A 283,070-nucleotide genomic window follows, 5' to 3' on the forward strand; every position below is an offset into this window, starting at 1 on the left:
TCCCTGCTCAAGCAGGGTACCCAATACTACTTTACTCAGAATGGTGTCCAGAAGGCTTTTGAGTATCTCCAAGAAAGGAAACTCCATGACCTCTCTGGGCAACCTGTTACAATGCTTGGTCACCCACATGGTTTCTCATGTTCATGGAACTTCTGTTTCAGTCTCTGCCCATTGCCTCTTGTTCTATTGCTCAGCAACACTGAGCAGAGCCTGGCTCCATCCTCTGACACCCTCCCTTCAGATACTGACAGGCATTGATGAGGTCCATCTCTCAGTTGTCTCTTCTTGAAGCTGAACAGGCCCAACTCTCTCAGTCTTTCCTCAAGAGAGACGCTCCTGTCCCTTAATCATCTTTGTTGCCCTCCGCTGGACCCGCTCTAGGAGTTCCATGCTTCACGTGTGCTGAGGAGCCCAGAACTGGACCCAGTGCTCCAGGTGAAGCCTTATCAGGGCTGGGTAGAGTAGGATCACCTCTTAACCTGCTGGCAGTGCTCTTCCTGATGCGCCCCCAGATACCATTGGCCTTCTTGGTCACAAAGGCACTACTGGCTCATGGACAGATTGTTGTTCACCGGGACCCCCAGTTCCTTCTCCATAGAGCAGTGTTCCTGCAGGTCAGACCATGTCATCTTTCCAGTCATCTTCATGTGTTTCAGGCTTGGTGGGAAAAAAATCTTGGAAAACCTCAACCAGTTATTATCCCCCAGCCTGATACTCCTTACATCTTTGCAGGTATGCTGTACCCTTCTTCTTTTTGACTTTGCCTTACAGCAGAAGTGCTGCTGGGTGTTGCAAGGTCTCTTGTGTGCAAATAAACCTTCTGTGCTGTGTGATTGGCATCCTTTGGGCACCACTGCAATAAAGATGAAGGAGTATTTGTTTACATTTGAGTAGGAGATCAGAAACTCGCTGATTCTGACTTATTGCCACAGTGCTAGATAACTAGGAACAGCCTTATCTTTTCTGCTGTGTTTTCCAGCTGTTTTATTTTGTTTTTTCTCTCCCTCTACCATGTCTGGGAGATTTGTGACTCTTAGTTCTTCTTTCTGGTTTTGCCTCCCTGGTCTCACTTCCTTTCTTTTACTCTCTTCCTATACACTTCACTTCTTCAGCTTTCCCTGTGGCTCGTTCTTCTTGATTTCTCATTTTAAGTCCTTCTTTTCAGACTTGTCACCCTCACAGGCTATCTCAAGCCAGTCTTCCCAGAAATAGAATGAGTAGGAGACTTTTGGGCTGGAGAGGGGCAATAGCAGGAAGAGAAGTCTGGGAGCTAGGGAAGTTGCAAGAGAGCAAGGAAGAGGATGGAGGAAAAGGAAGACAGAAAGGGACACTCACTGGGATACAGGCAGCAAAAAGGAGGGGAAAGAAAAATATCAAGAAAGGAGGGAGAGAAAGAGATTGGAAGCTAGGTAAGCATGTACACAAGAGCAAGGGGAAACAGAAGGCTGTGAGAGAGGATATGCATTAGGAGACAGGAGAGAAGGGAGATTTCATGGAAGAGAATAATTAAAGGTAGAAGTATTCTTGCACTTAGGTCTGAAGGGAAAGAGAGGGAGAAAAAAGGAATTAAAGACCTTTAATATTATGAAATCCAACCATCAATGTAGAAGTACAACCATGTTCTCCATTAAACCATGTTCTCAAGTGTTAGATGTTTTTAGAACACTTCCAGAGATGGTGACTTCACCACTTTCCTGGGCAGTCTGTTCCAATGCTTTACAACTCTTTCTGTGAAAATTTTTTGTCTCGTATCCAACCTAAACCTTCCTGGTGCAATTTGAGGCTGTTTTCTCTTGTCCTATCACTTGTTACCTGGGAGAAAAGGCTGACCCCCACCTCACTATAATCTCCTTTTGGGTAGTTGTAGAGAGTGATAAAGCTACTCCTGAGCTTTCTTTTCTCCAGGCTAAAAACCCCCATCTCCCTCAGCTGTTCCTCATCAACTTGTGCTCCAGACCCTTCACCAGCTCTGTTGCCCTTCTCTGGACTTGCTCCAGTGCCACAAGGTCTTTCTTTTAGTGAGGGCCCAGAACTGAACACAGTATCAGACCTCTAAAGGAAGAAGCCTGTCAGGAATGACAGTGCCTCACCATGACATCTTCTGAGCCTCACTGTAGCTTGCAAGCCCTCACCTTGCTCTCCAGCACAGGAACTGATGCAACACCAACCACTCTCTAGGCTTTGACCACTAGCTTGCCATACCCAAGAATGCTGCTCAGGCCTGTTTACCACCCTTGGCCAAGCCCCACGAAGCCTGGGTGTAGACAGAGAAAGCCCATACAAATTTGGACTTCAATGTTTTCCTATACTCCTCCCACCAACTGCATAGAGGTTGCCAGAAGTACTGTTTGGACCAGGGGTTTCACAGGGGATGAAGGCATAATGTATCTTCCCAAATTAAGAAGCCAGAGACACAGGGGAGAAGGTGCTCAGCACCATATGTGTCTTGCATCTAAGTTGCAAGGTACCCTCCCAGATCCAGATACCCAGAGACCTCCAAGCTCTGCCCTTCTGATACTCACCATACCCAAGTATCCTGGCAGCACCATGGAGGTGCCCTTGGGCAACTTCCCCTCCACAAAGCGAAGTTCTCTGGTCCCTTCTGTATCATACAGTCGTGCATTCCAAAAACTGATGTTCCTTAAGCTAACTCCCCATCCAAATGGTTGGATCCTTAATATCAGTACTGGCATATTGAGGCCAATGGACTCAGATCTGAAGGTCCCTGAATGTTGAGTGCCCTCTATGTGCCTCTCACAGAATAAATGCTCTGCAGTGAATCTGAGGCATCCTCTCAATGCCAAACTGAGATGTCTCACATCATCTCAAATGGAGGCTTAAGGGATGCTTCTGAATTGTGGCAGCCTGAGATGTTTTTCTTGAAGTATCATCCATCTCCCTGGGACTGAGTAGCCTCAGTTGGTCTCAAAAGAAGCATCTCAGTCCCCTTTTAATTGAGATTACCTGTCCCTACCTTAACATGCAAAAGAAACTCAGCCTTCAAATTACTGTGGAGCACTCCAAAAGCAGGCCTGCCACCCAGGCATCACCCTGCTCCAGCCCACACACTGCTGAGTTATCCTAGATCCTCATAGATTAAAGTACCACAGGACCTTTCTCACCCCACACCACTTGGGGTCTCCCTCAAAGTGATCTGACTGCATGCATTAAACTGTGGCAATGCAGAAAGAAGCTTTGGCAATGTGGAAAGTTGGCATTGTGGAGGACTCCTTATTACTGTTCAGTTTCCTCTCCCAGATGAAGATAAGGCCCATATCTGAATGATCCTAATGCTGCACACTCTGTGCTGAGCACAGGCCTATCCCCGCTGCAGATGTTAATCCCAGGTTTGAGGGTGGCAGTAGCATAAAGACAGGTGCATGTTTTCTTTCTGCACACAGATTCAGACTGAGCTAAGGGCGGGAGTTTGTTAATGCTGAAGCTGAATATTAAGTTTCTAGGGTGGAAATAGTCTTTTACAACTGTGCCAAAAAATGTGTACAGTGCCAAATCATTCTCATCTGAATCAGGTGTCGATGCTGCTGTACTGTGGTCAACATTGTACATCTGGGACAATCCTACCTTGCAGTGGAAAATCCCCCCACTTCCCAGCATGAGGTGCCATGCCTGTATCATTTCAAAGCACTTCTATGGGGCAGCTGTATCTTGAGCCAGAGGGTGCAAAATGATGTTGTTGTTTATGTGATTATGCCATTTTAGTCTCACCATTAAAGCAAAGAAGAAGCCTCTAAATTTTTCAGTTGCATAGCAGAGAAGCAAGATAGACTGGCCTCAGGGGCAGATTCCCCACCAAGCAGTTCGCTCCCTCAACCAAAAGTGAGAGACACAATTAACTAACAAGCCAAAAATCAGGGGGAAAAAAAAATCTCTGCTGCTCCTGCAGCTGCCTGATGGTGAAAGGAAGCCATATCGATGACAGAAGGAGATAATCCACTGACAGCTGGTTATGCTAGTAAAGATAAATAAACACAAGCTATTTGATCCCCTCTAAGGACTCCATGGTAGAAGGGGACTAAGTTCCTATCTCTTGGCATTTTACAAGTAGCAGGAAAACATTTTTTTCTGGGGAATAATTAATTTCTTTCAGTTCTAGGTGAAAGTAGAATTGCTGAGGGGTGTGGTGGTTGGGAAATGGTTTTATGTATCTTAACATTTTCCTTGAATATTTCTCTAAATCTGTATTGGAGGCATTTCTTCTCCATGAGAGCATGTAGAGTTTGAGGTCTCTCATTTTATCCATCAAGGTTAATATCCAGTCTTCTCATCTTTGCCAGAAGGCATTCCTGAAAGGATTTTAAACTTTTGAGCGAATTCCCCAGAAGTACCCATTGACATAATTACTCTCTGGCCCTCTAAGTTCAGTATTACTCGTACTGAAGCTCTAGAAAGCTGCAAGTATCCCATGCAAGCAAGGGAAGACATGGTTCATGTGAAACTAGGGAGTTAAAAATATATTTTGCCAAGTCTCAATATTATATTTAGTAGTGCTGTCGTTGCCATGGTCTAAGGATAAAGAAGGGCAAGTTGTGAAGGTAATATATATATTATGAAATCAACCAGTATTGCTGAAAAAACACCAACAAGCTTCTACGTACACAAGCCTTTCCTTAGGTCCAAACTGGAAACTTCAAATTTCAGACAGATACTTGTAAATAGAGCTTCATTGTTGTGTAACATGCATTGCTCTGTCTCTGAAGTGCTGTGCATAGGACATTTCACCTTCAGATGTTCCCTCAGGAATGAGGGATCTGCTGCTCTTCTAAGTTTATGTGGCCCAGGGAGAAGGGTTTGGAAAGAGTGGTGACTTTTCAGCAAACCAGCCCCTGCAGCTCCCCGTGGCCATCCTTTTTCTCTTGTGCACCTCAGCAGAACCAGCGGTGCTTCATACACATTCACCAAGCTGTTTACAGACAGATGTGCTCATGCCTGGAAATAAACCGTCAAGAATCTGATGCTTTCTGAATTCTTCCCTCTTCTTTATCTTCCTCTTTCTCCTCTTCCTCCTCTACGTAGCAGTGGCCCCTAAGCAGAAGCTGCTATGTGGGCTGGCCCTGATCTCCACCTCTCCAGGGAAAGGCTACCTGGGATGGAAGTGTGCTGGTGGATGGCTACAGACCCACCACAGAGGCCCAGCAGAGCCACACCAGGCACCAGAACCACTAGGCAGTCCCCAGGCTGGCTCCTGCCTAGTGCTGGCTGCCTGGGAACAGTGGTGGAGATGAAGGATCAAACTGTTTTGGTTTAGTAGGGGCATGCAGTCCATTTCCTCCACAGCTTTCAAACAGCCCCCTTATGTGATTCCTCTCAGAACAGTGTTTTTATTGAAAGATCAATTGTGTCTCATTCAAAAAATGTGATATGAATGACAATGTAAGGCCTGTTTTCATTCTCAGAAGAAGAAAACCCGACCCACAGTACAAGTAGTTTCACTTTATTCAAGAGCAAAGCCTGTATACCATTGTCACTCATGAATACAGAAGCCTCTTGCACAGATTTTTTTCTCCTTTACTGAAGTATTACTGCTCCCTTTATTCCTGAACTCATAAAAGTCTACTGGAGGAGACCAAAGGTGGGGCATCTAGAGCAGGCTTTCTCTGAAAATGTCCCAACTAAGATGTTTAAGGGGGGTTGTAAGAAATGGGATGTATCTAAAAGGATCTTCCCCCATGAGCCTCTGACAATCATTGGTAAAACTGCTTGCTGAGTCAGATGTTGTATCCTTCGGTAGATTTGTTTCATGCCTTTCTGAACACATTTATACTATCAGGATCCATGAAATCTTGCACCAATGAGTTCTAAATGTGATTATGCATTGAGCACAAAAGTATTGCTTTTTGTTTGTTTCAAACATTGTCTAATCATTTCACTCAGTAGCACTTACTCTTGCAACTTGATGGTGAACAATCCTGATTTTCCTTCTCCATGCTGTTCTCCCTTTAGCAGGCCTCTTATGTCCCTTCTTCAGTTTCTGTTATTTCATCTGGAACGCCCTAGACCCCAGGTTAGCTTTTTTCCTCAAGGTGAAAGTTATTCCTTATCCCTTCTGTTGCCTTTCTAATTCTAGTGTACCTTTTTTGAAAAAATATCCTTCAGCTTGCTCTGAGGGGGTGGGTGCATAATGGCTTCATAAATAGAGAAAATACAAACTCCTATTGAAATTCACACACTTCAGATAACTTTCAACTTCTTGTTTAACTACCTAACTGAGGGCAAGCACTGAGTGAATGTTTTCAGGAGCCCCACTGATATTACCACTGACACTAAGGTGACCTGGAACTTTGCAATATTTTCAAACTATCATAGGCTTTTATTCAAATTCCATATGGTGTTTCCAAGACCATTGCAAGACAAACTAATTAAATTATGTCCTGTCATGATTGTCATGACCTGAAAGTGGCATAATCATATGAACAAGATTATTCTGAGACTTACTGAAAAACATCTGAGGGGGAACATGATTATCAGCCACAGCCAGCATAGGTTCATAGGGTGAAAGTTCTGCTTGTCAAACTTATCTTCCTTTTATAACAAGGAAACCCACCTGGTTGATCAAGGGAAGCCAGTTCAAGTAATCTTTTTGGATTTCAGTAAAGTTTTTGATACTGTATTTCACAGCATCCTTCAAGTGTCCAGCCCACAGCTGGATAAACACATAATGTGATGGATTAGCAACTGGCTTGCAGGTTGGGCACGAAGGGTTATAGTGAAAGGGGTGACATCAGACTGGCAGCTGGTCACTAGTGGAGTTCTGCAGGGCTCCATCTTGGGGCCAGTGCTCATCAACATCTTCATTAAAGAACTGGATGCAGGACTCAAAGGAATACTAAGTAAGTTTTCCAGTGATACTTAAAATTGGGAGGAGCTGCTGACTCCCTGAAAGGCAGGGAGGCCCTGCAGAGAGACCTTGACAAATCAGAGGGCTGGGCATTCATCAACCATCTGAAATTTAACATGGGCAGGTGCCTGATTCTGCACCTGGGATGGGGCAACCCTGGACATGTGGACAGACTGGGGAACAAGAGGCTGGAGGGCAGCGCCACAGGAAAGGGACATAGGGGTCCTGGTTGACAGAGAGTGGATTATGAGTCAGCAGTGCCCTGGCAGACAGGAACGCCAACCCTGTCCAGGGGAGCATCAGGCCCAGCAGCACCAGCGGGCAAGGGAAGGCATTGTCCCACTTTGCTCTGCACTGAGGCAGCCTCAGCTCGAGTGCTGGGGGCAGTTTTGGGTGCCACGATATAAGAAAGGCATTAAACTACTATAGATTGTCAAAGAGGGCTACAGACGATGGTGAAGGGCTTGGAGGGGAAGCTGCATGAGGAGCAGCTTAGGTCAATTGGTCTGTTCAGACTGGAGAAGAGAAACTGAGGGGAGACCTTGTTGCAGTCTACAAATTCATCATGAGGGGAAGAGGAGGGGCAGGCACTGATCTCTTCACTCTGGTGACCATTGACAGGACCCAAGGGAATGGCCTGAAGCTGTGTCAGGGTGTCAGGGAAGGTTTAGGTTCCAGTGGGTGGTTCCCCTCCCAGAGGGTGGCTGGGCACTGGAACAGGCTCCCCAGGGAAAAGGTCCCAGCACCAAGCCTGACAGCGCTCAAGGAGTGTTTGGACAATGTCCTCAGGCACATGGTGTGATTACAGGGGCTCTTCTGTGTAGGGCAGGAATTGGACTCATTGATCTTTGTGGGCCCCTTCTAACCCAGGATAGTCTGTGATTCTATGATTTCTGCTTGATAGCCTAAAAGAGTTTTGAAATAAACAGACTTTTCATTCTGTTCCTCCAAGTGAGAAAAAAATACATTTATGCTTATGTGTGCTCTTCAAATACAGAACCAATGCCAATGAGATTTGTGAATTTATTGACATTATCTAACTGTTTTTTAGCTGAAAAGCACAATGTTGGTGTATCTTACCGTTATTAATCAATTTTGAACACAAAGAACACACAAACATGTTTAATTGTCCAATTCCCTAAGTCTTGAGTGATATATTTTGCAACTTGCCTATCACTCAAACAACAGAAGACTTGAGTGGAAGATATTAAAATCAATTATAAATAAAATATCTGTGAGGACCTCTTTCTACAAACATGTGTTTCTGAATTTATGATGTGGTAGCTGTATTGTAAGACATGACTAAATAAAAAGGGCATTGTCTCACTATGCAGATGCCTCCCCTGTCCATCAGTTTTATTGACTTTTTTTGATCTTTACTTTGCCCCTTCTCACTGAGTTCAGAACCCAGCCACATTCAACTCTGGATTATCCCAGAAAGCAGCAAGACAAGATAACACAGTCAAAGCAGAAGCCCAGAAATAGCCAAGGAAGTTTGGAGAAGGAGGTGTCATGCCATTGGAAAGGACTGGTGACTCCAGAGGCTGTGGTGACAGGGGAGCCACAGCTCCTCAGAAGATGCAATGCTGTGTGGCACGGTGCTGTGTGAGCAAGACCATGCTAATTCAGCATCAGTCATCTCAGGGGTATCTTTATCCATGATACACTTAATCCCAGATAATCTAGGGGTGACTAACACTATTTATTGTTAGGCCATGAAAACTCACTCTGAATACCTGTACTAGCACTGACCTTTCTGTCCACTGAGTCACTGTTAACTCTTATTCTCGCATGGAAAGCCAGGCACAGCTCTACCCCTAGATCTCCCTTCCCCATCCCTTCATAACACTTGTTTCACAACTCATCTTGCCTCCCTTGTCCCTGTGCCTATGCTGGGCAATTTCCAGCAGGGTAAAGTCAAGGCAACCTTGTAATAAATACACAAGATTCCAGTAGTTTAATACTTCTCAAAGCTTACTACTTTTTTGTTGCTTTCAAACACTGATGCTCTTGCCACATTACACAATAGGACAAGATGCTGCTCAGCTTGTAGTCCCAACCTGGTGGCTCAAATATAGGTTTAATTAAATACTTAAGATAACTGAATTGCTTTTCAGATGTTCCATCCACTCAAACTCCAGGCTGTTTATGTATCTAGTGATATTGAAGGGTTTAGGGGACAAATTTACAGAAGTATTTTTGAAAACCACAATCAGTATTTATACTTTAAGTACTTAACATCCTAGAATTATCATCATCTAGTAGGTTTCCTTAGGTCCTCTGATTCCCTGTCTTTCCTCTTAGTGACCTTTTACATTATATGTTCCTTGGACTTTGGAGCAGATTTTGCTTTATGATGTCTCTCCTCAAGGTGCCAAAATGACCATTGACTCCTAAAAGGACTAAAAAGACATTATGTCCCATCTGCTGGTGTTTTATTGTTCACAGAAATTGACTTCTACATTTTTTTTTGTTGCTGTTTGTAACAATATCTGATTTCTGTGCATGTGGGAGGCTGTTGAGATGTCTATATGCCTGCAATACATCCTGGTAGCTGCTGTCTTGGTCTGTGGCTCATGCCCTTGGTTTACCACTCTGCATTTCTATTTGCTTATCAGGTTAGTGACACACTGAAAGGCTTCATTACAAAAGTTGTCATTTCCTTTCAGCAGTCCTTGAAAACATACTCAGTTGTTTCATTTCCATCCACAGTTTTCTAATTCTACATTTTTCCCAAGTTCCTCAAAAACAGAAGTGGAAGAATTCTTGTGAAAGCATCTGGAAAAGAGCATTTTGATGGAGACTAGATATCTCTAATCACTAATGGTCCAACAATCGCCAGCTGAAAAATTAAGTAGGGTGACCAACATTGCAACTAATCAGCTTGAATTAGGGGGCATTATATTGTTTAACAAAAAGGACAATGAGTCAAAACCAGTTTCTTGTATCTGATAATGGAACTGCAATTGCTACTAGGATACTTCATACTGCTGCCTTAAAAATGAGGATCCTTTCCCTGGACCATTTGCATCTTGGCACACAATCTCTAGCTCATTGTGATTCTAAACAGTGTACAGGATCCGAAACCATGCTTAGTCAGCCTGGCCAGCCACCTGAGAGCCATGAGCAATGTCCCCTTTATGACTGCTTACTTCTACTTAAGGAGAAAGGAGAAAAAAAAAAAAAAGACAAGGAAACCCATTCCTCTTGACTCCCAGAGAAAGTATCGCTCCTCATATCTTCCTTCAGTATGGAAGCAGCAACATCACCAGTCTCTCTGAGAGCAGATGCACATGCAGAAGTAAGCAAGCATGGCTTGTGAAAGGTAAAATGCTCTCTGTTCTCCCCTAATTGCAGATCTGATACAGAAGTACTGTTTGAAATAGTGTTTAGCTGGAGCTCAGATTACATAAGGTGCTGACAACCTTCCTGACTTTACATATCAAAACCTTAACAAGACTGAAAGCCTAGAGGGAAGCCAAGGAAGAAGAGCTGTGGGAGCTGCAGGCAGGTAAGAGTGGTGAGTCCTCACAGGTCCCCCATGCTCTCTGGTGCAACAGGCCAGGCTACCCCCTCTGAGCTATGGTCCTCTACCTTCTGTATGAAATAACCAATGCCTCTGGTAAGCAAAGCAGTAAGTGATCAGGGGAAGAGACAGCAGGACACAGTCTCCTTTCAAGGCTACTCTCAGAAGAGCTTGCATCTCCAGTGAAATCCCACTGCAGACACAATGCTGTGCTGTGCTGACAGGCCTTCCTTGGCTCAGCTGCTGAGGGCAGCCCGGAGAACATGAATTTTACAAAAGCAACAGGGCAGCCTGAATGTTGAATTACTTTTACCTGAATATAGATCCTAGACAATGCACTCCTATGACTGTTTTTAGCTCACCCTAGCTGCCTCCCAGGCACAGCATTCAGGAGAGTGAGATTTGCAGCTGCACCACTCCTGGCTGGACTAACTGACAGCTGACAAGTCAGAAAGTCACTTTGGGATGAGACAGAGTAAGCAGGGGTCTGCTCCACTGGCTGCTGTAAGCAGTAACTCCTGTGTAAGGCAATAATCCACAGTCAAAGTCAGAGGCAGTTGTGTTGAGCAATGCAGTCTCCACTTAGGCTGATGTCCTTAATGGTGAGTGCCTCATGCCCATCATGTTTTCAGGCTCTGGTCCCAACTGGTGGTCTAAACAGTCTGGTTAATTTTCCTTATTGTCTGGAAGTGAGCAGTGCCCTATCCTTCCCTGACCTGGGAAGGGGAAGATATTTGCTTGTAGAAGGCACTCTTTGCCTGGATCCTGCTGGTGAGATAACCTGTGCTCAAACTCTGATGAGAAAGACAGATTCCCAACTGTCTTCCTAGGCTGGGCTATGTCTTGCCTGAAATGCTCTTATAGCTTTCATTTTTAAGCTGCACAGGCTATCTTCCCTCTTAGTTGCAGCCATCTAGCATTTCTGCCAAAAGCACAGTGAAAAACAGCAATAGGCAAGTAACTAACTCTTGGTTTAGTATTTAAGGTAGTTTTGTTGCTGAAAACCAGGAAGTGCTATGTGACTGCTCCTCTGTCAATCTAATCTGTGACCTGTCAGTGCACTTGCTGCTAATTCTTTTTAACACAAGTTGCTAGAAGACTGTTTATGCATGTTAACTAATATCTTCTCAGATTCTGTTCTAAGTATTCTCAACAAAAAGCACTGCAAGATGGGCTGGCTATAGCAAAGCTAGCATGTTATGATGTAACTTTTTATTTTGAACACTTGGTACAATAACTGTTAGCAATGACTATTATTCCTGAGATGCCCCTGCATTAATACTTTACATGGACTGTGCTTCTTTCTCTGAAATCCTCCCAAACTGGTGAAACAAAATTCAATGAGAAATAAAATCTAGCAGCTGCTTACAAGGTCTCATCAAATCTTGAGTTTTGTGACTTTTCCACTAACTTTGATAAGGCTTTGTATTTGGCTTGTACTTTTAAGTGCTCTTAGGATAAAAACTAGGTAAAGGGGACCGGACGAGCATCCAGGGTGATGTGATCAAGCAGAAAGTAGAAAACCCAGACAAACTGAACTATGACTTTTGATAAACAGCACAAACATCACATTCAGAGGCAGAGGCGTGCGGGTCAACTTTGTGCACAAAGACTCAACAAGCAAATGAGAATTTTTTTCCCTAAGCTTCTAGCAAGATTTCCTTTCACTGAAAGGAAATCATGGTAGATATCTCTGTATAGACCCAACATACAAAACCAGTCTGTTTATTCAAACATTTAGCTGTGCAGCTGATGATACCATTGCTTTCCATTTCGTACATGAAACTACTTCTCATGCTACTAGAAGGTGAATTCTTCATATACACAAATGGGGGCCCTTTTTGCTGACGTGGAAGTGAAGCTAAGTAGCACAGAGGCAGGAACCACTTCTCTTCAGCATTGCAAGTCTGAACAAAGTGTACATGCACAGTTTTTAAATAAAGACTTTTGGCACGTCTGTGATAATCAAGGTCTGTGGCTTAAACTGCTGAGTTTAGATTGGTTGTTGGGACCAACAGGACCCAGCGATGTGTGCTCACAGCCCAGAAAGCCAACAGCATCCTGGGCTGCACCGAAAGCAGCGTGGCAGCAAGGTGAGGGAGGGGATTCAGCTCCTCTGCTCTCATGGCACCCTATGAGAAACTGGAATGATTTGTCCAGCTCTGTGGTCCCCAGCATAAGAGTGATGTGGATCTGTTGGAGAGAGACTGGAGGAGCGCAATGAAGATGACCAGAAGGCAAGAGCATTTCTCACGTGAAGACAGGCTGAAAGGGTGGGGCTGTTCAGCCTGAAGGACACCTTAAAGCCGCCCTCCAATACCTAAAGGAAGTGTACAAGAAAGCTGGAGAAGCACTTCTGACGAGGACATGTAGTCATAGAACAAGGGCTAATGGATTTATTCTGAAAGATGGTAGATTTTGATTAGATGTTAGAAAGAGATTCTTCACTGTGAGGATGGTGAGGCACTGAAACAAGTTGCTCAGAGAGGCTTGTTGCCCAGAGAGGTGGATGTCCCATGCCTGGAAGTGTTCAAGGCCAGGCTGGAAGGGGCCCTGAGCAATCTGCTCTAGTGGAGGTGTCCCTTCCATGGCAGGCAGGGTGGAACTAGACAAGCTTTAAGATCCCTTTCAACCTGAATGATTCTATGATTCTATGGAAATGGTCTGAGCCACCTTGCCATGACCCAGAGATCACTGTGAGCAGTGTGTGAGGTACTCATCATGGTCTGAGCTCTAAGACAAACCACAAAAAATTTCTGCATGCATCTACAGTAACAGCTGATGATTATTTTTCCCTTTGAACTCTGTCCAAAGTTCATCTTTAAAAAACAAACTTTGGGCTGCGTGTATTGACTCCTCAGCAAAATAAACATGCCGAATCTCTAATAACACTTAAATCACTCATTCTAGATTCTTTCAACTTGCTTGTTAACCAGAAAGATAAAAAACACTAAAACAAACAGGCTTTACTTAGTTATTTATTTTTCGGGTGCCTCTATCAAAAAAATCTGAAGGACAAAAGCAGCTTTGGTCTGATTGTTTTCAGAGTAAGCTGACTCCTTGCTTCAAACTAACTGAAGGTAAACTCAAAATCCAGGCTGTCTTGGCTTTAACACTTGGCCTCTACAGCTTAAAGTGCTGGTAGTAAAAGTTTACATGGAGGAGGGAAAATCTGAGTATTGGAGCTGAGATTTTCAGCAGGGTTTAAAAATTGGTTATGGATTTGAGATTGGAGGGCTAAGGAGGGAGGGCTGGGCGGTGCCCCAGCCACAGGAGAAATCACAGCAAACTACAAGCTAATCTGACAGTAATAGAGCTTAGCCCAAGCTCACTTGATCTATTCAAAGGCTGTAGAAATAAAGTAGAAAGAAGTATAAAAAGCAAACATAAACTTATTAGAAATAGTGTAATATCTAATATCTCAGTTATGCTAACCATAACACTTCTTGTTACAGTTTGACATGTTGAAAGTTCTACTGTGAAGGCTGCTAGATTTTTGGCGGTGTTGTGCATGTGACCTTACCTGATATCCCATGAACTATGCACCTATTAGTAACTATTTGATGAGCACCCAGATATAATTTTTGTGTTTTCCTTTTCTTAGTATTTTGTCAACCCTACTGTTTAGTATCATACCTGGCTTGCAAAAAAGAAAAAAAAAAAAGAAAAAAAGAAAAAGGGTAGGAGAGATCGCCTCAAAAAGAAAAACCCAAACAATATGACATTAAAAAAATAAAGGCAGTTTTAGATTACTCTATTTGCTTCATATCTTTTCCTTTGTGTGCATTTAAGGTTTGCGTCTTTAAGGTCACATCCACAAACCCACAGGCTAGAAAATTCATTAAAAAAAATAAGCCTGAGTTTCTTGCATAATTGTATGAGTCCAGGAGCTACAGCTTTAAGAAGGGCACTAAATGTTGTAAAGTTCACAAATCACACAGAACTTGGCAACCAATTGATGGAAAAGAAGTGGAAAATTAACAGTAATTAAATAAACAATGGCTTATAGATCTCTTTTTTACAGTTGTGAGGAAACCTCGCTGTAAGTTCTCACTCACGCTGAGCCCTCTAGAATCCTCCAGATGATAAAACTGTGCGTTTCTGCCCAATTACGACTCGTCCTCGAGTTACTCATCATGACTGCTTTATGGATTTAGTTTCACAATATAATAAAGAGTTCATCGTGGCTTCCTGAAGCAGTTGCAGAGATAACGCAAACACTTATTTTTCTTCACAACTTGTGAGGATTTCAAAGGAATAGAGCGATATAAGAGGCTATTAAAAAAAAAAAAATCAGTTTTGCATTGCATCAAATCCCGGCTTTCCGTGAGAGCTCATGCAAATCCCGCGGCGTCCAGAACACGTCCCACTGCTTTTAGCAATGGTAGCTCCGACAAGAATGCGAGGCTTTAAGTATTTCTGAGACTCTGGAGACTTTGGGAAGCCGGAGACGCACAGGGGCATGCCTGTGACTTAAGCTAGTGTACTGCAGATAAGGACTGACCCTGCCTGGAGTGGCCTGCTGGCGTTCGGCAGCCCCCAGCAGCTCATTGTGCGGTGGCAGGGGACCGGGGGGACCGTGGTCCCCTAGCCGCGGGCACAAGCGGGCCCAGAAGGGCCCAGGGCACGAGGGAGGGACCGAGGAGCCCCCGAAGCCCAAGTCACGTATATTTGATTTCCACGCCAGAGAGTGCCGCAGAAACGTCCTAATCCATGGCGTGTTAACTTCCCTGCTTTGAACCTGCCCATGAAAGTTTCTCATTCGCCACGGTTGGTTTTTGTTGGTTTCTCCTTCCTTTTTTAAAAAATGTTTATATTTTTATTTTCTTTCCCCCTTTCTGGAGGGGAATTGGAAGAGGAATGGGGAGGGGAAAAAAAAAAAAAAAGCAGAGAAGGCAGATGCGCCGCCGCTCGCACGAAAGCAAATGGCAGCATCGCCCGGCACTGGAGTAGTAAGTTAATAAATAAATAAGCCAAGCCCGCTGCGTGAACGGCGAGGTGGAGGAGGGAACACCCTCCCTTCCTACCCGGCCGCGCGGAGAGCGTGTGCGCTATTCCTTCGAATAACATGGCAGGGCCGGCGATGCGGGGAGGGAGGGAGCGAGAGAGGGCGGCCCTTGGCCCGGGCGAACGGGCCGTGGCGCATCCGCGCCTCATCCACGGGGCTGAGGCCGCCGCGCTCCCGCGCTCCCTCCCGCCGCCGCCGCCGCTTCCTGCGCGCGCCCCCCGCCCCCCTCCCGCGGCCCTGTTGCATCAACTTCCTGTGCGGAGCCCCTCGCGGCAGGGCCCCGCGCGCCGGCTCCTCCCGCCCGCGCGCGCCCCCCGCCCCCCCCCCCCGCTCTCCGCTTCCTGCGCGCGGCCCTGCGCGCGCCCCCGTCGAGCTCCGCGCAGCCGGGCCGGCCGGGCGGGCGCGGGGAGGGAGGGGTGTGTGTGTGTGTGTGTGTGTGAGTGAGTGTGTATGTGGGGGGGCGGGGGGGGGGGTCTCGGCTGGCGCGCGGCCACCCCCGCACTGCTCTCCCTGGCCCCCGCGCCCTCACGGCCGCCCGGTACCGGCGGTACGGGGTGGTGCGGCCGCCCAGTGCCCCCCGCGGCCGCGGCCGGCGGCGCCGCTGCTCCGGCAGAGTTTGGTGCCCTACTTCACTCTACTTTAGTTTCACTCACTTTACATCCGGGCTTTTTCCCTAGGCAATGGGGGCCGCAGCACAGCCCGTTCCTTAGGCAAAGGGAAATAAATTCGCCGCACCGACACGTCAAGTAGTCCCCCCTTAGGAGAAGCCACCGAGCCCGCCCTCCTGGCTGCCCCCCTTGCCCTGGCCCAGGCCCGGTCGGCGGCGTCCCGCCGTTGCAACGGGGAGGGGGGAGCGTGGCCGTGGGCCCGCCGGTCCCCGCTTCCCCGGCGGATCTCCAGCGGCGGGCCGGGCCGGGCCGGGGCGGACGGGGGCGCGCGCGGCGGCGTGTCGGGAGCGCGCCGCAGGCAGGCAGGCAGGGAGGCCGGCGGCGGAGGGATCCCGGCGAGCGGTGTGCTGCGGCCGGGCCGGGTGAATGGGATTGAAGAAGAGTTCAGCTTCTCGGCTTGTTTTTGTGTTACAGTTTCTCTCCTCCTGCGCCTCTTCGGCTTCGTGCCGCCCTCCCCGCCCGCTCCCTCCTCCCCGCCGCAGGAGGAGCCCCCCCCGGAGAGGGGGAAGGAAAAGGACCCCACAGAGGCGAGAGCGAGCGAAGAGGAGGAGGAGAAGGGAGCAACCTACCATCTTCCACTCCCCGCTTAGCTTAAAGAAAGTGAGAGGAGAGAGAGAGAGGCGCCCAGAAGAGGGGGACAGGGAGGCCCAGAGGAGCGGCGGCGCCGGCACCCTCCCCCTATGAAGAAGAGTCCTCCCCCTCACAGAGAGGTCCTGCCAGGGGGACCCCGGCCGGCCCGCAGCAGCACCGCCGCCGCCAGCAGGGTGTAGTATCCCACCTTTCGGATTCGCCTCCTCCTCCTCTTCCTCCCTGCCCCCCCCCGCTCCCCGGGCGCCGTCCCCCCCTCTCCCCCCCGCGCCCCCCGGGATGGCGCCGGCGCGCCCCGCACTCTCCGGCCAACTTGGCGATGAGGAGCAGCAACTTCGCCGCGGCCCCCGGCCCCTCCCTCGGGGGGGTGGCGGGGAATAGCGGAGCGTCCCGGGGCGGCCCCCCGGCCTCCCCGGCAGAAGTTTGCGAGCGGGAGCGGGAGAGGTGGAGGAGGGTGACACTTGGGGTAAAAGGAGGAGGTGACACATTGGGGTTGGGGGGAGGAGCAGGGGAAGGAGATGACACATTGCACTGGGGATGGGGTGGGGGAGGGAGGCTTATCCCCTCCCCTCCGGTTTCCTTCAGGATGATTATTTCCAGGCCCTTTTCTCTCGGTCGGGTCCTTCGCCGCGATGCTGTCGGGGAAGTTTTATTATTATCTGGGAAATGATGCCGCTCTCGGTGATGGATAATTCGTAGTAAATCCGCTGCTGCGGTTTTTTCTTTTTTTTTTTTTTTTTTTTTTTTTTTTTTTTTTTTTTTTTTCGCTTCCCTCCTTCCTTTCATTCGTCTTTGTGGCCCGAGCAGCGCCGGGAAAATTCCGTTTCTTCAGCAACTTGTTATTCCGGAGCCGGGCCTGCTCCCCCCGCCCTGGGGCTGTCCTTCCCGCACAGGTACGGGGCCGGGGGTGCCCACGCCTGCCCCAGCACTGGGCACGGACACTTCTTTATTTTGGTTTGTTTCCCTCCCTCCTGCGCCCGTGTAGGTGGAGTGGGGCTCTATGTGGGACTCTGCCATTTGGTGTAGTCCTCTTTTGCATGTTCCTTTCCTTTCTTCACTTGCCTTCCTGCAGGATTTTTTCTTTTTTTTTCTTTTTCTGCCTTTGTTTTTTTCTTTTTGTGGTGATGTGTGTTTTGTTTTTTCCTGTTCTTTATTATTCCGTGCTTCACTGTCGGTAGAGCTTTCTTCTCAACCACCTCTGCAGTTTGGTGGGTGCTGATGGTTTAGTATGCTGAGGTTTTTAGGGTAAATTCGTATTTTATTAATGCATGGAGCTCTTCATTCAACTTCTTCTCAAGTGTCAAAAAATAAGGCTATGAACAGATGTGTTTCGATATGGAGAAATTTCTAAGTTCCTAATTCTTGGGGGTGGAGGAAAGAGTGCCATTGGAGAGTGGCTTTTGTTTTCGATTGGTGAACAAATGTCATCACATTTCAGTCACGTGCTGTAATATTCTTTGTTCAGCTATCAAACTATGATATCTGCTACACCTGTTCCCACTTTTTAATTGTAAGTAACTGTGATTGCCTGCAAATCTTATAATTGCAGATAGGAGCACTTTCTCCCTTTCTCTCCCTCTTCTATCCTCTTGGATATTTGTTTGGGCCCAAGCACTGAGCTTGACAATGAACTTTTGTTCACTGTGGAGCCTGCGTGTAAAAAGGTCCCACTGGGGGTAATAACTGCGTGTCACGAGAAAGTTGTGTCCTGTGATGTACGGTGGGTCTGAGCATGGAAAAATCAGGTGGGGGGATGTGTGCTCTGTAATGGCAGGGCTTGAGGAGAAGGCAGGCTTCTTTGGGCCAGGCAAATTTTCTTGTGCTGTTGCTTTTATCAGGCTAAAGGACAGAATACTCCTATATACCCATATGTGTAGATAGAGGCATCTTTTTTTGATTAGCTGTAGGTTTTCAGATATCAGAAATAAAATGGATTTTGGCTGTCTGTTTACTCTTTTTTTTTTTCTCTTCCTCCCTCCACACACCCCCCCCCCCCCCCACCCGCCCCTTTTTCTCATTGTGCTCACTTCTAACAATGAAGACACCTGCTTGGTTTCAGTTTTGTAACTTGGCTTCCTCTGGCTTTCCTGTGATTTCCCAGAGTTAGGTGGTGAGACTAGACTTGCTACATTAGCAGGAGAATTTCTAACTTTGATGAAGGGAGGCTTATTTTGAGGCTTCATTGCTGAAAAAAATTACATGTGTTTCAATGCCTTGTTTAAAAAAAGCACTTAAAATTCTAAAATTCATTACTTCTACCAGGTTAACATTAACTACAGAACTTTAATATTAAACTTGTTAGTGATTGTGTATAATACAACTTTATAGTTTTTATTTAATAGTAACATTAAATTACTACTGAGAACAGGATCTTTAATAAAAAAATAGCATAACTACCCATATTAGTTCAAGAAGTTAATTATCATATCTTAGGAGAAGGAGGACAGTCTTTGGAAATTTTGTTTATATCTGTGCATGCTTCATGATAGCTATATGAAACTTTCTTTGGGAGCATTTTTAAATGTTGATTATTAGAAAGAAATTCTGTAGCTCAGTAAATGAAACTTTAAAACTGTATTAAAAAAATAGATGATGAGGTTCTCAAATGTTTTTAAAACTTTCAACTTCACTATGGTAGAGAGATTATTTTATGATATATCAGATAGGGGTTTGAGCTGATACAGAGGGACTATGGAGCAGCCTCTCTATCCATTCATTTCATGTTGTATAGTAGTGTGCATAGAGTATCTCTTCAAGGTCTTGAGACCCATTGTCCAGCAGAAGGTAGGTGCTTGCTCACTGGGAGTACTTGCCACCAGATGGATGTCAGCTATGTCATATCCCAACATTTCAGCCTTAGTGACCTGAGCAACAAGAAATTTGGAGTGGATCCCATTATGGGTTTTGGTGATTTTTCATTTAACTAGCAAAGCTAACTAGCTGTGTTGTGTGATTCAAAATGTTATGTGGAGGAGTCTTTGTTATTAATTTTTTTGCCATTAGTGTTTTTAAGACTTTTACCTGAAAGTTTTTAATCTTTGCTCTCCTCTGTGTACGTCCTGAACTAGTTTTGTTGATGGAATCAGGCATTTGAAAGGGATTTTCTTCCTTTAGGAAAAATTAAAAAAACTTTCCTTCAAAGAACTTTAAAAAAAATCAAAAGTAGGAAATTAAAACTTAAGCTGCTTAGAAAAAAAGTGCTGTTGTGTTTCCCAGGTTCAATAGTGACATCTCAGCTTTAAGTTTAGGTTTTGTAAAGCTATCTCCTCAGTGTAGGCTATTCAGCTTCAGTTGTGTTTCAAATATTGCTCCTAACTGTTTCTTATTCCAACTTTACTTTTTTTTTTAGAGATGAGGTTTTGTGTGTGCCTGTTAAACTTCACTGTAGAAATGATGATTTAAAAAAAATTAAAAATATCTTGGTGTGGATCCTTGCAAAGGACACAATTTTCATGGACTTTTGGTTTGGTTTTTTTTTTTTTTTTAGAAAATGTGTTTTATTGACTCCTTAAAAAGTTGTATAATTCTGTATGCAGTTGGAAAGCTTTGATAGTGAGCTTGGCTATCACTTGTGTTGTTTGTGCAGTTTGTTTGTAATGAACGCATTGTAGCTGTTCAGTTCCTTTATCCTTTTTCTCAGAATCATGAAGAATTTTATTTTGTCAAATGAATTGATACTACTGGAAATTGTTTGCAATGGAGATTTCTCTTTTATTTTAGTCTAGTTTGAAGGAACCTGGATGGACTATCTTATTTCATGTGTTACTGGCATTTTGCATGGGTACCAGAAACTCAAGGTGAATGTCATGTGAGAAACGTGTTGGTGACCCTAACCTTTTTGCTGTTGTTTCAGGTTTGATGGTTTTGCTTGTTTCAAATATTAAATATAAGAAAGAACTTCATAGGGTGATAGAGCTTTGCTTTTTGGAGGGCCATCTTCACGGGGATGTGAGCTGTAAAGTATCTCCTTCAGGAGAGGTTTCTTGTGTAGAAGGGGCAGTGCTAAAAACCTATTATTAAGCTTCTAATAATATTTCTTCACTGTCCCCTTCACCCTTTATGCTCACAACTGTGCAGTCACGTGTGTAGCTGTATACTAGAAGTGTAAGACTCTACAAAAGGCCTGGCTCCTGTACGTTCGTGAATTGCCCTTGTTCAATTACTCTGTGCCAGAAAGCAGCTCACATCCTGTTTCTGATGTATTTTAACAGAACAAAGGTTTTTTAGGAACAAACCATATAGTGGAAAGGTGGGGCAGAGCACAGAAGGGTTTTGAGGTGTCTGCTGAATGCAAAGGGCTGGTACTTACTTCTGTACCCTGTAATTAGAGGGTATAGAAGGATAGTTTTTATAGGTATTTTACAGTAATAGTTCCTGTTCAGTATAGCACAAAGCCAGTGTCTGGCTTGTGCTGGTGGTGGAGATATGCATATTATGCAGGCAAAAAATAATTTTATTTACATTTGGTGTGGGGGGAGGGCAGCTTTGTATTTTCTCATTTTCTTTTCATTTTTTTCCTTATGGCACATAGAGTCTCATTTAAAAAAAAAATTAAATGCAACAACTTTGTTTCTTTCATAAGTTTTTATTTATGACTCCTGCACTTTACAAAGTCCTCTCTGGACTGAAATTGTTAAAGCATGATTTAAAGTTTGATTCTGCTTTTGTTATGTAAAAACTTCACAAAAGTGAAGCATAGATCATAGAAAGGCTGTAAAATGTACAGAAATCTAAAGAGTTTTTAAAAAGTACTTATTGCCGAGGAAAGATGCATTTGCATCGTAATCACCCATCCCTAAAATAATTTTTTTAGTGTAGAAAGTTCTAACAGGTCTCTTCCTTTGGTCTTCCCTGCCTACTGTCCTAACAAACCCCCAACTTTGCCACAGAATCTTTTGTTTTAATACCTTGATCATTCCAGGTTTTTGAGGAAAAAATGTGCTGCATGATACAGGCTTATCTGCAGCATTATTTTCTGGTATACTGTTGACACCAGCTTAATATCTCTGGTGGAATAAGTTCCCCATGCCTTAAAAGCTCTTTGCCTAGATGGTTTGACCTATTATTTGTTCCCTCTTGCCCGAGATTTCTTGTTTGCTGTCATTACAAATGCTCACTCTTTTGATTAGAGACTGTATGCTCAAAGCATGCTTTGAAAAACCGCGCACCACAAAACAAACACGCTGCCTCCACCCCCCAGACCCCAGCCCAAGCCTAATGTTTGTTGTTACTGGTGGGAATGCATCTGTAAGTGGTACAGGAGCTCTGTTCTAGGCCACATTCATACAGCTTCTGTGCATTTTTAATGTCCGATTTCTTAAAATGTGAGTTTTCTGATTCCGCCCTTCTACCTGACAAGTAGGACAAGAGAGAAAGTTCACTAGGTACAGAAGTTGTGTCACCTGCCTCTGAAGTGAGAGACTCTACCTTTGCACGTGTAATTAAAAGTACACTTTGAAAATGTAGCCGGTGTGTTTCTTGAATTGCAGTATGGATGTGTGTGTAGTTAAACCAAATGAGGGCAGATTTGAGCCTGTGAGTCTAAGATGGCCTGTGAGAGAACTCTAGCAGAGCAGCCAGGCTTAGGGGTGGTTCAGCTTCCTTGTTTCTGCGTATGAAATACAAGCTGTCAGTATGAAAGGGAGAAGGAACATTGATTGCTTCCCCTCTTCCACTTCAACCCTGCAGATCCAAGTTAACTGTATGGATCCCAAAGGCAGCATAGTTGCAAACAGTTAATTGAAGAGATCAAGTGGTATCCTATTGAAGCTTTAAATTGTTTTAACAAAACTTCTGAGTAATCACAATAATTATTTTCTGATAAGCTGGCTGATAGTAACTATGGCAACAGCTGTCTGGCCTACGGACAGCATTGCTGTATTGACAAAACCTTTAGATGCTCCTGAGGCCTCTTGCCTCCATAGGGAAGTGCATCAGGATGACTTTCAGGTGACTGAAGCATCACCATTTCTTTCTCTTGTAGTGGGATGCTGTCTTTCTCTTGGCCCAGCCTTTTCCTTTTGCATGGTCCTTTTCCTTTTGCATGTTTCTGCAGGTGCTGCCTGCTAGCCTGGAAATGCTGCAAAGACTGTCTTGTACTACAAGCACTAGGGAAGCATATAAGTTCTTAGTGGAATTTTATATATGTATTATTGTTTTTTAATTGTTTTAATAATAATAATCCAGAATTCAGGAAAGTGGGAGGGGGAAAAAAGGAGGACTTTTTCATTTTGTTCCCTGGTTGTTTCCTTCCTCGATTAAAACCTTCTTAGAACAGACTGGTAGGGGGAGCTGCCATTCCCTTTACTGAAGTACAGCGTATTCCTCTCTGAGGCCTACGCTGAGACACAGTTATTTAATTTTCAGCTAAGAGCCACTTCTTTTCAGAAAAGAGATGCAAGCCCCTGCTTCAGCACATTGTAGAAATTGAGGAGGAGAGCAATTTGTTTCCAGATAACTGAATTCTGGACTGGGAGAATATGCCCCTCACCAAACATACTTTTCCTATTGCTATTCAAAAGAATACTCTTTAATGTTATTAAATTTAGCAATCTTGGGAGGAAAGCCCCATAAATTCTTGTTGCACTTCAGTAAAAGATGCTAAAAAGCTACAGAAAACTGTGCATGTTTAAAAGTAGCCAAACTGCTATTCTGTGAGCACTCTTGGTTAGCTGATGTTTATTTCTGCAGAGATCTTTGGCCTCTTAACTTCAGCACATGAGAACTGGCTATTGATCCCGCTTACCTGACGTTTACCAGCAGTGGTCTCCCCGTTTGGGGTGTGTGTGTTGTTTGCAGGCCTGTGGAAGTGTGCAATATGGCCTACATCTGGTCTCATCTTGAGTAAGAATGTGGTTGTGGAAACTACAGGCCCCAGTCTGCAGTGCTCTGTTTTTATTGCAATGGCCTGCCAGGATTGTGCTATCCTAAGGCATCCTGGGACCTGTAGTTTTCTTGAGCAGAAGGTGGGGATTTGGAGTGAAGCGTATAAGATGCTATCATATTCTAGAAACGCAGTTCTCAATACCTTACCCAGTTCTTGTTGGTCAGATTAAGCCTGTGCAGCAGTCAGGTATTTTTGTTTACAAGTCAAAAATGCTTTATAGTTGCATAATATGTTTAGAGAAAAGCAGTCTGTGAAGGAAGTCTTCCAACTGCTTATGTGTTTTTGTACAAAGAATACATTAATTGTACTAACACCTTGTTTCATCTGTTATTGCAAGTATCTTATTTGATATTCTGGGGATTTTTAATCTTTCAAAGCAATGTTATGGATGGAAACGTTTGGCAGAAGGGGATTTCTGTTACTGGCAGTATGGCAGTCATGTTGTCCTTTCCATTTGCTGGGAGGACAGTGGGTCACAGTGGACTTCTTTACACACAGTGAAAGAGAGTTTTAACAGCATTTTTAACTGATGAGAACTCACTTCTCTGCTGTGTTTCTTGAGAGTGAGTGATGACATAGGTGTCTTATGCATCAGAGCAGGGGATCCAATTTATGTTCATGCTGTGGGGGCTGGTGACTCCATTGCTGGTTCCCAAGGGGACACAGAGTCACAAACACAGGTACTAGCAGGTGCCACCAGAAGCAGAACACATCTGGCAGTTTTTGTCCGGTGTGTTTAGTCCTGACTGCTGCGCTTGAACTCACGTCAGACTCGCATCAAAGAATGTGAGGTATTTCTGAAGTAGGTGTAGAGGAATAGTAACTTGTCAGAATACTTCATTTATATCTGTAGAAATTGTGTATTTTCACACAACACTCAGTCATATTTGCCAAAGTTCAAATGGACATTAAGTTGATTTTGGTTGTTCATCCAGCAACAAGTTTAGTATTTGCTGTAATCTCGTGTGCCATGATTTGGATAATGCAGTTCATTTTCAAGTGAGCAAACACTTGACTTTAACTGATCCCTGTAAATTTCTTTGTTCTTCGGTTTGTATGAGATATTAATATAAAAAGGCTTGTATTTAAGTGTCAGACAATATGAAATACACTTTGTTTTTATGTTTTTGGAGAAATTAATTAGAGTTCCAGTCTTGCAAGAAGTCATGTTATTTAACCCTATGTCCTGCAGAAATTAGAGAGAATAGCTGAATGCCTGAAATCAGAATCTATATAAGTAACAACAGGATTAAGACCTCCAGGCTTCTAATGTTGTAAAGTAGCTTCTTTGTAATCACCATAATTAGCTAATATCTAGGTCTGTGTGACAAAATTATTTTTCTTTTAGTAAGTGTCCAGAAATACTGCTCATTATAAATTCAGAACTCACATGTGCTTTATAGGTTGTGCAAAAAAACACCCAAAGCCTAAAAAAAGTTCGCATTCCTTCACCTGTACAGATTATGTGTATGACAGATATTTAGGTGGTAATGGCTTCCTTGAGTCAGGACTGTATTTTGTCAGTACTGATACATTGTACACACTATATGTTGCTGACACTGTTTAGAACTGATACAAAAAGGTGAAGAGATTAGTCAAAAACCTTACAGATGCTGTAATTGTAAGGACTTGCTAAACAGTAATATAGCTTTCTTTAAGTGTTCCCAGCCCCTTGACAGCCCATGTGGAGCAAATTTCTGACAGGACACGCACTTAGCTGAAATAGTTACTATTAGTATCTTGACATGATTAGAAGGCTGACATTGTTGCTATGCGAGGGTGAAATTCCCGTTCATTGGCTGCTTGGGCCTATACAACAGGCAAGAGAGGAAACCAAGATAAATCTATATGTAGTAGAAAGATGATGTATCTTGTCCTTCAGGGACATTTTACCTTCTGTAGAGAGCCTGCAACAGTGCCCTTTGTAACGCTGCTGTATCAGGGTATCCTAGATAAGGAAAGTGAGAAGTAGGGATGTACAAAAGGGTTTGATGCACAGTTGTAAAGAAGAACTTCTGTAAGTACTTCTTATCTCATAAGAGCAAATCTGTCCTCATCTGTGAAGAAATTGTGGCCTTGCTCAAGCCAATGGGAAACTTCACAGTTGAATTGAGAGTACCAGGATTTTTTCCCCCCAAAATAGAGTTTTAGGTTTAGGATTTTGCAGGCCTGAAGCTCTGGACAAAATTTGAAGAATCTGGCATCTGTTTAAGAGGCTGCTGGTGATCCCTGGGGGTACTTTGGCAGCAGAGGCTGCTGGTGATCCTTCTGGGTACTTTGTCTCCTAGTGTCTTTGCTATGCCTTTAAAAGGGGTTAATATTGAGCTCTTGTAATGCTTTGTAAGAACTTGGAATCTATTTATTCAGGGCTTTTGCTTAATTTGTTAGCGCGACAAAATTTTGCATGAAAGCCAGAAATTAGTCCTTGATGTGTCCAAGGAATACTTACTGTCTCTATCCCTCTTGCTAGTGTGACATTGAGATATTTGGTCTGAAATTTGAATAACCTGATTTGTGATGGACTTTAAAAAAATAAGCCCAAACAATTAAAAGCACAATAAAAATCCAACCCCCCAACCTCACTAACAAGCCTTTTTCATAACTCTATAAAAGGGCTACAGTGACCTATATTACTAATAATGAAGTTTTTTGGTAATTTGCATCTAGCTGGAGCTCCGGATACCATTTCACTGCTGCTTAGCTTGCAGTAATTGTCTCTGATAAGCATCTTCATCATGTAAATCTATTGTGTGTAGCATGAATTTGCTGTATTAAGGACGCTTGTATCAGTGACCCCCAAAAGGAAAGGATGTGGCTACCTGAGCTTCCCTTTTTTACCCTTTCAGAGAATACATTCTGGTGAGAAATAAATTGGGAAGCACTAGCCAGGTTTGTGCTTTTTCTGAATGTCAGGTACCTGCCCTTGAGTCTACTGCAGTTCTCCCAAAGAGGAAACCCACCACACCATACTTTGTATTTTGTGGTCTTAGAGAATTGTGCTGAAGTCAATGGATTTGTCACTATGAAATTTGTTTCAGAATCAGCCTTAGTTTCCATTTTCTACCTGCAATTTGATTTATTTCACCTACTCTACTTTCTTTTGAATGTCAGCCTCTAAAATAAACACAGAAATACCCTCCCTTCCCACAATTCTCATCCATGTGTAGCAGTTTCTTCTTGCTACAAGACTTACAATGTCTTTCTTCTTCCACCTTACTTCTTGCAAGAATTACATTTGGATGCCTCTCTGTTGAGGAAGAACTTGTGTAGTGTTTCGTGTAATGAAATTTTTTTTTCTGTGGTGATGAGCTGCTTTCTTTGCAGTCAGTCAAAACCTGGTGGTGTTGGCCTGGGAGATGCAGGTGCAGGGTTAGTACCCTACTGTGGTAACAGTATCTTCCTCACCATTTGGGACCTTCTTTCTGGCTTCCTTTTGCTAACTTAATCTACACTTCTGTGCTCGTGGTTGTTTTTGTTTAAAAATGCTATTTTTTCCTTATATTTAATTAATTTTTAATATATTAGGTGATTTCATCATCATGTATATAGATCATCTCACTCTAAGTCACTTGAAAGCTTAAACTAAGGAAGGGCAGAAGTATCTGTTAAATCTCTGTTTGTGTGTAGAAAGTACTATACATTAGACATGCCAGTACTTTTCTCTCAGGTAAGCCAGAAGCTCCTGTCATTTTTTCAGAAACTCTTGCATAAATTGGGAAATGGAGTTAAATACTATCTGCATATTTTTAAACATAGCTTTTCGATATTCCCACATATGCAGGATGCATTTTAACCCTTTACCTATGACACCTCTTTGGTATTCCAATTGGCAGTAAGGCTTATATGGGTTTCTTGGGGATCAGAAATTACATTAGAAGGGGACTACAGTAAATGTTCTTGTACATTTCTAGTCCTCATGGATTCCACCACCACCCCCTTCTCCCCCCCACAGGGTAATAACCAGAGTTTAAATTGATAGGAACTGTGATTTTTCTCAAAGACATTATAAAAAGAAAAAAAAAAACGAAAAACCCACAACAACCCTATTCTTGAAATGGTAAGGAGAGGAATATGTAAGGACAAAGTAATGAGAGGAGTGCATGAGAATTTGTGTGCATGTGCCTATGTGTAGAGAGATGTGTTTAAACATCTTTTGTAGTACAACAATGGGATCATTAAAAATCTGGTCATTTTTAAACACAACTATTTGTTTAAAGAGTGATTTTGCAAATCAGTCTCCATAATGATGGGCACTACACTGATATCACAGCAGTGTGAATGTTGCTCTTGGTACAACTGCCTATTGGCACATACAAATGCGTACTGGTGTACGCAGCACTAGTTTAGTGCTCCTCACTGTTTTGTCTTGTCTTACTCTCTGCTGTTGTGGTAAATCTTCCTGCCACAGGGTGGTTTGCTCCGTCTTCTAGGACAATGTTGATGTAGGGCTGTTGTATACATGCAATCAGTGGATCCCAGGAGAGCAGGAGAAGATTGTGATGGTGTTGGTGTGAGGGGATGTGAAGGAGTGGCCCTCAGCAGCATGTTGCTGCCTTCTCCTCTGGGTGAAGCACCCTGGCCCCTTGGGAATAAAAATAATTGGCTGCCACAACAGCCTTCTTAAAACTGCCCTTTGTTCAGAAAGTGCAATCATACCATGTTCTGTGATACCTTTCACTCTGTCAGCATTGTGAAGGTTGAAAATGATATGCCTTTCAATTTTTTATAATAGCCACTAAAATTAGGTACGCCTACAATTTAATCTTCCAACTTTAAGTAAACAATCAGTTAAAAATCTGTGGCAATCAGTGTGAGTAAAACTGTTTTGGTCACTTAGTTTTCTTGTAGCTGAAGTCTACTTCCATTGTACAGCAGTCTTGCACTTTTCTGCCATTAAATGCTAATTGTATGCTTATGTGATTCCATGTTAAATTGGCCCAGTGATTCAGGGTTATGTTTGTAACCTAGTGTGTAAATCCTTTACTTGTGTTGAGTAATCATGGTTTTATGAAGAAAGCAACTATAAAGTGTACAGTTACTTGAATTCTTCCTTTCAGATTTGTGACTACCATCAGTACTCCCACATTGAGTGTGACTACCCCGGCTACAAATACCTTTCTCCAGATGCTACAGTTCCCATTTGTGTATGTTTTGAGGAGGATAAAGAAGGAAAAAAAGTCTTTTAGGGGGTGAGGAGGGAGAATATAATAAAAGGGGAAGGAAAGACAGTATTTGAGATTGATACCTGTGTACTGGGAGCACTGAGAATGCAAGCTGACTGGTATGTAGGGGAAGGAAGACAGAGCACATCAGTGTAATAATTTTGGAGTGCTTCCTGTTGACTTGTTAATGCAACATGGAATTTGGCCCAGGCAATCTGCTGATGTGAATCAGCATAGTTTATTCATTGGAGTATAGGTGTGCTTGTTATTATTCAAGAATCTGCTCTACTTAAAAGATAACAGGTCAGTCTGGTAAGTAGTATCATTCCCATGTTTGGACTAGAAACTGTGGTAGAGAGAGAAATTGATTTATTCTGCATTACAGTAATTTTATTGAAGACCTTAAACTAGGAAGGGAGGCCTTCCCTTGTGTGTTTAATCCAGAAAACTGTCTGCTTCATTCATATCCTTAATGTTGCTATATTGTAAACCAAAGTGAGCCTAGAACTGATACACTGATTAAGTATGGGTGGTGTACAAATAGGTAGTGTTGTCCCAATGGAAGTGAGATTCTTGTATAACTGGTTGTACAAAATAAATTTAGTACTTTTTTATTTTTTGAAATATTTGATATATTTTTGTAGGTTATCTTGGGTTGAAGGAAAAGTAAAGGCTTGAATTGGGAATGGGAGACCTTCCGATATGTGGGGAGATAATGATAAATGTGAATTTGAAATCCAGTAAAATCTGAGTTGCATGGGTAAGCACTGATGCAAAGAAACAGTCCTAAGTTCTGCAGAACATGAAAAAAGAGAAGAAAGGTGATGGTGGTTGTTACTGTTGATTTTTTTTTTCTGCCTTTCTAGCTCTGTTGCAGCGTATGAATACAAGAAATTGCATGTTATCACATAGGTATGATTGTTTCTAAAGCATCTCCTGAATGTACTTTGTCTATGTCCTGCATATGAATAAGTACCAGTAGCTTTACTGCATAGCATCGCTGTTTCTGTGCCATACTTTAAGTCTGGTACAAAGGATTTTACAGGTCTGGTTGGGTGGAATGGGTCAGTGCACAGCAAAAGTAACACTGAGTAATGAGTGTCGGCAGTGCTGAAGTCTTAACTGCTTGTTAAAACTATTCTGTGTACAGCTTATGTGTGCAGAATTCTTCAATCCTCCCAAGTGAGTACTGTTCAGGGACAGATATCTTGTTCTGTTAATTTCTAAAAATGCCTTTTCCAAGTGAAAAATCAGCAGAGTTGGCAATACTCAAGTTTCTGCATCTGTCACAGCTGGCTGGGTCCAGTGTTGCTTCCACTATCTCTTAGTGCTCCATAATAAGGGACCTATGTTCCAATGCAAACATAAAAAGTACAGTTCCTTTTTTGTTATACACCTCACTGTTTACTGTAAACGACTCACTTAAAACTGTGAGTCTCATGCTTAGAACCCCATGTCTGTGACTACCCATGCTGTTAAGCTCTTGGGCTCTGGTGGGATGTTGAATCATGATCTTTTAAATGCATCTCTCTTGTTCTGGAGTATCTACAGCCATAGCCCTTAGTGTCACTGCTGGTGGTCTCTGCTGGTGTCTTAGGGTATTTGTGGAACACAGAAACTTTGGCATATGCCCCTCTCATGTTTCATTAGGAGTTGTTCATGTTTTGAGACTGCTTCTGCATAAGCCTGGAGCTGTCTTTCATCAGTAAGCTGGGTTAGTACCGTGTCTTTACGGTACTATTTGTGTGTTGTGACATCTCTACTCTGTAACTGTGGAGACAGATTCAAGGCCAAATACAAGGCAGCTTAGGTAACCACTATGTCTCATACTCTGCAGCGTGATTTCTGTGAATTCTTGTTTTGGTCATGTCTTGATTTATAGACAGGTTTAATGAAATTTCGGAGAGTATCTTGTGTTAACAATTCAGTGATTGGCGTGCTTCTGTTCATGTGCAATTAGTCCAGCATACATCACCACTGCTTAATGAAATGTTTGTAAAATAAATCTCAGGGCAGTGTATATTGCCTTGGCATTAAAGAAACTGAGATCCAAAGAGACATTGTTCGCTGGCACTGCATTCCTCTGAGAGAAGACTTTCAATTCTTGTTCTTTGTGTTGCAAAAGAAAGCAGTTTTGCTTTGTGTGGAAGTGTCATGGAAATGTGAAGTATGCAACTTCATGAGAACTGTATTGCACTGGGAAGATCAGCCTTCATCATCGCTAGGACCAATGGCTTGGAATTGCAGGCAAGTATGCATAAATTACAACAAAAACAAAAGGAACATATCGGTACAGTTTTCCAGTTGTTCCTCCATCTCTGTGCATCCTAGTGTGTGAGAAGGGAGGAAGAGGAATCAAAATGCCTATATTTTGGAATATATGGGAATCAACAGAGTTTTCCTGTGTAGTAGTTGAAGAAGTATCAGTAGATATGAGGGAAGAGCAGAAACTGACCTAGAACTTGAGAGGAGAGCAAGAGGATAAGCATTTGTTTTTTATTGGGAGCAAAAAATGTGAATAAGATTTGAGAAGAACTGTTGGGAGTACACTAGAAGTTACTCTTAATGAAACATGGAGCACTTGAGAAAACTTTCCAAGTTATGTATCAGGAAGACAAATTATGCATGTCTGGTAGATTTGCTGGTGGAATGGAGAAGAGAGAAACACTGCCCCGTGGATGATTAACAGAAGTACTGAAGCATGAATAAACTCAGTACACACACACGATTATATCTTCCTGTGTTTCTCTCAGAGATACCAACAAATTCAACCTGAAACATTGAGCCTACGTCAGCATGGAGTGAGAAAACATATAGTAAATCCAAAGTTCCCAACTACAAACAAAAGTGCCAATTTCTCTGAATTGTTAGTTTGTAGTGCTATTTGTTGCTGGTGTAGTTTTGCACAAACTTCTCTAGGATAAGGGCACTGTGTTGCTGTTTTCTTTCAGCAAGACCAATTCCAATGCTATTACTGGTCTAGATGATACCTCCCCCTGCAAAACAAAATGAAAGAACCCTAAACCAATCTGTATGACTCTGTAAGGAGAGGGTTATTTAAATAACAAAGTTATAATAGCTCCTATGTGAAATGAAGGGAAAAAATAGCATTGCCTGAAATTCTTATTTTCTTGTCCTTTTATGTGACTTAAGGGATTTCTCATGTAAACTGGATCTTTCTCATATAAACTCGATTGTGGTCAGCTTTCTCAACAGTGTAGATGAGCAATAATCTCACTGAGGCAATATCTGTGAGTTCATGAAACTGCTCATAAAGCTGTTTCTGGTTTTTTGCATGTTTTTATCCTTGATAGTTGCTTATTCTTGGTAAAGATGATAAGCTTGTTGGGTATGTTCATCTTCATCTTACTGCCTACAGCAATACTGGAAGGTTTTATATACTGGACACTTGCGTTGTTTTCCAGACCTGTTGTAATTTTGGGCTTTAGAAAATGAAACTTCTCTGTTTCTCACAGATTGAGACCTGCTTGTTTATCCTGCATGGCTTTCAGTTTGGCTATCTTCAAAAGCTCATCTGTCAGAAGAGAAGGAAGCTGACAGTGATGAGAAAGCAGACAATCACCAAATTGTTTAGGCACTGCTTTCTAGCAGGATTAGCAATACTTGTAGCAGAATTCTGTTCAGTGTTTGTCCTGGGCCTCAGCTTGAGCTTATGCATTTTCTGTGACAGGAGTACTTTTTCACCTAGACTTCCTTATTAAAGCAGAGAGCATCCTGCACTCTTCCAGGGTTATGCAGGACCTGAAACAAGTTCAGTTTTCTTGGAGAGAAGTCAGACAGTCATCGTGTTCCTTTTGAATCCATTGGTTCAGGAGATCTTCTCTCTGGTCAGCTGGGATGATGCCATATCATTGCCAGTCTTAAATGGGTCTTGGCAGTTTTTGCAGCAAACATCCATGGCTTATGTTTAGTGCTGCTTTCCAACTTTGAGTCTTTGTCAGTTAGGAGAGACTGCCTGAGTCTCCTTCCATAGACACCCTGATTGGTGAGGGGCTTGGAGGAGAATTTTTCAGCAGTCTGGTGGGTTATATAAAAACAAAAAAGCTCTATAGCCTTCAGTACTTGCTTATGGCTTTATTTCAGTGTTGCATTATATGATACGAAGCAGTTTGATGTCCGCTTCAGAAGTTGTGATTTCTGCTTTTAATGTTATGTGCTTGAATTATAGCCTGGTTTATTTACTAGAAAACCAATCTCCAAAACAAACCAAGGCATATACCAGCATGGCTGCTCAATGTGATTAAACATAGGAACTAACATACTCTGCTGGACCAAATGTCCATCTAATCCAGCATCTTGCCTTTATCACTGCCTAGCAGCAGCAGCTGACTGAACAGTGTAGGAAATGGGTGCATTCTGTCAGCCGCTGAAATATTAACAGTAGGTTTCTGACAGTTGTTTAGCTGCTGTCTGAGATGGAAGCTACATTTGGGCTATTGCACTGTGAATAGCAACATGAAACTATTTATAGGTGAATTTGCTGCCTTTTTGAACTAATTTATAAATATCTGTGGCTTACATAGTGTTTCACAGCACTGAGTTCTGTGCAGTTTACCTGCATTTTCTGTGTATGAGATAGATTGGTCCAAGAAAAGAAATTGTTTCATTTGTTTTAAACATACTGTCTTGTTGTCATTCCTCTCAGTACCATTTCTATTTCTTCCTTTTTTGAGGTGGAGCAGCCAGAATTATGTGCAGTGTGCATCACAGCAGAATGTTCCCTGTTTTTGCTCTGTTTTGTTTCTAATACCTTCTGAGACTTTTCTTGGACTTCTTGCTGCTGAGAGTTGAACTGTTTGCTTGCAGCAATCTTGAAATCTTTTTTGTAAGTAGTCATGCCTAGTTTCACTTCATCGTTGTGTATTTATAGCTAGATTATTTTTTCCTCTGAGTATATTATTTTGCACTTCTCGACCTGGGACAACAAAATGATAAATGAAAACCAGTCATTTGGTATTATCAGATCCCCTGTAACTCTCTGAAGTTTATTTTAATTACAACTATCTGAAATGATGGAAAGCATCACAGTGTGTGCAACCTTCCTATTTGCCAGATAAGTTAAAAGTATGTTCACAGACTTAACCCTGATCATTGTTGTGGTAACTTCCCTGCTCTTTGACTGTTCAGTGTTTTCTTTATTACTTTTGTGGAGGTCTTCTCATGACTTTTACTGTGTAAGGTGGTGTGAGATAAACAAATGGCTTTGCTTCCTTTTGTTTTTGTTGCAATATGGTGTATGAACATTTTGGCATTTGAGATGTAGGTCTTCCAGCATCTCTTTTCATTTGCTTTGAAGTTGGATGTCCAAAAGCTTCATTTCATTAAGATTGCAATCTTTTATATGAATACTTGGCAGAGAGTGTTCTTTAGAACTGTGGGTTTTGTTGTTGGGTTTTTTTCCTTTGTGTGTGTGTGGTTTTGTTTTCTGTGTTTTGGGTTTTTGTTTAAATGGCCAGTGCTTTGTAATCTCAGTATCATGAATTATGTCACCTTCAAAGGGTGATATAATTCATTCCTGCCTCTATAATTTGTTCCTACATCCTGCCTCATTCCAGCCTTGTTTCTTCAGTTCTTTTCTCTTCCAGTTTGTGGAAGTCCTTGTCTTGCCTTTTTAACCAAGTCTGTGATGTTTTTACTATGACCAGCTTATTTTTTAATAGATACCAAGAATCCCCTGCTTATCTCATTTTGTTATTGTGGTAGAATTTAATATTTTTTTTTAATTTGATACTCTGGTTTGAAACTTGAAACTTCTCACTCACCTAGCATTGATATCAATGAGTTTTAAGGCAGTTTGACTGCCAGGCAAATGGCAGGTGTTAATTTTCATAGGTTTACTCCTTGTCTAGCTAGAATATCTTAATTTGATTATGGGGGAAGTTTGTATTAACTAGTTGAACTGTTAGGACAGTTCAAGTATCTGTTAGAAACTAGAATTCTTTTCAGAGAATAAGTACTGCTTGAAAAGAATATTTCTTTTTTATATTATGCTTCTATATATATGAATTTACCTGTCTTTTGCTGCTCTAAATATTGATGTGGTGTTAAATAATTAAGCTCACACAGTAGTGAGTGTTCATTCCTATATCTGGGGGGTAGAAAGAAGGCCTACGACAGACACTTCTGTCCATAAGACTCCTGGCCTAGAGGACAAGGAGACTAATAGGTGTCATGTAGGAGCATGCAGATGTGACGCCCAGACTGTAACTTGACAGAGGATATTCAAATGAACTAGTTCAGAACTTGGCAATACATGGTAGTGCTGATTTACCTGCTGTAGGAATTGCATCCTTTACTTCAGTTTTGCTCAGTATGCATAGATTATACAAATTTTCAGATATCTAGGTGGTTTAGGTTATTGTTGGGGGAATCAATCCTCCTTCAACTTCTTGCTATTTGTAATTTCCTTTAGTAATTTGAATTACAATTTTACATCATTGTATTCAGAAGCTCACAGCACTTTGTACTCTTGTGTGGGTGCATGCTTGTGATGCTTTGCAAGTTGTGGAAAAAATATTTTTTTAGTAGGTTAGTATTAAGCTGTTGTAGAATTTGAACAGTCTCTAGTGTACTGTGTTACTGCAGCAGAAACTTAATAACCACAAAAAGCTTAATTCATAAAAATTGCTGTTACCTTGAATGCTTGAGTAAGAACTTTGAAGATTTTTGAAAAGTAAGACTGACAGTTTTTGATGTTCATGAATGAGAAGACTGAATATTGTGTTTTGGTTTTGTAGCTCATGAAGTTAAGCAGCTGAAGCTTGCTTTAGTGTCAGTCTCTAATTGGACAAAGCATGGTTTTGTGTGTTAGTGAATAGACACTTCTAAAAACATACAAAGCCAAGAAATAAATACTTGCATTGTTATAAATCAGGTATTGTTATTTTGTATTTGGAAGATTACTTGACAGAGGCAAATCACCTGATCTTCAGAAATTGGCAACACATGTTACTGCTGATCCCAGGGTCCTTTGGTCTGCTCAGTAAACAGCCATTCCTGACCTCTTCAGAAAAAATGTATTTCTTGCCTTTCTGCCCTCTTCCAGACTGGGGCCTGTAGAGTATATGAAGGGATGATGTACAAGCCTCTTCCCCCACAGAACTTGTGCCAGATGTTATGTGCTTGGTAATGCAACTTGAGAAAATAGGAAGGGCGGAAATAATTGAAATTCTTACTGTTTCTCCAATAGATGATTTGAAAATATGCCATTTAGCACAGGTTAAAATGACAAGAGGGACTATTACTCACTGGGAGTGACTTCTGAGACATTAAATACCTCTGAGTTGAGAATTCCTTAAAATGCTCATGTTTGGCTGTGGGAACCTAAATACCTTCTGTCTGGAACAAGCATGTATGTTTTTTTAAGCAGAGGGGACTGAAAAGAGTGTGGAGAATGGTACCATCCTTCTTTTCCTTCCTTCTAGGGCAGGTGTTTTTTGAACGACAAGTGATCGAAACAAAAGTTGTGATTTAGTTGAGGTTTATTGTGCAGAATAGAGAGAAGGAAACAGCTGCTAAGATCAGAAAACAAATCTGTAATGGAGGATAGAAAACAGGTATTTCCAAGGTGTGTATATAAACTTGTTCTCACTTGTCCATCTTTTTTTGTGTCTAATAGTTCATTGGGACTCTGTCATAAATGTTTTCTGAAGTGTTGTCAGGGTTTCCATTGCAATGAGCTAATTAAATCACTGTTTAAATAATTTTTTTTTTTTGAAGTTGCATATACTCTGGAAACTCTACTTTTGCCGAGACAAATCTTTGAATTGAGGTTGAATTGATTCTTTCCCTGGAAGAAACAAACTGGTGGCATTTTAGGTTTCCTGTTGATATTTTTTTGAGTGTAGAATTAAATTTTTTAAAGAAAAAATTGAGTCAATTTTTGCCTCCAGTGTTCAGGTAAAGTTTGCATCTCTATACTTACCTTTAAGTGTTAGTGATTTTTAAAGGGTTTTTTTGTGTGTATTTATTTATTTAATGCAGTATTCTGATACATGTTTGACCTCCAGAAGGTTACTCCATTTTGCTTGGCTTGGTGAAGATGAATTTTGGGAGTTCATCTATACTTTAGTTGATACCACTGTGTTTCTCCAGTAGTTTCGTGTCAGTCCCATGAAGCTGTGTTGCATTGAGTAGTTCACCTGAGTGTCATCCAGGGTAAAGCTATGAGAAAATAGTGGATTTATCCCACCATTATTCCATCTTGCCTGAATGAGAAAGTTCATGGCTTATAGAAACAAAATTCTTTGTCCTGAACATGAGTGTTGCAGAGCTATGGAGTAGACTAAAAATCCTAAGAGCAGGAAAATGCTGCATTAAGTAAAGTAAATGGCTCGGTGTAATTGTCAGAATGGGACTACCTTGGCAGAAGAATGAAGTTCTCTATAAAAACTTCTGAGGTACTTGGGCCACAGCTTAGTTAGACCTTCATTTAATAATTTTTTATGAAAATAAACAGGGAAAGAAGGAATTGGTGTTGAAAGAGAGGAATGTGTGAATATTCAACAGTGTTGGACTTGTGTATCTGTTGGGAGAAAGGAAAAATCCAAATATTCACAGTGCTCAGCAGGAAGCAGGGAAGAGGAGATTTTCTTCCTCTTAGAGGTGTGCTGTGAAAACAGTGATGCAGCCTGGCAGGCCAAGTCCTGTTGCATTCAAGGAACAAAAAACAACAACTGACAATGCCTCAGAAGCTGCAGGGGAGGGAGCTGGTCTAGTAAAGAAGGAAATAATTAGGGCCGAATCTTTCACAGTAAATTGTGATGCTGTCGTCTTTTTAAATACAGTCATTACAGCTGAAGGAAGCAGAGAGAAAAAGCTGATGCTGGAACAATCTGGTAGTTCAATCTAAGGGAAATGGGGAGAAGGGGTGGACTCCTGCTCATCTGCAGCAGCCCTGCACACAGAGCTACCTGATTTAGGCCTAGCCGACAGCGCGTTGGAGGCCCTGGGAAGGCAGATCGCTCCGGCAGTGTGTTTTGTCAGCGTGACGTACTTGGGAGTGTGCACAGCCTGCGTGCTGAGCGCCAGTGCTGCCTCCGACTTTGCTTCTCACTGTTCTAAGAATGTAATGAAATCCCTTCTCACTCATGCTTTTATTTTGGGATGGAGGGGGAGAGAGAGGAGCTTTCGATATTCTGGTGTATTCAGAGTTGGAAACAAGCATGTTTTACCTAATTCTGTTTACTGTCTTTTTATTTAGGCTATGTGTGAAACACATTGATACCTTTACATACTCTATCATAATTTATTAGTACACAAAACTAGAAACTCATAGAAACCTTATTGATCCTTAGCTAATTAATCTCTACACAGGGAATACAGTACTTATTGTTGGAGTGTCTCAAGCTGGTTTTTTTTCTTTTTTTTTTTTTTCTTTCTTTGCTGGTCTCTGTGCTCAGGAGATCAGGAATGCCAAAATGAAAACATGGTTTAAAGAAATAATAGCTGGTGAAATTGAAATAAGTTTGGCTAAAAAGCAAATCAAATGCAAATATAAAATGAGAGTGGTTTTTACTAAATGCAATCAGGCTGTACTTAGATGTTGTAGTCAAAAGGAGAGGAAAATGTGATACCTGTCTGATAGCAGCAGAGGGTCCCAGCCACCTTTTCAGAGTCCGGAGCACTCGTCAGAATCAACAGAAGTCTGAGACTGTTTTACATAGAACTTTGTCAAATTGAATTGCCAGTATTCATTCTAGAAAAAAAACCCCAATTTTAGCAGGTGAGTATTACCTTTTTCGTCTTGTTTGTAAAATCTGAAGACCGATTAAAAAACAAATTATTGTTCTTTTGATACTTTTTTCATGTGAACATCTGTTCACCAACAAATCATTTTCGTATTGTCTTTTGGCAATAATTTAGAAGCCTAGCATATTAGAGCAAGTGATCTGTAGTGTTGTAAAGGCAAGAATTTATGTGAAGTTTCTCATTTTGAGCTATGTCACTTCCTGTTAGAATGGAAGATCCACATCACATGAAATGAACTCCCATATTCTTACAAATATTCTTTCAAGTATTTTTCAGTATTATAAAGTACAGAATACAAGAATGTGTATTATCAGCTAATTTTCAAGTTTATCTACTGTACCTTATATACATTAAATGGTTTCTTTTTAATGCATATGATGAAATAATTAAATTGAGGAGTCCAGTTTATTATAAGAACTTCGACAGACTAAATGGGACCAGTACCTGTTGCAGTATACTGACATGAAAGTTGACGATAGCAAAGTCAGCAGAGGTTGGCTTAGTCTTAGTATTTAAAGAATGCCTATGCCATAATGAGGTTACACAGAAAATAATAGTGATTTCTATTCTGCCTGAGTAACAAGCAGAACAGAAAGAATTCAGGACTGCCAAACTCAGATTCATCTTTACCCCTAGTTATTCTGTAGGTCTTCCAGTTTCAAAATGAAAAGGATGTTCAAATGTGACTCTGTCACTGAAAATGTAGCTCACAAGCCAAATTTCTGACCATGTGGGGAAGGTGAAAAGTCACTTCTTGATGATCGTTTTATTTAAAAAGAATTAGCAAAGTGCACAGTCCTGTACCCAGTATAGCACAATGGAACTTGATAACTGCTGAAAAAAGGAAGAAAGTCTCCCTCGTGCTGCCAGCACAGTGCTTCTACTGCTGAAGCTTGTGCATGATATTCCCCACACCAAACTGTGAATCGCTTCAACTTTTTGTGGAGTGTGACACCCCCTCGCCCACCAGTCCCCCCAGAAAGTCAGGACTGCTGGAGGTAGGACCTCTCAGCTGGAAGAGGACATGAAGGAGGGTGCCTTGGCCAGCTAGATTAGCTGACTCTGGGAGTGTTATGTAGCCTGCACGCTAAATAATAAGAAAGAAACTGAAGGTAGAACTATAAACTTTGAGCAGAACTAGGCTTCACTTAGGTCTCTTGATATACTAGTAATCTAAACTTTCCTTGTGCATGCTTGGCAAACTGCATTTAGCTTTCATGGACACATTGAGACAAGGGTTTTACTGAAAATACAGCATCTGATTTTGAAAGAACTTTATAAATACAGAACTATAAAAGATTACCTGTTGTTTTAAGGTACCCTGCCATGCAATCACTAATCACAATACACCTGCATTTTTAAATGTTTGCATGTTATTACATGTGTACTTGCTTCTGTCTGATATTTGTGGAACAGTAACATCAGTAGAAGCTTGTGTAGCTAATCTCTCTAAATCTGTCACTGAAAATCTCACTGCTGCTCCTTGTGATTCTCAGCCAGTGATATTTTAAACAGAAAGCCCTTGTGATTGCAGGGTATGTCTTTTTTTCTTCATTGCAAATGCCCGTTAAATGTCTTTGTTCAGCAAATTATCGCATTTTGCTTTTTATTTCTTAATTTTAAAATACATTGTGGAATTGTGTCTGTTGCCTGTATCTTACATGCAAGTTGCCCTTTATAAAAGTGCATTTAACACAGATTTATTCACTTAACCAACACTCCCTTTGAGTAGTTCACACTATACTTTGTAAGCATGGAAATGCTGCATAGGTAATATTTATAAGGTAGAAGGAAATTCAGGGTCTCTAATTGGAGCCCTGCTGTTCTGAAATTTCTTTGGGAAAAAAAAATCCAGACTCTTGGGATTCTGTATAAATGTAATATGAAGTCTTCTGTAATGCAGAATGATCTTCTAGGATATGTGTGCTCACTTTAAATAAATTAGTTTATGCATTCATGTTGAATAACCCTTTAAAAATATATAATCTTTCAGCTTAGTCCTCTCACTTGTTTAGTCACAATATTTTGCTTTTCATCAAAACGCTAGATGTAAGAAGACTTGAATTGATTGGCAGTCACTCTGTGCTAACACGAAACTGAAAGCTTGCCTTTACTTGCTTGTGTTTCGGACTTGCACTTTCACTGTTTCCTCTCTAAATTCTGGAAGAATGCTTCGAAGAATGCTTCACTTATCCTGCTTTCCTTCTCCGAGAACAGAATCTCTTCCTTCCATCTCACCTGGGGAGATGTGTGTGGTTTGCCGAATTTTATTCCTCATGTTTAGTGTTTTCTCTTAAAACTTTTTTTTTTCCTTCACTTATTTGGCGTTTCCCCCTGCTGGCCGACTGCGCTAACAGCACCTCTTTCCCCGTGGAAATGGAGGGCCAAGGCTGTCCTTGAGTGTCACGGCTGTGTCGTTGAGGCATTGGGCTGCTCTTCTGACATTTTTTTGGCGTCCTCTGAATGTCTCTGGCAGACATATAAAATTCAAAGAATAGTCTGTACAAGCAGGACGTGCACATACCTGAGGTTCTCTCCATCACAAGTGCAGTTGCACTTCCAATGATAGTCCGAGGTACCTCTAGTTTTGCATTTCATACAACACTATCCAGATCATCTCCTTTTGTACCCTGGACCTCATCCCAAAACTCTTAAGGCACTTCTCCCTCACTAATGTATCATTCCCATGGGCCAGTTCTTTCCAAGATAAAGTGGGTTGCTAGGACGGGGAAAAAGGGTTTGGCACTCAATAAGAAATTTCTCCTTATGTTTAAAAGGTTAAAACTAGAAATCAGAGGTCCCTCCCTTCTTAATGAAATTTCAGACGGAAAAATAGTTTAATAGGTACTGAGGTAGAGTTTTCTTAATTTTTTCTAATTCCTTGCATCTGTGGTTGTTAAATCTATTATTAGGATTTGTCGTGTAAGTTCTTTCTAGAAAGAGTCTTCTCCTCTCAACTGCCTCTCCTCCCCTTTTTCCCAAGTAGTCCTCTGTCTCTGAAGTATGAAAGGAGGGCAGGAACTTCTCAGGGACTGGAATAAGAAAATTGCAACACAGGTTAAGAACAATATAGGTTAATAAACTGATTTTGCTAGACATACTATTAAGACACAAAACAGAACTGTAAAGCACAGACATTCAAATAACTTCCCTTTGCATTTCTTATAAATTTTGAGACCCAATCATTGGACTATTACGGCTAGGAGGGAATAGCTCCTTCCATTTTCTGTTAACCTTCCATCTTATTTTCCTTCCCAGTGGTATATATACTTTGTAAATACTTGAAAATAATTAAAAAAGAAAAATTACAGGTTTAAGACTTTACAGATTAACTGACATCTTTTTGAAGTTAAATTGTTAAACAATGTTTAAAAAAAATCCCAAATGATCCATGTTTCCAGCAACTTTATGGAATATCAAATAATGCAGCAAAGTGTTTTTAGAAACAAATGCCAAACTCTGCCTTCTGCTAATTTATACCTTCACATCATGTAAATATTTTAATTTTGCAGAAGATTCCTCAGCTCCCCACTTCAAATATGAAACTTTGCTGTTGCAGTGCTAGTAAAAGATAAACTTACAGACCTTATTAGTACTCTTGGTGTGTGCTTAGCTAACAGTCCTTCTAAAAAGTAATTCACTGAAATAAAAATCCAGGTCATACAACTTTTTTTTTTACGTGAGCAAGAATTTAGCCACACTGCATATAGGATTATTTTGTGTGTACCTAGAACCTAGTGAAAAGTAACTCACTGAGCAAAGTGAGGCTTAGTGGTTCTGCAATACAAGAACTTCTGAATGCCTAAAACGTCCCTGTACGCTGGCGTCTGGGTACAAAAAAAGAGAATTTTACTGATGGTAATTTTATGTATGTTAGGTTAAATGGGGAGTCCTTGATACCAAGTCAGAAAGAACATCTGCCAGGCTCACTGATGGTCATAGGTTAGAGAGGCTTCTCTGATTCAAGAGATAGGCTCAGACTGTGCAAAGATGAGGGGATTATGCACAGGTAAGAAGTGTAGAGCAATATATCTTGAATCTGCTCAAGTGACAGAGATGATTCTGAGATTTTAAAACATGTTTGTGCTAATTTTCTACTAGGCCAAATGTAGTTTATAATTTTGCCAGAGAGTGATTTCATACTCCATCCCACCCCCAAGATGCCAGGAAAGTCTGTGTTCAGAAGAATTACTAATGCCCAGTGGAGCTGTAGTCACAGGACCAGAGCTAAGAGGGTAATTGTCAACTGTTTACATGTGTTTGGTGCCACAGCAAGTTTTGGTGAATATTTTAAGAATCAGCTTGTGAGGTGGTTTTATCTTTACACTAGAGATGGCCTTTTAAACTGTATTGAGTCTTCTAGCTAATTTTCTATGTGGTAAATATAGTACTGCTTCTGCAAAGACAAATGATGGTGTCGCACACTTCTATTTAAACTTAGCTTGAATGTTTTATAAAGTGTTTCAGGGACGGTGAAGCAATCTATCCTCAAGTGAAGTCAGCTTCAGGTGTCTTAAACTCCAAACTGCATTTGCTTCATGGCAAATCATAGCAGCAGAAGAACTTTTAGGTAGAACTGAAGTTTGTAGTTTGAATCCTTTAAGTTGTCTACATGCATAAGCAGAAAATCCGGGCTCCTTGACCAGTTTAGCTGGAGTTAATCTATCAGTATTGTGGGGGATAAGGAGGGAGGAGGAGAGAGCAGTTGTACAGATGGACAAACTGGAAGGCATGACTTGTACACTTCAGTGCAGTCTCAGTTATCTTGAGCAATCCTATTGGTCCCTTTACACCTGCCTGGCATGTGCTACTGGGGCTGACTGGGAATTCTTCCAGCTGCAGCACAACAGGAAGATCACATTCTGTGCACTGGCACAAAGGAGGCTTCTTTTTGTCATGGAAGCAGCAGCTCCAGCACTGCTAATGATCGTCATTGAAACATAAGCCTTATAATAATGTAATATGAAATTGATTATATACCCTGTCTGGCCTGGGTTTGGTCTTCTTAAGACTGCAGAAATCCTGCCCTGTGAAGGAATATGAGTTGCCGACTTGAAAATCACAGTAAAGTATCTGCCATGACTTGTTTTCTTAGAAGATAGTGATAGAGTGCTCTCTAGATACAGGCTGTCTTTCAAATATGGGAGGGAGAGCTGATGCTTTGAGGAGTTCACATCTAAAAACAAAAGTCCAGAGAAAAAACTCTGAATCCCTCCTGTGTGGTGTGTGTTTCATGCACACGCACACGAAATTAATAATGCCTTACCCTCATATTGTTGAGCAGTTCTCTGAAATGTGAAAAAATATCAGCTTCACAATTGCCTGTGCACAGCATTTAGTCCTTTTTTTTTTCTGTGTACTGAACAAGACCAAGATCCTTTTGGCAAAAAGATACATAATTAAATATTGTAACATGATATGAATGGATAGAGTTCCATGGTTCCATGGACAGTAAACATTTGCTAGTTTCTAGAGTTAGAAAAAATGTAAAGAAGAAATTGCTGAACATGACGTTTAATTTTTTCCAGTTTTTCCAAGTGAGTCTCTGGTTACAGTAGTATAAACTTGATTGTATAACTTGAAGGTAGTAATAAGTATATAATTGTTATAATCGGACATCTTAATATACAGGTAATTAGCATTTAAACAGTCTTAAGCCTTCAGGTGCAGTATGCTTAAATGTTTTCACCACCATTTGTTTTTCTGATGTCCTCAGGTGCTACCAAGCCTTAAACATAGGAGTTTTGAGATCTTCGTTTTCATAACGGTCCCATTAAATGAGTAACTTTTTAAATCATAGATCATAGTTATATTTTGGGAAGAAGGTAGTGCTCTTAATTTGACTCCCAGACCTGGGGTTTAAAAACCCCCAAAATATTACAGAATATACTGTAACAATTTGAGAGTTAACCTTGCAGGCTCCTACCTTGGACAATTTACAGCATGTTTCTAGAGCCTTCAAAAGGCTACCTCAGTAAATTAGGTTGCTGAGATTTTGTGATAAGTTTCTGCTGAAGTTTTTGTTACAAATCCCTGTATAATGCTAAACTCTTCAGACTTCTCTATTGATATGAATGATTGTGAGCTGTCTAATCTTAACTTTCTAATGTGTTTTGTAGTGAGCATGAGAGAGGCAGTGTAAGTTTCTAGATGTACTTTTGCTATGAAGAAGAAATAATCTCATTTCATTTATAGAGCAGACTTTATCCCTTTTTCATTAATACTGTTCTGTGTTGGTTCCCAGTATTCATAAGTACAGGGAGTTGTCAAGAACCAAATTTACAGATATTGTTGGTCGTATGCTGTTCTCTACTATAAAAATGCTAAGAACAGTTAAAAACTTATATCTGTTTAAGATGCTTGGGATTACCAATCTTGGGTATTTGTTCTTAATTTCTCTTTCTCAATTCTCTATTTAAGAAAACTTGCCTGTATCAGGCACAAATTTTTCTGTGGCTCTCATTAGTGCGCTGCTTATGAAGAAACCAATTTTTTATTTGTCTTAGGGCTTAGATGTTGAGTTTAAAAAGCCACGCAAATCAAAAGTTCAGAATTACAAGAAATTCAATTGATACTTCATTCTTTGTGCTTGTCCTCTCTACTACATGAGGCAGGGATGTTAGTAAAAATAGTATACCTGCATGAGGGCAGAATTTTGTGTTGCCAGAGGTTTGACATTCAAAGGTTAACCTGTTCTAAACACTAAAGAAAAAGCCTGCAGTAAATTATCTACAGAAGAGGATGCAAATGTATTTCCATTCCCTATATGGGTCCTCTCTAAGTGACTTCTCCAAGGCAACACAGTGGTTCACTTGGATAGTCACGATTAAATTCCTTGTGTTCTAAACTTTGTCCTTGGGAGCTCCTGGCTTCTGAGTCTGGGGTTGTAGCAAGATTAAATGCAATCTGAAGGTTTGTAACTGTGCAGTTTTTTTCTGCACAGTTCCATCTTGATGGAGCTAGGGTCCTGCTATGGAGGCGAGTCTCTACGTAGGGGGAAAATAGGAAGGAAGGAACAGTTGCTGTTATTTTTAAGTGACAGGTTTCTTGTCAGGTTGTGTGTACTTGTGTTACAAGTAAATTGATGTTTTTCTTTTTTAAAGTAAAAATCATGCTTATTTTTTCTAAGACTGTGTTTGCAGATGTGTAATACTGACTGTTTTGTTTAGGTTTCCAAAAGCAGTAATCTACAGCAGTGAGATGTTTTTTAATTATTGTTTTTTATTAATAAGCATGGACAGATAGTTGTAGTTGCTTGTTGAAGAGGGCACTTAGTACTTGCATGATGAAAGGGCTTCCTCTGTAGGTCTCTGGACCAATTAAGTGACTGATTGATAGTGGGAGGTGGAGGTGGCAAGTAGGATTTTAATACCAAAAAGAAACTACAGTTTGAGAATAATACCTGTCTCTTCAGCACCCTCAAAAATGACAGTGTTTAAAACTCTGTAACATCCAGAGCCAATTTACTTACTTTGAATACAACCTCAAAACAGTCCATACTTCCCAGCTCATAACCTGTCAGGGTAGCAGCCGGATGTTATGGAAACTTACCTGAAATTGCTCTAAAATTAAACATCACCTGTAATATTCTGTTGTTCAAAATGCACGATGAAATTTGAGACTAGGAGACTGACAATACTGCCAGCAGGCTTTCTGTTTTCTGTTCTCAGTGGTCATCAGCACCCAGTTCTGCTGGATAGTAAATGGAAACCCTCCACTTGTGCTGGTCTTCAATGAGAGAGAGATGATCATGACTTTCTCCTACTGTATCTGTTTATAAGGCTGGGGCTTAAACTTCAGCTCTGTGATGACTTATGTGTGGATAGAAACATCTGCAAAGATCTTGTTAGCTGTGAAGTTAAAGCTTCAAATACGCTAATATTATAGTATTTTACTAGAAAATTGGGAGTATTTTGGAGCCTTTTTTTAGCATCAGGCAAGGTAATTGAGCAAATGAGTTATCATTTATATTCTAACTATCTTTGTAGAACTTTGACTCATGAGTTTTTTATGATTCATGTGGTGATTTCAGAGGTATTACCTTGCTGTGCTACAGAATGTTCTACCCATGACCCAGGCAGCGTAACAGGCAGTGCCTCTTTTTGGCCTCCACCTTTTGTGTCCCACCATATTGGCTTACTCTGCTGTTTGTTTCAGTCCCTAGCAGTACTCTGGGATTTGAGCTCTGGTGGCTGAGCTGACCTACCACCTGCTCTACCATCTTTGGGGGGTGGTGTTACCTCTAGCAGAGATGATGGGCAAATGTCATGGGTGGGTAACCTCGTTGTATTTAGCTGTGGCAACTGAGAAGGTTTATGATATAGATCTTAATAGATGTAATGGAGAGCAGGTCTCTCCACCATGGGAGGGGGACAGTGACCTTGCACAGAACTAGAAAGACTTGTACCTCTAGTTGCTTCTCCCCCTAGTGACAGCAATAGTTTGTATTTTAATCCAGATTGAATTTGTAGGTCTCCTTAGTTTTCCCTGCCACTTCGAACAGATTTTCTTTCAAAGTGGTGTTTTATAGTTAGCTTCAGCATTTAAAAAAAAATTACAACTCCCCTGAAGAAAAAACAACCAAAAACCCTTTTCTAAAGTCCCAACCCTTCCCTTTCCAACTTTTCAAATATTTGATTTTTTTTTTTTTGTTTCAAACTCTAGTTAAAAATATTTGTAATTATCTTTTTTGTGTTGTTGTTGTTTTTCTTTTGTAGGAGGGGGTAGAGAGCTGAAAGGGATAACTTACTCAAAACTGGTAAGTACTTCTTCCCAAGGCTAAAATGGCTTACCTTAGAATAGATGATATGAAGAGCTGGCATCCATTCCTGGAAACGTTTGATGGTTACTGAAACTGAAATTCTATCTATTCTTATATTCAGGAATTAAGTCTTAGAAAGTAAATGTTGCTGATGGAAGCCCCAGTCTTATAAATAAAATCTCTGTAAGGCTGAGATTTGGGCCTAAGGGTCTGTAAGTATAATGGACATTTAAATTCATCTACTCAAAAATAATATTTTTTTTTCTGTGTAATGTGAAAGCCAAATTTATTTGAAGGGATTTTTAGCCCAGAAAGACTTCTCTCTAAAATTCTGAGTTATTCAGAGTCCTTCCATACACACAGAAGGCATTCATGGCTTTGTGTGTGTCCTACCTTTGTTTATAAAAATATATATGCCTTGTCAGTTGTGTGTCTAGTGTAGCTTCCAAAATAGTCATGGTTGAAATAGTATTGTGATATTTTAAAGGTTCCCATGTAGATTGTATTTTATTGAGATAACAGAACTGTGAATCACTTATGTGATTATTGTAGAGTTTAAGGTTTCATTCAGTCTTTGAATATTTAAATAGTCTATATGCAGTGCATTGGGGCACTTACCTCAGTATGAAATTTTAAGTCTTGAAGCAACCACTTAAGAAATAAGCGATTATTGGTAATAAATGAATGCAAGCAAGAAATTGAATGGAGGATTTCTGCATCCAATAGTTGAAATCCATCCAAAAATGCCTCATTTACCTCTTGCTCAGTGTTCTTCCTGGTTGAGACCTGGAAAAAGTATGTCTGGATATACAGGAGATGCATGTACTCCTGAATCCTGTGCCTTCCTTTTGGAAATCACCAGTACTGTTATTGAGCAAGGCATTTGCTTGTTTTCCTTTAAAAATAATGAGATTAATAATTTTTTCAGGCCAAGACATTAATGCAATTTCAGTCATCTACAAGCTTTTTATTTGAAATAATTCCACTACCATAAGAGTAAATTGGAAAATGCATCATATTCTATGATTAATTCAGAGATGGTTTTACACCTCTTTGAATGTGGTATTATAGATAGTTTATAATGCTACTGAACTTAAATTTTTCAATCTTCCCTTTAAGTTCAGTCTAAAAGAAGAAAAGTTCAAAAATACTGAAAGTTTTTGCACTACAGAATGTATAGCCACTTATGTAGTTTTTTACCTCCTCTCAAAGGAAGTATGAGCAATATTTAACCAGATGCCCTGATAGATATTTATAGACATTATTCTGTGTAAATCGGAAAAACGCAGTTTAGGTTTTGTTGGATGTAAGTAATGTTTGGGGGTTTTTTTGGTTTTTATTTTTCGTTCTTTTTTGTTTTTTTAACTGTATTGGTTGTGTAAAAGGTACTTTGGGGGAATTCTAGACAGAGATAACAGAATACTTATTCCTGCTTGGGAAGGGAAGCTACAAGTGTGTGTTCTAGAAAGGAACAATTGTATATATTTCATATTCAGAATTTGGCAACTTGACCAAACTTTTAAATGAAATATATTTTTTCATGTTTATACCCCTGTAAACATAGTTAGGCTGAGCAACTACTTTTTTTTTTCTGCAAGGCAGTGTCACTTTTTCCTTGAACCTCTTAAAAATTAATTTTGAAAAATCTTGCTAGCTGTTCAAGGCATAGATGCAATTAGCTTGGATTAGTTTTTATGAACCATCAATACTGCAATTTCTATCTGTCAAATTAAGTTGAGCATTAATAGAAGTTGCTCAATCTTTATATGTTCTTTTACAGAAATACCATGTCATATTTGCCGTGAACATATTTTGGACCTTACAGTTACATATATTTAAGTGATGGATATTTTTTACATTCTTTTGGATCTCTTTTACATTCAGTTGAGATAACTGTTTTGCTGTTCTGCACTCAAGTTTGAAGTTAGCATGTAGCTACAGAGCAATGCAAACTATTCATCATGTGTGCCTTCTGATTTTTTGAAGACACACTGAGAAAGAAACTGGCCATATCTGCCTGTCTTTACCCTGAAACTGAATTTCCAAGGGTCAAAAAGACTTTTACCCTCTGCAGTGGGTTCCAGTTTTCATTAACCAGTCTCCCATGTGGTATTCTGAAGCATGGATCCTTTTGAAACTGCAGTGGTGGGGACCCAAAGCATGCTATAATTGTTCTTGTCAGTGAGTGGAAGTAATAATCCTTGATTCTGTTTTCTCATTACTGTTTGTGGTAATAGGACAGGGAACTATATGTAATTTCCATGTATCCCTTGATAGAGATTACAATTTTATAGAGACTAGTGCTGCAAAGGCAGCTGTTTTCACTCATCTGTGTCATATGTGGGAGAGGCCCTTGCAGAAGGTCATTTCATGTGTTGGCTAGAAAGTTTGCTCAGGCTTTTGTTATTTAAATAAGTAACTTTAGGCTAACAGCAGACAACTCTGACAAAGAGTTTAAATGTAATGCTTTTTAACTCCTCTTTATAGTCTACTCTTTTTGTAACATATTTTTGTTTGAAAAGATAAATGATAAATAAACAAAACAAAACACTCACCTTCAACCTTTCTTTTTTTTCCAGGAGTTCACAAATTTGTCCACTACTTCAGTTTACTGTAGTGAGACAGCATTAAAATAAAATTCTTTAACTTAGGGAATTGCTCTCTTTTTACAGCCTGCATGTCTAATCAAAGCTGTCAGGATCCTTTTGAAAACATTGTAGTCTCATTAGGAAGGCCTCTGAATTGGCAACAACACCTGTGCAATGAATGTGAGCAATTTTCAAATAATAAAAAAATAGGAACTATTTTAACACTGCAGCAATTCCTTAATTGTGGTGTCTGGATGGAAAAGTCACTGGTAAAATTGCTATATAATATTTTCCAGTGACTTGCATGTGTTTGCATTTATAGATGTTTTTATACAGGTTCCACTATGATTTGAGCATATGGGAATCTTAATCCTGTTTCAGAAGCTGATACTTTTAACATATTTCTGAAAAAGGAGTTCTCTTGTCAAGCATTCAGGGCTTTTCGAAGTATGTTTGATAATGCTTTTCTGTATCAGAGATTGGGGGGATTAATTTGTAGTACAAGTGAAGATGCTAAACTTTATACTTATGATCTACAAGTAGATTTCCAAGATTAAAAAGATTATAAAATTAATCTTTTTGAAATGTCTTGTGCTGCTTAATATCACTCTTCTGTTGCTTCAGAACAGATTCCAACTGAAATTACTAACTTGGCACAAACTTTAGGCAGTGAGTTATTAATATATTAATGTTGTTCTGTTAACATGTGCACTGTCCCATCTAAGAACAGCTCTATAGTATCACAAAAGTGTGTTCATGCAGTACATTAATGTTTAACTATTTATTGTTGTTGTAGAATTCTATTCTCCAGAATAAGTTTTCATCTACATAGATTTTTAATACATTCTCAGTAGTTAAATTTACTAATTTAATATGCCACTGCAATAGGATATTGGTAGGAAATAGCTGCCTGCAAACTAAGATAAGGGATAAGTATGTCAACTTCGGGATATGTGGGAAGTAACAAAATTGGCTAAATGACTCCAAGGCAGGCATTTTGTAGAGCCTGCAGATTTCTTGTGTTCAAAATACTGACTGTATTTAGGCTAGAAAGCTGCATTTGAATATAGTTCTCTATTGAATTCCTGTTGTGTTATAATCTTCTTTTTCAAATGGACTCTTCTCCTTCACTAACGAAAACAAAACCTTTATTTTTCTATAGGACTGGTGTTAAAGAGGAAACCAGAAACTAAAGGCACTGGAATCAGCAAAGACACTTCTAGAGAAAGTGGAGAAGGTAGAGAATGGAGCTGCAGACTCTACAGGAGGCTCTGAAAGTGGAAATTCAGGTTCACCAGGTAGTTTATGTACTTTCTTGCTTTAAAGCAATAGCAGCATTAGTACTTCTGACCGTATTACTACTAATGGGAGCATTAAGCAATAGCACTACAACTATAGTAATAATTGTTTTAAAAGCTTGAAACTACTTCAGAATTTTATACTCTGCAATTTGACCTGACCACCTGTTGTTTTTTAGCACATGTGAAAAATCTACATATCAAACTGTGGGTGGTGATTTTTTTTTTTTTAGTATTTTGTAAGAGTAATAGAAACATTCTGAAAACAGTGTTCAGCTGCCTCTATCTGGAAGGTTTTTCTGATGTTCTGAAGCCAGCTTCAGTATTCAGTTGGCAATGGAGGAATATGGTGGAGGAACTTGGAAGTGAAAGGTATATAGTGCTGCATAGTTTGATCTGGTGCTTCTCTTACGGAATGTCTTCTACTTCAGTATCTTCTAAACTATATTTTTGATAACCAAAATGTTGTAGTGCTTGGGCTTTGTAAATTTTTACATGTTGGGTCTTCTTACTTTAATGTGTTCAATACTATATGGCAGTAGGATTGCAGTTTGCCATTGTTTTACAATGCCAATGAGGAATTACTACAAGTAATGATATTAAAACCTAATGTAGTAAATATAGGAGGACATATGCATATTAATTCTTGGAAGAAAATTGTTACAGCCATAGACACAGACTAGCTGCAAACTTGAAATGTTAAATTTAACAATGAGACCTTTTCTAAACATAGTTCTCCAAGTATATCTGATGCTCTTCAGATATCTGAAACTCACAACTGTTACACAGTGGATAAAAGAAGTGTATGATAAGTAACATTGATCAGTATAGTCCATCATATGAAATTTGGAAAATGTTTCAAAATTGCTTGGTGACTTGTCTAAAATGTGATCTGGATGTCTTGTCCAGTACTTGCAGCAATGCTGCACATATTGCAAGGACTTGAATGGGTGAAATGGTAAAATCAAGCTATGTCTGCTTTAACAAAATACAACTTACAGTCAGGGAGCAAAACCTGAGAAAGCTAAGGGTGGATTTCCAGAACTATGGATGAGTATTTTGCTCTCCTCAGTAACTCCAAGGCCTTTGTAGTTGAAACTTCAATGACATTTTGTTGTGGAGGTAAGGAAGTTCAAAAATTACCCATGACATTTTGCTGCAGACATAGGAATGTTTAAGGCCAGTAAGTAATTTTTTCAAGTATTAACTACTGTAAAGCAATCAAAATGTTAATAATTATGCTTGTGTTTGTATGATACTACTCCTTGTGTGCATCTTCATTCCCCTTTATGCCCAAGTGAACCAAAAATTTTAAGACTGTGAATTTTGAATAACCTTTAGTATCTGTTAATAATGATACTGCTGAACAGAGATGAAGACTGAGAAATGTCCAAAGAGACCTTTAATAAGCAGCTTAAAGTTGGTGGGGTTTTTGACTTTCTTTGCTTTAACTTTTCCCAATTGCCATTAAAAGTGAGCTTTGCACAAAAATCAGCTTTAATTAGATTTGGTTTCAGTTTGTGAAACTAGAAAAGCCATGATATCAGAAGGTTGTCTTTTTTAATTCAAGATGCTGTATATTTCTATAATTAAGGCTAAGAAAAAGTCTATATGTTTACAGTGGAAAATAACGCAACAAAATGTTGGGTGCTACAGTAAAGGTTTTGTGAACTATGCTTGCATGGTTATTGCTTGTCAGCATGCACACTGATAAACATTAAACTGGTTTTGTCACTAAAAAAATATCTTCAAGCAAAATGCTTGAACTTTCTCATATAGCTCTGAATTTTGTAACCTAAAGAGATATAATATGCTCCTACTTTTCACTCAGGATTTATGAAGAATTGTCTCTTGTCATCTTTTACTTCTCTAGTATTTCTTTTTCTGAGGACTTTATAACAAAGCTTGCCAACACTCACACAGTCATGGTTTGCTGTCCTGTCGGAAGTGGTGGACAGGTGTCTGTGATGAGCGTAAGGAATTCAGCTCAGCTCTGTAGCCAAACTCTTCTAACTTCCTGATGCAGCATGTTGCCTGTGACTGCTCACATGGCTGTACAAGTGATGCTCAGTAGGATGTGGTTTTGTTTGTAGAATAGCTCCTTGGGTTTTGCCTCTTTTGTTTCACTTGCAGAACTCTATGTGAAGCTTTCATAATGCTACTTTGGCAAAGTATATCTAAAACTACCAGTAAGAACCCCAAAAAGGTGTTTAATTGTTCGGAAAAAGCTACTTTTTTGTCTGCTTTCTATGATCAGAGAATCCACCATGAATGACACCTGACCAGATCATATCTATATTAGTGTACATATATTAGTTGAATATTCTAATGTCTTCCATGTCAAAGCTATATTGCTTGTCCTGAGAAGAGGTGCATCTAAGTCTAAGTAATTCATTCTGCTGCTGTGTTGACTTAATTAAGATAAATTTGAAGCAGTCTACTCTTCCTAGTTTTGATCACAAGAGGTGTTAAAGGACTTATATTTAGGTATTCTTACAGAAAGGTTGAGTTTCATGATGATTCCTCAAGCTGATGTGTAGAAGGAACCATAAGCATCCTTGCCCTTTTCTTATTTCATGGCAGAAAGATTAGTGGCTTTTAAAATAGCTTAAATTTAGCTTATGTTTAAGAGGAATATTTTTTTTCCTTAGGATTGCCTGACGTAGTACTGTGTGATCCAAAAATTTAGCAATATTTTATGAAGAGTTTACAGTACTGACTATATTGTCTTATGACTGCATCTGCAGGAGCATTTTATATAAAAACTAACAGATTTGTTGCTTGTCAAGCTCCAATGTTGCAGGAAGCACCAAGGAAAAATAAGCTAAGTCTGTTCCTGTGATGCTGATGGCAGTATGACGAAACAATAGTATTCAGTGCAGATAAATGCCAAGTGATGCACTTTGGAAAAACAGGCCCAGTTTTACATCTGCAATAGCAGGCTGTGAACTGGCTGTTGGCACCATGGAAGGAGTTTTTGCAGTGCGGAGTACCTGAGTGTTGCACGTAGTTTTAAACTTTGTCTCCAGATGATAGAGACAAACTAGAGAATTATGGAAGAGTGCCAAGAGTGAACAAAGCAATGGAATGATTTGTGCATGAGGAGTTCTTCAATTTGAAGAGGTGAAGACTGGTGGGGGAATATGTGGTGTGGAAAAAATATAAGAAGGAGCTCCATAGAGAAGCAGCTATAGAATCATACAGTGTCTTAAGTTGGAAGGAATCTGTAAGGATCATCAAGTCCAGGTTCCAACTCCTCTTGCCTCAAGTCAGCTCTGGTTTTCTGTAATCGTATAAGTCCTTCATGCTTGCATTGTAAGGAAATAGATTCAAAAGAAAAAGGAGGTCATGCTTTTACATAAGAATCCTGTAATTTAATTTATGGTCACAGAATCTAGAATGGTTTCCTGGTTCAAAAAGTAATTAAAGCAGAACAGTGAAAGAAATGTGTGTTAGTAGGTACTAAACCTAAGACATAATCTTTGAAAACATTAGAGAAATAAATGTCTACAAATTTACCTAAAAATATATTAGGAGTTTTTGGTTTACATTGTGTCTTCATTCTGGGCTCTGGCTTTCATTGGTAACTTTTTCCCTGCTTAGCAATAGGCAGCATTCTCCTGCAGCTGCCTGAAGGAAGAGAGAGAGGAAGAATAGTGAATGGTAACAATCTGTCTGTTTTCCTTTGGATGTGGAGGGCATCTCTTCTACAATGATCTCAATCTCCTCTGAGGGAGAAAAGTGGCAAAGATGCTTCTGAACATGGGTCTTCCATCTGGTACCAGCCAAGTTAACACACAGGAAGAGCTTTAGTACTTGAAATATTCTGCCCTTGAATATACAAACAGCTTTTGTGCCTGCAGCAGTTATCTGTGGTTTGTGTTTCTTGTGACTGCAAGCAAAGAAGCCAGCAGTTCTAGAGGAGACACAGCTATTAGATTATCTTACCCAGCTGGCTTAAATTGTCTTTAAAAAGCATCACTTGTTTAAGAGCTGTTTAGGAGGAGCAAAAGTGATGGCTTAATACAGTACTTTTACTGTATTAATAAGAATGGATTTGGAAATGTTATAATACTGGACTCTAGGCTTTGCTATTGAAACTCTGTAAACAAAATATTTTGCTTTTACAAAGGTTCTTAAAAAATACTGAATTTTAAATTGTTCAAAATATTTGTAAGGAAAATCTTCATTGTATTGTTGCATTTTTTTTCTTTCTAGAAATTGGTTGCCCAAATGAAGCAAGATCCACAGGTAACTACTTATTTTTATATTGGATCATTTCCATTAAAATTCAGGAAATAACAGTGCATGAAACTTGATGATTTTAGATATTTCTAGATTACCTTCTTCCTTGCTAGCACAGTGTTTAGAAGAAAATTTATTTTTACAGTTTTTGAACAATGGCTGTTGGATTGTTTAAAACAAAACCAAAATTCTTGCTATTATGGAGCTTTTTACCTTATACACATTCTTAATAGTTTAAATCAAGTGACTTTTCTGGGCTATGGTGCAGTTCAGATGAGCAGTAAGTTTCTGATTCTATTGGAAGCTGCTCTCTATAAAAGCTGCCATTATTTGTAATAACTTTTTTCATTTTTGGAGTATCAGAAGGTACACAGTACAAGAAGAGAGAGGATATTCTGTCCGAGAAATTTTGTCCAAACAATATAGCTTAAGGTTGTGTTCAGATTGCCTGTCTTGGGTGTCTTACCAGCCCTGTAGTGTCCATAGAACAGACACTTGGTCTTGGGAAATTTCAGAGCTTCTGAAGTTGGATAACTGGACTCCCTGCATAGACAGCAGAAGTCATCCCTTTCTCAAAGACTGCGTAAGGTCCCTGGGTTTTCTTGTACAGCAGTTAAACACTCCTGGATGCTGGATGGGGAGTGCTCTGGAGCTCTCAAACCAGTCTGAAATGTTGAGTAGAGGGATAAAGGCCGCTCACTTGAGGCTTGCAGTTAAGACCTCCCATCCCCATACAATAGTAAATGTCCTGTAATTTTCTGAATGTACATTTTTTTCCAAGCTCAGTGAAGTGAGAAGACAGCTTTTAATAGCACTCAGGTAGTTAAACCTCTGACAGGGAGGGTTAAGCAGAGTGTATTGGAAAATCTGGTTTTTTGAATGTTGTTATTCTGATGGGATTTGTGTAAGATCTGCTCAAATTCACTGGTCCGGTCTGCTAACAATTAGTCTGCAGAGCAGTTTGCTTTCAGTTCATACTTGCTGAAAGTGAAGTCATGCTACAAGAAGCCATGCAGAGTTCCTAGGGTCAGGAAAAGTAAATGTGGTCCCTGTTTACAATGTTCTTAATGCATTTTTTATCCCAGATTATTAAGTAGAATCTAGAACTAGGGAGGATGACTGGTCAATATCTGGTTTTGCTGGAATCAGAGACTATCTGTGAGCTAAGATCAAAATACGTTTCAAAATTGGAGGAATATAAAAATAGGGGATATGCATGAGGTTCCTGTGATGATGTTAGTCTTGTGTTTTAATGTTTCTGCCTAGCAGACTAAACCTGCATAATCTAGTATGAAAACTATACAACATAATTGAGAACAAAAAAAGTGAGAATGTACAAAAATTAAGGAAAACCTGATTGCCTGTCACATTTCTGCAGAGCTTCACAGGTTTTCAACTAAGGACAGACGTTTCTTTAATTTTTTATTTCAGTAGAAAAGAAAAAGTCCTGGTAAAAATTGTTTTCTGTCTGCATCTTTCTAGTGTTGCTTATGGCTTTAAAATCTGAAACTTTGAAAAGTGCTAGTGTAAGCAAAATGCTAATATGAATGATGTGTCCAGACAAATGTAATTCTCTTTAGCACAGTCTAAGGCATAAGCATACATGGAAATAAGGACTTAAGTATGTTTGCCTTCAATTGATATGTGTCAATTCAGATTTAGTACATGTGTTTGTATTCTACATAGTTAAGTGTAAATGTCTTTGCATAAGTAGCATAGGTGAGAATGTTTTAGATAACATATCATAGCGTACTGTTGTATACAGTATGATACTGTTGTATTACATATTAACAAACATTTATTGTTTAATTTGTAAACTTGATGAAATGTATAAATGTGCTTTATAATGTGATAAGCACTAATGGATGTTTTAATGAAATCTTCTCTCCAAACTGGGCTATCTCTCTGAGTGCTAGAAAGGTCCTCTGATTATTGTTGCACTCAGCGATTTAAATAAGGCTTTGTTGAGCCATTTGGATTTTATTGGCTGTACATCCAGAGGTGCTGTATTTGTAGTACACTATGCAAGAAGAAAACAAACAAACAAAAAAACCCACCTTCCTACTACTACTCTTTGTTAACAAATGGAATATCTTTCTCACAGATATTTTTTCTTTCTAATCAGAACGCTGATTTGAAGAAACAACTTCATGAACTTCAAGCCAAAATCACAGCTCTGAGTGAGAAACAGGTAGGGAAACAGAGATGTATTTTTAACACTGTGTTCTAGAGATGTCTCTTTTCCCAGCTTCCAAGAGAGCTGCTAAATCTTAAAGTGCAAAAATAAGCGTGGGCAACCAGACATTTTTGATTTTTATTTGATTTCTCAACAAAGGATAGAATGAGTTATTGTGAGTCTGTCAAACAAGAAACTAGTTTAATCAGTGGAAGTTATAGCAATTTTTCTTATGTTGAAACTAACATTTTATATTAAGGGAGATGGAAAAATGGATTAATTTTGTCATTTTCTTTATTATTATTATCTTGAAACTTCTAAACTCGACCATTCTGGTTTAGGCAAATCTTTAGATTTTGACTTAGTAAGTCCACACTGTGTATATGGGTGAGTATGCTGGAATTTTTCTTAATGTCAAGACCAGCTAAATGTATGTCAGTTATGGGTACTTAATAGACAATTTGAAAATTAATTGGATGCTTTTACCATGATAAATTACACCACAATTGTCTTATGCTTGCCATTTGGTAGAATTCTGTTTGACAGCTCTAAAGTATGAGTAATAATTACAACTGAATGCTTAACAGAACGATTGTTGAACTTGAACATGGGCCTTGTGAATAACAAGAAGAAAAAGACGTAATATTGAGATATCTACAGAATTTGTTCTCGCTTTTTTTTTAAAACATGAAAGAGCAACACATGCACAAAGCCCTTATACATCACATCATCCCATTCCAAGTAAACTGACTTAAGGAGTCCCTTAATTATGTTGCTTAATATGTCAATAATGGAACCAAATTAGATCAATAGATTAGACCTTTGAAGAGAGAAAAATGTTAGAGCATTGGTAAAATGCATGAGTGTCACAACTAGATACCTCCACTTGTCTGCTACTAGCTGCATGTGTTCTGTTTTGAGTATTACTATCCCTACAAAAATAGCCAGACAGTGATTTACATTTATCTAGAAATTTTGTTTACTGAAAAAAATATAGTATGTTTTAATAGAAGAACAGTGAATCTAGGACGAAACATGTAAGGATAATAAGGAAAATTATTTTTTAATGAGAATAGTAGTTCAACAAAAACTGAAGTTTTGCTGATGTGATAGCATGTCTCTCTTGAAGATGATTTATTCTCTAAAACCAGCATGAGCCTCTGCATGTGGCTATGTCTCACAGCAAGCTGTTTCAGGATTCTCTGGTAAGCTCTGGATGCCTGTGGTAGTTTCAAAATGAGCTTGTCTTGATGCCATGAAGCAAGCTGTATTGACTACCAGTTCACGTAATGAGCACGGACAGGCAGTGAGACACTGAGTGGAATGTGAGAAAGCATCCTACCATAACTTTTAAACTTATATTTATAACTCTGTCAAGTTAAGCTGCAGAATGGTCTATACTAACATGTGTTTTAAATTACCCATCACTAGAAATGGAGCTATATTTTTTCTATTTAACTCAAAGTGCTAAAGTACACTTGTTCATGGGGTTACCATGGGTTAAGTTTCCAAAAGACGTTGAAAAATAAGTTTGAGTTTTCTTCTACCACACAGTGAATACAGTCTGTATGAAGTCACAGTAGTTTCCTTCTTTGTATTTTTGTGGGTTTGATTATCAGAACAACAGTGAACTTCTCCATGATTGTTGAAATTTATATATTTTGTTATTTCTACTACTGGACTGCAGAGCTGCCAGTGTTCTAGATGATAATGTTGTTAAAGTAGTATGCCTGCTTAAATGCAATGGTCATGGTAAATATAAATTCTGGGAAAAGAATCAGAACTTCCTTGTGCAGAGAAGTGCTCACTCCCTCTTTATTTGCAGGAATCTGTTTTATAGAAATCTGTGGCTTAGCAATGCAGCACCTTAGGGACTGCAACAAAGCCATTCTTCTGTTTTCACTTTCACTTCTTTTCAGGAAAAATCATTATTATCAATTGCTTTATGGGTAGAATATTAATCAGCAATTTAATTTTCACACAGCATGGAGAAATATGCAGTTTTGCACAGTAAATATAATCGTTTACATTGTGCAGTGCTTGTGTTAAGAAGGAGTGCAACATGTGTAATCTGTACTCTTGTTTAGAGCCAAGTAGTCAATGAGTAAACTCTGAGGGCCCAACTCCACTGTGGACAGTTATAGGATGCATAATGGTCACTGTTCAATAAGCTTTTAATGAAGTTTGAGAAACTAAAGTTCCAGCCTGTGTGGTGTCCCTACCTGGACACATGGAGCTGCGATGCTGGTGTTAGAGAGGCAGAATAATGAAATATTTTTGACTTGTGGAATGTTATGTCACCCTAATGCACACTTTTTCTTTGCTCTCTTATTTAATGAAGTTGGATGAAGACTTGTGCAAGAATCAAGTCAGTGGTAGGTTTAGCTAAAAGCTTTTAGTTGCTTTAGGACTTTCCTCTGTTTGTGAAGCATTGTGGGAATAGTGCCGACACTTGCTGCCAGTCACCGCAGTGATTCACAGTGGCTTAGGTGTCTTGCTGAGAATTAATAACGACAGTTCTGTTCAGAAGTTTGTGAAATTGAGGAGATCCGGCAAATTACAAAAAGAAAGCAAGTAGGCTGTGCAGTGTGTAGGCTTAAAGCTGAAAAAAATTCCAAGCTGATGCAGGGTTGAACTGTTACAGCATAAGGTATGTCATATATTCATATGTTTTTTGAAAATGTCAGAGGTGAAAATAGCGGCTTTGCTTTGTTATACCTGAGAGACAGTGGAGCAATGTATGCTGAGTGTGTTAACACCTGAAAGGAAAACTGCAAAAAGAGAAAAATCTTACTTGAAGATAGCTTGCATTTAAAGGGCTGTGAGCTTCAATCCTTCAGACTAGTAGATTTCCCTCTGCTAGTCTCTTTGTATTATTTTCACGGAGTTGTAAACTATGCTTACTTTTCTAATCTGTGGGCAATAAGTGAAATTCAGTTTAATAGTCTTGCTCCTCAGCTATAAACGGGAGAGCTGCAGTCTGGAAACTCTGAATGCATTGGTTTTGTAAATGGTTTCCTCTTTCTTTCTCTGACCCCCCTCTTCAGTAAACAGAAGTCAAGAGTAAGTTTTTTCAGAGCAGTTGTAATTGCCAAATCTAAGGTTGGGTTGTAAATGTGAATTAATTCTGTTGTTTTGGAGCACCATTTTTTTCTATGTTTTCACATCTTTGGAAGAAATTCATGATCAAAGTCAACCATTTTCCTTTACTCTTTATTCTACAATAGTATCTTCTCTTGGCATTCTGATTTGTAGAATTTTACTCACAATTACTTCACACTACTCAGCTTTTGTCTGGGTGAAATACACTTTTTGCAATATAAAAACTTAAAGAATGTATTTTTAAAAATTTTCTATGAGGAAGTTTTTAGTGTATACTTCTTTTTTGTTTGTTTTGGGGAGATGGGGTGGAAATTGTTACCAGTGACACTGTTGAAAGGCTGAGGTAGAGCAGAGCTAGCATAAAGGAGGAAGGGATGTAATCTTGAAGTAGTACCTTTTCTTTGGTCTCATTTCCTCCACATTCTAAAAATAAAGAATATGCACTTACAGATATATCATGACTGAGTATATATCATAATTGTACTTAATTTTGAAGACAAGGAAGAGGTCATGTGGGCAGTAAAAAGATGTAGGCTTTTTTAGCAATATTGTGTCAGATATAGAGGAATTTCTAAATGTGTCCTTATCATAATCTCTGGAAAAGTTAGAACAATATTCTGTCTTAAATGTGAAAGAAAGCTTACAAAAAGGGTCTTTTGACTCTGTGATGAAAGGGTGATGGTGGTAAGCACGTACAAAAGAAATCACATGTCTCTTTCGCTTATATTTGAGAATAAAATGCAAATGTCTCTTCCTGTAGTTGCAGTGAAATTCATTGACTCTCTAAGCAAAGTGTTGTGGAAACTAGACTTGTATTCCAATGTATTTCCTCTTGACGTTGAAATAATAAAGTGAATCCCTTTGTTATTTTGATTTCTGTATATATGCAAGAAAAAGTAATCAAAAATAGTTATCAGCATATATATGGAGATACTTGTGGTTTTATTTTTTCACAGGGGAAAAACTTTAACATACTTTATTGTGAAGAGCAGTTGAAACTGTGGAATATAATTAAAAAAAAATGCATACCATAAAAGCAAGTTTAATATTATGAATAGGCAAATCTAGGGAATTTTCCCTGTATTTAAAGCTTACAGCAAATTGAGATGGATGAGTTTATTTTAAGTCCTGTATGTTCAGGGTAAGACTCCTTTTAACCTCGCCACAAAATAGCAAGTAATGAGAAAGGGTATTTGGGATAGATATAAAAAATGACAGAGTAATTTAACCATGGTTTTGTATAGTTGAATAAATGTAAACATGTGGTTTAGATTGACAAAGGAAGCTTGTTATTTAACTTTCCAAAAACTGTCAGGAATAGCTTTTAAGCATTACTGTTGCTATATTTATTACAGGTACCATAACTTAGTAATGAAAAGATTGGTAGTGTGCATAAATTCATCCTATGAGACTGTTCTTCTTGAACAGGTGTCAATCATAGTAAAGGAGAATTTTTATGGAGGCTTTTTGAGCACATTATCAGAAAATTATTCCCGAAACATGTTCCATCATGTTCTGTAAAGAGAAGCAGCAGTGTTTGGTGAGAGGAATGTAAGCTCAAGAAAGCTAGAGAGCAGGAGGGAAACTGGGTACAGTTAACAGGTAGGAAAGAGCACTTCATGCTTGTGCATAAGAAGGTAGGCAAGGTATGCCTGTGTGTTGTGGATATACCAGATGACCACCATCACAACTTAGGACTAAAAACCTCGAAATTAATTTAAAAAGTCACTACTTCTGCCAGTTTTTCTGGAGTTTCTGATACTTCCTTTTTCCACAATTGAGCGAGGGCATATTTAAATGGCAGTTATTCTGTCAGTAATGGATCAAGTCTGCAAATATGCCATATGAGCATTTAATTACTAATAGCTTGAGGCAGGTGATGCCTAATTTCAGTTCCAGTTGTTTATCTGGAACTGTACATATAACTGTACTAAACACTGATCTTTTTTAAGTAAATGGCATGAATGATAAAGATATACTAATTTGCATGTAACTACAAGAATGCATTTATGCCAACTGTTTATAAAGCAGTTGTAAAATACATGAAAAAAACCTGTTTGTATAATCCTTCTTAGACTGTTTGAAGTAGTCAGTCATTTTTTCCTATCAGAAAAATACTGGTCTATCTGGACATAAGGAGAAGTAAGTTAACTGCCTCAGTGAATTGTCAGATCCTTTTGAACTCACTGATAGGTGTGAACAGCACCTGTTTAGAAGTGAATATTCAAAAAATCTGCATAAGCTTACTATTTTAATCTTTGGTATTTATTTAATTTGCATCCAAATATTGTGTGAAAATGCGAATATAATGACTTCTCATTAAGTTATCATCTTCCATATTCTCAAGATATACTGGCTGAAGCAAATTTTGGGCGTTGCACAGATGATTGTAGATAGGCAGAGTGGATGCATCTCTCCCTGCTGCCTCTTTTGCCCCAAATTCTCTTGCAAAACTGATGTTATAATCGTTTGTATATGACTGAAATATTGCTAAGCTGTCTCAGACCTTTTATAAAGCTTAAATGATGATTAAACCCATACTGGCATGTAAACTTTGATTTCCCATTCTTCTCTTAATGCAACTCCACCTAGACTTCTCACCCTTGGTTTGTGAACTTAATGTTTGCATATCTAATATACAAGTAACACTGGAATAACTCCATTTAGGAAATGTAAGTGACCATTTCCTGATGTCATTTAAAAAAAGAAAAACTCTCCACACATCCCCCCTGCTACTCTTCCCTCAGCACTGACTTTCTGGCTCAACTTTTAATTTTTGAGTTCATGCTGTATTTAAGCCAGATTTGGAGGCAGCTGGAGAACTTTTTTAATTGAACCTAGTTGGATATATCTTTCATCTTCATATAAGCCAGGGCATAACTCCAAAATAGCCTGCTCTGCTTGAAAATCAACATTGTAGATAGAAAATGGGCAATTAAACTACAGTATTTCCTTGAAAATCCCCTACTGATGGAGAGAGTTGGTTATTAGATGCTCCTGCATGTTTTGACTTGCCGGATAACCTCACACATCAGTAGTTATTTCAAGGCCTACTATTCCCTTTTCCCTTTTATACTTGAAGGGAAGACAAGCGAAGCATTAGATGATGATGACTGGGATTTAGGCTGTTTTGTATAGCACCCTTAAATGCCTCCTAGTTGGATGCTGGGAAAAGGGATTAAATCTACTAATGAATTTTTATAAGTTAAAACAGATTAAAGTAGTTCATTCTGCTTTGTTCTGCATGCCTTGGTGGAACAACCTCACAGCCACAGAAACAGTATTTTGATTTATTGCAAGTTATTGCAAGTTAGAAAATTATTTATTGCAAGTTAGAAAAGGAATCAAATCCAGAGATATGCTTTTCAGAGCCTTATGTATGGATCTTTAGTTGCTATTGGAATTGTTTGGTCCCCAGCTTTTCTGATGTGTGTTGAATTATGGAAGGGAGAAGAGAGAAAGACAGTGTGTCCTATGTTTAGAATACAGGCAGAAGCTTGTCTCTGCTGTTTGTTCTCTTCTGCCTGTACTGATTTGAAAAGAAGCTTCCTGAAATGTGGGGTTTTTTGTGCTATGAGTTACTGACTGTAGTATAGCCATGGCTAAAATACTTTTATTACCAAATATGATCTTATTGGTTGGTGCTACACCAAGAACCAGACTGACTCAGGTAAACAGTGTTAGGTGGTGTTTTCCCTCATATGGGTCATGTGTTACACCCTCATAAGGTATTGAGGAACCATTCAGTTCAACTCCTGCTGTGTAGCTTCAAAAAGGACTGAAATGGATGTGATAATATTGCATTGCTTCTATAATGCTAGTTTGGAATTATTTTCTGTTAATTGTACTGGCATTTACAGGTGGACTAAGGATCCTTTGTAGTGGACAAATAAAGAGGAAATGCACCTTTCTGGAAGTGATTTAGAGAGATGACATATTAGAGAAGTGTGAATGGGCCAAATGAATGTACCCTTTATAAAAAGATTTTTTTTGGATTTTAGTTTTCTATCTAAATGTTGACTGTCTTTATTACTCTCACTATGGATTTTTTTCCTCATTTTGAGACTGTGATAGTCTTGAAGGGCTTAAAGGGTGAACATCCCTAAAGAATTAAAAGGTAAGAATTCTCTTCACAGAGTTTCATGAAGTCTCTGTGCTTTCTTTTCTATATTGACACTGTTGGAGGCAGAGAATGCAGTCTTCATCCTTAGAAAATCTTGATGTTCACTGAAGTGATAATCTGGTTCAGATTACATTTTCTGTTTGTGGAATTAAGAGTGTTTTATTTTCTTCAAATATGGGCCAAGTCAATGTGAATTCACCTATTTCTAGTCATTATATAGAGTAACTTTCTTTCAGTATTCTATTCACTTCTAAGTTAACTTTTCAAATACCTGTTCTGACCTTCAGAAAGTGTATCATTTCTTTGGAGCAACTTTTCCCCTGCTGTTAGATTGCAAGTTAGCAGAGACATCTGACATAGTGTCAGGGAAGATAAGTGGTGGCCAGATGAAATGGAAGTTTTCTTGGTGTGGTTTTGTTTTTGTTTTAATTAGGTCCATTATTCTTTGAGTTTCTTTTTATCTCCTTCTTTGTCCTAAGTTTGTCAAAACTGATAGTGAAGTGCAAGGAGTCTTCTTCAGCTTTTCTCACTAATAGTAATGTAACAGGTTAATTAGGCTATGGTGACTGCAGATGGAAATTTTGCAGAAATGAAGTCCAAGTGTGGGGATCACTAGAGTGGTGGAGACACCACCAGGAGGCAAATCAGACAAGGGAACTTAATTTTTACTGTTCTGTGTTGGCTTTGTGAAGGCAACTCTCACTCTACTGACTATAAAAAACTACTAGGAAGATTAGGTTTCAGTTCATTACTTTTTTTCCCTACAGAGTTTATCTGATGTGTTCTATGAAAAAGAATTCTTGTTCTATTCTGTGTCTTTTTAATTTAAGTGACTTTTTACAGTAGACTTTTAAAAACTAGCAGGGAGAAAGCCCTCAAGTTCCAATGAGCATATCTTCTTTGTCCTGTGAACTTACTCCAAAGTTAGGTGAGGAAAGTTAGAAACAGTTAAGAAGTTATAATTACTTTTTTTCCCCCCTGCCTTTTCTTTCTCAAGGTTTCCTCAGTAAAATGTTGGCAATGTGTCAATAGTAAATGGCCATTAGTGTGTTAAAGAGTTGAACCCAGACTGCCCTGTGTAGCAAGGAGAAATGAGCTGGTTTATTCCTTACTCAATGAGAAAAACCTCAGTAACTGTTTGTACTGTTTGTAGAAGGCAGAACTTGTTTATCTTATTTTTCCTTTGAAAACAAAAAAAATTACTTTGGAACTATAATACGTGATGTGAATTTTTGAGATATATGCTTTAGAGCTGCCTGATGTTCTGCAGAACAGCGAGTGGCTACCCTTTTATTTTAGACTTCTGAAAATTTGAATACTTGGCAGTATTTAAGCCTGTGGAGTCTTGCTCCATATCCATTCACTCTCTTTATAAATTGCTTCATTTTCAGTCTAGTATGGCAGTTTTTCAGAGCAGCAGTTGGTTCTTTAGAGTTGTGGCCAGCCCAGAGTGCTGTGGAAGTGCGCGATTGTCAGCAGCTTTCTAGCATCAAAAGCTCCACACACACCTTTGGGCTACTAATAAATGCTTCAGCAATCAACTTGGGCAAAATTAGGTTCTTGGGTTCTCCAACTCATTCTAAATTTTGTCATGTATCTCAAGAAACAGACGTATCCCATTCTCCAAGTAAATAATTTGGGGAAAGCAGTTTACAGCTTCCCAGTACATTAAGCTCTTAACATTTGTCTGCTGGGCAATTTAAATTATGTGGCCTAAAGGTACTGTTCTCTGCTTGAAACTTAGTTTATTAATAACTTTGTATATTAATGTCCTTTAAATATTCACTTAGACATGACTATCACAAAATAGATTTGGACTTAGAACTGACAAGAGACTCAGTAATTTCTCTCAAATTACTTTTAAATGCATTCAAGTAGTTGCATAGCTTTGTTTCTAACAATTTCAAGAATCAAAAATGAAATTTCTGCAAAGGTCTTAATTTTTGAGCAAAATGCAATTTAGTTAAACAAGAAATGCAGATACTACAAATTCAGTTTTGATCTGTTAATGAAAAGATCTTTGGCAGAGGGCTTTTAGTTATGAAATCTGGGAGTTATGGATTAGCAGATCAATTTACATTCTTGAATATTTTCTACAGTATTTATTTAGAGCTATGTGCATCTCCTGCTAACAGAAGCATTGGGTCAGGCCCTCAGTGAGTGTCAATTCAGACTTTAAAATCTAATGAATCCTATGGCTAGAGTTCAGTAAGCACTGATGTAATGCCATTCTTAATCTTCAGCTTTTCGTCTCTTCTTCTTCCTTAGACTAGCTATCTGAAGGTCTGAAGGCCTTTAAATCCCACTTACATGGAGAGCTATAGAGAGAAAACTTCAAGAACTGACACTTAAAATGCAAATGTCTGTGGGTGCTGCAAGAAGTCAAGCAGTCTCACCAATAGCAGACAAACAAAATGGTCTGTTGGGCAAACAAGCCAGCAGGATGGATCTGCAAACACGATTTTTTTGGTGGTCCCCAAAGTAGCTAGGAGTATTATTAGTCATAAAACCAGAGTACTCAGAAGAGAGGAAATAAATAGCCAAATATTTTTGGAAACAGCTCTACTACCTGGGTGTACCTTATTGATGCTCTACAATATGTTTTCCTGGATAAACCAGGTAAAAACACAGCTGATGGTTTTGTTGTGTCTTTGTAGTAAATCCCAAATGCATTGCATTTATCATTTGCTGTAGGAAGATGCATTATGGTAGTATAAAAATGTGTCAGGTTCTGTATCCCTAAGCCTTCCTTTTTCTTTTAAGATTGCAGGCAATAATCAAAGTATTATGTAGGATGACCCTGCAGCAGTGGTATGGCACTATATGGGACATTAATATAGTGTACCTGTTTAAAGGTAAAATCATCTTGGACTGCATTGTGGCAGTGGTAAATTTAAGTCCATTTATGATATGCTGGGGTTAATATTTGAATAGCAAGAGTTAGTTCTGGTCCTCATGCTCAAGAACAAAGTTTCTAATTTGAAATTCTGTGTTTCTTTTGTTCTGCTTTTTAGTTTTGAATGAAAATGCCACTTTTAAACTAAATTCCTTTAGAACAAGAGTTATTATTTAATAAGCTTGCATATCCCCTACAATAGTCAGGTGTGCTTTCAAAGCACTGACACTACTGCACAGTACATATGAAGTAATCTAGGTAGGACTTTTTAGAAAGTAAACGGTAAATAAACAGGTTTTGCCCTTTCCTCTTTCTTTATCCTGCTTATCTCCTTTTATTGTATTAAGTGATTACTGTATTAAGTGATGTAAACACTTTATTCCATCATTGCATAATGGATTTACATCATTTGGTTTTAGTTATGTGGAACTAAACTTGATGTACTTCTGAGAATAATCTTTGTGGGTTCCAAGTTATTCAGAAGTTGGTTGAATGAAAATTGCTGATCATTTGAAGCTTTGCAGTGATAGAATCTCTGTCATCTTCATACTTCACTCAATTATCTTCAATGCCTGTTTTGCTAGCTTTTAAATTTCTCTATTCAGAAAAGTGTGTTTTAAACACCATGTGTATTATTGCATTTAGCAGATAGTTAGCTTCCCTGACCCACTTAACTTACACACATACAGTCATTTTGAGCCTTAGCTTTCAAAAATATTTTAGTGGGTCAGATGTCTCCAAAATTTCATTACATCCTTTATTTGCCTTTAAAATATTAATGATCAGCTCTTGCAAAATGCTGATTAGGACTAGAAAATGCTGAGACAAAAAGTTCATCTTGGTGCTTATGGTCCTAGAGGTTTTTCTGTGTTTAGTTACATGTATGAACCCATATTAAATAGTCTTAAGATCTTTTTAGTTTAAGTCCCTTCCTTAAAAAGGCAAGGTTTGACTTATTGGTTACACAATGTCTCATACACTTCTGTATGAGAGGAGAAATTGGTTGTTGATTAAAAATCTACCCCACTTTGAGGCATGTGGCAGTAGTATTTTCTTGTTTGTTTGGGTATTTTCATTACAATTATACCCACAACTCATGGGATAGAGTCTTAGTGCTCTCTTGAACAGATTGAGATAGCCAGTAAATATCAGAAAACAGATTCCTTGCCCCCTCCCTCCCCACCTAATATTTTGAAAATTAATTGTATAAATTTCTATGAAGTTACATTTTCTGCTAAGTGTCTAATACATTAGCCTCACATTCTAAGGCCATGCAGAAATGCTGGGTGCTGCAATAATCCTGGGCTCACTTGGTAAACTCTACACTAAGACTTGGTAGCATTACTGCTATGTCAGGCTGAAAGATGAACCAATTACCTTGGACCAGAACAGGGGCAGGAGTGTCTGAACTGAAAGTGAGGAAGGCAGGACTGCAGAGGCCCTGTTAGCAGTCAGATCTGAGGACAAAGTTTGCACTAAGCTTGGTGTCGCCACTGGGTCTTTTTTCTTATCAATGGGTTTGGGTATTGGGGTATGTAGGAAGGTTTTGTAGGAGATTGGCCTATTCTCCTCCTCTTTGACTGCCTTACCGGTGTTTGGTGGGCAACGTTTGTGTCTCTGGCTGTAGCTTCCTCTCCATTATTGAAGAAGTCATGACGTAAGGTGCTGATTGATGCCAAAAGAGGAAGTTTTGCCTCTGGTGCTTGGGTTGGGATTGTAAGAGCAGTTACACCCAAATGCACTCTCAGCTCTTCAGAACAGTTGCCATTCTGTCTGCCTGTCTAGTTTCTGTTTGCTCCGTGTTTCCCAGTGTCCATTTCAGTTTTCATACCTGCTTTTAAGGGAAGCTGCCCAATGGAGCCATGTGTTTACCTCATTCTACTTGGACTATTCCTGTTCACTGGAGATGTAGCCCTTTTTGCAGTCCACTTGCTATTTCTGGGAGTCAGCAAAGAGAAGAGACTTCAGAGAGAGGGAGGGATGCCTCACCTGAAAGGATGATGCAGCTTGTGCGTATCCAGTTTGCACCATGTATGTGGTGGTTTTACAACTGGAAGAGGATCCCAAAGGCCTCTGCTTTCAGTGTGCTGGGAAAGATGTGAAGATGATGGGTAGCAAAGGTAGTATCATAAGAAATAAAAATCACTTACTATAAGGCTTCAGTAATTTAATGTTTGTATTTAAACTGCTTTGGTAAAAAGTCTCATTAAGTTCTATAGAAAACAATGTAATAAGAAAGTATCCCTAAATGTATCTTTTTTCCCACAGTGCGTTCTTTTACCTTGCCTGCCCTAAAAATGCTGACTGTTTTGAAATGTTCTTTTTTTTGTAGGGCTGAGTGCATTTCATAAATCATTTAATTGATATATGGCATATAAGGTATAGAAAGAGTTATTCTCTGTCTGTTACCATTATGGAACATAAATGTTTCTTTACTAAGCTTTTACACTTTTTATTTTTGTAACAGGCCTGGGTAACTCAGACTAGAGAAGTACCTGCTTTTTTAAATAAATACTTGACATACACAGAAAATACCCCCCAAGCCTCCTTTTTAAAAATTGCTATTTCTTGTCTTTGTTTTGCTAATGGCTCTTGAAAGGCTGTAAGCCGGTTGCTGAGAAATATCTATTGAAGAACATCCTGTGGTTGGGCTGATGATAACACTTTGTCATTGTGTGGAATTACTGAAGCACTGTGCAGAAATTAGGAAAGTCAGATTGCACTTCTTTTTGTTGTCTTCCTCTGGAACCAGTGGTTCCTGTGCTGTGCTTCCAAGGCATCAAATTCACTGTATTTCAGAGACAAAACTGGGTTAGTATCCCATACCTTATAATTTTGTAGGTTGTGATTATATGGCCACTTTGATTATGTTTCAAATTGGACAGCTCCATGAAAGCTGTGACCTGTCCTCCGGCCTGGTCTAGCTGCTGATTTCTGCCCCTCTCTTGTGCAGGAACTAGTGCTCATGCTGCTGTGCAGTGACCGAGTCAAAAAGCTGTCTGGCTGAAGATGATCTCTGAGATGTGCCATTTTTTGAGCACGATCCATTTTGCTCACTTGGCTTGTGTGCAGCTGAATGAACACAGCTTTTGGCATAAGGGAAGTGGCAGAAAGGAAGGACTGAAACAAAGGGTGAAACAGTTTTCATTTGACACCTGTATTTATCTTGGACCAAACAGCTGTGTAACCACAGCTTTGAACCCAGTCTGTAGCTTGGTAGTCTTCCTTTTCCAGGGATGCAGATCCAGTAAATGTACTTGCAGCTCCTAAATGGCAGAAAGGAAGGTAAGCTGTGTCTCTCTTGCTTCTCCCACTGGTATAGCTGGTCCACATAGTAGCCCTATGCATAAAGCAGGCACAACAATGGCAGTGCACTTAAATGACTGGAATTGAAGTATAGGGGATAGAGGTTGTTAGAGATGCACATGGAAAATTTCTGTTGAAGCTTTGCATTTTGTTTGTCACAATTGATACTATTTTCAGTATTACCTAACACTATAAGTATGAAGATGAAGCACAAAAAGAAATCTAAAGTAGTTCTTGAGTGTTCTTTGAAGAACTGAATTCCTTGAGTTGAATATATGAAGAGGAGCTGAAGACTTTTTGGAAGCTGACAGCAGAGAGCAACCTGATTTCTTACAGCATTATGATTTTTGTTAAGCAAATTTCAAACTGAATTATTTGGAGAAAGAACTTTTAAATTCTGCTTGAGAGCTTATGTTGCAAATCCTGAGGGTTTATATAGATCATGTGTAGTAGGTCCAAGCAAGAAGTAATGAGGTATCTGAAACTTAATGCAGTCAAAGTCCTTGTTTATTGCTTAATCTCTGGCTTTGAATAAAACAATTTATGGGCAACAGGAAATCAGACCTAAATGGTGGTCCACTGTGGCTATCCTCACTCCTGCTGCCTAGTTATAAAAAAGGAGTAAGCTGGTAAATTCTGCCTAGAAGGATGTGAGCTTTCTTATTAGTTCTTTTGTTTTCAGTGGTCTTACACAGCCATAGCTATACTGAGAATTTGTCCTGTACTTGGAGCTTGGTTAAAAATTGTTGGGTTGTTTTTTGTGTGTGAATTGGAATAGAAACAAGGGTGGTTTTTTCCTTCTAAGTTCTTCAGCATTGATTCAGCTTAAATAACAGTAAAGCTATTTGTTTGGGACATCTGGGTTGTATTGGTTTTGCATGGCAAGGTTTTGGTAGCAGGGAAGGTACAGGGGTGGTTTCTCTGAGCATCTGCTGGAAGCTTCCCCTACGTCCAATGAAAGTATTCCAACCAGCTCCAAGATGAACCTGCCACTGGCTGAGGCTGAATCCATCAGTGATGACAGTAGTGCTTCTGGGTTAGCACATTTAAGAAGGAAAAAAGTCATTGTGCAGAAGAGGATTGCAGTCAGAGCAAGGAGGAGTGAGAATGTGTGAGAGAAATAAGCTGGGCAGACACCAAAGTCAGTATGAAGGAGGAGCAGAAGATGCCCCAGGTGCAGGAGCAAGCATTCCCTTGAAGTACTTGGTGCAGAGCATGGTGAGTCAGGCTGTGCCTCTGCAGCCCATGGAAGTGTCCAGTGGAGCCGAGATCCGCCTGTGGAGAAGCCCACATCAGAGCAAGTGGAGGCCTGAAAGAAGGCTGTGACCTTGTGAGAAGCCCTTGCTGGAGCCTAGAGAAGCCCTGAACACAGGCAGGACCTATGTACCTGAGGAGAAGGGATGCCATGCTGGAGTGGATTTGCTGTCAGGACTTGTAACCCCACAGGGAAGCTATGCTGGAGCAGTGCAGTCCTGAAGGATTGCACCCATGAAAGGGTCCTACTCTGAGCAGTTTGTGATGCACTGTAGCCCATGGGAAGGAGAAGTTTGTGAAACTGTCTCCTATGGAAGGGACCCCACACTGGAGCAAGGGAAGCAGTCTTCCTCCTGAGGAGGAAACAGCAGCAAAGACTACATGTGATAGACTGACCATAACCCCCCATTCCCATCTCCCTGCTCCTCAAGGCAGAAGGAGGTAGAGAATAAGGAATAAAATTAAGTCCAGAGGGGGTGGGGGGGAGGAGACAGTGTTTTTAAGTTTTGATTTTGCTTTTAATTATCTTTCTCTGATTTCATTGGTAGTAAATCAAATTTAATTTCTTTGAGTCAATTTTACCCGTGACACTAACTGGTGAGTGATCTCTCCCTGTTCTTTTCTTGACCCATGACACTTTCTTTATATTTTCTCTCTCCCCTGTCCAGTTGACAAGGGGGTTGACAGAGCAGCTTTGTTGGGCACCTGGTGTCCTGCCAAGGTCAAACCACCACAGGGGAGATGGCTTTGGTGTTTTTTTTAGACTTTAAATTTAAGTAGTGATCAAGCTACTGAAGAAGACAGCTTTTTTGCACTTATGTTTCAAAGTACACCTGAGTCTGAGAGAAAGCTAGAATTATGACTTACCAAAATCACATTCAGAATCAGGAATTCTAGATGGTAACTTCAGTCCAATGTTGTAGATCATCATTTTAAGTTAATATGTTGCAGTTATTCTTAGGACATTTATCCCTTGATCATAAAAAAAGTGCTCAAGAAACTAAAAGAATCCTAAAGCATGAGAATATGGGCATTTTAATTTAATTAAAATTTACCTTTTGGGGCAGGCACTTAGAAAAGGTCTTCTGCTTTTTCCAAGCAGGACAGCTTCTGAGTTTTCTGCTCCTCTGCACCCTGCAAATTCCACATCATAATTTCTTTAAATGGTAGTAGGATATGGGGTAAAAAGGAAAGACATCTGTGAAACTTCTAACATGCTGTGTGCTGATGCAGTCAGGATGTTCCTGGACAAGCCAGCAGCCGGGTCCACAAGGAAAAAATTGTAAATGACAAAGACTAACATAATGGTGATTAAAACCAGTCCAAAAACTCCTTCCTACCCTACCGAGCTACCACAACCACTACAATGAAAAAAGAAACTTGAAGAAAATTATCTTTCCATTGTCAAAAAGTCTAGGTATCACAGATCATCTCAGAGATGCTCACTATGTGGGGGTAGGCTTTGTTACATCCTTTGACTGGGGCTTATCTTTGTTCTATTTCACCCTCCTCAAAGTGCACTGTTAATAGAGCACATAGCTTGACTCTGGAGACACAAGCTCCTGTAGGATGCTTCTTGGAAGTGAGTTATGCCTCAGTGGTAAGAAATAAGATTATTATGAGACAGGAAAGTGAAAGAGATGGAGAAGTTCAGGCTTGGAGTATACTCAAGAGCATATAATGTAAGTTTTATTTTTCTAATGTTCATTCTGGGCTGATACTAAAATTGGTGTTTTGATGGGGTAAGTTGAAATGTGTAGATACAAAGGGAGCTACAGAGGTCATCTAGTACAACCTCCTGCTCAGAGCACATACGTACTTCATGAATACAGAGTGATGCCACTCTCCCAAAAGGATTGATTGGCTGGGCTTGCATTATTTGAATAGAAGTGTAAGTTGTTTTCCCATTTGTATTACTTAGTATCCCTGTCTGATCTCAGTGCATGTGCCATCGGTCTTAATATATTCACTTGTATATTTGACAATTTATTTTCCTGGGATGGAAAGCCCCCTCCATTGAAGTGTTTTAGGAAGATGTTTTGAAAACGCTCATGTTTTTTTTTCTAAAACTTTTCCAGGGCATTAATGTTGCTGCAGCTGTGCTGGCACTAATACCAAAAGGAGGGGTGCTGTATGCAAATGTTTTTTGTTACTGTATTGTCTGCTAACTTAATGTGAAAGTAATCAACCAATGCTTCTCTCCTGTGCATCCAACCTTTATTAAATGCAGTAGATCTGAACAGACACTATGACAAGGAGATAAATGTTTTCATTTGTCCATCTGCAAGGTCTTATTCCAGCCTGAAAAGAGTCTCAAACTGAGTGTTCCTTTGTCAGTGTTTCAGATGGGATCTTTCTTACTCAAGTATAATCTAGAGCTGCTGCTAAACTTGTATTCATTTTTTAAAATTAGTGTCGTTTTATGAGAATGTGAGGAGTGCAAAGCTTACTGCATTTCACCCTGAGTGTCAGCTCAGTTTATTCTCTCTATACATGTAAAAGATAACTCTAGAGGCAGCTCTGTCCCTTACACAGTTAATTAACCCCCCTGCTGTGGGCCTAGATATGTGCTCTTGCTGTTCAGTGAGGTGTGTGAATTGACTGCAGAACACAAAATCTTGTGCAGGCTATACAGAGGGAGAGAGCCTCCAAGAAACACAGTGAAAGATGATGGGGTAGCATGTGGCTTCATAATCTGTCGTGCTGAATGCTAGTAAAGCTTGCAGAAATTGGGGATTTCTGGTAAGATAGGTAACTATAGAAAGGCACAGCTTACCATTGTATGTAATAACTAGTCAGTTTTTAAGCTGTTACTTTAGGAACAAACAATAATAGGTGAAAACTTCAATAACCTAGAAATGTTCTTCAGTATTTCAAGCATTTGAAAACTCTCTAGTAACTAATAATCTTATACAAGTAACTGTTAAAAGACTGACTTGTGCTCTTAAAATACAGGTGTATGCTATACTAGAAGAAGACAAGGTGCAAACTCTGGGAAATCAGTAAAAATGGTAGCAAATGCTGCTTGTGTTTAATGAAATTGAATGAAAGAAATAAAATCATTCTTTTGGTGTGTACTTTTATTGCAGAGTTAACCCAGTTCTCAGAAGTTTTCACAGTCCTATTTCTATACAAACTCCTATAAAAATGCACACACCACACTTTCACTGAATTTGTCATGCTTTGAAACGCTCCTTAGCTGCTGCAGCAGATTCTCCATTAAATATTGGACAGTATTTTTTTTGACTCATCTTTTTAATCGACCACTTTTGAATAACATTGTCATTGTATTGTGATACATTTTAATGGCTTTTTGTAATTTCTTTCCATTGTGTATCTGGAAGGATAGGCAAGTTATAAACCTGGGAAGGACATACCACTTACTGTATAAAACACAAAAGCAAGCTGTGCTAGGGCCTGAAACCCGATTAGCAAATAGTAAGTACTTTGTTACCTGAAGAAGACAGTAACTGGGATATAGCAAGAGTATCCTGCTCACACCAGCTTGAATCTGCATGCCAGTCATACTAGCAAACTGCAGCATTGATATGCAAAGTGCTTAGCTCACCTTCAGGGATGTGGTGATGTGGAAATTAAAGCCCTTCTTCTGCCCCGCTCGAAGGGTGAGTTTTAGCCTTGTTTTAGATTTCCACCAAACCTTTCCTTTTGGTCTCTGCTGTGTTGATAGTGGCACTACCTGCACATTCATGCAGGGCCAGCTGTGGCTGCTGGTTGTTTGGTTCCTGTGTGTGACATTGGCTATGGGGACTGTCTTGCTCTAACAGGGTTGGCCTTTGCATGTAAACATTTATTCTGAGTCCTATTACTTTCTATACATATACATGTTATGTGACATAATTTAATTCTTGACTAGGTTGCTCACTGGAAATGTGGATTCAAATGTGAGTTTTGCTTTACTGTGAGCTGGCAGATGTCAGTCTGTATTTAAGGATGCACAATAAATAACATAAGATCTGCAGTGTTTTCCTGTAACTTACATGCGTCTTCATCCCATCTGCGAATGCTTCCACATTTTGCACAGTTGACTGAGAAGGAGTCAAAAGAGTTTTACTAAAAAGAGGCAGGAGGTGCCTCCTCATACTGTGAAAAAGGGCACGTTGGCACACTCTGGCTGTGCAGAAAGGCACATGGATGCTCTGTAATCTGGAAATCCTTCAGAGCAGGGATAATCAGATTTGAAAGTTTGATTTCTAGTTCTGTTGAAGTGATAAAAATACAAAGGGCTTTCTGTTTAACTAGTGCTCCCTAAAAGGCTGGTTTAAAATTTAATTACACTTATGATATGCTGATCTGTGTTGTTCACCCTAAAGCATCCCAGCTGCTCAGAGGATGATTTTCAGTTGCTTGGAAGGAGGAAGGAACTGAGAGGGTACTCATGAAAGGAAAGGGGGAATACAGTTTTGGTCATTCGTATTATGAAGTTTAAAACAAAAAAAGAGGAGGAGAAAAAGCTGTCTACCATCTGTATTTTCCCCTTACTATTTCACCATATTCTCTCTTCGCAGAACACATTTGCAGCACGTTCTGTTCAGTGAGTAGGTAAAAAAAATCATAGTCTGGAAGTTAGAAACTGCTCTGAATTCTAATTCCTACTTTCCTGTCTTTCACTGGATGTACTTACAAAAGCCTTTTGCTTCTCTGTGCCAGATTCATGATCAATTAAACATGGCTCAGAGTATTTCATCAAATGACTAAGTAGCTGAAGATACATTAATTTCTGTTTACAAACTACCTAGTGTATGCAAAGAGGTACATTACTATTGAATATAAGTGATCTGATGCTACACACATGGGCATGGACATGGAAGCACATTGCTGTTGATATAGCTACACATATAGCTATGTATGAATTCTGTGTCTTCTAATTTCTAAAATCATATCTTTTTAAAGATTGTATTTTTTAAAAATCCTTTATATGTGGAAAATCATATGTGCAAAAACTTTCAGATGTATTCTGGTCTTTCAAGGGAAAATGGAAGGTGATAAGAGCTATTTCACTAGACAGTAATGTTTGTGCAAGTGCATTACTTAAATAGTGAATTTAAGGAAGGGAAGAAAGAGAGAGCTTCTGCAGGACCCCTGCTCCTCTCCCAACAAAAGCAGTTAAAAACCATTCTAGGCTAATTGTAAATTTAAACATTATAAGATACAACATTTTAACAGCTCATACTTTGCAAACAAATGTGCATTAGTATTAAACTGGGGGAACTGCAACTTCGTTAAAGCTTCTTGCAACAGGGTGATAGTTCAAAGAAGGCTGATCAAAAACTAGGAAACTAGTTTTACTTTCTGCTGAATTTAAATAAGGCGTAATCTAGATAGAAAAAATGTCTTGATGTAACTTTTTTTTTGGTGGAGGTTTGGGTAGGATGTAATGTTTCTCAGCTTCTTGTCTTCAAGTATAATGCATTAAAAGTTGTCAGAATCAATCTATCCTTGAGCAGTTGATCTCTGGTTTGAAATGGGTTTCAGTCAGTGCCATAGTAGTAAGTTTATGCTGGCCTGAACCTCAGTGCCCAGAGAGAAAGGTTTGTTAATGTATGGCAAAGATGGAAACATGTTTGAAGCCTTTAGCAACAAATCCAAACTTGCCCAGTTCCCTTGATTTACTGCAAATTCAATTATTAAATGGCCTGATATAAATCATTAAATGCACATTTTATGGTTCTAAGAGAGATTAATTTTTCATTGTTTTCCTCACATGTAGCCACCTAATCTGCAATTTATAGTTCTGAGGGCTAGGAAAATTATTAGAGGAATGTCCTTCAGGATGCTGAAGTGAAATGCTCACATCAGTAATGCTGTTTGGAATGCTTGCTTCTGGCATCATTGCTTTTAGATATAAATATTCATATTCGACCTGGAACAAAAAACTGCTGATTTTTGAAAGTGGGTAGTTTTCTTTTGAAACTAATCTTTTGGCACTTTTTATTGTGTGTATTTAATACTGTATCAAACCTGGGGAATTATGTGGCAGTGTTTGTAGATGTATTCTCCTGAAACTTAGATGCCTTGACAGATCCACACATGTAGAGGAGAGAGCTCATTCACAGCCACATGAAGAAGGCTGCAAATGGGGAAAAGCAATATATTGTGGTATAGGCTTAGTTTGTCTCGTTCTGCTGTTTTTCTTACTCACTTTAACTAATTCATTTAGAAGTAATTATGCTGGAAGTCACATCAAATGAAGATTTTATTTTCTAGTGCATGAAATGAAAGCGCAAAAATTGTTCCACTTGTAGAGCTGTAGAATGTAAAATTTCTACTTTGTAGAATTTACTTCTGTAGACTAACTTAACAAAGACTTTCTAGATCAATTTGTTAATGTTTGTGTGGTCCTTTGAAGTATTAAATTGTCTCATATGCAATAGGGACAAAATACTATTATAAGCTACTTTGGTTGCTCATACACAAGGAAGGGCAAATACTGTTACAATCTTATTGGTTTGGTATAATGCCATAATGTCTGGACACCGTATAGATGTGTGTAGGTGGAGAACCATCTGTGTAGACGAGCCTACAAATATAAACACCTATTTAGGACAAGGTCTTAATGTTCAGTAGTTTCACATGTGAATCTGGAACATACTTTCATGCTTCATTTTGCTATAAAATGAACTGTGGAAGGGAAGAAAATATAGTCCGATCTACTGCTGGTGATCTTCACTCTGACATATTTACTTAATCTTACTTAGAAAGTTTTGAGCTTCTTCAGGAAGAAAATTGAAATTTTCATGTCCTCCACTGGTTCTTTGTTTTTGCTTTGTCTATTTCTCTTTAATGATGGCTTTCCTTTGCTCTGGGAGAAGCTCTTAGAAGGCAATGGATTTTAGTTATTTGCTTTGTGTTGGAAGGACACAAAAAGAATGAGAGGGTGGCAGCTCTGGCAGGTAGGGCTCTGCCTTGAAGTAGCCAAGGTATTTCTGTTGCTGGTTGCTGCCCCGTCAGTGGAGGGAAGGAACAGGTTGAATGTTGAGTGCCAGTTCAGTCCTGTCTCATATCTCAAAATCAATGTAGTAAGTTGGTGTTTACAATGACATCAGATTGTGAACAGGTGTGGTTCTGGAACAGAATTATCCTCTGTTCTACTGACTGATTTTTTTTTTTTTTTTTTTTTGGGAACTAATTTAGAAAAGTAGTAGGTTAATAGGTGCAGTGCTTGGAATGGCTAACTTGCACATCAGTTTACACCACTTGTTCAGGACATGTCTGTGTACTTGAGATCACTCATGAACATCAGAATAAAAATGGCACAAAAAATTGATATTAAATTTTTTTTTAATTGAAAGCCTGACCTGTTTACCTGTTCATGGAGTGCTAAGTACACTATACGTGTGTCACAATATTCACAGGGGTGTTAGATGCCATAAGCACTGTTGTTTTATGCTCACTCTCTTGCCCTCATGTCATTGGTTACTATTGAATATTCACTTCTGATCAATTCTAAGGATACCTTTCTATACTACTTAGGTAATTTTACAGAAGGAGGGGCTATTTTGTTGCTTAAAATGGCAGTCCTAATTTCAATTTATGAGGAGAAGTTCTAGATCAAAAAATGGTCTCAACAAATATTTTCCTGCTTTTTAAAGCAGGTTGAGTAAAGTAATAAGATTAAAACCATAGATCAAAGTTACCGAACAGTAACTTTAAAAGTTTGTTTGAATTTGTCTTGAAATAAAGCAGAAAATAACAAATTTTATTGGATAAATTCTGTGTGGATCGATTCAGCAGTATTTAACAATAAAAGTTTGCAAAATTTTTATTTAACTTTCATAACTTACAAAAAGTCTGACCTGCCAAATGGACCAGCATATTTACATTATACAATTAATGTATCAAAGACTTTATCTTTGTGTATTGCTAATTATTTAGTACAATGTGTAGCATGTTCCAGCACCTCCCCAGATTTTATTCTCATCAGTAAATACATTTTCTGTTCACTTGAATTGGTACAGAATCAAGAATCCCAAGGAAAACTTGTATTTTCTGAATATCACTAAGAAATAAAATAATTCAACTCTAAGCTGCCTTTCATCTTTTAAATAAAAAATTTACCCCTGTTGTCAGAGAAGATGAAACTATAGATCTTGAAATGGATGCAGTCCAGAGGACAACCCAGAAACATGCTACAACCATGGACAAGCTGATCAAAGCAGCCTTTGGGGCAGAATTCCCTGCAGTCATTCTGAACAGTATTGATAGTTAACTCTTAAAGATGTCAAATAGAATAAAGGTGACAGTGTTCATAATGCTTTTAATCCCTACACCAATGACAGAACTTTGAGTATTTAAAAATTATTATTGTTAATGATCATGTAAGGCACAAATTGTCTTTCTTTAATGTCAAAATGCAGGTCTGTAGTGGAAGTGGTTGTGTTCTTAAGCATTTTTACTGGTCCTGTTGTCAATTTTCCCCTATCCAGAAATGTGACTCAGACACTTTTGGAAAGGTGATAGCTAGAAAATAGGGCCAGTTCTTGAAGTTCTCTTTGGGGTGAATACTCACTGAATTGGTGAAAAATTGCCTTAGAATACTGGGAATGAAAAGCAAGTGTGTAGCTTACGTATTTAGTCCATATGTAAAAGTGAAAGTAAAAGCAAAATCCTGGAAACACAACATTAGCAACATCTCTAAGAGTATTTAAACCAGGCAATTAATGTAATAACATTATTTGCTAAGTTTTTTGCCAACTTTTCTGTTGCATCCTATTGTGTAAAAAAAATTAGTTTCTAATCAGCTTTATTGATTCTGATATGTGTGTTGCGAACACAAGAGCTGCTATCTAAACAAAACTGCTTTTAATACTGTTTTGGGGTTGTTTTAAATTGTGGAATAAATTGATAATCTTGCTTTTTGTGGGGCTTAGTTCTTTCTCAAATATACTTTATTTGCAGACAGCCTGGCTTTGTCCATTTCATATTTAAGAGGCATAATGGAATAAATCTCCAAAGTTAGGACTTGCTTACCTCCATGAAGGTGCAGACTTTCAAGTATCTACTCAGCTTGTGCAAATGAAAAATAGACTTTGTAGTCATTTCGACCATTGTGGAAAATTTGTCCTTATTTAACTTTGAAATTATTTTCTAAAGATTTCAGCAAGTGTAAAGGAGTATAAAACTATAGCCAGGCTCTACATTTCTTTGGAAAAGAATGTGGAGCAAACATTTTGCAAAATTTCTCAGTGTTCAGTCTTTTATTGCAGTGGTATGAATACAGGTCTGTTTGTTTTGAAACATTGGTAAAATGAATTAATTAAACTGAGTAGTCCTTTTTAAAATTAGAATGTAAATAGTGAAAAATATCTGAGGTTTGATATTGAGATGATACAAGGGAAAAAAAAAACTAGCTCCTTTTATAATCTCTTGACTCTCAGTTATTTAATGAGATCTTACTCATATAAATGTGTTAAGAAACTGTATTTTATTCTGCTTCTCCATATCTCCAGGTCCATTTTCCAGTATTAGGCAGTTATTCACAAAGTGTTTGTCAGATACCATGTCATCAGCTGAAAAATGGCCAGAATTATCTCATTTTTTTAAATCCAGATAGCAGTGAAGCTGATGTACATTTTCATATTTATTTCAGTGAGGCCAAAGTTTCATCTCTTGTCCTCTTTCTGTCTCTAATTCTTAGTTTTCATTTTCTGCCACAGACAATACAGTCTTCAGTTTCTATGTTATTCAGGTGTGCAATTTTTAGACTTTTTTTTTTTTTTAGCATGTTCATTCCGTTGGTTGTAGTCATCTAGGTCAGGTATAAATCTGGTGCTTGCTTTCTTAGCATCTTAAGACATGTTTTGTTTTTTTTTTAATCCCTATGAGCAAGCCTTATTTCATGCCTTGTCTTAACCAGTGCACTATCTTCAGCTCTGTTCTAGACATGTCTATTATGACAGAAGGAATAGAGACTTTTTTCACTTCCTAACATGTAGCTGTTAAAATAATGCTTCCTGCTTGCTGATTTAATTGTCACTCTTATTTTTGCATTCCCCCTACTGTTCACCACCCATACTTGCATCAGATTTGAGCTCTTTTCAGTACTTTCAAAGTTCTATATAATTCTGCCCTTCCTTACTTATGTTCCTCGATGAGTTTCCTGTCTCTCCCCCACTCGCTCCACTTCTTTAATGTTCCCACACATCCATCTGTCACTGCTTAGGCAGTTACTTCCATGTCATCTTCCATGTTACCATCTATACATCCTGTGACCTCCCAGGACTCACCTGCACAAGCGCTTAGATTGGCCACCTTCAAGTCCCTTTTAACTGCACACTCCTTAGCTGCTTTTATGGAGCTGAGCTGGGTTTTATTTAAAAAAAAAATCTTTCCTGTTTATTATTCCTCCTTCTGTAACTTCTGTTTCTGTATCTATAAACTGTATGCTGCTCATATTACCAGCTCCCTTTAAGTGCCTAGACAGATACTCTTCTGCAAAAATGTCTAGAATCATTTGAGGCATTACCAGCAGCAGTTACATCTTGCAGCATCTCAGCTAATCAAGTACTTCAAATGTCTTAGAAACTGATAGTGACAAAACGTGGGACTAAGTGGCCTCAAGTTTTCTTTTCTAATCTGCAGAAGATTAGAACGTAGAGGTAGGAATGAGGATTATGAGATGGTTTCTGCTGGAGCTCAAGCTGAAAGTAACCAACCAGTATGGCATTTGTGTTCCAGTGCTATACAGTGGGTTTAGGCAGGTGTAACTACAGAATTTGTATTATGCTTGCAAAGATTAGTAATGAGTTTCTGTGTAGTATCAGTAAGAACCTGAGCAGGAATAGGAATCTATACTTTTTAATACTGACAAAACTCGAAGAACAAGTGAAAAGTTCTGCTCATTATTTCTTTACTTGTCTGTGTCACCTATATTGGTACTGCAGTCATGGTAAAATTTTGGCAGCTACTGAAAATTTGAGTTCAGCATGATCTTCTCAAGATTGATGTAAGAGTGCAGGTACCTGGGTCTTGGGGTTTTTTGTTTGTTTTTTTAGTGATACAACACTGTTTTGTCTCTAGTTGTAGGATCCTGCCTACAAAAGTCTGAAGCAAACAACTCTGTCCTGTGTTGCTCTAAGAGAAGGAAAATATAAGATTAACCCTGATCAGTGTCTTTGTTCTGATGTCTTTTGCTGAGATCATCTGCTTCCAGCTTTCTTGAACTTTAAACACCAGAAGTTGTATTGTACATGTTTATTTCAGTATTTTAGAGGAAATGTGCAGTAGGAAATACAGTCTTTAAATTGATCACACTGAACTTTCTGAACTAAAGACTGTTGAATAACACATGTGTGTATTGAAATGAAATAACGTGCCTTTACTGAAATAGCCACTAAACCAACTGGACTTTGAACTTTTTGACCAAGGAATGTGTAGAATTGTGACTGCATCCCTTATTACTTGGAGCATTATAATCATTAACAGCCCTTCAAGAAAGTTTTCACTTGTGTACTTTGTCTTAAAAATACAACTTATAAGAACATAGTCTCATATAGTGCTATCTGAACATACAGTTTTGTCAACTGGATGAGATAAAAGTAATACTTGTCTGACAAAGTAATTTTTCTATAGTCAAGAGAAAGTACTTCTAAGGACAGAAAGTAAGTGTTCAAGTGGAAACAGTGTAAAGACCTCATGCAAGAAAATACAAAACCAGAGATCATGTCTTATATTTTTTGTATTAAGAACTGTTCTCTGAGAGCCACCCCTTATATAATCACTCCAGAATGGTAATTATTATAAAGTATTTTAATGGTATTTCTGTGCATAGCAGAGAAATAAGTTGGTTTAGATTATAACTTTGGTTTTAGTTTAATATGTAGTTTAAAAATGAGCTGGCAGACTTCCAAGTATGCTTTTTAGTATGCTGGTATTTGAAGAAGTACCTCACCGAGTTGCATAGTTTGTGTTGCTTGCATGATATAGATACAGACTGGACCATCTTGTGATTGTTGCTGCAGGCTTCAGTGTTCAGGCATGTGTATGTTATTTACCTGTGTCTTGTAGCACAGTCAATTCAGTTGTTCCTCTAAAGACAGCTGAATTATAGCACTAAACATTTAATTTATAGCAAACAATGCAAATGTGCAGGCCCAGTTAGTGTGTACACATACACAAATCGGGTAAACAGTAACAGGTTAGCAGAGAATTGTGTTCATTGTGAATAATCTTAAAAGCAAATGTACTTGTGCTTGTCATACCTATTGCAAAATGTGGAGGAAATATGCAGAAATCACTACATTGTGTTAGAAATCTAATAGAAATGGAGGGAGAAAGCAGAATGATGAGAGACAGCTGCTGCTGCTGCTGCTGCTGCCCGGATTGGCAGCCTATTTATAATCGGGCAGGCTGAGAGCTGGAGTGCTCTGCTGGGCTCTTACACATCACACACCAGTGGGGATTGGTTGTATATACATGTTCAGCAATTTGTTTTTAAAGCAATGCATATTCTTCACATTCTAAAGAAATTAAATAAATGGACCAAACTAAATTTTCAGTGTTTTAAATAATTTTGGATGTAGTAGTACTTTCATATAAAGAAGCTCTCTTTAGCAGTTTGTTATTAAATTTTTGTATGAATCAAACCTGTTGGAGTAATAGGGCTTGTTTACATGTCCTGAATGCCATCTGAAATGACAACGTTAGGTAACATTGAATATCACACAAATCTTGGCTGCATATGAAAATGGGTCTGTAACAGTTTCCATCCTGTTTCATGTTTTCCTTTTTTCCTTCTTTTTAATTGACATTTTAAACACATGCTATGGTAATGCCTTAAAAGTACCTTTTTAAGCACTAGGGCAATTCCATTTATAAGTCACATGGGGGAACTATAATGGCAGGCATTCATTCCACTTGGAGGTGATTTCTGCATAGGTGTCTGCATAACACACAAAGGCACAGAGCCCAAGTGACTTGTTTCACCACTCATATGCAGAAGTTTCACCAACTGATTTGATTTCACTTAAAGGTGAAATCTCTCCAGCCTCCCACCTAGCCAGTAGGCCCAGCTCCTTTACTCTGAAACTCTGGCAAGCTTCAGAAATCTTTTAAAAACTCAGTTTTTTTACATTTGGGATTGTTTCACAATAAGATTAGTCTAACCAGGCTGATATACAGCTAAGCAGTTTGCAATGTTGCATTTCATCTTGACCTGGTCTGCTCTTTGGAGTACTCCTGACAAGGAGACAGGTAAAATATTTTTATATGTTGAAATAATGTAATTAGCGTTCCTGCTTTCAAAATATGCTATGAAATCACAATTGATTTGGTAGCTTAACCCTTGAGTAAAATTAGACTTTCTGTCTTTTGGGGACAAATGGGAAATAAAAGGGTAGAAAGAGTCTTTTCTTTACATAACGGTGCCCATACATAAACAAATGAATGCAAGATCTTCACTACACTACCTTGTGCTATGAGTTCTAAAAGTTATTAAACAAAATTAGTTTATTTCCTATTTTCCTAAGCATTAGTTACATAAATTTTTTTCAATGTTGGTTTGCTGTTCAGATTTTAAAAGGGCTAAGAGGACTTAGTTTTTTCTGTAGCATTTATTCACTCAATTTTATCTGAATCAATTATGTAAGTCTAATTCATACAAAAATCTTTCTAAATCTTATCTATTTGTGTTGTCTGTTACTGAATTAATTACACTTTGGTTGTTTCTGAGATCAGAATCAAGAGAATACATACTCTGGGTCCTTGGCCTACTGCTAATTCATATAGTGCCGTATCATTTCTGTATTATATCTTTGCTTTTTTATAAAATAATTTTTCACATTGTGCAAAAACTGGGATTCCCAAAGAAACGTTCCAGTTTTTCAATATCAGATATATTTGTTGATGGATTTTGCTATGTCATTGCTGACTGGCTTGTCTGAGCTAAGCAAAATGACTTACACTGAAGAAAAGATGGTTAAACTGTAATTTCTAGGATTTCTTTTTGCATCTGTTAGTATAGTTATAGCATTGATGTTTTAGTCTGGTAGTGTATATCAAATGCCTGTTTCTGTCACTTTCTCAAGTCTTTCATATTAAATTCCTTCATACTTTCATGGTATTTTATATATATGTTCATTGCCTATTTCTCCTGTAATTTTATCATCTTGATTCCAACATCATCTCTTTGGCACCTCCAGGCATATATTAAGCCTCTGTGAAGAAGACCTGTCACAAAGCCATAGTTTTGATTTCTCTGCAAATTTTTGACCTTAGCCATCCATTGATTCCTCAGCAGCCCATCAGGTTGGTGGCTTCCTGCTTTGATGTGTTTTGGGAATGCCTTGGTATGGCTGGTGTAGCTCTGCTCTTTTCGGTTCACATTTCCTCTTGTGTCTCCTTATTTCCATCTTTCATTTCATCTGTCATAAATGATGCTTCCTCCTACAGTTTCTGAGGGGTGAATTTTCCCTTTCAAGGTTACATGTTTGCCTCTAGTAACCGCTTCAATCACACCAGAAGTGAAATGGGTTATTTTTTACATTTTTCCTTCCTATTCTGTATGGGTTTTTTGCTTATTTTTTGGTTTCTATAAACTTTTTTGGTAAAAGGCTTTCTGGTAGATCTTGGTATTTCAGTTTCCCCACTTTTATTTTAATGCATTTCCACCCACATAATTTTTCTGATGTTTTAAGCTGGCAGTTAGTGTTTGGAATTCCAGGTGTCCAACACATGCCCTTTTCCAAAGGCATACTCTCTGGGGAGTATTCACACACGTTTGTGTGTATGTGTCTGCTTAGTTAGCTTGTGTGCTTGTAGGAGTTTCCAGGCACAACCAGAGAAAACTAGTGGAGCTTGTGAACTGAGCCAGGGGGTAGTTCTGGATTTTTTCCTCCCTTTTGAAATCTAAAGTAACACAATGCAGGCAGCTGTGCTGATGCTTTTAAGTTTTTGGCTTAGGTTCAAAGGAAGTGCTTTCCATTAGAGCATCCCCTGCCCGATAGACAGATATCACGGTTGGAGCCAACATCTCCATTTTATGGCATTCCCCAGCCAGGATTTCTGCTTCCTTTCCTCTCCTTCGTGCTTCAGTGATCACCACCTTGTGTCATCTTTCTGCTACTGCACCGTCTTTCCTCGTTAGATTTTAATGTCCCTGGCAGGAATCTGTTCCAGCCCAGAAACAAAGACCAGACCAGCCTGGGCAAGTAAATGTATTTTTCATTTCCGTGTGCTCACATAAGTCAGCTGCGTGTTGGAATATATTTCCTTTCACTGCTCCTCCCTCAGCACACACAAAGAAGTGCTCCTTCTGTAATTATTTTAACAAACTTTTTGTTTGTGGGGGATGGAATAAACCCAAGTCGCAGTGAAAGTGCTGAGCCAAAGCAAGGTCAGGTTTTGTTCCAAAAATCAAAACAAATCTGTAAGATTGCAGCTGAGAAAAACTTTTTCACTGGTTATTAGAAAAAAATGCTATGCCCTAAAGGGAAATGAAGACAAATTAAGAGCACAATGTCCTGCTAGGAAGTTATTTACCTTGAGCTAATATGGCATAACATATAGCATTTTCCTGTGGTGAATAATCAGGATAGCCAAAGGAGGCAATGGTAGTCTTTCTACTTCTGTACCATAGAAATCCACGCAGGAAGATGTCCTCCTTGGCTAAGTCTGGAGCCAGCTTTGTCCTGCTTCATGTTAAAAGCAAAGCAAAAATGGTCCCATGCTGGTGCTTTGGTTGCTGTAATTCTGACAAAGGTGGCATTGACACACTGTACAATTCTATAGTCTACATAGTATTAAATAAAGGCCTCTCTGTATTTCTATATCAGAAGAAATGACATGCATTCCTAGTTGTAATTAATTATTAGAAAAATGTAGGTAAGATAACAGCCTTGACACTGTAACAAGACCTGGCCAACCATGCTACAGAACTGGACACCCATTTCATTAATTACAGAAAAGAATGTAATAAAATTCAAAAATATAATAGTAATAATAATACAAGATTATAACGTAATAAAAATGTTAGCCCACAGTGCCGAATGTCTAAAGTCATACTCCTGGAGAAAACTTGTTTTCACTGGCTCAGAGCCCCATCTGCTTTTATTGATTTTAGCGCCTTTAAAATTAGTCTTTTTTTGTTTAGGCCTTGACACTGCATTTGGGGGACCTATACTTGATTTTTGTTTCTAAATTAATCTCTGTGTCTCAGTTTTCCCATATGTGAAGTTAAAGAATAATGAATACTTTACTCCCTACCAACATTACAAGGTTATTGTGAAGATTAACTATGCTTGTAAACATTATATAAAGGCCTGAATATTGCCAGCAGTATTACTGTGCTTTATTAGGTATTTCTCTGGTTCATCCTATAAATAAATGTGTACTGTTCGATGATAAGTAGTTAGCAGTTGATAATTAAAAAAAAAAAAGCCAAGAAAAAAAGATTGTTCATTTAAATATCTCCTTTTATTTTAAAATGTACCTACTTAAAATTATTGCAAATCAATGTCATGCCCTGCTTCAATTTGAATAAATCTAATTTTAATAAAGATAATATTAAACACTACAAGGTTGTTTCTGACATCCTAAAGAACTCAAATGAACTGCCTCATGAAAATGTGTTGAATTATGACAGTAGTAGTCCCTTCTGCAGGTAAAGAGCATATTTCCTCATTTATGTGTATTCAGTTGATTTTGGTTTATAGTTGCTTCATAAAGAGCTGAAAAACAATAATGCCTAAAATGTTTTCTATCTTAATCTATAAGTAAAAAGCAACTGAAGAAAATCTTGAAGGACATGTTTACTAAAAACAGTTCAGTTTTGTCTTATCAGATGGTCCTTCCCTGTTTAATACATCTGTTTTAAATGCAAATCAATCCTTGATAAACTTCCATTCCCCTCAAATACACAACACATTCAGTATATTTGTACTGATCTTCTTTAAATGTGCACTGTTCTGGTACAATATTAATATTCTCCTTGCCATAAAATATAGTCAGAGATTAAAACAATAGTGTCTAGTAACATGAAATAATAATTTTTGAACATAGTAGTCTATATGTGCATGATTTGAATAAATGTATGTTTAGTTTTGTTTTTGCTTTAAAATGATATTGATCTGAGTTGGAAAAAAAATAGGTAAACATTTTAGGGACTGTTGCATTGTCTTATAGATTCGAGGGCAGTGCAAACCAGCTTTTTTTCTACAAAGTTAAAAAGAAATACAAACTCAGAAAAGATTAAAACTCAGCTGTTTAAATGAAGAATTTTAAGTTCAAAGGAAAAAATGAAAATCAAATTTCACAAACTTTCCTGTGCACCTTAAAGAATAAAATGTACCCTTAGATTTTAATTTAATTCATCTGGCAGTGTATACCACATACAGATCTTTGTGGCTCAGAGTCACAGAGGGCAACAGCATTGCCCAGGTCTCTCTTTTTCCACATGATCTGTTTTGTTCATAATGTCACTACTTTATCCATCCAGTGTCACTGGATGTTCACTTCTTTATCTGCATACCTGGAGAGAGAGGTGTGTTAAAAGCGAAGGTCAACAGTGTTGTGCTTTTTCTGCAACATTGTATGTTGCTGTAACTTGTTACTATTCTGTTGGTTGGTAGATCACCTCCTTGCCTTCCCTGTGTCATGTGTGTCTTTTATTCCAGCCACAGCAGAAACAGCAGAGATGAAGAAATGAGTAGCAACTAGGCTGAACTTTTCAGTGATGTAGCGGTGGATAATAGCAGCATGTAACCACAACCTTGCCATCAGTGCCCAGAAGTGAATGTAATTCTCCAGTAATTCTCCATACTGGACTTATGCTGACCTCATAGTTTACATTTTGCTGTTTGATTTTTCAAGAGGATGATTCTACAAGGCATGACTTTTTTACTGAAAACTTCTGTCATTTCAATATGTTCAATAGGCTCTTCTGGTTTTTTATTGGATAGACTTAAATGGATAATCTTTGGGGGAGCTGATATGAATTAGAATTTCACATTTTAGTTGCAGCATGGTTTTGTCACACCTGTTTGTTCATCTACCCTGATTAATATTCAGCTGATGTCATTCTGATGTAACTTGATTTGAAGCCGAAGTCCTGAGCTCATCAGAAAGAGCTTCTAGTGGCAAATGAGAATGCTGACACTCCAGAAATGCTTTAGAAGGCTTTAAAAAACATGTGAAGCGGCTTTTCTCTGTATATTCAAGAAGTTAAAGCAAAAGCCAAGTATTTAAAATGAAAAATTGCTAGCCCCCAGACAATACAATGTGTCTGTCGTAATGTGCTCACAAAGAAACCATATTAATTTTTAATCATCAAGGACATAGCTGGTTCCATGTGGAGAACTTCAAAACCAGGCATTTAAAAAATAATATTTGGTTGATGTATCAACAACAATACTTCAAACTTCAGAAAATGTTGATATTCGCTGATAGGCCTAAGCTTTCAATACACTATTCCCTCTAGGAGCTGACTTTCAAATAGGTAATACTGGCCTCTGTATATTTCTGGAAGTTTAATTTTGAATAATTGCTTACTCTCCCTCTTCTTTTGTAGCTCTAACTTGGAACCTGTCACAATGGAGATGTGCTTTTGATACAGATACGTTATTCTGATAACTCTTGTAACTTTTGCCAGTGCCTTGCACTGAGCTATATTATTGTAATTTGTCATCTCCATGAGAAGTAAACTGGACACCTGCAGGTTATTAGAGATGAAGAAAAGAAAGGTGTCCTGCTGTCATGCATTCAGTTGGTGTTCCTACTGCCTTCCCATTGTCTACCTGGAATTACATAGAGCATCTGCATAAATACACACAAACATTCGTTATCCTTGTTTGGGGAACTGCAGTCATTTCTGCTGCAACTGTGTCTTAGTGCAGTGTGTTTCAGAATCCAAAGCATACAATAAATGTACTATAAATTATCAAAAGGCAACATTTGGATTTTTCCTAGTCCACATATGAGTTTGAGAATTCTGTAGCTAATTTAAGTGGATTCTGTTTATACTGTATGGAGTTCACTTCAATGTGAAAAAGAACTTGAAAAGGTACTTTTAGAAAAGGTTAAAAAATATTAATGGCTATGATAGACATTTCAGAAGAAGTTTAGTGCAGATTGAGAAGGGACAGCAGCTGCTGCTCCTCAGCTTGAGTGGCAGAGAGAATTCTCATGCCCTACTACTGGTCAGCCACTCTGTACAGACAGGCCTCATAGTTCTCTAGTAACTTAAAGCTACTGCTTCTGCTTTGGCTTTCTGCTTTGGAAAGAAGGTTTTTGGAGGGGGGAAACAGCAGTTAGTGGTGCGTGTTACCTGAGAGTTCTCAGAAACTCTGTTACAGGCAAAATACAAATAAGAAAACCCATTGGACTCATCTGACAGTGCTTATTTGCTGGAAGCTGTCATCTTTTGTAGCATTTTTTCCTCTCTGTAAGAAACAAGGAAAAATATTTGTAGTCTTAAGGTGTAGTTATCCACAAATAACAAACTAATTTTAATTTTTTTTTTCCTGAGGCAACTGAGGGTAGAAAATGTTTTTAAAGAAAAAGGCTCTGAGACTTATTTGAACAGCTTTAAACAATCAATTTAATGCTTTGCATGTTGCAACACAGTTGTTCTATGCTTATAGCTGGTAGAGTTTTGCAGACCAGAATTTGAGTTGTGATCTTAGAGAATTTCTAAGAGTTCTCTTCAGTACATTCTGTATCCAGTTTTTCATTGCTTTGTATACAGTGTTTCAAGAAGAATGTAAAATAAAAATGCTAGAATATTTGATACAAAAGTTAATAAATTATTCCAAAGAAGACTGAGGAATAATATTGACTTAATTGATTCATCAAGTGAAGCAGATGAAACCTGTAGGTAACACATAGCTTTTTCAGGTAGAGCTTTAAGACAATCCTCCCACTAAACTGAAACCTGACAGAAGCCCTTGTGTGTGATTCTTGGTGGAGTCTGGGTAGGAATATGCCTCCAGGATGTCTTGCAGAGCTTTGTTCACTCCAAGGGAGGAGATGTGGCAGTGACTGAATGAATGTAGAAGATGGATTTTTATAGTTCATGTGCAGTGGAGTAGAGGGTGAGGGGGGAGTCCCAATAAGCCAGACTATATGGGAATACTTCATATGTGTGGTATCTGATGACATTAAACACAAAATTGAAGCAAACAGATGCTAGTGCTTGTGCAGCATTCTCTCTCAGGAGAAATCCCTCTGCTTTATACTTCCTCTTCCCTTCTCATTCTATCCCTGTAAATTTTGTGTTCTTTTTCTACATTGAGGCAGAGAAGGGAAGATAAGAAGTGTCCTTGGCTTAGAAAGCTCTTGGGGAAAAGAGATGTATTTTTGTATTATCTTAAGCTGAAAGGGGAAATGAATGTCATCTGTCACTTTTTGGGCAAGTTCTCCAACCACAAGGACATGTGCAGCCAAGCATTGCCCGAGTAACGTGGGTAGATGCCTAAGTGTGCAGAATACAGAAGATGTGATTTTAGGCATTCTTTCTCTTCAAGACTTCCTTCAGGCAGGTTTGGACTGATGGGACTCCAGGTGTTGTAAATACTTCCTTTGTGTTAGCTCCCCCTAAGTGTAGTGTTCGGAGGTTGCCCCAGCATGGTCACTGAGTCTGTGTGTATTAGCCAGGGTGAAGCATTTGGTTCCACAGTGTGGAGCTCTCCTGCACTAGGCCATAGGAAAAAAAGTTTAGAAAAGTAAGAATGGAGTAGCTCCAGAAGCTAGACTGACTTCTCTTGTACAATGCCTTTGGATTCAGTTCACTAATGGTTGTTCCTCACATTTCACGTGCAAGTGGTGACAAATGACTTTACTATCCTTTTAGTTTTGAGGCTTATATACAGTGGTTTGAACTGCAGTTTATGCATTCTTAATCTCTATATTAGTCTAGAGGAAGCAAAAGTAGGGAAGGAGATTGGATTGGTAAATTGCTGTTGCTTTTCCATTTCTCTTAGGTGTAAAAAATGAAGGCTAAAAACATCTTTTGTACAGCTTTATTGCTGTATAGCTGAGGATGAATTGTGGAAAGTGAATTTACAGGAAGTAGATTATTTCTCAAATTAAATGTATTATTTTATTTAACTGTTGTGGTTAGTGTATTTTTACTGGTTCATTTTCCTTAAAAGTATTAGGTTCCAGGAAGACTTTAGACAAAGTTAATATTAATGAGTAATTTTAAAAGAAAAGTTTAATTATTAATAACACCTCAGAAAGTCTGTAATGTACTGGAACAAAACTGGTAGCTTCCTGAAACAAGATTGTTGGAGAAAGGCTCTTCAATCAGTGATTTCCAACAGTATCCCGGAAAACAATTTAGTAGAGTGCTGTGTTCAACATCTGGCTCTCTCATTTTTAAAACCTCTGTTCTTTCTGTTTCCACACTTTTTTTAAAAAGTGCTTCTGTTTTGAGTAGAGAAACGTTCTTGTCGAGATGAAACAGAAAAAATAGTTGCATTTGTTTGATTCTATGTGTTCTGATAAGTTTTCTTAATTACTACATTGTTATTTTTAGCTAAGTTCATCCTTGCACTTTCCTTATTTAAACTTCCTTTTCAGGATTCTAATTTTACCTTGAATTTTTTTGTAGCATATTCCTCCTTACATGTTCAAACCTAAGTTGAAGGATAAAAAGGTTGATGTTTTCAATCTTTTTTGCATTCACCAATATCAGTTTAACTCAGCTCTTCCAACTTTTAAAGGCTTATTTTTCCTTAATAATGTAAACAGAAGACCTAGTCAGGATTAAAGTCTCTAGTATATGAAACAATTGTACTGACAGTTGTGGTTTTTTCCCCTGCAAATAGTGCAAAAACATCAGGACAGAGGAAAGGAGAAGTTTTTCCTAAGTGCCTGGATACATTTAACTGTTTTATTTATAACGTTTGGGAGCAGCAGATTAATCTCAGAACTGTGGAGTTAAGAAAATTCAATTCTTGTTCTTTGCAATGCTGGAGTTTCTGCTGACCCGTCAGCCCCTTGGGCTCCTGCTCCCACAGAGCGGCTGGGACAGAGGAGGGCGGTGCCTCAGCCTCCGCGCACAGCGACATATGGTGTGTGGGACATCATCAAAATACATGAGAAGCAAGTGAAATTTCCAGCACCTGTCTTCTGTTGTGTGTCCGTGTAATTTCAGTTATGGTATTTTTGTCAATGGTGATTTTTTTTTTTTAAATATTCATGCGTATTTAATCTGACAGTTATTTATGAAAGAAAACTAAGAAAAAACCCACCAACCAACCAACAACAGATTTTGCTACTGGCTATCATAATAAATATGATACTTTTCATCCTTGTGCAAGTGGATTACAGGAAGGTTTGAAACAAGGGCCTTTCATTAGCTCTCAGCACGGCTTTGTCTTGATGGAGTTAATGGAATAGTGGGAGAAGTAACAAAAGCAATTTGTTGGTGTGTTTGCCAAAAGTACAGCTATTTTTAAAGTAATGTTTGAATGTGCATTGGATTTCCTAGAACCTCCTCCTATTTTGAGTAGAAGTACCAGATTAGAGCTGTGGTTTTATGCAGGACAGTCAAATATATGGATTTGACCTGCCAACTTAAATGCTGACTGAGTGAGTCTTATTTCTTTTGCATTGGGGTTGTGTTTCATGTCTGATATTGAAGAAATACCCTTGTGCAATCTATGCTAATTCATTTATAAGGCAAAAAAACCAAAAGATTGTCACTCTGACAGATTGAATGGTTTGTGTCCATGTTCAATAGTAAAATGTTAGAACTGAACAGAAACACAAATAGCAGTGAGTGAGCATTCCTTGCCTTAGAGTTCACCACATGTTCCCTAAGGCCATGTATTTTGTAGAACAACCTTTTTCTCAACTGCAGCTTTGCATATTGAAGGGACTTACTAACTCAAGATCTGAAACATTAAAATGTGTCATGCTGGAGAGGCCTGGAGTACCTGTTGGACAACTGGCACTGGCACACATCTCTGAGTGGTGCTTGTTAGAGTCCTGGCTGGCAGGCCAGCAGTAGAGGTGTCTGCTGCTTTTAGGTGTGAAACCTTTTGTGTGCATGGATGTAGCCGGGCAGATTGCTGTTAAGAGCGTGGGGAAATTAGTATTTGTTTTCAAGCATCTTGGCATATCAGGCATCTCTCCTCATATGTCATGCACGTTAGAGCAGGGTGCCAATAAAGGGGGGTTGCAGGGCTGATCCCTGTACAGGCCCTTCATTTAAGAGTTGGACTCAATGATCCCTTCCAACTCAGAATATCTAGTGATTTTGTAAATCATACTTTGGTATAACTCAGAGAAATGCAGAGCCAGATTTCTTGTAATATTAATTTATTCACATTTCTTATATATACGTGTGTGTTTGTTTTGGTTATGTTCTTCTCGTTTGAAGGCATATGAAACTGGACCAGCCTTTGCTCTAAGTTGGAGGAGCCTGAAAGCTGAACACCTGCTTGGCTGTACCTCCATTGGCCACGAGGGTGGATAAGTCTGAGTGGATGTAAAGTTCAGCTTTGGTTGTGCCTGGCAGTGAGCAGTACCCAAGCTCATGTGCCAGCTGTGCCACATCTAGGAGAAGGGGCCCCTGTCTTGGTGGGTTGCCTGGGCTGCTCCTCCCACTGGCTTTTTCCGGCTGCCATGAGCCACCGGAGCAGTGTGCAGCAGCTGGAATGGGATTGGCAATGGAAGCCTCAAAAGTCTTGTTTGCTCTTCTGTTAGAGCCTATGCAAACGCCATAATGTGCGTTAAGAGTAAATAATGTCACACAAGAGATGTTTAGAGCTGACTGTGGAGTTAAATCCAGAACAGTTTTGTTAGGAGATGAGCGTGAATGAAAACTTTACAATGTAACGGAGGTACTTCACTTTCACTGCAGACAGCTTTAGGTGTGGTTTGAGATCGGAAAAAAACTCCTGAAAATTTAAGTTCAACAGTGGCGGTGTGCCTTTTACATTGCTACAAATTTTCATCTTCGCTGGTGCCTGTTGAGTAGCCGAGGGAGGGAGGGAGCGAAGGCGGAGCGGCCGCCGTCCCCGCTAGATGGCGGCCGTGCCCTCCCGGCTCCGGCGGCCGCGGAGCCCCCGCCTGGGCCGGACGGAGCTTCTGCGTCCCCGGCGCTCGGGGACACCCGGACGGCTGCGTGTGAGCGCCTGCAGCCTGCGCCTGTTTCATGACGTGTGCCGCTGGCTGTAAGCTTCTGGTTTCTCTGCTTTGTTAGCATTTTAGAAAGTGAAGGTCGAAACTCCGTTGCAACTGGAATTTTCTCAGTATCTTCCAAGAAGAAGAAAGTTTTATAAAACAGAATTAGCAACTAGATGATTTATTAGCCAATGTGGTCGTTTGGCCACGAGAAAAAGTGCAGTAGAAGAGATGCCTCTTGTTTATTTTTGGGTTGCTTTAGTATGGTTTGGTTTTTTGCAGTATGCATTATTTTAAATTCTCTCTAAGGTAAATTTGTGAGGTTTATGTGGTTTTTGTTCTGTAGCAGTTTCAGCTAATTTTTTTAAAAAATTCTAAAGTTAGTACTTTGTTGGTTTTGGGTTGGTTTGTTTTTTTTTTTTTTTTTGAGGGAAGATTGGGGTTAATGTGAAGGACCTACTTGTGCATTAAATAGGTCATTTCTTTGAAGACCAGGTCTTGAGGATGTCAGAATTTCTCTACTAACTTCCATGTTCTGTTAAAGTAAATTTTTAGTCTTATAGTGCAAACATCCTGGAGTACAAATTCTTCGAGATGCATGGAGCAGCCACTAGTTTGAACAGCATGAGTTCATTTTCAGTGCTTGTTTTTTACTGACAGAATTTCACTATTCAGATTTCTTACTCTGAATATCATTCTGACCCTATTTAATTAGAAATTAATACAGAAAAATTTGTAGAGGAAAGTTTTGGAGAACACATTTATTTTAGTGTGCACATACGTTGTAAAATTGAGTAGATGTGGGAAAAAAGTATAAAAGCAGAAAACAATAGGAAGAAGTGTTTAGTACTCTAATTGATTTTTGAAGAAAATGCAGCAGCAAAAGTATTTAGGTATGTAAAGTAGTCTAAACTGTCTGGAATTTGTAAAGACAGGGCACATGCTGAGCATTAGTTACTCAGTATGTTTGTGTTGTTGATTGTACAAGAAATTATTTTTTAATTACAGTATTAGAAGAGTTGATACCAGCCTAGGTACAAATTCCTTATAGGGATTATTAACCAGTTATGTTGTTGTGCTTGGCTGAAATTTATAGTTGAACAACCCAGTGCAATAGCAGATGCTGTGCAATTTGCAAACACAACTTTAATCTGTGCAGTATCTCTGCAGAGTAGAATGTCATGCTTTGAAATGTGTGCAGTATGTGATTGGCAGTAGACTTTGTGAGAGGAACCTACTTGCCTGGTTATTTGTCCCAGTCTGTTGATACTTACACTAAATTGTGATTAAAGTAACTTCAACTGTATGACATCAAGCAGTTTCTTCATTGCAACACTACCATCCCTTACAACTTAAAGGTTGTAAGCTCCTTCCTACTTACTTCCAGTCCATTTTGCTCTTCCTGTTAAACTGTTAAAATTTTAGTAAGCATTAGCACTTACAAATTCTCTTTTTCATTATGCTGTTTCTTGTCTTTCACTTTCTATGTGAAACACAGGTAGCAGTTATATATGATGTGGGAGCACAGCGCCAGCTGTGTATCTGAAGTTTAGGCAGCGTAGTCTGAGTTTAAGGCTAACCAAGCCTCTCCATGTCCTTAGTCACATTTCTGCATCCTAATATGTAATTTGCAGCTAATTCCTGCTATCTGTGCAGAGTTGTCAGGTATTTTAATTTTTATAATAGATGTGTCATTTCAGCCCTCAGCTCTTCAGCCTGTAGTACTGAGGCACTCTGGTCATTCTGCAGGAGCTCCTTGCAAATGCCTGAATCACTCTTTCCTGAGATGCTGCTGGCATCACCGCGGTGTGTCTCCCTGGCTCCGCGTGCCATTGCACGAGTCAGGGAACAGCAGAGCAGGCAGCTTTTCTTCAGCCTCATCCTGCCGTGCCACGTGCCAGCCTGTCAGCAGCAGGGAGAGAGAGCCCCTGGAGCCTCAGGCTGTGGTGCTTTCGGGGGACACGGCTTTGAACAGGAAGGGTTGGGGTGGAAGAGGATTGCTGAGGAGCAGGTGATGGGCAGGTGCTAACCTGGGTGTCTCAGAGCCCACCTTGGGCACGCTCTCTGGCTCCCTTAACCCAGGGTCCCAGCTCCTCCCGGGGGTTGAACAGGAGGTGAGGCTCAGGTAGCAGCAGGTGGCTCCAAGCCCTGTGAGGAGTGGTTGTTCTCAGCTGGCAGTGCCAGGCGCTCCTGAGTGATGAGGTGGCACTTGCAAGCCAGACTGGAGTCCTTCTGTAAATAGTACTGGGTAGCAGTGCTGCAGAGGGGAACGATTTATCAAGAGAGTGTCTGCAGTTTTAAATAAAGTGTTACAACAGCTGCACAGACCCAGATTTTAAGGTTCTGTGTTCCAGTTTTAAATGTTACAGTCCCTCTAATTTTGGATTATTTTGACTAGGCACAGCTGTTAAGCCTTTCTCTCTTGCCTCTCCTCTCCCTGAAGAACATAAGCCTCTAAAAGTCTATGGTTATCTGTTGTAATATGAGCCTTGCTGGCTATCACATATTGAATAAATGTTATTAACTACCTGGTGATTAATTTGGAAGAGAGAATGGAGAGTAACTTGGAATAGGACAGTGACTGAATAGAAAAACAGTACTTTGACTTGTAGCAGAAGATTTTTCAAAATAATGTGCCTAAAAATACACATTTATTAAGAAATTCTTTAACTTGGTTTGTTTTGGGAATCATATCTATATATGTCAAATCTTAAAATCGTATAAAAAGCTTTCACAGGTGTTTCTTCAGAAGGCACTTTACTCTTCTTGCCTAAACTGGCTGGCCTATTATAGTTGCCTTCCCAGGATGTTGAGTGAATCAATGCCTTTGAGAAGTAAGATCACCTCACCTGTGTAACAACAGGCTAGTTAAATTACTAAGAGCACATACTAAGTGTTTTTGTAATTTTGTTAATGTTAAATAATTCACTGTTACTAATTTAATTTCCTGAAGTAAAATATGGGGTATTTTTACATCTGAATGTCTTTTGCAAAATGTCACAAAAAACCATATCAGGTTAAACAACAAGAACTTGAACCATATCACAAAATGCAAGTTGTGGCATTAAACAAACCCTACAGAACACGGATTACAAATTTGCCAGTTCATAATGAATTAAGTAAATTGATAAAATCATGTTTTGGAGTCTGTTTTTTGCTTTTAATGTCTGATGGTGATTTTCCAGCAGTCTAGTTTTAATGAAAACATTTACTCATGTAAATGAGGGTTTCAATTTGCTTGTGTTGACAATATTATTTATTTTCAAAGGGAAAAATCCTTCCTTTCTTTACCACCTACTTTCAGAAATCTTTTGGAGTGTACCAAGGAAATGTCATCCTTCCTTTGACATTCGTGTTTTGTTTGGGTTTTTTCTTTTATTTTAGTTTCTATGAAGTAATGTAAACTCTAGCTTAATTTGATCTGGCATCCCTGCAGTCGAACATTTGTAAGTATCTTGTATTGTGGCCCATCTGGGTTGTCATAGAAACCGGACACCTCCATCCTCCTCATTGTTGTTGAAAATGGAATACAAACAGGGCATCAAAGTGCCATTCTTTGTAGTACAAGTGAGAGCCCTGTGAAGATCCAAACAGAAAGGGTTCTTACTGGACCTGTGCTCCTGTGGCCTGTTGTAGCAGTTGTTACAGTACACCCTGTTTTCTCTTGAATATCTAGTAGCTGGGCAATAGAAAAAAATGTGAGGATCGTAAAAAAGCCAAGCTTGTGTGGTTAATCTTGTCCACAGCTTTTTCCTCTCTATCTGTTCTTGATGTATTTGTCTTGGACTGGACTGTTAACTAGTGAGGAGATCAGAGCATGTTACTGCAAATCATTTGCGCTGCAAGGGGCTGAAAGAACCAATTATGTAGCATGTCCATGTGGTTTAATGTTTTTCTGCACTGATCTTCTATCCTCTTACAAGAAAAAACAGCCAAATACTTCTGGCAAACGTGTTGAAAGTTTGCACTTGCAAAATAGTAGAAATGCCAAGTGATCATTCTTCAAATCTGTGTGCATTTAACAGATATAATTGCAGAATCACACACGGCTTCCCTTCCCCCACGTACGCTCCAGCTGTGTACTCAGCAGTTCTGCCGGCTTGCTGCTGAATGGTCCTGTCTCCTCCCCAGGACAAAGAACCTTTGAAATCGCTGCTGAATACTCACCAGTGCTGCCAATGGTACATGATTGTGGATTTCCAAAATAGGTTGAGAAATAATTTTCTAAATAGTGACTTGCTCATCAACTGAGAGACAGGCTCCGTCAGCACAAAGGGGGCACAGGAACAGTTTGGTTTTGTGTGTGGGAGAAAAATCTTAGTACAGTCTGTTCATGCTGAGCATGCTGTTGCTGGCCTGAAAGCAGCTGCCTCTATAGCCTCTGCTGCTGGTGCAGTTTCTCGAGCAATGTGGGTCACTGGACAGGCTTCTGATCTTCTCTAAATTGATTAAGGAAATGAGATTCTGCCCCTGTGCAAAAGATGAATCCTCTAGTTCAGAGAGCTACTCAGTATGAGAATCTGTGCTGCAAAGAGTTAAAGGCTTGGAGCAAAACCCCTGTTTCGTCATTGCTCTGGTAAATTGGAAGAGGAAGATGAGAAATGCGGAGGCAGAGTGCTCCAATCCTGCATTATTTGTCTAGCTCATAATAAATACATTTGGAATGCCGAAAAGAGTAGGAAAAGGCCTCTGAATTATTATTACTGTTTACATAGTGCTAGTATATGTTAAATATTTCAAAAGATCTTTGCAGACTTGGTTTTCGGCCTACAGAGCATTGTGTGCTAATCATACAACCTAACAGCAAGGAAGGAAAAACCATTAAGAATGTGGGTCTGTGGGGTCAAGCATGGTTTACTGCTCAGTTCTTGCTTATGTGTATATGAAATATACATGAAATATGGACTTTTTTCTTCAATGAAAATACACTGAAAAAATCTCAAAGTATTCCCTGCACTACTACTTGTGTCACCTCAGACTTCCCTCTGGGCATAGGCCTGACATATCAGTGAAAAGGGATTTTAAAAGGGATTAGTATGACTGAAGTGTGCCCTTTTTTTCAAGTCATTCTGATAAAATGTAATGCTTTCTTCTATAAGCCCTCCGTGGCAGTGAGAAAGGACTAATTTTTGCTTGTCTGACTTCACTACTTTTCAATTCAGCTTTACATTGTCTGTGAATGCTCTTTGCTTGTGTGAACCTGTTTTTTCTTTTCTGTGTTTCCTGATTTTGTTTTTTGATATTGCTCTTTGTTGTCTTCTGAGCTTCCTCACAATCAGTGACAGCTTGACTGTCTTCCTGTGCAAACTGACAGACGTGTTTTGGATTTTACTGTGATTTTGATGTAGTCACAGAATAGCCTGAGTTGGAAGGGACCCAGAATGATCATCGAGTCCAGCTCCTAAGTGAATGGTCCATACAGAGATTGTACCTATGACCTTGGCATTATTAGCATCATGCTCTAACCAACTCAGCCCAAACATGTTTATATGATCCTCCACACAATTGCCATGAAAGTCCTACTGGGCTCATAATTATTACTGGCTGTACAGTGCACAGTCAAGTATTTCTGTTTGCATGTTAATGGGTTGGGTTTTTTTGTTTGGTTGGTTTTTGTTGTTTTGATTTCTACAACACCTATTACACATTCTTGTTATAATTGGTTGATATTTTCTCTTTTTGTCATGGTCGTTTTTTTTTTTCAAAGTAAAGCTAGGTCACTATTTACTTACATGCACTTGTATGTATTTAGTGATATAAAAGTTTGCATGTGTAGGATAGATCTTTTAAAAGCCTCTTTCCTCTGCTTACGTCCTGTCTCAACTCCAGATGAATTACAATAGAGGATAGTTTTACCAAAACAAACGAATAATTATGCTCTATTTTCTTAAATATGTGCCCTGTTGTATTTGTTAAAAAACAAACCCTGAAGTTTTTTTCCCTAAAACAGCCCTGCATTTCAGCATCAACTTGGTTTGTTCAGAGGTAGTGTGAGGGAAAATGTTTTCTCAGTTGTTTCTTTCATCTAATAGCCCCTCAACCTCAGATTCCACAGAACCTGCTCCCTAATATTGAAGCTCCTTTCATCTTCTCACTTTTTGGAGGTTATCTGAGAAAGAGAATTACGTGGGGACTTATTTTTATGAACAGGAGTTTAAAAGGGTAAACATTACATGTATAAAACTTTAATTAAACTCTTGTTGTGAAGACAATGCAGCTTTAAGGTGATTTTCTGAGTTAATAATAAGAGGTTGAGATCCCAGTAGGGGTAAAGCTACCAGACCTGAGGACACAAAGCAAGATGGCTTGATGTAACAACCTGTGCTTCAGTTGCTAGGTTTCTGTAATCTTTCAGTCCTTCTTAAAAGTGCAACATGTGATTCCTTTAAAAAAAAAATCCATCTGTGTGAAACCATGTGGAGGCAAACTTACTACTGTTCTGTGATTTACAGCTGTTAGAGACAGATGTGATAGGTGTTTTTAGAGAAACATCAGAGAGACCTAATGATGCAGTTTCTTGGAGGTCCGTGGGTTTTGAGCTAATGCTTCCACATTCGCAGCTGAATTGTCTTACAAGAAATGCTGAGTGAATGTCAATGAAATAATACTTCTGAGTTTCATTAAGACTGTCTGATACCTCCTAGTGCAGGTTTAGCTTGTCAGACCAGTTTGTAGAATGAAATGTGTTTATCCAGTTATACATTGCATGTTCTCTGCAGTAAGTAGCAAGTCAAACATATGGTGTGAAAAAGATCTTGCACTTCATTATGCGATGAAAATATGTTTAATGTTTTTGTTTAATCTTAAAAAAAAAAAAACCAAACTAATTTGCCTTTTAAATCTAATATGGGCCTGAAGTGGCACAGAAGAAATCTTGGACTTCCCTAAAACCACATATAACATATTGTTGAGAATTGCATAAAGAGGAATTACAGGAGAGCTTACTTTCTCTTTCTTACCTCTTTGTGCTGGGTTAAAAGATTATTCACCCACCTCATGGGCCCCCCAAATGCTCAGGAAATCTTCTCCACTGACATAATACAAAAGAAAGGTACTTGGATTATTTTTGAGAGGTCTTCTGTACACAGAGAATAATAAGACAGTGTAGAGCCAAAATAGTTCCTTTTGAAATATTTTCCAAGAGGTGTTGGGAAAATAACAAACATTACCAAAAAGTTCAAAGGAGGTACATTTCTCAGGTGGTTAGTTAAAAATTCTTCATCAGCTGAAATTTTGCATTTTTCAGAGGTGAGCATAGCCCACTTGTCCGAAAACAGTATTCCAGATGGGGTTAGCAGTGATGGCTGACTGCTCCAGGAAGTGGAAGCACTTCTGCAATACTAGTTCTGAAAGCAGTTTCAACACTAGTTGCTTACAGCCAGGAATTTTGGAGCTTTAAGTCATGATTCTAGCACATACTTCAAAAAATATGAGAGCACAAGTTACAGAGGTACTGGGTACAATTCATGTGTAAAAATCTTTTTTACAGAAGTAAGAGCTACATGTGGCGCAGAAATGTTGTTCTGCTTTCCTTCAGTGCTATCCTAGTCTAAATTTTAATCCTAGCTCAAACAAGATTTCATTGCATTACAGCATTGAAGCCCTGTGGATAGATTTTCACAGAACAGCAGACAGTGATGGTGTAGTTAAATTTCTTCAATGTCCTAATTGTGTTTGTTTCAAATTTATTAGGTTTAAGAGTGATATTTAGTAGAGAAATTATATCCAAGAGAATTAATCTTGCACTTTGTTGATATCAAATGTATCTCAACAAGATCATTCCTTATTCTTCCAAAAAATTGTTGTTAAAAAGATACTTGTGTTCATACTTTGATCAAGTGTGTCTTAGAGGTAAGAACTGCCCTCTGTCTATTCAGCTTTCCTGAAGCAAACTCAGTAGCCTGACAGTTTTAGATTCACTGTGGTTGATCACATCCACAAATTCTGAATTCCTGTCATATATTACAGGCTTAGATGGCACAAGTTAAATTGCACTAAAGACTGAATTGGCATCTTTAGAGTAAATTTAAGAAAATTGGAGAAAGGAGGTCCAAAATCTATTGTAGATGTAGAAGGTGAGTCTAATGGCCTTTAATGATCACCCTTGTAAACCAAGTGTCTTCAGGTTATTTTTAGGTGGGTTCAGTAGCAGTATTTACCTTCCTGTTATAAGAGAAGAGCCGCCTCTGTTCTCTTTGTACTGGAGAGGATCTTTGACAACGGGCACCAGAGCTCTGAAGTAAAATTCCTGAACCATTCTGAACAAGGACTGGAAGAGGCTGTATTCATTGCTTGGCTTTTAGCACAAACAGATTTTGTTTCAGACTCTTCAAACTTACCAAGTCTTAGAAAACAGCAGTCATTTCAAAATATTAGCTGAAGGTTGGGCAACCTACAGTAGAAGTAAGTTATATTTATTTATGGAGATACATGCATATGCAAGTATCAAAATATGTTAAAAACAGGAGAGGCATGGGAAAGGATAATAGAGCTAATAGCAAAAGCAGTGTTGCCATCCCTCATTTATATAGACCAGTTCCATATACCACTTTATGTTGTGAAGTCATTTAAAACAGTTAAAAAATTCAAGGGGTTGTGTAAAATGTCATTCAGAAGTGCAGATTTTGTAATGTTTCATTTATTTTTAAAATAATTTGGGTTCTGTTTCAGATTGTTTACAATCCTTCCTTCCAAATTTGTTTCCCTTTTATCTGCGTAAGCATGTGCTGACACTGTTACTCAGTATACACAAATGCTAATCTACCTTCATGCACATGGAAAATAGCTTTCCTGGCACTGAGTTTAAAACTTTCATAGAATACATTATTAATTGAAGACTCTGTCTTTTTAGAAAAGCTTCATTTATGTGGTCACTGTTGAGAAAGGTTATAGAGAAATATAATGCTGTTTGTAAGCAGTGTGGTCTTCAGAACATACAACAAACAACCTCGCATACTGAAAGTGCATTTAAAAAATATTTACATTTCAAAAGTAATTTTCCTTCTCTGTACTCTGGTTGCATACACTAATGTGATCTAATTATAATGTAACAACTTCTTTTCTATTGCCCTGCATGCCTTAGTGCTCTAAATACATTTCTCTTGGCAGGTCTTTGCAGTGAGGGGAAAGTGTGGTAACTGTTGGGTTCCCCATTGTGAATAATTCCCTACCTAGTTCTGCATCTGGCTTTCTAATAGATCATGTATCTCTGAAGTTCAAGGGGTAGAGTTGTGAGGGAAGTGGGTAAGGTGAGGCTGGTGTCCATGTGTGTGTAATTCAGCTGAATCTGACTGCAGCTCAGTGACAGAGCGCCAGTGCAGCTCCTGCGAGCGCTGCTGAGCTGAGCTGTTCCTTCCGTGCCACGTGCTGGTCTTGCAAATGCTGCCGAGCCTTATCAAACACAGCCAGTTGGTGCTGCTGGTATGAAAGCACAGGGGAGCTCTCATGTGGAAGGTTAATGGAGTGTAATTAGAAAGAAGAATGAACTGCTCAACCACTCTATCTCACTCTACCTGCACTGAGAGTGACAAGTGCTCTGATCTTTTATAAACCCTAGAGCAGAGGTTTAACAGTCTAAAATTATGACAGTATAACTGTTGAACAAGCAGTTACACTGTGGAGAAGTAGTATGAACTTATGGATAGGAATGTTTATATTCCCTTATGTGGACTCTATTAGTACTTTTTTCATGCAGGATATTGTCCATAGTTATATAGCAGGTCTCAAATCCATTCTCCTGTGGAGTATCCATGGATGTCGGAAACATCTTTGTGTGCCATGTGTGCCTTCTTCGTGTCTGCATATCATGTAGCCATTACCTTGTAGGATGAAGTGATGACACCATCCTAGGGCTCTGATACCAAGGCATTAAGCTTTCATAGAGAAAGCTATGGTGGAAGCAAGAACACCTAATTTTTGATTCAGAGAGAATTGAGCAGTTTGGTTTGTATCAAGTGTATTAAATTTTTGTCCTCCACATCTTTGTTTTTCAGACAAAAGGTGCTGGATTATTCTGCCAGATATTCTGAAGGCCCTTGCAATATCAGCAGGTTGATAAGGGGAAATTTGCCCAGCTAGTCCTAACAGGCAATCCACATTCTGCATTGCTGAAGGGAAGGGAAAAAAAATCTCAGCAAATCTATCTGACCCAGAGAATTTTTTTTCCCATTCCATGTCTAAAAACAATAAAGACCTAAGTATGTAAGGAAGGCATACAATAAAAGGCAATCAAAGGAAGAAGAAAACCTTGCTTTGCTTAGCCTCTTTTTCTCTACCTATGGCCAGTATCTTCTGTTTCAGAAGAAGGTGAAAAAAGAACCTTGAGTATATCTGGTTGCTTGTGCCTCTGGACATGTCCATGTTCTAAACAGTAAGGCTGTCTTTATGTGGAGTTTCAGTGCTGGAGAAGCATGCTGGGAAAAGTGATGGCACTTGCACTGTCCCTCGTAAGAGAGGAGAATGAGCAGAGGCTTCCCTCCCCAGATCCAAGTCCCAGATCCCTCTCCCCTCAAATCTACTCTACAGTCTGCTCCAAAACTCAGATTAATCATTTCCTGTGGAAAGTTGTATACCCTTTTTCTAGAGACTTTAAACCATGGTATGCCATTACCCCTCATATTGGGCTGGTCCAGCATTTAACCATATCTGCATCTTATTTCCTGGTTGAATTTGTCTACCTTCAACTTGCAGATACAGAATCATCACTTAACATTTCTCAGAGAAAGTAAAAATTCTCCTGCCACTGGATTTCTTTTCTGTGTATAAATATCTGTACTCAGTGAGTAGTTGCCTCTCAATAAACTGGATATGCAGAGCCTCTGTAAGCTTCACATTACACAGCGTTGTTTGTTGGATCCTTGATTATGGTTGTGGTCTTCTTTGAACTGTCTCCAGTACCTCTGCATCCCTCAAGAAAAGGGGAGCTTTCTGTTCTCTTGGGAAAATGCCTGTTCTTGGGTGTTTTAATTTAAGATGGTGGTAGTTCAGTAAATCTTCAGTTATTGAGTAGTTTTAGCCATACTTACTGATGATAAACACAGTTGCTCTCCCCATACCATGTAAATTGGGAAGGCAAGGAAGAACCATGACTTTGTTTTTCAGAGAGTTTGCTTCAGAGAGTCCACAAACCTTGATGCAATTGAAGGTCAGCAGTTTGGAACTTCTGCAGTGATTTAATTTGATGTCTTCTCTGTGAAGCAGGCATTTTTCTTTGTTTTGATTGTCCTTGGTTAACCAAAGAGAGTAGGACAAGCAGGTATGTTTAGCTGAACAGAACTCCTGTATTTGATATACTGTTCAAATTACTGGGAAGAAGAGAAAAATCTTTCATTTGAGTGAGGTGAAACTGTGACTTTTTGCTCTAATGACTCATTCCGCTTATGAAGTAGAGATCACCAGTGAACTGTGATGTGATGTTATTAGTGATACATTTTAATTGAATTGGCACTAAACAGTATTTAATTGACAACAGAGAAAATGCTGGTGTTAGTTTGTGACATTTGTAAAGCAACTGTGGAAAGGAAATATTAGATGCTGTTACCAAAATCAGAGTTATCAATAGGGGGTTTTATGATAAAGTTTGAGCATCCAGATCTTTCTATTCACAAAAGAATGCATTTTTATTCTGTGGTTTAGTAAAACTAGTCATCTTGCTTGATATTTCTGATCATGCATGAGGCACATGAGCATGAACTGTGTGTGTTTCCTTTCGTGAAGAAGAGAGGAGGTGTGATTCAGTCATGAGAATAGCTGTAGGATGCACAAGAACCCTACTGAAGCTGACTAAATTTTAGTCAAGGACTGTGATACTGTGCACATTAAAATGTCAGTAGTATGTTGTAAAATTACTTTATGACTGTCCTTTCCCTTTGAGTTATTCAAAATATGAGGAGTTACCAGATTAAAAAGTATACTTCTCTTTAGGTTGTTTGTTTCTAAAACATGAAGTAAGTTTACTTATTTTAAGTGCCCTACTTTACTTGCTTAATGCAGACAAATTCAGTTTAAAGGATGTCATGTTATGAGGTAAATCACAGGTAGGAGAAGAGAAATAGTGGGACTGGCCTGTCAGAGGTGTTTGGCTTTAGTAAACAGCTACTGTGTTTAGATGCAAATGGCTTTCCCATGGGGGTAGCTATTCCTGTGTATTCTCCTGCATAAGAATAAAAATCCACAGTATTTTTTGTTCTGAGATTTTATATTGGAGGTGTCAGTCTATGACAGATTTTACAAGACCACATTACATGCTTCTAGTAAACTAGGTTCAGTTGGAGATCATACAGACTTTTTTTTACATTGAAGTACAAGACTCTTGTTTCATTTCTGAAACTGTCTAGATGACTTTTTTATTTTTTCCCTTAAGAATGATTTTTTTTAACCTTGAAACAGACAAATGGGGGTAGAACAAGAAGATGGACAAAAGTAGTATGAGCACCTTTTCCAGTGTAGTCAGCAGTTTAATTCTTTAATTTCTTCAGTGTTTTCATGTTGAGCTTGTCCCCATATCCTTTTACCAGTTTGTATTTTTACTAGGAAGTATTTCTGTAAAGGAGAAAAACCTAAACCAAGACAAACTTTGTCAAACCTAGTAAAATTAAAAAAAAAAGAAATAATTCCTTTAATTTCATTATTCTTTAATTACATTCAAAATACTGCACTTTATTCTTTTTCCTGTTCTGTTTTGCCTGTTGTCACACAATTAATTCCCCATTCATTAATTCTTTCATTGTTTAATTATTGTTGCTGTTCTTGCAAATTTCTTTCTGTTAACATATGTGCTGGGGTAAGAAGCTAGATATTACACTTAATATGTAAGCTGCAGGAAAACATTGTATGTATGCTGTCTCTACTGGTTCATTCTCTGTGCTCTGCTTTGTGCAAGAGTAAATATTCTAAAACAAAAAGACAGTGATGCATAAGGTGTTTCATGGTACAGCATTCCCTTCTAGAAATTAATTGGTCTTGTGGTGCTGCAAATGGTAAAAGACACGGTACTGAAAATAAAGCAATCAAGAAGTCACATAAAGCAGGATAGCACAACAGCTATTTTTTTTTACAATTTTAATTTATAATTCTAGCTATGTTTTTAAATTAAAAAATATTAAACATTCTCCCCTGTTAAGAATTAAGGAATGAACATTATTTTCAGAACTGTCATAATCCACTTCTGAATGATTTCTAGCAGCTTTAAGTGGTGTTTCTCTATCGTAAAGGAAATATTCAGTATGTCTTTCAAAATATTTGTGTTCATGTCTGAACTGTGTGTTTGTTTCAGAATTACACCTATAGGAATTAATTTAAAATATAATTGTGATAAGTCTACCAGCATTTTTTAATGATAAAAATACTTTTCACATCATGCCAATGCTATCTAATAATATTTATCTGACATAACATTAAAGTCGATTTTTATGGAATTAAGTTTTATGTAAATTCCATTTTACACAAGGTACAAGATGCCATAGTCAGAAATTGTATTAAAGATGTTAAGACTGCAAAGCAAACTCATTAATTTGAGGGGTTCCAAAACTAAGTGGTTCATCTCTAGTGCCCATCTGTATTCTAAGTGTAAGTTCATCCCACAGGACCATCATGGCAGAGGCTGGAGAAGCATTCAGTTGCCCTCACATGCTCTGCAACCTCTTTTAGATGTGCAGAAGTCCTCGTGTCTTTGTGCTGCTTTTAGCTGTGTTTTCTGTGAGCTGAATGCAGCACATGCTCTTTGGGACACTTACTGGAGTGTTGGCAATGCAGCCATTGACTTGGTGAGGTTAGATACCCATGTATTTTAACTAAGGCTTAAAAAAAATACAGGTTTTTCAGCTATAAAAAGAAATAGGGTGCATTTCAGTAATGATGCCCAGTAAGGCACTCGAGTATAAGATATAAGTGGCCTCCCAGTCCAACTGCTACATTTCTGTTCAGCATTCAAGCACCTCTGCCTCAGGGGGAGCCTTTTCTGACTGAAAGATATAGGGGCCATTTTGATCACCTTTAAGAAAAAGGAAATTATATCGCTCTTTTTTCTGGAAATAAAATTCTTTCTAATTTAGTTGGTTTAGATGTAGTTGATAAAAAGATCTGGCTATAAGTGAAGCACAGCCACAAGTGCAGAATTCCATAAAAATGGAGTATAACCACAGAAATAGCTGTAAATATTTCTATAGTCCTTAGATCATTCTTTCAGTGGAATTTAATTCAAGCTGGTTTGTACAAAAGGGTTTTTTTCATTACTGGTGTAGATTCTGCGTCATCAATTTCTATAATTGGATTTCACTATTTTAAATTTTAGATACCATCTTAAAGCAGTAAATGAGTGTACAATTACTCTCCTTGCTTGTAATCTTTCCATTCTCAAATTCCATTCCCAGAATACACCCTCTTTGCAGGATAAAGACTAATTGTACCACATCTCTAAAACCTTGTAGCTTCTTTCTGCCATGGAAATTCTGGTATCTTTCTCTTTGGGTAGTGACTGGGAATAGGACTGATAAAGAGAGAGAAGGGAGGCTGGAAAGGAAGATTGTGGAGTAGTGAAATTCCCTCTATCTTCCCCACTTCCAAGTTGGAGCATACTTGAAATTAGTACTTCCTCTTAACCATTTCACTCACAGCAGTAGGCAGCTTTTATATCCCAGATATCTCCAATATCTTGCTCATTGGAGGGCACTGGTAACTGAGGATCCATAATAGCTGACTTCCTGAGATTGGGAGAGCAGGAAAACATGTCACTGGCAGGCAGCTGAGCAGCTCAAACCACATCAGCTTTGGTTTTGTGAGATGAAATGTATGCATTGCAAGGTTATTTAGTATGCTAGTTTACTGTCTCATTTTAAAAATATCTTTATATTTTAATTTTTATTGATTTTTGAAGTTTAAAAGCAGACCTTTCTTTAGATATGGATGTTTTTCTGAACATGTTTCCTGAAAGAAGAGGAAAATGTGTCACAAAATACAATCAGGGATCTAGTATTTAAAAGCAAGATGTACTCAGAGAACTATTTTTTGCTTGATTGACCAATTAAAATGGAAATAATGCTTAGCTAATAAGGATAAAAACCTTAAACTGTATTTAAAGTTTGCTCCAAGTACTTTGCTTCTCCTTTAACAACATATTCATGGTACTTTTTATTTGAGTACTGAGATGTCTTTTGGCACAGATCCGTGATCAAGATGATCTATTTTCCGCTTAATCAAACCAAAATAATCTTCCAATGCTGTGTTAGGATCTGGCCTGTGGCATGAATGAGAAAGTGGTATAGCAAAATGTCACAATATTGATTGCAATTATTAACTTTAAGGAAGGGTCATATAAGATGTCTCAAGCTCTGAACTCAGCGCTGTGAACGGTTCCTGATGAGATTCGCGATAAAGATGTCAAGGCAGCAAGAGCTTGAGATGATGTAGTGTGCTTACAGGGCACTGTTCAACAAGTGGGTTTGGAAGTGGTCTGACAGTAACCATTGCATAGGGCTGGCAGTTCCTTTTTGGGAAGAATGCAGTTCAGAAGAATGGATGAGATTAATCAATTCTTTCACATCGTGGAGGTAAAGAGAGGATTGGCATTCAGTTTTGAGGAAGGTTCCATAAACTTGAAAGACAAATGCTTTTCATACACTTCATACTATGGCAGGAAAAGAAACTATTCTAGGAATATGAGGAGAACTAGAGCTTTAAGACCTGCAGAAAACTCATGTTGTGTGCATGATGATGTGTTTGTGATTGAGTAAATCTCAATTTAAAATGTTGAAGTAGTAAGAATTAAATTAAATATTCTTAAATATGAATGGTAAGGAAAAATGGCAATTATTACATTTAAAGAATTAGGAATATTTCTTAAGAATCCTGTGGTACTTTTAGAACACCTGAATTAACTGGTGTGAAAGTCTCTAAGACATGCAGCTAGGACTTGGTATCAGCCTTGGCAAATCTCAGTCAAACAGACTGTACTTTCTTTAGCACAAACTGTCTTTAAAATTGATTAAGAACAGTCAAATAACTGAGGAACAATTTAAAAACACAGTGTTTCTGAAGTTTGACAGTAAACAAGAGTTTCTTTCATGGCACCGTCCCGTTTAATTCCGTACGGAAGGAGGCTCTGCTCAGGCCGCTGCCGACAGACACGTGCTGGGCGCTGGTGCGCTGCAGAGCGGCGCTTCCAGCCGGATGGCGCTGCGGGCCGAGTCCGGCAGCGTGGGCTGAGCCGTGAGAGGGGGCGCGGAGAGTGGCGCTGAAAACGGGAGAGATCTGCTCGGAGTTCCGGTGTAGGTGCAACCCTGAGAAACTCGTCTGGTTTTGCTAATTCAGCTATGGACTTCGAAATATGTTGTTCAGAGCGTCTCTCTTGATAATTTCGAACAAACAGATAATCCCAACAATGTTGCAGAGAGTAAAATGATTTCAGCAGTTTCAATGTGATATTTTTACTGACAGTTGGTAGAAGCAGCTTATTAAACTGCGTAAGCAATTGGCATGCAGTGCAAACTTCAGTTTTACTCTCTGAATCTTAAAAGCATTAGATGTTTCTTCCAATTTAATATCTGCATAATGGATATGGATGGCAGGATATGCTGCTGCCAGGCAGCTCTCAGCAGCCTCCAACAGGATAGCGTAGACTTCCAGAGCAACGGCGTTTTTCCACTCACGTTATCCATCTTGTGCCAAATATGCTGAGCGTCAGTTTTTGCACAAGGCACTAATACAAACTGTGCTTCGGTCCTGTTTTACCCATCTCTGCAGGCCGTGGATCAGGCCTGGGGGTGGAACAGGCAGTGTGTGAATGCCACGTGACTCACCTCGCTCCTGCTCCCCTGCTCTCCGTGCTGGCTCTTGTCCTGCTGTAGCAGTATGGCAGAGGAGTCCTCAGCCTGCCTCCCCCTCTCTCTAATACTTATTTTTTTTTATCTTTTCACTAATGTTCCTCCCATTGTAAAGAACAAGATGGAAATTCGTTCTTGAGCCATTGCTGCTGATTTCCTCCAGTCAGGGAATCAGTAGAAGAGCATCATTATCCCTGAAATTTGTACATGCAGCTGTGGAAGACAAAAACTCCCATCCTGTGCATGCTGGGTATGGTAATTCTTCAGCCTCCTGTGCAGGAGGAGTGTATGTTCAGTCCATTTTTTGGCAGATATGCTCTAAGTATGTTGCATTATTTCCTCTGCTACTTTGCTGCCTTCTCCTCTCCTCCCCCTTGGCTGTGTTTTCAGCTCTTGTATCTGCTTGCTGATGCTGCACTTTGATTTGCATGTTAACATGGTTGATCTTTGCAGAAAGCAGTTTTAAATGATTGTTCGGTTATTATGTGTATGAGCAAGCTGATGGACACAGGACATTTAAAACTATGTGAAATATCTGAATTAGGGAAATGCCTTCTACACTTCTATTATTTTATCCTTGTTTCAGAAGGGAGCAAACAGTTTACAGCTTTTAGGCTTTGACAGGTTTTAGCACTTCACTGGTTGCAGGGTAAAATAGTTCCATCAGACTGCTGTCCTTTACTAACTCCCTGAATTTTCAGCAAGGTTGGGCCTGTGTTTCTCTTGTCAGAGCTGAGCAGGCATCCTCAGCCAGGGCTGTGGGTTTTGTAGAAGTCAGGCACTCCTTCTGTACCTTCAAGTTGCTGAATTCAGTCTTGCTAAAAGGTCAATCATGTGAGCTCACACATTTCGACATTATGAAACAGGGATGTGGGGTTTGTTGCTTGTGAATTTTATTTGGCTTTTTAAAGTTCCAGTTTTCTGTCAATTTGGGAACTTGCCCTTTTTGTTATCTTCTTCTGGGCTAGAGGTACACACTCACTGCGTGAGGCATTGTATTAGTATTAGCTGTATTAGCTCATCATAAGCAAAACACTTAAAATCATAAGTATACTGTATATCCACAAAATGAAGAAAACAGATATTTTGTTAGCTCAGAATTTCATAACCATGTGTGAATGAAATTTGAGGAAAAATATTCTTCCAGTTGTAGTAAATAGCTGGATTTTTTGGTTTGGTGGTTTTTTTCATCTCTATGTTTAGTACTGTGTCTGAGTACTAGTGCTTCAAAACAAAACAAAACAAAAATTCAAAGCAGTTGGTATTGTCAAAATGGTTGTGTTATTTTTAACTTTATTTCTCATGTAAGTGCAACTTCTTGGGGCAACCCACTGTCAGCACCTGGCTCTGGTAGAGGTTTCCTGACCATTCCTGTTTCCACAGAGCTTTCATGGTTCAGCCTGTCCCATGCCAGTTGACTTCATTGTCCTCTTCCAAAGAGTGCCTTGTTGGGTAATTTCTTGGAAGTGTGCATATGCTCTTGATCAAGGGGGCTTAGGTACACAGCTAAAGCTTTTTAAAGCTGTCCAAATTTGGGGGTGGTTAGAGTATAGGTAAAAATGTCCATTTCTGGTCATGCCTGCAGAAGGTAAAAAGAAGTGTCACAGTGTTTTCATTGTTGTCTACACTAAAGTATAATATGAACATAAATTGTGAATACAATTATTATCCATGCAGATAACATGTATCTTATGCTGCAAGTCACCTGATTTACTCTTAAATCCTCTTACTGTCTAAAGGTGCTCAATGGCTCCCGGGAGAAGAAACCTCTTGCAAAATAATTTCAAACTTTAATGGAAGCTAAAATGGAAGTCCCTAAGCCGGAAGAAATAGATCTGTGGCATTTTCTTCCCCTGTAGGGAGTGCTTTCTGATTCTTTTTCAGGTGACAATAATATTGAACAGAAGGACCATGCATCCATGCCCTTCCTGATCCCCACTTTGCACTGACTGTCTCTCACTCAGTTTCAATTCCTGGTACAAAATGACATGCCTATTGCCTTGAAGTCAGCCGGGAAGCTTCAACCCAAAGTTCTTTTTTGTCACTCTTTAGGAGTGTGTGTGTTTGAAGGTGTCAAAGCATGTGGAATCATATAAATACAGGTTTCTGAGATCTTGCAGTTGTTTGTGAATAGGCTGAATTTTGGTCAGTGGGTTTCTACAAAAACAGTGAAGTCACCTTGCTGGGCTGTAATACTCCTCTGTGGCCAATTTTAGACTGTGCCTGTTAGATAACACCAATACTTAAAATTCCAAAAAAAGAAGTCCCATTAAGCTTCTGAGCAGTTCCTTATTTACACTAAATAAATGTATCTTTAGGGATTATTATTTTCTCTGGTACGTGCAGCTAAACAACTGTCATCATTTCTGTTTATGATTTTGTTTATCTGGTAGAAAAGAGTGGTGGAGCAGCTTCGGAAGAATTTGATAGTGAAGCAGGAACAGCCAGACAGTAAATTTCAAATACAGCCATTGGCACAGTCAGAAAACAAACTACAGACACCACAGCCACAACCACTACAACAGCTACAGCAACATCACCATCAACAGCAGCAACAGTCCACGGCACCCTCTCCAAACGTGATAGGATCACAGGTAAAAAGCTACAATTCTTTTTCTTACTAAAGGTGAAGCTCACTGAAAATTAAAAAAACGAAAAAGTGCAGAGAGAAAACTGCAAACTTTCACTTATGCCTGCTAGTGTGCCAAATGAATTTCTTCTTCTATGAATATGCAGATATGTGTCTTCGTTTTTTTGGCAAAAATCTAATCTGAGTTTAAAAAACAATTACTGTTTCAAAGTTGAATCATAACCCCCCAGAAAACAAGGGTGGCAGTGTATGACCTTTCTTAAAAATAAGTGAAAGTTAAGCAAATGAGCCTGTCTTTTCCCTAGCTGCATGAATGAGTCTGACCATACCTAGTAGGTCTCCAGAAACAGTAAATACTAAACACACTCTGTATGAGGTATATGATTAAAACCCTTTATTTTTAAATGACTAACAAAATGCCCTCTACAAATGCGAACAAAATGCAAGAAAACAGTTCCTTCTTCTTTTTGCTTGGTTCTTTTTAAACAGATGTAGGTCATACCAAATAATACTTAACTGAATTTTCAAAGATTTGTCTAAAAGTATACAGTGTTAATTGTAGAGTTCAAGTTTTAGAAAATAGGGTCTTTATTGGGAAGATGAACTGAATTTTAGTACAGTATAGGATAGAGACATAATCCCAGAACTCAACAGAGAAAGTGGTTTGCTTAAGAGGGGAATTTCAAGTTTCTCCTGTTCAGATATTTGAATTCACAAAAGTGTGCTAATAAAACACCTAGAAAATGCAGGGAGGTGTTCTGTAAGAAGAAGTGTACATGAAGTCTTTTCTTCCTGTTGATGCAATCTTAGGAGCTCATGTTTACCTGGATAGGCAGATGACAGAATTCACCTATGAAGTTTGCTTTATGCACATTGCAGTGAATCACACCCACAGCTTTGACCAGTTGTGATTCTCATCTTCCCTTTTTCTGAAAGCAGAGGCGAGAGAAATGGTTGGGCTGTTAGTTCTCTTGTTAACTCAGCAAGTTGGTTTGGATGCACTCTAAAATGCATTTGTGAAGCTTAGCTAATTGTAGTTTTGAGAAAAGTACATTGAAGAAATGAAGCAAACCTAACTAAGGAAAATACATTTTGAGCAGCAACATCAATATCAAAGCTGAAATGGAATAAAGAAGCAAATATTACTATGTCCTAAAGTATTTATAGGTAAACAATGGATCACTGTTGTATCAGTGATCTCTGTTTCTCAGACAGGAAACATGAGAGCAGCAAGCACAGTTTCATGTGTTTCTCAGTATCTCTCACTTTGAATTCACTCATTAACTTCCAGGTCATCTCCTGGGTTGTAAAAACTGATGTTTTGTTCAAAGTTAAAGAGCCCTCTAGCGAAACAGTCAAAAAACTGCTACACTCTTCTGGTTTTGTACTGTATTACGTGGTACAGTGGTACTTGGAAAGTAGTTACAAATTGGAAGGCAGTTTGTCCTGTCTCTTGGATAAATAAGCCAGTTTTTATCTGTAACACTTTTCTGGTTTTATTTATATTGTTAAAATAGTGAAGCATCCTCACTTGTTTCTGCATCTAAGGTTTTGCCTCTGCCTTACTGTCTCTCAATCTCTTTCAGCAAAGAAAGGTCAAATACTTTGTCTCTCTATGAACAGTTTGTTCATGCCTGCTTTTGTAAATAACACCTTTTTCTAGGCTGTGTCACTACAGAGAATGTTTTCAGAGATTGTTTTCAGAGCAATCAAATTTAGGAATCCAGGTATATATGCCATAATTAACAGTGACATTTTAATATACATGTGTCCAGTGAGAAGGTCTTTTAAAATTTTCATAAGCAAGAAGCCTGCTGAAAGGTCATATTATTGCAATATTATGTGCAATAATGCAGACTCACTATGAATGAGTTTTATTGAATATTAAGTTGAATATTAATTCAACTTCAGTATGAATTAATGCATTGACTACTTTTTAGAATAAGCAATCTAATTAATACTCAGCAAAGCAACAGGGATATTCAAGCTCTATGATCTTCTCACTGAAGCTGTACTCTGAGTACTTGTGGAGTTAGTAGAACCCCTTGGAAAAGTCACAGTCTTGCATTACATGATTGATTACACCTTTCTTTAAAACATTTATGGTCGAATGTAATGCTTGTGAAAATGATACCACGTTACATCTCATTGGGAAAGCTTGACTAATGTTACTGCATTATGGGAATGGAGCCTCTTGCTTTGGAGAAGGTGCAGCAGAGGTTGATAAGTTTGTTAGATCTCAGCTAAAAAGTTAAGAAAATTGTGTTTCAACAAGGACAATTTAATTATGTCTGGATTTTTCATAAATGTATAAAACTGAAGCATAAATTATCCTTTGATTTGGCATTATACAGTGAATTTTTTTCACACTTGTGCATAATTAACAGTTAGTGGACATAGTTTATTATGAAATTAGAAGTGTGAAAGTAAACTCTGTTTTTGTTTAAGGGAACAGTATTGGTGAAAATGCTGAAGCAGTCAACTGGAAATATATTATTTTATTAAAAAAAAGATAAAGGTCTTGTATGATTAAAGTCAAGTAGTCTAAATCAGGCATGTTCAGAACACAAAGACTGCCTGATCCCTGGTTTTCCATTTTTTCCTCTGTAGAACACAGAGCTGACATCAGGAGGGAATGGTGGCTATTTAGTACTAAGAGCATTTCATCATGTCACTAAAGCTTTGAAGATGCAGTGCTGTTGGTGCAATGGATTTTTTACACCAAAGTGAAAAGAAATAAGATCATTTGCCATTCTGTCAAATGTCATCTGTCATGAGTTTTCTGTTTGCATTGTGTTCTGGTTTTATATGGAGACTCTCACCTTGTTGCTTTTTGAATGAGATTTGTAAAGTCCATTTGCCTCAGCATCTTGGAAGACTATGAAAAGTATATTTAAAACTGTGAAATGATAGTTGCTTCAACTTAGGAATTTTGGGCATGATGTACTGAGGCATTTCAGATAAATGCTGGTGTTACATGATTCAAAACCACTCTTTTTAAAACAGCCCAAGAGTAATCATGGTGTCAAACACATATTCCAAAACTAGCCCATTCCACAGAAGTTAAACTTAATTGCCTGCAGCTGGGCAGACTAACAGCCAGCTCTTACAACTTCAGGACAATCCTACTGATGCTCTTAGGAAAGAAAGTTAAATACAAGGTAACTGTGTGTATCACTAAAGCTGAGACTGGGATGCCCAAAATAAAAATTATATTTTTGTTTTTAAAAAAGCCAACTTATGAATGTTTCCCCCTCTCTTCCTCTGATTGTGAGGATCACTGTAACTACAGTTTCCATTTGAAAATAGGAGTTTAACTCAGTGAGAAGCTAGTTTGTTGCAATGTTTCATAAACCTCCACCTTACATGTTTGATATTGACAGTGCATGTTTGGAAGTAATATGAAACTAAAAGATCCAAAATACATATGCCAGTGCTAACACTTAATTGTAATTTTCTCAGGAATTTGTTTTGATTCAGTCTGTAATGCTGCAGGTGATTAAAACAGACCAAACAGGTGCCTCAGATGAGAATGCTTCTAGCTATCCAGTTTTCAGAGGCATAAGATAATGTGCTTGTCTGAACAGCAGGTAGATAGGCTCAGAGCTGCCTTTTCTTTCTCATGCTGTCTATTGTTTCTGACTAACCAACCCACGTCCTGTCTGATACAGAGTGTCTCTGTCTCTTACAGTGTATTTTCTGTTTCCCTTAGAAAACTGTAACTACAGCTTCTATGATCACCACTAAGACACTACCTCTCGTCTTGAAAGCAGCAACTGCGACTATGCCTGCCTCTGTTGTGGGTCAGAGACCTACCATTGCCATGGTTACTGCTATCAACAACAATCAGAAAGCAGTCCTCAGCACTGATGCGCAGAGTGCACCAGTCAACCTCCAGACAACAAATAAGGTCACTGGGCCAGGAGCTGAGGCAGTCCAAATAGTGACAAAAAACACAGTAACTTTGGTAAGCGTTTCATGTGTTTGCCCTGCAGATATGTGTGGGTTTGGTTAACAAGAGGGCTATTGGAAAAAAATAAACAGTCAGGGTTTCTCACAGAAAGGAGGATAGTAAAGACATGGTGTGAGTCTCCACTAGCTGACATTGCTAAAGTGAGAATCTATAAGAAAAACATATTCTCTCCATGTGGGTTGTTATTGCTGTTTCGCTTTATAGAATTAAATCAGTGCTGTCATCACCTCTGTGTAAAGTTTCCCCTGTTAGTAACCGTAGTCATGGAGCAGTAGTGATTGCTTTGCCCTTACTGAATCTGTATGGCTATGCTCTGCAGAATTCTTACTCTTTTCTTAGGCAAAGGAGATGTCAGACTTTCTTCATTTGATCAGTTTGGGTCTTCGTCTTAGGGTTTTTTTGCATGACAAAGTCTCTGATGTTAGACACATCCCTTAAGTTTGCTCACTACCATGTCTTCATTCAGCACGTTTTCAAACACATAAACAGATGCTGTTTCTTTAAAAACATGTATTTTGGATACAGATTTTGTGCTTTAGCTACATCACAGAGTGTTTTCCAGAATAGTTAGCCACCTAGAAGTAAAAGAACCAGTGTTTCAGAACTGGATTATATGGGCTTCTTGGTCTGGAAACCAGGCATTATGTAACAACATGACAGGGAAATTTTACTTCTGAAGTAAAGGCTATGGCTTTATTAAACAAAATCCAATTTATCTCTATTTATTAAAATACAGTTTAATGCAGATGGAAGTAATTTGCTTCCTAATGAGGCATATATTTGTGATCAGAATAGAGAAGACTATTTGGAGTTTTTTCTACTGTTCTCTTTTCCTGTGTCATCACTTGCACCACTGTCATCTGTTCTTTGTGTCTGTACTTCATTTCTTTGGTGAATAACTTTGATTTGAGGAGGTAATTCTATTTTAATAGTAGTCTATGATTTATGTTTCTATAGCAAATTTCATCCAAAAATCAGAATATTTTCCAGAGTACTAATTAATCAGTACAAGACCTTTTTGAAGAAAATTTCAATCTTATGTGGGTGGACAGAAATACAGGAGGGTCTAAAATAACATTGACATTAATTTCAGAGAATCTCCCCAGGTACTCATGGTAGCTGGTAGTGCTGTTCAGTGGTTCATCATGTGGCAGCTCCATGCAGCTGATTTCAGTTACCCTTTCAGGGAGGTACTTGGGTTTCCTTAAAATCAGATCCTAATTGTTTCAAATGAATGGCCTACTTTTGAAAATTTCAAGTTGTCTATTTAGAGCCCCTCACAGTGTCATTAATATTGCTGAAAGAGTTGTAACTTCCAAATCTTTGCTATTTGCATGAGATGTTCTCTCATTCTTCTGTGTGTCATTCACTATGAAAAGACCATAGCTCATATAACTGAACATCAAAATGTTACTATTTTCTGTCTGTTGTAATGCCATTTTTTAATGATTAAAACAAACACGAGTTTTTATTATCATCAAATGAAATGGTTTTAGATTGCAGAGCACAATAGTTAGTACAGTTGAACTAAAAGGAAATATGTCTGCAATTTATGAAGCAAGGTGTGTAAGATCTAGAAAATAAGGTTTAGTTCTGTCTTTAATATATTTCTAATGAGGAACCTCTTGCTATGAAAAATTGTTTACAGAGTGAAAACTGAGGACATCAGGTCTGAAAGTACCTTCAGGATGTTGATTTTGGTGAAAAACTTCAAAGCTAAAGTTTCCTCTTACCTCTTTCTCATGTTCTTATAGCAGGTTCAGGCTACGCCTCAGCCCATAAAAGTGCCGCAGTTCATCCCTCCTCCCAGACTTACTCCTCGTCCAAATTTTCTTCCACAGGTGAGTATACAGAGAACAAACAATAGAAGGAGGAACTTAATTATAGCCTAGATAGAAGAGACTTTTGATGAACATTGCGTGGTGTTTACTGCTGATGTGCTGGAGAAAACTATTCATCCTCAACAGGTTTGCAGATAATAACGAATTTGAGGGTGCAGTCAATATTCTTCAAGGCGTGCAGACAGTCCTAGACAGGATAAAGGACATGCAGACAGTCCTAGACAGGATAAAGGAAGAGGCCAGCAGGAATTTCTTGAGCCTCAGCATGAGAAAAGGCGGTCTTGTACCTGGAATGGACTAACTCTCTGCACAGGTACAGGCTGGGGACTGACTGGCTGAGGAGCTGCACAGATTAAAAGGTCTTGGTTGACAGCAGCTCAATGAGTGATGTGCCCCAACAGCAAAGAAACCTACCAGCATATTGACCTGTACCAGCAGGATTACAGCCAGTAGATTCAGGGAAGAGATTATCCACCTTTCCTCAGCAATCATGAAACTGAGTCCAATAAACACCCTGCAGTTTTGGAATCCCTGGTTGATAAATTTGAAGCATGGAGCATGGGAAAGAAGGCCACTAAGATAGCTTGGGGCAGCAGGAATATATAATTTGTAAGGAGAGACCAAGGAATCTGGGCTTTTCAAATTTGGAGAAGAGGCTTTGAGGCACCCTAACAGCAGTGTTGCTTCCAGTATCAGCAAGGAAATAAACAAGAAGCTGGAGGCATAGAAGCATAGGTGCTTGGCAGGAAAATTAGAGGCAATGCTCATAAATGAGGACAGGGAAGTTTTAGACTGCATATAAGGAAACACTTCTCTCTTTGAGGACAGTTAGGAGTGGAAGAGGCTTGCCAGACATGTTGTGAAAGCTTTACAAGACTTACCTGGACAAAGCCTTAAGCCAGCCAATCTGCATTTAGTGATGGTCCTGCTCTGAGCAGGAGGTCAAATTAGAGACCTCCTCAGCCACCCTCCACCTGTATGAATTTGTAGTTATGAAAGTTGCATATGATGATTATAAATGATCTTGTATGCCATAAGTGAAATGAACCCATGGAATAGGTGTCATCAAAATTAAAGCATCACCCAAGGCCTTAAATTGCTGTAATTGTTGCTTGATGCTCATGAGTGAAAAAAGAAAACATTATATGTCTCTAGATTATTCCCAAGTATTTCTGTATTGCAAGGGAGAGTGGCTTCTGTTTTCAGCTGAGTAGTAAAACTTGTGATTTGCTTTTTTTTCCCCATGGTTTGGGGAGGACACAGATTGTTTCGTTATGTAAAAAAATATCTTGGATGAACTACTTCATTTGTATGAAGTATGTGATGCTGTGAATAAAAGTAAATATTTTGCAAAGTGAGAAAGGAAAGTAAAGGCTGCTATCTGATTGAGATTTGAGTATGGTGAGATCTGTTGGAATGTGACCTAGTTTTTCATGGTAAAATGCTTTATGGAGTATTGCAGGTGGATAGGAATCAAATAAGGAAAAAAAGAGCTTTATTTTTTAAGTAATGTGCTCTACTTCTGTACTCTGGAATGATATTTTAAGTCCATTGTTAAATTACAAACTTAACAGAGACAGGAAATAAGCAAGTATTGGTGATGGAGTTTTGGAAGATTCTTGTGGCTCTTTTCTTTCTTGTGAAAGAAGAGAAATGGTTGCATTTACCTGTACATTCAGCACTTTCAGTAAGGGATTAATATATAATCTTGTCACTTTTTTTGCTTATCAAGATTGGTTGTGCAGGTATCTAAATAATATATAGAATTGACAGATAACAGGTATTTGCTGGAAAAAAAAAATTTTGTTTCAGGGCACAGTCAACTGTTCATAATTTCTTGGAGGTTCATTACAAAGCCCTGTAACACTTTTAATACAAGTGCCTCAGCTGTGCCTGTAAATATCACATGGATTTTTTTGGCCTGTAAAACCAAGATGTTAATTTAGATACAGATAAGGCATTTGGCAATAAACATTCTGTATAAGTATCTATGCATCCAAATACCATTTCAGGGAGGGTGACTATATATGCAAATGTTATGGATGGGTTTTATGTAAGTAGGCTTGAAAATGTGGTGCTTTTTTCTCTTAACATACTTAGGACAGTATGCTAAAAATGACGTTATCTAAAAAAATCAAGCAGCCTCCTGCAGATTATACAGGATGAATTGAAAGACTTAGTGAAAAGCTGATCTGAAATACTGATATACAAATCTCTGGGTTTTATTTTTTCTTTTTCTTATTTTGTTTCTGTAGGTTCGACCTAAACCAGTTGCCCAAAATAACATTCCTATTGCCCCTGCACCTCCCCCAATGCTTGCAGCTCCTCAGCTTATTCAGAGGCCTGTGATGTTGACAACAAAGTTCACACCCACCTCTTTACCCAACTCTCAGAACTCCATCCATCCAGTTCGTGTAGTTAATGGGCAGACAGCAACCATAGCCAAAACCTTCCCTATGGCACAGCTCACCAGCATCGTGATAGCAGCACCGGGGACCAGGCTCGCTGGGCCTCAGACTGTACAGATCAGCAAACCAAACATTGAAAAACAGGTACAGATAAAGTGCCTACTAATGCAAGGTACTGGGTTTATTGCTTTACTGTGCAGCTGTGGCGAGGACAACAGCCAGGGAGACGTTTTCAGTGGATACTGGAGATAGTCATGTTCCAATGGCAGTACAAATTATGGAATGACTTGCAGCTCTTGGGATAGATGTTACCATTTCCTTTAATATGGGCCATTGGCACCCTTTTCTCCTGCTTCAGTGTTTTTATGCTCCCTCTACTGTTTAAACATCAGTAGTTCATAAGCAGGCTACATTGCAGGGTTTGACTAGTATCTTGAAGAACAATTACAAGCTGAAGTCCATCTTCATATCAAGCCCTTTTGTTTTTCAAAAGGTGGTTATGTGAAAAGCAAAAATTGCACAAAATTGTAGGGATATTTAATCAGATAAATGTAGCCATTTCTTCCATGATCCCTTGATCTTGCAATCTTGTGATTGGAGGCAAAATAGTCTCACTCAGCTTCTGAAGTCTGATGGTTCCCTGTGTCTAAATCAAATTGAATGAGTGGAAAGGAGACCTTCAGAAGCAGAGAATTCTGTATGTTTAAAGTCTCTCTCCAGAAAAGACTTCTGTAAAATAAAAATTACTTAAGTCTGTGGATTGCAACTGAGCGTCCTTGCCTGTCTGCTCAAGTAAAGCAATATTCTGATTCACTTTTAACTCTTTTGTATATTGTATGTTAGTAATAGTGTAACATTGTATACTATATTGCATACTATAACATAATAATTATGTAATTTATATAGATAATAGTAGTATATATATCTCTTATAACTCTTTCCTAGACTAATGTGCCTTAGAATTACCTTCTTTCTGCTTTTGAAATACTTATGGAGACTGGGAAATCATGTGCATGAAAGTTGTGCTCATGCTCAGTTCTGCTTGTGAAATCTCAAGAGTAGATTCTTGCATACCTCAGGGCTGTTGCACAGGCTACTCAGCAATGTGTGTCCTTTCCATGTGAAGTTATACTTCTACAATATTTGACTTTTGATGCCTGTTCCTTTTGATGTCAGCAATATTCATTTGCTTTTTGAATAATTACTGGCAACTACAGAAAAACATTGAAGAATGGTGGTGGTTCAATCACACATGAAATTTTCTGTATAATTTCTCCATATCATAAAGGGAAAAGTTTGTCTGTCTGTAGCTCACCTTACTCAGTTTATAGCTCAACATCCATGCTGTAGGCTGAGGGATGTCATGCAGAAGATTTATGACTTTAGAAAAGAAAAAGGCTTCAGAAACATCTGACATTGAAGAGTTCAGAGAGACAGTTTTTGAGCCATTCATAATTCTATAAAATGCAAAGACTGAGGAGTGGGAAGTACAAAATGTATGTACCATGCAGAGGGGTTTTTAAGTGGAAGTCTTGATGGGATGAGTTTTCTTGAAGTGTCTGGTATTCCCATACATTACAGTGATTTCTGTAACAAAGTTAACTCTTAAAATTGCTATTTTATCTTGTGTGGCTGTGTGGGGTAATGGATTGGTGACAAGGCTGTTTTATTCTTTGTTAAATGAAAATACCTTACTTAACATTCCTCTTGCATCAGATTCCTCAATTAAGTCTTTGTTAGCACACTGTCAGCTTTAAACATTTTCTCTCCTGTATTTGCGAAAGTATTTGTTTTGCTTTTGTAGTCAAAGTAAAAAAAGTCATTCTTATCACTGAATGTGAGAAACACTGTTTTCTTGCAGACTATTAAACCACATGTGGAAACAGAAGAGAAGCAAACAGAAAGTCGTACAGTTACTCCACCTGCTGCACCGAAGCCAAAACGAGAAGAAAATCCACAGGTATCAGAACATACCCGAGCTTTCTTTTAAGAAAAAAAAAGGACATTCTCCTTCAGAAAATATTTTTTCCCTCTGTTCCCTCAAGACTTCTTAACTTTAACATTCCTTACGTTCCTGTTGGACAGCAGTAGTTGATAAGGCTACAGAATAAAAAATCTAAATAGATGTAGTGCATTGCATTTTCAGTTCTGGAGTGCATTTGGCTTCTAAGTCTTTTGTAAGTTAGAAGATCGTCATTTTTCCATGATACTTCCTTCAAACAGGGGTTTAGATTACAGAGTTGATTTCCACTCCTTTGAGGTTTTATACTCTGGAGTTATTCTCAAAGCTGAAGAAATGTCTATTTTCCTTTATAAAAATATTTCTACTCTGGTGAGCAGGAAGGAAAGAGTCACATATATCCACATTCTGCTTGTGTTTTAGTCCAGTTCAGTCTGGGTTGAAAGAGCTTTGGAACTGATTACAGCTAAATGCTGTGCTACATTTATTTCCATAGATGGATTCAAATTGACTGTTGTGTGAGCTCTAACTGTTGTCAGTTAGACAACAAAATTCTGATTTTTACATGTCTCTGCATTTCCTGCATTAAAATTAGAATCCTCTAAGAAACCCATAGCCTTTAGCAAATAGCAAATCTAAGCTAGAGTTGGCTCCTTGTAGTTCACAATAGATGGAGAATGATCTTAAACTAGCAATATTTTTTTTGACATTTGAACTGTGTTGGTATCTTCTAATAGTCAGTTCAGTGCTGGAATGGAAGTAAAGAAACTGCTCTCTTGTTCCCAGCTCTGCCATCTCTGATCGTGAGCAATGGGTATTTCCCAGTATCTCAGGCTAGGTTCCCATCTAGGAAACGGGACTCTTGTCTGTCCTTTTCCAAGAAGTTTGACATGCATGAATGAAAAGTGATTTATAGAAGCAAAGTATCGCCAAAAATTCTTTTGGTGCTTAGTTACCTAGTCAGCTACCTTTAAAGGGCATAAATGACTCATCCTAACAGTTGCACTTTTCATGATCTTTTTTCTTCCCTCTCACAGAAACTTGCCTTCATGGTGTCTCTGGGACTAGTTACTCATGACCACCTGGAAGGTAGGAAAAATGTCTTAGGTTGGTTGTTCAGCTCCTGATTTCATGTCATTCTAAACTGGAAGTAGGATTCCAAAATATTTCTTGTATTAAAAGCAGTATTTTCTTGTATAATAGTACCGTTGGGATGTCTGTACTCTTGATCTAACTTAGTTTGTTGTGCATGTTTTTGCTCTTCTTATGACACTGAAACAAAGCATGAAGTTATTTATGCAGTGGAGCAGAGGTTGGGAAGAAAGTGTATGATCTCATGGTAGAAATCTGTGGCAATACCAGTGCTCTCTGGACAACCCTCTATCTGCAAAGATACACCGTGATAATTTTACTGTAACCTATGCCTAGATTTTTAATTTATTTTATTATTTCATGGAACTGTAATTTGTAATGAATGAGTTAATGGATTATAATTTGACTTATAATTTAAACTTCTAATCCTATACATTGAAAGACAGCCTATAATTTCAATCACCTGCATATTTCTCTACTGTATTTTTAAGTATCAGTAACGTTACCAGAGATTTTTAAGATCCCAGTTATACTGACCATGAGTTTTAAGTGTCTTAGTCATGGATTACTTGGTGAGAAGAAGGATTTAATCAGTTACTTGAGCACTGTATTTGTATTCCTTGTCAGCTGTTAGTTTTCAAACCTTCAGAAGTTAAAAGTATAACACAGTTGCCTATACTGGGCATGACTGGTGTTCTGTAGAAATCTTTGCAGCTCTTCTCACATGCAAACTGAATTCTGTGGACTTTATATAATTTCTGAGATCCATTGTTTTCTAACCTGAATGCTTTGTTTTACAAGAAATCCAAAGTAAGCGACAAGAGAGGAAAAGAAGAACAACAGCAAATCCAGTGTACAGTGGAGCCGTTTTTGAGCCTGAGGTATTAATTTTTTGCTGGGGGAAGCTGGTATTTTCATTCTGATCTTGAGTGTCTTTCTAACATCTTGCTACCTTGTAAGCTTTCTCAGTTCTAACTAGAAAGGCAAGCTATCATTTATAGTTCAAAAGGCCATTGCAATGACACGACATTCAGATTTTTAAAGAGAAAATACAATGGCGTATTTCTAGTATTGTATCTTTTTCTGCCTTCTCCTATATAAACCTGTCATCAAATGGCAATGTGTGTTGGTCTGCTTGCATATCAGCCTGAAGCAGTTCAGATATCAGAAGCAGTGTAAAAAAGCTAACATTTCTGAAGGTGTGCTTCAGAAAACACAAAAGCCAGTAATCTCACTTAGTACTTACTGTGCTGTTCCTCAGCTACTGCATATAGTTATTGTCAGGAATGTTCCCCAACAGAAATTGTTCCATTGTTCCCTGCAGCGCAAGAAGAGTACAGTGACGTACCTGAACAGCACAATGCATCCCGGGACACGTAAAAGAGGTGAGGTATACCCAGACCTGTCTCCCTGCCCAGTGCCTCTTCCTCCATGTTGCTTTTGTAGTCCCCATGTCAATTTGAAGAGCAAAACAAGATGGACTCTACAGTACTTCATTTGTCCAGTAATTTCCATGGTGGGCAGACCATGACCTCTAGGGATTAGCATGGCAAGATCTATAAGGCAGTTCAATGTTTCATTTCAGTTTCACTCTCAGAAAATCCCAAACAAAACCCACCCTATTCACTAGAAATGTGAGATGTTTGAACATCATTTAGTTATGAAGCTGCTGTAAAGATCCCCTTGTTAATGACTAGATTGTATTGTTACTGTCAAGAAGAAAGTGGTTGTGGGAAAAGCGTCTGTGCCCTGAATAGGAGGGGAAACTTAGTGTGACAAAAGCCTTGTTTCCTACTGGGAATAGGGATGAATCCTTCAAAAGAACTTGCCCTGGGTGAGAAAAGCTATCGTGCTCACACTAAGCACTTTAACTGCAACCAGAGTGCCACTTGTCCTAAAATGAGAGATGATCTTTCATATAGGCGTGCAGTACTATTCAGAAGAAATCCTTCTGTAGAACAGGTAAAATTTTAAGACTTAGTTTATGGTGAAACAGGTGAAGCAGAACAGTATGGGAGAGAATGCAATGCCATTATTTGTGCATGGCATCAACCACACCTACCTGACAATGTTTACCTGATTTTTGATGATTTTCTACAGTCCTTAAAGACTCATAATACCTTCTCTATCCTAAGTTTTCTGTATAAAAAAGTAATAAATCAGATTTTAAAAAAATTAAACCAGTCTCTCACCTAGCACTGACCAGTTCCATTATCTTTTGGGGGTTTGTCTGCAAGATGAAATATTAATTTGACATATTCTGTTCTTGATCCATGTTTTCAGTCCAGCAGACAACGTGGCAAAGCTGACACTTCTGCAGCTATGCTGTTTTTAAATAAAAGATGTGTCTCTGCTGCTATCCCCTAAAAACATTAAATGTATTTTTTAAATAATATGATGTAGATTTTAAATAGAAGGTTTTTGCATTTATTCTGTGGATAAGTAAATGTTCCTTCTTCTAGTAATGATTTCTTAATTTTATTTTAGACCCTATAGTGAACAATTACTGTATCAATGAAAATGATTGCATGCATTTGTACTTGATACTCTCTTACCCTGTTTTTGCAACTGACTATTATACTTTCTATTTTTTTCATCACGCCCTATTGTGAGTGAGCCTTTATGTTGCATCAGTACCAAATTAGTAGCACGTGTTTTCAATTGACAAAAGATTTGGAAGTATACATTTGTTTTGTAATTTAATACAGCAATATATTGAGTGAAAAGCTTTTGTAAGCATTTGCCCTTGAGAGCTTTAGTTTAATTATAGATGGTGCTGAGCATGTCAGAAATTTCACCCGTGGACATCACTAACAGAAATCCATTTCCAAGGACATACTTAGAGCTGGAACATATCCAGACCTTAAATGCAAGGTTTAGCATGTTAATAGGTATAGACTGCCAATCTGTAAACATAAGATCTGGGGAATTATTCCTAGATCCTAACTCCTTTATGTTTACATATCTATAAATTACCTGGGAGAAGGAAGGCAGAAATGATGGTTGCATACTGGGTTTTTTGCTGTCTTGCTTTGCATTTGTAATTTTATAAGAATTGTATGAAGACATTTTGCACATCTGCTAGTCTAAAGGAGTATCTAGGCATAGTGCATAATCAAACATACTTGGCTGAGAAAGTCTAAGAAAGAACATAGAATATGGAGTGGGTTACAGAGTAACCCACTCTGGGTACAACTTTGGGTACAAAAGACCAATGATAGGTTAAAACTGATATTAGTTATGCGTCAGAAAACAAGACCTGTTCTTAGGTAGCCTAATTTTAAAAATGTACCGGTAGGGTAGAAAGTGCTGGTCTGTGAACTGAGAGGTTTAAAAAATGGGAAAGAAAAGTAGGGGGGTGGTGAGTGTTGGCCTCTGATAAAGGAATTAACCTCTCTGTAGATTTATGCTGACACTTAGAAAGATAGGGAGGTGTGGGATAACAGCAGAAAGGATTTATTAGTAGTTATTGTAGCTTCTGTGGAGCTTCGATGCCGACATTTTTCCCCTAAAAACTGAATAGCCTCATTTTTAGGAGTAGCAACTGTCCCCATGCTGCTTTTGTGGGAATAATTCTTTGACCCTCTACAGAGCTTATTTCCGTTTCCTTCTGAAATACATCTTTTAAATGTTCTTTCCTTGCAAAATTCTACTTAAAGATTTCTAAAAAATGTTTAAATCTTTGCTTCTGTCCTTTCACTTATGACTTTTATATTAACTTCCTCTCTGTGCTACATCATTTCCTTTTTCACGCTAGCCAATGAGGACCACTGGCCAAAGGTATGTAAGATCATTTTTCCTTTCTTTTTTTTTTGTTTCGTTTGTGTTCCCTGTTGTTAATATGTAGGTCGTCCACCTAAATACAACACGGTGTTGGGGTTCGGGGCTTTGACCCCCACGTCCCCTCTCTCCAGTTATCCCGACTCCCCTGAAAATGAAAAGACAGAGAGCACATTTACTTTTCCCGCAGCTGTTCAGCCTGTGTCCCTGCCTAGCCCCAGCTCCACAGACGTAAGTAACTCTTGGGGAGGGGGTTACTTTTAGAAAGTTACTCAAAACAGGCACAAGGAAAATCACTGCAGGTTTTGTTCCTTTAATCTCACTCATCATTTGTCCTGATTTAGTGCAATGAAACAGTCCAGCATTTTTTAACACCCTTTTTTTCCTCCTGCACCTGTGTTGTTATCCTGATGAGATTTTATTTATAACTCCTTCAGTGGATTGAAACATTGGGAGGCACCAGGCATGCTAGATGAGCTCATTTCCTTTGTGTAGTTTCTGAGATCTTGTCTGACTGAATTGAATCTGTCATCCATGGAAAAGGGCCAGGGGGTGTGTGGGGTGGGTGGGGAAGAGGAGAATGAAAAGTATTAGTTACTGGCCATAATAACAAAAAGTTGTGTTTTTATAATGAGAGAAGGATGGAAACTGCTTCATCATGCAGAACAGCCAGGAGCAATATTTGTGGCACTGATTTGGCAGAAAGTGTGTAGGACTTTTCAGTGGGGGTAAAACAGTCCTCAGGAGCTGGAATGTACTTCCATTTAAGAGCTTGCTTTTAGAATACTGGTATTTACAGGCATAGCTTAAGAATCAAAAGGTGCTTGGTTATTTCTTCACACTGGTGCTACACTCTCCTTCTGCAGTTCTTCTTTTAGAAAAGACAGTCACATATACTTGAGGCCCAACCATCTGAAATGGCCTTTAAGGAAAGGCTGGGTTGTTCTGTTTTCGTCTGTCTAGTTGCACCATTGTAAGAACATGGACTGAGAGACCAACTCTACTGACCACGTAGAACAGGGAATAGAGGCCAGTTCCTTGCCTCTGAACTGTACTTGTTCTGCAGATGTAACAGGAATTGGAGTAGTGCAAGTGTGTCTGAAGCACTGAAATAAATAGATGTAATTTAGATAGCCAGGGAATACACACGTGGAATTACAAGGTTCTCTTTTATATAGTCATTTTTTAGAGCAGGATAGCACATGACTGCAAAAACCCTTTCCTGACAGCCAAATAAATGGGACTGTGGAATAGCCCCTCATGGATACGTTGGGACAGCTCCATCTCTGAGGACTTTTAAAAATACGAAATACAGATGACTTGCAAATGTGCTGAAGAGCACATAGTTTACACTGGCCCCAAGAGAAGGACTGGATAATGTGGTGGGGGTCTTTTCCATCTCTCATGTGTGTGTATACTGCTCAGTGTTTTCCTACTGTGTCTCAAAAGAGTATGATGAGTTGTTGCCCTATTTCTGCAGTGCCTATGAAAATTGCAAATTGGGCCAAGCACTTGTCATGAGGCACAGTGGACAAGAACAGCCTTCTTGAATTTTTCCTAAAATGTTATTCTCTGAATGACAGGGAGAAATTTTGAAGGGAGGATGAAGCAGAAACTTATGATAGGATTGGTGATAAGGATGAAGGGGTAGAAAGTAGGTCTAGAACCTGGGAAAAGGAAGGAAATAATGCACTAGGCAGGATTGAGCAAAACCTCTTTTTTTTTTTTTCCTCTCCCTTTTTTTTCTCTTTTCCAATTTGGCAATTGTCTTGCCAAATGGTTATGTGAGCCACTTATGAGGCACTTGATTATGTGTGGTTCTCCCTCATGCAGTAGTGGCACATTCACCCCGAAAATAGCAGTTGCCTTTGAAGGTCAATTACTCAGCAATAAGAACTGTGCAAAAATCTCTGTTTTAGTGATGATTCAAGTATTTGGTCACAAAATGCCTTCTTATTAGTGAACATTTATATCAAAACAGTGTTTCAATTGAGAGGAGCTTTGTAGAACTTTCAGATTGCAAAGTCAAGCCCATAAAAGTTAGAATATGCCAGAATTAGTATTGCTTCTGATCATTTAATTCACTTACATCATACACTATGATCATCTTTATTTATATAATCATGAACAAATGTTGCAGAATATTTAGTTTTCCCATTTTATTCCAGTTAAATGTACATATAAGTATAGATATTACAAACTCAAGCACACAAGCTGCTTTTGTTACTGAATTATTCGGTTCAGTTGCCTAAAGCCAGGCCCCGCTGCTCTAGACACTTTATCAAAATAAATGAAACTGTTAGCTGTCCAGAAAGCTTAAATTTATTTTCCCTTGTGGGACCCTTCCCTGGTCCCTTGTGAAGAGGAAGTAGAGCAGAAAGTGACGTTAAATCACCTTTTATGGTATCTGTTCTGAAATTATTCTTCGGTCACTCCAGGCTGTAGCATGTCTGAGCAGCCTCAGTGAGCTCTGCCCTAGCCTAAGCTGGTTGGCTGTAGCCTACACAAAGCTGCTTCAGAAGCTGAGGTTAGTGGGTGCATGTCACAACACCAATACCAGCCCCCCCTTTATGCATATATTTATGAACTGTCCATAAGACCTGGGGCAATTTTTTGGAATCAAACACTGACTGCGGTTTTGGTAAGGACAGTTGTTAACTCTGAGGAATTGCCCTGAATTTTGCATTACCAAAAATAGGACTGTGATTTCTGTGCATGTGTGTTGGCTTCTCTGTGCATTCAGCTGCACTGTGCACTAGTCACCTGTATCACTACAGGTTTTTCAGCACTCAGTTGAATTTGGGACATTCTGGGTCTAAATTTCTAAATGTCTCCCCTTAAGAAGAAACTGCATATGTGTCTCTTTTGTAGGGCTCTTTCTGCAGGATATGAGACATAACAGGTTTGGTTTTCAGCACAGCAATATTTTGCACTTTGTTACCAAGAGCCATTGTGTAGTCTGTGGCAACTAATGCATCTTAAGATACGTAATTCTCTAGAAATTTTTTTCTAAAATGAGAGATTCCCCTCTTAAACTTCTCCTTATCTTGAAGAGGATTTTATTTTAGCTTATATGATATCTCTTGCCTGCTGCCTTTTCCTTGTACTCAGAGAATGCAGGATAGAGGGAAAGAAGTTCTTCCCAGCCTGGTTACAACACATCACTTCACAAGAAGCATGAAATGTCACTCATTTAGATCTTCATTTAACACTGAGGAACTCTTTGGTGTTAAAGGTGTAGTAATACCCTAACTCACTAACTATCCCAGGGAGTTAGGGATCCAAAACATGGCACTGAAAATTCACTGAAGATTGATCCTTTACAGAACATGAAATCAGTGTTAACTTTGGGAATTTAGAAGAGCTTTCCCTTTGAAGAAGAGCCACATCAGCAATAGAACTGGGAAGTAGAAACCTGAGCAGATTGCTCATGTGTCATTCTTCTTACATGTGTATTTTGTCATCCATAGTGGAGATTACTGTAATTTTTCTTGTCTGGCACCTTAATATGTGAGTGCACGGCCAAATCTGCTATCCCTCCAAACTGATCGAAATTGTTTGCACGTGTGAAGAGATGATCTGTGCCAAAATGAAACCTTGCATAGGCTGGTATTTCATACAGGATATGTGTACCCACAGTTCTGCTCCACACACACATCTTATGATTGCAGTCTTGCAGATCTGCGTGTGTGTGAAACTTTGTTGTGAGTCAGTGACAGGGTGCACTTCAGACACCAGGTGGGGCCTTGGACATGTGGAGTTGCCAGGAGAGCCTGGTGGTCAGAGGAGAGGGTGGGGTGCCCCTTGCTTCCTCTAGGATCGCTGAGCCAGCTTTCTATCATGCCTCTTCATTCAAATATCTGAAAGTCAAATCAAAACAGGATGGGGGGGAGAGAGAGAGAGAGAAGAAGAAACAAAAATCAGACTTGCCTTTTTGGGATGTTAATGGCTGTAGAAAAGAACTCTCTCTGATGGAAATGCAATAGTAACTAAACCTAGTTGTTTTAAAAGACACGGCTAGTCATTTTTTCAATTCTTTCTTTTAAAAAATGTTAGAAAATCTCTCTTGGTACTCTTTCATCCTAGCTCTCAGTCTATGTTAGTGATGAAACAATCCACTCTCTGTAGACAACGAGAAAGTTTTGAGTCACAGCTTTTTTTGGTGCAACTTGAGGAAGCCTAAGTGAAGTAAAAAGAATTGTCTCAGAACATAATTCATTCTATTCTTTTTCATTTAGAAGCACAACACCTTTTCCTTACAGTTTCATTTTTAAAGGTGACCTAAATATTTAACAGTGTTCTTTTAAGTCACTCAGTTGGGGTTTCTTACATACTATTACTGGCAAGAGACAGCCTAATCAGCATTCTGGGAGTGGAATTGGGCTTACATCCAAAAATCAGGAGGGTTAAGAAAGTGGGTAGCTCATCACTTCAGGCAAATAAAAAGATTAGGGTAAAGAGGGAATCTTAAAGAAGAAAGGCTATGGGGTAGCAGTAGTTAAGAGAAGCTATAGTAATAAGTGTTTGCTGTACCATTTTGCCTTGGGAGGACAGATGTCAGTGTTTCTGACATCTGGCATGGTTTTCCTGTTTCACAGTCTAAAAAGGGCTTGACCTTTTGGAATCACCTTAAAAATAGTTGGTGCTGTAAACCTTGAATTCAACTAAGATATAGATATCAAATGTCAAAGTTCACTTCTTGCCTTCTCTCTTGCATTCTCTCACCCAAACCCTTTCCCCTTAATTTTGTAGGGTGATATCCATGAGGATTTTTGCAGTGTTTGCAGAAAAAGCGGGCAGTTGCTGATGTGTGACACATGTTCACGTGTTTATCACCTGGATTGCCTGGACCCGCCTCTGAAAACCATTCCTAAGGGCATGTGGATCTGTCCCAAATGTCAAGACCAGGTATTGTTTGACAGACAGGGAGTTATGTGCAATGCATGTGAAGATTTTTTGGTGTTAAAGAAAATAACCAGATTGCTTGGGTTACTTAGATCAAGACAGCCTGACACTGAACAAATCTATTTTGTGTGCAATAAGGCTTGTGTGAATTTCATTGAATTACCTCTGTTGGAATGTGTGCTAATACAAAACTGTCAAGTCTTGCTTCTTAATTCATGGTCTCTATTTGTTACCCTTATCTTTTTACTCTTTTTCTGGATCAAAGTATGCGGACTTTTTGAAAGATTATCTACCACACATAGAAATTCTGCTGTTCATTTTAAGCTCATTGTTACTTCAAAAGTTATTAGTATATTCTTCTGGACAAATAAATAAAGCATTTGCACAAGCCCACCTCAATAGATAGAGCAAATATAAGCCCCTGCTTGCTTATATAAATCAAACATTAGAAGGTCTGATCACTGTCTTCAGTGATCTCTTCAATAATATCATCCAGCATCAGTATATTGAGTATAGGTGAACAGTTTCCTTCTAGATCATTCTCTGAAAATATACAGTTGAAGTGAGCAGGTTATATTTTAATATTTTGTTTATAATTGCATTGAGATGCATACAAGATGAAGAAGTAAACTGTTGTATTCCTAACCCTTCCTTGGAGCTCTAGGAGTTGCGAAGGGTTGTTCATAATAGGCAGTCTGGAGCTGTGTCCTGTCTAACACAGCTCATTGCTTGGTCAGCCACGTGGCCTTTGGTGCACCAGTGGTAGCATGAGAAAACAGCCTGACCTATGATGTGCTGCTCAAAAGAATGAAAATGCAAAACTCAAGTGACTTGGTCAGTAGTTGCCAGAGAGGAGGGAGTATTTGACTTGGATACTCCTGCTCTTGCCTACTCCCACCTTATCCCTCCTCTTCATGTTTCTGTGATAGCTTCCACAAAATTAAGGAGGAAATCTGAGGAACTTCACTGTAAACTGACCAAGTCCTCTGTCTTCTGAGACACCACTCTGATCCTGTACTAAAAATATGTGTCTTTCCTCTTAAAGTTTGTTAGGAAGCAAAATGTAGGAGGGATCTGAAAGACATAAATGGTGCTTACCCTTATAAAGAGAGTTTGACAAGTCTATTAAGATGATTCTGATAAGAAGGAGTGATGGGACAGTTTCGTGTTTTATTAGCCAGAAGTGTGATGTTTGAATGTAGGGTGCGGAGATTCAGCTGCAGCATGAAAACTTCTTTCCCACAAAAACTAAGATCAGCAATTTGACTGAATCATGAAGTAATGTTTATGTCTCCTGGCAAGTTTTGAGTTCAGATATACTATCCTTTCATTCCTCTTTTAAGTTGTTCAGTATCATTAGCAGACTTTATTTGTGGCTACGGAAGGAATTTAGGAAAATGCTGACATTTGTAAGAAATAGGCTTGCTTTGTGGGAGCCACAATACAGTTGTGAATAATTCCTTCTGTTAAATCTCAGATCAGGTCTGTGAAGCTTCTTGTTAACAGGGCTGAGGCTAATGGTAGCCATGAAAGAAAATCCTCAATCTTTCCCTCTTTCTCTCTCTCCTTTTTACTTTCTCTGAGGTAGGTTTTTTACCAGCTAAATCTCTATGAAAATTTTCTTTCAGATGCTAAAGAAGGAGGAAGCAATCCCATGGCCAGGAACTTTAGCAATTGTTCATTCATATATTGCATATAAAGCAGGTAAGAAAATGATGAACACTTTTCTTTCCCTTTTAATAATGGAAGATGTTATTTTTGGAGTGGGATAGAATGGTACTTCCTTTACAGAAGGAAATTTTGTCATACAAAAGGAAATAACCTTAATCACTAGTGAAGTGAAAATAGCAGTCTAAATATTTCTTAAGTCTGTCATGCTCGTGTATGTAGGTAAAATTTTGGGAGTGATTCAGTGCACATGTTGTTAAGCATTGGTTTAAACACAATTCCCCTCTTTACATGAAGCAGTTTAGACCCTCTATCCACTATTGTAAGAGAAATATTTAAAATATTCTGTTTAATATTCTGTTTTGCAGCAAAAGAAGAGGAAAAACAGAAACTACTTAAATGGAGTTCAGATTTAAAACAGGAAAGAGAACAACTAGAGCAGAAGGTCAAACAGCTCAGCAATTCTATAACAGTGAGTATTGTCCTCCCAAATAACCCTTGACCTGTGTTCTGGTACCACAATGCAGGGAGAAAACTATTACAGAGCAACTCCATCTACTAGACCTGTCATCCACTGGATTTATTTAGAATTGAGTGAGTGCTTTCCTTTGCTTTTTAGGACTTTGAGGAGCAGGAATGAAATAAAGGCAACATATGCTTACATTGAGTCTCTTATACATGATCCTTGCTGAACATGTAGGTAGATGTATGGTGACATTTAACATCAGCAGGTGACAAAAATGACCCAGAGTGGTTTTGTCTGTGGGCAGTAGATGGAGTCCAGCTCTAGTGGCTCACTTTAACAAGAATGGTTTGGTCTCTGTGTGTAGTGACAGTTTCAGCCTTGGTGCTCTCTCCAGACCTTTCTGATGCAAAAGTGACCATTTCCTTGTGGCTGACTCTCAGGACCTTGCTGTGTTGCCTTGGCAGTCAGCAGCTGGACACTGCACATGCCTCTGCATGATATTAACTAGACAATGTCATACTTCAAACCAGAAATCTTGGCTTCCACCTTAGTTTATTGCAGTAATTGGAACATACATATTGATTTGGTCACTCTTCTCACCTTAATGTGCAGATTAGTCTCTTGAGATGCCAGTGTAAAGTTTGAGCCCCTTCTTGGTGCAGCCCTAGTCAGTATCACATAATGAAAATATAATCTCCTGTGTGGCAACATCTGTAAGGTTGGATTCATAATTACAGACTTTTTAGATACAGATGCACTTTCCAGGCTGCACTTTTCCTGTCTTTGCCTATTAGAGCAAAAGTGTCCCATTTTTACAGACCCCTCAGTGCTGTCAATACAAATAAAATGATTGTGAGGGGCTGGCTAACAGTTCTGTGGACTGTCACCTTCTGGTTAGCAGTAGCTGAGTGTAACCTGAGCAGTACTAGACAACTATCACCATTTCTGAGTGGTGTACCCAGGCAGATACAAGGCCTTAACATGAGGGATTGGCAGTGGGCAAGGAGAATGTTCATATTGGACCTGTCCAAAACAGGCATATTAGGTCTAGATGCTTTAGGGTTATTATGATGCCATGAGCTACATGTGAAAACATTAAAGCTAAAAGTATCTGGAGATCAGTGTGGATAAAAGATTTTAAAAATGTAGGAAGATTGCCATCTTCATGTAAAAACCTGAATGTAACAGACATAGCTACTGTTTCCTCATTTTTGTGAGTTTCAAATATACATATAAGCAGTTTTTCACTCTTGAAACATCATCTGTGGGCTTTTTTTAAAGTTACCTTGCCCTGGCACTTAGCTGATGAGCTAGCTATGTTACTACCACTTCTAAGAGAATGAAGTGGCCACAAAATAAGATTTTCAAGTGAAGAGGAGTTTGGTTTCCTTTTCAAGTGCCCTTTTACTTATTGAGAGAGGAAGTGATGTTCCTGCTAAAATGTATGTGAAAGCAAAGGCTGTATCCCATTAATGGTTTGCACGCACACTGTCAGCAGTCAGCTGCAGTGGGATGCCTGAGCTTGCAGATCTGAGTTAAAGACATTTCAGTAATGCAATACTAAGAGAAAGAATTGTAAGAACATACATTTGGAAGTTTTCCTTCAAAAGAAACACAAAAGGACAGAGCTGTCTGTGTTCATTTGCACAACACCTTGGAATGAAAGGGAGCCATACCAGGTGACAGCTATTTTATTTCCTCAGCCTGCAAATATGAATTCTCCTCTGAACACAGCCTAGAGACCCTTTTCTTCTAGGATGGAAAAGTGAAGTTGCAGCTGCAGTTTTTTCTGGGTACTTACATTTAGATCTGTGAACATCATATTCCTTCGCTTGCCTTCTTTCTTTCATAAGCTCGAACTTATTACTGGTTTTCTGCTTTGCTGTAGAAATGCATGGAAATGAAGAATACCATCCTTGCAAAACAGAAGGAGATGCACAGCTCCTTGGAGAAGGTAAAACAGCTGATCCGCCTCATCCAAGGCATCGACCTTTCAAAACCCATAAACTCTGAGGTCAATTCAGTAGCCATCTCCAACGGCATGGACTCCACTAACAATACTAATGCTGCCACCTCCACCTTAGCCCCCTCCCCTTCCCAGAGCTGCATGGTGAACTGTAACAAGGGCGATGAGACTAAATAACACAGCCAAGTTAAGAAGGAGCCAAGGGAGGTGGCGGCGAGGAGAAAGAGCAAAATAAAGAAACTCTAGAAAAGCAAAACTGGATTTCTTCTGGAAAGTGCAGAATTCTTTAGTTCTTTGGTTCCAGAGAGAGCGTGAAGATGCTTGTGCCAGGCGGCACTGGAGTTTGCCAATCGATCCTTCTTATTCTGTGTGTACATGCGAAGTTTGGATCATGTTACATGAATAGTGCCAGCTGGGGGTTCTTTGCCAGCACCATGCCAAGTGAAATAATATATTTACTCTCTCTATATTTTACACCAGTGTGTGCCTGCAGCAGCCTCCACAGCCACTATAGGTTTGTTTTATTTTTGTTTGGGGTGAGGAGCAGGGATAAGGGAGGAGAGCAGGTTTCAAGTTCCTATTTGCAGAACAGTTTGTTTAGCTAGGGGAAAACAAAAACAAGTCCAAAGAGCCTATGGGCTTTTCCTGTTTCTAAACTCTCAGTACTATTAAACCAAAAAACCAGAAATATAAATTATCAAATCCCAGTGCCCAGAAGGGACAAGTCTATCAAATAAGCAGTATTTACTATTGTTTAGACAGGAGATGTACAAAAGGAAAAGAGATGGACTTTTCACTGAGTAACCAGCACATAGAATCATAGGATATGCTGAGTCAGGATCACTGAGTCCAACTCCTGGCCCTACAAGACACCCCAAGAATCACGCCATGTGCCTGAGAGCCTATGGGTCCTCACACTCATCCAGAAAGTCTGTTTTGGGAATGGGAAAAGAGAGGGCCAGGGTCAGCTTGGAGCATTGGATGGAGGTGTCCCAAGAGAAAATGTGCATCAATTACTTGAAAATGAGATTCCATCCCTTTTCTGTATTTATAAACGACGCAGGTATCCTGAACAAAGTAGCACATAACCCAGATGTGTGAACTCAACAGAGAAATGTCCTTTTCTTTCACTTCCTTTCTCTTCTTTTGGTAACAAGAACTAAATAAGGAATAGAAAAGCTGTTTTTCAGGCTGACAGTCTAATTAAAGAGGTAGATGGGACCTTGCATGGTATAGATTAGAAGTAATAGTGTCAGTGAGATACAGTGAGTCTTTGTGAGTCCTTGTGTCATCGTTTTGGGCACTGTTTTTTTATGCAAGGGCAAAATCTTTGTATCTGGGGGAAAAAAAACCAACTTTTTTAAATTAAAAAGGAAAATAAAAGATATTGAGGTCTTCCTAGTGTTACTTAAAATAAGATCAAGGTAAGAAACATTGTAAAAAAAATTACAAAAGTGCTATTTGTTTCCTAAACAAGTGATTTCTATTAAAAAGGTGTCAGAACTGGAGAAAATGCTGTGTACTTAGAATTTTTTAACACAGACTTTGCTTATTTATGATGACATTCTGCTGTGTTTGTGTTCTAAAATCTAATGGGACAGTTTCCATAGGTTCTACCATACATCTACTGGCTAAAGTCTAAAGAGAATCAAATCCTACAGTGCTGGATCTCATCCCACTGGAGGATCTCCCAGGCTTGTCTCTGCTGTTACCATCTCTCTCCCATTCTTCCATGTGTTTGTAACCCAGAGAAAAGCAATTGGCAGTGTGCTCGTGTAAGGCTTTCATAGTTCTGTCACACAGACTGACTGGAGCTTGAGAATGAGAGACAGTGAGTTGCACTGAAATCACCCTCTGTTATCTCCTCTTGTTCAAGAAGTTCATCTCTAATGTATAATCTTTTCACTCTGGACAGCAGAGCTTGCCTTGTGCTTCCTGATTGTGGGGTCTGGCTCAGTTTAGGGTGATGATTCTGTGTCCCAGAGCTGTCTGGTTTCACTGCTGCATTTACATGTTTGGGCAAAGGCCATTTCCACTGGAAGTATCAGGAAAACTACCTTTACTTCCTTACTTCCCATGGGAGCAGAGTGAGCCACTGCCCACACAACCAGGTGAGGCTGTGTCCCCAGTGTGGTGGCCTTGAGAGCATGTGTTGGGTGGTGAGGCAGACCTGCTCAGCTGTTCATAGTGGAAGATAGAAAAGCTTTGCATTTCAAGGATGCATTTCTGAGCAAGTGAATACTCCAGACACCACATAGCCTGAGAGAGTTTCTTTGCTGCCCCAGCCAAGTGGGCTTCTGTGGGGCTCTTGGAGCTGTTTTATTCCCTCTCCTTTAGGTTGCCCTTCCGCCCTTTAAGGTCTTCTATTCCTTCTGTAGGAGTGTGCACTATTTTCAGCTCTGGGCTCAGAATTGTTATCCTGAGTTCTCACATTTGTCTAAGTTGGGAAAGGACTCTTACACACACTTCTGAGCTGAACCAGTGATAACCCTAACTCTGTCTTTTGATGTGTGAGTTCTGTTCTGGAACTAGCAGAGCTGGGAGGATAAGTTAGCAGAAGTGGCAGGGAGACAGCTGGGCAGACACTGTCAAAATGGATCATACTAAAAATGTCCTTCCATCAATCCAGTTACCAATGGGGTCATTACCATTGGGCAGTACTAGGCCAGCAACCCACAGCATTTAAACAAAGGACTGTCTGTTTCAAGGGTTGAAGAGAAAAAACAAACTGAACATGAGCCTTCTATAAAATATGAGCCACCAGCTAACAGCCAGGTATTCAAGAGAAGCTGCCTTCTGGAACATGTTGGTCTTCAGCTGAACATTTGGGTGATTCTTAACAGCATCTTCTGAAGCATTGAGCATTCCTGCTAAGAGACCGTCTCCAGGGATAGGTGTGCTGAGTCTTTGTGGTTCTCGTGCTCTTCCTTCTGTGTATACCTGAGCTCTCTTGGAAGCAGTGCACTATTTGGAGGTAGGAGGCTGTGCCTGGAGACTCAATAGTCCTTCTGTTTTCTTTGCTGATTCAGGAGAGGATGGGAATGAAATTCACTAGTAGCCATATTTAAATTTGCACAAAGTTAATCAGCCAGGAGATGTTAAAACAGCTATTACTGCTTTCCTGAGGCATCTGCTTGTCTCCAGAACCCAAGTAGATAGGTACAGATTCTGTATCCCTTTTGTTACAGCATTTGTGTTCCAGACTGTAAAAGGATGCCTTTAGTTAATCATTACTTGGCAGAAAAATTATCTTAGACTTTTTGATGCTGCTTAGGTAGTTTTCTTTCTCTCTCACTGATCCTGTTGGGATGCTTTTCTCCTGGCTCTGCAACAGTATTAGCCAATAGGCAAGGAGCATTCCTAGGGCTGCACTGACACTGGCAATGATGCTGCTGTGTAGACACAGTGAATTTGGGTTATCTCTACCCAATTACCAACAATAGGGTGGAAGGGCAATTGGTGTTTGCTAAATACAGAGGAAAATGGTTTTTGTTCCTAGCTGCTGTAAGAGCTTCCAATCAAGGGAGAAATTTAAACTGTGACAGCTTAATGATCAAACTTTTCTTTTGGGTTCATATTGGTTTGGGGTTTTTTCTCATGTAATATTTGAGATAGAATGAGTTTGTACTGAAACTTCTGCTCTTTGGGAAGCTGTCACACTGGCTGTGGTTTTGTTTTTCCAAACGACCATCAAGATATTAACTAATTCTTATGTCATTGCTTGTCATTGGTGGGAAACAAGTGGCTTTTAAATCTCTGTTATAAGGGAAGAAATGAGACCACAAAGGAATATCCTATCAAAGATGGTCCTGGCTCTCAGCCCAGTGCTAAGGGCTTTAAGAAGTCACCCTGCTCCTTTGCTCAGAAATAGAGCAAGCTTTGCAAAAGTTTCTTTTCCCCTTCTCTGGCTGTTCTTTAAACTGCAGGAAAGGTGTGTTGTGGTCAGAGTGGAAAAGTGAGCCTGTGACCTGGCTAGAAGTATTGGTATCATCAGTGGTGTTTTCATTGTCTTTGTTCAGAGCCAGCAGTGGGTTTGCTGCTGTACAGAACATGGAGGATGCAATACTTCTAGGGATGATTGGAAGGTAGGGTGAGTAGCATGGCTGATTCTTCCAAGACATCATTATCCAGGAGTTACCATGTTGGTAGGATGAACTAATGTTTTGCATGAGCAAAACAGGGCTTTGTTCTATGTTGCAAGCAGGTTTCTGTCAGTGGGGATATGAATTAAAAACGTGGAAATTAAAGAAGTGATAATTTTATGGGTGGATCTATTGGTTTTATTGTTGGCAGAAAAAGTAATGCATTTTATCTTTGCTAGACTTAAGAAAGCAAATCTGTACTCCAAATGTCTAGAAATGTGAAACCTAATTCTGACTGCCTTGGCTTCAAATCATCTTCCCTGTACTGTTGCAGAGAGAGCCCTGAAAAGCAGCATGGTCAGCATTCAGGAGAACCTGGAGTGAAACCTCCCTCTTAGCCCCATCAAGCTGTGGCAGCCCACAGTACAGGAAATAAACTCTGAAATTTCTTTCTCATGTGGATACAGCAGAAAACATTTGTGAATTTGCAGTGCACGTGTTTCTCTCTTTTCTTTTCCTCAGCTGGGTTGCACCCCTACCGTCTTTGATTCTGAAGCACAGATGATGAATACATGCTTTTAATGAAATGTGGTTTTAAAATAACATATTAAGATGTTAGACCAAAATTCACTCTTTTACTGAGGGCCTCTCTCAGTGAGCTGCTCAGACAACCACCAAAATTCCAGTATTACACTTCCTTGTGGACATGCCCCTTTGGGCAGGGCTCCTTGTGTCTTTTTAGAATCGTTTTGACCCTTCTTCACCTCCTGTTGTCCTCCCTTGGAATTCTAGAGATCCAATGTAAGTTAAACTTTGCTGGATTACTGCAAAGAGTTTTCTGATGAGTATGTAGGAGTCAGGAACCTGGAGAAAGAGGAAGATGTTTTGTTGTGCAGCTGATTCATTTGGCGCTTAGGCTTGCCTGGCCAACAAACTACCTCAGCAAAGTCCATTCCCAAGCACTATGGATTCTGTAGTTTCTGGCATTCAGAAGGCAAAAGGTCCAAAGAACCCTCCACCAGCCAGCTAGGTACTGGTCTCTGAGGACGTGTGAGCAAACCTTGCAGTGACATGCTGCTGGATCCTTGTTTTCAGTGGTCAGACATGGACCAGAGAATGACCCAAAAATCAGATGGGATCAGGAAAAGGGAGAGCTGCAGATGTCTTGTCTCCAGGTTATTGCTCTCTTGCTCAGAGAGCAAGTTATTGCTCTCTTCTTTAAGCCTCAGTCCTGTTTGTAACTCCTACAGAATGGAATGTAATACTTGAAAAGTACTATGAGTCCCTCTATCCTTTACCCTTAGTTCCCATTCCCCTCCTGTTTCTCTCTTACCTGGGACAAGAACTTTCTGCATCACTGTGTCTTGTATAGGCTGAGCACATAGTTGATCAACTTGCCAATAAAGAAAATTATTTATACCATGCACTGGTAAGCTTGGTAATTAAAGACCCATGAAAAGACAAATGCCTCTCCCAGAGGTTAATTTAATTTTGGGCTTGTATCAGAAAACCAAGAGCTTACCTGTGTGAGAGTCTGTCTGTGTCCCTGTCAGTATTACTGAAATACCTGACTAGTGAACAGAACAGAGGCTTGCCAAGAGCATGGCTGCTGTGGAAATCACTGTGCTGTGCAAGTCCTTGGAGTGTATCTCATGTGAACAGCCAGGCCAGGGCTTCCCATCTCCCTTGGCCAGAGGTGGATGCTGCAAGGGACAGATTAAAGGTCAGAAGCCTCTTTTGAGAAGTGGTACAGGGCTGGAGATGGAAAGGAAGAGAGAAAAAGCAGGAGCAGGAAAGGAAACAAAGATCACTTGGAGTAAAGCAGAACAGAGAGAAAAAATATGGAGGTCTCTCCATATTAGGTGAGAAAGTGAGGGTAGGAAAAATCCAGGAGCGAGACAGGTCTCCCTTCTGAGTAGATAGGTATTCCTGTAGTTACAGTGTTTGAAAGTTCAGTGGAAAGAGTAGAACAAAACTCTTTAATCCTACCTCAATTTCTGACATGGGATAGTCTGTATTCCAAAAGGAGCAGGTGTGGTGAGAGAAAAGAGCTACTTAGGTGCAGATTGGAAAGGAAATAGGCACATCCCTAGCTCTGCTTCTGCTGCTGAGTGATCCCATCCTGATGAGAACCTTATTTGACTTCTAAGCGACAACATGGGGATAAAGCAGATCAAGCAGACCTTGAGGCAGCTAGAGCTTACTCTAATCTGGACTGTATTAATTAAACGTTTTCTTGGCTGTAAGCATTTCCAAAACTAGCTAAAGGTTCAGCTCTGCTGGTGTGGTTGCACCTTCCTAGTTCAAGTGTTACAATGAGCCTAGCTGAAACCAGCATCAGCTCCCAGAGGTCTTGGGTTCTGTGTGAATGAAGGAGATGATATGGAGTAGGATGTGTGATTCAGGTACTTCTCAGCCACCTCCTGGAGTAGCTGTGGAAGATCCCTGCTCTCTGGGCTGTCATATATGGCAGTTCTGTGCCAAAATCCCTCTGTGTGAGCAATGACTCCCTGTTTTCTCAGGATCTGGTTTCTTTAGGGACACACGGAAAGGGACATTTCCCCAGTGCATCTAAACAAGGGACATGTGTTAAGTTCAATGTAACCTGTGAGGAGCTGAGGGCCTGCCCCTCAGCTACACTCAGCAGCCAGACCATGGGGCACCCTCCTGGGAAAGCAGCTGTCTCAGCTCTCCTGTATAACCAGGGGCAAGCTCTGTGCCTGTTCTCTCTCTAGTATCCTAGCAGGTGTCAAAGGCTTCAGATGGAGAAACTCAGCCCAGTCCTTAGTTCTAGAAAGGAAGAAGCACTTAAGGACTTGCTTACTATCAGGAGTGCCTGGGGAACTCAAAAGCCTTGAGACCGTGGCTCTGTCACGGGTGGAGAGCTGGCACAGAAAGGCAGCAGCAGCAGTGAGCAGTATCAATCAGCTCAGCACTAGCTTTTGCATCTTTTTTCTTTTCCCTAAATTTACACTGGCAAAAATAAACCTCAACCAATCCCTGCCCTTTTGTGACCAGCCTTCTTACATCTGTTCTGTTGGAAAACAAATGGAAGTATTGTTGCCTTTGTACTTTGAGAACACTTTTCTCAGTGAGCAATCAGAACTTAGTGAGCCTTGGGGCTATAGCTCAGGTGGGGAAGGGAGGCAGTGTCACAGGGCAGCTCCTGGGGCTGTGTTCTGTGACCACCCTTGATTTTGGATCCCCAGCACTGAGGTTTGATACTGCAGCAGCACTGGGCACATGCTGTGCACGTGTAAGGGCAGGGGTTCCTCTGGCTTGTTATCCAAGCTTGTTATTGGTGTCTCAGGTGGGGCCAGAATTGCTGGGGTAGGAAAAGAGATTGCTTTGTGCCTCATGTTCCCCTCTGTAAGGCAGGTACTGGCAGTTCTGACTCTGGAAGAGCAGATTTCCATGGCTGCAGGCACTCGGGTAGGCACTGTTGAAAGAAGCCCCGTGCTGGGTGCGGTGGGAGGCTGCACGTTTCTGCTTGTTCTGGGCTAATGTGTGATTTCTAATCATAGTCTCTTATGTTTCTTCACTTAAATTATCACTGACATCAAAACAGTGATTGACTCTAGAGCCAGGCAGTGTCTTACCTGTCCGCTCTCCCTTCCAGAAGGTGTGTTGACTCTGAGTTGCTCCTGATGTCTTATGTGACAGGCAGCCAAGACCCTCCTTAAAGAAGGTTTTTGCTTCTGCACGAGCTTCCTGGCAGCCCCTGCAGAGCCAGCAGCAGTCATATCCCACAAGCTGCTTCACTCCAATTACAGCTGCAGGGTCCCCTCAGGTGCCATCTTACACGGTCAGAGGTGTCTTGGCTTCCTCTCACAGCCCCACAGGAGCAAAGCATGTGTTCCAAACTCCATTGAGCAAAGATTAAACAAGATAACAGCACGAAGCAGGGGAGCCTGCTAGTGCCGACCTGTCCAGGCTCCTGTGGAGGAAGGAAACAACTTTGCTGTGTCAACAGCAGTGGACACAGGTGGTGGTGAGCTGCTGCCACCTGCAAGGCCTGGAGCAGCAATGGGGTGGCTGCCTATGCCCAGTTTTCCTTAGCGAGCTGACTGGCTCTGCTCTGCAAACACCCCCCATGTCTGCAGATGAGGGCAGGAGGGTTGTGAACAACCCTCTGCTTGTTCAGGAGAAAATACTCAGGCTCCAATCATGGCTTCATGTTCCTGCAATCACAGCAGCACCATATCTGTAGATTTATTGATGCCACCACCTCACCTGTGTGCCATGCTTCATCCCATTCCCCCATGCCCACCTAGTGTTTCACCAAGACTGAGCTGTAAAGTGGGAGTCCTGGCATGGGCCTGGAACAGGAGCTCACCCTGAAGGGCTCTGTGTCTGAGCCTGGTCCTTCCCCCAGTCTGTCTGATTTCTCCAGGGGATTTTGGTGACCAGCCCCCAGTTCTGGCAGTGCTGTCCCTGTAACCACGGGCCTGGTGCTGCACTGGATGATGGCAGCTTCTCTCCCAGCTGGGTTTCTAATGGCAAAGCCACGGGCTCTGTCCTCCATGAGCCAGCCAGTGGCACCTGTGCTGTACCATTCCCCACCAATCTCCCTTCCTTGCAGGCCCTGGTGTAAAATGCCCTTTCTGACTGGTACTGCTCTATTGTCACAGAATCACACCATGAGAACACCCACTTGTGAACTGGTTTGGGTTTTTTAAATATCTCTATTTTTTTTAGCCTGATGCTCATAGTGATCTGCAGTATCTGCTGCCTTCAAGTTCCTTGTGGTTTCAGTTTTGGTACAAATGTGTTTAGATTTTAGCAAATTAAAGTTGGGGGGAGGGGGTACAGAGCATCTGATCAATTTGTATTTATTTATTTTAACATTTTACTAAATAAAACACAGTAAAATATCTTGTCTCCTTAGCTGTATGTACCAGGAGGGGACAGTGGGTCCCACAGGCACAGGGGTTGTAGCAGTGCCCATAGCAAGTCCCCAGCCCCAGGAGGGGTGTCTGAGCATGGCTCTGTGCAAGGACTGTGTAACATCCTGGCTCATTTTCTTGGCAGAGAGAAGGGCACTACGTTAGGAGAAATAAATTTTAGCTCCAAAAGGGGCTGTGCTCAGTTCAGACAATCTCTCTGGCTCTGACTCTGTGGGTGCCTCCCAGCTGATGCTGCCCGGCAGAGGGCACATGGAGACCTGCTCAAGCTGGGCTTACTTCCAAGTACCTCCACCCTTGCAGGAACATTTTGGGCTAGTGACTATCTAGGATTATCTGAAGGATTATCTGAAAACGATGGTGTACAGCCCTCCTGCTGCAGGCATGCCAGTGCACCTCCCAAACAACCACAGAGCCAGCATTTCCACTGCCTCCTATCTACCGAGGAGTCGTCTGCAAGAGGCCTGCTCCAGCTCAGCCCTGCTCCACCATGGCTCTAGCAGTGTCTACATCTGATCTAACCCTCTGATCTTGCTTAGTGCAGCAGCAGCACAGTGTCTGTGTATTAAACAAAAGCTGCCTGCTAGGGACTGGTGAGGTGGAGCTGCCTTGGCTTTACAGTGATGAGCAATGTCTTCACAGCCCTTTCCCAAATAAAGCCTCAACACTTGCTCCTGGCAAACCATCCTCGTCCTCCTCTCTGCAGAAGTGAGGCTGGTGTCCCATGGGGCCTCAGAGCTGCCTTTTATTCCCAAGAGTCTTATAAAGTCAAGGCTTTCAAGGACAAGCTGCAGCACTGCCACATGAAACTACATCTTCTTCTACTTGGGTGTGATTAAACTGAGTCTATGCTAAGACAGAGGCTCCAGTTCAGAGGTGCTGGCCGTGCAGGCAGGCTGCTGGGGTCCCATTGCAGCACAGGAACCATCAAGCCTTAAGCCCACCTCAGTCAGCACCACCAGCCCTTTCAGAGCTGGCAGGGCACCTGTGTACCTTGGGCTACTCCTCCATTGCTCTCTGCCTGCTGCCTTCCCTCCAGGGGACATGTGCAGGCTCACAGCAGAAAAAAATTAATAACCAGGCAGTTTTTAACAAGAATGTGAAAAAGAATAAAAAAGCTTTAATTTAAAAATTAAATTAAAAAGAGAGAATAAGCAAGAGGCGTTTGTGCCCTTTCCATACCCCGCACTTTCTATGGTTCCTCTTAGCCGCTCCCACCATGGACGGAAATCCTCACCCTGTACAGAGCAGACCCTTGCAGCCCAGAGCAAAGCTAAGAAGAGAACAGTGGAGACTGCAGCAGCAGCTGGCCTGGAGAGCCTCCAGGGCCACCAGCAAAATCATCTGGGAAGAAGAAAAGATTAAAAATAAAACCCAGAAAATCTAATTACTGAATTCTTATGAGAAAAGTATTAAATAATTTAAATAGTGTGAGGAATGCAATGCATCCTCTGTGCTCCAGTGTGTGATAGCGATAGAACAGTGTCCAGTCAAGCTGCTCCCAGCATGGGGTTCCTTCCCCCACAGTGTTCAGCTATGCTCTTGTCCAGTGTCAGCCATGTCCCTGATTGTTGATGGCAACAACTGTGCCGCCGAGAACTGGGGAGGAGCAGGGCGGTCCTCACTGGGAACTTCTCCCAGCCTCTGCTGGCCCATGAAGCTGCTGTTTTGGGGATGGTTGGCAGCCCTGCCCTGCGGGGCAATAGCAGCACGAGAGGATCTGTCACCAGCATGGCTGCTCCCAGCTGGGAGGTCCATCCTGGGAGCTCACTGCTGGCAACAGCAGACAGCCTATCCTGATCTGGGAGCTCATCCTGCTCTGGGTGACTCCCACACCACCTGTACAGAGCCAGCTCCACTGGAGACTGCATCCATACAGATGAGGAATAATAATATTTACCTCCATTAAACAGCTAGCCTTGATCTGGGTTTGAATCAAGGCTCCAACTACTTGCAGTACTCCCTGGCCACTCCTCTCAGGATGCTGGGACATTTCCTCTGAGCCTACTCCACAAAGGATGTAAAGGGTTGCTGTATGACCTCATCTCCAACTCACCAAATCCCCTGAGGGCCTTGTGGACTGAGACCTGGGGCCATTGAGCAGAGGCAGAATAGGGTAACGTTCAGCTCCCAGATCTCTGAAGGAGCCAGGCCTCAAGGTGAGGTGAACTAATGAAGACTGGGAATCCACATCAGCTAAAAGAAGGAAGGGAGGAGATCCCACCCCTGGCCCCTGGCATGGGGAGGTTCCCCTGTAACACAGAAAGGCTGGAGCAGCTTGACCTGCAGGCACTGCCTGTTCTTGCGGCTGATGTCTTCCACCTTATCTATAGGCATCCCTTTGGTGGGCTGGAGAGGCTGTGCTGCCGACTCCGTTCCCTCAGGCTGGGCGGCGGTGGTGGGCAGAGGCAGGAGGGAGGCCCTGCGCCCTCCCTTCTCCAGTGTGCTGTTTGTACCCCGCACCCAGTGTCCCCAGGTGTCACAGGCTTCTCTCGGCAGTGAGGTATTTGAGTGCAGCAGCCCCGTATCGCCGTGACAGGTCCTGGTGGAACTCCTCCCGCAGGGTCTGGAGGCAGCCCCGGTACCCTGCGCTCAGGCGGAACTTGGAGATGTCGAAGCTGGGGGCATGGGGCATGTGGATCATGAAGGCATTGGGCAGGACCAGCAGCTCATACTCCTGGGGACAGAGCAGCAGCCCTTACCATCATCAGCTTGGTGGCACCCACATGTCACTGCCCAGCCACAGGCCCCCAACACCCGGCGGTGCCAGGAGCCCCGCACCCACCTGCGCATCCAGCTCCATGATGTGGGAGACTTTGTTCCAGCCGAAGCCGACAAACCTCTGGTCATACCTGGGGCAGTCTCGCCTCACTACAACGTAAGGCTCGAAGTCTGGCTGCCATGCCACACGGTATGGCACGGTGGCCGTCCGCCATTTGGCGTAGTCCGTTGGGGCGTGGCCTTTTGGCCACACGTGGTACCTATGGGGAGAGATGGAAATGGAGACTGAGGCAGTAGAGGATGCAGGGGGTCTGCTACCCCCCTCTGAGACAGGGGGTGCACAGCCCCAAGCGACAAGGGTACAGAGCTGACTTCTGCTTAGATGGTGGACAATGCTAGTCCCTACCTGAAGGTGTAGAGGGAGCCCATGTCCAGCATGGAGAGCAGCTCTGCTTTGGATTTGGGAAAGGTCAGACGGTAGTGCAGGGTCTCAAATGCTGGCACGATGAGAGCTGCCTTCCTCTGGGGCAGCTCCAGCTGTTGAATGGAGTTCCTGCGGTAGTAGGAAGGGTGTCAGGTCCCCCTGACTGTGAGACATAGCCACAGCCTCCTTCCTCAGCCCCTCTAGCCTGCCCACTACTCCACACAGGTATTAATGGGTTTTGAGAATTGGCAGTGGCACCATGCAGGGATAGAAGGAACAGGGGAACTCTCAAAGCCACAGCTCCTTCCTCATCTACTGGTGTCTGACAAAGTAAGGGCCGGACCCCAAGGTTGAACACAAAGGAAACAGCCTATTGAGAGCTGCTACCCAGGGCATTTCCTGAAAACTCTGGTGCTTGGGGAACCCAGCAGGCTGAGCAAGAGCCAGCTGGAAAAAGCCTTACCTGAGGTAATCATAGAGGCCATACATCGGCAGGAAGTCGATGTCTGTCAGGAAGACGTACGGGGTCTGTGTGTTGGCCAAGGCCACGTTGCGCAGGAGGTTGATGGGGTAGAACTGCCCCTCCTTGTAGACAATGTGGTAGGCCACATTGCGGCGGGCGCTCAGCACCTCGGAGGCCTGGGCGTAGCGCAGGAACTGCTGCGCCTCGGCGTCCGACATGTACAGCGCCAGGCTGATGGGGCCTGCCCAGTGCTTGCAGATGGCCTCCAGCATCTGTAACCTGGAGCAGAGGGCACAGCCTGAGCACCAGACCTGCCCTGCGGGGCAGCTTCTGAACCAAACCCACAACTGGGTGTCTCCAGAGAGCCACGTGCCAGCCATGCCCAGTTCAGGAGGGAGCAGGAAGAACTGAAGTTCCCACCTTGGGGTGTTGTTTCTCACTGCCAAATACTGGCGTGAAAAGGATGAAATGAGATTCCCTGGTAGCTCCAAAGCTGTAGAGCCTACCCAGAGGCGTGGATGTGGGTTGCAACCTCCCACCAGTTCTACTAGCAAGTACCTGTCCATGGAGAGCTGGGCCACAAGGGTGACATCGGTGGGGTTGGGAAGGGCCAGGAACTCGTACTGCAGGAAGAACAGGTGGATGCGGTGCTGCATGAGGTGCTGCTGGCGGAAGTCATAGCAGGGATCATCCTCATCCAACTCCTCCAGCGCCTGCTGCAACTGCAACACCATGAAGGTGAGGGGGAGTAGGAACCCCAGGGGCAGTTGCATGAGGTCTCTGCCCACCCAGAGCTCTGCAGCTGAGGGCAGAGTTGCAGTCAGCCTCACCTGGTCCCTGGGTGGGCTGGGAAGACTGGCACAGCCAAAAAGCTCTCTGCGCAGCAGGTTCCCATCGTACTCCAGGAAGGTCAGGTAGAGGTTACGGAAGAACTCCACGTGCTTGTTCTTCACCCGCAGCTTCTTGGGCGAGTTCCAGTGGATCACCTGAGCAGTAGTGTGTCACCCCATGTAAGGGAAGTCAGCAGTACCAGGCTCCCCAAACCCTCAGACCCCATGCTGACTCCCCTGACTTCCAGTGCCTGCACTGTCCTTCAGGCCCTCCCCAGTCTCAAAAGCAGCAACCCCACCCACCTTGAGATCTGAGAGCTCAGTGTAGCACTGCTCTGAGCGGGTGTGATCAGAGAGCTGCACATTCCAGAAGCAGGGAAGCCGGTACACCAGGGATGGGTCCTGCTTGATCACTGCATTGAAGATATCCTAGGAGAGAGAAAGGTGAGTGCATGGGTGGATGAGGAAGATCCCCTGTGCCTGCAGTGCTGTGGGAATGCAGAAGGACCAACCTGTCCCAGAGGAGGGACAGTTACCTGATCAGCCAGCGAGGTGGAGAGCATGCTCATCAGCTCCCGCTCTGCTGTCAGCCGCCACATCTGCTCCCAGCCCAGGCGACGCAGGCGGTCCAGCAGGAGCAGGATCACCCCTGAGGGCCAGGGGAGAGGGCACAGGGTCACTGAGAGAGCACCCAGCCATTACAGAGCTGAGGCACAGCTGCCTGCATGCCTTCAGCCCCTGGGATATGCCACTTCTCTGTGCCTACCCACAACCCTGGGATGCTGTAGCACTCCTCTTGTACCCACCACTTTCCCACTGTACCTCAGCCTGTCCCAGTCTCCCTGTGCCAAGTACCACCTCAGCTGCATGTGCTATGAGGCTGCACCTGCCACCCTGGCAGCCCACACTCACCTGTGTTGAAGCCACGTCCCAGGGCTGGCCATGGTTTGTGGTTTTTCCACAGGTTGCCTAAGTACCAGTCACTTTGGTTCTCCACCAGCCCAATCACCTGCTTTTCTGAGAAAACAGAGGGACGTGGATGCAGCTCATCTTGCTGTTGTTTCAGAGGGCCCAAGCAAACCCACTGTGCTGGTGCTGTGGCAGGCAGGCACTGCCACCCTGAGCCCAGCATCCAAGGCCCTGCCAGGGCCCCAGGGACACTCTGTTCTCACCAGAAAACTTTCCAAATACAGCCCAGAGCTCAGCAATGTCGGTGGCAAAGGTGATGTCTGTGTCCAAGACAATGACTTTGGAGAGGTCGGAGGGTAGTGCCTTGGTAAGTGTCAGCTTCATCAGCCCGTAGATGCCAGAGTAGTGCTTGTTGGGGATCCATGACACCTCTGGCTGCAAGGCAACACACCTCAGGGCCAGGCATGGTCATGCCCTTCCCCTGCCCGGGCAGCTGTGTGTCCCGGAACCCCATGCAGAGGAGGCCAACCACAGAAGGGCATGCAGAGCTGTGGAGCCAGCCAAGCCCAGAGCATTTCCTCCAGCCACCAAAACCCCCACCTGGACCCCAGTGCCTCACTCAGCTTTGCCACAGAGGCACTGCCACCGCAAGGCACTTCCCCACCCTGCCAGTACCAGCCTTGTGCTCCCCTCTCAGCAGCACCAGCAACAAGCCCAGAAAGAGGAGGGGGTGAGCCAGGGATCTGCAAGAAAAAGTTACTCATCCTCCATCCACTCATCCCTCTCTGCTGCTCCCCTTGACCCTCTAAGCATTGGCTTGGGACAGGGTAAAGGGAGGGCAGGCACCTGCCTTCAAGTCATCGGCATTGTAGAAGCTGACGTGGATGGAAGGGACCATCCAGGACTGGAAGAGCGTATGGAGGATCTGGTGCGCCACTGAATCCGTGATGAAGTGAAAGTGGAGGGGGTTTTTTCTGCCAAGGGCAAGCACAGCAACATTCAGCATCACAGCAGCATGAAGAGGACATAGTTCCCCATCCCACCCATGAGACAGATTATCAGCTGACGGGGCAAATGGAAAAAAAACCCTCTAGGGGAAACAAATTCCACTGTGCCACTCTAAGCACAAGGGGTAGAGAGAGGTCCTAGAGCCCCTCTTCTGCAGCACTGCCCTGCTGCAGCCTGCAGCAGCTCATCTGAGAACCCCAACCAGCAGGCTGCTGGCACAAGGTCTCCCCATTACCTGTGGAAGAGGATGGATTTCACCAGGGTGACCACGTCCCGGCTCGCATTGTGCCCAGCACACACAATCGCAACGTGAAGGAGCTGCCCAAAGACAAACGGTGCCTTTTTGAGACTGGACACCCGCTCCCTGCAGGGCTCTCAGCTCCTGCCTGGGACCACACTACAGGGAGAAGCTTCAAAACCCCACCTTTCCCATGCAGAAGGAGCCCCAAAGAGAGGTGGGAGTTCCCTAACTCAGAAGTGGGGAACAGGAGTCTTGCTGCCACTCCTCCTGTCTGGTCTCCTTCTCTGGAGAAGGAAAATACCCTCACCCACTGAGCACTGTGGAGAGCTGGGATGAGGCCCCAGCATGGCCAGAGCACAGGGAGAGCAGTGCCAGGTGAGGTGCTCATATATCCGTGCTCCCGCAGGGTCCCAGCCTCCCACCCGACATTCCCTATCCACAATGCCACCGTGCTGGTGCCACCATCACCCACCTCACACTTGTGCACTGTCCGCTGCTTGGCACAGGCCGTGTGGTTGCTCCTCTCGCCCCCAGGGGGCATCTCTGTCCTCGGCAGAAGCCCCCCACTGCGGGCTGCCATCGCTGCCCTCTGCCTGAGCCTGACTGAGCTGCAGCCGGAGCTGCTGATTCTCCTCCTCCACCCTGCGCACACGTGAAGCCAGCGCCTCCCGCTCCACATCCCGGCTCGGCTGCTCGCCCAGACAGGGTGGCAGCAGGAGGAAGCGGCCATCTGTGGAAGAGATTGGGACATGCAAAGGCCATAGGAGAGCCCAGGTGTGAATTGCTGGGATGGCAGAGCCACAACTGAGAGGTCCCAGCATGTCTCACAAGTGCCCAGCCAGCATCTCAGCTCTTTCCTCTGATCTCCAGAGATGTCCCTGGAGATGTCCTAAAGTCAGACTCACCTGCAGTGACTTGCATGGCCAGAGCAACCACCCCAAGGCCTAATCCCCTGCTGCCCACCCTCTGTTGTGGACTGTCCCTTGATCTGAGGAGGATGAGAAGGACTCACATTCAAGGCTTCCCACAAAGAGGTAGAGCCAGGAGAGGAGAATGGCCAGGGTCACCGTGGCGAGCAGCAACTTCAGCTTCGTGCGCCAGGAGAGCAACATGATGTGCTGGCAGGACACGAGCAACAAGGATCAGGTGGGCAGCCCGAGTCCAGCTGGCCCTGGCATCCTAGAGCCTGTGAGGGACAGGGGAAAAGAGAGAGGTCTCACCAGTAGCCCCCACCCAGGTGTGCCAACATCTCCCCAGCAGGACATCCTCCATCACCTGCTCCTCCAGGACAGTACCTGGGCAACTGAAGAAGTGAAACAGACATCCACTACCTCTCCAGACAGCCCACTCCTGCCCATGATGGAACATTTACCCCCCTCGACTTGTCCCGCCATCCGGACTGGACTGCAGAGCCTGTGGGCGGGTGCCTCAAACATGGAGGGGAATGGGATAGGAAGGAGGTTTCCAAGAGATTCTACCCCAGCTTTGTGCCTTGCTCCCTGCCATCCCACAGGCCTAGGGCTCACAGAGGAGAGGAGGGGTAATAATGCTAGGAGGCCCTCCCGAGCTGGGCGGCGGGTCCCGGAGCCTGCCCGTGGGAGAGGCGCGGTCCCTCCCCCGCCGCCTCGGCCGGAGCGCGGCCCACGCAGGGCCGGGGGGCTCGGGGAACTCCCGCACTAAGCGCCGCTGCCCGCCCACTTGGGTGGGAAAACCCCAAACACCTGCGCGAAAGTCGCTCCCCGGCCGCACTGGGGCATCGGGCGGCCGGGGCAGCCTCCGCCCCCTGCCGCGCTCTGCCACGCGTGTTAGGCCGCTTTCACTCGGCCGCCGCCGGCGGGACGCTCCCAAGGCGGGCAGAGCCCTGCTCCCGCCGGGGCCCCGCGGAGCCTGGCGCCCGGGCAGGCAAAAACCCCACGGGGACGGAGACGCCTGCCCCCCGCCGCAGCCTGCCCTCGCTCTGCACCCCTGCCCGCGGCTCCGCGCCCTCGGCGCAGCAACATCTGGACAACAAAAGCTGCCGTCGGACTGAATGGGCCGGATTAGGGTCTGCTCCCCCTGCACACGCCCCGTTGGAGCCCATTGATGTGCAGATGCCCATGGGGCCGCGGGGGCTGGAGCCTAGGAGAACACATACCGCGGCCCCCGACCCTCCCCGCGGCCCCTGGGGCCGGGCGCAAGCTCCAGCCCGCTGGAGCAATTGCAGACGGATGGTCCCATCCACCCTCGGTGAGGGATACCCAGGCTCTAGAAGGGCTGGGGCACGGCCAGCCCGCAGAAGCACGGGCACGCCAGCCCACTGGAGATACAGCTGAGCTCCCGCGGCAGTAGGCACGGCTCCTGAGAGCTGCACCTCTTTTCCTGCAGAGAAGGTGCCTACTGACATCACAGCTCCCTGCAAGCCAGGCCCGGGCTTGACCTGTTTTTGTGCTCTACAGAGCAGGCCAAGCACAGGCATGGCAGGGAAAACGGGGAGCTGACACATGGAGCACACCAGGCCCAGGCACCCCTTCTCCCTGCCACAGCCACGGGACACGCTGGACATGGCGAGATCTCCACATGCTGCTGCCAGCCTGTCTGCCATCTCACATGCCGAGGTGCACACAAAGTTGGAGGACTGTTCAGGCCATGCTGGAGGGGAATGGCAGGGGGGCATGGTGAGAAAAGGCTGAGGAGGTCAGCCAGCACCCAGGGGAAGCAGAGGGGCAGGGAAACAACTTTAGCACAAACAAAGGAGAGAGAAGGTGATGGCACACAGCAGCATCCGTCCTGCTCCCACTTGCCCCCATGGCCCCTCACTGCAGGAATGGTACTCTCTCCCCAGCCTGCATGTGAACACACTACTAGGATGGGAATTCTGCGGGACCACATGGGACCAGCAGCAAGTCAGTTTTCACAACCTCTCCCAGAGGCACCCAAGGATCCATCCATCCCCCACCTCATAACATCCCCACCCCTCCTGCCACCCCTTGTGCTACTCCTCACCTGGCTGCTTGCCTTCCCCCCAGGCGCTGGTTTCCTTACCTGCCTCTCCCCTCGCCTCCTCTGCCTCCTCCTTCCCCGGCGCCTCCCAAGCCGGCTGGCAGCCCACTGCTACTGCTCCCTCCCGGGGCTGCCGTTCCCTGTCCTCCCTTTACTCCTCCCTTCTAGATCTGACACTTTCCCCCTCCTCCCCGCTCTCAAACCCAAGCTCCCCCCGCACACCCCGCTGGCCCCCCTTTCAGAGGAAGAAAGAACAAACAAAACAAGAGATTAAATTCGCTTTCTACTCAAGAGCCCCCAGCGCCAGGGGCGCAGAGTTGCCCAAAGTAAACTGGGAGGAATCCATCCTCCTTCCAACTCCCTTCCCACTCCCAAGCCTCAAAATCCCTCCTTCACACAGTGAAAAAAGGAAGGATCAGGATTATCTACCCCCTTCCTAGCACCTGCCTCCTCCTTTACTGGGGCAGGTGCAAAAGACTGTCCTCACAGAGAGATCTCTGGGGGCCTTGGGATGGCGGCAGAGCCCACCTGTTCTCCCCATGACTGGGAAAGAGTGGTTCCACAGCCTACCCGGGATGCAAATATGGTGAGGATGGGATGCAGACCTTGCTGCTACCCAGAGAGAAGATATACTGGCCACCATCAGAGCACTTGCCCATCAACTTAGCAGAGTGCAAGCCTCACTGTGGATCTGAAAGGGAAAGAACTGTTCCCCTACTGTCTCATCCTTGCTCTGGCCCAGAAGCGCAGGGCTCACTGAAAGGGTGCAGTGTTCAACCAGACCTGCCCAGCCTACCAGGAGTGAGCAGGATGGTGGAAGGAGGAGCAGGAGGCCGGGGTTGGGAATGCTAACTATGCAGAGAGAGGCTCCTACCTGCAGCTCCCCCTCCCCACCGCGCAGGCCCTGGGGCTGGGAAAGGCAGCGGCCCTGGCCCGGGGCTGCAGCAGAAGGAGAAGCCCTTGCCGGGAATGCCCAGTACCGCGGGGGGCACGGGTGCGGTGGGAGAAGGCCAGGAGCGGCAGCAGGCAGAGGACTGGGATGCGGAGCGCCTGCACAGCCCTCCGATGTAAATCGCCCCCACCCCAGAGCCCCGGGTGAGGTGAGGCGGGTCCCGGCCTGCCCGCGCAGGCACGGCAGCACCAGGATGGCTGCCCTGGGAGGCACGCTTACCTCCCTCACGCTCGGGCAGCTCCTGCTTGCCCTTGCAGAGCCCCGGTACAACAGGCAGCGGCTCCTCAGCAGCGCCCTTCAGCCCAGCCCTGCCCTGGCAGGGAGAGGAAACGCCCGGGCTGCCCTGCTGCTCCTCTGATCCGGCGGCTCCCCAGGGCAGCGGAGCCCTTCCCTTCGCTCCCCCAGCCGCCCCGGGGCACATGCTCAGCTCCCGGAACCGTCCTGCCCCTGCTCCACGATATCCACCATGTGCTCCAGCTGAGGCATTGCCACGCAGGGCTTACCCATGCTTTGGGAGCAGTGCAGACCTGCAGCCCGCGGCCAACAGCACCGCTTCAGCAGAGGAACCCGCCTCGTGCTCCAGCTGACCTCGGCAGCCTCTGCACACGCTTGTCCTGGCCACCATACCGCGTTTGTTTGTTCCCAGCACCAAGAGCGAGTGCTCTGAGACCCAGCCAGGCCCTCTCCAGCCAGGGCAGGAACAGGTAGGCTGCTGGGGAGCACAGGCACGGCAGGGCCCTTCACAGGGATGAAGATGGCAAGCCAGAAACAGCCTCTCTGTGAAACATTAGAGGCACAGCAAGCGGAGGGCAAGGCTGGAAGCGGCTCCTTGGCAAGGGGCACAGCAGGTACTAGCAGCCATGGCCCAGCACATAAAGCTCCCGGCTCCACCGTCCCTGCAGTCACGGAATGGGGCCTCTCTGCCCTCCCTCCTCAGTTGTCCTTGCTCACCAGACAAGCGCAGCCAGCAGTAAGACGAGAGGTTTCCCAATACTGCCGTCTTCCAACCCCAGCGCGGGTGCGGGGCAGAAGTGCTGTTCACAGCAGGTTATCCTCCCTCCCCCACATTCTTCCCAGGAGCAAGCAGCTCCTGCTTCAGCAGGGATCAGGGGATACAGCCACTGGGACTGAAAAAGGCACCCCTGTCCCCTCTCTAGCTGGAAGAAGCTGACCAAGGTGGATATGAGGGAAGGGGCAGGCAGGACCCAGGCCTTGTCTCATGCCTGGGGCATCCTGCCTCCAGTGACAACAGGGCAATGGCCAGGGGACAGAGAATGTCATGCCAGCAGAGCTGGGCAGCTGCACAAACACCAGTGCATGCTCACACCAACCTCTGATGCGTGGGCAGGAGCCCAAAAGCTGGCTGTATGCCGGCCACCCTTCCATGCACAAGCAACCTTCATTCCTGGGAAAGTGCAGCCACTTTGCTTGCCCCAGGCTCCTCCTGAGAGCTGCCCATGTGCTGGCACTCCACTCCTCCAAGATCCACTCTTTTGCAGGAAATCCCCTTTTCTTTGTAGGCCCCATTGCTCAGCCTGAATGGCCTTTGGTCTCTACAGCTCAGTAATAATCAGGTGAGCAGTTAATGTTTAGGGAGAGCTGGCAGCGGAAATTTTGCCATCACATTACCATGTTTCCTCCAGCCCTGCAAGCACAGAGGGGAGCAGCTCTGTTTTCCCACAACATCACAATTGGCAGCAAGGCCCATGGAGGGTGGATGTCTCAGCCTGTTGTCTCTTCTAGAGCTAATGTGTACCTGCAGAGGCATGCTGAGACACAACCACTGTCTGTGGGTACCAAGCCAGAGGCCTGAAGGGGCACAGGGACAGTCCCAGGCTTGCTGCCCCCTCTACTGCCTCCCCCCTAGGCATTACAAGGGAAGAGGTAGCCTGGCTGTTCCCAGTAAAGAGCTGCAGGGCAGCCAGGAGAGGGGTGATTTCATGCTATGGTGCCTGTTGTCTTACCTAGGTGTAGGTGAAAGAAACTGCAAATTCTTCTCCCAGGTCTCATTTTTGGAAGAGTGACAGCTTAGCTGACCTGCTTAGACTGCCTCAGTAGAAGCCCAACACAACAGCTTCCCAGGTTTGCAGAAGGTGAGAAAGAGCCCAAAAGCTGCAACAAGAGCTGCGCAGCCAGACCAGGAACTCAGAAAAGGCACCACAGTTTGAAGAGAAGCAACCGGGGACAATCACTTTTGCTCTTACAGATGGAGGGGACAGGCTGGTTCCTCATTCAGCAGATCACTTTTAAAGTGTACTGCAGCAGCCATCTGACAAAGTGCCTTATGATTCAGGGTCACCTCCCTGTCCTGCTCCCCATGCCTGAAATGCTGCTGCTTGAGGGGGGCTGTGCCAGCTGGCAGATACCACACAGGCAGTGCAGAGCAGGGTAGCTGCAGGAATTTACAGAGGCGGAATGGAATTTGCCCAGGGGAGCAGGATTAAAACCCCATGCTCCGGATTACCATGCCCGTCCCTCCCTCCCCAGTCTTATGATAAGTAAACCCTAAGTGAGAGTTTCACCTTTGCATTTCCCTGGAAAGAGCAACCTCTGGCAAAAGAGCCACTGGAGTGTTCTAGAGGTGGGATCCAGTAGCACTCACAGAGTTGTATACCAACACATGCTGCAAAAGGAAGCATCCTCATCTCCCACTGCTCCCAGACACCACCAAGCTACCGAGAAAATCCCAGAAAGGACCCTCCTGGAACAACAGGCAGCTGTGCCTCAGTTACAGCTCATTCTCAAACATCAAGCTCTTCTCAGGCCCGTAAGATTACCACACACACAATTCTGCCGCTCTGAGTTCAGTTTTTTATTCTGCAGAGGTCACTCTGAAAAGCCGCCATCTCCTTCTCTGGCAGAACCACAGCACTTGGGGAAGAGGAGCTAAAAGTCTCTGAAGGGTGTTGAAGCTCCAAGCTTGGCTGAAGCAGCGACTCTTGTCACCAGACTATTTGCTTGTTTCCAGAGGAAACCAGCAAGCTCAGGCTGGGACTGACAGGAATGCCGTGCTGCTTACCTCTTCATGTCTGAAACCCAGGAATGTATCAGGGGAGCAGCTCCTCTTGGCAGGCACTCCGATCACAAGGCCCTGCTAGGCACAGTCTGCTGTTGCAGAGTCAGTCTCCCTGCCTGCAACCAGGCACTGGGTTCAGCTGCCCGGCAGAGCGTCAGCCACAGGGGGCACACAGGGCACGCACGGGGAGAGCAGTGCCACAGCAGAATGTGCAAGTGTGTGGCATACGAGGCCTGAGCCTACCAGGCATCCTGCAGTGCTCACAAGCTGGGCAGCTGCATTTTGCCACAACTCTCAGGCAAAGTAAAGGGGGCCCACCCAGACAGCAACACAGTCCCCAAGTGCTCTCATTCCTCTTAAGCCCAAGAAGAAGCTGGAAGGACCCCAAGAAACTCACAGCAGAGGTGTTCAACACACTGCTACCAGCTTTACCTCCCTGGACTACAAGTCATGTGATGCTAAGAGGATACTCAGCAGGTGAAGTATCAACACTGACTGGCCTTTCTCTGGGCCTGGTGAAGCTCAAGCCTAACTGAGAACAAACACAGAGGCCACAAACTGCTGAATCAAATCTCCTCCTCATGCCTCCCTGGCCAGCACAGCTTGGCACAGGAGGGACCAGCCCTGGGCACTGTGCAGTGGGACCCCAACTGCCTCTTGAAAAAGGAGCAGCAACAGGGGCTGATCTCTAGCTCCCTTCCTCTCTCATGGGATTAGGTTTCTACTATCTGCATTTTTGCTGATGTTTGTGCTGCAGCTAATGGCCAGCTCTGAATCCATTAAGTTCACCGTGTCCTGGTCTCCGGATGTGCTACGGGCATCAATACCTGTTCACCCTGCCATTTCCTGACACTTTCACTGCTGCGGGCTTGCAACAGTTCCTGGGGTCAGAGCTGAGCAGGGCCAGCAGCCAGGAACTCCAGCTTTTCTCCAAGGCAGCCTGCAGCAAAGCCCTCCACCAGTTCCAGCTCTGCCATCAGCACAGCTGGAACACCCAGCAAGCATCCTGCCAATACAGCAAGGACTGGGAGTTTCATCCTGTGTGGTACTGATAGCCCAAGCTTCCAGCTAGCAGTGCCCATGGGTAGGGACTAACCCCACATCCCCCTGGCTCCCTTGAAATGCTCTTGAACACCCTGCACCAGGTGGTGCTCCCTGGCGGGACAAGGGAGACTGGGATATATTGTGCATATCCCAGCACAACAGGCCAGACTTAGCCCCTACACATGCTTGTAGTCTGCACCACCTCAGGCAAAATTAATTAGGTTAATTACAGCAAAAAAAAAGGAGACAAAGGGACTCCAACAACCCCATATTGGCACTCTACCTGGAAAAGCTCACAAGAGGTATGACACCATCCACCTCTGGGGAGGTGCCAGGGGCATGGCTGTGAGCCAGGTTGTCAGGTGCCTGCTGTGCATTGTTACCAGCAGAACTGGGTGTTTTTGCCTGAATAGTTATTGATTGAAAACTGCAGTTTCCAGACAACTCAGAGCTATTTGCTCCTTCATTACAAGTTTTGGACAAGAACAAAAAGCGTTGTTTTCCAAGCAAAAAAGTCTCATTTTGCATTGTTTTGTTTGCAATTGAGCTGCATTGCATTTAAAATAAAAGATAAAGGGTCTCTCAAATTTGTCTGTGTTGAGTTTTTCTCCCTCCAGCTTTTCATTTTGGGCACTAAATCAAGCAATTAATTATTTGTCTAGCTCTGGTCTCCAGACAAGCTGAGAACATCATGAGCCAAAAGGCTGGAACAGCTCTGCCCTAGCAGCAGTTCTGAGGAGGGTGTTGATTTTTTTTGTGCTGCAGGCTCCTATCAGGCCTTAGCTTGAGTTCCCTTGGGGTTAGCAAACATTCCCTGGGGAGAAGAGAGCAGGGCCCTGTGCAAGGAATGGCAGGTACCCCACCACAAGGACCCACCACCTGCCCAGTGGGCAGCAGTTCAGGAGACACAAGGTCATACCAGGGCTTGGAGGACATGCTAGGAGCAGGGCTTCCCATGCCAACTGCCCTGCACAGAATCATAGGATATCCTGAGTTGGAAGGGACCCATAAGGATCATCAAGTCCAACTCCCAGCTCAGCACAGGACAACCTCAGAAATCACACGATGTGCCTGAGAGCATTGTCCATAAGGTTCTTGAACTCTGTCAGGCTTGGTGCTGTGACCACTTCCCTGGGGAGCCTGTTCCAGTGCCCAAGCCACCCTCTGGGTTTTTCCTAATAACCAACCTAATCCTCTGCTGATACAGCTTCATGCCATTGGCTCGTGACACCCTGGTGCCTCACTAGTCCTGCTGGTATCAGTCACTGGAGCAACTCCTCCAAATTCCATCTCCCACAATGCCAAACTCTAGTCCAGCAGCCCGCACACACAAGGCACTGACCGACAATGAAAGGCGATCCCTCTCCTCTGCGTGAAAAGCAGCTGAGCTCATGGATGCAGCCCAGTACCTCTTCCACAAGGGACTAGCTCAAACTGGGAGCTGTGCTCAAGCAGCCACTCCTATATCTTCCCTGTCCAGAGCTATTCCTGGCACCAATGCCCTCAGTGCCCAAGTCAGGCTGAAAGCAGAGCTCATCCACACAGGAATGGAACAACTGCACTATAAATAGCAAACCAGAATGGCTCAGGGCAGGCTCTAAAAAACCCAAGCAGCAATAGTGCCATCCACTCAGGGTGCCCTGGGCATTTTGTACGACCAGAAGGGATTCTGAGCTACAGAGAAGCTTGCACGTTGCCTAGAGGCTCTGACAACACTGGAGAAAAAACTGTTGTCCAGGCTAAGACACAAAACTTACCTGCAAAAAAACCACATAGGGCATCTTGCAAACTGGAAATGAGGTAGCGACTGATGGGGGCAAAAAAGGAGAGGAAGTGGATCCCAGAGGGGAGGCAGTTCCCAAAGCCAGGCAGTGGAAAGGAGAATACTCCCAACATCCAAACTCATTACTAGCCCTCCTCCCTTCCTGCTGCTCCTTGTGTTCCTGTCCCTGGGGCTTCTCACACTGCTGAGCTAAACCGTGAACTTGCACACCAAAGGACAAAGGCAGGGAAAAAACAGCATAGCTCAACTCAACCAAGCAGCAGATGAGCGGCTGAGGACAAAAGCTCATGTCTTCTGCAATCCACAGCAACCTCTGTGCAGTGCCCAGCCTGCAACAGGATAGGCATAACATCTCAGGTCATCCTGTGATCAGGTCTTCCAGGATGCTTCTAGGAAGACCCTTCCCACCACACTCATCCTCACTACTCCCTCTTCCCTCCTAGTGCCTCCATGTGGATCCACCTTCCTCTTCTCACTGACACTGTATGTGAGAAGGGATCTGAAGGGATCTCAGCCTCCCCAGATGAGGATGTGACCGGCCTCATGCAGCACTGTCAGGCACCAGCCTCCCACTGCTGTGAGGGATTCCTGCTCTTTCAGCAGCGCTGCAGCACTTGTGCATATACTGGGAATAAGAGCACAGAGGAGACTGTTGGGAAATCGAGAGAGGGGTGTATGCACAGGGAAGGCACACACCTGAACCAAATCACCCAGCAAATAAACACACAAGCACACACACAAAGGGAAGCAGTTGCTTCCTCTGACAGAAAGCTTATTTTGTCAGAATAGGAAGACAGCACTCAAGGAAAAACACCAAACCCCTGCTTTATTGCACCTGGAGCACCAAAACGAGACAGGACACAAAAAGCAAAGATAGTCAGCGCTGACTACAAATCCACCTTGAGAATTCTGTAGGCCCACAACTCTCTTGGCTTCTCCCCCATGGCTCTCCTGTCACTCCTCACCCTTCCTCCTCAGCGCAGCAGGCAGGAAGAGAGGTAGAGGTCTCAAGTTTGGCCAAGTTTCCACTCAGGGAACAAAAGCTTGATAACAGGCTGGACAGGATGTGAGCACCCATTGAGGAAGAGGATTAGTAACCCCTTAATCTGCACATTTTGGAGTCTAAGCACTTTGCTCTGCTCTTTAATTAAACCGTGGAGTGCAAAGATTGCCAGAAGGTAGAGACAAGGAGGAAGAAGGAAAGGGAAGAAGAGACTGTGGCTTAAAGGCTGTTCCTTGCAGCTTAAATGCAAGGGTAAGGTGTTACTAGCAGGGATGTATTTCACCTCAAGTGCTTTATACTGGGGCTGTTGAGCATCCTCTTGCCTTCCCTGATCCAATCTATGGGTGAGTCAGGGGCAGGATGAAGGGCAAACTGCCTGAGGGCCTGGGGATGACAAAGGAGGGAGCAAGGAGATCTATCAGACTGGACAAAGCTTTACCTGTGGCAGCTTTGTCTGGCTGGCCACGACTCCCCTCCAGAGTCTCCTGCCTCCTGGGAAGCAATATGAGTGCCAGAGCAATGTTTGTCTCCACTTCACACACCTGTCTGCACAAAAGGGCCTTGTTCCAGCACTTATCTGGCTCCAAGATGGGGAGGGGCCAGTGCCTCACTGCCCTGGCACCCAGGCAGGACTTTCAGCTCCATGTCGGGCTTCTTTGGATCTGCCTGGCAGAGGAAAATTTCCTGACACAGGTAAAGAGGGAAACCTTTCACCACAGCCCAAGACAAACAAAGCAGTTTCCCTCAAGCTGTGCTCAGGCGCACGTGCCCGTGCAGAGTAGGCAGCGAGCCTGAGGCTCTGGAAGCTACCTAAGCTACCTGAGCAGTGAGGATAGGAGTCCCACAGCACAGCACAGGGAGACAGACAGCTGCTGCCAGAGCTGGGAATAGAACTGCCAAGGAATGGCCTCACCTCCCTCAATGCTCTGCCACCAGCTCTGCCCCAGCAGACTAAGGCAGGGGGCTGCCTGTGTGCAGGGGCAGCCTGTCACTCCAGCGTTCCTCTCTTCCCTCACTCCTATTCTTTGGCATTCCTCTCCTCTGTTTGCTTTGTTTCAGACCTCAATGAACAGGAAGAAAAGGGAAGGAGCCTTGACAAATCCGATCAAGGCATAGACATTGCTGAGGCTCCCTCCTGCTGGCATGCCAAGCCCTACACTAATGAGGGGCAGGGAGAGAGAGGTGGCCACTGAGAACAGTGGCCCCAAACAAACACTTGATGTAACAGACGGAGGGAAAAGAAGCTGCTAGGACAGAACAATGCCAGCACAAGCTCCCAGCCTTCAGAAGCCTTCAGAAGCTGCTAGGACAGAACAATGCCCCAGAGAGCTTGTTCCAGCTCCTCAGTCCAGGTCCCAGCGACTTACTGCCCACTACACAAGAAATAAGCAATAGACCATGGTATTGTCTGGGGAGAAGGATCCAGACATGCACTCAGGAGAAGAGCCACAGAGATGGGATCACACTTTATTCAAAGGACTGCTGTGGAGAATCTGGTCCTTCCCTCCAGAGAACTGGGCTGTGGGGGCTTGCAAGTCCCAGTGTTGTCTCCAGAGCCTCCCACAGGTCCCAAATATCCAGAGAGCCAAGCCCTTCTGCTACATGATTATCTCCTGTACACTGACTTAGAAGCACTAAAACAGCAAAGGAGCAACCACATGTAAACCATCTACTTAACATACATGATAACTAACCTTTGAAGGCTGCCAAGGTTGCAGGAGTGGCTAGGAACAGCTGGAGAAGTTGGCACGGCCTGCTGGTGCCTGTGAGGACCCCCCTCTAACCAAAGATTCTCACTTGAAGGGCAGATCAGACATCTCAGCTGTACTTGAGAGTTTTGGAGCTTCCTGTCACCTGAAACCCAAAAGACAGTCACATGAAGAGCTACTGCATAAGAGAGCTCTGAGGACAGGCCCCTGCACATCCGAGAGTCACAGATAAGAGCACCCAACACCTTGGTCCTGCCCCTATCCTCCAGCCTGCCACAAAGCATGGCTCAGTGTCACCCAAGGCTACCCAGACAGCCCAGGGGAGGATGACTACCTGCATGCTGCATATTCCCAGTCCCAGTTCACTGCACTGTCATTTGCAAGTTCCCCATTCATGCAAGGAGGACTGTACACATGTGCCCAGAATTGCTGGCAAAGCCACAGCCACCATGTGAGTCCTCACACCAATCCTTCAGCGGCATCAGGAGCTGAGGGAGGGATGCAAGTTCTCTGGCCCCCTCCCAAACACGATAGCAGCAGCAAGTGTCTAACTTGTGAGGCAATAAAGGGATTAACTATCTTGTCCAGTAACTTGAGACCCCATGACATGCTTTGGGCAGCCCCATAATGGCAGCTAAGAGAGCCTATCCCAATAGGTGCATATAGGGAGAGAGAAGGAGTAAAGGCAGAGGAGAGAGAAAGCAGGCAAAAAACATCACACACGCAACTTGTGCTGAAGAGAGCACAGCAGTCTGCACATGTTACTCCTCCTCAGAGGAAATCCTCTTCCTCTGCTGGGATCTTTCCAGTGCACCCCTTTCCTCCAACTCCCACAGAGTTGGGCACACACATTCCACCACTGCAGGATGAAATGGATAAGCCCTTCTCCCAGGAGGCTAGACAGGTTCTTAGCTCATTATCAGGCAAAAGCCCCAAAAAGAAGGGCAGACATACTAATATGCTGGGGCAAAGGAATTGGAGAAGAACTGGGAATTTTGTTTTAAAGACCCTCTATCCACACATCATTGCTTTAACATGCAGCAGGAGCAGGACCTTAAAAGCAGGTAAAAACCTAGTAAAAGCATGGGTCTGATCTGTCCCACCTGTTTTAAAAGGCCAAACAGAGAAACAAGTGTGCAGTGTGCTGCATTCCTGCACCCCTCTAGCCACAGCAAACCCCAGACCAGTCTGGCACAGTACAGTATGACAGAAGGGAGGTGACATCAATCCCAACAAGGGCTGGAAATAAAAAATAGTAACAACAGCTGCTACCTGAACAGTGAAATCCAGCGATTCTAAGAGGGAAGTACAGCACTGCAGTGCTCAGCAAAACCCTTCTTCAGCAACAAGGCCCAACAAAACTTCTGCTTTTTGAGCCTCCCTCAGATTCTGGCTACAAGGTGGCAGCCAGTGAGAGAGGACATGTATGGACCCTACAGCACATGTCAGTAAACAGACATCTGTCTCCTCCATCATCCCCACTCTGCTTGTCCTGATTGGTCAGCTCCCACCTCAGACCAAAGGGGTCTAAGAGGGGAAACTCAGGAGATGGATATTCTGCAGCAGCAGGCACAGAACCATAGTGCCAAACCCTTCTGCCATACACCCCACAGCCCTTGCCCAGGTGCTACCAGAGTTTTATATTTCCAGGGAACAGTTCAGCAGGTAAGAGCCAAGTCCCTCCACCTGGGCTAGGAAGCAGAAGCTGCTGACAGCAACACTGAGTGCTATCAACAACAAAGAGCTCAAAAAGCAAAGGCCCCTTCAGCAGAGATAATACTGAGTGGGGAGACCCAGATATGTGCCTGTCACACAGCAGCACTGTCCCCTGGGATCCACCACAGCATCTCTGGGACAGCAGAGTTCCCATTTGCACATGGCAGGAGCCTCATATCCAGGATGGAGCCCACATCACGCGGCCACAACCCAGCCACCAGCAGTTATTACACAGCACCACACACAGGACCTGCAAGATCTGCAGTGTGCTGGGACCAATCTCAAGGTCTGCTGCCTTCTCCAGGTGGGGTCAGGGGAGCTTAGGGTGATGCTGGGGGAAGGAAAGGTCAGAAACCACAAGCAGTTACTCGTCATACACCCAAAGGGAGTTGCAGTGCCCTCTCCCTCAGGACCCAGCTGTATCTCTCCCTTGGACTGTTTCCATCAACTCAGGCCACCAGAGAACTATGTGTCCAAAAGATTTTTCCAACTGCATCACATGGTTATTAAAAGACATGGCCTCTCCCTTTCAGCCTTTGGCACAGACAGATTTGAGTATTACAGGAGAGACTACACATTGCTAATGAATCAGGGAAGGGAGTTATCCAAGTAACAATCTGTGGCTCTAAATGGCTTTCTGGAAAAGGCATCTGGAGGCAGGAGGCAGTCAGTATCTCGCAGCAGGGCTCTGCACACATTGCCAGACATGTTGTTCCTCCTGGGAAGCCAAAAAGAGTCTTTCTCCAGAGATGCCAAGTCTGAGCTAAGCTAGGAAGGGCAGGAGCACCCTGACAGAAAACAGCAACAAAATGCCTCCAAGTCAAAGCACACATTAAAAGGCCCCTTAAGCTTGTTTGACCTGTGTTTCCCTTCCCATCAGACTACTGCTTAAAGTGACAGACCTCTCAGCAACACTTCAGGAACTCAGGTACTACACCACCAGCTTCCCCTGCCAGCTGTTGCCTTTCCAGACCCCAGGAGGGCTTTCCAAGATCAGAAGTACAAGCCACCACCACCAGCATTGCTATGCTCAGAGCATGTGTGCTTCATTGCCCTTGTCTCCTCATTTGGACAGAGATTTGGAGCTCTCTCAAAGGGTGTTGGCCTCCAGTGGGATATCATGAGTGAACAAGGCCTTCCATTCTAGGCAGGGTTCATGTAAAAGGGACTAAAATACTCCCTGAACATGCCTCCATCTACAGGTTATTTGGAGCAAGTAATAATTTATCCATATCTATCCCAAAGTATTGGCTGAGCTCATCCAGAAGCAAAGAAAATACACAGCCAGACCGTGGTGTGAGAGCTGAGGAGGGCAGGAAGGCATGCCCAGGCAGGGCCAGAAGGGCCATCTCATTCTTCATCACAACTGCTCACTTTCAACCACAGCCAACAAGACCCACATCCCCGACCTCATACTGCCAGGCCACTTCCCTTCTGGCAGGGGAAGGTCAGCAGGAAGACAACATTGGGGAGAATATCCACTTCCCACCCCAAATACCCATCTCCCAAGACACAGCCAAGCATCAGTATACTGAGTGTGTCCTCCCACATTCTGCTCCCCAGCTCCAACCCTGTACAAAAACATCCTCACCCCAGCACTCTGAAAGACGTGTTTGAGGCTTACTTAGGATGAGCTGCCTTATACCCGTGGCAGTGCTGTGCCTGAAGTCAGGCTTCCCAGAAATGGCATGGTCTCATGGATCTGAGCAAACAGCAAGACACTGGCAGCCAAGAAAGCTGGACTTCAGCACTGTACCCACAGATGGGCTGGCAGAACATTTGCTTTTTTTTTTTTGGTTTGCTTCTTTTCTTACCGTTAGTGCTGAGCCTGCACCCCTCATCATCAGAGCATTGGAACTATTTGGCCTCGGTGGATTACAGCCAGTGGATTTTCAGTAAGCACAAGCCCTCAGCACCCAGACTGGCAGTGAGCACTAAAGAGAGTTGCTCCTAGATCATTCTGGGCACAGTCAAGAGAGAAATTTTTCCCTCAACCCAGCCTTTCACCTCCTGCTGCCACACACACCGTGGGCACCATAAGCCAAGGCAATTTAAGTCTCGCCCAGTCCCACGGACTTGCTGCTGCTCTGAGAAGCCGCCCATCCTACAGTGCTCCCTTGCAACTTACCATAAAAAGGCAGCATGATGCTATTCAAACTGTCCTCCAAACTCACTTGCTGCAAGCAGGAGATGAACAAAAGGGGACATGACAGTTGGTGGGACAGTCTGGGGGCAAGGGGTGAAGAGGAAGCATCTACCAAAATGCTTCTTACTCAGGGGCAGAATCTAGCTGTGCTGTTCAGAGCAGCCCAAGGACCTTGTGCATCAAGCTTCACCTCTGGCTGAAGACAAGGTGTCTTTGGCAGTCTCCTAGGCAGCCAGCTCTCAGATTGCTGTCTGGCAGAGCTAGAGCATCTCCTTGAAGGAGAGCGGCTCTGGCAGTCTGCACTGGATATGCCCCTAGAGTCACCAGCAGCACACACCTACCCCAGTAAGCTGTGCTGGAAACCTCTGTCACAGGCTTCGGGTGCTATCTCACCCGCCTTCGCACTTACAGTAGCAGCCCAGCCACCGTGAAATTCAGAGAAACTCGCAGGTACCACTGCATGTGAAAGGAAAGTTGGGTCTAATCCATGTGATTCTGACTATAAAGGTTTGTTTAGCGCCAGACTGCTGCCAGCGGTATCTCGTGCCCTTTTTGAACTCAGCCTGCTGGAAAACAAACCCTCGGGGGAAGAGGAGAGATCAGGAAGGATAAAGTGCCTGCCCATGCAACTGTAATTCCCGCCGAGGAAGCCGCAGGCACACACTGTGCCCATTGTGCGGAGGTAACCGGACAGGAGGAAGGAGGGGTGGCTCGGCCCAGCTCTGTGCGCACCCGAGAGGCCACGAAGCGCCTCCTCGCCCACGGGCACCGCCGATCTTTGCCCCGGGCAGCGTGCGGAGCCAGGCCCGGCTGCGGGCAGGGGCGCTGGCCGGCAGCCTGGGCTGAGCGGGAGGCAGAGCCGGGGCAGGGCACGGCACGGCGGGAGGAAGGTCGCGGCAGCGGGCACAGGCTGGAGCCACTTCTGCAACAGGCTGCAGGCAGGCGGGCCCCGCGGCTCCTGCCGCCTGCCACGGGGACACCCGTGCTAGTGCGGCAAACACTGAGCGCTGCGGGGCCGCCCCTGGGCTCCGGGAGAGCCCCCGCTGTACGGCCCGACCCGGCCACCGCCCTTCTGCTCCCTGCTCCGGTCCCCCCGGCCCCGGACGGGGACAGACACTGTCACGCACAGACACGAGGATGAAAGCCCTGTCCCCGAGGTCCCCCGACCTTTCCGTGTCCCCAGGGCACCACCTCCCCTGCTCCGCAGGCAGCGAGTGGGCACGGGCCGTTCAGCCCCGAGCGGAGCGGGGCTGTCCCTGCCTCCTCGCTCACACCTCACCCTTCCCCACGCAGAGCCCTCGCCAGGTGCGGAGCGAGGCTCCCCACTGCCGGGCAAGCAGCGACCCGAGTATCCATGGGAGCTCCCGGCTGGGACGGGGGTCGCCGCACGCCGCTCCCCGGCGGGTGACGAAGGGGCAAGCACCGCTCACAGCGCCCGCTCTCATTCCCCAGCTCCACCGGGAACTTTTTACCGGTGCCGTAGCCAGCCCCGGCAGCTACACCGAGCAGCCCCCGACGGGCGGCCGGTAACCCGCACACCGCCCCAGCCGTGCCGCGGAGCGCCAGACCCACGCGTGGGCAGACCCCCGCCCGCCGCAAGGCTCCAGGAACGACTCCTTCCCGGGGCGCCCCAAAACTGAGCGCACCCCAGCTCCCCACCCGGCGGCAACTGCGTCCCCGCTCGGGACACCCCCAGCCCGCCTTACCTGCCCGGCTGCCGCCGCCGCTCCTTCAAACCCCCGCCCCGCCGCCCATCGCCCGCTCGGCGCTCGGCCCGGCTCGGCTGCTCGGGGCGGGGCGCGGCGGGGGCGGCCCCGGAAGCAGCGCGGCGGCGGCGGCGGCGGCACCGGCACCATGGCGGCGGCGGCGGCCTCGGCCCGTGCCTCGGCCCGTGCCCGCGGAGCCGGCCCGGTGTGGCGGCTGCGCCTGCTGTGCCAGCGCTACCAGGAGTACGTGAGGCGGCACCCGGCCGCCACGGCCCAGCTGGAGGGCACCGTGCGGGGGCTCTCCTACCTGCTGCCAGGTGCGGGAGCGGGGGGGCGGGCGAGCCTTCGTCCCTCCGGCCGGGGGGCCGCGGGCACCGGGACCCAGCGGGGAGCGGGAGCTCCCCCGGCTCCGGGCGCTCGCTGTAGCCGCTCTCTTCCCTTTGCAGGTCGCTTCTCGGACTCGCACGCGCTGTCGGAGCTGGGTAGGTGGGCAGCGGGTCGGGGCCGGTGCTGTGCCCTTACCCGGGTGCATGCGGGTCTTGCTCCCCGGGCCCTGCTCTTGTCCATGCATTCTCGGGCAGCTCCTGGGAGGAGTCTGCATATCCTGCTACCCTCCTTCCCTCATCCCTTGTCGCGGACAGACACAGCAGGGCCGGTTTGGCTTGCTTCCTGTGCATCCATTCTGCGTTGTTCTCTTCCTTTTCCAGTGTACTCTGCCTCCAACCTCCTAGTGCTGTTAAATGACTGGATTCTCCGAAAGGACCTGCAGGAAAGCCTGCCAGTGGTAAGGCTGGAGCATGTGGGAGGAGGATTTGGGACATAGGCTTTCTTCCTTGCAGGAGCTTTCAGCGAATGTCTGTAGAAACTTAACAGGTCTTTGCTAAGGCCTCTCTTTGTGGTCAGGTATGGAGAAGCCAGAGGCAACCTCTGAATGCAACTTAAAATAGCAGCCCTGTCCTTTAGCTCCTGGCTTGAAGGTGTGGCCAGAGCACTCCCTGGACCACAGAAATCAGGCCCTGACTTGCACCAGAAGCTTCACAGGCTTTTTTGAGAAGCTCAGAACTTGAACTAGGTAGAGGTGTTGATGAATAAACCGTTGCTGTTTACACAGCAGTGGCTCTGGAGCACTGAAGCTCTTGATTCCATCTATGAGACTCTTCCTTTGGGTAGGGTACTGTGTTGAGTAAAACAAATGTAAGCGGCTTGCTACTATGTCTATCTTGCATGAGCCCCAGGCTGGCTCCCAGCATTCCTAAACCCTTTGGGGAATGGGGAAGAGGTTGTTTTTTTCCAGACAAGGTTCTTCTGTTAGAAACCTACCCATTGTGTGGCTTGGGTGTTGGCAGCTCCCTGAATGGAGCATGAGGTGTGTAACAAACAGAAATGCACAAGACTTGCTTCCCTGGTTAAAATTGAATAGAATTCCAGCTGTATTGTCTTTATTGATGCTTTTCAGTGAATCAAACCCTGTGGTTGACAGCAGTAGTAAGTTCCCACGTGGATAGCAGAGACCTAGACTGGAAGAGGACCCACTGTCCTGGGGTTCATGCCTGAAATCTAGTCTGATGCTGTGTTCAGTCAACATTCACTCTGATGTGGCTGTGGACTCTGGGTTCCCTTCCCTCTACTTCAAGTACGCTCCCTCATCAGCTCTGTCCAGAGAGGAGGTTGTCTTGTGTCACAGCTCTGGGATGAGGGGGAGGGGAGGGTTTTGCTGTGCAGCTCAGGCACAGTGCCACAACCCAGGAGGCTGTCCTGTTGTGTCAGTTGGGGTAGAGGCAATATAAAACACAGATGTGATGTTCTCCCTATTTTTGGAGCGGTAACTGTGATGTGATGTGCAGTCTGCCCCTACTTGGATGTAGATAAGTGGGCTTGTGTGTAGGCTCCAGCCACAGTGGAGACATTGCTTTTTTTTTTCTGGAGCTGTGACTTCCAAGGCCATCTGGTGCTTATTTCTGAGGGTCCCACCAGACTGGGCTGTGTTTCTGCCCTCTTTAACTCCCAAGCAGAACCTGCATCCTGTCCCCTTCCTCCCCTCTGTGTTTTGCAGTCGCTGCCCCAGCAGAAGCTGCTGACCTGGCTGAGTGTACTAGAATGCGTGGAGGTCTTTGCAGAGATGGGGACAGCCAGGGTGTGGGGGGAGATGGGCCGGTGGACCATCATTGTCCTCATCCAGCTGGCTAAGTAAGTGCTGTGGGCAGAGGGGAAGGGGCAGTGTGCGCTCGGAAAGGGGACCTGAAGGGCACTCCATAGTACCCTGGAAAAAATCCCACACAGGACTGAGCTGCCACTCCCTGAGGCTGGGGGAATTTGGAGCCCCATGGTGTACTGGACTCTGTGCCACAGAAGGGAGCACTTAGACCTCTCACCTTGCCATTTGCTCTGAGGAGACCCGAGTGTTTCCCTCTTCTGTGGAAGCCATCAGTCCAGTGTAACAGGAACCCAGCTCCATAGTCTGGTATTGAAGACTTCCACATGTCTGTTCACAGAGCCATCCTTCGGCTCCTGCTCCTGCTGTGGTACAAAGCTGGCATCCAGATGTCTCCTCCCATTGTGCCACTGAACAGGGAGAAGCAACAGCCTCTCCACCCTCAAGGTGAGCCCATGGTGTTGTCATCATTGGCCTGGTGCCTTGCTGAGCCACATGTCTTGTCCTGCTAGAATTACTCATGAGAGCAGTGGCTTGTGCAGCACATGGAACCATAAGGTGTCTGTACTCAAGGCTGAGCTGTGTTCAACTTTCCACCCTTTGCAGAGGACGAGTTAGCTTAGTGGCAGGGTTGTCCAATATCTGGACCATCCTGGAAGGAGGGGATGGAGAAGTCCAAGCTGTGAATTTCTGGCTGAACTCATTTCTGGCTGAGTCAGGCTGTATGTGCTCTGGTCTAGTGATGAGGAAAGAGGCCCGAGACCTGTGCAATGTCAGGCAGATTTACCTTTTCACCCTCTGCCTACTGTTAGCCCCTGCAGAATTGTCCAGTTTGCACTAAATCAGCCTTTCAATCTGCTCTTCTTGGTGGCAGCTCTGAGGTACGAAGCTTTGAAGCCTGACTCCTGTGGCTGTTTCCTTCTGCAGGCATGGAAGACAACTCCTCAGGGAAGGATCAGACCTATGTTGGCAGGCGTTCCAGCCGTGTTGTGCGCTCTCTACAGAGCAGTAAGTGACTGAGCCTGTTTTTCAGCCTGAGCTGTTCCTGCTCTGTGTCTTCATGGATGGCATGGATGTGAGCAGTAGAGGGTAGAACCTTGGGACATAAAAATGGGACATATAAAGGCCACTCAAAGGGCCTCATATCTGGGCCCACTGTGGATAGGTGGGCGTATCAAAGCAACCAGAGACATGCTGCAAGGCTAGCACTAAATTGTGTTTTCCCAAGTGAGCTGTGCAACAGAGACAGCTCTTCATCATGGTTATGTTTTGAGGAGCACGGATCTTACAAGTACCTCTTCAGGCTTTCCCCTTTCACACCTTCACAGTGCAGAAAGCAGGGAAACATGATAGGAAAGGTGTCCTGGTTTCGGCTGGGATAGAATTAGTTTTTTTCCTGCTAACTGGTATGGTGCTGAGTTTTGGGTTTAGTATGAGACTAATGTTGATAATATTGTTATAACTGATACTGTAGGTTGTTGAGAAGTAGCAGTTACTCTAAGTAAAAGACTTTTCAGCTTCCTGGGTTCTGCTAGTGAGGAGATGCACAAAAAGCTGGGAGGGAGCATGGCCAGGATGGGTGATCTGAACTGGCCAAAGGGATCTTCCATGCCAAGAACCTCATGCCCACTGTATAAACTGGGGGCACTGGCTGGGAGGGGCAAATCACTGTTTGGGAATGGGATGGGCATCACTCTGGGGATGGTGAGTGGTTGTATATCACTTGTGTTTCTTGGGTTTTGTTGTCTTCCTTTTCATTACTGTTAAAATTGTTATCATTTTTATTTCAATTATTAAACTGTTCTATGTCAATGCAGGAGTTTTACCTTTCTCTGATTCTTCTCCCCATCCAGCCGGCGGGGGGAGGTGAAGGGCTCCAGGGCTAGGTGGAGTGAGCTAGCAGTCATGTGATACGTAGTTTCCAGCTCGGACAAAGCTTTTATTTGTGCTAGTAACCAGACCTGCTTCCTTCAGCCCCGTCCCTGCAGTCCCGGCACTGGGGGTCCCCCCAGCAGAGGGAGGAGTCGCAGAGCCGAAGAACGGAGGAGATCAACCAGCCTCCCACTCCTCTGGGTCTCCAAGAAACCATCGCAGAATCCATCTACATTACCCGCCCCCTGCTCCACCGTATCCTGCCCTTCTCCGTGCGGGCTCCCGGCACTCGCGGTGCCAGCAGAGGGTGCTGCGGGCTCGGCCCGGGTGCTGGGCAGGGAGCGGCTCTGCTTGGGCACGGGACCCGGGTCTCTTCCCGTTCTTACACTTTGGTGACTGGCCTCAGCCACTGGAGCTGTGGGTGCAAGTTCTCCAGCCCTTTTCCCCCGGGCCTCCAGCCCTGCCTCAGGGTGTATTCGCCTGCATTTGGCAGAATTTTGTGGGTATGCAGGGGATCACTTCTCTGTGTGCCTCTTGTTAGGAATCTCTCGTCTTTTCATTCCTTGACTGTGTGTTCCTAGTACTGAGTCTAGGAGTATGGGGCCAGAGATCATGGAAGCCCTGGCTCCTCTCAGCAGTCCTGGACATCTCGAGGTCAGTCTGATGAACAGTCTTTCTAGGTGCTCGGTTTGGTGGTGGCTGGGCATCACACTTCCCTGTTCCCAGTCCTGGGCAGGCCCTACTGAGAGAAATATGCACCCGGGATGGTCTTTAGCTTGGAGATTGACACATCTTCTACAACACTTACAGTGCTCTTTGTTCTGAGCTGGTGCGGGCTGCTCTGCGTGGAGCTGAGAGTGGAGGACGTTAGAAGCCCCCTTTGTTTTCCCTGCTGGCTGCTTTTGCTGTGACTTAGCTCTCTGCCCTCCTCTTCCAGTCTGAGTTTGCTGAGTGATCTGAAAGACCTGAACAGGCGAGAGCGGGCGGAGCTGAGGCGACGCACGATCCTACTGCTGTACTACCTGCTGAGATCTCCTTTCTATGACCGATACTCAGAGTAAGGGGCCCTTGATGGGCTTCTGTTGAAAATTTCCCTTTTAACTGTGGTAGCGTCAGGGGACTGGGTGAGTAGATCTGGAGATGTGTGGGTGCCTGTGACCAGGTTAATCTGAGCCCTTGTCTAACAGCTGCCATTGCTGTTTGTGTGCTCAACAGCTGGGGCAAGAGATGTCCGGCTGGACTTGTTCATATTCTCTCCCTTTCTAGGGGCAGGATCCTCCTTCTTCTGCGCTTGTTGGCTGATTATGTGCCTGGAGTTGGCTTCATCACACGTAAGTGGGTCCCACTGTTACATCCCCATTTATTTATTTATATCCCCATTTCTGCCTGGTGAAGAAAAATGAGGGCAGTTGGGAACATTTGTCAATTGGTTTCCAATCTGGGGAAGGAGCTGGGAAGTCCTTAGAGAGGTTAGCACTAGAGCAGTTGTTGATGCCTGAGTAATTTTTAAATGCTGAAGGAAAAGATTAATTCCTTCCTGGCTTGATGACAGTAGTAAACCTCTGTGTGCCCTGAGGCTGCAGAGCTCAGTGTCTGCCACTTAGGCCTGTTCTTCTGGGCATCCTTTCTGTACCTCAGCTGGTACACCACGGCCCCAGCTTTGCAGCCCTGTTCTGAGCTCTTTTCCTTGATCCCTAGTCTACAGTGTGGACATGAGGGGTAAATGAGTATGTAGAAGTCTTGAACCAGGCAGAAACTGACTGTAAATCAAAGGGCCAAACCAGGTCTGTGTTCTAGTTCTTCACCAGAGGATCCCTTTATTATAGGCCAGCGTTTCATTTCCCTCCACTCTTCCCCTGATGATGTTAATCCTTTTGTGGAGTGATTCATGGCAGTGATATGACATTACATCAGCCTGGCATCATGGGATTGCCCTTTCTTTGGGGAGGTCACAAAGCTGGCTAGCTCAGGAGCCACTTCCTCCAGTTAGTGTTTCAGAGAGGCTTTGGAGCCTGCATTAAGCCCTGTGCAACGTAAGCATTTTCACTCTACAGCAGATGCTTCTGTTTGCACCTGCTCACTATTGCTGCGTTATCTTCCTTCTTCCCTGTCACAGCAGTGTTCTCCTGACTCTCTGCATGTGGGTTTTCCCCTTGCACATTGCAGATCCCCTTTCCCACTGCAGTTTGAACATGTCAGCTCTGAGGGAATGGTTGGTGTCCCACACCATGGCTGTGTTGACCATGTTTCACACCCCTCTTGGTCCTGCTCTGATCTCTGGCACCACATTGCAGTGTTGCCTTACATCTTGGCAGAATAAAATTCTTGGGTTCATCTGAGTTGTGTAAGTGGAGATTTGGGGTTGTTTGGATCATAATGAGAAGTGGGGGATATACCCCATAGACACACTGCTTTAAATTGTTGCCTTTCTACATGTATGATCTCTCTGTTCTCTTGTTTCAGGGCCACTGATGGATTACTTGCCTGCTTGGCAGAAAATCTATTTCTATAACTGGGGCTGATAAGAAAAGAAGACGATTATTCTCTGCTAAAATCATGGCTGGACATTCCTAAGGAGTGCAAGCAGGCTGGGGGAGGGATGTTGATAATGTCTAATTTTCAGTTAAATCATAAATGAGAAGTTCCTGTTCTGCAGAGCAGGGAGGGGGTTGTATGCAATTTTTTAACAGATCAAGGCGTGAATGATGGACACTAAATGTGTAGGGAGACCCTGGCCACCTATTTCTCTGGACCATTCTGTGGCTGTAGTGATGGTGATGGGGCAACTTCTTTTTTGAAGCACTTGATTTTTCTTCTTTTGTACAGCTGCGCTATAACAAAGCCAGGTAGCGTAGTGGATTTTGGGAGAGCACTGTCTCACATGTCATGGCGCTGAGGTTGACCCACAACCTGCTTGTGTTGGCCATGCCTGGCCCATCTGCTTGGAGCAGACTTGTCTGTCAAATAAACTGACTGAATGGAGAGAACTGGGCTGAAGAGCCTCTGCCTCTTTGCATGGGATCCCTTGTCTCTGGGTGCCAGCAGGTCTCTCTGTCAGAAACAGCAGCTTTTGCAGTTGTCTACCCTGGGGTACTCTGTCCCTTAGAAGCCTTTTGCTCTGGCCTGTGTCAGTCAGGGACCCACATGTTGCTCAGCTGATGACTACAGCCTCTGTAATTCCCAGTGCCTGCCTCAGTCCCCAGAGTCCTGGGGTTCCCCTGGGGGTCCACAGAGCTGCAGTGTGCAGGCTGCTTTCCTAGCACCTAATGTGTGTTAAAAGGGTTTGCAGAATGGCTGCCAGCCAGGGCTTGGCCAAGGGCAGAGGAAAAGTGATTAATTCAGCAAATCTGCTGTTGCATTTAAAGGGCCTAGGACAGGCCTGTGTCTCTTCTAATGGGGGGACAGTTGAGGCATCAGTCTGCACAGAGAACTTCTGTGGAGACTCCCTGCCCCACAGTCAGCTGTATGGGTAGTAAGTGTGTCCCCAAGTGGGTATCAGGAGCACTCCTACCTGAACCATCCCTAAGGGCTTCTCAGGATGCAGGGGTCACAGCCTTCTTGCCTCAGCACCCAGCACTGGAAATGCAGTTCCACACACACATCCCTCATGGGCCACCGCAGCTGGGGACAACAGGACATCGCCAGCGTGAGGGGTGTGTTGCCACCTCAGCTGGCAAGGCCCTGCAACATGGTAACAGCAGCACAGGAAAGCCATGACCAAGGAATTGTACTCCCTTTGCTCAGTCTTATAGCAGAGGAAGATGCTGAACTGTTGTCTCCTGGGACACAGTGGTACCAGGATGAGATGCAAGGGTCTGCTTTTGGAGGTTTTGAGAGGAAGGCACAAGCAGGTGCTGAGGGACAGAGACAGCCCTGGAGCTCTGACTGTATGGAGGGACACACACCAGAACAGTGAAGGCTCAGCAGCTGGCAGGGCCCAGGCAGAGGCAGCCCAGGACCTGAAGGGGACAAGGTAGGAAGGGACAGCAGCAGTAGCTGGGAGGGGCCAAGTCCCCTGCCCAACCCAGCAGGTGTCCTGGGCAACCAGGGTGGCTCCTCTGTGACCTTGCTATGGAACCAGTGGAACCGGTCAGTGTGCACCATGCTGTGCTGCCTGCTGCTCCTCGCCCTGCTGCTGGGGGCTGCCCTCCCACGGCCTGCACACCAGAGGTGATGGCACTTCACTCCTTCTCCTCCTCCCTGCCCCAGTACCTGCAGGGCCCCTGATATGGGCTGGGACTTGTGGCACCTGGCCTCAAGAGCTGGCCAGACTGGTTGGAAGATGCAGCACGTGGGAGCTCTTCTGCCAGCCTGGGTAAGTGGTGTAGGACCTTGGCTCACTCCTGGTCCTTGTTTTCCTCTGTAGGAACAGCTACTCAGTTCCTGAGGATTTCTCTGCTCCCCTGGAGCTTCCACAGAAGCACTTCGGCCTGGTGGATGGTACAGTGCTCTCCTTGCCCCTCTGAAGCCCCTTTCCATGCACTCACCCCTCCAGGTGGGTGGTCGTCCTGGAGCTGAGCCCAGCCTCTCCTGCCCCCGCAGATTACGGCATCAAGCCCAAGCAGCCTGGCTTCAGGACGCGGGCGGCCCCGGCGCGGCCGGCGGAGCTGCGCAGAGCCCGCAAAAGCAAGCGTGACGGGCTGGACCTGCTGGAGTACTACGAGGATGGGCGTCTGTAAGCCAGCGTGCCCCCATGCCCACCACAGCCCCCCAGGTGAGGGCTGGAGCAACAGCTGCCAGAAGGCCCTTTGGGCCATCATATGATCTCTGGCCTCTCAGGAGTGCAGCCAGGGCTCTTGGACCAGTACTGAGAAGCTCCAGGTCCTCTTGGGGTCCCAAGGGAAAGAAGAAGCCAAGGCCCAAACCCCTTGTAGCGGGGAAACAAACACCACAGTAGCTCTGCTCCAGGAACCATCATATTTAATAGCTGTTGCCATCACAGCAGATCCAGCTGAAGCACAGAGATCATTGGCTGCAGGGACCGGGACCGGGAGAGCTCTTCTACCTCCCTGGTGCTTCACACGCCTCCCTGCAGCCTTTAGCCCTTCCCACTTCAGGCAGACACCCAGCTTTGTGCAGGGGCTGAGTCCCACTGAGCTGGGGTGCCCCTGCCCTGCCTCTGCCACCTGCAGCTTGGGGGAGAGGGGAAAGGGGCAGAGAACAGTCCCGAGGGTACTGTTACTGCAGGAAGGTATGAGGGGAATTGTTCTCTCTCCCCAGGGCATGGATACAAGATGGAAAGGGGACGGATGGGGACAGAGGCAGGGGAAAGCTGTCTCATCTCATTCTGGATCTGGCAGAGGAGATACTGGGGCTTCCTCTGCCACCCCTGCCCAGCAGCCATCTCCCCAGGGCTTGGCAGGGAGGTGATCCCATCTCCCAGGCAGGAGCCAGCATGTGGGTCTTGTTTTCTTTAGCTGCTGTGTCATCATACTGCAAGAGACTGACTCTGCCACTGCAATTAAAAGTCACCCCAGATGGATGTGACAGGAAGCTGTGCCATGGTCACAGAGGAGATGCTGTCACCCCAGCCTGCAGCTGGAAAGGGCAAGAGCACACTACTGCCCCCACCAACTGCTCACAAGCAGGGCACCCAGTGGGTGCTTCTCCCATAGAATAAACTAAGAGTATTTTGTACAATAAACACAATTTGTCCAGCCCTCCCCCCTCCCGTCCCCCCAGCCCGAGGAAGGGGAGTCACGAAAAGAGGCGGCGCTCCGTGCCCCGGGGCGCCCTGCCCCGGGCCCGCTCCTCCTCCAGGCTCAAAGCAGCTCTTGTCCATGCACGACACGGGGAAGGGGCGAGACTGCAGCCCTGGCTGAGCAGGAGGTGCCTGTGCCAGCCCCTACTCCAGGTAGATGTCCTCTGTGGGGCACGTGTACTCCACATACTCCTTGTAGAATTGCTGAAAAGCCCTCCTGCAACACAGCACCAGGCAAAGCTTAGCAGCAGCCCCCCCCCAAGGCAATTATAGATCCTTGTTTCCATCCTGACCCTCACTCCTTACCCCGTGGCCTGTTTGACCCCCCCCAGGCCCTGAGCTCTTCTGCATTAGCCCCAGAGCTGCCATCAGAGCCACAGGGTCTCCATCCTTGCTCTGATTCCCTGCATAGTGCATGACTTTCAGCCATTTGCCTGCAAAGCCTTGCACTGGGACTTTTTCCAGTATTGTCAGGAATATGCTGCCCATAGCTCTGTCAGCCCTGACTCTCAAGCCAAGCATCTCACTGGAGGAAGAGGTGCCAGCCTGGGGCCAGGTCCAAGCCCCACATGTAGGGGGAGAGGGCAGGATTCAGCCTGGCTGTCTTGTTCCTCCTGCCCTTTATGAGCCAGCCTTCCCTGCCCAGCCAGGACTCACCCTACAGACTCTGCCAGTGGCTTCGTGGACTCCTCTGAGACGAAGACGTGACAGGCAAATCTGTGGTCAGCAGGGTGCTTGGTGATGAACCCAAAATATCTGAGGGCAAAGACAGTAGATGTGACTGGACCAGTAGGCATAGGTACCCCAGCATCTCTGAGGCGTACCCTCCCTTAAGCATAGGGATTTGGGACCTGAAAGCCCCCCCATAAATCCTGGTGGCCACCCCAAGGTCATGCCACAGCCCATGTCCAGAGCTGCAGCACTGGGCTCACAGGGAGCCTTCCAAGCCAGGGCTCGGGGAAACCTCTTCTTCCCTTCCTGCCTTCCTAGGGAGCAGGAAGGCAGGAGAGCCTTCCTGCTGAGCTACTGGTGCTGAGAGATGCACTACAGTTCTTGCTACTCACTTGTTGTTCTTTGGATGGTACCCACAAAAGGAAATGTTCTTCAGCTGGAAAAAATGGCTACACTTGTTTACCTGGGGGAGAGAGAGAGGGAGGAACTGTCAGAGCTTTTCTCCCCACACCCTGCAGTGCAGCTGGTCTCTGGCCACTGGAAATATGCACTTGGAGACTGAGGAGTGAAATTAATTGGAGACTAATCCTGGGCTGCTACCAGCAGCAGTTTCAGGATTGGTCCAAGCACCTGAACAAAGGGAGCTTTTCCAGGCAGCCCTGCTGGCTCTTACCTCAGCTGCCTTTACCGCCAGTAGCTCCTGCAGGATTTCCCTGGAGGCCCTGAGTCAGACTGTACTCAAGCTAGAGTCAGTGCTGCTGTTCACCAGCACACACAGCCCTCCTTCTTCACTAAAAAGGCTCCCAGAAACACTAGTACATAGAAGATGAATGGATAACTTAGAACTAAACAAGCCAATTCAAGCCTGGGTGTCAAAGGGTCCCAGCCAGAAATGAAAACTTATACAAGTCTAAATTGCAGCTAAGTTGATGGCATCCTCTGAATTTAGGCAAGATTTGTAGAAACCTCATGCCAGCTCTATCACAGCACTCAGAGCCATGAGCTACTCCTATTCCTCAGCTAGAAGGGAGGTTTCCCAACAGCTTGCTGCAAAGCCCTCACTTTCCTCTGCTCAGCATCCCAATGTGCTTTACTAGGCTACTTATGCAGAATGCTAATCAGCAGCCTGCCCTTGCCAGATAAAGAGATTACAGGGCAGATCTGGAGGACACCACTCAAAATAGCAGCAGAAAGGTTTAGAAGCAGCTGACAGATTATGGGGTATGGCTCAGCTTGCAGCATCCCAGCAAGTGACGTGCCTGGCAGCTGTGAGAGCATCAGCTGGCAGTACCGCCCGGAGCTGGGGCCTTGTGAGGCATGGGGGATCTTGACGGTGGGCCTAAAATGGTGATGGATGGTGTTCTCACACCCTCAGACCCTTAATTTTCATATGCAAGGGGTGGAGACCCTTAATTTTGATATGCAATCATGGCCTATAGCACAGAGGGCACGAGCCAGCTCAGAGCAGCAATGAGGGAAGGGATGAGATGAGCAGGGAGGGGGGCACTACCTTGCTGTGCTCCTTGGAGTCGTCAGCTTTCACAGCAATCTTGACCCCGCGCACACTGATCTCCAGGACGCAGCTGGAAGGGGGGTTAAAGTGCACAGTGAGGCGGCGCGTGGTGGCAATCTGCAGAGAGACAGACAAAGCAGAGGGACATGTGAGCAGTGATGATGCTTCCCCACTGAGGCTCTGCCCTGCTGCCAGATGGAGCAGGCACTCCTGCTCCCTGGGATGAAGTGGGACACTACCTTCTGCATGGCCGCACAGAGCACATCATTGCCCTTGTGGTAAGGAACCTGCACGGAGCCAAGGAACTTCACCCGAAACTGGTCCACCCAGTCACTGCTCTTGGCCAGAGCTGGAAGACAGAGCACATGGCAGGGATCATCTCTGGTGACCAGCTATGTGGGCTGAGCTCCACCTCCCCTCTCCACCTTCCCACCCCTGTGCTTTTCCCTGCCCAGGAAAAGCTTCCCTCAACACCAGCTACCAACTCCCAGCATCACAGCAGAACCTGCTCATTGCTCTCTGCTGATGTCCAGTTTGGTCCTCCCCCCTACCCCCTGCTCAGCACCAGACTGCTCAGCAGGGAGGATGTGGTACAAGGATGTGGGAACATCAGCAGGCTGCACACAGAGGCTTGATACCTGTTACATGGTCTGGGTCCTTGGTGACTTCAATGGCATAGTAGGCAGGGAAGATGCCCCGATCTCCTGTGCGCATGTTGTAGGCCTCATACCAATAATCTTCTGCCTGCACCTCCACCAGCAAAGGATCATCCACCTCCAGCTCCAGCTCGTCCGCGTGGCGAGGCACAAACCTGGGCAGAGAGGCCATAGCAGCTGGCTGGCTAGCAGTGCTGGTGCCCTTCTCACTGGCACACTGCTGGGGCACCCCCCACAACCCCGGCAGTGCCCTGGTAGCCATGGGGACCTGACATGCTAAATAAAGCATTGGAGGAGGTTTGGGCTCAACAGGCAGCAGCAGCATCCTGACACCTAATGCAAGGGTATCCCCTATTGCACCACCCAAGCTGCTCCTCAGAGGCCCTGACTGCCCTTGGAGGGCTTGCCCATGCAGCAGCTTGGGCAAATGTTGCTCCTGGGCAGGGCATGAGCTACAGGCTACAGGTTTGTTCCCCAGGGCTTCCCACACCAGAAACACTGGAGTTTGTGCTGGCCCCACCTTGGTGGGAGTGCAGAACCAGCTTTCCCCTGATAGCGGCTGGGGATACTGCCTGGTGCCTGCAAGCTCACCTAAAGACAGCACGGTGAGTCTGCTCCTGCTCCTCCCCGTTGATCATGCAGGAGAACAACCCAAAGGACTCGGCACCTGGGGACAAAGGCAGAGGAGGACATGTCAGCACTGAGGGATCAGCATCACAGCCAAGAGAAAGACATGGGCCAGGCTGTCTGCTGAGGCTCCTGCAGGATGGTTTTCATCCATGAAAAACTCTCACAGGGAACACTCCTGTGATGCCACAGGACAGAGACATGGCTGGAGCTGCTGTGCTGGTGCCCATCAGTCCCTGCTGGGAACAAGGCCTCCCTGCACCAACACAAACAGCTGTGACACTGGCATGGGACCAGCCACACCATGGGAAACCCTGCCTGCTGGAGCATGCCAACAGTGCTCTTCTGGGCTTGGAGAGGAGTGTGGCATGCCAGGAACATGATGGCCCCCTGTGAGCTCACTCAACCTCCCCCTCAGCATGGTCATATCTGGGGCATGCCTCAATGCAGCCTCAAACACCTACTGCCACCCACGCCTGACACTCAAAACACTTTTCCAAGCCCCACCATGCCTCTTGAACCACTAGGAACAAAGCCACAGGCTGCAGCAAGCAGAACTGGGGCTGAGGTCTGCTGGTAGCTTCCTATCTCCTGAGCATGTACCAGAGACAGGCAGGGCTGCCAGGGCAGGCAGCCACCAGCCCACCTTCCCCCTGTGCCCAGCACTCACTGGAGGAGCGTGCCCGACCACTCATGAAGACATTGAGGAACTTCTTGGAGAAGTGGATGTCTGCCTCGGGGGTGGAGTCCTCAGAGAGGCAGACTGAGTCACGCTTCAGCGCATCCTCCTCATATTCCTCGCCGATGGCCGACTCATAGGGTGACGAGATGCAATTGTCGTAGACCGTGGCCGAGTCGCTCTCATCGCTGTAGCCTGAGTAGCACTGCTTGAGGCTGACCAGCTCCAGCTGCACGTTCTCATCCACCACCAGTGTGTATTTGACAGAGTCATAGGAGAGGGCACTGGTGTCCGAACTCACAGAGGCTCTCTGAAGGTTGTGCCCCGGCCGGGAGCCACCACTCCCGCCACCACAGGAGGCCCTGGGCAGGTTTGTCTTGTCAGGGGAGGACATGTAGTCCAGCACCTCATCCTCCTCGCTGATGGAGGGGTTGGTTTTCCCTGCCAGGGCTGAATAGCCGGAGGTGTCGATGTCGGAGCTGATGGACATACGGTTCTCACTGGACTGGGACAGGAACGGCTTGTCGGTCTCCAGGGGGTCCGAGTTCTTCTGCACGGGCGTCAGGTAGATCTCCTCCGTGGCCTCCAGCCTCACATCTGTCTGGTAGCGGATGCGGTCCCGGTGGGCCTCGGGGCCCCTGGTAACCACCACGACGCTGGCACCGTGCGGTGGGGCCCGGCTGGGGGCCTGGTGCTTCTCGGGCGGCCGGGATGAGGCAACGCAGGCTGGGGCCATCTGCGTGGCTGCTGTGCGCCGGCACGGGCTCTCCGTGGATGTGCCCCGGTCTTTGGTGGAGGTTGTGCTGTTTTGGTGATTGACCTCATCACTCAGGCAAACGTGGTCATGGGGAGGGGTCTGCTCACCTGTGGGGAGAGGAGAGCAGTGTAGACAGCCTCACAGAGGGAATGCTCCCTGATGGGGAAGGTGTCCAGGGATGCCACCCAGACTCACAGAATCACAGAATCATTTAAGTTGGAAAGGACCTCTAAGATTCTCAAGTCTAAGTATTAACACTGTCAAGCCCACCACTAAACCTAAACCTCTAAGCACCACATCTACACAATTTTCCACATTTCTGGGGACGGTAATTCCAGCTCTTCCCTCTTCCAATGCTTGTTCAACATTTCAACAAAGAAATTTTTTCTAATATCCAACCTAGACCTTCCCTGGTGCAACTTGAGGCTATTTCCTCCTGTCCTGCTCTGTGCTACTTGGAAGAGAACAACTCCCAGCTCACTAACAATCTCCTTTCAGGTAATTGTAGAGAGCAAGACGGACAGGCACCCTGCATCCATGTGGTATGTTTTCCCCAAGCTCCTGCTCCAGCACCACTTGCCTCAGGCTCCTGAGCACCATGAAAGGGTGCAAGGAGCTGATCCTGGCCAAAAGCCGGAGAACTCACCCGTTTTCAGAGGGGACGACGACCGGGACACCCGCTCCTGCCAACTGTGCTTTTTCCCCAGAGAGTTGTTATTCAGAGTGTCCTGAGGAGAAGAACAAAGCTGCCTTATAGCCTGAACAGTAAACAGCACGTGGCACAGCAGCACCCATTCCTCCCTGTGTCCACAGCACCCCGCTCTGCTGGGGCACGTGATGCTCAGGGAGACCACCAGCCCCACAGCTCACCATGCTTGCTGCTGCAAGAGTGCCATGATGGCTGAAGCAGGGTGGGCAAGGAGCCAGCTGGGCAGCATTCCTCCACCAGGGAAAACTTTGCTGCAGAAGCCCACAGCTGGACAGTCCCAAGAGAAAAAATTCAAGACTTGAGCCTGCCTGCATGCTTTGCTCCCATCCTGCCAGCCCTGCCCACCTTCAAACCACCTAGCTAAATGAAATAGGGGAAATGCCAAGGACCAGGTGTTATGCTGCTCCTCAGCTAGAAGCCAGCTACTGGATAGATTAATTCCTGCCTCTGGAGACATCCATATTGGATGTACACAGGAGCATACACAGATAGTGTGTATGCATGCAAATCTACACATACACAGTTCACTAGCAGATGTCAATCCTGAGCAGCATGAGAGGAGAGGCAGGATCAGACCATCCATGCTGCCCACGTCTGGGAGAGTTTCTGTGGGTGCTGTGCCCTGCCTGCCCAGCCCTGGGTGGCGGGCCATGCATAGGTGCAAGGGGAACACATGCTCAGCCTTGCTGCAACACCCAGGGAGCAAAGGGCACCAAGTCCCCTCTAATGAGGACCCTCCTGCAGATGGGGGATAAGTCCTCCCTGCCTGTCTCCACAGGGTGTGGCATCCTGCCTGGTGCAGTGCCAGCCCTCATCCATCCCCAGGGTGCCCCTGACTCCCCACTCTCAGCCCCTCCAATAGGGCACTGAATGTTTCTGCCCCAGCTGCAGCATTTTGCACTGTTAGGCCTTGCTTAAAGTACCAAAGCCCCTCTGGGACTCCCTGGATTTTCTCACAGCCTTATCACCAGCCCACAGCTGTTCCCAGCAGCACAGGAGCTGCCCTGTCCTTACTTTGCCTCCCCACTGACGTGAAGGAAGCCTTTGCCCCAAAATTCCATCATGTCACACACGGCTGAACCATGCCTGCCAGATCCCTGCCTCCGTGGGGAGGGAGAGACCCCCTTCACAGAGCTCTGGCAACCTCCCACCATGGCCTCCATGAGTCCTGCCTGTGCTAAGGCAAATAACAGCACGTCCCTGCTAGCCTTTCCCAGGGACACGCTGGGCTGGGATGTGGGCCAGGCAAGCTGTCACAACGATGGCCTCTGCGTGCAGAGTGCCACAGGGCCAGCACACACAAGCCAGCCTGGCTGCCTGGACCTGGGAAAGAAGGCAGCAATGCAGCAGGCACAGTCCACTGAGCCCACCCATGCCCACAGGGCCAGAGCACTCAGGGGTCTGTAATGCCCTGCCAGGGTGGAGAGGCATTCACAAAGTCTCAGAGGATGAACCTAGCCAGTCACAATAGCTGTTTCTTGCCCTCTGGGAAGCTGGGGATGTTCCTCTCACCATTTCCAGGCCACCTGTCTGGGATGATGATCATAGAGCGCCCAGCAGCAACTGAGACGTCACCAGACTGGATCCTGGCCCCACAAGAGCAGAGGGTGGGATGATGCTGTGCTTTGTGAACACCCTGTCTGGCAGAGTGCCTGGTGCCCAACTGGACATTCAAGAGAGGATGCATGGCTATGATCCCTCTTCTGACTACTTGTAGGAGAAGGGAGCTGAGCAGGTCAAGGGGATGCAGTGTCTCACACAAGTGGAGACAGACTGGGGACAGTCTGGTCCCCAAGGGATGCCCTGCACACTGCCCTCTCCTCAGGGCACCCCATGTAGACAGGGAGAAAGTGCCTCTGGCTAGAGGTAGGCATCCAGAACAGGAACCCAAGCACCTTACAGCCAGCCTCTCACTAGGTCCTACCAACAAACTATCCTACCTGGCCAGCCATGCCACAGTCCTGTGCCACCATCCCCACTGGCTCCAGGCTCCCATTGCCAGCTGCAGCAAAGCCCCCTCTCCCATTCCCCATGTCTTCTGCTCAGCTGTGCCCACACCTCACAGTGAGCTCCACAGCCTCCACCATCTCCTTGCAAGGGGACCATCAGCTTCCCCTCCACAGCCTACCATCTCTGCAACTCCCCCCACCCCCATCCCTCTCCAGACACCTGCTCCCAGCCCAGGACACTAGTTAGGACCAAGTGTCTGGGAGAAGGCCCTGCTCTTCCCCACCTCCCCCAGCTGGATGTGGCTGCCACACACCACTTGCTCCTGGGGGTCCCTGCACAGGGTGGGACAAGGCTGCTGCTGTCCCCTTGTCCATTATGCTCAGTGGAGCTCCCCCCGCCTCCCCAGCCCTGCCGCCTTTGTCCCCGGTGCCAGCTGCCAGCGGGCGCCTATCCTTGGCTCTGTGCCTTCCTCCTCCCACCCATGGCCTCAGGCAGAGAGCTGGCATCAGCTGCCGGTGCTGGGCTGGTGACACCCAGCTCTGACTACTCCCCATCTGTCACCCACGGGGACACCTGCCTCTCACTTCATGCTCCTCGGCTGAACGTCACCGCGACGAAAATCCTCCTACTTGGCAGAAGGCAGAGCTGAATGGAGGAGGGCAGCAAAAATAGCCCTGCACGTCGTGCACTTTGCGTGGGCTTGTGAAGTTTGCAGAAGCGGCAGAGCAAAGGGGCTCCAGCTGCTGCCTCGGGGGTCAGGATGCAGGACACCAAGTCATCATCCATTCCAGGGGTGACAGTAACACCATGGCTGTGTGGGGCAGGCAGTCTTGGCTAAAACCATCCAAAATCTTTACAAAATCTGAGTGTGAGCGAGACAACAGTACCTCCTTGTTCTCCTGGCCACCATTTTGGGCGTTGCTTTTCTCTCTCTCAGATTTTGTACGGGGTTCTGACATTAATGCTTCTCTTGCCAGGCACCACCGCTCAGAAGCTGAGGCCACCAGGTCCCCACTGTCAGGCACGGGGCACCTGGTGTCACCAACCTGCCCTAGAGCTGGTGCTGCCCCAACGCGGGGCAGCTGGAGCCCAGCCAGCTGTTGGTGCCGGCCCTGGGCTCGCCAGTCCGTGGCGTGGTGCCCCGTCCCGCGATGGCTCATTCACGTGTTCGGTATCTGTGCCTCGTTTGCTCCCCATCCCACGGAAGCCCTTCGCAGCTCCCACCTGCCCCTGCTGCACGGCTCTGCCAGGCCACCCGGACCCTGCCGGGGCGCATCTCAGTCCCGACAGGATTCCTGGCGTTTTCTCTCCACCTCGGCACCAGAGATGAAAGAAGGACCCACCCGGCGCCTAAGCCCCCTCAAAGAACCCCCGCCGATCGCAGTGCTGGGGCGCTCTGGCGGTGCGCAGAGGCGGCCGGGCAGGGCGTTCTCAGGTCCCCAGCACCCGGCGAGCCCCGGGTCCGCAGATCGCTCCCTCCGGCTCGGCCTGCGCTGCCCCCGGCCCGGGGTAACGCGAGCGGCCGTGAGAAGGGACCCCGATGGCGGGGACGGCTGCCGCGCCGAGCACCGCGGGCAGCGGAGCCGAGCCCCACCATCCCCTTCTATTTCCTCCCCCTCCCTCCATCCGCCCGAGACAAAAGCCCCGGCAGACGGCGGGAGCATCCTTCCTCCTCCTCCTCCTCCTCCTCCTCCTCCGCACCACCCAATCGCCCCGAGCCCCCCATCCCGCCTCACCTGGCTGCGAGGCACCTGCGGGAAGAGGTTGAGGGTTGTGGGTCGCTTCGGCCTGTAGACTTCGGTGGTCCCGGCCGGGGGGTCTTTCTGCAGCGGCTCGGGCGCCGTCTGCTCCTCGGCCGGCGTGTCCCCCGCCGCGTCGATGAGGTCGAGCTGGAGCATCTCGGCCTGCAGCCGGCTGGCCTCGCCGCCGCCCGCCGCCCGGGCCGCGCCGCCCGCCCGGCTCACATGGCCCTGCCGGGATTAGTGCCCGCGATCAGGCCACCGGGAGGGCGGGCGGGACGGGCCTCCCGCCGGGGCCGGGCAGGGGGGCCGGGGCCGCCGCATCCGCACCCGCGGCCGCTGCCTTTTAAAGGGGCAGCGATGTTATTCGCGGAGCCGGAGCCCCGCGTCCCCTCCCCGCCTCCCAGGCAGGTGTGGGCAGCATCCCTCCTCCCTTAGTGATGGGGCTTACTCCCGGCAGGTGCCTGTCTGCAGGTACATGCAGCCGTCACTTTCGCTACGCAGCACACAAACGTGCACACCCAGGTTTCATCTCGACATAACAAGGACATTTTTACAGTGAGAACAACCATTCTGCAGAACAATCTCCCCAGGGAAATGGTAGAGTCCTCATCGCTGGAGATTTTCATGACGCCCCTAGAGAGCGTGCCAGATCGTCTCACCCAGACTCCCTTTCCCGCACAGGGTTTGGCCAGGTGATCCTTTGAAATCCTTTCCAGCCTGGGCTGCCCTATGATTCCTCCTTCCAAGGCAGACTGTTCCCTTTCTTGGTTCCTGTCCTGGCAGGTGGGACTCATACAAGCACGTAATCAGTTTGATCAGACTTGGTCTATCCCCTGCCTGAAGCAGGTCACTTGGGGTCTCGTCCATCACACCTGAACATCCTCACAGGTGGAGAACCCACCACCATGCTGGCACCGTGTACTGCATTACTACTACTTTTTCTCTCTACTGGGTTGAAATTTTCACTGCACACCTCTGAAAGGAGTCAGGCTCCTCCTTCCCTGTAATGCCCACTTGGACCAGCAGCTCCTTCCCCCTTGTCTTACTCATTGAGGACAAGCTCTCCTTGCATACATTTGCGTATATCAGACCTGAGGCCATATGGGAGGGATGCCCAGCACTGGCTTTCCAGTCACCTGCTGGTGCTGGCTGTGTTTTGGTTGGAGGCAGCTCCACTCTTTCCCCTGCACCTTTGGGAACAGGGTGACCACTGTGGTGTGTGGGGAGCAGATGTCCTATCCCACCCCCCTGGCTGGGCACAAGTGCAGAGCCACCACACTCCTTGTGGCTGTGCTGCTGGGTGAAGAGGCACCAGTGTCACCTCTGTGTGTGTTTAAATGTCTGTGGGTGCCTTCCCAAGGCTCCCTCCTTGCATTAACTGGACCTTGCATATGTACAAGTTGCTGCAGCCAGCAATAAAGGCAGCAGCTTGGCAATGAGGAGTTGAATTGTCTGTGTTATCAGCTGTTTGTGGTGACTGCAAGCTCCTCAGCAGCAGAATACTGTCCATGTCTCCAGGTGCATGGAGGATGCCCCCTGAGTCATGAGAGAAGAAACAGCCCCAGCAGCTCAGGCAGCCACTCCAAGAGCTCTTGTTGCTACCAGCTCCTGACCTGTCAGACAAAAGCCAGCACAGGCAGGGCTCTGCCTGCTGCAGGCACAGTACAAACCCTCTCATGGGAGTCACTTCCCTCCAGTGTCCTTGCTGAAGTCCTGCAGTGGGTGAGCAACTGGAGAAGCACTGCCACAGATACTTGTCCTCTTGAGGCTTTAAACATTTAAATCTCTTGTTTTGAGCATTAGCCTTCATGCTACAAGTTCTGCATTTCTGTTTGTGACAAATCACAGGATTTTAACAAGGAAACTGAGGCACGGGAAAAGAACTGCAGGGAAATGCCAACTGAATAGATTATACCTAGCCAAAGTGGGTGTATTGGAGTCAGCTGGTGACATTCAATCTAGACTGCTAATAATGCTGCTTCCATAATCCTGTAGCTGTAACAATCACTTGGGAAACTCACAGAGGGAAAAGTCCCGGAAGGATGCAGAAAAGCAAATCACTGTCATTCTGAAGAAAAGGGCACCCTAGCAGGGATGCAGCATTCCAGGTTCAAAAACTAGGAGGAAACTACAGCCACTGCAGGTATTATTTGTGGCCTGTAGCTCAACAAAGTGATTTTGAAACCACACAGAAATCAATCACCTTACCATGTGAGTGAGACCTGCAGTGATCTGCAAAGCAAGGGCAGGCACTAGACATTGGGAAGCCTTTCTGACTGGTAACTTCCCAAAGTCCCTTCACCCCGTGGGAGAGATTAGGGTGTGTGGTAGAGCAGCACCAGTGCCCAAATCTTGTGGCAGAATAAACACAAGATGCACACCTATCCTCAGTGCAGTCATGGGGACACTTGTGCTTCCTTACAGACTTGTCCCTGGGACTGATGTGATGCTGGTGTGCCCCTGCTGATCCTACCTCCCACCTGCACCGTGCTGTTGCAATGGCAAAAAGTCCCAGTGTCCTGCAACTGGTCTTTCTCTGACAGCCCCAATGCTGTGATCCATGGTTCCAGGGGTCTGGAGCAGAAAGAACCCTGCTGCAATTGAGAAGTACTGAGATCACCCCTGGAGCACCGGTCTAAGCTGGGGAATCCCCTGTGTGGGGGCTGCTGCCCACCTGAGGAAGCTGCTTGCTTCCCTAGGAATGAAAGGCTCTTGCAAAAAGAGTGGAGAGATACACAAGATGTTGCTTGAGTGCTGCAAGTCTCTTCCCTGCTGCCCCACTCTCACAGCCTTCACTGTCAGAGGAGTGGCAAAACCCTCAGCTGGGAAAAGCATTTTATGAGTGCAGGGAAGCAAGGGGGACTTGCTGAGTGAAGGCACAACTGCTCTCCTTCTCCCCACCACTGGCTGGCTTCAGAGCACCAAGAGAAAGAGAAGTCTCTCTGCCCCCAGCCTGGCACAGCCACAGCTGGCCATGGACGACAGAGGCAGCTTCATGGGACAGCCTGTGAAAAGCTGCATGGAGTAAGCAGCCACCTCGCTGCCCTGTCCTTTGCTCCCAGCCCACACATCCAGTTCCCCACTAGTCCCCGGGCTGCAGGCTCATGGCAGCTCCTTCCCTCTTTGCAGTGGGTCCCACTGGCCTTCTGCGAGCAGCAGCACACTTGGATCAGTGGCGCTGAACATCAAGAAAAAGCCCCTGGCATTTCCAGCAATATTATTATGCCGAAAAAAATGGTCTTTTTCCTCCACATTTCTGTGCCTTTGTGGCTGTTTCAGACCTTTTCATGCAGACCCAGGAAGGCTCAGCACAGCCCTTCATCGGCTCTTTTCCCTTTGGGCACTTGTTCTCAAGCTCTTAGGTACTTCCAAGAGAGGTATTTCTTTTTAATTTTTTTTTTAATTCCTATATTAACCATTTCCACAGTTCCTGGAAAATAGATGAGGCACTCAACTTGTATTAACCTCTGCCTGGCTGTTTGCTGGGATCCATCTTGCTGAAACCAGAGCTTGTCACTCTGGATTTCCAAGCCACTAAAACAAGGCCAAACCCCAAGTCTGGTGCTTTTGTTGCAAGTATCCCTCTCAACATACCTGACTGCTGCCATTGGTGACGTGGAGGTTGTGTCCCTCACCCTGGTGGCCTCCACTCCTTCCCAGCTGGCCTCCTGCCTTGCCATTCAACAGCCCCAAAGACAGCTCTGCTTCCTCTACAAGCCCTCTGCTCAGCCTATCTCACTTCTCATTTCATTCACTGGGGACTTCTTGTCGAAATTAAGTTTCTTTTCAGCCACACATGGTATTATTCCTCACTCTTAGAGCATGGTCACCCATCCATGAGGTGTGGTCCTTGTCAATGGAAAGTTCCCTCCTGCACAAACATCAGTCTATGCCTCCTTGCAGTTCTGTGTGTCTGAGCCACTGTTTCTGAGGAGCTGCTAAAATAGCCCATAACGAGGTCGTTGTTTTTCTGGGACCAAATAAATCCTCAAAACCCATCTCTGTTACAGCCACAGGTTTTGTCATGAACCAGCTCTGCCCAGACCCCCCCACCTCATCAAGGACACAGATTGTCCCCTTTGCAGCCCTCAGGTAGGGTTTGTCCCCCTTGCTCCTGGTCAGTGCTTTCCTGCTCGCTGTTGGGTTACTGTGCCTGCCCACCTCTCCAGAGACTCGCTGCTGGGCGGCTGGTTGACTCCAGCCCCTTGTCCCACGGTGCTCCCCAGATCCTTTCCCCCTTGCCCGTGGCTCTCTGCTCTGGTGTGACTCATTGAGCCAGCAGCTTGCTTTCACCTCGCATTGCTCCACTGCCAGGCTTTCACCCGCTGCCTGGCCTGCAGGGGTGACCAGGGCCAACCCTTCCACCTCCCTACCACAGCTGCTCTGGGGCACTGGGTGCTGCCATGGGCAGGGCAAAGCCCCCTCACGCTCTGGTCCCAGCAGCCCTGACTCACCACCCCCAGCAGCCCCACACGATGCAACAGCAGGCTGATGCTGACTGCTGGCCATTCCTGCCCTGCTCAGCCATTCCTGCCCTGCCAGCCCCTGCACCTCCCCCAGACCTGGCCACGCTGCTCCCTCTGGGCCTGACTGCTTCCATCAGGCAGATCCTGCAACCTTGTCGCCCCAAGCTCGCTCTGGATGGCAATCAGCTTGGAAAGCTCCCTGGCTCTCGCCTTCAACATTTGGGATTGAAAAGCCTCTCTCACAGCCATTGTTGTCACCACTTTCGGTTCTGCTCCTCGGGCAATCCTCCGCGTCCCATATAAACCATTTGGACGTATTTTTAGCAGGCATTTTTTCTGAGCATGATAAGCTTCCTCCTTTGCTGTGTTTATGAATAACTCATTGCTTCCCCTACAGCAGCCTCACATCCCCCTCCCACTCCAGCAGACTCTCAGTGCACCAGGACATTTGTGTAAAGCAGCTCTGAGCTGTCCCCAGGGAAGGCATGGGGCTCGCTCTCAGAGCCTGAGCAAACCCTCTGATGAGGCTCGTGTCTCTGTGTTGAAACACAGGGATACAGAAACCTCTGAGTAAACTGGCAAAAGAAGCTGGTTTTTCTCTCCCTAAAGGAAGGGCTGCAGCACTTGAGATGCAAGTCCCCCCTGCCCCTTCCCCTCCCTGCCAAACTTCAGCCAAGGGCTGTCAATCTGTAGAGAAAAAAAAAAATCCTGCCCTGAGCCCAGTGGTGCTATCAGCAATGGGGAACTGGGATGGCTAATGGGAAGAATACAGCAACAAACCCCCAGTCTCTGTCTGCCTCACCTATTGCAGGCAGATGATGTTCCCAATGCCAGGCCCTCACTGCGGCTGTGCCCTCATGGATGCCCAGCACTGGGTTTGCCCTTGGTTTTCCCTGCAGCATTATCCCTCCTTCCTTCAGCATACACAGCCCATGAGCCCAGACTGTCCCAGGGAAGTCTGGCCATAACACCCTACAGCAGGAGGAGCCTGCAGTTGGAGCAGAGGTACCGAGCAGCAGCCCCATAGCTGGGAACAGACAAATTTTTGGTGGGAAGGTCACGAATTAGACCAAGGAGCACAGCAAGACACCTGCACCTCCTAAGGATGAGGTCTGCCTGTACCGTCCTGCCTGCAGTGAGGAATTCCAAACGACACAAATTCACTTTCTAATTTTAAATCTGCGACAAATTCTTGTACCTTTCCTGTCCTCACTGGGTCTTTATCAGTTTTGCAGAGGAAGTATTTCCTCTGAGGGACAGAATGATTCCCAAACCACTTGGCTGCTCCTCCAGCATTTGCATCCTTTAGCATGAAACACATTGACAAAATGCAGAAACTCTGTGTTGAGAGGTATTAGTTCTTAGCTTAAATAAGTAAGCTTTCAGTAGAATGAGTTAGAATGGGTTCATAGAGTTATATACTGTGTGATCTAGTATGTTGATTGCTCAGCTTTATTTGCCTAGCATCAGTAGCTGGATCTGCTGAAGCCTTGGGACACAAGCCGTGAGTTTACATCTAGAGATGTTTTTGGCTGGAATTGAGTTAATTCTCCTAGTAATTTTCCTAGAAGCTGGTGCAGTGCTGTGTTTTGTCTTTCTTATGAGAGGAGCATTGATAACACACTGATGCTGCTGTGGTTGTTGCTGAATAGTATTTATCCCAAGCCTAGGGCTTTTTTATTTCCCCATGCTCTGCCAGCAAGCAGGTGCACCAGAAGTACAAACCAGAAGACAAGGAGACTCCAGCTGTCAGCAGAAGCTGTAACTCCACAAGATAAGAACAGTGTATGGCCTGCCTGCACAGACACAGAGAAAGAACCCAGTAAGATGTTAGAAGACCCCAGACCAAAAATCACCACTGGACAAGAGGTGCATGGAGAGTGTCTGAGGGGTGGGTGCATGAGTTGTATGGGTATAATTACCCAGGGGTTTCTTTGCTCAGGGTCCCTCTCCACAGGCACCCAGCTTGAGCTGACCTGGTGCTGTACCACTAAACTACTTTTATAAAATCTGAGCTGGGGGTTTTGCTACAGGAAACCTAGGGTTGAGCCTGAAGGAGGAGGAGTCAGCCTTGAGTGAGTGTGTGTTTGAGTGAGGGGTCAAAAGGGGCACCTGTCAGCTTACTGGAGCTGCCTGCTACAAAGAGTCCCCTCCCAGCAGTTAAAGTCTCAGGTGGTGTGTATGTGATTACTTGAGTGGTGTGCGAATGCTCAGGCTGTGGCTTTTCCTTTAACACCCTGCATATTTCCAAATCCAATGTAATAATCAATTTATCTCCACATTTCTGCCTCCATGGCCTTCTAGGGAAGTTCAAACAGTGGTGTGAACCCCATCGGGTTCTTGACAGCCTGCTCTAAGATGGATGGGACACCCAATTGAGGTACCTGCACAGGCTTCTCAGCTCCCATCTTTATTCTGCCTGCTGCCTGCTGGTGTCAGAGCTACCCCCTTCATCCCTGTTTCAGGAGCCTCCAGGACTCCAGCCTCATAAAGACCTGTGAACAGCTCTAGCTAAAGCTAGCTAACAAGCCAGAGAGAATACCTCCTGTGAACAGAGGCAGCTCTCACCATGCCAGCCCAGCTGCATCCCCAGGTCTAGGGATACATGTGGGGACAGGAGGCACAGCCCAGGTGGGACCTTTGGTGCCACCTTGCAGATGTCCTTGATTCCCGAGAATGCTTGCCAGGTGCCAGATGCTTGCTGGTTATCCTGCTCAAATGGGGGCATGCCACCATTTGCACCCAAATCCTTGGGCTCATCCCTGAGGAACAAACTCCAACCCCAATAGCACAGTAGGCACCAAATGACACCAGCTTTGAGATTGAGTCCCTTGAGTTTGGCTGGTTCAGAAAGGACCTGCACTGTGCTGGAGTGAGGAGAGGGCACTGCCAAGCAGAGGGGATGGGGCCATGGCAGTGGGTTCCTTGAGAAAGCATCACTCATCTGGGGACCTGGTGGTCCTGCATGTGGGCTGATGGTCCTGCCAGCCCCACTGGTACATTCTGCCCATCCCTATCCCTCTCCCCATCCCCATCACACTTACCCTGCTGGCCAGGCTCTCCTTGCAGTGAAGGCTGATTCCACACTCATCAGTGATCTCAGAGAGGTCTTCATCCTCAAATTCCTCAAGGCTGATGTCATGGGTGAGCCTGGAGGGAGTGGAGATGGCCTAGTCACCCACTGCCCCAGTGGTGGACAGGAAGGTGCAGGGTGCTGTGGTGCCTGTGGGCTGGGAGCAGCACTGACACCCCAGGAGATGCTGTCCCAGTCTCTACTAGGAAGAAAGACCGGGAAGGCAGCTTCTTCCCAGAGGGGATAGGTCTGTCCCCATGAATGGCTGGGCTTGGCACAGTCCATGGCTGTTGGGAGGCAGGAGGAGTGTGTCCCAAAGCAGTCCCTGCCTGACCAAAGACAGCAGGGACATGCAGGTTGAGAGTACATGGAACAGACAGAACAGCCAGCCCCATCACAGGAGGCTTGTTCTGCTCACACCATCCCAGGGAGCCTCTGGGATTGTCCCAGCTGGGCACAGACACCCAACAGGGCAAAGGCCGGGGTTACAGGAATTGGAAAGGCTGTGTCCAGGGCACAGCTGGAGGATGGACCTGCTGGGACAGGTGACCACATCAAGACCCACAGAACTTGTAAGCACAGCAAACCTCTCAGCCATGGCACAACCAGCCCCTGAGCTGCAGCTGGCAGGGATGTTCCAGCCCAGCTGCCTGCAGTAAGAGATGGCAGCGATTTCCTTTTGCACCAAAATCACTCCCCAGGGTGACTATGGGCATGCCTGTGAACATCAGTGCTGCTCAGTTGGTCTGCATGGCCTCAGGGTTCCTTAGGGCTCTCAGCCCCAGCCATACAGTCTCCTTACACCCCTTCAAAATAAGAGAGATCCTTTTAGCAGCTGAAAATGTGCTGATGAGCCCCGGGGGAGTGATGAGGTGCTCCTGGCTTCTGAGCATTAAAACATTTCAACATACTGGTACTTCAATGCTCTTCTCACTTATTCATTACCACAGGGGTAAATAAAAGAACGCAACTCAAAAGTCCTTGGCCAACCTACTTAGACCCCTGAGTTTTGTCTGGAGTGGCCATGGACACTGCTTTGCTTGCTACCATTTCCCTTTGCTCCCAGCTCCACTGGCTGGGAGACACTTGGGTGAAAGGGCTGTGCGAAGTCCATCACCCCTCTCTGGATTGGTCCCCAACAGTGCAGTGAGAAAGGAATCAGAATGGTGCTTTGTGACCTGCAGAGCTCCCACTCTCACTTTAAGCACTGCTTGCACATCTTGGGGACCCCACATGCAGTGCCACTAAGCCACTGGCATGGAGGGGTAACATCTCCCCTGCCCCAGCTCCTGGAGAGGGAAAAGAGTGGGAGAAGCCCATGGGAGAAGCAGCATCTTCCCTCTGTGTTTCTGAGGACCCCACTAGTAGTGGTCTCCTGGGGTGAAGACAACTGGGAGCAACCACGCCCATGGAGGCAGCCCCTGCAAGACACAACAGGAATGCAAGGACACAGCCTTCAGCCCAGGGTGGGATGGCTGGACCCCCCTTTGCCTATCTCCTCCTGCTGCCCGTGGAAGGGAGGCAACGCGGAGCAGGAGGCTCATGATGAGCCTTCAAAGCACAAATTGATTTCTTCTCGGGTTACACGGGTCGCCAGGGTGGGACATCATCCGTTGCTAATGCCCGGGGCCTCGCCCGCCATGCTGGGAGCGCAGTGAGTGCTGCGGGCCCGCTGAGGGGCACAACACTGCCGAGGGCTGCCAGGGCTCCCTGGCTCTGCAGGAGCAGCCTGACAGGGTGGCAGTGCCCCCCACTCCGCATGGGGACAGGCAGCCCTGTCCATGCCCTCGGGATGGGGAGATGCTGAGCGGGTTCCCCAGCACTGGCCCTGCCTGCCGATGCTGGGGCGCAGCAGGAGGTGTCCAGACACCTTCTGCCACTCTGCTGCCTGGCTGTCACACAGCTCCTGCCCAGCCAGGAAAACTTTGGGCTCAGCTGCGTGCCAAGTTTGCTCCTGTCCTGTGGCCATCACTGGCAGAGAAGGGTGATGTGCCCAGGAGCAAGGGGCTGCCCCTCACCCCCCTGCATGCCCGCGGGACAGGCCCCCCCTTCCCTAGGCCCAGCCGGTCCCCTACCATTTCTCCCACTGATCTTCCAGCCAGCTCTCCTCCTCGGTGCTCGACTCCATTTTCAAGGGCAGCTGCATTGAGGAGGACCCCCCTTCACCGGGGGACACACTCCCACACCAAAAAACACCCCCAGACCTGCTGTGAGGAGTGGTGAGGGAGATGGCAGCTGACCCTGGGTGCCCACTGCCTCTCTGCCTGCCCCGTCGCAGTCTGTGGCTGCCGGCGCTGCTCTCTATCCTCACTGCGCAACCTGGGCAAGCTCATTAAAAATAGATGGAATCAGCTGTCCTGGAGGGGAAAAAAAATAAAAAAAATAACCTCCCCAGCTGAGCCAGTGCCAAGTCCCTGCACTCTGCTGGGGATGCTGACTGCCTCTGCCTGCCAGCCAGCCAGCCTGGCTCCTGGTCTTGCTCCAGCACTTGGCTCCTCAGCACCCACAGCGGGCACAGGGGATCTGCTAACCCCATCATGGAAACCCTCAGCACCCAGGCCTCTCCTGCCCTTGCAGCGTTGCTGTCCCCCACAGCAGGGGGACACAGACAGGAGCATCTGTCCAGCTTCTCACCAGGTGGAGCGAGGCCCCTCTCTGATGCAAAGGCCAGAGTGTTTCCAGCACAGCGGGACCGGCGTCATGGCCAGCTCCACTTCCAAGCTGAGGGGAGTGCCTTTGCCAAGGGACAAGCCCAGCCAGTGCAGAGCAGTGCTAGCAGCACTACCCCTTCCCGGTCTGCCCCCACCTAACCCCCAGACCCACTCCTGCCTCAGGCAGGATCATTCCTGGGCTTCCCCGACCTCTAACTCATGCTGAGGGCCAGGGAAATACCTGGTGAGCTGCTCTGCCAGCTCCTACCCGTCTTCTGCTGCTGAAGGAAATAGGGGTCTTTCCCAGGAGGGCCTATCAGGTGTTGCTGACAAACTTTTAGTACAGCAGCCTCAGATAATCCTAAACCACCCCCACACCTCTCAGACCCACTCACTCCTTGCCCCATCACGATGAAGTCAAAGTAGCTCTAGAAGAGGCACCTACCATGACTCTGAGATGGGGACAGGGCATCCCCCTCCCCACTCTGATGCACAGTGTGGTGGCATCCCCACTGCCACCCATCACAGCACTGCTCTCTTGCCCCTCACTGACACCCACTCCAGGAGCTTCAAGTAATGGGTGCATCTCCACCACCTGCTTTGCTCCTGGGCAGATTAAGGTGGGTGATGTCACAGGAGCCCAGCTCAGGGCTTGGACTGCCCTACGCAGCTAACCTGTTGCAAGCTCTCTCCCCATCAGTGCCTCACCACTGGTGAATATCACACGTGATACTGCGGTCATTGTCACTCAGCCCCACAAGAACAGCATGCAGGACTCCATCTTCCCTATCAGCTCTGCCTGGAGGCACCTCATCTGCTTGAAACCTCAATTAATGCAACGAATAAAGAAATCTCCATCTCTCTATTACTTGCGCCCTTTGCTCCTCTCACATGGATGCTCCAGGAAACACAAGGAAGGCTCTCCATTACCCACCTCTGCTCCCTGTGGTGGAAACACCCCTTCCTTTCTCTCTTCCTTCTCAAAGAGGCTAAAAATACCAGCAAAATGAAACAGCTCTGACTCCTCTCAGCTCCATCGCTGGCAGTGAAAGTCTGAGCAGGACTTTCACTGTACAAAATACACAATACACATGTATTTTGGCCAACTTACCTTGCCAATGGCCACGGCATCACAGGTATGTGGGAGTCTGTCTCCATTTGTGAGGGTGGGAGAACCCTGTGCTTGCAGGTTATGAGTGCTTTCCTGAAGGATGTGCCAAGAGGCACCTGAATGTGGGCAGCCCTGCTGTATGCATGAGAAGTGATAAACTTGGGATTCTCAGGAACCTGTGAGCAAGAGTACACACGTGGGTGAATGAACAGAGGCAGATGTTACCTGCCCATGGCAGGAGCAGCTTGATCACAGTCCAAAGAACAGCCTTAAAATCAGTCCCGGCTGCTGTGCCTCTCTTGACCCCATCCCCTGTCAGCCCACTGCCACTGCAGAGGATTTTCCATGCAGGGCAAAACCAGGGCAAAAAAAATGATGTGATGAAGCTGGGTGCTCCAACAGGCCCAGCTGCCCAAGCCTTGCTCTGATAGTCTGCTGTTAGGTGCTGTGAGCAAGCCCTGTAACCAGCACCAGAGGAAAAAATAACACTAACCTACATTTGGCTGGCCCCTGTCTCTTTCTTCCATCTCAGTGGCCAGAGACTGCTTCATTCGAATGGATGGGAAGGCGCCTCTCCCCCTCCATCAGAGGAGGACAACCCTTTCGTCTCCCCTCACAAGAAGACAGGTAGCCCCATTCTAACGCCCAGCTCATTCATTGCCTCCAAACAGGCTCTGCTGACAGCTCCAGATGAGCACAACAGACACATAAAACAAACCACAGAGCTAAAATGATTTTTGCCTCAGCCTGAAGGTGCCTCTTTGAACTTCCCGACAAGACTGAGAGAACTTCTTCCCCCAGAGAGCCCCTCCCTTCCCAAAGGGCTGTGATTTCTGACAGTTCCCTGAGGAGGGGAGTAGTTTCCCCTCTTTCCTGACCTGTGGAAATAACTCCCTAAGCGTTTCTTTTCCTAGGCGCCTTCCTACCCAGAAGCTGGGTGGATGCCCTTTGCTTTTATCAGGGAAAGCTGAAGGAGATAGAGGGGATCATTCAGTGACCCCTCCCAGGTTCCAGCTACATTAGAGCCACAGTCCTGGGGACAGCAGGGCAGGCAACACCGTGAGCTCTGCAGGGCCCTGCATCCAGCTGTGCCCCAGTTGTGCCAGTCCTCCCTGTCCCTCTAATGCTGGGTAGAGGGACCCCTAACCCAGAGAGGCCCCAGAGAGCCCCTCACAGGAAAGCCTACCACAAAGCACTGCCAAAGCTTCTTAGCAGGGCAAGGAGCTGCAACACAGCGTCCCAGAGAAAGATGTTGAGGAGCTCCAGTGAACACAGACTGGACTGCAAGGCTTTGGGACGCTTAAGGACAACAGGGAGGATGGATGAGAATGACTTTTTTACTGCTGTCTCCTAAAATGCTGTTTTTCTTGTTATGATGAACAGACACCTCTGGAGGACCTCCTGGCTAAAGGAGGGATCACCTCACCATCCTTTTCCTCCCACTTCTTCTCAGACAACACCAAATTACCATGGGCAGGCCACTATGCCTGGTCTCTTGAGAGCTCAGTCTGCTTGCTGGCCAGGACCAAGCCCTCTCCCAATCCAAGCCAACCAATCACCTAATGCTTGGGCTGGCGTGTCACCATTCGGAGCTGGGAGTGCAGGGGCATGTGCCAAAGGGCAGAAACCTGAAACACCTCATCCTGCAGGCAGCAAGCAGGGGCAGAGGGCAGGGCCCACCTCACTGCCAGCCATGGTCTGAGCCTTCACTCTGAACTGCGCTCATCGCTGCTGGGTCATCCACGGGGGACAGCCCCTCGCTGAGCCCTGCAGCAGGGATGCAGGACCTGGGACATGCACAAGCCAAGCTGTGACACATAACCCAGCTTGTGTTTCACAAGCATGGCTCCCTTCTCCCACGACACTCCCCGCCACAACATCGCCTCTGATCTGCCAGACCCTGCCCCAGGCTCAGACACATCACTGCATCTTCTTCCGCTTACACCATGAGCTTGGTGCCCGGGGAAGATTTTGCACTCCTGTCTCGATTCCCCAGTTTTCCACCCAGCTGCACAGCCTCCTTCATGAGGTCAGTTCTTCCCTGGAGCAGGCTGGCGGCACACAGGGCTCCTTTTGCAAAGATCTGAGGCACAGGCAGAAGCAGCAGCTCGTTCTCCCTCCCAGGGCAGGGCTGTTTGCTGGGGAGCAGGAGGGTGCCCAGGGCACAGCCACACCTCCAGGACAGCAGGTGGTGGGCCCAGAGCTGCTCGGCAGCTCAGCCTGCAGCCTCTGGCTCGGTGGCCAAGGCCCTCTCCGTGGTGGAGGATTCCAGAGGCAGCGTTGAATCGCTGCCTTTGCAGGGCACACCAGCCATATTGCAACAGCTCCCAGCAGCTCTCGCAGGCAGCGCTGCAATAGGAGGCAGTGCCAAAGAGCCGGAGCCACCAGCAACGGGGGGCCAGCAGCAGAGCCCTTCAAATATTCACTGCCTGAACACTACCTTTGCTCGACTGCACCCATCTGTTTCTCACAGGGACCCACTGGTTCCCCAGCCTCAGGGGCTGGGCCTGACAGAGGAGGGCATGATCTTTGCTGTGGTCCTAAGTAGGGACCATCCCCTCCTTTCCACCCAAAATCTCAGCATGCAAGGCAGCTGGTACCATTCCCCTTTTCACAGGCAGCTCCCCCCAGCACCCTGGATGGCAGAGGCAAGCAGAGAGCAATGGCTGACAAGGGCACAGCTTCCAGGAGCAGCGAGCCACCCCTGATGGCAAGTGAACACCGCACCTGCAGGCAGGGGCAGGGCTCCTCCCTTACCCACCTAGCACATCCCTGTCCCAGAGCTACCCTTAGCAAGCACCAGAGGCTCCAAAGCCCACAGGCGTCCGTGGCCTGGCCCATGCCATCGGAAGTCCCTGTGACAAGCCTCATTGGGTTTCAGAGGAGACACAGCCCCCTGCATCCCAAATCGATGGGAGCACTTGGTATTGCTAAGAGAATCAATTCTGGCACTCTCCCACCGTCTCACTTGGGGTTCCTGTTTCACAGGGGCAGGAAGGAAGCAGAAGCAACTGGGATTTCTAGGAAAGGGCTGGAAAAAGGCTTTCCTTGGGGAGGGGAGAGAGATGAAGCTTTTTTCTTCCATGAGGAAGAGGTGTTGGAAGAGGAGATAAGGCAGGTAAGGGGGCGGGATGGGGTGCGAGGGGAGCATGAGGCCAAGCAGGGGGCTGGGAATCTGCAGTGGTGTATGTGTGGGGCGAGGGCCAGCACGGCTTGGGTGGGCGGGCTGAGCAGCCATGGGGGCTGGAGCGATGTCCGCGGTGGGGGCTCAGCGGTGCCTGGGGCGGGGGGCAAAGGGATGGCGGGGGCGGGGGGCTGCGCGCCGAGGGCAGAAGCGCTGGACGAGGCGGGGGCCGTGCGGTCGGGGGCTGCAGCAGAGGGGGAGCGCTGCCCCGGGCAAGGGGCAGGGGCTGCCCCGAGAGGGTTCCGCGGGGGGACGGCGGCCGGTACCTGAAATTGGGGGGCGAGGCGAGGTGCAGCCCCAGGAAGGGTGAGGAGGCGGGCGGGGATGCAGCTCCTTTCTCTCGCTCCGCCATTCTGTGGCTCTCTCCATGCAGGCGGAGGGCGGGCGGGAGGGAGGGAGGCAGGGAAGGAGGGATGAAGGGAGGGGGATGCTGGCGGTGCCGGCGGGGAGGGACATACCTGCCGCCGGGGCGGGGGGAGCGGGGGCGCGGCCCGGAGGCTCCATCCCGCGGCTCCGGCGGCAGCTGCAGGACAGGCACGGCACAGATGGAGGCGTCACCTCGCACCCCGACCCCATCCGCTCCGCCCGGGGCTCGGGGAACGCCGGCCCCGGCGGGACAGATGTGCCCGCAGCTGGAGGCTGCACCCTTACGGGCAGGTGCGGGGGATGGCCGGGCTCTCCCAAGGCCGGGAGGAGCCACGCCAGGAGCGGGGCTGGCCGGCTGAGCGGGCAGGCAGGAGCCCAGGGCGAGGGGCTGGACATAGAGGGGCGCTTGCAGGGGTCTCTTCGGCAGCGAGGAGGGGCCTGCAGGCAGCGGGAGCAGCAGGAACAGCCAGGCTGTGCTTTGGCACCCATGGCATGGTTACCGCTCCTGGCAACAGGTCTGGCAGCCCCAGCACAAACCCTGTCCCTGTCGAAGTTCACCAGGGCTGCAAGTACTGCAAAGGGAATTAAAAAAGCAGCATACACACACCTTCCACAGGCACAAAGGAGGGAAAAAGTGCATCTCAAGGTTTCAGGTCTCTCCCCAGAAAGGGTAGACCCATTTTTGTATCCAGCTATGTCTCAAGAAGCATTTTGTCTTGGGTGGGTACTCATTGCTGCTACTCTTCCTTATCAGCCTGAGCAGGTTTCTCTTCCCTGCCTCTCCTCCCCATGCTTTGCAAGCTCAGAAAACTGTGCAGGTTTTGCTGTGGACAGAAGTGGACAGCATCAGTATTTTTAGATCTCAAGGCTACTTCTGTACCTGAACAGGAGAACTTTCCTCATTCCCTGCATGCCCACTGTGCTCCCAGTCCCTGTCTGTGACAGTCCTGGATGGCATGAGTGGCACTTCTTTAGCAGTCCAAATATCCGGTCCCACCAGTGTTTCTCACACCACAGAGCTGACTGCCATTGAGGCCATGTATTAGTTCTTGGCCAAGACCCAGGACATCAGCTGCTCCTCCAGAGAAGAGCAAGCAGAGCCCTCCAAGGCATACAGTCCTGCTCTCTCTCAGGAGTCTTAGTCTCCTGCCAGACAAACTGAAAAGAGATGTTACTCCTGGACTAGCATGGAGACAAGCACACCCCCAAGGGGTCACCATGTGCAGGTAACCCTGGGGCAGCCTCTTGAGGGTGATCTATGCGTCCCCTTTGCTGTTTAGATGCACAGAGACTGAACTGTACTACATGCAGGACCCAAGAGACTCACCAGCATTCACTCAGGGAGCTTTGGGGGAGCTTTGACGTAGCTACATCTCAAAGCACAAACCCCGCCTACCAAAATGTGATTTCTCTGCAGCATGGCTGTTATTTGGCCTCTGACCTGGGGCAGGAGGGGCTGCCTTGTCCCACAGCCAGATCACCGCCACTGCAGCTCACCTTCTGCTTGGATGCCAAGCACCAAAAGCTCACCCCTTAGTGACCTGACCTTTAGTCAGGCCACCAGCCCTGCCTCAGGCTGGCCTGGCAGAAGACCCAATTTGACTTTCCTACCTGCACTGCTGTCAGTCAGGTCAATTCCTTAGATGCACAGCAGAGCACAGGGCCCCTGGGAGAGTGCACACACATCTGCTGCAAATTAAGAGACAGCACTTCCATCCTAGCCAGCATCTCTGCTCACAAGGCATCAGCTGATTTTTCTCTTTCAAATTGTCCAACTGACCGTCAGGTTCACTTCAGACCAACTCAGCCTTAAAGGAAACCTGAGGAGAGGTTATGTGCTCAGAGAAGTTGTGCTGTTCCTCTTCCCCAGCTGAACCACCTGGTCTCCACCCAGATGCAGCTGTGATACCAGACTGCTCTCTTTCCATCAGTCATCCTTCTCACTGCTCTTTCCCCCTCTGCCTGAAATGGCCACATTTCCAGCTCCATTTCTTCATATCCAGGTGTGTTTTCTATTTTCAGACCTATCAGCCACCTTCTCTTGAAGTCACTCCGGCTCCTTCCTTTTGCAGACAGAAGAGACATGGAGGAAGGGAATTTTCTCAAGCACCAGCACATGGAGCAGGCAGTTCTGCTAGAAATGCAAGGTTAGCCATTTCCAATCCTGAGCCACATCACTATCATTCCTGTGACAGGTAAAACAGATATCCTGGCCAGCACAGAGAAGGAAGAGGCTCAAACCCAATCTCTCCAGCTTTAATTTACATTATTCCACTCAGGCTAGAAAAAGCTGGACTGAATTTACTGTCATTCTGGCTTGTCATCTTCTAAGGCACAGGCTGCTGTTTTCAAAAGGTTTTAGCCATGTGTGAGCCACCCCAAGCACTGAAGTTTTATTTTTTCAAGACCAGAAGGTCCTTGCCAGAAACAAGAGAACAATTCAGCAATACCATGAGCTGAGGCACTCCTGTCCCAGATCAGCCCCACTGCTGAACCTCGACAAGGAACTGCATGGCTTCGTGCACTTCCTAAGTCCTGCTGGTTACTAGCAAAAGTACTGTACCTCATGGAACTCTGCTAGGTTAGAGGTTCCACTAAGTGGGTCTACACAGGAACACCAAGGAGGAGGGCAGGATGCACAAGAACTTGACTCTGTGTCCTTGCTAGTTATTTGATTGCTAAGTCTAGTGTATTTAATACAAGCTCATGACTTAGCTTGGAAGTCATTAGCCAAAGGTCCACCACTGACAGGGGACCCTAGTTGAACAATTGTTCACAGCTCTGTAGGACTTTCTGCCCCAATGTCTACCCTCAGTTGAAAGAAGCCTTCAGGCCATCCTGGTGAGCAGCCCAAAGCCACTGCTCCCTCTGCCTGAGCCAAGAGCTCACACTGTGCCCATGTTGGGGGTGCCTGTGTCAGGTATTGCCAGCTTCCCCTGACACAGAACACAGGAAACAGAAACGCCCAAACTGGCATCCATTTCATGCTACTTTCTTCACAACAGCCTCCAGCAGCCCTCTGCTGCTTATGAAACAAAGATGGTATCTTTACTAACGGTTACTGATGACTGCTTCTTTCCCCATAAACTGGCCAAATCATTTTGAACTCAAACTGTTAGCACCCATAACTGAGGAAGAACTTGTCACAAAGCTAAGCAAGGCATAGACTTGTTCAACCTGCCATCTTGTACTTTAACCAAGCATGCCCAATTCTAAATATTAATGAAAACAATGAACAGTCATTCCCTACTTGTCACACAGTTTTACCCACGTTTATCATTTCAGTTGGGAAAAGATGCCAGAGTGGGTGAATCCCAGCCTACTTACAAGGTTTCTTGAAGGGAGCTTTTCCCTTATCTTTCTTTGGTTGGCCTGATGTGTGTGTATCATTCCCAGTGCTACTACCTGAGCTGCAGCTCTTCCAAATACCACCATCCATATCCCAGGTACTGACAGAAACCTTGGAAATGTGATCTCCCTCGCCTCCACAAAGATCTTTGCCTCCACAAAGATCTCCTTCTAGATCACTTAGGAGATGCAGCCTACCCTCCCCTTTGACTCTTTACCCCCACAGATCCAGCCCCAAAAATTCCATTTACCAAGTGAAATAATCGGATGACATCAAAAAGAGGGTTAAAGACACTTACAAAAAGTTTTATTTACAGACCATTTCCTAAGCATGAAACTCTCCAAATGACAGAAGTCACAATTTCTGTAACCTATGTGTACAAAGTGCATGTCTTTCCCCTTTCTTCTCTCTGTAGCAGAAGAGGGGGGTAGGGGAGTATCTCTTTTTCTTTATCCCTTTCTGCCCCCAAGACAATGGGAGTAACAGCTGGGTCAGACTGAAGGGGACAAGACCTGTTGATGACTGGGTTATCCACCAGGCAGACTATGAATAGTAGTTTAGAATAAAGTAAGGTTAGGAAAAGTGACTCTTTGTTTACTTGTTCAGTCTGCCCAGTGGATTCTCTGTGGAAAAAGAACATAAGATCAAAGCCCCAGGGAATAGGAAGGAAAGGTTATTCAGCTATTCATTAAATTTATTCACAGACTCAATTCAACCACTTCAGGTTTCTCAGGTACATTTGACTCAGTTTCTATTCACAGCCCTGTTGCTCTGGGTTCAAACACAGGCTCCAAAACTGAATCTGATTATCCCAGTGGGAGAGAACTCCTGTACTCCCCAAGCAGTTAGTTCCATAAGCTCACATATAGCCCCACACTATCTGTGTCAGGCAGGGATGAAAGGTTTTGGACAGCAAATGAAAACAGTGCCAACAGCAGACCATTGCACGGGACGAGCTACTCCATCTAATTCCTCTTGGAAGCAACCTCGAGAGAGAAACTCCTGCAGTAGCACCCTCCCTTGCACTCTTTGGTGCAGGCAGAGGCACTCTGCCAGCACTGTGCTGACCTGACAAGTAACAGGACCCAGCAAGGAGTGTATGGTTAAGAGCCAGGAAAGCTACACAATCACCTTGCTAGGCTACAAAGCACCAGCGTGAATGCAAGTGGCAAGGAGGAGCAGTGGGCAGGCACAGGAGTTCACTGTATGGAAATTCAAAACACAGATGCCAATACAGAAGAGAGCAAACAGAATGGACACTGGACTCTGAACTTGAGGAAGACTCACTTCAAGGAGCTGATGTGTAATACATCCTCTGTCAGTATGAGGCACTGCACAGGCTACACACCAGACACAGGCTCCATTTGAGAGCTCTCAATCAGGGAAGGAAATGCTGTAGGAGTGCTGGGCCCAGGTGTAGCTTCCTTATTACTTGGATCAGATCTATTCTGAGATAGTGCTTCGCTCACATCAAGGCATGATCTTATTCTCTGAAGAATTCTTCCTTAGAGTCACAGAATCAACTAGGTTGGAAAAGACCATTGAGATCAACCTATATGACCTAACATCAGTATGTCAACTAGACCAGGTCACTGAGTGCCACATCCAATCTTTTCTTAAACACCGCTGGGATGATGACTCCACCACCTCCCTGGGCAGCCCATTCCAATGCCCAACTATACTTTCTGTGAAGAACTTTTTCTTTATGTTCAGTCTTAACTTCCCACAGTGCAGCTTAAAACTTTGTCTTCTTGTCCTGTCTCTAGTTGCCTGGGAGAAGAGACCAACCCCCACCTGGCTATAATCTCCTTACAGGGAGTTGAAGAGAGCTCCTCTTCCCCAGATGTCAAACAGCTCTGAAGTGGCCCATTCCAGGCAATAGCACTATGACTCACCTCGCAGTGGCAATGTTCTTTTGCAAGGAAAGTTTTAAGTGTCTTTCAAGTGTATCTGTTCTTGTGCTACAGTTGACCTTCATTTTGTTTCCATCCCACATAGCATTACCTTGATTTACTCAGAAAGCATCTCCTTCCTTGTCAGCCTAATGAAAGAAATACTGGGTTTTCCCTGTTCTCTTGTAGGATAGATACTCTATTTTTGACATTGTAGCAGCTTCCTTCTTAACTCCTACTATAATTTGAATTAATCAGCATACATCACTACCAAGTACTATTGCTGAGAAAGGATGCTCGCTATTTCTGAGATGTGCAGATGCTGATTCCTACATCAATGCATCAACTCATACACACTGAGCCATTGTCAGAAAAGAAAGATACACCTGGGAGTGAGCAAGTTGACTGAATGTTCCTGCCCTGTTAAGTGTGGGCAGATTTTGGGCATGGCTGAGAAGAGATGTATTTGGCTCCCTGGAGACCAGAAAGCCAAATATTCCCAAGCACAAGTAATGCAGCACCCTTCTGTGGCAGCTATTGGAATTACACAGCTATACGAGACCCTGGATTTCCTGTTGCAGACGGCAAGTTCCAGTCCCTCTGTTGACAGCAGCTCCTACTCTTCTGGTCACCTCTTCAGCGCTCTCTCTCTTCACTTGCAAGGTGCTTGTCGCTGGCTGTAGGAGACAGTAAAAGAGACAATTTGTCTTGACCTCCCTTGTCATACTGAAAAGCTGGCAGAACATGTGACCAGCTCCTTGCCTCCAGGGATCTGGAGCATTGCAGGCAGATGACTGGACCTGCTTGATCTCCTGCTCTAGCCCATCCCCTCACCAGATGGGAGAACCCGGCTGTAAGCCCACTCTGTGGAAGGAGAAGCAACCTCACAAGAGCAAATGCACCAACAACTGTGCTTTGTGACAGCTCCAGCACAGGGCACTGCTCTCCACCGGACAACGGAGCTAACAGCGTGTCACACAAAGTCCAAACAACCTGCAGGCAGACCAGTGCCATATTTATGGGCTGTGGAATTACACTTAGGAGCCTTACACATCCCTCCGCAAGGAAGTCCATTTCGTTCATTAAAATAGTGGGAGTAAAAATGGAGCCTTATTAGCTTCCAGAACAAGGTAGTTTAAGCCAGATCACACTAGGAAGTACTCACAATCACAAACTCTTTCCAGAGATCTCTGAAGTGGGGAGATCTGTCACTTTGGCTCGTTTGTACAGTTCTTCAGGGCATGGCTCTTCCGCTCCTTCGTGTTTGCGTTTTGGAGAAGCCTGGTCTGCTTGAGACAGCCTCACTGCTGTAGAAGGAAGAAGAGTCATCACTGCAATGGTTTCCCTGTGTTTAGATGGCCTCACAAGTACACCCATGCCTAACCTGCCACAGAGCTGGGAGAAAGAAGACTGCACAAGCACAGAGCCATTTGGTCACAGTTTCCCTGAAAACATTTACCAAAAAATCTTCATTAAAAGCAGAATTAAGTCACCCCAAACACAAGAGTATCCTCCTTTGACAGAGGACAGCTTAATTATACCTGATTAACCCTACAGCGATCTGCACTTCTCCTTTAAGTGGCTGCATATGATCCCATACAGGCAATAAAAGACTCACATTAATGAACTCTTATTCTTCAGCCATTTTAGACATGAAGGCTCACTGGGGACTTTTGAAAAAAGTGTAAAGGAATGTGAATGTTTTACTAGCTACATAGCCTCTTCTTATTAGAAAAGGATCCTCTCCTGCCTGTAACCTTTAACATGACATGCAAATCAAAAGCACACAAATAGGTCCAACTCACCTGTACTGGTGCTGCAGCCCTGCCCTGAAGCCGAGTCTGTGACCGGGCCACTGAGATCTTCCACACAAGAAGGGACAGATGCCAGCAAACCTAGAGAATGGCAAGAGGATCTGAGTTAAGAAACAAAACATACCTGGGCTGGGAGAAGCTTTTCACAGAAATACCTTAGTGATCACCAACCAGCACATCCATATCCCAAAGCAGGAGGAGTTCAGAGCTGCACTGACCCAGTGCTGACTACAGACACACACTGTGATCCAGCTGTGCATTTATTTAGAATACACTGCTTAGGTTTTCTTACAAAGTGAACTATGGACCACTGGTGGTAATATAGATGGTGCTACACTATCAGCAGCTCTCAGACCTAAGCACTCCACTCTTAGCTGTCTGAGAACATAATGGAGCTCTCCCTGGAAACCAACTGAGCAGATTTGGCAGGCACTGCTTCCTCTTGCAAAGACAGGCCAGAGAAGCAAGTAACACCTATTTTAAATCATGACCTTTTCTCCCAGCATTCTATCTCCTATTAAAGACACAAACTTTTGCAATTGCTGGTACTTACAGAGGCCCCTATAGCGTGACAGCTGCTGGTAGATCTGCTTCATGCGCTCGATGTTCAGTCGGCTGGTCTCTGCGTGGTTCACCATGGGTTTGGGGTAGTCCACCCCAATGATGCACTTGGCTGCCTTCTGCACAGACTCTGGGGCATTCCATGGTTCGTAGATATATCGTGAAGGGAAACCCTTTAGTTTGGGCAGATACCTCCTGCAACACAAGTAGAAAGCAGTGCAGTACACACAATGCACAGAAAGTGCCATGCACCTGTGAGCCACTGATTGACTTCAGCTTAGAGATGCAGAAACAAAGATCAGCTCCAGTCAACATCACTTACTTCACATAGTCACCACTGGGGTCTGTGCGACGCCCAAAGCCCACAGGACAGTAACAGTGGAAGAACTGCTGGAAGAATGCGCTGCATGAGAGCCACATCCAGCTGCCCGCGTTCACGCTGAAATCTGCATCCAGCAACAGCTCATCAAACACCTGCAGCAATTGGAGGAAAAGGCACTGAGACCTTCCCTGGGGAGGACTTTGTGGCAGTAGGACCCAAGATGCTATTTCAAATGGCAGGCACTGAGCTATGAGAACAGAGCAGCAGCACAGAGGTGATCTGCTGGCTGAAGTCAGTTGGCTGGTCAATGCATCTCACTTCCTGACACTTTCACTTAGGGAGGCATGGTCTGCTCACACTGATAAAGTGCTGGCTTATCTCTCATGCAGCTACAGACTAAATCACTACCTAGTGTTGCAGCAAGCTTTGGGTATTGATCCTAGCCTGGCAGGCATAACTAATGTAAAGCATGAGCCCCAGGAAGGAGACGATGCTGCACAGAAGAACGTGCGCCAAAGCAAGAAGAAAGAACCTTTCTGAAGGTCCCAGAGCACACTACCACTGAGAGGCAGAACAGTTTCAGCAGTAACTCACTCACATCCATGCACAGATGCTACACTTTAGGCAGCACTTTCAATTATGCTCTTTGTCAGCTTTGTGACCAGAAGCCTCTGCCTCCACTTTTTGTGTAGGGCAGTATGTACACTGGATAGATTCAAGCTGTATGTCCTTTCAGATGGCCCAAGAGGAGGGTCTTTTACCTCTTTCCTTGAGAGACTCTAGACTCAGATTTCACAGTCATGGAGCGCTCCCTGACCGGCACGGTGATGGATTTTATAATGACGAAAAAGGTCAGGTTAAGAAGTGACACTAAACTTGCAAAGAAAACAGATGGACTGAGAGAATTTTTACAAAAAAACAACCCGAAACTAAAAGCACCCCCCCATTTAGTTATGGTTACTTGAGGCTTGTGACACAGTTAGAGCCTTGCAGTAGAAGGCAGAAAGAAGTCAGGCTGTTGGCTGGCCAAGAGCCTGCTAGCAAACCCTCTCTTCCATGCACCTTTTACACGTGAAGCAAAAGCCATACCTGTGTGCCCATCCTTGCAGCAAGTGCCAGGGAGACTTTGTTTTCCTTATGGCCTCCTGAAAATATCTGAAAATGCCAGGACTCACCCTGACTCCTGACTCCCAGCTGATCCAGAGGTCACCCCTGGTCAGGAAGCAGGCCACTGCATGTCTGGCCAGATGGTGGATCCACCCTTCTTGTCTCAGTTGGGTCATGATCGCATCAATCCAAGGGAAGCCTGTCTTGCCCTCTGCCCACTTTGCCAAGGCTTCAGGGTTCCTGTCCCAGGGGATTTGTATGCAGATGGGATTCCCCTCCATGCGATCAAATTTTGGGTTGTTGGTGGCTGCTGTGTAGAAGAACTCCCGCCACAGCAGCTGTCCATACAGAGAGAGGGGGGGTGTGCTGTTCCGCTTCACCTGTGGAGAGGGAACATGGCTGTCACAAGGACTGCCTTCATGAAGCTGAGCTGTGAGGCACCCATGCACTTACACACATTTCCCAAGTCAGCTACTGACCACTGCCATAAAGGAGCTCAGTGCTGGATCCCCCCTTATCAGAAAGCCCAGATGGTAAAGTCAGAGCACTGACAGAGATCACTCAGTACAATGACAAGTGACTGGAATGATGTAAAACTAGCTGTAAATGGCTCTACATGGCTCATAAAACAGAAGTCCAGACTGAAGAACAAGGTACCACCAGATTTAAGGCCTGCGTGAGTACATACAGGAGATCTACTTTCTTACCCAAAAGCCCCACTGGTAGTAGCAACAAGCTCAGCCCAACAATTAAATGCTAGGGAGGCAACTTATCTTTTGCACCAATTCTGGCACACTGCCTGGCAACCAGCATCATGCTATACATGCTCAAACCCCACCTGCCCTCCAGGTGAACCTTTTGTCTTACCTTCTTGTACAGCTCCCAGAGACGATAGTAAAACAAGCGGCAGGACAAGCAGCCAAAACGCAGGTAGGGACTGAGTCCTGTGGGGCTGGCCAGCAATGAATTGGCATTCATCCGTGGTCTTTCGTAATTTGCAACCCATGCCTAGACAGATTCAGGAGAAATGAGCCAAAACCCCCTTGTATTTGTGGGACACTGCTAAAGGCAAGCCTCTGTGCAGGTGGTGAGGACACTCACATCTGAAAACACAGTCTCTTTTATTTACTTCCAACCACTGCTCAACCCCATGCCCCATTCAAGAAATGCAAAACCTTTGCCCCAGGATTTAAACCAAAGTTATTTTGCCCAAGAGGATTAATTTGCTTTGCATACAGGAGCTAACAACCTGGAGGGTTCCTAGGGATACCAGCTAACACAACTGTTTATGTCCAGGTACATCTATCTCATTTTACACACTGAACAAATAAACTGGGGAGATTCAGACCCCTTTGTGGAGCATTATGTTGATAATTTATCTCCTCTTCAGCACAAGTATTTATGCTTTGATTTCCACAACTGATATCAAGCCACTCAACTGGATGGAATAAAGAAGTACAAAATGGTTAAAACTGAGCCATGCTTTGGCAGCTGGGTCACCTTTCATTACTTTGAAATTGTTTGCCTTGTGCACTATAATCAAGAACACCAGCCCCATTGAAAAAAATCTGATTATTTCAACGAGGGGCTCAAGGAATGCCAGCCAGTGAGACACCCTATTAAGATGCTGATGGACAAGGGGAAGGCATTCTTTTATAAGCATGTACTCACACTAATACCCAAGGTAAAGATAACAAGAGGTGGTGTGCAGTGTGCAGCAAGGACTGAAAAACTTAACAGAAGAATTTCCAAGTTTGCACTCCTCTAAAGGAAACTGAGAAGGAGGCACAAAAAAGAGTCCAATGTGCTTCAAACAGCAGCATAAATAACATACTGCTCTAAATTTTTGGACCATACACTCCTTTCCACAGGTGAACATTATGACCACTGCTAGGAAGAGCAGGGAATGGGGTAATAGGTAACACTACAGTTTTCATTTGGAGGCACAGTCTGCAAGAAACACCACTTAAATAAGGGGTTACCTTTCTTTCCAAGTGTTTATCCAGCCGTGCCAGAGCTTCTGTCTCCCCTCCTTGCCAGACTGCAGGGGCAAGACCATCAGTAGGAAAGCCTGAGAGAAAGAACTTTATAAGATTTGAAGCTATGCCAGACAAAGGGCATAGATATGGGGTAATGCACTAACAACAGCAAGACAGTACATACTACAGTTGCCTAACGTGGCTTACTTGCTGCTCTAATCCTTGTACAGCAGGCAAATCATGTAGGATATAGGGATAGCCTGCTCATGATACAGCACTTCAAGGGCCTCTCCCTGCAATGCTACAGGGAGCCTTATGGTGACTTTCCCCATTGCTCACAGCCAGCATTCTCTCTGGCGTGTCAACACTACCCACAGGCCAGAGCAGCTGGCAATGAAACATCTGCTTCACAGCTCTGCCTTACAAAACACCTTGCCATCGACATCAGCAGCTCACTAGGTAGCCCACCTGCTCCTGGTGAGGCTCCTCATCTGCTGAGGCTGGTGCTGGGGAAGGCTCTGGATTAGTGCAAAAGAACCACTGCAAAGGGGGAAGCAATAATGCAGTCCCCCTACAGTGCTCTGGGCACACAGAGGAGCCTCCCCTGGAAGCAAGCAGAGCAGTGTAAGGTTACAGGTAGTCTCACATTTGGCCAGACAATAAAGAAAGTAGATCCATGCAGGACTGCAGCCCTCAGGATACCCCTGTTGTGAAGCCCCATGCTTTTACATGACTGTTGAAGCTGTGCCTTAAGGTGTCAGGAGATACTTCCTATAAAGCTGGTATGGAGCTTCCAGTCACAGACACACAGACAGTATTCTGCATTAGTCCTTTCTTCCCTTGCATTTAGATTCACTTCCCTGATGTAGGTCTTGCATTCCTCATGCCTCAGCTATTCATTCTCCTTCTTCAAGTCTTACAGGACTGTAAGGCACAGCAGGATGAGTGGAAGGAATTTTTGTAATATCTTTTGTCTTGCTAAGTTCACAAATTGGTGCCGCTTGGCAATACCGGAATGAAATTATCTAAACCTGGTACACAGTTAGTTTACCTCCTCAGGTCTGTTACACAACATGCCTGAGATTGCAGTAGGAGGAAAGCAGCTGGTGAGGACATGAGATCCTAGTACAGTGGTTACATGCTCAGTATAGCAGAGAGCACAATGACAGATGCAGAGCCCTTCAGAGCAGTGCTAAAGGGGATGCTGGGCATCAGCAGCAGTGCAAGAGATGCCAGTGTGTTATCACAAGGTCCGGTACTTGCTGAAAGAATTAGGCCATGCTATGGCTAGAGGCAGCCCATGTCAGGTGAGAACATGTGCCAGCCACTGCAAACAGTTCCATTAGATCCTGTTTCAGCTAGCAGTAGTCCTTGCCTTCTCTCTTGACACATACCCAGCTCTTCCAGGGATGGGACCCCATAGACATCATCATGGTTTTCCTGGATGTCCACTTTACATGTTTCCATCTGCTGACTTATTACAGTGCTCACTGGCTTCTTGGGGAGCTCCATACGGCTAATGATGGCCTGGAAGCGCTTGTAGGTGAGGGGTGGCTTGTGGCCATTCAGCTCAATTATTCTGGAGATAAAATAAACAAGATGAAACAACACAGCCTCACTACCACAGACAACACAAGGAAATGACATCCAGACTGGACCCTGCTATCTCTGTTCAGGATAGCCTTTCACTCTGATTACTGAAATCCTTATAGACCTATGTTTCACTTGATGCACCCCTCAAAGGGATATTAAAATCAGCCAAACAAAATTCTAAAATACATCAGAAGACAAAATATCATATATTTCCACATCTCCACAGGGAAAAAAAAAACCCTCAAAACAGCTCCAGCTGAATCAAGCTGAGCATCATATCTCTCTCCTGGAGCTCATCAGACCCCTGTATGAAACCTCTACCTGATTACTGCCTGTCTCCTCAAGGTGGCAAACCCTAGACTTGCATCCGGGTCCCCTGACACCTTGTGATATCCTAATCTGATTCTGACCGTACTTCCTTCTTTTCTGACACACAAGACTCAGCCTGTTAGTGACCCCTCCTCCACCTATCTTGGATGAGACAAATCCCAGTTTGCATCATTCCTCTCTCCCTGTGATTAGAGAGATCATTATCCTCCCTTCATGCCATAAGGTCACGAGCAGCCCTGTCTCATGGTATTGACCTGTGTCAGATCACACTATGGAAAAAGACAGTCAAAGTTCTCCATTCCTCTACTTCATCAAGCATCCACAGCCTGCTGGGGCCATGCAGTCTTATTTTTCCTGGGACAGAGAACTTTGAGAAGCCCCCTGGGCACAGTAAACTTCCCCAGGCTGAAAGATGCCATTTTTAACCCCTCTCCTGTAGGAGTGGAAGGAGTTAACAGCAAAGCCGACAGCACAGGGATCGCCAGCATTACGTAAAGCGGAGGCAGGCAACCCCACGGCTCACACAGAAGCCGCAGCACAGCAGCCTTCCCCACCCATTACAATCAACAGCTTATGCAAGGGGCCGGGCTTAGAGCCGAGTGTTCCGGCGGCGCCATGTGCCGCCCCTTCCCCCGGGGCCGCACGTGTGGCGGGGCGGAGCGACACGCCGGGGCCGGGGCTCCCTCCCGCACGTGTGCGCCGCGGTGACCCGGCTCCCCGGCACCGGCCCGGAGCCAGCCCTCCCGCACAGCCGGCCGAGGGAAGCGGAGCCTTCCCCACGGGCAGCACGGCTGAACAGAGTAAAAATGAAGCCTCCTGCAGTTTGCTCCCTGTTTTCTGCTTTTAAGTTGTAAACACTGGGAGATAAAGACATTAACGAACAGGGCAAGGAGGGAGGGAAGGCCATCGGGATGTGCACAGCACTCTGACATAGACAAAGCCACAGAGACAGATATATTTGCATTTGCCTTACAGCCAACACGTTCTGTCCTGCATCACCACCAGAGTGCATCTCCTCTGCTTTCCTGCGTGCACTTTTTTGCTGTCTCCACGTTCCACCCCAGAGATGGCAAGAAATGACAGAACTCATCACCCACCACACTCTTCTCTGTGACTGCTTTGTGAGTCCCCAAACAAGACCAGCCAAAGATTCCCAGAAAAATCAGTGTTTCCACTGGATGAGAAGTGAGGCATTTCCAGTTACAGCACTCTAGAGAGGCTTACTTGTTTCCATAGGAATTCAGAGCTTGGAAGAGAAAATGTGACAAAGCTGCACCGTGTTTGCCCTGGGGTGCTTGTGACGGGGGCAGGGAAGCTACTTCTTCCACACTGCCTCTTTTTTCAGTCCTGCTAAAGCTGCAGTTGAGTCCGAGATCCACACCATTGTACAAGATCCACAGCTAAAACTTCTGTGGACAGCTGGCTACTTGGAGCAAATCACTGTGACTAGCAGATGGATGCTAGTGTCTGTGCTTGAAATCCTCAAGGATGTGAATATGAGTGAAGTTACCTACTACCACTCCTGAATTCCTGAAGACTTATTGGATCGGGGACACAAATATTTTAAGACAGGACTAGGACAAGTTGCACATTTCACAGCACCTGACACTGGCATTATGCACTAAATCTGGACCTTACACAATACTGCGAGGAAAAGAAGTATTGAATACTGGATATTGCACAATATGGGGTATTATACTACACTTACTGGGTATTGTAGTACTGTTCAGGCCTTCTGTACAAAAAATTGTACAGGAAGCTCCCCAAGCAGGGGTCTTTTCCTTCCTCATACTGACCTTCTAATCCAGGCCATACACTTTCACATGACTTTCAATGACAAAATGGGAGGCCCCTCCCCAGGATTTAATACTCCCAGTTCACCCATTTCCCACAGCCCAATTTGCCACATGCAGCAGCTATTCTAGCTTTCCTGAAGTGGAACAGAGAATCACTGTATTCATCACACAGAACCTTACCTTAGTTAGTGAGCACACCCAAAACTGGCTGTGCTACCAAACTAGCAATATGCTGCTGCCCAGCACTATCTGACAGTAGTACCTTGATGCCAGAAGTTATGAAGGTCTGTTTGACCATCAGTCACACTTCACCTCAGGAAAGCAGGCAACCCAAACCTGACCAAACAATTCCAGCACTGCTATGATTATAAGGTATCCTACAGTCAGTCACCTGTGACAGCAGAGTGTCTGCAGACTCAAATTCATGTCCTCACAGGTGTCAGCTTCTGAATCATCTCCACAGCAGTGCCCCTGCAGGATGGCTAATGGGCTCAGGAAAGCTGCTGGCCTCAAACACCTGACACCTCAGCTCGCTATCAAATGACAAGGCTGGGTTCTGGCAAGGGACTGAATGTGCTCCCCTGCTTCCTTGCGGGAGGAAGAGCTGGCTGCCAGCACTCGGCATGCAGGCTGCCCAAGGCAGCCCAGTACCAATTCACGCGGACTGTGTTGTTAGCCTTGCCAGCTTATGCAATTGCTCTGATCCAAATCCCCGCTCCAGAGAGCTCATGGAGGGTTCTGTCTAGTAGAACAAAGGGTATTTCTACAGATTCAGAGAGGAGATGAGAGATAAGCAACTCATCTGTCCATCCAACAGATGCTGAACAAAGAACAAGCAGTTCAACTTCCACAGAAACACATACTGAGAAGATGAGAGATGAAGAAGTGACTTGATGACAGGCTCGGTATCGGCAGTGGGGGAAAACACCTGACACCAGAGCACCATGCAAGACAGGAGAGGATAACAAGATGTGGCAAGCAGAAGTTTGAGTAAACCTTCTTAGAAATAACCCACCTTTTTGGCACAGTGTACTGAACTGCAGAAGCACCAAGGCACGCACAGCTCCCCAGGCTCGGTTCATTTAAGTTAGCACGTACTCCTATGAGAACACATTCTACAGTCATTTCAGCCTTAGCCTCGGGCATTTGAGGAAAAGGTGATCCTGATGTATGCTACAAGCACACAAGATCACAGCGTTCTTTTCTGACCTACACCACTCCTGCTGAACAACCCAGCCTGCCTGGGATTACAGAACCCACAGTGCTGACCACAAGTAAACACACTACAAAGGATTTCGATCCTAAGGAGGAGAAAATGGGCAGATCCAGGGAAGACACAAAGCAACCTGTCACCTGGAAGTTGTCAGACAGAATAACTGTCAAGTAAAGGCTTATGAACAGGCTAAGCTGATACCCAAGAAATTATCTTTTCGGTCTGACTTCTACAATCTGAACATTGCTCAGCTTGATTGGGATTTCCCAGATTTTCTTAGGAGTATTTACCAGCACTGATGTTCATTTTCTACACCCCTCTCCTTGTTTTGGGGAAGAGGAGGTGAAAGATGCTCTGATAATCACACATGTATGCTGGCAGTGCCAACAAGGGGTAAACTGTAATCTTCCTACTGGGTAAAACTGGTCAAATTCACAAGTTAACTGAACAGGCTCTTGGCAAATGTTTAGAAGAAGCTGGTGAAGGTGGTACCAGGAACACACTGCAGGGGACAAGAGAAGTGCTGGATTCATTTATGTAGGAGTGAAAGATTAGTCTAAATTGTTTGAAACTGGGCTGACAATCTTGTCAGAAACCTGATTAAAGAAAGATGAGAAGTAGGATGCCACTACCAGGTATTACTACCACCTGCTAATTATGCAGGAAAAACATTAGGGTGAGCAGAGGGACAATACATACCAAGAGTTAGAAGCTGGAAGGAGAGATAGTCTGAGACTTCCAGGAGAAATACAGTATCACAAACTGTATTACCACCTGCTGAGAAATCTCAGAGATGCCAAGAACCAAGAAATGTCAGAGTAACTGGACACCTCAAGCACATCCACACAGACTGGGCATCTATCACACCCCATCACCTGCCAAAACCCAGTTTTCAAGTTGCCATAAACGACTGCTTCATGAAACAAGAAATCAAGAACCCACAAGAAGTGTTAATTCATTACTTAGTCTTAGACAGTGCTAAGGTATAGCTGAAAATGTTAGTTATCACTTGCCTGCTCTGTGACTTTAGCATGCATCAATTTAACACCCTTCCAGGAGCCCAGGAGCAACAATATCATACAGATGTGAAAAGCTATTTCAGAAAGATCACAAGAGTCAAAACAATTAAAGAATAGCATCAGCTAAGAGAGGCAGAATCTTTTGGAAAAATGAAGACAAAAACAGAAACCCACCAAACTTTGGTGGGTTAAACTAAAAACCACAGCCTTCTTGCATCTCCTAATCAAAATCAAAGTTTGAGAAACTTTTTAAAAAAAGCATAAGCAGTAAAAAAAAAAAAATCTAACCAAGACCATCCCATTTACAGATACTCCAAGATATTTACAGGCCCAAGAGGTGATAAAATCATTAAAGAGAGACTGTAAGAGCACAAGAAAACCCCTGCATATATTTCTGCAGGTGTATTCACTATGGAGGTATCTAGGGAGGTTATGACTCTTGGTTTTTTTAAAGAAAATGTTATCAGATGCTGTGACAGATTGGGAGACCAGGAAAAAGTGCCTGGTGGAAAAAAGTGCACAAAACAATGCTATGCTTTAAAAGCTTGCCAGGGCCACCAAATATTCACCCAGAAATTGTAACTGTCCAAATACTGTGGGGGAAAAAAGAAAGTAAATACCACTCCTGATTTTAAAAGCATTTCAGGGGCATCAGAGGGACAAATGAATAGACTGATGTGAACATTAGGCAGATGGGTAGAAAACACTAATGGAAACAGTGAATGCATGGATGTATGCAATATGTTGGAGGGTTAATTTGGCCTTGGTAAAAGGGAAGTTGTGCCTGAAAATCTATTAGAGACATTTGAGCCTGGGGCAAAGGAGTCAATATATCCTCTGTGAATTTTGAGAAATTTCATTGAGATCCCTCAATGAAAAAATTTGAAGAAACCACAATAATTTGCAATAAAGGAAAAGGTCCATGCAGACAGAAAATTCTTTAGTTTACAGAATTAGAGAAGGAATCTATTTTTCCAACAGGAAGAGAAATCCTACACAGAGCTGAACTAGGGCTTGTGCTGCTCAGTATTTTTTACAAAAATATCTGGGAAGGGACAAAAAAGAGCATGATGATAAAGATTACTGACGCAATAAGCATCTGGGATAGCTAAAGATAAAAGGCAACTTAACAATTTCCCTATATACCACATAACCAACTGCCAAAAATATCAGATGAAATTGCAGTGTTGGTCATGTTGTTTCTCCATATGCAATCCTAAACTTATTTACACAGTAGCAGCCTCTCAAATAGCTATGACCATTCTGGAAGGAAGCCCTGAGACATCAGTTTAATGTTTAGCAGCACTCAGAAAAATCAGAAATAATGTTACTGTTAGGAAAAGACAGGACACATTATAGCACTCTAAAAATCTATGTTGCTTCTACATTTTGCGCACTTCTTGTCATTTTCACCACTGCTCTCCACCTCTAGAAATACCTGGAAGTATAAAGAAAGGTGATAAAACAAGAGACTTAGAACAGATTCCACCTGAAACTCCACTTTGGAAAAGACATAGGTGACATGAAGAAGAATGTGATGGCTGTTGACACTGGAGGGGTGAGAATGTAATGAACTTTGGTAATAAACATGGTATTCTAATGCAGAATTAGAAAACAGCACCTGCTCACAAGACAGGTTCAAGAATCCTTCTCACTCCAGGGACAAACATTTCCACACAGTATGTGCTAATCTCAAAGCTCCTTCCCGTAGGAAATGATGGATATTAAAGATTTATGGGAGAAAATCTACATTCAGCATTACTGGCACAAGTCACATCAGAAAGAAAAGGGAAAAAAAAAGGGAGAAAGAAAAAAAAAGCAAGCAACCTGTAAGAATAGTTCTAAAACACAGTACTGACTTTGAAGTCAAGCATACCTTAGAGTCTTAGCTGAAAGACTGTCACCACCATTTAAAATCACATGTATATAGCGGGATTATACATATAAGTAAATATATAAAAACTCAACATCAAAACAAACATAGCAAACACACAACAAAGACAAAGCATTCAGGTTTTAGAAAAAGGAAAGTTTGTTCCAATCTACCTTGTTTTACTTCTTCCAGCTGTCCTGACACATCCATCAGTTAAAAGCCCTGCTTTCATAACCTGTTTGAGACAACAGCTCAACTACCTTTATTACAATGAAGCAAAAAAAAAAAAAGCAATCCATACATTGAGGACATGCTCAAGGGGAGCAACCAACAGGACACAGCTGAGCAAATTAAATGCCACTCAAGTACAAAGTTTAATAAGCTTGAGGCAACACCTTTCTGTACATTCACGTCACTGTCAGCACTTTGACGTGTTCTAATCAAAGTGGAGTGTGCCAAGTAATCCTTACGGGCTCACTCAGGATGACAGTGATCAGTGTAATGGAACAGACTGAAGTCTTTGCAGACAGGACAATCCCAGCCTAGCCCTGACCGCACCTCTGCCCTTTCTCTGCCCATACCTGTCCAGGTCATAGAGGGTGTGGGAGTTCTCTATCACCACCTCCACACCAGCCTCCTTGGCCAGTTTGACGATAGCTGCATCCCTCTCCTTTCCAAATGGCTCCGAGTCATATTCAAAGGTGAGACGAGTGACTCCCCATTCCTGCAAGAAAAACAATACACCCAGCTGTCAAACAGAAGACTATTTCTAACCAACACAGTTACAAATGAAGATTTCAGAATTCCTGAGCAATTTAAAGTTCTGGAAGCTTTGAGAGTGTTGCTGTGAGAACAGCAATCTGAATTTGAGATAAGCAAAGAAGCAACAATTTTATCAGCTCTAGCAAACATCAGATCTGCTATGCAAATTTGTAATGTCAGGTTTAAAACACATCAGAGGAGGTTCAGTTCTTGTCTATTACTGCTCTTAGATTTCAGCTCACTTCCTGAGCCCTACCAATAACACGTTTTGTTGCACATGCTGTCCTGAAGTAACCTTACCATCCTCTTCCAGCATTTGCAGAAAAAGCATTTCAGAAAGCTCTTCAACAGAAGTTCTGCTCAACCCCCCGTATTTTTTATGTGGCAACATTAAGTAAAATCAACACAGTCTAAATTTTTCCTGATATCTCTTTAAAGACATCACACAATAGGAAACCAATATCCATCCCAAACAGAAGGAAACAGGAAATTGCAGGACACAGGACAGCAAGTGAGTGAACCTTTCTGGTGTGCACAGTAGGGTATGATACTGCAATTCAGATTTAAAGTCCTGCCTTTCTGGAGTTATTTTAGAACTCTAGAATGCTTGGAGCTGGAAGGAACCTTAAAGATCACTTAGTTCCAACCCCCTTAGTCAAGCCATGCACTTATTCTCATCTTCATAGCTTTAATAGATCCCTCACAAATTACATGGCATAGGCCTTATGAAAGAGCACTCAGACTCTTCCAGGCTTTTCTAGAGCACAGATTGTTCTCAAAGTCTATGGCCTAGTTTTCCTCAGAAAATGAATCCTATGAGAAGAGGTTTAATGGTTTCCACAGCGACCTTCCCAAGACATCCATCAAGCAGAGCAGCAGCCCACAGATTTGTTTAGCAAACACAACCAGAAATCTACAGACATTTAAAAAACACCCTCACACAACTAAGAACCACAATTCTCCAAGTGAGAGAGTCTAAATTACCCCTGTATATACAGGGGACTTTTCTACCTGCCAAACAGAAGCAAAGCACAAAGAACCAATGTGGTAGTTCCCTGAAGACCATTAAAAATAATGCCAAATATGGGGAAGGGGATTTTGAAGCAGAAAACAACTTTACAAGCCACCTACATTTCTAAACTTGCAGACTCAAGCCTAAAATTAATTTTAAGAAGGACAGAGAAACTAACAAGTTATATACCAATGAATGTACATCTTAAAGAGATCCTCCACCTATTTTTCAAAGTAAGAACATGACAGCATCCATAACTCAGAGCAGGGGTCAGACAGACATTCCAGGCCCTGCCCTGCTCCTATGTGATTTAGCAGTTTAATTTTAAACCTTTCTTTCTTCTATAAGAAAGCTAGGAGCAACTGGAGGACTTGGAAAAGATGGCTTGGTCTCAAAGAACTACACATTACTGCCTTGAAAGAATGGAATAAAAAACCATTAGGCTTACATGAATTTTAGGTAAGCAGCCAACACTTTAAATTCAGGTATTTCCTACAGTTTTGAGAAGGCCACTGCTCTCTATGATGCAGTAGTACACAGGAAGCAGAGCACAACCAACCAGAAAATCTGTTACCTCTATGACAGTAAATTGCTGCAGATATACAAAAGAAAAGTTATGACTGATGACTTGCCTCTTAGTATCTAACCTAGAGCAAAGAAAAACTGTAGGGGAAAAAGCACCAAAGGAATTGTGAAAACACTTCAGTGAACAAACAGTGCACTTTTATAGAAGAGGTAAAACTACAGATGTTTATTCAGAAGAAGTGAGACAAAAAACTTCTGCACAGGTTAACACACTGCTAACAAGTACACTTGTCATGGTATCCATACACAGCAGTGCCTTTGTGGTGACTGTTAATGACAACATAGCTCAGCTACTGGCAGAGAGAGCAGAAATTACATTAGGCCTAAGTATTGCAGTAGCAAATGTGACATAACTCTCCTCTTCACAAAAGCTGACAGCAAGGCACGAGCTGCTGCTAATTCTGTGTTCAGTGCAGCAGCTCTGGAGAGGTCTCAATCCCTACCAAAGCCATATATTTATCATGTAAATGATAAACTTCCCTCTACCTTTTCCAGCTCTGTTGCAGTACTCCTGAGATACTCATCAGCTCACCTACCCAGACAAAACAGACTGCAGCAAAAAGCAGTTCTGGCTGATTACACAACCAATGTCTCCAAACTTCAGACTCTGCCAACTAGTTTTTGTTCTTTAACCAATTGAGCATTTTCCTCCGATAAAGTTTTAATTATCTGGTGAGTACCCTGAACTAAAGAGGGCATGAACTACTATTAGCTGGAACTTACTTGCAGATCAAAAGATAAAAATAATCCAGACTCTGAAAAGGCTAAAAGCAGCACATAGTTTGTGTCATGTGTTAAGATGCAGAAGCCAAAATAAGTATCAGTGCCCCTTCTCATCTGCACAGTCCAGTTCCTCCCCGGTACTAACTGCCCTCCTCCAGAAAATACACATCAGAACCATTTACACAAGGAGAGTGCATATTCAAGTTCACCACTCCTTCTTTGGCAGCTGCTCTGCAGTAGGATTTGGGGGACACTAGTTCTGTCAACCATATAAGGCACAGCCCACATGACACCCCCAACTCATACAACTATTAAGAGCTACATTTTTTTCATTTAGTTTTGTAACACTATCAAAGACATTGTCAAAAAGCTTCAAAGACCTTGGGAAATACAATCTTAGAACAGGATGGAGAAGAATGACACTGTATGAAAAGCTCTGATATTCAAGGAGATGCTCTTGTTAGGCCTGACATCTGCAGCACTGACATATCATATTAGAAATGTGCTCCAATGATCCATTATTGATCACCAAGGTAACTGCATATTCCTAAACAGTACATCAGCAGGAAGCTTGGACCCAACCTATATCCTGCTGCTGAGATGACTAAACTGCAGTCTTGAACAGAAAAAGAAAAGGAAGGTCAGCTAACATAAAAGCTCCTCAATTTTGAAATTTTAACACAAAATCCTACTTGCAATTCACATACAGATCAGTGAACTTTCTTCTGTTGTCTGTAAAGGTCTATGGACACAGCAGTCTTCCTAAGTAAAAACTGCAATAAGCAAATTGCCACTAGGGAAGAAGCTCTCAACAAAGAAGGGTCTGTGTGTCACAGCCCTGTGAGAGGTGACTTAGGCAAACTAAGTTCAAGACCACCATCCAAAACCAAAAGCTTGGGCACCCTGATAGTAGGTTCCACTCTACAACTACATTTCTTTGCAAGTCTGAGTTCAGGTGCAGATCTGGCTCCCAAGCTGTTCCTCATAGATAGTAGTTAGTTAGTTGTAGTTAAGGAGGAAAGTTGGTTATAGTGAAGAACTAGTTATGGTTAAAGAGATGCTGAGGGAACCACCAATCATTAGGGAGTGAAAGCAAGTTTAGCACCAGGTCACCAATTTTTCTTTGTTATGCTCCAAAAAATTACTCTCTTACTTTAAAGAGTCTTGGGAAGACATCTGTTGGCTGCCCTCGCACAACAAACAAGCGAGAGTTCAGTTTCCTTAAACTGTTATCCAGATCTTCCAGGGACTGGAGAAGAAATCTGCAGAGAAGAAACAACAGCAGTTAGTGTCAGCTAAAAGGCAAATGAGAATTTGCATGGAACTCCAGCAAACCTGCGTCACCAAATGAAGCTGGAAGTTTGGACAAGAACCAGAAAACAAGAATTCATATTTACCTCTGGTCTAACATCTTTTATGAGATTGCAGCACCAGCCAGCTCCCATTCACTCACATGCAATTTGTGCTTGTCCAGATCCAAGAGGCTTCCAGGATGTTCTTCTTACTGCAACCCACTTCCCACATTCTCCCTCAGAGGTGGGAGAACACCCTTGTCAGTTCTTCTCTCCACATTACACGGAGAAAGCATAAACCATGTAATTCCCTACTGTATGTTTTTTCACAGGTTTTGGGGCAAAAAGGGATGTTGCATATGAAGAAGAACAATTCTGATGCATTACTCCAAAGAAAGTAATGAAATACTGCAAGAACTGTGCAGGTCTTACAGTTCTAGCTATAAATACATCATGTCACAGCAGAGAAATGTACTCTCCCAGCTCATCAGTAGCACAAGACTGAGCACCAAGATCTCCCGAGGCAAGAATCATCTGTACTTTGAATAATTGCAAAGAGAACTGCAATTCACCTTGCACCATGAAGGCACAGAGATGAGAGCATACCGAGACATTCTTCTACTCCCTCTCACCCCAAAACTCTAAAAAGCCATGTAAGTGCTTTCTGCATTTAATGGTATGTCTTACTAATCCCCCACTAAGCTATAAACCACCAAACATATAACATTTGCTTTTCCAGTCACACATCACCCCATCTACAGAGTAACTTCACTTTGTTTTATTTAACTCTGCAAAAGACACCAGCTTTAAAACTTTAATGTCTCCTCAGCACCTGGCACTGCTGGCAAACCCACAACCCTTTGTAAGTGAGCCTGCCAACCCTTACCTTTCCCTCTGTCCTCCATGCCCACTGTGCAGTGTGATCTGTCAGAACCCCTCTGCTCCCTAAAGACCCCCCACAACCAAGGAAAGCCAAGCTACTCCAACTGCACTGCAAAGTGGCAACTTCTCTCTCCTCAGCTGCACTGCCCACAGTGTGAACTGAGAGCTTCTAGATAGAGCAAGTTAGCTCTGCACTTCTAGAAGGAGAAAAGGGTGCAGGGCTCAAAAAGAAGGGCACTCTATGACAAAGGAGAACACCCAGAACCAGGTCCAGGTAACCTAAACAAACCACTCCGTGAGCCCCCCACTTTCAACTTATTAAGTACAAGCATCAACTGCCCGAGGTGTTCTAAAAACTTTAACAAGCATTAATTAGTCCTATATGGCTCACACATGCTGTGCAGTTAAATAACATAAGTTTTCCAACACGATAAATTTGTGAGAACTAGGTAAAACATAAGCATTTGCCTTTGAAGAACAGAACTCTGAAAACAAATATTTGGATTAAAAAAATCAGCAAAACAAACCCAAGGCTCACAATGGGAATGAATGGGACTTTAGCCAACATAAGTAACTTGCTAATACGTTTTTTGCCTAACAGCCAGTGGCACTCATTTCTGACCTCTGCAGTAGTTCCACACCTCCAAGAAACATTATTTTTAAAAACTTTGCTTGCTCATATATTCCATGATTACAACATAAAGAAGACTCCTAACTGTTTCCCTCCCTTCACAATGTTGGTGGAAACAAACAAGGATTAAACAGATCAGGAATTAATCTGTTGTGCCACCACTTTGGTTCTTCCAAATGCGGACAATCAGCAACAACAGCAGCACGTGAAAGGCATTTCTGTCTGCTGCTGTCTGCAGAAAGTCTGGTCTATGGAAAGATCAAATCAGATTCCTATAACAGAATTCACAATTTTCTGCACTTTGAATGACTACACTTAAGTAACTTCTGCACATTTACAATTTTTAAGCCATTGTCTGCTGTGGGATTCTAGAAACATATAGATATGACCCATACAATCCCATGCCTTGAAATGAAGGTAAGGTGCACAGTAGAAGCAATCAATTACAACTCCAGTTTCCCTAGTGCACAGCCACGTGACATTTCCAAGAGCTTTCAAAGCATCTTTAGCCGGGTGGTTGTCTGTCGACTTCCTCTGAGAGGGTAGTAGGAGATCTGCTTCACTTGTATGCAGGGGAGTCTTGCCTGGGAGAATCCCTATCTGGACTGGGGTTCCAAATATTTAGGCTGCTGAGACCTGCCAGAACAGCATTATGTAACGTTACTGGCTACAGGTACGAGAGGTCTTGATCTTTGCACAGACGTGACTCATGCTATACATTTTTCCATTTGCAGAGATGAGGAAAAGCCCATTCAGCTTCATCTCTAGTTTCTTAGCAGCAGCCGATGTGCATTTCCCTAAAACCGGAGCGATGGGAGGACCGGAGCTGCGTGCGCACATGCCTACGCGCGCCCGGCAGCCCAAGGGCAGAGGGGAGGCGTGCTGCAGCCGCGAAGCTGAGCATTCTTTGCCCTCGTCTCTACATTCAGGGAAAAGGGTTTCCCAAAGCTAAGTGTCCATCGGTTGCTGCTCTCACGCACTCGCCCCACTGATAAAGTCTAATGACATTATATAAAGTTGAAGGCATCCTCCCACACAGGCAGGCAGCATTGCTGAGAAAACCGCGGCGAGGCCAAGCGGACAAGGCACAGCCGCTCTCCTGCAGGAGGGCCGGGGGAGCACTAAGTGGGCCCAACACGGAAGCGGGTGCTGCTGCGGCCCCACCGGCACGGCACACACCGCGCCCAGAGCGCTCCGGTGCCGCGGGAGCCTCGTCCCGCACGGTCCCACCCGCGGCCCGCAGGCCCGGTGCCACTCACCGCCAGCGGTTGATGCCCACGGCGGAGGAGGCGGCGAACCAGGGGTCCAGGATATAGATGCAGCGGAGGGACGTGGCGTCCCGCAGCGCTTCCTGCAGCGCCGGGTTGTCGTGGAGCCGCAGCCCGCGGCGGAACCAGTGCACGGAGCGGCACAAGGCCGGCGCCGGGCCCAGCGCAGGCCGCGGCCGCCGCCGCCATCGCCGCCGCCCGAGCCGCGGAGCCGCCCCGCCCCGCCGCGTGACTGGCGCGCGCGGGGGCAGCCAATCAGCGCGGCGGGGCGGGGCAGGGCGGCGCAGCGGGGGGGCGCTGTGCTGCCCCCCAGCGGCCGAGGCCGCAGCTGCCGCCTGCGGGGCGGCGTCGCCCGAAACCGCCCCGGAAATGTCGCTGCCACCCCCAGAGAGCGACCCCCAATTTAGTCAGCAGGGTGGGTCGCCACAGGTCAACGTTAAAAATCTCCATTCCAATAAAAAAAAGAAAAAAAACCAAAATATTTTCAAACACCCCCAAATGGCTACCTGCATCGAAAAGGGACCTGCGGCCATGAACCCTGGAGCAGGAGCACCTTCCACCCCCCCAAATTCAACAGGAACATATTTTGGGCAGAAATTGAGTGTTCTTGGGTAGGTGTGGTCAGACATCACTCACGGGACATGGTACATCATGTAGGATCCATGGAGCAGGGTATGAAGCAATGGCATGGACTGCCCAGGATTGCTATGGGAGTAACTTTATGTTTAAAAGGGCCAGGGATTTAGAAAGCTGGTGCAACATCACAGCTCACCACAGGATGTTTGTTGCTACTGACCCCAGGAATCAGAAATCACAGCACTGACATATTCTATTGCATAGAACCAGACTGAGGAGGTGGGGCAGGGTTGGGCAGAGATTTCTGCAGACCTGTTCAGCAGCAAGTTCCAAGCAAAGGAATTGATACAGTAGAGCGAAACTCATTGCATTGAAGGATTCACAGAGGAGCTACAAAGTAAACATGGAACAAGCCCCCTGAAACAAGGGAATGGACAACAACCCCATTTTCAATACACACCTACCCCCTACAAAGAGGGTAAGGAGTGTTGCAAACCCTTGGTGAACTGGGATCCCCACCCTACAGCACCAAGTGTTTCAGAGTAATTTTTCCACTCCTGCGAGTCACTGAGTGACACAGAGGCCAAGCTCACTCTCCTGTGAGAAAGGCCACTGGAGCGAGCATGCTCTCCCTCACTGCATACAGCGCAGAGAATGAGAAGTTTAATTCCTGACTCTTACCATGCTTCCTCAAATTGAGAAACCAGGTATAAAGCAACACAGGAAAAAACCTCAGAAGGATGTGATACTGACTCTTTGGAAAGGTGTTTTGGAGGCACTGCTGTTGCTTAGACTTGTACATAGCCAGAAGGGAGAGAATTTCGATCCTCTGCACTGAATGGGGCAACGGGAAGAACAGCTGTTGCAAAAACTTTATACAGCAAAACAGTTTACTGAAGTCTAACCCAAACAGTCTGGCTACTTGCCCCTTCCTTGCCTGCAGGTTCAGGATTTTTAACTCCAGATTGCATTCATTCAGGTAATTTTAGATCTCTAACTACACAAAGCTCCCATTCCAGTCTTTGTCTGATAGGAACCCAATGTGCCCCCCCCTCCCACTTCCCAGATACAAATTTCCCAGAATAGGTAAATAACAACATCCATTTTAAAAAACAATCACAAAAAAAACCCAACCCAGTTGATCTCCACAACACATGCTCTCCCCAACTCTGACACAGGGTGAGATAAAACATGATCCAGTCAGGTCTTTGGCTCTGATTCCTGACACAGTTCCCCATACACTTTGCAGGTCATTTTTTCCTGCTCCTTGTTCTTCTCCCCAAGAGGAAAGGAGCACCAAAGGTTATCCCCTCCAGGTCCAAAAATAGAGGTGCAGGAGCTGCCTACACACCAGTGTCATTTCTTTCACTGCTTTTGACATTAGGATCCTCTTGCACCTTTCTCATTTCCAGTCCTTTCACCCACGTGTAGGCAAAGGAGCCCCCCAGAACCATCAAGTTACTCGTCCACCACAAGAAGCTCTTTGTCTCCTCAAAGTAGATAACAGCCAGCACTGTTTGTGCACAGGCCTTGGCTGTCCCAGACACATTGTGGGTGAGTGGGCTAGTGAACTTTATCTGAAGTCCAGTCACGTACCCAATGGCAAAGCCAAACACTCCCCCCAAGGTCATCATGCCCCAAAAACTGGGGCTCCCCAGCTTGTCAAAGTGGTAGAGGGTGCGGAACTCGCCCAGCAGCACCATGAGGGGGAAGAACAGGACACAAGCATTGATGTTGTTGTAGAAGGTCAGGCGCCAGATGCTACCATCCACCACAGGCAGCACTTTCTTGGTGTAGATGGCATTGAGAGAGACACAAAGGCTTGCCAAGATCCCAAAGAATATACCTGTCCATGACAGAGTACCCTCTGCTCCTTCCTGGTCAACACCCAGCCAGAAGCCGCCTGCAACCAAACAAATCAGACATCATCTGAACAACTGCTGAAAGGCTCAAAATATACAGTCAAAAATTCATCATTTACTTGATAGTGAACAACAACAGTGAGAGACAGGCTTAAGGGCCTCCCCCTTCTTTTATGTGAACCCACAAAATGCCACGACTGGGAAGACTTATTTTGTGAGTGCAGGAAATTTACTGTGTGGGTAATGCCACCTCAGAGGACTAATTGCTACACTGAGCAGGCAGCAGTTCAGAAACAACTATTCCAGCTAGTCTTTGCATATGGGTAATTTTCAGGACAGCATTTTATTTTTAATTGAAAAGGCTGAAAATTGACACATGGGTAGAAAAAATATTCATCAAAGTTTAAGAAAACCTAACTTTATAGACTTTTCTCTGCTGTTAACAGGAAGGAAAATATAGGTCAGAGAAGAAGATGGAAAGATAGTAAAAACATGGCTGTAATATTAAGCATGATAAAAAAATCAAAAGGCAGAAACTGTATGCAGTATCTTCATGTTAAACTTTGATGGGCAAAGCACTGTCTAACCACCTCCAAAACAAGAGCTACAGGCTTTGCTCTCCAGGGCAGAGAGGGAGACCTCTCCCCACCCAGCTCATAAGCAAAACATAAAAGGGAGATGAGCTACTGAAGGAGCACTGCGCCACATTTTCATTAGCTGCTTCTTGTTGGAGGCTGTCTGGGAAGTTGCCTGCTTGAAACCAAGCCCAGATACAAATGGGCTCCATCCCTCGTCAGGAGGGGCTTTGTCTCAGGCCACAGAGGACACTCAGCTATGCTGCTATAGGCACACAGGCAATGCTCTCACAGAGAATGGAGATGGAGCCAAGAGGACAGAGCCTTAACCCTAGAGAAACCCTGTCAAGCTGCCAGGCACCAGACTCCTGGGCAGTGCCTGAACAAAAGATTAGCTGAAGGCAACTGCTTTCATCACTTGCAGAAAATACAGTAGCCTGTTCCGGTTCACCTCTTCCATGGAGATGAGATTCCTGTATTTTCATCTGACTCCATCTGGCCGTCTAACACTAAGTGAATGCATGCACACCTGGAACCAGACTGCAATCAACAGTTCACCATTCCTGGCATCTAAATGGCCCTTCAGTGGAAGGTAGCTTTTGGGATTATTTTGCCTTTGGAATGGACGATTTATAAGCATTCCTGTTAAGCCACTCAATGCCTTGCCCTACATCCTAAACACACCCCCAGATTTTCTGGTGGTGTTTTACGCTTGGCTTGATCAGCTAACCCTTTATCACATGCATTCAGCCTATTGTCAAAACCAATTGGCTGACCCTATTGTATGGTCCCAGTGGTGCTGACATAAATGTTATTGTTACCAAAGTTAATAATCAACAAGAACGTGGAAACAGGGAGAAAGCCACCTGCTATTTTATGGCCTGTAAAGGGGGAAGAAATAAAAAGGTAAGGCAAGTTAAACTTCATTAGAGGGTAGAGAAGTTTTAGTGCTAGAAGGAAAAAGGGAGCTGTGTCAAATGAGAGCAATTTCTTCTCATAGTGAGTCACTTACATCCTCCAGACATACAAATTTGGTTGCCATACACAGAGCAAGGCCCGAGCCCTGAGCTACCCCACCTCACCAGGGAGCTGCCATGCAGGTGGGGATGACTTCCCAAAGGAAAGACATCCCACCACCGTCTCTCCGGGGCTGGCTGTCGGGTGGGAGCAGCCCTTCCTGCTCCCCCTCACCTATGATGACTCCGCAGGCCAGAAGGGCATAGAGAGAGGTGGTCTGCTTGAGGAGGAGGTAGGAGAGCAGCACGTTGAACACGGTGGTGAGAGAGCGCCCCACGTTGTAGAAGGCCACGCCGACATGCTTGAGGCAGAGGTTGTTGGAGGTGACCATGCCGATGAAGACGGCGGAGAGGGGCAGGACGCTGCGGGACACCTTGGGGTCGAGGCGGAGGGTGGGCAGGCCGGCGCAGGGGGGCCCGCAGGCCGCCCCCAGGCTGAGGCCCAGGCAGAGCGCGGCCGTGAGGGCGCACTGGAAGAAGGTGACGAAGAGAGGGGCGTCGAGGCGCAGCGAGGGGCTGTCCAGCAGGTACTTGTTGAGGAAGACCATGGCGATGGATGTAAACCAGTAGAGGCAGACCACCACGGCGATGCGCAGCGCCCGCAGCAGGAAGGGCGCCCGCCGGTCCCCGCCGCCCTCCGCCGGCAGCAGCGGGTCAGCGCCGCCGCCGCCGCCCAGCGCCATCCGCAGGATCCCCGTCCGCGTCAGCTGCGCTCTGCTCATGGCGGGCCGGGCCGGGCCGCCAGCGACGCCCGCCAGCGACGCCCGCCGGCCCCCGCCTCCGCCGGCCCCGGCCCCCGCCTCCGCCCGCCGCCGCCTGGCCCCCCTCACCGCCTGCGCCGCCAGCCCCGCGCGTCCCAGAGCGCTGCGGCTCCGCCCGCCGTCCTTTATTCACGCCCCGCGGGCGCCGCTCGGCACCGCCCCGGCCGCGGCGCCATGGCGGGGGAAGGCCCGGCCCGCCCCCGCCGCCCGCTCCGCCCCGGGGCAGCCCCGGCCGCAGGGGCAGCGCGGCTCTGACAAATATGGAATTTATTAAAAAATTCTTAAGAAAGGATGCTCTTTGATATTTGAACTTCGTGTACTTCCAGGCCGAATCAACAAGATAGGAGACTCTCCGTGGAACAGAGAGCAGCGAACAAGCAAGCTCTAAGTGATGCCCGGGTGTCAAAAAGAAATTACTTGTCAGCAGAATAGCCTTGTTAAGGTTCAGGTCTCCACACATTTCAACGACCTCAGACCCAGGTGGAAGTTAGCAAAGCTTGGGGGAAAGCTGACAGGCCACACAAAGAATGTAGAATTTACTGGGCCTAAGGACCTTTGGCAGGATCCCTAAGATAAGGAAGAAACTAATAAAGACAACTCAGCAACTGTGCTGAGATCAGCTCCAACTGGGTAAAAGGTAATTCCAGCCCGGGGAGATTATAACCACCAACTCACTGACCAGCAGCTCAGGAAGCCCACTGACCCAAAAGAAGAGAAAGACAGAGCATGTGAACTAATAAACATGAGAAGCGAGAAAATCATCTTGATAGAAGATAGAATATTATTAAAAAAAAATCTAGGGAACGTGTAGCCAACAAGAATTAGCTTTGTTCTATAGCAAACAATGTCTTTGTTTGTGAAAATATGTGAATAGTAAAAAGTTTTGGTAGCTGTCACACTGGCCTTGTGGATTTGCAACCCAGCACCCCTTAACATGCAGAACTGTAAATAAATTAAATACCTCAACTCTGTGTGTGGATTGGTGTCTTGCACACTGCATGAAAGAACCCGTTTTGGGAAAACACGGACAGACAGCAACTGGGGCAGTTTAACGAGGACCTGAGGATGGTCCTTGGGCACCCTCCACAGCCAGGAGAGAGGGTCTTGCTGTGGGACTGCTGGGGAGGGGCTGCCATGCTCATGGATATTGATGGTGACCAGCACTGTATCCACCTGGCATCGCTGGGCAGTGGTGGCAGGAGGTAACAGGTGGTTACTCCTGTCAGCATCCTTCATGTGCTGGTTGGAGCAAGTGAGATCTGGGTGTTGGACAGGCAGTGGTTTGCTAATGTGGATTTTGCCCACATCAAAAGCACAGTGTGCTCTGCTGCCTAAACCTTCTGTACAGAAAACAGATTTGAGTTTTTGTGGTGGTAAATAAAACCTTCCCAATATGACCTAAATGAAGTAGGCATGGTGATATGTCCAAGCAAGGACAGCACAGGCAAGAGCTGGCTGCCTAGTTCCCATTCCTGCATCAATAATTTTCATATCTAAGCAGGGGAATGTCTGCCAATGCCATTTATCTCTCCAAAACTGAGGTACAGCCTGTGCTGACTTGTGCACTACCCCGCTACATTGCAAGCAATACAGGGGCTAATGCTTTCAATGTAGCCTGGGTGTTAGGATAGGCTGCACACATTCTTATGCTAACTCACTTATCCACAGTCCCACATCATCATTCCAGGTATAAAACACCCTTCTGCCCATAATCACATGCCAAAAAATCCCATGTTCTCTTAATGGTGCTTTATAACAAAGAAGCCTTTCAATAAGAAACTCTAGCATGTTGTGAATTCAAACTGCTGGACAAGATGAAATAAATTAGAATTAATGCCAGATTCCATGTGGTGGGGGAGGCAGCAGTGAGCTCTGTCAAACATTGGTCAGTGTGACCCTCACTTATGTCAGCTGAGACTGCTGCAAAGTGTCTGGTTTGCAATATCCTGGGGCCCAGCAATTTGCACAGGGCATAATTAAGAGGATTTTGGAAGCAAAGCCAGCAGCGTTAATTGGCCCCCATAGCAATCTTTGCTGCTCTTACAGTTGGGAAGGATGGAAGGATAGTAGGGGTTTTGGGGAGAAGAGTACTTAATTAGGCCACTTGGTGCGGGTGGAAAATGTTTCAGGCATAACGTGCTTTTCTCAAATCTCTGAAATCACTTGATTTTTTTTTCTCCCAGGTGCATCAGTGGGTTTAGAAAATGATGCTGCCCTTCCTCACAACTCTTGCCTTCTAAGCAGCATCTGGGCTCTGATGGGAAGCATGTTTCCTCTGGACAAAGAAAGCTGGTGCTGGTGTGCTTGCTTTGGACTACCCAAGTGCCTGCAGGGTGAGGGAGTGTTCAGGGTTGTGTTCTGAGCAACATCTCAGCACTGCACCTTGTGATACGTGCCTGGTAGAGCCCTTACAATCCCAAGTGAGTTTAGTCTGCTTACCTCACCTCACCCACCTCCCCGCTCTGCCTGCACAGCTGGGAGAGCCACCCCATGCATGGTGCTCGCCCAAGCTCACATGGGGTGTGACATCCCCTGGATGCAGGCCTGCAGCTCCTGCCATGGAAACAGCAGATTGTGACTGTGCAGAGGGGCTGGCATTAAGGCAGGGAAAGCTGCCTTTGATCCTGCTGCTAGAGGTCAGCTAGCATTTACTCATTACTTCATATCCTGTGTTCCTTCCATCCACCTTCTTCCAGTGCCTGTCCCAGCACTCCTGTCATGAGTGGTGTCAGTCAAGAAAAAAAAGAAAGCAAAGAGAGCAGGGCACTGTGTTCCATAGGTCGGTTCCATAGGTCCTTGTGGCCTGTTATACATACCTGTGCCTTCAGCATCATATAATTTGGCTTGAATTTCAAGGAATTTGACCTCTCCTACTGCTAATATTGCAAGAATGACATGCTCCTGGCAGATTCAGAGTCAGATATAATTTTTTTTCTTCTCTCTGCCACTTGCTAGAATTGTTCAAAGTGCCTTCTCTAAACTAAACATGGGGGTTGAAGAAGCCAAAAACCCCCTCCCATTGCATTGTGTTCACTCATTCCGTGCACAGAAGATTGCTTTGGCCTGCAGAAGTTTGAAATATCCCAATCAATAAAATCCTTGTTGCTTCTCCTGGGGGATTATCCTACAGGCCTATCACACATGTATGGCACGTCTGCATGGGAAAATCAACTAGAATAACTCTCTCACCTCTGCCAATATAACTCCCTGCTGCTGACACTGTATTCCAAAATAAAAGTGATTTGTTCTTGAATAATGAGGTAGTTCTCTGATAGTTGTGCTGGTCAGTCTCCCTAGGCAGAGCTTGTCTACAGCATGGCAATGGTTTGACAAGCACTTTGAATAAAGGCTTTCCTAGGTGCAAAAACTGACCAGCAGAATTACTCTGCCATAGCCCTGCCTGCCTACCTGCCTCCAAGGGTGCTTTGCTTTGGGAGGAAGCTGGTTTAAAGTCATAGGTTTAGAAATTTCAGAATAAAGGTAGGAATAAGTAGGTTTAGACAATGTAGCCTGGCCTCCTGAACAACATCAGTCTTAGGCTTCCCTGAATTAAATCTAACTTGAATTAATCCTGATTTTCTATGAGAAAAACAAAATCAATTTTGATTAAAAATAATTCCAAAGACTGAATTCAATAGGGCACTAGCAATGTTATTCTGATGGCTGGTTCTTTCCCACTAAATAATGCACATTGCTTTTCATGCTTGGCATTGCCCAGTTCAATGGATCTTGTTACAGCTTTGCTGACTCTTTTACAGGCAAGCAGTTACAGGCAGATGAAGCTACCTTTTAGCCTTGTTTTTGGAGAAGATAAATAATTTTAACTTCATTACAGAGCGTGTTTATTATGCTACAGCAGCAAAGATTCACTTCTGTATGCAGATGAGACCTCAGTATTTTCCTGCCCTGCTGCCTGGCTGTGTATTAACATGGTAGCACATATTGTGATGAGCCAGCACAGGATTATTCCTGGCTTAGGGATGTGCTGCTCCATGTTGCCTGAGTGCTTACAAAATAAGCAATTAACACTAGTAAAGGTCTGAGGCTGGAAAATAAGCAGCTTTGACAGGTTCTTTATGTGGGAAATCTGGCTGGGAGTGTCCTTGCTCCCATGTCTTGTGAGATGCCTGCACTGCTGCGGGTGTCTGGCACACCTGATGCCCTGCCTGCTGCTGGTGTGCACACACATATACATACACTCCTGCCTCTTATTTACTTCTTTCCTATGTGATCAGAAAACCTTTTTAACTATGAGAGGTGCTGCTCCTCTGAGGGGAGAGCTCTCCCCTTCCCACTAAAATTAGGTGACCTAATGAAAGCATGCAAATCAGCTGATAGCCAGCAGCCTGGGTTATAAAACAGCAAGAGGCTTTGGGGTGTATATCAAACCTGGTGGTGAGACAGCACAGATTGCATTTCCTGGCCACACAAGAGACCTGGACATATCGATCAGTGTGTTATTGTGGGAATAGGCCCTCTGTAAGTCATGTAGAAGAGCAAACAATGCAGCAGAAAACACTGCCAGTTTTGTTTCTGGGTTTAGGGTTAGAAATAGGACTTATTCCACTACTTAGAATGGGACATGGGAAAAAATCCACTCAGCAGAGAGGTCATTCCAGTGTATTTAAGAATTTATTGTTCCTTACAAGCATACGTATCTGATTTCCAGTTAATACAAACATCCTTGATGCTGACATTTATGAAGTATGGAGCTTACAAGTTAAGATGTCAATCCAGATTCATACATGTATCAATGCACACATATATACAAGCATATTAGTATGTTTATATCTGCACATATGCATATGTGTGTGACTATGCTCAGAATATGTACAGGTGGTGTGGTGCCACAATGGTGTCCAAGCAGGGACCAACAACCCAGGAGGGCTCATCTGTGACAGGAGCATTACTTTATTGTGACAGGGGTATTACTTTACTGGACCTACTGGTGATTCCTCTGGTTTGCCATGTATCTAATTAAAATTAGCTTGAGCTTTTGAGGTTTCAAGTTTGAACTGCAGATACTGCCTGGTAACGACAGGTCTCAGCTGTTATACTGTTATTTAGCATTTGTTAATAATCAATACAGGAGAAGAAGGCCAATGCAAAATCTAAGATTTATCAGATCAGATTAGAATCAGGTCTCTCTCTACTAGGGTAGTAAACACAAATCAGGGGAGACAACTGAGTAATCTCTTGGTATTGTCCTCAAACAACACCTGTTTTTTGCAGCAGTGTTTCCCATTACAATGCAGCTTCTTTCCAGACTCCGCCTGTCTGTAGGAGACATGGCCCTGGCAGAGCTGTAGCCCTCCTGCTGCTGTAGCAGGATAATAGATCTTGCTGCAGTTTCATTGTGGAAAAACATGGAACTCCAGGGGAGTCCAGTGCAGAGGAGGCTTGGTGTCACTGCAGAATTGGAACAGTTTTGGTCTAGGTGGGTTTTTTAGCTGTGGTTCTTTGCCAGCTTTGTTGGCCCAGACAGCTGCTGGAAAGATGCTTTGGTGCCTCCCCCACATGCTGTCCTCCAGCAGCCTGCTGACACTAGCTGGAAAGTGCTTGGATCCAGCTGCACCCAGCTCAGACACCTTCCTGGACCCTAGAACATCACACAGAATCTGCTGGAGCTCAGCCCAGAAGGGGCTAACTCCCAGCTGGATCCAAACTAGCTTTGAAGCTGGATCAAAACCAGCACTGCCTGGGCTCTTCCATCTCTGGACGTCTGGTGCCAGGTCCCTGGATCAGTCATGCTGACTCAGCTGTGTAGAGAGGCAACAGAACCTCTACAAGGGCTCAACCACATCCAAGCAGCCCTGAGCTTTGCAAATCTGAGCTGTTTCTGGAAGCAGTGCAGGCGTCCCATCAGCCAATAAAACTGGCCACACCTCAGACTCTGCATCTGGTGTATGCTGTATCCCCAGCCAGGATGGTCTCACTACACATAAGTGGAAGGGCATAAGAAAGAGTTAATGAAGGTTTCTCCTGGTTGTCTTGTCCCCTCCTGGCTTCCTCAGAATTTTGAAATGGTGGGTACCTGCTTTGACCAGGGGCAGAGACTGGAGGTAAAGGTAGGAAGTTCCTTCCACCCCAAATTACATTATTATCTGCTGGCAAATATCTGAGCCTCGATGCTTCCCCTTTGCTGCTTCTCTGGCGTGAAAGCCAAGCTCTGTTGGAAACAGTCACACCGAAGTCCCCACTGCGCATCTGTCCCACGGTGCTGGGGGATGATCTGGATTACAAGGAGCGGCTGTGGCAGAAGTGACACTAGAGGGCAGGGCTGGCACACGGTTGGAACCTTCCCAGGCGGGGGTGGCACAAGCCTGGGGCTGGACTAGGGTGCAGGTGCAGACTGCTTTCTGGGGTGCATGGGGATGCTAAGGCAAGGGGTACATCTCCGCTGCCCATGCTGGCCTCTGTCACCACCCAAGATCGGTATGGAATCAAGCCTTAAAGGCCCAGGTGACAAATTAGAAATCACAGCATGACACAAACCAGCACAGATTACATACGTTGCCCAGTTCCTGAATGTTTCCCGGGCACCCCTCACTATCCACCTCATCCCCGTGGGCTGCGGCAGCCTCTGCTTTCCACTCGTGCCAGGCAGGAGCTGGCTGGGGCCCGACTGCCTGTGCAGCAGAAATGACAACAAGGCAGGGTGAAAATTGGCAGCCCACAGCAAAAAAAGCGTGAAGAAGATGCTCCTTTGTGCCTCTGTCTCTGAAGAAGAGGGGATAGCGTGAGGGAAGGTGATCAGCATCCCAGGGTGATCCCTGGTTTGAAAGGATGGCTGGGGATGGCTCTGCGCTTGCCATGGCTCGGGAGCAGCCTGGCTGCAGTGATGCTGAGCTCTCTGCCTGGAGCTGGAAATGCCCCTGCTGCCAAGGCCAGGTCAGGTGAGGGAGCAGTAGCCCAGCCCCTAGGAGCAGGGCAGGCAGGTAGTGGGCTGTGATTTATGAGGCAAGCCCTTGGAATCTCTCCAAACCCAGTGCTTAAGTGCTTCTAAATGGCAGCATTAATTACTATTAAAAACATACATTTATATCTCTCTCACCTGCTTTAAATCCTGTGAAATTAGATTTCCTACCCAACCCTTCCAGCCTTAGTGGCAGCTCAGGGTGTTTTATAGCCCTATAAAGCCCCACAGTACCTGCTGTCTACATGGGCTCTTATTTACGAGGCCTTTAAAAGTCTTCCTGGCTGCACCATCTGAGCCCCCTAATCACTCCTTTCCATGTGCCTTGGGGGGAGTGGTCCCTTCAGCCACCCCAACAGCCATTCCTCCCCACAGGGACTGGCTGATTCACAGACCCAGGTACCTGGGGTGGGAGTGAGGCTGTGCTGGGGCATCCTGATGAACCCATTTCCAGCATTTGGGCCAGTTTCCCTGGGTTTATGTAAAAAAGGGATTCAGTGAGACAAGTGCCTCATGACAATGTTGTGAATGTCCTTGTTTGTGTGTCTTTTACAGCAAAGTCATGCCAGGTATCACCAAAAGCCACCCAGAACCTCCCAGGGTTAGGCTAACACCCCAGATTTACTGCGCACAGAGAAGTAGTTTATATAGATAAAAAGCAAATATAATTTACATAAATTATCCTTTCTTTTGGATGCAAGCTATGTAGAAGTATCTTAAAATAGCCAACTTTTCTCTAATGGACTGCAGCCATTTTGCAACTCATCCTATTTCAGATGCCTTGACAGTGTGTTTAAAAATGTGGTGTGCCTTTGGACCGAGATGTGAACCCCATTTTCCTGGGGGTCCCCTTGTCCCAGGTCACAGAGGACAGGGCGGGGTGGAGTCAGGATCTGCATTCTTCTCCAGGTCTCTCCTACATAATATCCCCACTTGCCTCCCCAGAACTTCTGGGCTGTCAGATCTGCTGGAGACCAGATGATGCTCTGGGGATCTGGGCAAATTTGTGTCTCTGTATCAGCCTGCTGGGGAGGAAGTGATAGATATCTCTGCCTCCTGACTCCCAGGCTGAGCATGCTAATTTATAGATTGTATCTGTCACTCCTGATAAACGATGTCTTACTTCCCTAATGCCACCTTCAAATTGAGTTTTTAAGGCTAGGTCGGATGGAGAAACCAAAGGGTGACTCTGCTTTTGCTCTGCTCTGACTTCATTCTCTGCAGTTGGGCTGAAGTTAGCTGTTCAGGTAGGATGTGGATCTGTTGTGGCATCTGCTTTGCTGGCCAGTTGGGCCCAGTGCCTGCCCCTAACTGGGCTCTGAAAACTCCTGCCTGGCTCCCTCAGGTGTTTGGTGTGTTCTGATGTGTTTTTGGGGAGGGCCAGCCGAGGCATCTCCCTCCTCATCCTACTCCATCCATCTCTGTTCCCAGTCTCTTCCAGCACTTTTGAGCTGGCTGAGATGGTGGAGATGGACCCAAGGCTTTGCTAAAGAGGGTGTCAGAGCACGAGCTTCTTCAGGAGCACAAGGCATTAACAGAAAGCTCCCAGCATTGGCTCCTGCCCACACTTGAAGCCAACAGTGTGCTCGTGCCACTCTTCAGGGAAGAGTGGTATTTTCCTTTTTCTGCACATTTCAGGTGGGATCTGTTGAGCATTAATTTCTTAAGGGGTTGTGTTTGAATGAGCACAAGCAAAGCTTTGATGAGCATCCTTCTCCAGCAGCAGAGAGGACCGTTTTCTGGAGCACAGCCAATAGCTTAGAGCTGTACATACGTGAGCAGCTTTGTTCCTCCTCCAGGGAGCTGACTAACAAAGTTAAGAGGTGGCCAAGCAGGCCAGGATTAAGCATATCATTGCTCTAACCCTCCTGGGGTTACAGTGGTTAAAGGCACGTGAGTAAGACCTGTTTATCTTGTCATTATTAAGCCCTGAAAATTTTCTTTTTCCCCGAGAGCAGTTTTTTGAAGCTACCTCTTTATGCCCTTTATGCCTGAATGTCACAGCAGTAACAAAAAATAAATCAGCCCACTGAATATCTTCTACAGGTGATGAAAGAACAAACCAGTAATGCCTCACAGAGGCAGTAACCTTCTGCCCAGGGCTAGCTCTGAACCTGGTAAACCATCATCCAAACTACACCACAGCCCTTGCTCAATTTCTAGCAGCCACAGCAGTCAAAATTTCCCTGCATAACAATTACAGCCATTTGAGATCACAAATCCTGCAGCACATTGGAAACTTAAAATGATGGAGCTGGGAACAATAAATGGAATTCAAACTTCCAATTAAAGAAACACAGAGGAGATGGCTGTGATTTGATTCAGATTTAATTCAATCCAAGTTTCTCCCTTTCAAGGTTTGTTTTTTTTTCCTTCAGCCACTGCAATTCAAGCTGCAGAATAAACCTTGCTATTGAATTTAGGTCAAGCTTGGCTGGGAATACCCTGGGCCTTGGCTATTATTAAATGAATATGTATAGCATGAAGACCACACTGCAAATGCAAGAGTGGAAGCTTTAAAGCCAGCACCCAGTTCCGTACACCCGAACGACCTGTGAGCAATTAGGGAGGACAGGAACTGGCATGGGGCACAGGGGATCAAATTGGAACTGTGTCTTCCAAAACTAATAAGCTGAAATCCTCGACCTCCCTGTAGCTTGGGATCTTGGTACTGAGGAGGCACTACCCCAAGTCAATAAAAATTCCCGGTCAGAGGAACCCAGGGCAGAGTGGAGGCTGACAGCAAAGTTCTCTCCAGCTGCCTCCTCCCCTGCCATTCCACTTGGCTGCACAGGAGAATTTTCATGACATTATATTTGTGCTTTTTAACCTCTGGCTCCTGTTGACATGAGGTTGAACATTCTCTCGTCCAGAATATTAATAAGAAAATGGAAAGACACACAGGAGTCCAGCACTCATGAGTGGATGGGAGAAAATGGGGCAAGGAACCCTGATCTCCCAAACTTCTTGGAGCAGCAGGAAAGCAAGTGAGGGCTGCCCACAGGCAGGAGCTGCTTCTGGATGTCCAGCTGTGTTTAATGCATTCTTTGCTTCCATCTTCAACACAGATGAGGGTCAAAGGGGGTCTCAGAGCCCTGAGCTTGGGGATCATGACTGCGAGAATGATCACCTCCTAGTTGGTCCTGAAATTGCGCAGGATCTGCTGCTCCAGCTGGATCCCTACAAATCTGTGGGGCCTGATGGGATTCATCCAAGAAGCCTCAGTGAAATGCTGATGTCATCACAAAATCTCTCTCAATGTTTTTTGAATAGTCTTGGGAATCCAGAGAGGCCTGAGCTGACTGGGAGCTGGTGAATGTTATCCTGATTTTCAAGAAGGGCAAGAACTCCAGAAACTACAGGCCTGTCAATCTCATGTCAGGTCCCGGTAAAGTTATGGAGAAGATTATTCTGGGAGATATTGAAAGACAACTGAAAGACAATGCAGTCACTGGCCACAGCCAGAGGACTTCATGAGAGGAAAGTCCTGCTTATCAAACCTGATTTCCTTTAATGACAGGGAAACCCTCCTGGTTGATCAAGGGAAGCTGGCTGATGTAATCTTTTTGGATTTCAGTAAAGCTGAGCCCTGTGTGCAGTTTTGGGTGCCACAATATAAGAAAGACATGATACTATTAGAGAGTGTCCAAAGGAGGACCACAAGGATGTTGAAGAGCCTGGAGGGGAAGCTGTATGAGGAGTGGCTGAGGTCACTTGGTCTGTTCAGCCTGGAGAAGAGGAGACTGAAGGGAGACCTCATTGCAGTCTGCAACTTCCCCATGAGGGGAAGAGGAGGGGCAGATGTTGATCTTTTCTCTCTGGTGATCAGTGACAGGACCAAGGGAATGGTCTGAAGCTATGTCAGGGGAAGCTGAGATTGGGTATTAGGAAAAGATTCTTCACCCAGAGGGTGGCTGGGCACTGGAACAGGCTCCCCAGGAAAAAGATCCCAGCACCAAGCCTGACAGAGCTCAAGAGGTTTGGACAATACACTTGGACACAGGGTGTGACTTCTGGGGATGATCCAGTGCAGGGCCAGGAGTTGGACTTGATGATCCTTGTGGGTCCCTTCCAACTCAGCATCTTCTGTGATTCTGTGTGAATAGAAAGGTAAATGCAATTGAGGAGAAGCCTGTGTGAGGCTGAGAAGCAGCTCAGGCTGGGCATGGGGCCAGGAAGGTGGCTCAGTGCTCCTGCTGGGGCGGAACTGAAGCAATCCTTTTTATCTTTCTGTGTGGATCAAGAACGCAGGATATGAGCAGCAAGAGGGCTGCTGACAGTGCTCCAATGCACAGCAAGTTGCAGCCTGAAAATTATTCCATGGATTAAAGCATAGAAGGGCCAGTTTACACCTCACAGAGGAGCTGTTGGCTACTGTAACACATCCTAGGAGCTGCAGGACTCCTTGCAGCAGCCTGTATTCTGATAACAGAACAGAAGTGCATCTAGTGGCATGGCCTCCCTGCTGCCCTGTTCTGTGTGGGTCTATATAGTAAGAACCAAAAGGCAGGCACTCCTTCCTTGCTTCCACTTATTCATCAAAAGATATAAAAAGGGTATAAAGATAATGCCCAAGAGCTCACTGAACACTAGTTCATGTAACTGCTGCCCCACTCCAGCTCTGTCTGATCTCCAGGATCCTTTGCTGGACAGGCAGGCAGACTAGAGAAAAACAGATACCAAAGGCTGGAGGGGAATAATCTCATGGGCACAGCCAGTCCCACTGCATGTTCCACATTAACTGGTCCTGATGCAGGTGCCTGGGGGCTGACAGGGAGAGGAGTGAGGTCTGTTAGTGGCATCTTGTTCCCAGCTCATCCCTTGCTCATACTTCCCAGCATACTTGGAATGGCATCACCCTGATCCTCCCAGGATCACTAACCACACACTCTCTGTTACACACCCCATGCTGAGCTCTACAGCACATGGGCTCTCATAACTCATTTTGTGCCAGTGGGGCTGCTGATGTGACTCTGATTGCCTGATAAATGTCACTGAAGTGAGTGGTTTACCCTGGTGTTATTATCTGGAGCTGCTGGTGGGAGTTAACAGTGGCTGGAGTGCAGCTGTGGTGCCTCCTGCCTTTGCAGCAGCACAGGGGACTCCTGGGCAGTCAGTGCCCTGCTCTGGGTCACTCCCCTCCTGCCTCCTCCAAGCTAGGAAAAGGTTTTGCCATGCAGCCCTGCGGTATCCAGCTAGTTCAGACAGTCCTTTAAGCTGCACCTTTTTGGTTTGTAGAATCTCCCTCACACACTTGAAGGAAGTGCCATGCCAGCCCATCCCCACACAGAGCAGGCTGTCACTGCTGCTCCCACATGGACAGCTGGCCCTCTGCTGGCACATCAGCCATGGCCATGCTGCCACATCCCTGTCCTCAGCAGGGATGCAGTCACTCTGCATGCTCCCAGCTGCAGCGCTGGCCCAGAGCTCACCATCTACAGCCTTCCATCCCTGGGAGGTGCAGAGCTCACAAGTTCTTGCAGCAGGGAGGTTGTGGGGTTGTCCTTCCCTGGGTAGGGAAAGCAAGGCTGGAAGAGCCAGAGCAAGAGCACAGGCATTTCCTGCCCCTCATCTTCTTCCAGGCTATTTGTTTCCTGTCATCTTTGCCAGACTTGGCCATCTTACAGAGCAAAGGCCCATCTAGCAAAAAACCAGCAAACGTGGGGTGGAGGAAGGGGGCATGACACAGCCCCCAGGCTGCAAAACTTTGCCCCTCACTCCTCCTTTGCCCCTCCCAGGAAGTCCCAGGCTCTTCACTTATCTCTCAAAGCACCTGAGACAGCTCAGCTCACAGAAGTCCCCACCTCTATGGAAACCTTTTTATTATTTTTTTTAAATTTCTGTTTTTATAGAGGCCTTTGAAGATGCTTGTTACCATGGAAACATGCTTTAAAGAGTGCCTTTTCCCTTCCCTATCTTGAGAACTTCTGTTGCCATAACAGCTGCATCCAGCTCCTCCCTTCTCCCTGCCAGCTGCCCCACTATGGGATGCAGTGAGGTTCTGCCTTTGGGGTCCCTGGTGGTCAGGGTCAGAGGAGATGTTTATGCTCCTGCAGGTGTTTGGTGTCCCTCCTCAGGCCTCTGTGTGCTGGGTGTGGAAGAGACAGCCTGCTGAAAGAGCCTCTCTGGGCCATGCAGTGCCTGCAAGCCCCCCTCATACACAGGGGAGGGCTCTGCCCTCACCCTTGGCTCTCACATCCCTCATCAGTGACACTGGCTGGTGTTTTGAACCATTTCTCCTAAAGCCCTAGACTGAACCATTCCCCTGCAGCTCAGTGGGCAGCATTGTGGCTGAGCTGAAAGGAACACCTGTGATGAGGGTGGCTTTGATCTCTACAGCACACAGCTTTGGGCCGCTGTGTCTGTTTTCTGCCCCACACAGAGCAGGTCCCTCATCTTGCTGGCAGCCTTCCCTGGGCAGTGGTGCATCCCTGGTGGATGGGACACACTGGCTTCAGGAGCATCCATCTCCAGAGCAGCCCAGCCCATGACACACAGCAGGGAGGATGGCACAGGTGGTCACTGGCTGCTGCCCATCTTCTGGGCACCCTGTTCCAGCCCTGCTCATCTCACTGTCACTGCAGACAAACCACACCAACTAACCTGTTTCTTTCCCATTCACTTTGCAACCATTAGCTCCTGTGGCCACAGCTCCCAGTTGCTCCAGAGTGGCAGAGCAGCCTTGGACTGTGCTGTGAATCCTCTGGTCTGGCAGGTCCAGGCTAACCCACAGCATCCCTGCTCTTGGATAGCAGCTTGGCAGGGTGGCCCCAGGCAAGATCTGAGGCAGTAGGACCTGAACCACATCTGGCTGTGCTGTGCCCCTCTATCCTGCTGCACCTTCAGCCAGCCAGGTCTGCAGCCACTCCCCAGCTCTGAGGCCAAATTTCTGCCTTGGCAGCCCTGAGCTCCCTCCTCAGTTCAGTTTACAGCCCTTGCTCCCGGCCTGCATCGCCTCCCTCTTCCCCCACTCTCACGTGTTGCATGAGTAATATCTTCCCTTTTCATTAAGGAGTCGTTTGGGAAGAGGGTGCTGCAACACCCCCCGGGGCCTGCAGTGCCTCCAAGCACGATTCTGGAACAGGTGGGAGGAGAGGGGGCGAAAAGGGGGGCGGAGATGCCGCCCCTCCCTGCTGGGCACGCACATGCCTGTCACAGATGGCTGCTTGCCTCCCACCCTGTGGCTGCCTCAGCCACTTGCATCTCCTTGGCACGACTGTCCCTGGGCAGCAGGGATCCTCAGTGCACATCAGCAAAGCCAGTTCTGGTGCTGGGTAAGGCACAGCCACACCAGGGGGTGTGGAGCCGCACTGAGAGGTGGAGGTGCAGCTAACAATGCCCGGGGTACCCAGAGGGAGGCAGGTTTCCCATCTGCCCCCTTGCAGTGCCTTGCCTGAAGCACCACTGTAGCCAAGCAGACTCTGTCCCCTGTTCCCCTGTCCCTTGCCTCCCCACAGGCTGCTGCAGAGCCAAGCCTAATGGAGAGCACATTGCTGGCTGCTGTCATCCCCATTAATGCAGCCCTGCTTGCCTTAGCAATTACCTGCCAGTGCCTCACAGCCTTCCAGCTCGAGATCTCCTGCCAGCAGCTACAGCTGATGAGTAGAACTGAGGGGCAGATATGGAGCACCTTCATCCATGGATGCTCTGAGGGCTGGATGCTCTCTCTGCCAGAGACACCTGTGTGCCCAGGACATGGTTCTGGGACTGGAACAGGGGCCAGAAGAGCCAGAAGAGCTCTGGCCACCAGAGCGCTCCAGGTGAGTGCATCAGCCCCTGGCCAGACTATAAATTAGACTTTGCAAAGTCCCTGTGGCCAGAGAAGGGTGGCAAGTCTCTCAGCACAAGCACAGCTTCTGTGGCTGCACCCATGCTCGTGGTAAAGCTCTACATCAGGAAAGGATGTCAGGGAGAGCAGTGCTATGGTCCCCCAGAGCCACTAGGGGCTGGCTGGCAGGTAACAGCATTCATCAGCTACTGGGACAACTGAATATCCTCAGGAAGGGGCACAGAGGCCACACTGGCTTCTTCTGCACTGGCACCCCAACTCCAAATCCCCCAGAGGCACTAGTCTTGAAAGGAAAGAGGAAAAAAATTTCTCCTGAATCAGGGCAAGAAGGGTTAGGAGATTGCTGGGCTTTTTTCTTAAATGTGATTTTTTAAGTTAGAAGAGAAAATGCTCTTTTTATTTACTTCTTGCTTTCTGAGCTTTTAGGGTGCATCGGGGTCAGGTTTTCAAAGTGTTTCTCCAAGCAGTGAGGGATAGAAGCTTATTTAAAAGTGAAGTGAGGTGGGAGAAAGGGAAAAACATGCTCCTGCCATCGGGAACTGGGTTTGCAGAAGAAACAGCAAGTCCTGAGAAAAGCACAGCAATGGGGTCACCCTTTACAGCTCTCCAGCTTGCTGTGAGTCTCAAAACCTGATCCCCAAATCCTCATATTTTTCCAAATGTCTCCCACTACCTTCCTTCACCACTGCAGCTTGCCCTGCATGGCCCAGTGTGTGGGCTGCAGCACTTCAAACCCATCCCAAACCCTTTCCTCCTCTGGAGCTCAGCTCTCCAGTAGCCCTGTATCAGCTCAAGTGCTCATGCAAAATTGAGTCACAGACGATACAGAAGAGGAAGAAGTATCTCCAGCCTTCCCCAGAGGGCAATAGGAGTGGACATTCAAATAGTCACAATGTAATTTCCCCATGATGTTGAAAACTCTCTCCTGGCTTGGGTTCTGAGCTGTGCAGAGCTCTCTGTCCAGCCTCAGCCCTTGCTCTGCAGCACAGGGAGGTCTGGGCACACTTCACTCCATCAGCGCCGCTCCTGTGGCTGTGCACACCTGAGGGCCCTGTGTCTGTGTGCCAAACAAAACACTTCTCTGGCTAAAAAACGGTTTTGCCACACGAATCTTTTGGTTTTGCTACTGATCACCATGACCAGGAAAGCTTAAAGAAGCGGTTTGGTCTACCTGCACGTCCCAGAATACCTCAGTGCCATGACATTCCATGATCCCTGAGCCAGTCTGCAGGTGGGGAGCAGCTCAGAGCAGGCTGCTGATGTGCTGTCCTACTTCACCCATCAGACAGGGAGTGGACTTTAGGAAATAGCTGTATTCTCACCAAAAGCTGTCACAAGTGCATTAGGCAGTAGCTCTTTGCACGGTGATGTCAATCAACTCTTCCTAGCTTTATGGGGATGGTGCTCCTAGTGCTATACGTCTGCTTTGAGGTGGAGGACAGTGGGTGATGGGAATGGGTGCAGTCCTGAAAGCAGCCTTGGTCCCCTCAGCCCTGTGATGACACACCAGAGAGTAAAGAAGCTCCACACCTGGCTCTGGGGATGTAAGCCTTCAGCAGGAGGCATGGATGCTGCAGAAAGCAGCCTCAGAGTCAGTGCTGGCAGCTTCCATCCATCTGACCAGCTCCAGATACACCAGCCCAGCTGCCCCGGCCACCCATGACAGAGGGACCTGTGCCAGCCCAGGACCTGGCTTGCCCAGGTGACAGACTGTCCTGTGAAGCTGTTTTTAATCTTTGCATGTTTGAAAGGTATGGTTACCAAGCAGCTGGTTTGTCCAACCCCAGAAGAAGCTGGAGGCATACCAGCCAGGTTGCATCAGGAGAGGCAGCAGCAAGGTCCTTTGGGATCGCTGTGCCCCGAGTGGGGAGCTCCAGGCCACGAGTGCTGGCACACAAAGGGATGCTGTTTGTGTTTGCCAAGGCACGTGAGTACCAGGTGTTTGCTATGGCACGTGAGTACCAGGCCCCTCACACAGACCAGAGGTGCAGCAGCTGGGCTTCCTGCAGCAGGGTTTGGCTGGAAGTCCCAGGAGCCCAGTTTACACAAGCACGTGGGTGCTTTTCAGCCAACAGGCATGCACCTCTCAGCATAGCCAGAAACTAAACCTGATTGTAGACCTGAAAGAGAAATGCCAGCTTTGTGCATTGTGGAGGAGTTGATGCTTACCACTGGCAGTGCTGTGCAAAGCAGTCCCGTGTGCTGAGGGCACAGGACTCCAAAGGGCTGGACAGCAGGGACCAGCTGGAGGCACCTCAGCTCTGGCTGGGGCTCACAGGGCAGCCAGCTGGTCTGTCAGGCTGCGTCAGGCAGGAGGGCCAACCCTCCAGAGCCAGCTGGGACTCCGAAGAGCCTCATCTCCTGCTCTGTGTACCACATCCTTCCTGCCAAGGATTTCCTTGGCCGAGCAGTGGCTGTGTCTCGGTGCTGCTGCCCGATGCTGCTTGGCTGGAACAGAGCTGCCCTAGGAGGGAGGGAGGGGGCCGGGCAGCGATGGATGTGCTCTGCCAGCCTTGCTGGGCTGGCTGCTGGGTGTGTGGCTGCATCTGACGGGCCTGTGCTGGCACCAGATTGATGTCCTTTTTGTTCCTGATAAGGATCCGAAGTCTCCTCTGGGTTCCAGCAGCAATTCTTTTATCCTTCCTGATTGTGGCATCCGCACTCCCGGCGTCCCCGGAGATGCATCAATCGCGGAGCTGCAGGCGCTGCGGCTGCTATCGGCAGAGATGATGGAAAAGCTACAGGAACAGCTGTCATTTCTCCCTGTTTGTGTTTTGTTCTCGACTATCAGTAGGATGTTTTCCAGCAGACACCTATCAATCTGCCGCAGTGGAGCCCAGCCTTGTCTGTGTGCCTGCCACTGCCAGTGCCAGAGCCTGCCTGCAGCCTCCTGCCCGTGGCCAGCCCGCTGCCATGCCTTCTCTCCTGCCTGGGAGCTGCCCATCCTGCAGCACTGGAGTGCAGGGCTCCATCCCGGGGCCAGGGCAGCAAGGGGGATGCAGCCAGGGACCTCTGTGCCTGCTCTGGCCCCTGGCCTGTGCCCACGTGGCACTTGCTGCTCCCTTCCTTAGTGCTTTGTTTCAGCAGCCCCCTGCTTTGGGCTGGATGAGGTGTGCCCTGCAGGAGATGAGGACAAAAGGAGCAGAGGGGCACTGTGGAAGTAGCATGGCAGCCCATGTGCCAAGTGGGATGGCAGCCCCTGAGACAAGCTCTGCAGAGCCCAGGATTAGGGCTGGGCATTCAGGGTTACACTGGGGTTGCCCATCCACCCTCTCCCACTCCGCACTCCCTTGGAAGTACTGCCCTGGAAGGAGGAGCTGCAGCCCTGGACAGGGTGAGTCAAGCCCATCCCTGTGACATCAGGGCTGACAGCACCAAAGGAAGAAGTTCACATGGACATAAGTGGCAGTGGGCACATCTTTTAGCTCCATGTGATGAGATAGAGTACCTCATATGGAGAAAAGCTTTGATTTGATTTGACTTGTTCTTCCTCAAATTCTTTTGAATTGAGGATGAACAGGAGAAGAATTTCTAGTAAGCTAGGATTACAGGACCTCCAAACACATTTCCTTTCAGAAGGGACCTTCCAGAGCACCATGGAGCAAAGAGGGCTGTGGGGTCTGTGATGCCCCCAGCCCCTTCTGCACTCTGCTGCTGGCATTACCTGCCTCCAGGCCAGCAAAGGCAGCAGATCCCACGGCCTCAGTGCCCAGCATTTATGTCACCCACTCTGTGATAGCTAAAGACAAGATAAAGACAGGCACCAAGTCCCATTTAATGCCACTCTCTATCCATCACTGAGCTCACAGGCATATCGTTCCTCATTATTTAACATCCTCAGCCTGCTCCTGCCCTGTACAGGAGTCAGCACCTAAAGTGACACCTACAGCAATCCAAGTTTTCTCCTCCAGCTGATCAGGGAAAGTCACTGTCCACTTGCTGCTCCCTGAAAATGGCCAGAGGAGGACACAGTTCCTGTTCCACAGCCAGCAGGCACCTGCCAGCTGGGATTTCTGTCCCTTGCCATCTGCCCTGTCCCACTGGTGATTTCACATCCTTCTGTACTGGGCTTTCCCCTTCACATAGTTCTGTCTCTCTCTCTCCCCCCAGCCTTGGCTTTGCTTCTTGCCCCTCATCAGCTCCTTGCCATGGTGTCCCTCAGTAGATGTGCCCAAGCCCAGGGCCCAGAATACCACTGCTCTGCCAGCAGGTCTGAGCAGATGCCCAGTTTCTTTCTGTGAGGCTGGAAACACCCGAGATGGCAAAAATTTACATGCAGACATCTGCAGTTTTTTATGGTATCTTCATGTCTCTTGGCTGCTGGTATGGCTGACGTGCAACTTCATATCTAGGCTGTCAGTGCCACCACAGAGCAGCTGGGAGCATGTTGCAACCCCAGCTGGATGACCCTGTCCCTTCAGATGCAGCTAAGGCAGCTCCTGGTTTTGCTCTGAAGAGTGTCCTTGTGTTTGGGCTGGCAGGTGCCACTTGGCACCACCCCTTCCCTCCTGCTCCAGGTTGGGTTGGAGTGTCTTCAGGCAGAGACTCAATGTTCCAGACACTGGCTGAGAAAGCAGACTATTCTAAAGACATGTTTCTTTCTCTTTGGATTTATTTGGGTTTTTTTGTTGTTGTTGTTGTTTTTAAGCCTCACTTAACTCAACTGAGTGACATATGCTGCTTTGGTGAAAAACCACTGTTTCCTGCCACACTTGGGCTGGGATTGCAGATTGCTGTGATGGCCCCTAGCTTTTCTTCTTCAGGCTAAAGCATCTTCTGTCAAAGCCAAGAGCTGATTTCCCTGCTAGTGCCACATTAGAAAGCCTCTTCTGGCTCCTCGTTCAGGAGTGACCGAGCTGTCCCAATGTAGCCGTTCTTGGATGCAGCCTGTTCTCCTGGGGTGCCCAGTGTCCAGCTGTGCATTAACCTGACTTCCCAGTGAAGCTTTTCCATCCAAGCCTGTGGTGCTAATTAAACAAATACATCTCAATTCTGATTAAAATCTACATGTAAATCGTTGTGACGTTTCACAGCAGGCTGCATTTTAGCAGTTGGCTCTGCAATTTCTTATGCCTCCTCTGAGAGTGCATGGTCAATGAACCTTAGTGGGGGTTGAAACTTCCCAGGCCCTCCTGCTTGGGAGACAGGACTTGCTGTCTTCATACCCTGCCAAACCCAGCTCTTCATCCTTGCCTCCCTGCACAGGACTGTGTGCCAGGGCAGGGACTGTTTTTTTCCTGGGCACCTCATTGATTAAGTCTTGTTTCCTTTTTGTGCAAGAGCAGATCGACTGTCTCTTCAGCTGGGACGAAAAGTTCAGGCATGAGGTAAAGGCTGAGCTGTGGCACTCAGGCTCCATCTGCAGTGCCCAGAACAGCATAGGATTTTTCCACTACACAGCCTGACTGAGCCACACAGTGCTGCATCTTGTATTATGCTTGTTTGCTTTCCTCTCTTCTCTGGCAAATGAACAGAAAGGAAAGAGAGAGAGTGAGAGAGAGGAGGCTTTTTAACCTGTTTATAGACTCAAAGTAATTATAAATAGAAAGGTTGCCTGCCTTTTTTGGTGAAGATAAACTTCTTGAGAGACAGCCTTTGTGCATATTGAGCACTGCTCCTGAAGCTCTCTCCCTCTGCATGGGAGGGAGAGAGGACGCACACTGCACAAATCAAAGGCACTAAATACGGCTGAGATGCTACAGGGGGTACTATGAACTATTCCAATGACATTTTCATCTTGGGAAAAAAAAAGAAAGAGTGAAAAAATTCTGCCTAAAACTTCTGCCTAAGAAGATGAATTTGCAAATGGGTCTGATCATGAAAGGGAGCTTTTTGGGGCACTGCCCCCTGAGGTTACCCCCTGCCTCTTCCTACCAGCACTCCAGCTGGGCACCAGCACTTCTGAGTCTGCTATTCCACCACCATCTCTGGTCTCCTTAGCATTTAAATTCTCCCTGCAAATGCAGAGCTTGGGTGATGAAAGGCTAGTGGGATGCTTCTGCTGCTGTTTGTCCCTGCTAAGCCGCCCCAAGCATTCCTGCTCCTTTCACCAAGGTTGTAACGATGTGGGGGTTGGTCTCTTCCTCCAAGTAACAAGTGATAGGACAATAGACAATGGCCACAAGCTGTGCCAGGCAATGTTTAGGTTGGATATTAGGAAAAATTTCTTCACTGAAAGGGTTGTCAAGCATTGGAATAGGCTGTCCAAAGAAGTGTTGGAGTCATCATCCCTGGAAGTATTTAAAAGACATGTAGCTGTGGCACTTAGGAATATGGTTTAGTGGTGAACTTGATGATGCTAGGTTAATGGTTGGACTTGGTGATCTCGAAGGTCTTTGCAACCTCAGCAATTCTGTAACTCTATGATTTCCAGCCTGCCTTCACCCTGTGGTGGCTTGGGAAGCTGTCTGCTGCAAGCTGTTAGTCAGCTACACGTGCTAGCTTGCAACCACGTGCTGACTGACAGTGGCTTGGCAGCCACGTGCTGGCTGTGATGTGGCAGGGTGTTTGGACAAAGGTTCTGCAGCCCAGTGGGGCTTGAAAACACTTGGCCACCACTGCTGTGCCAGAGCAGGACCCCTCTGAGGACCAAGATCCCCAGCTTCAGCACCACTGAGGTTCTCCCCTGCTTTGCCGTGCTGCAGTGTTGCCTGTTGTAGGGGCACGGATTTACCTCTGGCATGTTTGTCCTACCCACAGTCTGTATGAGCACAAGCAACCAGAGTAGGGAAGAGCCAGGGTTTGTGCCAGAATGGCACTTCCCTGCTCAAGGGGCTTCTGGGCCTTTGCCACATCTCCAGCTGTAGCTGGCTGGGACTCCAAGCAGTGGCGAGGGTCCCTCACTGCTGCTGTGCACCTTGCTCACAGGAGTCACAGGCAGTGATGAGACTTGGCTGTGATGAGATTAACTATGTAGGAGCTGTCTCTCCACTTTCTTTCTCCTCCTCCCATCACCACTTATTTCTCCATCCTTGTGCTCTAAGTAAGGAACTTCATCTCTTGTCAAATCCCCCGTCTGTGTTGGGGGATTGGGGTGAGCCAGGCGTAAAATGAAAATAAATCACTAATTCCTCCTAATAATGCCTGATTTCCTGATTTGATATCCCACATTAATTCTAATTACTCACCCAGAGTCAGGGCATTAATCAACACGTTAAAACTTCTCCTTGCTTAGCAACACTGACGTGCCAGGCATCTGGCAGGGCCGGGGCGCCGGGGATTTGTCTGTCACACCGGCCCCATCTGCAGCAGCTCTGTCAGGGGGTGGCGAGGAGGAGTCCCTCTCCTGGCTGGGCACATGGGGACACAAGGGTCCAGCCACAGCTTTGGGGTACTTGGGGACCGTGGCCAGGCACCCAGCATCCTGCTTCCCTCCTTGCAAGGGTGAGGACCTCGCGAGGGTATCGCCAGCTGTGCAGCTCCATGGCATGATCCAGCAGCTGTGGCATCCTAGGTTAAATGGAAATGCCTTGCTCAATGACGTCTCTTCAGCAGAAGTACTGCTAGATGATCCACTCATCTCATAGCCTTCTTTTGAAAAAGATAAACTAGGTACAGCACCTCTCTGGAGGTGGAGAGAGGTGAAAAGGTAGTGAGGGGGAATCACACCTGCCACAATCCCTGATCTGCCACCATCATAGTTTTCCTCACCAAATCACTTCCAGGCAGGAAGGATAAATTGATTTCAATTCAAGTTGATCTAAATCTGTAAACAGGAAGCCTTTAAATAATCCACTCTAATCTTGTTTCACATTTGAGCTACTTCCCTGTTTTCCTGAAGCAAGCTGACTGGTGCTGGTCAGCAAAACCCAATGCTTGCTTTTTGCCAGCTCCCACTGTAGTTAAACCAGCTTATTAGAGCTATTATGTAATTAACATTTATTCGGATTTTTTTTACTTTGTGTTGAAAGGCTTAATATTGCATTTATTCACTAGATGATTTTTAAAAATTCATCAGTTGAATAAGCTTTAATTTGGATGTTAATTAACCGAAACATGTGCAAAGTCAGAATCTGTGCTTGGTTTTATGATCCTGCCTTACCTGTCCTAGATACAAGACAAAAGAGGTCTCTCAAAATATGTTTGCATTTAAAAGCCATACAATTTATTAAAGGCAGCATTAGAGGCAGCTAATGAACTCTGCTTGGTTTCTGGCTATGGGGTCCTTGTGGATTTTCAGCAGTATAGATTTCAGCCTTGCAGATGTCACTGCTAGGACAAGGGTGGAAAATGAGCCTTTCTCCTTTTTGGTGTTTGCAGCAGACTCTCAAGTGTGACCAAGCTTATCCTTGAGCCAAGGACAGTGCTTTGCTGCACCTAGCCCATTGTTGCTGCCATATTCTGGTGCTGTGCCTCATTCCAGGTTTTGGGCACCTCCTGAGTTCTTGGCTCAGCCTTAACTTTTGAGCAATAGACATGCATTTTGTGAGTACTTACATTTACATGAGGTTTATCAACCTACAGTTATTTCATGCCTTGACTTAGAGTTTCCAATCAAGAGAACTAATTTCTAGGAGAAATACAGACCTAAAATACTCCCAATTAGCAGTAATATTTAAATACATCCTGCTCTTAGGGCTCAGGCAATAGCAGCCATCTGAGCTTGAGGAAGAAGCAGAGTCCTCCCACGCTCAAACCTAAAACTGGGTTGTTACTCGATGGCATCAAACCACACTCGCTCCTGTTTCCTGGCCAGGCTGAGACCCAGTGGTCATCCTTCCACTGGGTGCAGCCACCAGACCTCTGAAACTTTCCTTTAAAGAGAAAGCATTTATGGTCAGAAGACAAACTGAAAACCATGCTGCAGACAACGTGCCCTGGAGCCCAGCGTGTGCCGAGCCTCGTCCTGCGCCAGACCTGGCAGGGACTGGGCAGGTGCCTGTTCCCAGCATCTCAGGGACCATGCAGTCCTTGGCCTGATGGGGCCAGGTGTATAATGGCAGGCAGGGGTTTTTAACTGACAGCCTGCCCTGGCACCTTTGGAGTGCACAGCTTCATCTGGGTGGAAATCACAGTGCTGCCCTCTCATTTCCCTCCCCTACAAGCTGCAGGTCGGTGGTTTACAGCCAGGGGTCAATGGATCTCGAGAGTGCTGTGGGCTATTTCTAACAGTAAGAAAAGTGAGCCTCTTGTTGGCAGCCTTTCAGTTCCTCTACAGAATTTGTGACTCTGTGGGAATATTTTTAGGAGATATACAACTGGGAAAGCTCACAAAGCTCAAATCAGGATGGATGCATTCACCCAGGAGAGTTTTACAGCCTTCATATTCAAACTCCCCACTGCCCCCTGGGTAGTGCACAGAATTAATTATACTTCAGCAATGCTAGGACTGCCCTATAGCAGCTGAAGTGCTGTGATCCAGCCCATCTGGACAAATCCATACCCCAGAGCCCCTCACCGTGTGCAGAAGGATGCACCATGCTCGGTCCCACCAGGCAAAAGGGAGTGGGGACTTTGGCTGTGGCCCCACCCAGGTGGCAGCACATGAGCACTAACAGGGGCTTCATTAATGTGCACAGCCTCTCTTGCTCTGCTTGCCACTAAATCATCTGGTTTGGAACAAATTCACTGGGAAGAACTATAGCAAGTCAAGCAGAGGTCTTGGGCACGGGGGACAACGGCCCATAAAGCAAACATGCAGCAGTGTGCTCAGCTGCTGGGGATGCTGCTGGCACATGTGCTCAGGAAGATTAATATGCACTGAGCAACCAGGAGTGGGGAGGGAAGCTCGCAAGGTTCCTCTCATTAGCTCATCATTCCAGCTGAATTAATGACTCACAAGTTTTGCCCAGCCTTTGCTGGGTCGGTTAATAAATAGCACCACAGATTAGTGGAGAGTTGAGTGTGTGCCTATGTGAGGGGAGCTTAAAAGCCTCTTAGACCCTCTGTGGGGAGAATGAGGGAGAGATGCACTCTCAAGATGCAGGGATCAAGTGCAGAGAGGTGGGGGAGGAGTGCCATAGTCTGCCAGCATCCTTCATTTCTCCCTTCCCTCTCATGCAGGGATGCAGCCATAGAGTCTGTGTGCCCTGAGCAGCAAGAGGAAATCACAGATGAATTAAAAATGAACCTGCTTCGGGCAGAAGAAAGGAAGCTTGTCAGAGAATATGCATATGGAAGCGGGGAATAAGTATGGGCAGTATGGGAAATATGGGTATTAACAGCTGACGGATTCTCTGCATGTACAGAGAGACTTTTAAGGGCCTATTATCAGTGGCACCATACCTGCAGCCAGCTCCAAGGGAAAGCACGGTCCCTGCTGAGATGACCCACCAAGACAGCAGAAGCTTGGCTGAAGATCCTGTGTCCTGCTGGTGCCAAGGGACATGAGAGGAAAGTGAACAGAGAGTACCTGCACGGACACAGAGTGTGCCTGGAGGGCTCCAGCAAGGCTCTGGTTTCAAGGTGGTTTTATTGAGGCAGAAATTACAGCATGGCAAAGCAGAACTGGGACAAAGCAGACTCCTGCAGAAGGCTCTGGGATGTCCAGTGGGGCAGAAGTTTGGAGCTAAGCCAAGCAGGAGGGGTACTGTATGCCAAGGCTATTTTTTATACTAATGGTTGCAAGCTAAACCCAAGGAAGGAGCTCAGTGGGGATTAGGAATAATACATTTGCCTTGCAACTCAAGGCAGAATGTTGCCAGATCCTGCTCCAGGCCCAGCTGCTTGGCAGGTGCTAGCCAGGGACAACGTGGGTGCTCATCCAGATAACCGGGAGCATCGCTGTATCTCAGCAGCTTGGTCCCTGTGACACTCTCTGTGAGAAGCACTCCAGGGCAGGAGCAGGGACTGGGATCCAGGAAGCACTGCCAGAGGTGGCTCCCAGGACAAGAGAGCCACGAGTCCTTGAAGGGTGGGCTTGGGCAGAAGGGCAGAGCACAGGACAGGTCAGGAAGCCCTGTGAGTGGCTTTGCATGGCATTAGAGGTACAAGAAGGTGCCTCACAGAACTGGGAGGAGGCAAAACTAATGCTTCCCCTGCAAGGGTGAAAGGAGGAGGTCGGCTTGAATCACACCAACTTACTTGCCAAAGGGTCAAGGCATCTGGCTGGAAGCTCAGCAAAGCCAGTGGCTTCTTCAGTCCTGTCCTGCCAAGTGCTGCTGGGCTCCTGGTGTGTCCTAGCCCCATGCAGCCCCCCAGCTGTCCACCTCCCCTTCATTACTGCTCACCTCCAGCAATTTGGGCTTTGCTTTCCAGCACCAGGCAATGCCCTTTGACTGCCTCCTCAGTGGCTCAGAGAGGATGAGCCCCACAGAAAAGCCATGAGCAGGTGTTCTCCCTTGTCATCCTCTCAGATATTCCTTTCCTGCCTCCTCTCCCCCACCCTCTCCTCCTCCTTTATTCTCTGACTCAAGAGCTGAAATGAAAACACCTAAACACCTCCTTCTTCAAGAGCCCCCAACAACAGCAGGAGAGAAACCAGCTCCATTCTCTTGATTTGCAAAAAAAAAAAAAAAAAAAAAGAAATGCAGAGAAACGTCTTGATAGCATTATATCAAAAAGCGGATGCTGTGCTGTGCTCAGATGTCTCAGGAGACCGGATCTCAGCTCCTTTGACTGTTTGAAGACTTGCTGAGTCTCCAGGGATCTCAGCAGCTCCAAAGCTGCCACAGTGAAGTGAGAAAAATCAGACAGATCCACTGCTGGCAAAGGCTTCCTCTGCAGATATCAAAGGAGGCTGCACAGAACCAGCATATATTCAGTATGGCCAAGGAGCAAGAGGACTGGGAGTTAAACTTACACACTCAGTAACAGGGCTGGAGAAGTTATGACTTCTCTCTTATTCCTGCAAGTATTATCCAAGGAATGGTCCAGAGAGGAGGGAGGGGGTGAGGTCAGCCTCAGCTGATCACAGGACTTGGAAAACTGAGCTGGGAGCAAGAGGAAAAGCCGGGACGTAAGAAACCTTGACTACTGGAGGAAGGAGAGTCCCTTGAGTTGCATGCCTCAGAAGCACAAAAGCTGGGATGCTGAAATACGTGGTGATGGGTAAATCAGATTACTTTCTTGCTCCTCTTTGCACCATTCATTAAGAGAAGTCCTACTGTGTGCACTATTTTCACCATGTATTTTCACACTGTGCTTCCTGGCCCTTGAGAAGCCAGTGATCCAGGGACATCATCCCTCTCATCTGCAGATTTGCTGCAGCCTCTGGAAAACTTTACACAAGAGTGCAAAAATCACCTGCAAAAAACTCCAGGGCAACAGGCCCTGTCCTATGTCCTATTTCTGGTGCTCTCTGCGCATTCTTCCTCTGCCCAAGCTGTAACCATTCATATTCAAAATTCCTTGCTGAGATTTTCCTGATGGAGAAGCAGGCCCTTTCCAATGTTTCAGGCTCCCTTTGCTTCTGACCTGTCCTGGGCTTAGACTACAGCACAAAGAGGCACTAAGTGTTTGAGCAGAGCCTTTGCCACACTCACCTTCAGCAGCCATGTGTCCTGGCAGCACACCAACACTGCTGCCAGGTGCAAGGTTGTCTTTGAGAGAAGAGCACAGGAAGAGGAGACAATTGACTATCCTGACAAAGATTTTTCATCTTTCCCTCCCTGCTGTGAGCCCAAGTGTGCCAAGATGAGCTTGGATTGCTGCTGGAGAACTCCTGCCTCCTCTGTTGCCAGTGTGCTGCCCTCCTGCCCACATTTCCTTCACACATATTCTCCAGCCCACTCACTTTATTCCCTCCCAAAAAGGATGAAATCCCCCCAAGATAGACTTATCAGGAACTCAAACAAGCTACACTCCAAAACTGTCAGTTTCTTTACTCTATGTATTCATGCAGAGTAGAGAGTTGCTGCAGATGTAAGTGAACATCCATCCATGGTGTCCTCAGGAGGAAGCTGATTTCCCACAGGTGTCCCAGGGCTGCTTGTGGCATCAGAGACTTGCTCTCCTTCTCCTTGTGACCTCACTAGGATCAAGGATGAAAGAAATGTATTAACAGGCTGGAGTTGCTCTCCTAGAGTGGACAAAGTGTCTCCTGACCACTGATGCCCGGCATGGGCTGGAGAGTGACCATGCTCACTGGGATGGGGAGAAAGTCTCCCTCCCTCAGTTCTAAATAACACCAGCAGATAACTTGGGAACAGGGAACAAACAGATGAAGAGAAGGAATAAGACAAGGATGAAATGGAGCTGAGGGTCAGTGTGAGGCATGGGATCACTCCTGCCTTGCTTCTGATCCCAGGTGGGAAACCAGTGAGGGGCCAGAACAACCACAGGCAATGTAGGATGCTCACTGTGATCCCCAGCAAGGAACCAACCAGTTGTGCTGGGGGGAATGTCATGCTGAAGCTCTCCAGATGTCTCCTAGCAGGTGGGCTGTGATGGGAAATAGAATCATCAAAGCTCCCTGTTACCTCTCTGGAATAGTTTTCTCTTCTGAAATTCATGTAGCAGCTGCAGAGGGATGCAGAGGCAGCACAAGCCCAAGCCCACCCTCTGCACTCTGCTGTCATGCTCCCTCACCTAGACCTACCTGCAGAGTGGACTGATGCACCTCATCACATCCCACCAGGCCCAGAAGTGCAGAGACCTGATGGTTCTGTCATCTCTGGGAAGGATCAGTGCTAGAGGTTTTCCAAGGCTGTGCTATAGTGATCTACCATCGTACACATGCTGTTACTGCCTTCACAAGCAAGAGCATCAGGAAATCAGCCACGTTCATTAGGAGCTCACTGGCCTTCTGGAAGCTTCCACCTCACTGAGGGCCCAGTTGTGCCTCTTTACAGACACACTACAGCTCTGCAAACAGCTCCAGCAAAAAGAGCAGTCCCAAGGAAAGATGCTTTGTGCAATGAAGAAAGGTGTTCCTGTCTGGTCAGATGGAAGCACAACACACAGCTCTCTGCTGGTAGAAAAGCACCCCCTTGTACTCAAAACAACAACAGTCACCAACAAACAAACTCAGTCACCAACATCTTAAATTACTTGAATGACTAAGTCAGCTACTGCTGCAAGAGCAATAACATTTCACCAACAGCACATGGAATTCTTTGTCATCTTCATTGTACCAGCTGCAAGGCTTGCATTGCTGTTTTCTAAGAGATTCTATTAGATTCTATTATGTTTTCTTAAGATTCCCCTCAAAAGCTGCTGTAAGACCACAGTTTTAAACAAAGCATAATTCTCTCTAGTGCTTTGATCTTTCCATTGCTCAGCTTTCTCCATAAGCCTCAGAATGTTACTTCCTTTGAAGCCATATGCTTTTAACTTTCATGGGTGTGCATGTTGCAGCAGCTTCTCATGGACCAGCATCCTTCTGTTGCTGCCCCTCCAGATTCTCAAGCCTTAGAGGAGACCTCAACAACAGAGCTAAGCTACAAAGGATGATGCTCTCTGTGACTCTGAGAGTCCTGGCTCTCTCTGAAAGCATCTTACAGTCTCTCCTGCTCCTCCTGCAAAGGCTTTTTTTGTCCAGAAAAGATCTAATGTTACACAGAAAGGGAGCAGGGAGTAACCCAAATATTTTGCTTTGCTCTGTGGGCACCAAATTTCACAGCAAGAGAGCTCTATCAATGCTGAGAAAGGAGCATGCATTGGCTCATGCTGGGGTAAACCAGAGGGTACAACCAGAGAAGTCTGAATGACTCCTGGGGGAACCCTGCTGTAGGGACTTGCCCTGCTGGCAGGAGCACAGGGAGAAAGGGAGGGAGGGAGCTGCTGTACGCCCCAGTGAGCTGAAATCAAATCCTTTCCATTTTGACATTTTTGGGACAGGGTAAAAGAGGCACACTTTGTGCATGTTGAGAAATTCCCTGCCTTTCTACTGGTGAGTGTCACAGTTGCTCTGAGCTCCAGCATCAATGGCTCTCTCTCACATTACCACAGACACCTCCATCTGCACAAATCCCAGCCTCTCTGGGCAGCTGAACTTCCCACCAGAGCTGAGCCAGGGCTGCAGAGCTGGGCTGGTGACACCCAGTCAGGACAGCCTCAGCTCAGCCAGGTGAGTCCAGGCTCAAGCTGGAAAGCCAAAGCAGTGGCTCAGAGTCTGTAGCATGGGCACAGCTGTAGCAGGGCTCATGCAGGAACAGAGGGCTGAGCCAATTCCAGGGCAGCTCTCTGCCTCCCTCCTCTCCCCTGCACCAACCCCACTGTGGGCATGGAGAGTAAGTGCTGGGTTAAAGTGGGGGCACACAGGGGGCTAGAAAGGCCTGGCTGTGCCTGGCATGGATGCAAAGGAGCCAGCTGCCCACAGAGCCACATGAGACACACTTGGTTGACATGCTTAGCCACACGCTTGACCAGGATTAGAGAATGTGCTGCCAGACCCAGGGCACCACAATTCTGCTAGCAGAAAAACACTCCATCTTCCCTCTCACCAGTTCACTCATTGCCACTTTACTGGCATGATGAGCCAAGCTGGGGATGCCAGCTCTCCACTGTTTGATGCTCTACTCCTGTGTCCAGGGATGATGGGGGCTGCTCCAGGCTGTCCCTCCTGCGGGGCAGTGCCGCAGGGAAGAGCTTCATGGGGCTGCATGCAGGAAAGTCTTCCCTGGTCCTCGTTGATGGCTCTGGCTTCCTGCCTGCTGGACCAGGTGCTGTACCTCCGCCCATGTGCTCTCTGGCCTTGGGGCGGTGCTCACGACCCGGGGCTGCTCTCGGGATGCTCCGGCCCCGGAGCCCCGCAGGCAAAGCCAGAGCCGCCCCGGCTGCTGCTGTGATTTCTCAGTCTCTGGATTTTTCCAGCACCGACATCGCTTTTCCTGGTGTTGCCATAACAACTGGCGTTAAGAGCTTGTTGACACTGCCCTGTTGTACTAATTGCACAATTTCCTGTCACTGTTACATGCCAGTTATTTCTTTAGAAGGGCTGAAATTGCTTTCGGCCACCTCGCCTGCTCCCTCGCTGCCTCCTTGGGTCTAGTTAGGAAGCTTGAGCGAGAGAGAAAATGTTCCTGAAATGCTCCAGGGAAGCGTCATTTAACCTGGTCCAGAGCAGACAGGGACTCTGTGGCTGAAATGCAGGCAGTTTAGGATATTTTGCCTACACTGATGCTTTCATTGTTTTGCTGGCTGCAGGTAGGACCTGCAGCAGCAGGAAAGCTCAGGGATGTGTGGCTGCTATGTGGAAGATGTGGAACAGAGCTTGGGTAATGTGCCATAACCATCCCTTTCTCCTGCCAGCACCAGTGTCCCGTGCCCATCTCAGGAGTGGGGGGAGCAGGGTGGAAGGGATGTGCTTTCCCCAGTGCCAGGCTCTGACCCTCCTCACTGCCCTGTGTCCCTTCCCCTGGGAGTGCAAGCTCTGGCACATCATGAAGGAACTGGAGGTGTCACAGAGGTCCACATCCACAAGGATAGGAGTCCTTGGGCTCCTGGCTAGTCCCTGGAACACTGTGGCAGGAGGCTGATGGGTTGTCTGTGAACTCAGGAGTTCTGCTCCAAGATTTGTTGGAGAGGAAACAATTAAGAGTATCAATAGCATTGATCCAGCCCAGTTTCAAAGGATGCTCAGGTCACCTTGAAATGTTGTCCTAGTTCATGGAAACCCAGTCTTCCTCCAGGCAGAGCCCTTGGTGGTTGCTCTCTGGCCTCCCCTGAACCCCTATTTTCCTTGTCCCCAGCACATGCTGCAGGCTTCCTGGGAACCCCTTCTGATCCCAGTCCAGGGTTCCTCACAGCACTTCATGGCTCAAAGCAGTCTCACTCTTCAAACTGAGGGTGGGTGGGAGAAAGCAGCTCAGTCAGAGGCACCCTGAAGTCTGGCTAGGAAAAGTGAGGAGCCTCCTTCCCAGTCCTTTATCTCTATCAGTCCCACAAACCAAGATATGATCTGGGGATGCTGGAGGAAGGGTTTGGGCAGACTGGATGAAAGGGGAGCTCCCAGTCCCCATCCAGCACTCCAAGACAAGCAGTAAGGCTGCCCTGTTGTGTTCCCTAGTAATTTATCACCAAGACACTCACTTTATAAATATTAAATGAAGGGCTCAATAAATTTTTAACGTAGAAATAAAACTGCATTTGGTGGAGAAAAGAAACGCCCCACTCCTCACCCCTTCCTGCTGTCTTTCTTCCCTTGCCTGGCCTTGCCACTGGTGGAGCACAGTGCTGCACCCATGGCTGCTGATGTGTGCAAGGAGCTGATATTTCTGCAGGGTGGCTTTATCTGCACAAGAGCACAATGTTAGCACACCTGCCCGAGCTGCTGGCTATCGAGGGGGTCACACTGCAGAGAGTCACATTCTATTGTGTCATTAAATCTAGTCACAAAAATGCTGTGCCCTGAAGTGTCACCCAAAGTGACCCAGGGTGGCCTCAGCTTGTACCATCCTGTCCCCAGTGCCCATGTAGCACTCATGCTTGGCACCACTCTTCAGTGCTTGCATCACCACTGTCCCCCAGCACTCACACCAGCATGGCACTGCCTGAGATCAGTCTTTGCTTGTCCATTCAAGCTAGGGCTTGCTGCCCTTTCTGCTGGGCCTCCCCATTCCTGGACCTCCAGACATGGGTGAGAAGAAGGTGGCCACCACTGGCTAGAGCCAGTGTGGAGCCAGTGTGGAGGCCAGTTGGCATCTATTTCAAACAGGCCAGATAAGTGCTTTGAGCCTGTCCCTTTGCAGGGGCTGCTGACAAGGGTCACAGCACTCCGAGCACACCCCTGGGAGCTGTGGAAACACATCACTCCTCACCATCAGCCTGCTGCAATGAAGAGCATGGATGAATCATTAGGACAAGTGCTACTACAGCCCAAGTGCAAATCAGGGATGACTAGACCTTTGGCAAATAATAGCTCTTTGCTCAAGCACGCTACTCTTCTGTATTGAACTGTGGCTTCTTATGCTGACCTCATCTCAGAGGATGTGTAGCAAAATGGGTCACAGTGCCACCTCTCAGAGTCCCAACACATGCCTCTGCAGTCCAGTTGAAACTCAGTCACCAACAACAAAGGAGCAGCCAGTGGTCAGACTGGCTATGAAGATGGTTATGTTGCATCAGGCACTTCAGTATCTCGGTATTGTTGTGCTGCTTATGGACCTTGGCTAGAAAAGCCCGATGCCAGATTACACCATGCCTCTTGTTCTCCCTGAAACCTCGGTGGGACCCACTTCTTGCAGCTCTCTGTGAAGTGCAAATGCCAGCAAATCCCTCCTCCTGCAATCATTAGCTGCAGGGAGGAAAATAATGTCAGCAGCTTTCTGATTAGAGTGGATAAGGTGGATTTTGCCTGGGCTTCCCTCAGCCAGGCAGGAACGAATGGGAATCCCACTGAGCTTTCTTCTTGCTGCTGAGTGCCCTGATGGAGTCATTGTGGACTCTGCTGCAGAGGGACCCCCACTTTGCAGCCAGCTTCCAAAATACCTGTAAGAGTTCTTCACTGCTTTGAAGAACTCCAATATTTTGGCAAAATGTTGTTGTTTCTCTGCAAGTGAGAAATATCAGAGTGAATGTTTGCAATGCCATGTTGATGCAAAAGGATTAATTGCCCACGAGCTCCAACTGAAGAAGGTAAGACTGAGATGCAGCTTCCACTTGTGCACCAAGTGCTGCCTCCTGCAGCCAAGAAACCTCAAAAGTGTGAATGATGCTGCATCCACCACCTCTGGATGTCTCCAGGCTGAGCCAGCCCTCTGCACCTGCCTGGCCACTGCCCCTGGTCCCACCATGGGCTGCCTTCACCGTGGCTCCTTGATGCTCCTCCTGGAGCATCACCCCCATGGCTGGGGTTGGTGGGGAGGACAGGGAAGCAGGCTGTGCTGGGTGCTGAAGTCTCACAGCCTGGCATCTAGAGGAGGATTTCCAAGCCCCCAGCTGCCAATCTGCACAACAGAGCCAGGCATAAAACAAAACAAAAACTCATAAAAGTGATTTAAAAAATAATAATGACAACACAAGTTATTAAAATCTGCACTCAGCTGGGCGTGGGGCTTATTGAGTATTTTCCTGGCATTTTGTCAGACTGTGGGATTGCCCCAGACACCAGGGCAGGGTGTATGACAAGGAGAGACAACGATCAATTTTTAATATTGCATATTTAAACAAGCTTGGGCTCCAATCCATCATATCCCCTGGCTTTCCCTAAAATTAATCTTCAATAGCTTATCGAGAACTTCAGAAAATTAATATCCTACCACTTCACCTTAGGGGAACAGCACTTTTTCTAGCTCAATATGCATGCAAGAGCAAAGGAGCAAGAGATGAAGTGTCTCCCTGCAAAACTTCAGGTTCAAAAGAGTTTTAGCAGAGCCAAGCACCTCTTTCACAGGGTTCCAGCTTTGTGGGCACTGCAGGAGAGCCAAGGAGAGACACTGCAGGAAAAGCTGACAGAAAAGATCATCCTGGGAGACACTCAGAGCCTGCATTGAACCCCCTACCCTGTGATCCCATGTCTTCTGTGGCCTTACTCCCACTGAGGAGGGATGTGGGGTGATGAGCAAGGCAGAAAGACATGAACTTTCCCAGGCAATTCAGGACGCTTCACCTTTCTGTTTCCTCTCCAGGCTCACAAATGATTGAATCTGCCCTTAGTGTCAGTCCAGGGAAGCGTGAAGAGGAACAGGAACAGGTTGTTTCCCTGTTGTCTGGCTCCAAGGAGCTGAACATCTGTGCTCTCACTCCCAAACCCAGTGGAGGGTAAAGGCTCCTGCTGGGAACTTGCAGGGCATGGCAGCATCCAAACCCCACCAGCCTTTCAGAGAGGGATGGTGGGAAGCCAACAAGGGAGTGCAGTCTGTCGGTCGGGCACGGCTCCTGTCCCCAGAGCACCACACTGCTTGACTGTGTGACTCCTAGGAACAACTTGTTCATGAATGAGTGGCTCTACAGCCACAGAGGAGGGTCAGAGTCCTCCATGGTCTGGCAGCAGCCCAGCAAGCCCTGGCAAGGCACCAGCAATGACCCCCTCAGCTGAGCTATGTGGATCCCTCACAAACAGAGGTCCCATCCCCAGGGAACGCTTGGAGCCGCAGGCTGCTCACTGGCACCCAGGGAAGCTGCCCAAGTGAACCCTCAGCAGTGTGTGTGTGTGTGTGTGTGTATCTGCACATCAGGGTCAATGCTTCCAGCCCCACTGCTCTGGAAGTACAAAGGCAAACATGTGCCAGCAGCAATAGGAGCAGCAGGGTGGATGTGATCCCAGCTGACCAAAGCCAGGAGGACCCAGCCCCGGTGGCTGTGCTCTGCTCTGACCCCTGGACCAGCGACCTGCTCACTAGCAAGGAGGAGAACTGGGGGGGAGATTTTGTACTGCAAACCCACCTGCTTCTCCACCAGCTCCATTTCTGAAATTTATAACCCAAATTTCCTCCTGGCCATGTCCTCACTACTGCTGACTGGCTGCTTCACCATGCACCAGCCTCCTTCCTGAAAGCTGGGACACAAGGGATGGCTGCTCTGCTCTCTCCCTCCAGCTGTCTCCATCACAATCACCCTCTCCAAAGCAGAGCAAAGCTCGCAGAACTGGTGTCTAGCTTGTGTTGCCAGATAGATCACCTCACAGCTGCCCAGTAAATGTGCCTGGGAGCTGGGTCCCCCTTCCCTGCCTGCTCTTGGCTTTGGGGCTGAGGATCTCTCTCAGCCAGTGGGGAGGAAAAAGAGCTGAGAAGGGGGAGAAAGGGATCTGTCAGTGCCAGATCCATGCTGCAGGAATGGAGGAGGCAAGTGGGCCAGACAAAGAGCTGGGGCCCAGAGGGATGCCCCAAGCCATTTCACAGAAGCCCTCACCAGCTTCCCCATTAAACAGGTTCTGTGGAAATAGGATTAAGGGGTCAGGGAGCATGGGACACAGCCGAGACCGGATTATCTGAAAAAGAATTAAATGGAGCTTAACTCCAACCTAGCACGCATGGCCACTGCCAGGTCGCTGTGCTTTTTAAATCTCCCTCTTGGGCAGCCCCTGCCCCCTGCAGTGCTGGCAGCCCAGGTCCCCACCATCACAAGGGCTGGATTTAAATCTCCTCCGTGTCTCTTGCCTAGGTCCAGTATGGGAGACTCAAGGGGCTATAAGCTTGCCTGTGGCTCCCTGTCAGAGCAGGGCTGGAGGAATTTGTTATCAATAATTAAGCCCCCACAGAGTATAAGCAGAGGAGGGCTGCAGCAGCCATGGGACACAGAGCATCCCAGGAGTGCAGATTCAGAACCTCCAGTGCTGAGCAGGTGACCAGTGAGCCACAGATGTGGGTGTTTATTAGGAGAACCCTTGGCTCTGGGATCCTTTAGGGACACAAATGCAAGGCTCAGATAAGGAGAGGATTTTCCAGGGCTGCTGGGGCATGGACAAGTCTAGGAATGACCAGGACTGGGTCTGTAAGACTGGCACCTGGCCCCACAGGGAATGCCCCCAGGTGGCAGAGCTGTTGGCCAGACACAGACACCTCCATCCTGCTGCGTTTCTTTGCTTTGTTCGCCCATTTCCTGAGAGGAAATTGTATCTCCTCGAGGGGATATAGCCAACTGCCCCCCTCCTCACAGAGAGTGTGTCTGTGCCAGCCCTGTGAGCTGCCTCTGCCTCACACCAGCAGCCCCCCGAGAGGAGCAATTACATCTCTCTGTAAAGAGGGCACTTACGACACGTTCATCTTCCCCAGAACCTCCTGACTGCACTCTACAAGCACTAATTAATTAAGCTGTATATCTGGAGCTGCAGTGGGATCACTGTCTGCCTGCTATGGCAGGGAAACCCAGGTGGGGTTACAGCAGGAAGGGTTTGGCTGCAGAGTGGATGGCTGTGACAGCCCAGAATGGGCTCCACGTACCTGCAAGCTTGGCTGCAGCACACAGGGGTACTCCCAAATGGGGAAATCAAAACCTTGCCTGGCAACAAGAAATTACAGCAGGTAACAAGAAAGAAAAAAATGAGGCAAAATGGATTTCGGGAGAGCAGATGGCTGAAGGTGTAAAACCAAAAAAACAACAAGAAGAAAGCCTTCCCCCCAAAAAAACCAAATAGCAGATAGTTGGTAGCAAATGTTACACTGACAATAAAAAAGAAGCCTCCAGGGGTAATTTGGGGAATTACAGATCAGTAAATTGCACATCTGCGTGCACCAAATTGATTGGAATGATAATTAAAAACAGAACATCTCATAATACAGCCCAGTGTGCGTGTCTCAGAGGAAAACCATGTCACTAATCTCCCAGATTTCCTTGAACGTATCAGCCCAGTGGCGGATGCAGAACAACGAAGTGGCTATTTATTTAGAGCTCCGCCAACAAAAGATTGTCCAGACTGCTGCTAAAACAGCTAATTAGCCAGAGGGCAAAAGGCACCATCTTTCTCTTGCATGGGAACCTGGCAATGAGTCCCAAGGCAGAGAGGATAAATAGTTTGGGTTTATAATGGCAGAAGATTAGCAGTGGTGAAGTCGGGACACATGCTAGGCTTCCTGCTACGCAGGGGTGTTATTAACAGCCTGGATGGAGGAGCAGAGAGGGGAGGCAGGAACAAGTGCAAAATTTTTCAGGTGATTAGCGAGCACAGGATACAGCAAGGAGGATCAGAGAGTCCCGAAGGGTACTATGGTCACAAATCATATTGATGCAAAGAAATGCACTTTGCAGCACAAAACTTGCAGGCTTCTGTAAACCCGGGGAGGTTTCTGTACCATCCTCCAGAAGAAGCTGGGAAGGCCCCAGGAACACCTTGGGCCACAGTCCTGCTGACAGAGCAGAAGCAGCCAAGGAAGCCTCCATGAGGCTGGGCCAGGCCGGGTGACATGCAGAGCAGCACAGGGACAGCACCAGGCTGCAGGGGACAGCAAGAGGAGGGGGACACCGAGGGATGGGGACCCCAGCTGCCAGGGAGGGCAGGCACTAGCCAGCCTTACAAGGGGCAGAGAGAAGATGTGAAAGCAGAGTTTTCCCTGTTGCCTAGAAGAAGAGCTGGTCAGTGAAACAAAAGCAGGGATGATGTGGGAAAACACCACTTCACCCGATGTGAGATTAAATAACAGTGGTTTTGACACAGGAAATAGCTGTTTGAGGCCAGAAACTCAGTGAGATTCGATGCTGTATTAGATAAACATGTAACCCAGAGCATCACTCCTACTGGTGACGTTTTGTGCATTTGTGCCTTGTGCTTGGGCTCTGCCTGACTTGGGGGGCCAGGCTGCCCCATGTCTGTTGTGCCAGCCTCACTCCTTGCTCCTTACCCTGCCCCAGATCTGCATCCAGAGATGCAGAAGCAGCTCCTACCTGCTATCAAGAGTTAATCCTGCACTGCTGAATGGGACAATGAATGCACAGCAGGAGGGTGGAACAAGGAAACCTCTCAGGAAGAAAAATTCTCCTTCTTGGCACCCTGTGCCTGAAAAGTTTTGACAGTCTTAAGTCTCAGCACAGAGCATCCCATAGCAGGGGAACTGCCCCAGACATGGCCTTCACCCCCCAGTCCGCAGTATCCCACCCCTGTCCTGGTCTGCGTGACAGCTGCGTACCTGTCACGGAAACCACGCTGAGCCCTGGGGAATGCCTCACCGGGAATATCTTCCATCTGTGTCAGGAAGAAACCTCCCCTGTGAGAAGGCAGGCAGCTGGCTTCAGCTCTCCTGCCTGCTGAAAGGGACAAAACCTTTGAGCGGAGACAGAATAGGAAGTGGAAAGCCTTAAGGAAATGCCAAGCTCAGGCTCGCAGCGCTGCTCCAGCTCCGGCCGGCTCACACGCAGCTTCTCCCCAGCCAACCCTCGCACTGGGATCAGCCCCAGACTGCCACTCTCCTGGTTTTTCTCTCCCTCTGAGCCTTCAAAGAGGCAGCTGTGCTTGTGGGCATAATTTTTTTTCTGATGCCAACAAACAGAGCCAGTTTTAAGTGAGTGAACCCTGCAATTGCCCTGCTGGGGGTAAAGCCCAGGCCCATAAAGGGCTTGTAGGGGCAACAGGTGAGTGCATCAGCCCAGTAATGGCATCTTCATCTCTCATGCCCTCCTTTGGAAAGTTGGAAATGGTCCTAGCATTTTTCTTTGGCTCCTATCAGCCACAAAACTATTTCCCACTGCAACAGGAAGATTTGTTTTTCCTCTTTTACCAGCAACACCAGCCCTGTGGCTCACTTTGCCACAACACAGTATAGACACAGGTTATTACAGTGGGAATATGCTCCTCCAATGTCCTGGTGCTTCTTTCACACTAATTTTTAATTAAGGGAGGAAAGAGTCCATTTCTGTCCCAGGAACATATCCCTTACACATCTGTGTCTGTACCTTATAAGAGCAAAGAAACTCTTCCCCTCCATTTCCTTCCCAACTTCTCTTTCCCATATACATCATCATTAGTGACTATAAACTTCAGACCTACAGCCATTAGGCTGCTATTCTTAGATAAATAATTCTTTTCATATTTAATTTACAAGTGGTTGCGGAACTTCTTTGGGGTGCACGGGGTTAATTAAGAGCTGAATTAGATGGAAATGCTTCTCCCTGAGGAAATGCAATTAAACTGTCCTGGACAAAAACAAGGATGGTCAGGATTTCTCCCCAAAAAGTGATGCTGTGGCAGCCACCCCCACTGCTATGTCCCCTCTGCCTGGGGATAGAGCTTCTTCTCCTACCTAATGCCACATGCACATGTGCCAGCACTGCTGATGGGAGCAGCTGGCTGCCCTTAACCCCTTGGGAAAGGGAATGAGACACTGAAGCAGTGCAGGTAAATAACAGGCAGTGAAGAGGGACAGGACTAAGAGCACCCAGCACCTGCATGAGACACACACTGCAACAGCTCCTCCTTTTTGAGCATCAGTACTGAGAGCCCCCATGTTTCAGTCAGATATGACTGTGACGATACTCATGGTTAATCCCTCCTTCTGCTTCACAGACAAGTTGCCAAATGATCCTCAGGAAATTGATCTCCAAAACAGGAGGAGTGCAAGACCTTGCCATGCATGTGACTTTTTTGCTCTGATCCCAGCAAATAAGGAAGGAAGCACATGTCTGGCTCATTAGACAGGATGAAAATAGTAAAATTCATGTGCTCAATATCCATATACAACGTATTGTAAGGACCTGTCAATTCAAGGAAGCATTGGGTGGCCACAATCATGTCTTTGAACTAATACTCATTTAAACCTACTTTTATTCTTCTATGTGTGCGTTTTCAACAGTCAAATCTGAGACTCAAAAGGTCCAATGCCACCACTGTGCCACCATACCCTGAGTGGCTTCAGCTTCAGCCAGGTGGAGGACTGCTACCAGGAGTTTCACCCAGCAGCAGGTGCTTGACCTTAGGGACCTGCACATCCTGCAGCTCCCCATGCCCTCATGACACTGGCAGAAGCCCCACCTGAAAGTGATTCAGCTGCTCCCTGACTCTCAGAGCACATGGAAGATGAATACCATGTCATCCTTTCTAATATCAGCCTCACCGTTTGATATGATTACCTGCGGCGTTCACTTGGCACTTGAACATTCAGACCTATCAATTTAATCTTAATTGTGCCCTTAATTTGATCATTGTGTTGTTCTACCTCTAACTGGCTTAAAGGAACCTGGTAGTAAATTTGCCTTACAATATGATCCACTTAAGTGTATCTTTGGTTGGCTTTTATATAATGTTTTTGAGGCACAGCACAGAAATCAGTTTATTTTGTTGACTGGCAGCATGGATAATGAACTTGGAGGGTAGAATTCCCTTTGATAACACGCTCTGCTACTGAACCAGAGCTCCTGCATTTCACAAAGCCCTCCCTGTCCTTCCCATGGCCATGGAGGGGCTCAGACAGAGACGGCTGCTGGGGAGCCAGGCAGAGTCAGGGGACTCTGGGAGCCAGGGAGTCAGGAAAGATTTCCTCAGCTGAGGGAGTGCATGTATTCCTGTTCAGATAGGGTTACTTCCTCCAAAGGCACTTCCAAGTGCACCTGAATAGGGAGGAAAAGAGACAGGTATTTGCTACACCTTCACGAGGGTGTTTGTCCCTCTTGGTGTCTCAGCTTATGTGCTCTCAGCTACAGGCAGCCCCTAACAGTATCTCTCAGTGCCCTGTCTAAAAGGAAGGATGATCAAGGGAGAAAATCAAGACTTAGAAATTCTTTTGTCCCCTTCCCCCAGGAGCTGGAAATCCTTATCTCCTTGAAACCACCTAAGTGAGGTTACCCACACAAAACACAGGCACCATGGAAGCAGAAGGAGCTGAGAGAAAGTGGGAGCAGAGTAGAAGAAATCCTGGGCATTACATTCCTCATCGCAGAACTTTGCAAAGCCTACACACACTTCCCCCAGCTTTTCAGAAGCAAAACCCAGTGCCTGCCAGACAAGTCCCACCTGGGGCTGCCTGCTCAGCCTGCCGGTAAGTGCACGGGCTAACCCGAGTGTTCAAAACAAGCCTCTTGCTGACAAAAAGCCTCAAGAGCCTGGCAAGGACAGAATCCCAGTAAGCACACTGTGTCCAGACGTGCAGAGAGAGCCAAGGATGCCCTGGCATGCCATCTTCCCTCTCCCCTGGGAATTTTTTATATTTAATTAGAAGAGAGTTAAGGAGAAAGACAAGTGCATGTGTAGGAGTAAACCATCACCCCAGTAGCTGATTTCCTCCATGCAGGAGACAGAAGCAAAGGAACATTTAATCCTGCTGTCTGAGCATGGCCAAATTGAGATCTACAGGGACTTCTCTGTGCAAATGCTGTATGGCAACAAACAGCCTGGGTAACAGTATAAGCTTTATCTGAACAATCAGCCACTTCAGTGCAGCCTTCCAGGGCCACTCGAACTGGCCAGCAAGGGGTCGCCTGGGGACAACTCCTCCAGCCTGGCAGGAGAGTCAAGAAAAGGAACTGCTGCAGAGCAGCCTGGGATGTGGCTGGATCTGGGCAACACTGCCGAAAATCCTCAGGGAGACCCCCCCCTTTGCTTAGAAAGTGCCCTGTTACCTCCCTGCCTTGACAAAGCCCTTCTGCTGCCCCTCCAGGGCCCGAGGCTGAGGCTTCCTGCCCCCTGCCCAGCACAGCAGCCCTGGCACCCCGAGCAGGGCAGGGCCTCAGCCTCCCTGCCCCTGACCCGCCTGCCTTCTGAGAGCTCTTGTGAACGCAGGGATATTAATGATGCTGCCTTTTGATATGCAAACGGAGTGCTCATTACGCCTCTGCCCCACATCCTCTGAGCGCTTAATTAAAGAGTGTGCAGCAGGCAGAAAATTAGTGTCGCCTGCAAAATAAACCAGCACCACTTGCATAGCTGCACTCTCCCCTGCAAAGCACGTGCAGCCAGCCCTGGCAGCAGCAGCACGGATGGACAGGTGGATCCATGTGGCCTGTGCTCGGGCAGGTGAATCCCACTGCTCCTGTGCCTGCGCAGCCATATCCTGCAGTGTGGGAAGCTACGTTGGAACCAGACAGGTTCAGGGCAGCTGTGCACATGGGACAAACACACAGCTCTGGGACCACAAAGGCACCAGTGCCACCTGCCAGCAACATGCTGCCCTTTGGCCAACTTCTCCCAGGCTCTAGGTGAGCAGAAGAGATCCCATTCCATCAGCTCAGGGAAGGATGGCCTTCCCCTTCCCCAGACCCTGCCTGGACTCTCACCACTGGAAGCAGAGATGGGAACAGGTTATTTTAGTGCTGAGCTTCATGGTGTCTCTGTTTCCCAGGGAGACCTGGACTCACCACTGCACTTTGCAGGCAGGACAGTGCTGTCCAGGTGTCCTTGATGGTGAGCCCTGGGGAGCTGCTGCTGCAGCCCAGCAGCAAGGCAAGGTTAGCAGGTCTGATGTGCAAAAAGCTGGTGCTTTGACCCGTGCCACTGCTCTGCTGGGGGAAGGGGCTCTTCCCAGGCCCATCCCCCACATCCATCTCACCCTGCTCCAGAGTCTTGTCTTGCAAACAATCATCAGCTTTTTTAGGGCTCTGAATCCAGTCTTTGCAGAGAGAAGCAAGAGCCTGCAGCAACCGAAACAGATCAAAGGGAAGGGTGGGAGTCAGAGCCCACGATTTCCTTCTGCTCCGACTAAACGAGCAATCAAATTAACCTGATAGTGAGCTGAGGGAGACTGCCCTGACCCACTTTCCCTCTCAGGTGGGTTCACGTTTAACCCAAGAATGCACTGGTCACAGAGGCCCCCAGGGGCTGCCTCTCCCCACTTTGCTGGACCAGAACCTCAGCTGTGACTGTCCATCAGAGGATGGTGCTTGAAACTCTGGATGCCAGCACATGACTTTCCTCCCTCCCAGGTGAATAAGAGAGGGGAAGATAGGATAGCAGTTTACTCTTGTGTGGGTTTGGGCACATTTTGGGCGTCCCCGATTTGTGGCAAATCTTCCATATCTAAGCAGCGATCTGCTTGGAGAAAAAGCACTGCCCTTAGCCAGAAGGACACATTACTTTTTTCCCCTGCCATTTTCTGGGGTACAGCCTGCATTTGTTGATGCTGTTGGGAAACAGAGATTACTGCAGAAATGAGTAACTCCCACTCACTCCTCTCATAGAGCTGGTTAGAAATGACAGAAGCAGTAGGTGCCCTGTGGACAGTAATGGACTCACTGTATCCCTTTCCACCCAAAAACACTGCCTGGTTTGTTGGGAAATGGAGAACTGGAGGCAGGCTTAGGAGCTGCCTGATGCTTTGGAGAAAGATCACTCCTTTGTTCATTTGACCATCAATACAAAAGCAAACCCCAATCATGCTGTAAGCACTAGCACAACCCAAGCTGTGCTACATGGGCACAAACACCACTTCTCCCTGGCCTCCCAGGACAGGCTGTGACTGCTGCTTGCCCGAGAAGGTGTTTCAGGTCCCCACCTGTTTGCTCCTTCTCTTCCCTTATTTCAAGCCAGAGGTGTTTCTGTGCCCTGGGAAGGAGCCCCCCTCTGTGGCAGGTTGTTGCTCTCTGCAGCTGGAGCAGCTCAGTGCTGTGGGACAGACTCTGACCACAGTGTTTTCCACACATCCAGCAAGGAGGTGCTGGGAGTGGGATCTAAGCAGCCCCTCAGGTACTGCTACTGCTCCCAATTGTTCCTGTAGCCTTTCTCCCACACCTCCAGCCTTTGGAGACCCTGCTGCAATGCCGAGGGGCCATAACTCCCACGTCAGCAGCTCTGCACAGCTCCAGGGAATGCCCTTCAGCCTCCCTCCCACTCCTCCTGCAAGCAGTGCAATCCGTCTCCTCATCTCAGGACTTGCCCTGCCATCCATCACTGACTGCCTGAGCACATTATCCTTCACTTCTCCAGGCAGCAGTCAAAGAAGGCAGCTGGGACCAAGCAGTTCCTCTGCTGAACCCCAGGCATGCTCACACCTTGGCTCTGTGGGACTGTGCTGCAGGGCTGGAGCTCTGCTGGCTCGAACTCTCCAGAGACCAACAAGGTCCATGGAGCTGCCTGGCATTGTGGGCATCACCTGTGACCCTTGGAGATGGAAGTTGTGGCAGATGGGACATTCTGAATACCACCACTGTGGACCACAGACAGCTAAACCCATCCTTGTTGCCATGTCCTGGCCAGTCCCCCCAGGGCTGCAGTATGGGTTAGGCATTGCCAGGAGGGAGCTCAGTGCCCTCTCTTTGGGGAAGGGTAGCAGGGAGGCTGGGAGTGCCAGCAGCCCAGGGCATAGGCAGGGGCACAGGCACATGAAAGAGGATGGGGTCAGTTTTTGCCCAGCTTGAATGATTTTGCCCAAGACCATCAAATTTCAGAGGCAGAAGCCTATTCTTACTCTGGTATTTCTCCCTGTTGCCACTTCTGTTGAGTTTCCTTCCCATTCTTTGACTTTTCCATTCCTCGATGCAGGGGCTTTTGCCCGCAGCACCCCTGCATTCCAGTGCCTGCACTCCTTGTGCTGCTCCCCTACAAACCCTCCTGACAGCCAGGTACAGCCTTCCTACATATGCCAGAGCTGCCCTCCTGAGCCCCCCCTCACCCATCCCTCCTTCCCTCCCTGCCAGGCTCCCAGAGCAGTTCCAGCCCCTCCGTGTGCTCTGCGGGCAGCAGTGGGCAAACATGTGCTGTTCTGCCACATGACTACAGCAGAGAAACAAAACAGCACTAGCTCTGACAGATCCAGCAGAAAAATGACAGCAGGGAAATCCCAGTGCTTCCACCTCTGAGATTTCCACAATAACACCTCCCGTGGCAGGGATGTCTCCATGGGGGCATTGCTGCTCCAGAGCTCCTAGGGATTTGACCCAACCTGACCTGGTATCACAGATATGGTAACCAAGGGAAAAAACAGTTTGGAAGGCTAAAAAGAATCATAGCTTCTGGTGGTATATTACAGACATCAAAACACCAATTCTGATAAATATATGGTTTAATGTGAGGCAGTAGTAACAGGTGCTACAAATTTAAATACCTCACTGCATACTCAGTACATGAAGCACTTTGGATTAATATGCATTTAGTACAACACACCAGTATATGGTTTG

The 283,070-nt window shown here is 45.4% G+C and overlaps 7 protein-coding genes across 14 annotated transcripts; 3 read left to right on the forward strand and 4 right to left on the reverse strand.

The window, feature by feature from the left end:
• The first annotated feature begins 16,442 nt into the window (after positions 1-16,442).
• On the forward strand, positions 16,443-148,720 carry PHF21A (PHD finger protein 21A). 8 transcript variants are annotated; one of them, XM_036383608.2, is made up of 19 exons: positions 16,444-16,822; positions 17,454-17,539; positions 47,183-47,223; positions 50,977-51,112; positions 55,331-55,363; positions 57,462-57,548; positions 115,509-115,709; positions 119,418-119,672; positions 121,433-121,519; positions 123,775-124,071; positions 125,789-125,887; positions 126,925-126,976; positions 127,781-127,860; positions 128,304-128,364; positions 130,827-130,990; positions 135,512-135,667; positions 137,293-137,368; positions 137,701-137,804; positions 139,687-148,720. In XM_036383608.2, exons 4-19 carry the CDS (start codon positions 51,059-51,061, stop codon positions 139,939-139,941), a joined length of 2,061 nt encoding a protein of 686 aa, XP_036239501.1. In that variant the 5' UTR covers positions 16,444-16,822; positions 17,454-17,539; positions 47,183-47,223; positions 50,977-51,058; the 3' UTR covers positions 139,942-148,720. The 8 variants fall into 8 exon arrangements, with proteins under 8 accessions (XP_054371055.1, XP_036239501.1, XP_054371056.1 ...); XM_054515077.1 differs by having other exon boundaries at positions 16,445-16,822; positions 57,483-57,548; XM_054515078.1 differs by lacking the exon at positions 130,827-130,990 and adding an exon at positions 130,737-130,759 and having other exon boundaries at positions 16,446-16,822.
• Positions 148,721-149,850: 1,130 nt separating this feature from the next.
• On the reverse strand, positions 149,851-173,480 carry LARGE2 (LARGE xylosyl- and glucuronyltransferase 2). Its single transcript, XM_054515298.1, is given in 17 exon segments — positions 149,851-151,427; positions 151,536-151,731; positions 151,878-152,024; positions 152,359-152,637; positions 152,917-153,080; positions 153,189-153,344; positions 153,492-153,617; positions 153,725-153,837; positions 154,101-154,205; positions 154,361-154,528; positions 154,944-155,071; positions 155,341-155,423; positions 155,819-155,884; positions 155,886-156,076; positions 156,359-156,532; positions 167,818-167,977; positions 173,401-173,480. Coding segments are annotated over 15 exon segments (2,220 nt in total). The 5' UTR covers positions 156,459-156,532; positions 167,818-167,977; positions 173,401-173,480; the 3' UTR covers positions 149,851-151,229.
• Positions 173,481-173,548: 68 nt separating this feature from the next.
• PEX16 (peroxisomal biogenesis factor 16) lies at positions 173,549-180,411 on the forward strand. The gene is made up of 11 exons (XM_036384899.2): positions 173,549-173,717; positions 173,847-173,882; positions 174,108-174,184; positions 175,454-175,587; positions 175,893-175,999; positions 176,480-176,560; positions 177,527-177,679; positions 178,006-178,078; positions 178,362-178,481; positions 178,691-178,755; positions 179,888-180,411. The coding sequence occupies exons 1-11, from the start codon at positions 173,549-173,551 to the stop codon at positions 179,944-179,946; spliced, it is 1,074 nt and encodes a 357-aa protein (XP_036240792.1). The 3' UTR covers positions 179,947-180,411.
• A 1,115-nt stretch (positions 180,412-181,526) lies between these two features.
• Positions 181,527-182,103, forward strand: FREY1 (Frey regulator of sperm-oocyte fusion 1). Its single transcript, XM_054515022.1, has 3 exons — positions 181,527-181,594; positions 181,797-181,864; positions 181,967-182,103. The coding sequence occupies exons 1-3, from the start codon at positions 181,527-181,529 to the stop codon at positions 182,101-182,103; spliced, it is 273 nt and encodes a 90-aa protein (XP_054370997.1).
• A 224-nt stretch (positions 182,104-182,327) lies between these two features.
• Positions 182,328-207,306, reverse strand: MAPK8IP1 (mitogen-activated protein kinase 8 interacting protein 1). The gene is made up of 12 exons (XM_036384152.2): positions 207,182-207,306; positions 199,941-200,046; positions 192,425-192,658; positions 188,676-188,757; positions 187,264-188,136; positions 186,558-186,633; positions 185,949-186,121; positions 185,550-185,659; positions 185,308-185,427; positions 184,190-184,260; positions 183,783-183,881; positions 182,328-183,342 (listed from the first exon to the last, which is right to left on the reverse strand). Exons 1-12 carry the CDS (start codon positions 207,265-207,267, stop codon positions 183,270-183,272), a joined length of 2,103 nt encoding a protein of 700 aa, XP_036240045.1. The 5' UTR covers positions 207,268-207,306; the 3' UTR covers positions 182,328-183,269.
• A 3,608-nt stretch (positions 207,307-210,914) lies between these two features.
• Positions 210,915-226,812, reverse strand: CRY2 (cryptochrome circadian regulator 2). Its single transcript, XM_036384153.2, has 10 exons — positions 226,711-226,812; positions 219,700-219,884; positions 218,309-218,397; positions 217,194-217,334; positions 216,395-216,706; positions 215,220-215,371; positions 214,890-215,092; positions 214,328-214,417; positions 213,688-213,826; positions 210,915-213,199 (listed from the first exon to the last, which is right to left on the reverse strand). Exons 2-9 carry the CDS (start codon positions 219,815-219,817, stop codon positions 213,690-213,692), a joined length of 1,242 nt encoding a protein of 413 aa, XP_036240046.1. The 5' UTR covers positions 219,818-219,884; positions 226,711-226,812; the 3' UTR covers positions 210,915-213,199; positions 213,688-213,689.
• A 7,780-nt stretch (positions 226,813-234,592) lies between these two features.
• On the reverse strand, positions 234,593-238,077 carry SLC35C1 (solute carrier family 35 member C1). The gene is made up of 2 exons (XM_036384955.2): positions 237,489-238,077; positions 234,593-235,763 (listed from the first exon to the last, which is right to left on the reverse strand). The coding sequence occupies exons 1-2, from the start codon at positions 238,033-238,035 to the stop codon at positions 235,204-235,206; spliced, it is 1,107 nt and encodes a 368-aa protein (XP_036240848.1). The 5' UTR covers positions 238,036-238,077; the 3' UTR covers positions 234,593-235,203.
• Positions 238,078-283,070: the final 44,993 nt, after the last annotated feature.

Source organism: Molothrus ater, chromosome 6 (genome assembly GCF_012460135.2).
Source record: "Molothrus ater isolate BHLD 08-10-18 breed brown headed cowbird chromosome 6, BPBGC_Mater_1.1, whole genome shotgun sequence".
NCBI lineage: Eukaryota > Metazoa > Chordata > Aves > Passeriformes > Icteridae > Molothrus > Molothrus ater.

Coding starts and splice junctions, on each gene's coding strand:
- PHF21A (XM_036383608.2), top strand. CDS start 51,059: ATGGAGCTGCAGACTCTACAGGAGGCTCTGAAAGTGGAAATTCAGGTT. Junction 121,520..123,774: donor GTCCAAATTTTCTTCCACAG/GTGAGTATACAG, acceptor TTGTTTCTGTAG/GTTCGACCTAAACCAGTTGC. Junction 125,888..126,924: donor AACGAGAAGAAAATCCACAG/GTATCAGAACAT, acceptor TCCCTCTCACAG/AAACTTGCCTTCATGGTGTC.
- PEX16 (XM_036384899.2), top strand. CDS start 173,549: ATGGCGGCGGCGGCGGCCTCGGCCCGTGCCTCGGCCCGTGCCCGCGGA. Junction 173,883..174,107: donor GCACGCGCTGTCGGAGCTGG/GTAGGTGGGCAG, acceptor TTCCTTTTCCAG/TGTACTCTGCCTCCAACCTC. Junction 176,000..176,479: donor ACAGCCTCTCCACCCTCAAG/GTGAGCCCATGG, acceptor TTCCTTCTGCAG/GCATGGAAGACAACTCCTCA.
- FREY1 (XM_054515022.1), top strand. CDS start 181,527: ATGCTGTGCTGCCTGCTGCTCCTCGCCCTGCTGCTGGGGGCTGCCCTC. Junction 181,595..181,796: donor CCACGGCCTGCACACCAGAG/GTGATGGCACTT, acceptor CTGTAGGAACAG/CTACTCAGTTCCTGAGGATT. Junction 181,865..181,966: donor GCACTTCGGCCTGGTGGATG/GTACAGTGCTCT, acceptor CTGCCCCCGCAG/ATTACGGCATCAAGCCCAAG.
- MAPK8IP1 (XM_036384152.2), bottom strand. CDS start 207,267: ATGGCGGAGCGAGAGAAAGGAGCTGCATCCCCGCCCGCCTCCTCACCC. Junction 192,659..199,940: donor AGGAGAGCCTGGCCAGCAGG/GTAAGTGTGATG, acceptor TAATCCCGGCAG/GGCCATGTGAGCCGGGCGGG. Junction 186,122..186,557: donor ACTCACCGTGCTGTCTTTAG/GTGAGCTTGCAG, acceptor CTCTCTGCCCAG/GTTTGTGCCTCGCCACGCGG.
- CRY2 (XM_036384153.2), bottom strand. CDS start 219,817: ATGGAGCTCCCCAAGAAGCCAGTGAGCACTGTAATAAGTCAGCAGATG. Junction 215,372..216,394: donor GCTGGGAGTCAGGAGTCAGG/GTGAGTCCTGGC, acceptor CAATTGCTGCAG/GTGTTTGATGAGCTGTTGCT. Junction 215,093..215,219: donor CCCAGTGGTGACTATGTGAA/GTAAGTGATGTT, acceptor CTTGTGTTGCAG/GAGGTATCTGCCCAAACTAA.
- SLC35C1 (XM_036384955.2), bottom strand. CDS start 238,035: ATGAGCAGAGCGCAGCTGACGCGGACGGGGATCCTGCGGATGGCGCTG. Junction 235,764..237,488: donor GGCCTGCGGAGTCATCATAG/GTGAGGGGGAGC, acceptor GTTTGGTTGCAG/GCGGCTTCTGGCTGGGTGTT.